This window comes from Panthera leo, chromosome A2 (assembly GCF_018350215.1).
Source record: "Panthera leo isolate Ple1 chromosome A2, P.leo_Ple1_pat1.1, whole genome shotgun sequence".
Taxonomy (NCBI): Eukaryota; Metazoa; Chordata; class Mammalia; order Carnivora; family Felidae; genus Panthera; species Panthera leo.
The window spans coordinates 13,175,276-13,412,497 of record NC_056680.1 but is presented as its reverse complement, the minus strand read 5'-3'; the positions used below and the strand labels follow the sequence as shown (position 1 = coordinate 13,412,497).

Below are 237,222 nucleotides of genomic sequence, written 5' to 3'. Positions count from 1 at the left end.
GCCCCCTTCAGGAAATGCTAGGAGTTTCCAGCCACTTCCCGATTGGGGAAGTGTAGCCTGCCTTTCTCTCTCACCCCCAGTCTTGGTGAGAGAGCGAGCCAGACAGACCTACCCAGCCTGTTGGGGCAGGAACCGGGCAGAGAGAGAGAGTGAGGGGGCTGCCCCAGAGGGGGGCGCCCCGGACAGAGGAGGGGCGGGGCGGGGACAGCATGGATTTAGGGCAGCTACGGAGGGGGCCACAGAGTTGAGGGCATAGGGAGAGTTGGACGGCTTCAGGGTCATGGTCCAGGTGGGGTTTGTAGGAGAGGCGGTGGGGGGGAGGGGGTCCAGGTGGAGAGGGCGGCAGGAATGGCACCCCTGGGGACAGTAGCGGGCCCCCAGAGGCCCTGTGTCCTGAGGCCCCACCTCTGCCCCACCTGTGCCCAGCCCCACGCGCCGCCGCAGGCAGGGGGCGCGTGCGCCTGCGCGTGCCACACACCTGTGCCGAGCCCGCCTTTCGCCCTCCCTGCCCTGGAATGGCGGGTTCCCAGCTGCCATCGCCACTTCTGCCGCTGTCTCTGGTGCTGCTGCTGGGGAATTCCTCCCTTGCGCCTGTCGCCTCTAGAGGTAAGAACAGGTGACAAGGAGGCCTGGCTTTCGGGAAGCTGGAGGGGGGCGTATGGCTCAGCAACACACTTGGCTTCTGAATCCCTCCTTCAGGCCACCCACCCCCACCCCCAGCCTTCCCCCAACACGTGAAGGGCCGCTCCTCTCAGAAGCAAAGTGGGGCGCTGCCACTCTGCTGCTGATCTGAACCAGCAACAGGCTGGCGGGGGCCTCCATACCCAGTTTGAGGTTCTGTTTCAAACCTCAGTTTCTTGTAGCCCCCAAGGGGAGAGGAGTGAGGGCCCCAGGGCCATAGTGGGGGGCACGTAAGGGCTCACTTCCTGGTCACTAAGCATTGATGGCTCCCAGGAGAGGTTCTTGGCACCTGACTCGATTTCCTTCTGCCGCCCTGTAAGACGGTCCCCGGGGCTGCAGAAGAGTTGAACCCGCACCTTTCCCCCCAGCCCTCCTCGTCCCACCGAGTCATTGCTCTCTCTGACCCATGCCCCAGCCTCAGCCCTAGAACGTCAAGAACGGAGGCCACCACGCCCGGGATTCCCACTGTGGGCAAGGGCTTCACTCAGAAGGCACCACATGTATCCCCCCTGCAGAGCTCAGGAAACTGAGGCTCAGGCGAGGCGAGTCTCCCAGCTGTGCCAGGCCCAGAGTAGAACCAGATGCCTTGGCTCTTGCCAGCCTCCTGGTCTAGGGCACTCCGGGCAAAGCAAACTCCCAGCACAGTGCCCGGATCCAGCTCAGGAGCACCTGTCTACTCTGTCCCCGGCACTCAGCAGAGCTTGTGTCGTCCTCCACCTCCTCTTTCAAGCACTGGTTTTCCTTGGTTGACTTGAAAACGTTCAGCTCCCTTGGGGCACCTGGGTGGCTTAGTCAGTTAAGGGTCCGACTCTTGAAGGGTCATGAGTTCAAGCCCGTCTCTTCCCCCCGCGCCCCCACCCCTTGGGCTCTTTGCTGCATGTGAAGTCTACTTAAAAAAAAAAAAAAAAAAAGTTCAGCTCCCCAGAGTTCTGGCTTGGCTTGGGGTCCACTGTGGCCCCGAGTCATCTTCACTTCAGCAGAAATGCCTCAAAAATAATGATAGGAAGCAGTTTGGGGAGGCTGGCCTCTTCATCCTTGACTCCTTGGTGGTCCTTAAGGGGCCCTCTTCCCACCTTCCCAGTCACCTTGGGCCAGGTTCCCAACCATTCTGAGCCTTAGTCCCCCATCTGTAAAATGGGAATGAAGTCAGGCCAGTGCACCATGCCTCTGCTAGACTTCTCTGGCATCCCACAGAGCCTGGTAGCCTGGACAGAGAATTAGGGGTCTGTGTGTAGACCCAGCCCCCTCCTGGCGCCTGAGGTTATTTCCGCATTTTTTGCTGCCGGAGGTGAGGTGAGGGAGGAAGCACAAAGATTCGCCCAGGGCAGAGTAGGTAGGGTGGGGCAAGGAGCCGTTGATGAACGAGCTCACAAGCAGCTAAGGTGCCTAGCAGCCTGGAACTAGGAAGTCCTTGTGGGACATGGCCCACAAAATATTCACCCACCCTCATTCTAGCTCCTGGGCTCAGTGCCTGGGATGGGGTAGGAGCCAGGGAGTGGCTGGAACAGAGCAGGGTAATTTCCAGAGCTCCAAACCACGGATTGTTCCCAGAGCCAGAGACCTCAGAACCAACCTCTCATTTAAGACTCTGAGTTTAGCCTTGGGGACCTTCCAGGTACCTGATGAAGAAGATTAGGGCTGATCCTCCCTGGGGGCTTGGAGGTGGATCTGTGCACCTGACCACCCACTATGTGCCAAACCTGTGTGAGCGCTCAGAGGCTCGACTTACACTTTACAGAGGAAGAAACTGAGTCCCAGAAGGTTTAGAAGGGTTCCCCAGGGTCGCCTGGCTGGCTCAGTTGGTGGAGCATGAGACTCCTGGTCTCAGGGTGGTGATTTCAAGCCCCACATTGAGGATAGACTTGAAAGAAAGAAAGAAAGAAAGAAAGAAAGAAAGAAAGAAAGAAAGAAAAAGAAAGAAAAGGAAGAAAGAAAAGAAAGAGAAAAGAAAGGAAGGAAGAAAGAAAAGGAAGGAGAGAAGGAAAAAAGAAAGAAAGGAAAGAAGGAAGAAAGGAAAGAATGAAAGAGAAAGAAAAGAAAGAAGGAAAAAGAAAGAAGGAAAGAGAAAGAAAAGAAGAAAGAAAAAGAAGGAAAAGGAAAGAAGGAAAGAAAGGAAGAAAGAAAAGAAAGAGAAAGAAAAGGAAGGAAGGAAAGAAAGGAAGGAAGAAAGAAAAGAAAGAGAAAAGAAAGGAAGAAAGAAAGAAAGAAAGAAAAGGAAGGAGGGAAGGAAAAAAGAAAGAAAGAGAAAGAAGGGAGAAAGAAAAGAAAGAAGGAAAGAGAAAGAAAAGAAGAAGAAAGAAAAGAAAGAAGGAAAAAGAAAGAAGGAAAGAGAAAGAAAAGAAGAAAGAAAAAGAAGGAAAAGGAAAGAAGGAAAGAAAGGAAGAAAGAAAAGAAAGGAAGAAAGGGAAAGAGGGAAGAAAGAAAGAAAGAAACAGAAAAGAAAGGAAGGAAGAAAGAAGAAAGAAAGGAAAGGAAGGAGGGAAAGAAAGAAAAGAAGAGAAAAGAAAAGAAAAAAGAGAAAGAGTTCCCCAGCTGGCTGGGTTGCAGCCATTCCCTATATACCGAGGGCCTTTACAGCCCCGAAGCAAGAGTGGGGGCGGGGAGGGCCCCACCCGGGCTGTAACTTTGGCCGTAGAACTTCAGACCAGGGCGCCTCCCGCTTCCCACGGAGCACTCACGTGGTTCGCCAAGTCCTCCAGGTCTCCCGAGAGGCAGGTGTTTACCATCTGGGATAACGGGGAGACCTCAGGAGGGGGGCTGGGGCTGAGGCCACGCCCCCTTGTCCCTAACCATCCCCTCCCTGCCCCCTCAGTGAGTTTTCCCTCCAGTGTTATTTTTTTCCGTGCTCTTGGCGAGCAGGACGGAGAACCGAGCTTCCCAGCTACGGCTCCTCCAGCTTAGTGGAAACGACCGGCCGCTACCATCACCTCGAGTGTAGAGGCAGACTTGTTAGAAGGCAAAATTCGGCAGGAATACATCCGAAGACCGAAACGGCTTTATTAACGATTCATGAATTGGGCAGCGTCCCATCTTAGCAGATAGAAAGGAGCTCCGAGGAGCTGTACAAAATGGAAGGGTTTTATAGGCAGAAGTGGGGGGAAGAGAAAGGCAGTTCCCAGCAAAGAGTGGATTGTTTCGGGCAAGTTTACCTTCCTTTGCGAGAAAGCAGAGGAGGGGCATCTAGGAGACGGATTATCTCACAAGTGCTGACCAGCTACTTCCAGACTGACGGGGTAAAGGTCCCACTCCTGGGCGGGGCGGAAACTGCGATTAGATTAGGTATTAAGTCTTGGTTTGTTGATATGGGGCTTAGCACAAGTGACTCCATTTTGGGCGTGTTTCTCTTTTTACAGACTCCAACGTCCAGGTCCGCATCCTTACTTCACAGCCCGCCTCCTCAAATTCAGGGGCAACCCCCACCAGCTCCACAAATGTAGGGTTGGAGCCCATCTCCTCCCCACAACCAGAAACGGCCACCCACCCCAGTTCTGGCTCCCCGGGTTCAGAGCTTACCCCTACCTCCCACTCGAGCCCCCCAAGCTCCCCCACCTTGACCTTGCATTGGAGCTCCACTTCTCCCAGCTCGAGACCAGAGCCCTCTTCCATGCCCTCAGCCAGCACTGACGGGACCTCTGTGTCCTCTGGCTCTGGTGAGTACTGGAGGTTTGGGGGTTGGGGAAATGGTTGGGGGTAGCAGGCTGCAGTTCTGGGATTAGCCACCAGGGAGAGACACAGACCTGAGAATGTGTGGAGGAGGGCTTCTCCCCACTCTACCGGGTGTCACCTAAAGCCGCTCAGACCTTCTTTCTTCTATGCACATTTATTAAGCACCTAGTGTGTATCAGGTCCTGTGAGACACAGCTTTGTTGGGAGACAGGTTATAAGTAAATTATTGATTTGTTTATAAAAGAACAAGATAAGCGCGATAAGGGGTCAGAATGTGAATACAAGTGTTTTGAAATTTGTTTTAAACTTTTAACTGTTAAGTAATCTCTACCCCCAGTGTGGGGCTCAAACTCACGACCCGGAGATCAAGAGTCCCGTACTAGGATTGACATTTTTAGTTTTTAAAAATGTATTTATTTTGAGAAAGAGAGGAGGAGCAGGGAGAGGGGCAGAGAGAGAGGGAGAGAGAGAGAATCCTAGCAGGCTCTGTGCTGTCAGCCCAGAGCCCGATGTGGGGCTTGAACTCACAAACCATGAGATCATGACCTGAGCCAAAATCAAGAGTCAGATGCTTAACCGACTGAGCCATTCAGGCACCCCTAGGATTGAATTAAAAAAAAAAAAATTTTTTTTTTCTTTTTTAACATTTATTTCTTTTTGAGAGACAGAGTGTGAGGCGGGGGAGGGGCAGAGAGAAAGAGAGAGAGAGAGCGAGACACAGAATCCAAAGCAGGCTCTAGGCTCCGAGCCGTCAGCACAGAGCCCGACGCGGGGCTTGAACTCATGACCTGTGAGATTATCACCTGAGCGGAAGTCGGACGCTCAACCGACTGAGCCACCCAGGCGCCCCTAGGATTGAAATTTTTAAAGAATGGTTAGCAAATGTCTCAGTTTAAAGGAGGTGAAGGAGGCAGTCACACAGGTATCTAGCCGGAGAGCAGCCCGGGTAGCTGGCACAGCCCATGAAAAGGTCCTGAGGTAGGACTGCGCCTGGCGCATCTGAGGGCCAGTGACAGGGTTGGGACCGACCGAGTGAGTGGGGTGGATGAGTGGGGATACTGGTGGCAGCAGGGAGGGGAGGGTAGTTGCAGAGCATGGCCAGACAGGGCCCTGGGGGTTCAGTAGAAGCCAAGCATTTCTAGGGGGTCTAGAAAAAAAAAAACCCGTCATTCAGAACAGTGTGTTGTCTCAAATGTCCAAAGAACAGCGTGACACAAAGTGTAATGACCTGCCTGAAGTCCTAGGATGGAAACCAGCCTCACAAAGGCTCAAATTTTGCAGGCATCCTCAGAACGTCGCTGCATTTGGGAACAGAATCCTAGATTTGCTTTTTCTCACTTGGCAAGAACTCCTGAGAGTGCCCAACGAGGGCAGCAAAAAACACAGAGCACTGAATGAGTTCCGTATAGACAAATGATTTTCAAAAGGGAAAGGAGAAAATCGTGCTTTAAAAAAAGTTACAGGGGCGCCTGGGTGGCTCAGTTGGTTGAGCGTCCAACTTCCGCTCAGGTCACGATCTCATGGTTTGGGAGTTCGAGCCCCGCGTCTGGCTCTGTGCTGACAGTTCAGAGCCCGCGGCCTGTTTCAGATTCTGTGTCTCCCTCTCTCTCTGCCCCTCCCCTGCTCACGCTCTGTCTCTCTCTCTTAAAAATAAATGAGCATTAAAAACATTTTTAAAAAACTATATTAAAAAAAAAAAAAAGTTACAGCAGCAGGGCGCCTGGGTGGCTCAGTCCGTTGAGCGTCTGACTCTTGATTTGTGCTCCGGTCATGGGTCTCTCAGTTTGAGAGTTCAAGCCCCGAGTCGGGCTCTGCGCTGACAGTGCAGAGCCTGCTTGGGGTTCTCTTTCTCTCTCTCTCTCTCTCTCTCTCTGCCCCTCCCACGCTCTCTCTCTCAAAACAAATAACTAAACTTAAAAGAAAGTCACAGCAGCAACAGGAGAGGGAAGTGAGCACGGCTTCCTGGAAGGGATGTAGAAACACCCGGTGGGTGTTTCAGCCTTGGGAGCGGGGGGGGGGGGGGGGGGGGCGGTGTCCAGGGCTGACTCAGGCCTCCTCCCCTCAGCTCTAGGTGACACTGGGGCCCCCGAGTTGCACAGGAACCCAGGCGTGGTGGTGGCTGTGTGTCTGCTGGTGTCCGTCTTGCTCATCGGGTCTGTGCTAATGGCTGTGAGGCGTGGCCACCGTGGTGTGTCTGAGTTCTAGAAGCTGGCTGAGATGTCCACGGTGAGGTGGGGGCTGGGCTGGAGGGATTGCCCTCCCAAGTCCCTGCTGCAGACCCTGCTCGTGCCTGAACGTTCTCTCGTGTGTGTTCCTCCCCCAGGAGACAGCGAGCCAAAGGTCCTCCTTTGCCCATCACCCACCAGAGTGATCTCCGTGGGGCCAAGGGAGAAGGGGGCTTGGACGGGGTAGAGCACCCGGGGAGGGGCTAGGCTTGCCAGAATAAAGCCCTTGTGTTCCTCTGTGGCCTCCCGAGTCATGGACTGCTGTGACAAACGCTTCTGAGTGTCTACTATGTGCTGGGGTCATAGTGGGGACCATTTCTCCACCCTCGTGGGGCCCACAGTCTCAAATATGGGGACAGACAATAGCCAGGGAATCAAATGACATCACTTCAGGTGGCGAAGAGGGTCACGGAGTCACAGACTGGGGTTGTGGCCGAATCACAAGGGGCCTCGTGTCCAGGTTTCCTGAGAGGGCGGTGAGGGGTGGTGGGAAGGAGCCACCCTGGAGAAAGCTGGGAGGGGATCCCAGGAAACAGGCACAGCAAATGCAAATGTCCTGCGGTAGGAAGAACTCGCGGCGTTTGGGAAACAACACGGAAGTAAGTGAAGTCGGGGTAGGATAAGGGAGACGTGAGTGGGGGGCCGCGCTGGCTGTGCGAAGGAGTGTGTGTCTTAGAATGGAAAGACTTGACCAGCTCAGACCAGCTTTACATCACGGGGGAGTTTCCAGCCAGGAAGTTCCAGAATCTAGTAGGTCCTCCTTCCAGTCTTGAGGCGGACAAAGCAGCAGGGGGAGAAGGCTCTCCAGGAGGCAGGCACGGCCTGTGCAAAGGCTTGGGGGCAGGAAGGCACCAGAAGCACGCAGAGAACATGGAGTCACAATGGCTCCCCCACCTCGGCCCTGCTTCCTGAGCCTGGGCCCCACTCTCTCCTCCCATTGTGCAGGAGGGAAAACGGTCCAGGGAGCGGCAGGCCTGGGGCTGGGACCTTTGGTGGGTCAGTGGGTTCTTCCTGCTTCCACCGACCCCATCCCCAGGACCATCCGGGCCTCTCTAGCCAGAGTGGGATATGGAGGCTCCAGGCCATGCCTTGGCCAGGACTCCGGCCTGGAGCTGCCCCCTCAAGGCTGGGTTTACCCTTCTGTGAAATGGGTGGTGACAGAGGTGGGAGGTCAAGGTCACACAGCACAGCGGGGGTGAAGCCTGCCCCGGGGACAGGGTCACGCTCTAATGGTTTTTGGGGGCAGAGGGACGGCAGGGCCTCCCCGGCAGGCGGCTGTTCTGGTGACACATTAACCTGCAGTAGCTCGAGAGGTGACGGCACCACACAAACCCCTTTCCTCTGGCCACAGCCCCTCCCACCCAACCCCAGGGTGGGGAGGGGGGGGGGGTGCTGGTTCCACTGAAGCTCCAGTCCCTGCTGTTTGTGAAGAGGGCATTGACCAGAGAGGGTCATCGATCTGCCTAGAGTGGCACAGTGTGATGACCAGCTTTCCTGGAGCCTCCAGGGACCCCCCAGAGGGCCACCCCCAAACTCCTGAGGCCACACCTCATGGGCTATGCTGTGAAGCATGTGTCCCAGACCCTGAGCGGGTAAAATCTTTCCATTCTTACTCAAATCTGCACCTCTCTCTGTCTCTCCTCTCTGTCTCTCCCTATCTGTCTCTTTTTGTCTCTGTGTGTCTGTCCCTTTCTTTCTCTCTTTCTCTTTCTTTGGCTCTTCATGTTTCCATCTCTCTGTCTCTCTTACAAACACAGGAACAATTAAACCTAACACCCCACCCTCCCTGAGCCTACCTCCCGCTTCACACACACATACACTTGGTCACACTCCATGTTGGGAACCCCCCCACACTCTCCCCCGTCACTCTGCCTGCCACCCCCTGGCTCTGTCCTCAGGGTGGTATATGGGTGTGTCCTGTCTGAGCCTGGCACTCAGACAGTTAAGGGGCTCCGCCGGGATGGGGGGGGGGAACCCTGAGCCGCCCACTTGGGCAGGTCCAGTCCTCCCTTCCTCCGCTCCCAGGGAGGTCACGGGACTCAGGCAGGACTCAGCGGTGGCAGTGAGTGCCAGGCCTGCCCGGGGCCTAGCAGGGCCTTGTGTGAGTTTGGGGAGTTCTCAGCCAGTGGACTTGGGTCCCTGAATCCATCAGAGCTGGGCTGGGAGCTGAATGGATCCCCCATGGGGCCCGGGGCCAGGGGACTTCTTCCCGAAGGTCCTTATGCTCCAAGGCTGCTGACCCTGGCACGGAGGGAGCAGGAGGCTTGGGGAGTGTGCGTAGGCATCGGGGCCTGCTGTCCCTGGATAGGGGCCCCCGCAGAGTTCTGGTGGGGGGGGGGTGTCCCACACTGGCGCCTGTGGTATGGCCCGGGCTACCTTGATTGAGTATCTGTGGGCTCTGAGAGAGGGTACAGGGTGTGGGATGAGCCCCCTGTCTGGGGGGAGTCTCACAGGGGTACGGCTGGGCTCTCGGGGCCTCAGGGATCTCACATCTGTCTCCCCGGGCTCAGAGATGCCTGCAGGATGAGGCGCAGCGGGACAGCACTGTCCTTCCTGCTCAGTGAGGTGAGTGGGGGCTGGGGGCTGGGGGGCGGGCTGTCCAGGCCGTCGGGGAGGGGGTCACAGTATGTCCCCTACTGGAAACACCCAGAGTTGCCTGGGGGCCTACTGACAGATAGGGAAACCGAGGCCCAGAGAGGTCACTAGGAGTCTGGGATGCAATCCAGGTGTCCAGCCCAGGGCCGCAGCCAGTGGCTTTAGGAGCAGGAGACCAGTAGAGGAGGAGGGAGCAGCAGGGAGCCTTGGGGTCTGGATGCGAGGTTTTGACTGCCCAAGGGAAGGAGGCCTGGGTGCCCTCAGTCCAGGGAGGATAGGAGGTCACACCTTAGGGACGGGGCCAACGACCTCATTCCGGGAAACTGAGGTAGTAAGCAGAGAACCCAGCACGGGCTGACTTTGAATCCCAGGCTGATCACCAGGGCCTGAGTGACTGATAAACTGGAACTCTGTTTGCTTATATTAAAAAAAAGGGCGGGGGCTAAAATTGTGTGGTTTGAGAGAGGTCAGTATGAGCTGGTCCCCTGCAGCAGGCAAGGTCCCACATGCCTTAACTCATTTATCCACAGCCCAGCTGTCTATGCAAGGAGAATAAGGATGAGGGTAGTCCCAGTTTGCAGATGAGGAAACTGAGGCACAGAGAGGCTATCCCTCCCTCAAAGTGAGTGGCCAACTGAGATTTGAACCTGGGCCTTCGGGACCCTTGTCTGCACTCTGAACCCCACTGCCGAGCCCCCCAATGTTTCTACCACCCAAGATCCTCCCGTTCCTCCTTTTTTTTTTTTTTTTTATGTTTTTATTTATTTTTGAGACAGAGAATGAGCAGGGGAGGGGCAGAGAGAGAGGGAGACACAGAATCTGAAGCAGCCTCCAGGCTCTGAGCTGTCAGCGCAGGACTGTGAGATCATGACCTGAGCTGAAGTCGGACGCTTAACCGACTGAGCCACCCAGACACCCCCTCCCGTTCCTCCTTTTTAACGTGGTGTGTGGGGAGGCCCTGGTCAGGCCCCAGTGAGCCCTGGCAGCCAGCTCCTTCTCTGAGTCACACCTTCTTCCTCTGTGCAGAGGGGACCCCCCCCACCATGTTCCCCCAAAGCACACAATTCCCCAGGAGGTGACATTTAAGTTGAATAAATGAAAACAAGCAGCCAGCCTTGAGGGAGAGCTGGGGGAAGGGCATTGCCTGCAGAGGGCAGAGCGCGTGTAAAGGTCCTGAGGCAGGTTTAGGTGGGGTTGGGGCCAGCTGAGCTACGGGGAGATGGAGGAAGGTGAGAGGCAGCTGTGGGTAGGGCCTGGGGCAGGTGGGGTCTCAGGGGCTTCTGAGAATTTGTTCTAGGGGTGCTGGGAACCACGGGACAGTAGGGAGCAGGCGAGAGACAGTTTAGGGTTTGTCTTAGAGGCAGGACTCGGGGCTTGCAGCCAGGGCTGGCTCATATCGAGATCTTGGGCACAGGCGAGGAAGACAGCTTCTCGGCCTCCCTCCAAGCCCTTCCCCCTCCTCCCCCGAGGCTTTCTGTCCCCTTGCCAGCCTCTCAACAGGGAAAGCAATTAGTCTGGAGTGGCAGTTTGATTCATGCTGCAGCTGAGAGGCCAGGAGGACCGTCCCCTCTCCAGCCTACAGCTCTGAGAGTGCCCCACTCTTGCCCCAGCCCTGGTCCCGACGGGGGAAGGTCAACCACTCCCCACAGGGCCTGTCTTTCCTGTTTTACCCTAAAACCAGCCTGGCCCCCCACAAGCCCAGACCCAAACATCCAGCCGCCTCCACTGGCTTCCCCTGGGAGGGTCACATGATATTTAAACCAAGCCCTAATTATCATACTCCCCCCCCCCCCCCCGCCAATCTTCCCCATCCAGGTGGCCCCACCCACCCAGGTAACTATGTGGCTATTAGTTATCCGGTAAAGGACTGGTCACCCATCATAATCATGACGTACCCTTGAATCCCTTTGAACATCCATGGCCATGGCCCATCCCTCAGCCTCCAAAACATATCCCAAATCCACCCGTGGGCCCCACCGTGATCCTGACCTACCGAGATGCTGCCCCAGCCTTTACCCTGCCCCCGACCGTCCCTTTGCCCTGAGATCAACACAGGAGGCTTCTTAAAAATGATAAAGCAACTCACATCCCTCAGAAGTTCTCAATCCACTCCCATAATCAACTCTCAACTCCTCATCCCACCCCCGAGCCTCTGTATCAAGTCCCCACCCACTCATCTCCCACACTCCACTCCAGCCCCTCTGCTGTTCCTCAAACCCGCCAGCTCAGTCGTACCTCAGGGGCTTTGCACATGCTGTTCCCTGTGCCTGGTATGCTTTTGCTCTAGCTTTCTCCTGGATAGCTCCTTCTTTCAGATCTCAGTTCAAAGTTGCCTCTTCAGAGAGGCCCCTAACTACGCCTGAGCAACATTATCCGTCCCCCTCACCCCATCACTCTTCAGGCTATGACACAGTTTCATTTTCTTTCTAGCACAATGGGAACTTTTCTTTTCTTTTTTTTTTTTTTTTTTTTGGAATGAATAAATGAGTGAGTATGAATGTGGGCAGGTGGTTTCTCCATCTGGAACTGAGCTTCCCCAAGAAGAAAATGGGCAGGTGACATCCCAGTGGGCTTCCTGTTCTGGGAGGGACCCAATGCATCCACACACCCCACCCTCTGCTTTCCCTGCACATCCTCCCAGCTACCACAAAACCTCCCAGGGGAGGCCCAGTGCTGAACACTTAGATTTCTACATTAGAATTCAGGTGCTCCTGGGAGAGGGTTATGCTCGTATGGGGTTGGAAGTGAGGGGACCGGTTAAGTATCCTGGGTCCTAGAAGGATCAGATCTGTGCAAAGAGTTTAGTGGGGCTGGCGGGGCGGGGGAGCTGAGCAGTCCCTGGCTCTGTGACTCTCAGCCAGTCATTTCCTCTTCCTCCGTGAAGAAATAAATGCCCTGCAGAAACATGGCTTATAGAGGCGCAACTGATGTGTGTTCCTCGTACCTTCTTTCCTGCTTCCCCTTGCCCTAGCTCTGGCCCTGATGTGCCATATTGTCTTGGACCTCGGTTTTCCTATGTGAATGTCTGATTGGCGAGATAGACTAATTGGTGAGGCTTGGTGGCAGAGCAGGAGAAGGCTGGGCTGCCCCTCTGAGCTCCACCTCTCCCACATCCCATTTACTCCTTTGATCCCCCAGTGCGTGAGTGCATGTGCACACACACACACACACACACACACCCAAGGCTGTGAATTCCAAGACCTGGCGTCAGCACCACTGACAGGTCTCAGACTGTGACTGGAACATGTGGGCCTGTCCTTTTATTATCAACACCGCCAAATGATTGGTAACACTTCCATCCCATTTCACAGATGGGAACACTGAGGCATGCTTTCCCCTACACCACGTGGCATGGCGTGAAGCCAGTTCTGTTGGGCTGGAAAGCTCACCCTTGCTGATTCATCGGTTCGTTCTGATTCTGTTTGATTTTCAAATGTCTCAAGTGTTTCCTCAGGACATGCTTGCCAACACCCTCTCATCTAATTTCCCCTGCTCAGTTCTTCCTTCAGGAAATGAGGCACCACAGCTCCGAATTCAGGATTTATTTGCCAACAGCAAACGTGGGCATTTTCTTCATCTCTGAGCCTCAGTTTCCTTGTTTGTAAAATGAGGACGATGGGGAGGGGGTGCCTGGCTGGCACATGCGATCAGCATGCGATCTCGATCTCGGGGTTGTGAATTTGGGTCTAGAGACCCACATTGGGTCTAGAGATTATTTTAAAAAATAAAATCTCTAAAAAATTTTTTTCAAATAAAATGAGGATAATGGTCTATGTACTAGCCCTGTTGTGCCCTTGTGAACTAACCCGTGAGGGATCCTTAGAACAGCATCTACGCGCAGTGAGTGTGCAAGAAAGGTTAGCTATTGGCATTGTTGTTATTCACTTGTCCGTGTGCGGCATGTTTTATTTTTATGTTTTAATAAAAAATATAATATGATAGAAAATCACTAGACTATTCTTATATTAAATAGCAGTATATATTATAGAATGTTATCAATAATAAATATACTACGTACTAATTGATTAATAAATAAATATTGCTGCAATGCCCGCTGTGGGCCAGGACCACTCACATTCTGCGGGTCTGAGATCCACACGCCCATTTCATGGATGAGGAAACTGAGACTCAGAGATGTAAATTCACTCAGGGAGAAAGTAGGACCGAGATACGGCTCTCTGGTCTAGTCCAGGAATCTGGGTGAGGGCATCTCAGACTCTCCTCACGGTCCCCTGGGCCCCGGAGAGGCACCTTGCCTGGGAACTTGCTGACGTCTCACCACTGTCTCCCCAGCGGGTCCGAGAGTCGGTGGATTCTGGCTTGGCTCCCATAAGCCCGCTTGGCAGTGGTCTCGTCCGGAGAAGATTCTCAGGGACCCCATTGCTGCCGCCGCTGTCAAGCCGCCTTGGAACCCCTGGAGAGGGTGAGCCCAGTGCCCGTGTGGTGTTCACCATCGAGGCTCGAGGAACAGAGCAAAGCCACAGTCCAGGCCCAAGCAGGTGAGGAGGCAGATGGGGATGAAGGGGGCCAGTCTCAGGAGAGAGACAATGCCTCGTCCAGCTGAACCTTTCTCTAACCTGTTCAGAAAACATTTGTTAAGTACCTACTATGTGTCAGGCCCTGTATCGGTAACACAGCCACGGGCAAACAGGGGCTCACAGGCTGCTGATGGAGACAGACTCATACCAGTTGGAGAGATCAGAGCGCCATGGGAGTCCAGAGGAGGTTTCTGACCCTGCACTGGGGGGTACGGGGTGAGGAAAGGACCACTTGGAGGAAGTGGCATCTGAGTTTAACATGAAGGATTCAGCGAAGTCAGCCACAGAAGGGCAGGGAAGCATACGCCAGTTAGAAGGAACAGAATGTGCAAAGCACATCTCAAGAAGACCAGGTGTGCGCAGAGCTGAACACAGATCAGTGTAACTGGAGGATGGGAGGGGAGCCTGCGGCTGTTGGCAGGGGCTGGACCACATAAGACCTCATGGTGTGCAACGGGGAGCCATGGGTGGGTTTTCAAGTGAGTGAGTTGGTCAGATTGGCACTTAAAAAATTCTCTGTGACTACTGAGTAGAATTGTCAAGGGCAGAGGTAGAAGCAGCAAGAGCCCAGTGAAGACGCCTGGGCAGTTCTGGGCAGGAGATGGTGGTACGTAGACCAAGGTGGAGCCATGGGCTGGAGAGAAGTAGGCAGATACAGAAGTTATTTACGAGGTAGACAAGCCAGGCATTGGTGGACACCAGCAGGAGTAAAAGAGTAGGGGGACTGGTGTGGACAGCACCTAGTCTTTGACCCTTCACAGGTGACATCCCTTTTCACCCTCCCAACAATGCCAGGATGTAGGACACGAACATTATCCCCACTTTCCAGAATAGAAAACAGGCTGGGGGGGGGGGGAGGGGTGGAGTGACAGCCAGCCAGTGGAAGAACCCATGTTCCCTGCCAATGGACCAAGTTATCTCCTATTATCAGCTTTAGAGGGCAGGGGGCTGAGAGGAAGGGCAATGACTGAGCCATGAAAGTAAAGTACATAGAAGAGTTGTTTGTGCTGAACCCAGTCTGTTTGGCCAAACATGTCCCCTTTCTCCAACCTGGGGACACAACTAGGGTAGAGGGTGGTCTCCATGAGAAATATCCTTGAAATGGCCTTCTGAGATCATGGCTCTTCCTGCCCCCAAATCTACTGCACCAAGTGGCCCCAAATGCATCCCTGCCCCGGCCCAGAGACTGCACCCACCAACCCGGCCCTGCTCTTGTCCATGTCTGCTTCTGTTAACCATAATAGAAAATGTTCTCACCCTCCCTCTGCCACTTACCAGGAAATTACTCCTGGGATTAGGATGTCTGGTGGGTAGGGCCTTGAGTTTCTAGAACTGGGGAAGGGAGGGGCAGGCCTGGGATTTGAGGGCAGGAATCATGGCTGTGAGGTGGGGCCCAAGGCATAGTGGGACGAATGAGATCCCACCATTTCCGCCGAGGGTCTAGGCGTTGGTGTGGCTATGAAAGCGTGCCCCTCTCTACCCACCTCCGCTGTTGTCAGCCCCGACTAGACGCAGTTTCTGTGTGCCCACCCCAGGGATGGGAGGGCCCTGTTACAGCCCTCCCCATTTCTCTGCCCTTCCCGGATCCCTGCCCTGTGTGAGTAGGGGCTTCAGGGCTCCCAGGAGACCCCATCTGGGACTGAACTGCTAATCCCACCTTCCTGAGCTTGACAGAGAAACACCATCTGTGCCTACTTCTGAAGACCAGAGCCCTTGACTCTGCTTCCAGACTGCTCCTTGCTACAGTCATTGGGGAGGGTTGAGGACCCGCCGCTGCTCAGCTTTCAGCACCTCCTGGGCGGACGACGCCCCGGTGTGGAGGTGTTCCTGAACCCCTGTCTCTGCGCTTTCCTGCAGCTAGCTCCTCGCATCTCATCCACCCGGAGTCCCTGAATCTACCTTCCCCTTCAGCACCAGGAGAAGGGACAGAGCCTTAGCGCTGGGGAATCTCCAGAGCCCCTGTCTCCCAGCTCTCCATTCGGCAGCAACAGGGAGGACAATCTCTGTCTTCACTCCAAGCTCATGTCTTGACCCTTTTTCACTCGGCACTAGAGGGGAGGACAGCAAACCATTTTCTGCTCTCGGGGTATCCCCAGCCCCTGTTTCCAACCCCCACCCCCAAGTTCTTCTTTCCGTGCTATCCTTCAGCACCATCTGGGCAAGGACAGCTCCTTGGTGTCAGCCCCACCTTGAGTCCCTGTTTCTACCTTCTCCCGCCTCAGCACCTCCGGCGCGGACAGCTGCTCGCTGTCGCCTCCACCCCCGGTCCTGGCCCGACCCGGGCGGGCGCAGATACTCCTCGTTCTCGGGGCTCCCGTGCCCTGCTCTCTCTGCTCCCTGCTCTCCCTGCCGCCTTCTTCTGGCGCATGGAGACCCCAGGGGTCCAAGAAGGGGAGGAGGCATCCAGCGAGCTGAGGCGCGTTCGCAGCCGCCAAGGCATAGCCAGACCCCCGAAGCACTTGTGGCGTCAGCCCCGGCGCCCCATCCGCATCCAGCAGCGCTTCTACTCGGACCCGGACAAGTCCGCGGGCCGCAGTGAGCGGGACCGGAGCCCGCGGCCCGGGCTCGAGAAGTCGCTGCGCTCCTGGCCCACCTCCTTCTACAGGCGGTAGGTGGGCGGGGGCAGGGCACTCCCAAGGCGTGGGGGAGGGGCGCGCGGGGCCTGGCGGGAGTGGGGGAGGGTCCTTGCTTCTCCAGGGGCGGGGGTCTCTGCTGCTTGGCTTGAGGCCGGTTCTTTGGAGGAAAAAGCTGCTCTTTATGTGGGTTGGAGCTGGAGGGTTTGCTTATGGGTTTGTGACTGGTTGTGTTAAGGTGCAGTTGCATCTGAGTGTGTGTCTGAGTCTGAGCAGTTGCACCCGTGTGTACTCCGACCTGTTGTGGGTGTCCAGAGCCAGCTGTGTCTGTGGCTGACCGGACGCGTTTGGGTGTGCGTACATCGCTGCGTACGTGCCTATGTGTTTCCCCTTGTGGTGCCCACGGGTGTGTGACTGAGGGTGATCTCACTCTGACCCAGCTGGGTGTCCGAGGGTCCTCCAGATCTTGGAATGTCCTGGGACGTTTGTGGGGTTGGTGGTCACCGTGAGTATCTGAGGGCACCTTGGGGAGTGTGTATGAGAGGACCAGGGCAGGCTATCCACAGCGCTGGGGGAAGGAGCTTCTCTGTGGTCTGTCTGGCCACCCCTCTCCACCCTGCCCCCTGTGACCTGGGGAGGAGAAGAGCCTCTTGGGGAGACTGAACACAGCATGCTTTTTCCACATCAAAAGGGATGGGGTGGAGATGGGGGGGGGTGGTAAAAAGGGAGGGCTGCTGCTCCTTTTTCATATAAACCAAGGGGGTGGCAGGCAGGGGAATAAGACAGACAGAAAACAAACACAGAGAGGTAAAGTGGGGGCCTTAGAGGGACCAGAGATGGGAGTCTCAGGGCTAGAGGTCTGAGGAGGTGGAGGGTTGAGAAGCAGGATCTAGAAACCCCAGGCCTTCCTTGAATGGGAGGGGGAGCCACCTGACTCTAGGCCAGATCTAGAGTCCTGGGTTTGAGGCCAGGCAGGGTGACGTCAGATGAGTTGCTTTCTTCTCTGGATCTTGATTTTCATTTTTCCCACTTTGGCCCATGGACCTCCTGGGGCCACTAACTTCTTACTTGGCCGACAAGCCTGGACTAACACTCCCAGCCTGGTCCTCTAGCAGCTCTGGGAGACATCTGGGGCAGATGGGCCCCATGGCCCAGAGGATTTGGAGCTGTTCCCAGGTGACCCAGCAGGCCCCATGCCCCCACCAGCCCCCGCCCCCCATCCCTCAGCTCCTCCTGTCCCCACTCCCAGTGACTCATGATTTTCCATCTTCAAGAAAGAACAAACAGACGGGTTTGGGCCCATCTAGGGGGAGACTCCAAGTGGCTCCGGAAGGCAGGGGACTGTGTTCCTCTGAGTGTGTGTGCATGTGCATCATGTGCATATATATGCCGGTGTGTGGGGGAGGGTCTCAGCCCTCGGGGAAGCTGGGTTCAAGGCTAACCTGCTGTGTGGTCCTGAAAAAGTGGCAATGCTTCTTTGAACAACAGTGCTGACAGTGAGATGCAAACACGAATCTGTACTTTCTACATTTTGTCTTGAACTTTCTGTGTGGGAGCCTCGTCCCCAGCTCTGGCTGTCCTCCCCACTGCCCCAGGCAGATCATGTGGTCTGGGAGGATGCTAGCATCTGGTTCAGCAAGCGTTTATTAAGCACCTACTATGTGCCAGGCTCCAGTACTATGTACTGGAGACTCAGCCATGGGTAAACAGGTGCTGACAGGCTGATGGTGGAGATACTCACACTAGGGGGAAATAGCACAGAGTGACCTGTGTTGCAATGGGGAGAGGTCAGGGTGCCAGGGGAGCTCACAGGAGGCTTCTGATCCAGCACGGGGCAGGCAGGGGGTGAGAAAAGATGGTTTGGAACAGGTGGCATCTAAGCTTAAACTGAAGGATGATGAGAATTTAGCCAGCGAGAATGAAAGGAAGGATATGCCAAGCAGAATGAATAGAATGTGCCAAGCCTCAGAGTCAAAGAGGACCAGAACAGCTCTGTAAAGAGCTGAACACAGATCACTGTGGCCGGAGGGTGGGAGGGGAACCTCTCTTATTCATTTACATACTGAGTGCCACACACCGAGGGCACACTGTGAGCAAAGGCATGTCCTTCCTGCCTTTGAGGGTCTAGTGGGCGAGGCAGATCCAGATCAAATAATCATGGCAGGAAATGTGAAACTGTACCTATGAGAGAAGGACGCTCAGAGGATATTTGCCCATCTAGTTAGGGAGGGCGTCCGGGAGGGGGTCGTGCTCCAGTTATGACTTGAAACACGAACAGTCAGCCGGAGAAAAGCATTTGGGCACAGGCATGGGGTGGGAATGAACCTGGTTGGTTCAAGGAAAAGTAAGGAGGGGGGAAGAGGCTGGAGCAGAGGGAGCCAAGAGGAAGGAGGGGGGTGAGGGAGGCTCAGACCTCAAAAGGTTCAGACCATACAAGGCATTCAGAGAGGTGGGGGTTGAGATAGAAGGGCAACGGGGCGCCATGGAGAGGGTCTGGAGCAGAGGAGGGTGAGATCTGCCCCATGTGAGCATCTATGACTGGAACTCAGCCCCCACCCTCCTCCCTTTGTCTAGACTCTCCGTGGGGACTTCGGCAAGTCATGGCTCATCTCCAGACCTCAGTTTACTTGTCTGTAAAATGGGCACAACAGCACCCATCTCACTGGGGCCACCTGGTGGCAGAGGAAAAAAGTGTCTGCCCAGGGAAGGAATGCTCAAAGGGGGTGCGGGGGGGGGGGGGGGGTGGGGGTGGATTCCAGTGATATGTTAAGGGCCCTAGAGTGCTGGGCACTTCCTCAGGTCACGCAGCACACAGGGACAAAGTCAAGGTGGGAGTCCTCACGTCCACCGCTCCTTCAGCCTCAGCTCTTTACCCGGCTGGGTTCGGGGCCTCCCGCAGTCAAGCCGGCCAGGCTTCAGTTTCTCCATCCCAAAAGCTATTAATAGAGCAGTACTGTTAAAACTGTTAATAAAATATTTAAAGTTGAATCTATTAATGTTTCAAACCATTAAACTGTTAAAACTTTTGATCAAACATGAATGTCAGAGTAGCCTCTGGGACTCCAGAGGGGCTGGGGCCAGTTAAGCATTAAGTGGGAGAGGGCACAAGCTAGGGAGCCCTCCTGCCTCGGCTTGAATGACCCTGGCCCCACCACTCCCCCAGACAAGTGAACACCGCCTCTCTGTGCCTCAACTTCCCCATCGGCAAAAGGAGCACGATAGTCCCCACTTTGTAGAGTTTGCTCTGAAAATCAAATGACTTTTACATGCACAGCCCTTGGCTCAGCTCCAGGCTAGTAGGAAGCAGTTTGGGTCGATGCATTTCGTCTTAGCTCTCCATTTCGTGTCTGTGACTTCTGGGGAGGGACTGAGTCTCTCCGTGCCTCAGTTTCTCCTTGGGGACACCAGGCAATTCCAAGCCCCTCCCACGGGGCCGAGGTGATATCAAGGCTCCCCTGACCCTGTCCCCAGTGCCTCCACCAGGCTGATCCTGGCGGCCTCTATCCCCTGGGGACCGGCTATAATTAGGTCCAGCCACAGCAACTACAGATGGTATTTTTGTCTTGGGACAGCAAGTCTGGTTCCCACCAGGTGTCCGGTTGCAGGGCCATGGGAGCAGGAGGGGGTTCCCAGCCAGGTCCTTGAGACTCTCTGCACTCCTGAGCCCCAGCGGGACCCTACTTCTCTGAGCCTCCGTTTTCTCACCTGTACAATGGGGCCAACGGGATGGTTGGGAGTCAGGAGAGAGTCAGAGTTCTCCTGCCTGTAGCACCTCAGGCGTCCCCGCTGAAGCTCTAACCACCCCCATTGTATCTCACATTCCCCTAGGAGTGCCAGAAAGGGGGGTGCCGTTTGTCTAAGGACCCCAAAACTCATGAAGTGCCCTGGGGCAAAGCCCAGGCGGGGGAGGGGGTGTCATCCCACAGCAGGGACACAGATGCACTTAGAGCTGCCTCTGCCTAAAACATGGGCATTCGAGGTCCTGCCTCCGAGTGTGATACCCTGAGACTTGGTTTCCTTTCCTATGGAATGGGGCAGGGCCATCCCAGTGCCAGCATTCAGAGGATAGAACACCTGCTACAGACCCCTGGAAACCCCCAGACACACACCTCCCTTTCCAGGCCCCCTGGGGTCCCTCCTGGGGCAGAGGAAAGGCAGTTGATGCTTCACAGACGGAAGACCTGGCGAGAGTGGAGTGCGGATGTTTGTCTAGTAGGAACAGCAAAAGAGAGGAAAGGATCCAGAGACGGGGCCTGGGGAATGTCAGAGTGGGTGGGGGTCATGCGGGGCCTAGTGGAGGGGGACTCAGAGAGGGGGAGCTGGGTTTGAACCCCGCTGCCCTGCAGCAAAGCCTTGTGCCTGTTACTACCTCCCTCCAAGCCTCAGTTTCTCCACCTGGCAAAGGGTTAAGGGTCTGTAGTTGCTGGGCAGCGCCGAGTGGCTCCAGGCCTCATTGTCTCCGTATGGGAAATGGGCAGAGGGGCGCTGGAAGCCCTGCGAGAGACGCGGGCAGCCCCTCGGTAAACTCCGTGCCTCTGTGACCCTCTCACAAAGGGGGACGCTTCCCTTACTGACTTCCGCATTTCACTCTTTTCAGCCAAGTTACCAACCCCAGAAGCTGCTCTAATTAGGGACATTTAGGCAGAGAGAAGTGGCGTAAGATCCGGGTTCTGGGACCCACGGGGCCACCCCCAAAGGGAGGGAGCAGAGAGTCGCGTCCAGCTCAGTGCCTCAGTTTCCCCCATTGGTCCCGGTGGGGGCATCAAGGAGAGGTCCCGCGGCGAGGCGGGGCCAGTGCGCCCTCTGCCCCCCCTCCCCGCCGGGCCCCGCCCCCGCGGCTGTCCAGAAAAGGTCCCGCGCAGCCCGCGCTGGGTGCAGCCTCCATGCGGTCTTGGCGATGCAGGGACCCCCCGCGCCCGCCCCGGCCCCCGGGCCCGGCTCTCCCCGGGGCTCCCCTCGCGGCTCCCCCGGGCTCTTCCGGAAGCTCCTGGTGAACCCGAGTATCCGCCTGCAGCGGCGCTTCACTGTGGCCCATCCGCTGTGGTGAGGCGAGAAGGAGGGCCTGGCGGGGGTCGCCAGAACCGCCAGGCCGGAGGTGGGAAGGGCAGAGTCAGGGACAGCTGGAGCCGGGTGGGGAATCCGGGTAGGGATGCTCTGCCCCTCCCTCTCTTTCTCGGGATCTCTCTCCCTCTGCCCGCTCTCGGTCTCTCGTACTTGGAGACTCTTTCTCCATTTCTGTCTCCCTCCACCCGCTGCCTGTCCACATGCCCTGGGGACCAGCGTCTGTCCCTTTCCAGATGTGCAGCCCCGAGCCGGACGGGCTGAGGCTCACGTCTCCTCCTGACCCTCGTCGGCCGGGGCAGGCGGGCTGAACGCCCTGGCGGTGAGGGGAGGAGGAAATGACTCCTCCCCTTGGTCTCGCTCCCCAGTCGGGTCCCGGAGCCAGCGACTAGATGGCCCCCGGGGAGGGGGTGGGGGTGGCTCACACTAAGCCTTCGGCGTCTACAGATGAAGACCTGATTTGACGGGGCCCTCGAAACAGGGCGTTCGCAGCGTAAGCGGGAGAGTTGTGTGTCCCCCGGTGAAAGCGGACCTGCCCTCAGCCCCACACGCGTCCTACAAAGACTCGACCCACTGTTCGGGTTCGAACCCCGACCCCTTCAGGAAGCTGTGACCTCGTGGGGCTCGGGGGCGAGGCTGGGGCGGGAGGTGGGGCTTGTGGGCGCGGACCGCGTTTGGCGCCTTGCGCTGGATTCGTGCCGCGTTACTACTCACTTGATAATTTGGCACCTGGCGGCTCAGGGACTGGAGGTCCCTTCACCAAGGTCACACGGCCAGCGACAGCTGGCAGGGTGGAGGGAGTCGTGACCGTGGTCCTTGATGGCTCCATTTCAGCCCCGGAGGGGTTGGAGGGGTGGCCCAGATCCCGGAGAGCGTCCCCAGGGCACCAGACGCCCGCGAAGAGGGGTCCCTGCGGAGGGAGAGAGGTCCTCTCCGGAGAGAGCTCAAAGGCGTTGAGGGAGAGCCACCAGTCCCAGAAGGTGAGACTAGAGGAGGGTGGGTTCCTCCGGGGCCCTCTTGCCTCAGTTTACCTAAGACGCGCGATTCTCATAGTCCAGGCGACCTCGCTCCGCGCCGCCCGCGTCATGGAATCACGGTCTGACCCCGCCGCTCCGGGCTAAGTTTAGAGCAGAAAGAAAAACAGCTTTTCTCGCGGCGCGAAAATCCCGGCCCAGCCCTTAACCCTCTGCACCTATTACTTGGATGCGAATCCAGCACCCTGTTGCCTCTCCTGGCCTGTTTCCCTCTTGATCCATAGATTTGCTCTTCCAGAACATTTGAGGAGAGGCAAGGAAGGGGTAGAGGTGCACCACCCCCAGGACTCCCCCCTCCGAGGGCAGGACTCCCCCCTCCGAGGGCCGCTAGCCCTCCAGGGTGTTTCGCTGCCCGCCACCAAGCCCCGGCCTGGGCAGGGTAGGGTTAAGAAGCCCCGCCCCTAAGGGTGACGTCACGAAGCGGGAGCTCGGAGGTCCCAGCAGCCTGGGGATTCTCAGGGAGGCGGCGAACTCGAAAAGGCCGAGAGCTGCCGACATAGCCGAATATGCCCGAGTTCACCCGAGTGAGGCCGGACGAAGCCGAATACGCCCGACTCGGGTCGAGGGCCACCCGGACTTGCTCGGAAACCTAGCGCTGCCGGATTTAGGCGAACATGACCGAATGTAGCCGAACCTTCCTTCCCGAGCGCGGGCGGACGTATCCGAATCTTACCGAATTCACCCGACCGAACCTATCTGGACCAGGCCCAAACCTGTGTGATCAGACCAAACTCAGGTCAAACCTGGCTGTACTTGACCGACCCAGACCGAATCCGGCCGAACTGGACAGAATCCTGTCGAATTCCCCACCCCCACCACGGTCTGAGCCGAATCCCCTGCTCAGAATCTTCAGGCAGGCGCTGATCCTGGCCCGTGGTGTGGGATGGGGTCCCTTCGCAGGGGACGAAGCGGACACCGGCCCTTAGCCAGGAGCCCCATGTTTGGGGCGGTCTCCGGTGTCTTCCTGTCTTCGCTTCTCCTGCCTATCCGCTTCTCAAAAGCCCATGACCCACACACAGATGGCCCCTCCTCTCCCTGGTTGCTAACTGCTCACTGTCCTAACTCCTCTCCCACACTTCTATTTCCCCGGGCCCCTCCCACTTCTTCTCTGATCTCTAATCCCAAGGGGTAGGGGTGTAGATACCCATTACCCAGTCAGAGTGTGGCATGATGGAGACACAAGGGCTGACAGCTGGGAGGGGGTATTGGGCATTATCCGAAACAAGGGGCACCCGAGGGAGGGACGTTGGTGCTCCGGGCAGAGGGCACAGCCTGTGCAAAGGCCCGGAGGTGGAAAAGAACAGGCAGAGCGCTTGGACCTAAAACGAAGCAGGCGAGTGGGGAAACTGAGGATAAGGCCAAGTGAGCTGGGGGCGTGGTCGTGGAGATTGGGGCCGGGCCATAAGGAATGGGCTGGGGCCTGGGTGCTGGGGGTGGGGGCAGGTGATGGGAGCATCTCCTAAGCCGGCTGGGGGAGCCTTGGAGCGTGTCAGATCCAGGCAGGACCCTGGTCTCCAGAAAGGAAAACCCAGGAAGTCATTTCCAGTCCCCGTGAACTTACCATGCGACCTCGACCTTAATTTACACAGTTGCCCCTCGTCAGGTCCTCTGTTGTAACTCCCTAAAAGCCTCCTCGGGGAAGGAGTATACCACGCCCACATTAGAGACCAAGTGGTTGATGTCCAGAGAAAGGCTGAAACCCACCCACGGTCACACAGTCACTTGGGGACAGATCCGAAACTCATGTCCCAGAGCCCAGGTTGCTCCCAGTGGGAAAGGCTCCGGGGTACAGATGTGGAGACAGAGGAATGAGAGGCACGCGGTCCCTGAGTAGGCGTGTGCCTGTGGGGAGGTAGACGAGCCGGAGGCTATTCTGCCCAACCCACCGAGGCCCCCCGGGGAGGATGTGACAGCGGGTGTGGGCCACGGCCAGGCCTCCACATGCCAGGACCCTCGGCACTGACCATGCCTAATCTGCCCTCAGCTTTGATCTGGAAAATGGACTGTCGTGCGGGAGGAGCACCCTGGACCCTCAGGCCGGGCCTGGCCTTGGCCGGGTCATCCAGGCCCCTGCTCAGCACGGCCAGAGGCGAGAGTCCTTCCTGTACCGCTCCGACAGCGACTACGACCTGTCACCCAAGGCCATGTCTCGGAACTCCTCTGTGGCTAGTGATCTGTGAGTCCAAGACTGATGGGATGACACCTCCTTGTTCGTCCCTCCTTCCTTAATGTCTCCATTCAGCAAACCGCCTTCAAGTGGTCACTTGAGCTGGGCTTTGCAGTTTAAGCAGGTCCCTTATTCAGTCGAGCATGCTGAGAATGATACCCAGTAAGTCTCTGTGTTCGGTGGCGATCCGGAGATGTTAAGTTCAGTGACAGCAACCGAACAAACGCCTTGATTTGAGCTTCGTGGTAGCCATACTGAAAAGAAAAACACGGTGTATGGAAACCAATTTGACAATAAATTTCATATATTGAAAAAAAAATTCAAAAAAAGAAAATTCAAAAAAAAAAAAAAAAAAAAAGAAAAACACGGTAATTTCCGCCTTGCCTCTCTTAAGACCTCTGCTGCCCATGGTTCACTATTTGTGAGATGGGGCTTGGTCAGAGGAGCTCTGGTGGCTTTCAGACTAGTCAGGTGAGGGGAGCATAGGGACCAAAGGTGGAGTCATGTGGGGAGGTCACACTCAGTAGAGGGCATAGTCTGGGTAAAAGCTGGAAGAAGGCGGTGGGTGTGGGGGGCCTGGGGGGCTCAGTCGGTTAAGCATCGGGACTTCAGCACAGGTCATGATTTCCCAGCGCTGAGTTCAGACCCCACATCAGGCCCGCTGTCAGCGCAGAGCCTGCTTTGGATCCTCTGTCTCCTTCTCTCTCTCTCTACCCCTCCAATGTTCGCTCTCTCTCTCTCAAAAATAAATAAACATTAAAATATATATATATATATACATATATATGTATAAAAAGCTGGAAGATGGGAACCAGCGTGAGGGCTTCTCTTGGCCGCCCTTCCTGATGTCCCGTCTCCCCCCCGCAGACACGGAGAAGACATGATTGTGACGCCTTTTGCCCAGGTGGGTGCCCACCATTTGCCCCTCCTCCCCTGGGCCAAGCGGGGAGAACCGACCCCTGCCTTCCAGCGCTGATCGCGCCCCTTCCGACAGGTCCTTGCAAGTCTGAGAACGGTTCGGAGCAACGTCGCAGCCCTAGCCCACCTGCAAGGCCGCGGGGCAGCCACGTACGCAGAAGGCGGGGCGGAGGCGGGGTCAAGCCGAGAAAGAGACGGGGCCAACTCGGGCGGGCATCGGGGCGGGGCCTGCGGGAGGGAAGGGCAGGAGGGGGCGGGACGAGGCCTAGAGGGGCGGGGCCTGAAGACAGGTGGGCGAAGCTGCGCTGGGGCCTGACCCGAAATAAGGTGGCCGGCGACCTGAGGGACGGGGCGAGGCGGGGCAAGGGGTGGGTAGGGGCGGGGCCTGGGGGACTTGGGGGCGGGGCCCATGAGTGAGGGAGGCCATCTGTACCGCAGGCAGGCGTCGGTGGAAAACCCCCTATTTGGCAGTCAGCCCCCTCCACTTACAGGTAATGTGCCTGCCCCTTCCCCTTCCTCCCACAGCTGGACGGCTGTGAACTTCCTCTCCGTGGCGACCTACTCAGCCCATGAGTCCTTAGGGACTTGCTAATTGTAATCTCCAGAACACCTTTGGGGGTGGGGTCTGCCATACCCGTATTACAGATGGGGAGGCTGAGGCCCAGGGAGGGGCAGAGACCTGCCCATCCGTGGTCACACAGCTACTTGGGGACATGTCTACCACTCAGGTCCTGAGGTCCTGAGTGGCCTTATTGGGAAGGGCTCTGGGGTCCAGATGCAAGAGAAGGTGGCATGAGAGATGCGGGGTCCCCAAGGCGGGGAGGGGGGAGGGTGAGGCAGGCCTCCTGACCAGCTCGGCCCCCAGAGGACCCTGGGCAGAAGCTGGCTCTGGAGACACTGGACGAGCTGGACTGGTGTCTGGACCAGCTGGAGACACTACAGACGCGGCACTCAGTGGGGGAAATGGCCTCCAACAAGGTGAGGAGGGCCACATAGCCCAGATCATTTGCCTCTGGCCACGGTGCCCCCATCATCACTGTCCTCACCTTCCCCTGCAGTTCAAGCGGATGCTGAACCGGGAATTAACTCACCTGTCTGAAACCAGCCGCTCTGGGAACCAGGTGTCCGAGTACATCTCCCGAACCTTCCTGGGTGAGCTGTGGTGGGTCACTGCTTGAGCAACACAATAGAGGTAGGAAGAATCAAGAAACAGAAAAGACTTCTCTTACGGGCCTCCTGGGGAGACAGAGCTGGGCACGGACACTTCCAACCCCATGGGTCAGAGCTGTTCCAGAGAGAGGAACAGAAGGCACTGTTAGGTGGAGGGGCATATTCAAGCTAGGGTTTTGAAGTACGAGTAGAAGTTTTCCAAGGGAGATAGGGAGTGAACGAGACAGCTGGGTCTCCACCTTGGGAGATGGAAAGCACATTTGGCTTTTTGGGGGGAAATGCTGAGCCCTGGTTGCCGACGGGCAATATCAAACAGAAGAGGTCCCTGAGATCAGCCATGAACGGAGAAGGGTAGCTACGGGCCGGATAGGGACTTTACTCCAAGCTTACTTTGATCCAGATGAGAAAGAAATAGGTAGATCCTGAGGTTTGGCAAGGTCCGTGACCTGAGGCGAGGCAGGATGACCCCAGCAGGTGAATCAGTTTCCCTGAGCCCCGCCCTGCTCCATCTACAGACCAGCAGACTGAGATGGAGTTGCCCAGGGTGACCCCCACGGAGACCCCAAGGCCCATGTCCCAGATCAGCGGCCTGCGTGGGCTCCCCCACAGTGCCGGCCTCTCTGCAGCCACCGTCCCACGCTTTGGGGTCCAGACTGACCAGGAGGGGCAGCTGGCCAAGGTGGGTCCCCAACTGGAATACCGAGACTTGCCGTTGGGTCCTGGCCCTGTGTGGATGCCCTACCTTGGGCCTCGGTTTGCCCACCTGTAGATTGGGCAGGTGGGGCTCAGCATAGGACCTGAGGCCCGGTGGGGGATGTCAAGGGTCCAGAGTCGGAGCAAGCTGGGCTGGAGTTAAGCTTCAGTTCTTCGCATTTTAGGAACTGGAAGATACCAACAAATGGGGGCTCGACGTGTTCAAGGTGGCAGAGCTAAGCGGGAACCGGCCCCTTACAACCATCATGTTCAACATCTTTCAGGTACCTCCCCGCCCTTGGCTTCCGACGCTACTGGGGCTTCTTTCCTTCGCATCTTCCTACCCCAAGGCCTCGGGGGACACTCGTTCTTCAAGTCCTCCCTGATCCCCCCGAATGGCATAATGCGAGCTGCGTATTGAAGCACGAATAGGAGTTCACTAGGTGGAAAAATGCATTGGCAACAAGCCTCAGCCCGGAGCCTGGCCCTGAAGAGACTCAGGGCTGGAGGGAAGGACTGGGCGAAGAGAGCCCCAGGCTTGTGAGGTCAGGGATAGACCAGAGGGGCAGGACAGAGACCAAGGGAGTTCGGAGGGAGAGCAGGGAGGGCGTCCTGGAAGAGGGGGCATTTGAGGGACGGATAGGAGCTCAGAAGGAGAGAAGGCATAGGAACAGTGTATGGTGCTGCCCCAGAGGCCAAGGCCTTGACTGGAGGCCTGTGATGGACCAGGAACGAGACCTGCTCAAGACATTTCAGATCCCAGCAGACACACTCGTCACCTACCTTCTGACGTTGGAAAGTCACTACCATGCCGATGTGGCCTACCACAACAGCCTACACGCCGCCGACGTGGCTCAGTCCACGCACGTGCTGCTGGCCACACCTGCCCTTGAGGTACTACCCTAAGTCTAGAGGCAGCCAGGGTGGGTGCAGGGTGCAGGGAGCCCACCCCTTACTTCTCACGCCGCCTGCCTGCCCAGGCCGTTTTCACAGACCTGGAAGTCCTGGCTGCTATCTTCGCCAGCGCCATCCACGACGTGGACCATCCTGGGGTCTCCAACCAGTTCCTCGTTAACACCAGTGAGTCGGGGGTGGGGCCCCACCTGTCAATCATCTGACCCCAGACCCACCCATTCCTGCTCTGAGCCTCATTTCCCCGTTTGTGAAATGGCTGGGACAGTCCTTCCCTTTGGTGCTCAGAGCAGTTACAGGTACACAGTAGGTGCTCAATACATGAGAAGATAACAAACGTGGCGGAGCTGCTCTGGGGCCACAAAGGTTTTAAAGCTCAGGGTCCTTTCGGGGCGCCTCGGTGGCTCAGTCGGTTAAGCGTCCGGCTTCGGCTCGGGTCACGGATCTCACGGTTGGTGAGTTCCTGCCCCGCATCGGGCTCTGGGCTGACAGCTCGGAGCCCGGAGCCTGCTTCGGATTCTGTGTCTCCCTCTCTCTCTGCCCCTCCCCTGCTCGTGCTCTGTCTCTCAAAGATAAATAAACGTTAAAAAAATATTAAAGTTCAGGGTCCCTTCGAGATGTCGGAAAAACTCAGGTAATTACTGGGTGCCTCTTGTATACATCCTTGGAGAGCCTGGGATGAGAGTGGAGCCTTCTTACTCAACCAGCCCAGAGTCCAGTAAGACGGTGACTCAGTTGTTCATTCAGCTGGCCCTCAGTGCGCACTGCCTCCTGCCACGCCGACGCCTCAAGGGGTCCCCAGTCTCGAGGAGGGAGATCTGAACACCGATGTCCCCAGACCTGCGGTCAGGGCAGGGCTAGGGGGAAAGACAGAATTCTAGAAGGCTTCGCGGAATAGAGGGCATTAGAGTTGGGGCCTTCGTGCACGAGTAGGAGTTTGCCTACCAACTCCTTTGGGTGGAGGTGGTGGGTGGACAGGTCTTGAGGCTCTCTGCCCCCCCCCCCCCCCCCCCCGCCACAGACTCAGAGCTTGCGCTCATGTACAACGATGCCTCCGTGCTGGAGAACCACCACCTGGCCGTGGGCTTCAAGCTGCTGCAGGCAGAGAACTGTGACATCTTCCAGAACCTCAGTGCCAAGCAGCGGCTGAGTCTGCGCAGGATGGTCATCGACATGGTGAGGACACGGCTATGAACGGGATGGGGGTGATCTTGGCCTGGCTGGGGGTTCGGTCGGACCTGGACATGTCTCCGCTCTGAGCCTGAGCTTCCTCCTCTGTAAAATGGGGCAGTGACCATCCAAGCCCTGGGTGAGGGTCACCGGACCCTTGGCTGGGGGAATGAAATCCTGGCAGAGTTTCATAAACTGAGTTTCTGGGGTCCCAGGTGCAACTTTGTTCTGAGCCATAAGTCTGTCCATTTGGTATGTTTCAGATCAAAAGACAACAGTAGGCTTTGGGGTCTTGTGTCTCATTCGTTAATTATTTAACTTATTATTATTATTATTATTATTATTATTATTTTAATTAAGTAGGCTCCACGCCCAACGTGGGGTTTGAACTCACGATCCTGAGATCAAGAGGCGCATGCTCTGCAGACTAAACCAGCCAAGCGCCCCTCTTTCATTAATTGAACAAGCGTTTATTGGACACCTATTGTGTGCTTGCCCTGTGCCAATGACCAGTAGGAGACTCAATGGCCTGTGGAGGGGCGCCTGGGTGGCTCAGTCGGTTAAGCGTCCGACTTCAGCTCAGGTCACGATCTCGCGGTCCGTGAGTTCGAGCCCCGCGTCGGGCTCGGGGCTGATGGCTCAGAGCCCGGAGCCTGCTTCCGATTCTGTGTCTCCCTCTGTCTCTGACCCTCCCCCGTTCATGCTCTGTCTCTCTCTGTCTCAAAAATAAATAAACTTAAAAAAATATTTTTAAAAAATGGCCTGTGGAGGAGACTTTAGGAGACTCAATGGCCTGTGAGAGAGAGGAACCCATAGGCAGAGCCATGATGAGAGAACCTAGAGATAGAGCCGTGATGGGGGGAGGCAGGGGAGTACTCAAGGCTGGGGAGGGCTTCCCCGGGAGGGAACACTGAAATTGGCAGGACTCGCAGGGTGTGGCGGCCATGAGGTAGGGAGGAGTGTTTCTAGCAGAGGGAACAGCATGTGGGGATAGCTCAGAGGAAACCAAGAATTAAAAGTTTGGTGAGGTGGTCTTGACTTGGGGCCTTGGGCAATAGGTACCCCCGGTAGGAACATCATTTCGGGCGGGTGGGAGGTTTGGGGAGAACTTTTGAGATTTTTCTTTGATTCTCAGAGGAGCCCACGCACCGCGTGTGGATCACTCCTGGGCTGGCTGTGCTCGGGTCCAGTGAAACTGATTATTATTATTTTTTTCAGTTAAGTTGAAACGGCTGTGCTCAGAGCTGAACTTCCCTCCAAATGTCTGAAAACAGCCCTTCTGGCCGCACGGTGGCCACAGTGGGGTTGGGGAGCACCAAAGGCGGGTCCTTGCTGGTTTCAGATCCACCTGTGGCTCCCGTGGCCCTCTGAATAAATCCCCCACTCCTCCCTGAGACTCACTGCTCCCCTCAGCTGCCATCGCAACTGCCTCCTCTGTGTTCCTCAGCTCACCCAGCACCAGGGCCTTTGCACAGGCTATGCCCTCTGCTGGGCTTCACCACCGCCCTCGGGCACCCCAGCCCCCGGTTTAATTTCTCTCCCTGTGCCCTGTCCCATGTGTGGGATGTACCCTCACGAACCCAGCAACCTTGGAGAAAGGACCGTTGACTCAGCTCCTCTGGTGAACTGAGTTTACAGTGAATCTTGTGACACCCCCCCCCCCCATTTCACAGATGAGGGTACTGAGGCTCAGAGGGCTAAGGAGCGGAGTGGGCGTGGGGTCTGGAAGGTGGGGCGGGCGCAGTTCTCATCCTCGTCATCTTGTCTGCTCCCAGGTGCTGGCCACGGACATGTCCAAACACATGAACCTCCTGGCCGACCTCAAGACCATGGTGGAGACCAAGAAGGTGACAAGCCTTGGAGTCCTGCTGTTGGACAACTATTCTGACCGCATCCAGGTGTGTGTCCAGATGGGCCCTGGAGCCTCGGTTTCCACGGCTCTCACCTAGCTTTGCTTACGAAGCACCGGCTGCGCAGCCAGCTTGAAGAAACGGAGGCACCCAGAGCCACACGCCGATGCCTTGGCCCTTCTTTCCCACCCGGGCCTCAGTTTCCCCACCCGTAAGATGGGGGTGTTCGTGGCGCCAGCCTCTCGCGGAGGCTACCAGGCCTGAGAGTGGCCCGGCCCGAGCCCTCCCGAGCCTTGGTCTCCCCAGGTCTTGCAGAACCTGGTACACTGTGCTGACCTCAGCAACCCCACCAAGCCGCTGGAGCTGTACCGCCGGTGGACCGACCGCATCATGGCCGAGTTCTTCCAGCAGGGCGACCGGGAGCGTGAATCAGGCCTGGATATCAGCCCCATGTGTGACAAGCACACCGCCTCGGTGGAGAAGTCCCAGGTGTGAGGGCCCCTGGGCTGAGCCACCAGCAGGCACCGGGGATCGGGGAGGGAAACGCTGGGTGAGCCCACCCCGGGAGTCCTGGCTTGACCACAGCTGGCCAGTGAGGGGAAGTGGCCTAAGGGTGAGGTCTGCCCTGGGCTGTATGGAGTCAGTCCCGGGAGGCATTCCCTCTGGACTGCGGGGAGAGGGATCCGTTGCAGGGGGGGGAGGGATCCGGGGAGAGGGATCCGTTGCAGGGGGGGGGGAGGGATCCGTACGGGAGGAGTTTGGAAATACCTGTTTGGGTGCCGTGGAGGCGGGGGGAACCTGGAGGGGCTCCCAGTCTGGGGGCCACATACATCCGGCCCTGAGGTGAGGTGACCGGGGTGAGGTAGGGAGAAAGACTTAGGGGTTGAGGGAGACCAGAAGGGGCAGGAGCGCTTTCCCAGAGGAGGGGCTGTTTGAAGAGGGTTTTGAAGGATGAGTAGGAGTTGGGAGCTGGCATTCCAGACAGAGGGAACAACCAGGGCAGAGGCCTGGAGGCCGGACCAGGTCTAGGTTCCACGGTGACTCACGCCACAGCTACCTTCCCCACCTCCCTGCCCTGTATCAACCCACAGGTGGGTTTCATTGATTACATTGCACACCCACTGTGGGAGACGTGGGCTGATCTCGTGCACCCAGACGCACAGGACCTGCTAGATACATTGGAGGACAACCGTGAGTGGTACCAGAGCAAGATCCCCCGCAGTCCTGTGGATCTCACCCGCCCCGAGCAGGGTGGCCCCGACAGATTCCAGTTTGAGCTGACTCTGGAGGAGGCAGAAGAGGAGGAGGAGGAGGAGGAGGAGGGACCAACATTGGACACGGAGGTCTGGGAGTCACCCGACACTGAGCGGCTGGTCCCTGAGGCCAGCCCACACCCTGGGGCCCTACCCCTGGACAACCAGAGGCCTGTGGGCAAGCCCTGCGTGGACCATGAGGCCAGTGTGATGGCTGAGCCCTTCGGGACCTAATGGCTCCTGATTGGGTGGGTGGGCCTTCCAGGAAGAGGTCCGAGGTGGCCCCTGCCTTGCCTCTGTCCCCCCGTCCCCACCACCCCTACCACTGAGGGAGAAGACCAAGCTTTTAGTTCTAGGCAGGCCTCACGGTCAAAGCGAAGGCAGCTGGCTGGGGGCCAGTCTGAACCTGGATTTGCCGAGAGAGCTCTCCAAGGGGCTGGGCTGGAGGCAGCCTCTCCCAGCACCCTTGGGATCTCTCCCTCCTGGGCTTCCCCCCCCCCCCCCCCCGTGTGGAAAGAGGGTGTCTCGCCAGGCCCCTCGTCCACCTTCTCCAGCGGCCATTCTTGAGGGACATCCATCACTTGGTTCGTTCACCCTTTATCACATGTTTATTGGGCACCTGCTGTGTGCCGGGCCCGGGCCCGCTGCGTGTAGCCCTGCACAAGGGGGTGGGGAGGCAGCCCCCAGGCGATGCACCCCCACCTCAGGCGCCTCGCCTTCAACTGCCAGGCAGCTGCACGCAAGAGATTGGAAACTCGAACGGGAGAATTTTCAGCACCAAAGCTTTGTCCCAGACCCGATTCTGGCTCAGGAGCTGCGGTCGGGACCAATACGGAGCAGGAAAGAGGGCTCTGTGCCGGGAACTGTCTCTGAAGACTGACTTAGCTTACGACCGCCTGCGCACTCACTGGTTGTTGCTTTAAGTGGCTGTAGTTTCTGTCCTCGGGTCTGTGGGTTCTGTTCTCCCTAGCCCCGGGACCCCTGCCGCCCCCCTTTTCTCCCTCTTACAGAACAGCAACAAAGCGCAGAATCCGCCCCCTCCCCCAACGGCAAATCTCTACACCTCCTGTTTCTGAGGCTCCCCCAGGCTCCCTGTAGGGGGAAGGGGGCCTCTGACGCTTTCTTTCCAGGCACAGCCCGTTCCGGGCCTCAGTTTCCCCTCCATGGCCTGATCCTAGTACTTGGGTAAACTTTGGTTGGAGGGTGGTGTCCGTGACCTCTCCGAAATATCTTAGAAACGTGGGGCACTGAACGTGTCTCTGGGGTTAAATAAACCTATCACCCAAAATTAACGCCGCGCCCATCTCAGGGATGGGGAAACGGGGTTGCAAAGAGGGCCGTTTTGCCTGCTGGGCCGCGCAGTTGGGAGCTGGACAGTAGCCAGCGGCGCCCCCTGGCGGACGGAGGCACGGAAGGGAGGCGGGGCGAATTCGGGGATTCTCCTCGCCGTTTCTCGGCTCCCCGCGACGTCGAGCTCATGCTGAAGGGGCCTGCTCCAGGATCAGGTTCGATTCCCGCCTCCAGAAGCCTCAGTATCTCCCCGCCCCGCCCCTCGTCGCCTGCCTGAAGAATCACACATGACACAAGTCATCAAGCAGCCCCTGGCTTCAAGGACAGCTGGCTTCATTCCTAAATAATTCCCTTGATGATTCCATCCCACTGATATGATTCATCCTCATCACAAGTAATGATCAAATGCCACAGAGGGAGAATTAAAATTCATCTGGGTCACGAACTTGGTGCGTTTCCTTCCAGACTTTTAAAAGGTAGAAATTTAGGGGCTCCTGGGTGGCTCAGTGGGTTAAGCGTCCAACTTCGGCTCAGGTCATGATCTCACGATTGGTGAGTTCGAGCCCCGCATCGGGCTCTGTGCTGACAGCTCGCAGCCTGGAGCCTGCTTCGGATTCTGTGTCTCCCTCCCTCTCTCTCTCTCTCTGCCCCTCTCCTGCTCGTTCTCTGTCTTTCAAAAATGAATACACGTTAGAAAAAATTAAAAAAATAAATAAAAGGCAGAGATTTAGGGGATTTGTATTTATAATTATTTCTCCCTCCCCCCCCTTTACTTACAAGTAATATGTGTTTACTGTAGAGAATTTGGAAATAATGGAAACATAAAAAAAAGAGAATAAAATTCTGCTATAACCTTCCTGTAGATCATCTGCCTTCAGCCTCTCACCTTATTTCCCCATTTTTATTTTGTTTTTGTTTTTTTTCTCTCCACCTACTTATAAGAACATATGTTCCCCTTCAATTTGGGTCACTGGCGTCTCTCTCCCTCCTACTGACTGCACTCCACCCATGCTGGCTTTCCATACCCCAAGTTATGGCCCCACCTCAGGGCCTTTGCACATACTGTGCCAAACCACCTGGATTGCTTCACCCCCACCCTCATTCTCACTGGTTGGGTCTCAGCTCAGCGTCTCCTCCCCTGCACGGTCCTTCCTGACCCTCCATCCCAGGCTGGCACTCGTGGAAGTTCTCGAGGATTCTTGGATTCATGTCCACCATCGTCTCCACACCCTGATCCCCACAGGCCTGGGCCAGGCCCACCACACCACCCTCAGTATCCCCTAGAGATGAATATTGACAACTTCGAGTCTCTTAACCTCTCTGAGCTTGAGAAGAGTGTGTCCTGAGCCACGCACCGAGCTACCTGCTTGAGGTGCACATTAACTCTGTCTCTTCCTTCTCCCATTTCTCAGGTGTAGAAACTGAGGCCTGCAGAGGGGGTGAGTGAAGTTGCTCACATGTTCAAGGTCCCCCACTTTCTCCTGTTTAGGGTCCTTACCAAGGGACACAGTTTTCGCCTCTGTGGCCTACTCTGTACCTGAAGAGGAAGGTTGGAGAAGGTCTTCAGGGCTCCTTGGAACTTTCGGCCCTTGTGACCTCCTAGGGTGACTCTCGGGGCCTCAGTTTGCCCTTTCTCTTAAGGAGACGTTGCCTGGGCCTCTCCTTGGAAAGGAGAGTTGGAAAGAGGCTGTCCCTTGAGCTTGTTTAGTGAACATTTGCTGTTCCCTCTTTCTGGAGGGAACAGCTCGTTCTTCAGGTTCCTACTCAAATGGCACTTCTTCAGAGAGGTTCCCTAGCCTCCGTGGCCAAAGTCAGCCTCTCTCCAATCATTCATTCATACATGTCCTACCATCACAGGGCACTTACTGTGTCCACAGGTCTAGGTGCCGGGGACACCAATCCCTGTCTCTCAGAACTCTCAGATGGCTGATGGATAAACAAGTCAAATAATTATTTCTGATGGGGATGTGTCAGGAGAAGGAGAAATATGGCAACGTGATAGGAAGGTGACCCGAAATGGGAGGTGGGTGTCCATCCGAGATCTGAAGGGGGTGAGAGAGCCAGGCTTGGAAGGAGGTGGGGGAACTGTGCTCCAGGCAGCGGGAACAGCAGATGCAAAGGCCCTGAGGTAGGATTGCACCTGGAACGAGAGGGAGTATCTGACTGGAGGAGAAAGATGAGACGGGGAAGGTAGCTGGCGACAGGCAGCTGCCTGGAGGGCCTGGGCTGTCCGGTGGAGTCTAGACTTTACTCTGAGTAGGGTGGGACTTGGGAGGATTTAAGGCCTCTGTGTCACCAGCTCTGGTCTCCCTTGCTGTCCAGCATTTCCCCCATTCAACCATCCCTAATTCTGGAGTGGAATGCTCTTCCTCAACAATAAATGCCTTGCATCATTTTTACTTTAAAATACAAATTCCCAGGGCGCTTGGGTGGCTCAGTCGGTTAAGCATCCGACTTCGGCTCACGTCAGGATTTGGTGGTTCATGGTTTCCAGCCCCACCTGCGGCTCTGCACCGACAGTTCAGAGCTTGCTTCGGATTCTGTGTCTCCCTCTCTCCGTCCCTCCCCTGCTCACGCTCTGTCCCTCCCTCTCTCAAAAATAAATAAACATGAAATAATACAAATAAATACAAATAAAATAAAATAAAACACAAATTCCTCTGTGCAGACGCTGGTACACAGTGTTGTGGGCTATTTCTGAGCGCCACCCACGTACAAAGCCCAGAGCAAGCGTTTGGGAGGTCAGGGAGCCAAGAAGCCTCACACGTCCTTACCTCCACCGGGGGTGTGGGTGGGCCGGTTCCTGTCCCAGCGCGCTTGGGGCCCCACTGACTGCCGGTCTGGGGGTGGGGGAGATTGGGGGTAAATTTATTTTTGTTTATTTTTTTCTGCTTTTCTGAATTTCCCAACTCTCCGCAGTAGGTTCGTAATACTTTTATAGTGCGATTGGAGGAGAGGGACAAAAATGTTACCCTTAATAAAAATAAATGCCAGCGGAACGCGAGGGACGCCCCGAACTTCCAGGGGGCGGGGGAGGGGGGGGGGCGGCTCCAGGCGCTAAGTTATTCTGGTCTTTAGGCGCCTCCGCAGCTGGCAAGCTTTTTATAAACAGGACGAAACCCACCCCCTGCCATCCCCTCCATCAGCTCCCGGGGAGGAATCAAAGAATCAGGATTCTCTTGGGGCCACGCTCCTCCTGCCGGGTCTGGGGACCGGAGCTGAGGGGCAGGGATCCAAAACGGGGGAAAGGGTCTTGTTCTCCTGCCCCCCCCCCCCCAATTCTGACATTTCCCCCTCAAGATTTGGGAGGATAAATGACTGAGCAGCTCAGCCCCCAAAGTCTCCAATCTCTTGAGTCTTCTTTCCCCAGATGGAGGGAGTGGGTCCCCTGTCTAAGTCAGTGACCAGGCACGGGTAAAGCATCTTCCAGCCCCATCTTTATGGCTGGGTCTTTGAACCTCGCTCAGACCCTCCCTGTTTCCTGGTTTCTTGTTTTTTGTTTTTTGTTTTTGTTTTTTTTTAATGCAGGCTTTGGGCATTTAGGAGGTAGGCCGTTTCTCTGCCCCACTTCAGCACGGTCTTCGAATTTTTCTCCGGAAAGTGGGGCGCAGGGAGAGGAGGGGTTCCTGTAGTGTCAGCCCCTTCCTTCTTTTCTAGGAAGTGGTTCTCTTGATCCCTATTTCTTCTTTCTTCTTTTTCATCTCAGAAACGGGATCGGGCATCTACCAGCCCGGTCCTCTTTGGGGATCTTACACCTCGGAAATTGGTCTCTCTTGACCCCTATCTCCGCTTTTTCTTCATTTGTACTTATTTTGAACCCCATAAATAGGGGACATGGAGCATCCCTCGGATGTCTGCTCTTTTCTGAAATTGGGAACAGAGTGCTTTTAATAAGAGGTCGCCGTCCGCTGAAGTCTCAGGCCAAAGGCGGGCGGGGTCGGGGGCGGGGAACGGGAACGCCCCCTGAAGACCCAGGCTTAGCGAAGGAAGGCCTCGACCTCTCATCCCTGCAACCATATGGGAACCACTATTGGACAAGAGAAGAAAGGTGATTATCTCTGATCGGCTATTCAGTCCGTCGCTCCGGAGCTTGAGCCAGTGACAGGACGCCACTCGCCCCCGCCTCCATGACGCAAGCAGGGGGCGGAGCAGGTAGGCACCGCCCCCGCGCACTACTGGCTGAGCACACTGGTTCCCGCCCCGTTCGTGGGTTAATCTGCGTGGGAGCCCCGCCCCCTGGCTCTGTGTGCGTCAGTGGGCTACTTCTCCAAGCGCGGCTCCGCCCCAGGATGGCGTCACGGCTACATCTGCATATGAGGCCCCGCCTCACTCTTTGCAGGACGTCACCGCGGACTGCAGGGGCCTGAGCCGCTGCTGCCGCCGCCGCTGCCCCTGTCGCGTAGCCCCATATCAACTCACGGGGGCCCTGTCACCACAGCTGCCGAAAAGTCGCCACCGCTAGGGTCACCACCGCATCGGTGCAGGGCAAGGTGAGTTCCCGGGCGGCCTGGTTCGCCGCCTCAGCGAACACCTACATAACCTTCATTTGACTGAGGGGCTTGCAGGGTAGGGGACGAGGTTGGCTAGGGTCAAATGGGAAGAAGGGTGCGGCGATCACAGCCCTTGTAAGGGTAGGGCCCTGGTTCCCCCTACCTGCCGGAATCTCACCCCCACCCCCCACCCTCGGCCTCTGCGGCGGAGGGGGAGGGGAGGTGAGTGCCTTGCGGGAAGCTTTGCGCGCGGGAGGTTCTGTGCGTGCGCGTGCGCGTGGTGTGAACACACGTGTGCGCGCCCGCCTGTGCCAGCGGGTTTGTGTGCATACCCTTTTGCTTATGTACCAGGGTATGCTCGTGTGACCCTGTGGGTGTCCCGACTCCCGTGAGTGCGTGCTGCACGCGTGTGGAAGGAGACGCATGGACTGTGATGTGCGTGCACGCCGTGTCCATACGTGCACTGGAATGCGTGCCCGCGTGGGTGACGTGTACACGCCCGCATGGGTGGAGGGCGTCCTGCGCACGGGTGGGCTTGTCACATTTGTATATGCGTGTTGGTGTGCAGACAAGTGTCTGCGTCTCTTTCCTGTGCATCGAGTGTATTCGACTCTCATGTGCACACGCGTGTACGGGTGTGTTCCCTGCTGCGTGCACGTGAACGTGTGCACGCCCCGTGCCTGTCACATGACCAGCTGCTTTAGCCCGATCTCTCCTATCTTGGGAGTCTAGGGGAAGGGGGTGCTGCGACTCGCATCCCCGCGGGATCGTACACGCGTGTGCACGTGCGCCGGAGCAGCTCCGTTCTGAGGAACATGAATGATTGATGGGGGGCGGGGCCGGCTGCAGTCACCCCTACCCACCTAGCCTTAGGGTTTAGGATTACAGTCGGACCTGGGACCTGGGCCGAGGGCGTGCTGGAGGGGCTTGCTGGGGTGTCCCTACCCCCACCTCTCTGAGCTCCTCCTCTGACACTTCCGGCCTTTCAAGGTCACCGCCGTCCTTTGCCACGGCCCCACCATTAGCACTGGGGCTTCTAATGAGATAAGGGTAATCTCAAAACACTAGTCCCCCTCAAGAGCTCTGGAGTTCTCTGCACCCTGTGCCTGGGGCTTAGGCAGTTGGTGGTGGAAGGGGACTCCTCAACCTCACCTACACCCCACACACCCAGATGGCGTCGGCCACAGACTCACGCTATGGGCAGAAGGAGTCCTCGGACCAGAACTTCGACTACATGTTCAAGATCCTCATCATTGGCAACAGCAGCGTGGGCAAGACGTCTTTCCTATTCCGCTATGCAGACGATTCCTTCACGCCTGCTTTTGTCAGCACTGTGGGCATAGACTTCAAGGTCAAGACCATCTACCGCAACGACAAGAGGATCAAGCTGCAGATCTGGGTGGGTCCAGCTGGGAAGCTCCTGTCTCTCACTTGCCCTTCCCAGAAAAGCAGCCCCAGCTTTGTCTGTTCCCTGTCTGGATTCATTCATTCACACACTGGGCATTTATCAGGTGCCTCCTGTGTGTCCGGGGGCTAGAGGCCCAGAATAGAGTGCTGTTGTTCTCGCATGGGTGCCTAATCACTGCTCTCTGGGTGTGGGGAAGGAGCAAATGCTGGGTCCTTTCCTATGCCTTGCTATCGTCAAGAGCATCACTTGGCTTGGTGCCTCAGTTTCCCCATCTTTAAGCTCTTTCATATGAGTCTGTATTCGGTTTCAGCTGGATCTTGGCCCCCCAACCTCGTTCCCTGGGACAGGAGCCGGCACCTTCCCCGGGGTCTACTGGTCACCTCCCTTAACCCCATAGAGGCCTGAGGGAACCTGTTAAATCCCAAGTCAGAGCCTTCCCTTCTGTTTCTTGCTCTCCCATGGCCCCTACCTCACTCTGGGTAAAACCCATACCTGTCCCCTGGCTTAGGAGTACCCCCCTCTCCCCCGGTGTGGGAGCCCCTGCCTGGTCGGTCTCCTTCCACCTCCGCCTCCTTACCGTTCCTCAGATGTTCCAGGCACAGACCCACTTCAGGGCCGTTGCCTGGGCTGTGCCTTTTGCCTGGATTGTCTCTCCCTTAATCCCCACATGGGTCCCTCCTCCTTTCCTTCAGCTTTTAAAACCATACCCTCGCCTGCACTGCCTGTCCTTCCTTGTCCAACTTTATCTTTCTCCTCGGTCTTTATCACCCTCCAACATAGGATACGTTTTCTTCTTTTTTATGTGTTTATCGTCTGTTTCCTATCCCGGGTTGTCAGTTTCACAAGGCAGTGATTTTTGTCCATTTTGTTAACGGCTGTGCCCCCAGTGCCCCGCACAGGGTGTGGCACAGGTCACTGCCCAGGTATGGTGAAGGAGTGATGGAATGATTCTGTAGGTGCCTGCCTCTGGAGGATGATGGAGCACGATGTACGTGGCCAGTCTGCTTTCCCTGAGCCACCTCTGGTCCCCAGGGGGCTGGGCTGGACAACCTCAGGGCTTATTTCCATTCTGAGGAGCTTATGTGTGGGTCCTCTCTGACCGCTGTCTTTTCTTCCCCAGGACACAGCAGGGCAAGAGCGATACCGGACCATCACCACGGCCTACTACCGGGGTGCCATGGGCTTTATCCTCATGTATGACATTACCAACGAGGAGTCCTTCAACGCCGTGCAGGACTGGTGAGCACACCCCATCCCCTCGCAGACTGTCTTCAGAACTGGGTTTGATGCAAAGCCCCAGCTGCCCTGGCAGAAATGTAAATACAATACTAGATTCTCAGACCTGCCGTCAGTCCGTAATCATTAAAGCTTGGTAGCATTGGCTCGAACTAAGGGGAAAGAAAAGGGCTTCATTTCAGATGGAAGAATGAAATATGAAATATGTAGAGAGAAAAGGTCAGGGCGGGGGCAGAGAATAGGACAGTTCTCATAGGTGAAAGGATATAAACGTTTACATTCCTGCCCAAAGTAATGCTAAGGTTTAAGGAAATTTCTGAGTTTGCAGAGGACGGAGAAATTCTCTCTGGGGGACAGGGATCTGGGAAGGAGGGCTGCTTGAAAGGGGTTTCGAAGGTCTGGGATGGGAGCCTCAGAAGCGTGTTCCTGGCAGGACACAGGCTGGAAGGAGGGACCAAGTCTTCCAAGTTCAAGGAATAATCAGGAGGTGGGGGACTAGAGTGGGGTGAGGGGGGGAGGAGACGAAAGGACGCTGGAGCCAGGATCCTCCCGGCCCTGACCCCACCCGTCACCGCCTCCTCCAGGTCGACCCAGATCAAGACCTACTCATGGGACAATGCCCAGGTGCTGCTGGTGGGGAACAAGTGTGACATGGAAGATGAACGGGTGGTGTCGTCAGAACGTGGCCGGCAGCTGGCTGACCACCTTGGTGAGTGCCTCGTGGGGCCGCACACCTCCAGGCTAGGAAAGCGACAGCGAGGCCCCGAAAGGGAGGGGACGCGTCCAAGATCTCACGGCAGAGCCAGGACAGGGCCTGGATTTGAATGCAGGCAATTCACGCTTTCTGCAAACGGCCCTGATCCAGGAGCCGGGAGATGGATCTTGATGGATGCGTAGGAGTTCACCAGGCAGGGAGTTACTGATTCATTCGGATCCCCTCGCCGCCCGGCCTCCTGTCGGGTTGCTGGGCCTGAAGGACCTCATTTTACGGGGGGCTGGGCTGGGGGGGGTGCCTGGGGAGGGGGGCAAGCTCTACCTGGAGTAGGGAAGACCTGGAGGAAGGCACTGGATCTGGTGCTTGAGCAAAGGGTGCAGAGGGAACAACTTAGGCAAAGGCCACAGGTGGGGGAGATCGTGGGTGTTTTGGCGAGTCATTTCACACGGCTGGGCCACGGGGGCCACTTGGAGGAAACGTGGCCGATCGTGCAGGGTCCGAACCACACGGATCCTCCGGAGAGGCCGCAGGGAACCAGAGGGTACGTACGCGGGGGAGGGCACGGGCGGATGGGAATGTCAGATGCTGCCAGGGTCAGTGCACAGGCTGGGTCGGCCGGCGGGAGCAAGGAAGTAGGTCTTGCCAGGGGCCTGGAGACCAGAAGGGACGGTCTGAGGGTGCGGGAAGGAATACGAGCAACAGGGCCCACCCTAGAGGGCTTGTTGGTGCCTTTGACAGGTGGTCGGCACTGGGGATCTCCAGATGTTCCCTGCCCTCAGAGAAGGGGCTCTGGGAGGCAGAAGACCAGGGTCCTCACCCCTCCCTTCCCAAACCACAGGCTTTGAGTTCTTTGAGGCAAGCGCCAAGGACAACATTAATGTCAAGCAGACCTTTGAGCGCCTGGTGGACGTCATCTGTGAGAAGATGTCCGAGTCATTGGACACGGCCGACCCTGCAGTCACGGGTGCCAAGCAGGGCCCACAGCTCACGGACCAGCAGGCGCCTCCGCACCAGGACTGCGCCTGCTGAGAGCTGCCCTGCCCCCACCCCCGCCCTCCCCACCCCCCGGGCCTGATCCAGCCCCCACTGGCCGAGGGCACGAGACCTCTGCCCCCACTTGGCCCCTCACCCTTATTTATTATTGTAGTTATTTATTTATTTATTGGAGATGTCCCCCAGGGGCACGGGCTCCCTGCCCATCCCACGTCCCACCCTGTACATACAGCCCCGTCCCCACTCTGCCGTGGCGTGTCGTGGCCCTGTGAACTCACCGCTTCCCCTCCTCTCAAGACCCCACCTTTTTTAAAATTCACCCCCCATCGAGAGTTACTGGTTTTGAAGAGGGGGCCCGATGACACCCCAGGGCAGGCTCATTGGGTGACGGGAGGTAGTCTGGTTGGCCAGCCTCTTGGCTGTGACTCGCTGGGCCAAGGCCACTCTGGGGGGGGGGGGGGGGGGTCTCAGCATGGACCATGGGGTGGATCAGAGCCAGGCAGTGACCCACCTGGCTCCTCACCCCCCAAAGTTTTACCCTTTTTTAGAGGTGAGGGCTGCTGTGGGTACTCGCCACCCTGGGACCCCCCCGAAACACCAGACCTGCTCGGACGTCATGAGTGTCAAACGTGCCCCTCGGATCCCCAGGAGATGTCATGACCACACTACACACACCCAATAAAGTGAATGGATGACGCCATGTCCCTATGAGTGCCGGCCTGCCAACGGTGGCCTTGGTCATCCACAGCAATTTCAATGACAAGATAATTTAATAGAATTTCCACAGCCCGTGACCCGAGCAGAATACTGGAAGCCACTCGGTCCCGCCTAAGGCCCCAGATTCTGGAGGTCAACTCCAGGCTCGGCCCTGCTCTAAGGGCATGGGCTGCGTCCCCACCTTGGGCCCAGGGTCCGTCCGTGCAAGAAGGTCTGGTCACACACCCCTCTGGACTCCTCGTCGCCAAGTGAGCCCTCATCCTCCAGTCTTGTGGCTGGGCTCAATCTTGCCGGAAAGACTCAGCAGGGACCTGGCCAAGGTCACATCAAACAGCAGAGAGGGGCTCGGTCTTTACCCTGCTGGTGATCAGCTCCCCACCCACCTACTGTGGTTTGTGGACTGTCACAGGCACAGGAGGACCTCACCGTGGAGTGCAGATGCATTGCCGTTGGGGGTTCACACATGTGGCCCCTGAGGAGTCCCCTGGGTGCCTGGTGCACCCACCGTGCTCACCCGGTACTTCAGGTAGGAGAGGTACGTGTCCCAGCCCAGCGTCAGGCCATTGATGTAGGTGACTCGGAACTGGCTGGGCACGAAGAGAAAGTTCACCAGCTGCGCGGCTGGCCAAACGCACCAGTCGGCCTGAGGGGAGGAGCGGAGTGTGGTCAGGGGCAGGGCCTTGAGGGCGTGGCCGCGAGGGAAGGGCGGGGCCCGAGGGGGTGGGCGTTGCCCACCTTGTAGAATTCCCAGAACTTGTCCCGCAGCTCCCGGCAGCTCTCATCCAGGGTTTGGCCCTCCAGGCAGCCAAGGCCTGGGAAGGAAACCAAAAAATGGGAGTGTCAGAGGCTGGGGAGTGCCGGTGATAGAGTAGATGGGGCAGGAGCCCTGAAGGCCAGTGTCTCCGGCAGACAGACCATGTTTTAAAAGCCTTGTGGCGGGAAGGGCCACACACAGCAGAGTGGCTGGGGCGGAGAACAAGTCGGTTCCAGTGAGGGAGAGGTTATAAATAAACACGCACCCCAAAGGATGAAAATGCACCCTTCCTGAGGCTGTTTTATTTCCTGCCTTCCACAGAGGAAACAGCCTGGAGGGAAGGGGTGGGGAGGATGGGGGAAACTCATCCTAGAGTCAAGGGCTGGATGACTGCACCCCATCAACATCAACCCCAGCCCCAGCCCCAGCAACTCTTCCTTCGGCCCCAGGGCCTTTACACGGGCAGTTCTTCATGCCTGCTGGCTCCTTCAGGTCTTAGCTGAGTGTCCTCTCCTTTGGGCAGCCCTCCCAGCCATTGCCTTGGGCCCACCTGATCCTGTCCCCATCCCTCCAACACTAAGGATCATTGTCTGATTCTGCCGTTCATACCTGCCCCCGACGGGTCTGTCCTGTTACCACTGGGACACAGCACCCAGGCCCGAGCCACTCACAGAAGAGCACGTCAGAAAGGCACTTCAGCATCCTCCTTAACACAAAGCTGGCTATGCCCCTCCTGACGTGCGGAGGGGAAAAGCCCAAGCTCACAAGGCTCCTTACCTAAGAAGTACCAGACGCCTAGCATGGGAGAGGCCACCAGCTGGTCGATGAGGACCTTCCTGAGGACGTTTGGGAGGCCACGGAGGCCGGACGCTGGGAGCAGGTGGTCCAGCCAGAGGTACCAGTAGTGCAGGAAGGGGCCCATACTGCAGCCCACTGCAAACATGCTAGCTGAGAGCAGTCCAAGAGTCGGGGAGGGGCGGGGGGGGGGGGGCGGGCACGTCAGGCCAGCAAATCCCCCCATCCATTCCCTCCCTGGTTAACCTCCCTCCCTGATTAACCTGAAGTTCTCCCAGAGCCCAGCCGGACGATCTTCCATGACAAGCCCCACTGCCAGGCACCGTCCCAGTGGCTCCTCTCCCGTTTTCTCTCATCCCCTTCACCACCCTCTGAGCAGGTTCTACCGCTGCCCTGCTCTCCGGACGAGGAAACAGGCACAGCGGGTTGGGAAGCGTGGGGCCAGGGCACAATCCCAGGCTGACTGGGTCCGGAGGCTGAGCTCTCGACTACCCTGGGTGCGGTTTGGTCTCTGTGCAGAAGGGAGGGAAGCTGACAAGGGGATGAGTGGGGACGAGGCCTGGCGGGTGGAAGTGGACAGAAACTGGATATGGGAGGAGGCAGGGACCAGGAAGTAGGAGGAGATGGGAGACCTGGAGCGGGGACGGGACAGAGACCCCGTGGTGGAGACCCGAGGGTGGGTTTTGAGGGTCTCGGGTGCACGCCAAGGTCAAGGGTCCTGCCGGGAATTAGGGCCACGGGTCAGGGATCTCCAAATCTGAGGTTGGGGCCAAAGATCCTCCGGGGCCAGGGGCCAGTATAGCGCCGGTCTCCTCACCTGAGCGCCGCGGGTCGAATTTCTGGCCAGGCCGGGCGCGGACCTCCCAGGATTGGCGCACGCCGTCCCCGGCCGCCATGAGAGCACCGCAGCCCAGCGTGTTGGTGACGAGCAGCGCACGACCTTGGAACAGGGGCTGCCCCACGGCCCACAGACCGCGCAGCCAGCGCCTGCCGCCGGAAGCCATAGCCCGCCGCTACTCTGGAACCCGCGCCGGGATCACCGCCCTCCCGGTGCTGGCCAATCGCACTCTGTCTTCGCTTTCTGCACGCCCGCCCCAGTCCTCGCCAGTCAATCACTGACCGCAGGTCGCTCAATTTTGCGGGCCTCGAGAGGTATTAGCCAATAAAAGACCGGCATCCCATCCCCGGGCCGGTCGCTGAATGAAGCCAGTCGTTGCCTTCCGCACCTTACGGACCAATCGCAAATAGGCGTCTCACTGCAACACGCATATCAAAGGCTGACTGTCCCTCGTTTCCCCGCCCCTTTCTGCGCCGACCAATGGACAGCCGTCGCCACGCTCTTACCGACCAACCCACTACTGCACTGACCAATCACAGACAAGCGTTATGCCGGCGAATCACTGCCGGTTGTCCCGCCTCCTGTGTTGAGATGGTCAATTTTGTTCTCATTTTTAGTTGCCCTCCAGGTTCTCAGATTCTCCCGGAATTCCTGAGAAGGAATGCGACCCGTGACCACGACCGCTCCCGCGGCAGAAATCTAATCCCGCAGAGGGGCGCCTGGGTGGCTTGGTCGGTTGGGCACCTGACTTCAGCTCAGGTCATGATCTCAGCGCTTGTGAGTTCGAGCCCCGCGTCGGGCTCTGTGCTGACAGCTCAGAGCCTGGAGCCTGTTTCGGATTCTGTGTCTCTCTCTCTCTCTCTGCCCCTCCCCTGTTCATGCTCTGTCTCTCTCTGTCTCAAAAATAAATAAACATTAAAAAAAAAAAAAAAAGAAATCTAATCCCGCAGAGACTCACGGAACTGGGGGAGAGATACAGTTCTGATACGCGCGCGGCCCAGTTGGAGGCTGATCCGGACATTGACCTTGGTCCTGACTTTAGCTGGGTATCTGACCTCAGTTCCAGAATAATAACAATTAAAACGTTAGGCACCGTTCTGGGCACATTACATGCATTAATTTATTTCCCAGCAGTTATACAAACAATTATATCCCTATTTTACCTCCCGTGTTCCTGTAGGGGAAAATAGGAGTTTCAGTGGAAAGCTGTGGCTTAGAAGGAGCCAGGGTGTCGCAAACTGTGGCCTGTGGGCCAAATCCTGTTGCTGTTTTTGTGAGGCTCACGAGCTAAAAATGTTTCTTACATTTTTTTAAGTGTGTGAAATAGTTGAAATAAAATTTCTGGACGCGAGAGAATCCGTTTTGAAGCTCCATTTTACTTTCCAACTAGTGAACTCTTGAGCTGGGCTGGACAGCAATCGTTTTACCAGCAGATGCTCATAAAATTTTTAAGAGTAATTGGCATTCGGATCATATGGAGAAAGTAAATTAATAAATACCAGGGACAGTTTCATTTGATCGCACCAATAAAATAACAATAGTAATCAGAAGTGACTCAACTGGTCAGCACCAAATTAGCAGGGTTTTTTTTTTTTTTTCTCCTTTATCTAAATCATGTAATTACCGTTTTCTTCTTTCTCATAAAATCCGTTTGCTTCCCCACATGAGAGGGACACTTTTCTGGTTACTCAGGAATCTGTGCTTCCTGAAGTGTAATTCTGGGACCCCGGATTAAAGCCTTTGTTCCTTTTCAGTTTCACCTCCTTTTCTCAGTTTACAAATGGCTGGGGAAACAAATCAAAATAAGATTCCGTAACATGAAAATTACACGAAAATCAAATTTCTGGATCCGTAAATAAAATTCTATTGGAACGGAGACATGCTCATTCGTTTCTGTATTGTCTACCCTCACTACAATGAGTAGTCGCAACAAAGACTGTGGTCTGCAACAACTAAACTATTTTGCTATATGCCCCTATACAATAAAAAAATTATTGGGGCGCCGGCTGGCTCAGAATAAAAAAATTATTGGGGCGCTGGCTGGCTCAGCTGGTGGAGCGTATGGCTCTCGAACTTCGGGTTGTGAGTTTGAGCCCCACTTTGTGGAGATTACTTAAAAATAAAATCTAAGTTTAAAAAAATGTTTTTTAGGGGCGCCTGGGTGGCGCAGTCGGTTGAGTGTCTGACTTCAGCTCAGGTCATGATCGCACGGTCTGTGAGTTCCCGCCCAGAGTCAGCCCCAAGTCAGGCTCTGTGCCGGCAGCTCAGCTCAGAGCCTGGAGCCCTGCTTCAGGTTCTGTGTCTTCCTCTCTCTCTCTCTCTCTGCCCCTTCCCCACTTGCACTCTGTCTCTCTCTCTCACAAATAAAATAAAAACCTTAAAAAATGTACAATTTCCCGTGCTTTAAAAAAAATAATGAGTTAATAATTTTTAACATGTGCTCATTTTTTTTTATCTGTAGGAGAGTTGTGATTTTAGCTTTTCTTTTCTTTCTTTCTTTCTTTCTTTCTTTTTTTTTTTTTTGGAAAATTGTCCTTTGGCACTCCCTATTGCTGTCAAGTGCCACAGCCTGGTATTCCAGGCACTAGATTTTACTGCATCTTGGTGGAAAAACCTCCAAAATGGCCCAAAGGTGGGGAAAACATCACACTGTTCACAGGACAGAGTCAGGTAGGCTTTGTCAATAGACAAGTACATTTCATGGTGGCTAAAGTTGTGGTGACTCCCAAGGGGTAAGATAATTTCACTGTTTATTGTTCTCGCCTTTGTTCTCCTCTCTATAGATGTGTGCTTTGCTTTTGATGCCTTTATGATGGATATTGTCACCTGCATTGGGGGTGTGGGAGTCTGGGAATCTGGCTTTATGGTCTGACCATTTGATAATTTCTATCGGAAGATTCCTAGTTGCTGGCTGAGAGACAATGGGAGATCAATGAATAATTTCATAGAAAAGGGCGTCTGAGCGGCTCAGTTGGTTAAACATCCGACTCTTGGGGCGCCTGGGTGGCTCGGTCGGTTAAGCGTCCGACTTTGGCTCAGGTCATGATCTCACGGTCCGTGAGTTCGAGCCCCGTGTTGGGCTCTGTGCTGACAGCTCAGAGCCTGGAGCCTGTTTCAGATTCTGTGTCTCCCTCTCTCTCTGCTCCTCCCCTGTTCATGCTCTGTCTCTCTCTGTCTCAAAAATAAATAAACATTAAAAAAAAATTAAAAAAAAAAAAACATCCGACTCTTGATTTCCCCTCAGGTCACGATCTCAGGGGATTCTCTCTCTCTCCCTCTGCTCCTCCCCTGATTGCACTCTCTCTCTCTCCAAAATAATAATAATAGTAACTTCATAAAAAAAGAAATTAAGGACCCGTCAGGAAGAAGAGCTTTTGCTCTCTGGCCCTGTGATATAACCACACAAAAAATATGCCTTTCTGGCAGATCGATTCTTTTGCAAAACAGCAAGGTGCGTAAAGGGTACTCTGAGCTTCCTTTTTCTTCCTGAAAACAGGAGATAACATTTCCAAGCGGAAGGTGGCCTCCCTGTACCAGGAGGAAGAAACACCCTTATCCCCAGAGAGGGGGAGTTGAGGCTGAGGGAATCTGTACAAACAAACCTTGTTAAAATAACTTCTCTCCTTGTAGTCTCCTTTTCCATCATTGCCTCCCTGTGTTCAACCTAGTAAAGAAGCACTTGGGCCTAATTATTTCTCGAGTCTTCCTTTTTCTCATAAGGGCTCCCACGTGTGTGTAAATAAAATCCACATGCTTTTAATCTGCCTGGTGTTAGTCTCAGCCGCAGGCTGTCCTGCTTAGTCACGTGGATGGTATAACATTGGCTGGGACTCCGTTGGCTCTGGGGTCTGCAGTTGGGGGGTCCTGGGGCCTGATGAAGCCAGCAGTAGGTAGGATTTCTTACCTCGTTTGCCTTCTGGATCTCTGGCTCTAGTGCCTAGTGGGGAGAGGATGGTAAACATTTCTCTTTGTTCCCTTCTGGGTTCCGATTGGCGAGAGGAAAGCATTCGGAAGGGCTAGTTCTTTGGATTCTGCGTGACTCTTGTAAATTTGGTTTTGAAGGGCGCCTGGCGGGGCCTCAGTCGGTTTAGTATCTCAAGTTTGGCTCTGGTCATGATCTCCCGGTTCGGGCCCCACGTTCAGTTCAGCTCTGCTCCGATTGCCTGGAGCCCGCTTGCGATCCTCTGTCTCCCTCTCTCTGTCTCTCCTCCGCTTGCCCTGTATCTGTCTGTTTCAAAAAAATAAATAATAAAAATAAACTTCAAAAATGTTCTGGTTTTGGGTACCCGCTTGTTAATCCCTCCCTCCCAGCTGTTGTTTTCCTGTTTGTCCCCTTTTGTGAGCTGAAAGCTTGGCTTGATTCTCTGCCTGCCTGTTGTCAGGTCTGTGTGCTGCAGGGGACCAACCATCAGGTTAGGAGCCCTGAGAACATGTCAAGGGCCAGCCAGAAACGTGGGTCGCACCCCATTTGTGGTTAGGGTCGTTGCCAGCTCTCTGGAGAATGTCTGTCCTGTTGGCTGTCTTTGAGAGTGGCTCTGGATCTTGGGAAGAATGCACTTTTGTGCCCTCCTTGGGGACACCTCTTATGTCCCTGGTTAGGTCATAAAAGGCTTTGGTTTGGGGTTGGTTTTTTTTTTTTTTTTTTTGACATTTATTCATTTTTTTTTTAACGTTTATTTATTTTTGAGACAGAGAGAGACAGAGCATGAACGGGGAAGGGTCAGAGAGAGGGAGACACAGAATCTGAAACAGGCTCCAGGCTCTGAGCTGTCAGCACAGAGCCCGACGCGGGGCTCGAACTCACGGACCGCGAGATCATGACCTGAGCCGAAGTCGGCCGCTTAACCGACTGAGCCACCCAGGTGCCCCTACGTTTATTCATTTTTTGAGAGACAGCGAACGGAGGAGGGGCAGAGAGAGAGACATACACACACAGAATACGAGGCAGGCTCCAGGCTCTGAGCTGTCATCACAGAGCCCGACACAGGGCTCGAACCCACGAGCTGAGAGATCATGACCTGAGCTGAAGTCGGACGCTTAACCGACTGAACCACCCAGGCGCCTCCGGGTTTGGGTTTTGAATCACTTGGAACAGGTATGCTTCTGTTTAAAAAAATAATAATAAGATTTCAATAGCGCCAGAAAAATTTACTGTTTGAGCTGAAGCCTGATAAGATATTTAAAAGGACTTTTTTTTTCATTATTCTTCTTTTTTTTTTTTAATTTTTTTTTTAACGTTTATTTATTTTTGAGACAGAGAGAGACAGAGCATGAATGGGGGAGGAGCAGAGAGAGAGGGAGACACAGAATCTGAAACAGGCTCCAGGCTCTGAGCTGTCAGCACAGAGCCCGACGCGGGGCTCGAACTCACGGACTGCGAGATCATGACCTGAGCCGAAGTCGGACGCTTAACCGACCGAGCCACCCAGGCGCCCCAATATTATTATTATTCTTAAAGGAACTCTATGGACAGAAATTGGCCTAAGGAGGCTGATATTCTGAGGCTGTTAGGAACTATTTTCAAAGCCTTCTCTCCTAAGCTAAAATGGAAATATATACTCAGAGGGCCACTTGGGAACAAACCAGCATGTGAAATCTCTTAAAAATCTTCTTTGCAAATATTAGTAACTCGTTCCATCTGCCAGAAACATAGTTTGGAGTCAACTATTAAAATAATTTTATTTTTAAATCTATTTTTTAACTTTTTTTTTTTTTTTTTAAAGTAAGCTCGATGCCTGTGTGGGGTCTGAACTCACAACCCCAAGATCAAGAGTCACACGCTCCACTGACTCAGCCAGCTGGGCATCCCCTGAACTATTTTTTTTCATACATGTGAGTTTTGTTATTCCTGTACCTGTGTCATGGCTAAAATTTAAAAATAGGAGCTATAAGACCTCTGATTGTATCTGTCTCTATGTTTATGTGGCATTTTTCTACCTCCAGAACTATTGCTAAAAATTGTCAAAGAGCTCTATTTAATTGGCTTTTTATTTTGTTTTATTTATCTTATTTATTTTATTTTTTATTTATTAAAAAAAATTTTTTTTAGCGTTTATTTATTTTTGAGACAGAGAGAGACAGAGCATGAACGGGGAGGGGCAGAGAAAGAGGGAGACACAGAATCGGAAGCAGGCTCCAGGCTCTGAGCCATCAGCCCAGAGCCGGACGCGGGGCTCGAACTCATGGACCGTGAGATCGTGACCTGAGCCGAAGCCGGACGCTTAACCGACTAAGCCACCCAGGCGCCCCTATCTTATTTATTTTAGAGAGAGAACGTGAGTGAGTGAGGGGCAGAGAGAGAGAGAGGGAGAGTGAGTGAGGAGCCTGGAGCGGGTCTCGAACTCACGAACCGTGAAATCCCGACCTGAGCAGAAGTCGGATGCTTCAGCAACTGAGCCACCCAGATGCCCTTTAACTGACCTTTTAAAAAAATGCTTACATAAGTTAAGATTAGTCAAACGAGGTCATTATCTCTGCGTTTAAGATTATAAAATGATAAATTCAACCCTAAGAACAAAACATATGATGAAAGTGAATGGTTTGCTTATATCAAGCATGATACTGAATAAAAAAGGAAGAGAGTCAGATGTTTAACTTTGTAGGTTCTTTGAGTCTGTGATTTTTTTTTTTTTTTTTTTTTTCAGAGAGTGCAAGTGGGGAGGGATGGGGACGGGGGAGAGAGAGAGAGAGAGAGAGGGAGAGGGAGAGAGAATTTTAAGCAGGCTCCATGCTCATAGTGGATCAGAGTTGCACGCTCCACGGACTGAGCTACCCAGGTGTCCTGTGTCTGTGATTAAAAAAAAATTTTTTTAACGTTTATTTATTTTTGAGAGAGAGAGAGACAGAGCATGAGCAGGGGAGGGGCAGAGAGATGGGGAGACACAGAATCTGAAGCAGCTCCAGGCTCTGAGCTGGCAGCACAGAGCCCAATGCACGGCTCGAACTCACAGACCGCGAGATCATGACCTGAGACGAAGTCGGTGGCTCAAGTGACCGAGCCACCCAGGCGCCCCCGTGATTTTTGGTACTTACCTGATTCGTCAACAAGAAAGATAACTTAGGATGTGGCTAGATGTTTCATGACTCATATGTTCACAAGTGATCTAAGCATAATTTTTAACAAACGAGTAAGTTAAAAACATGTAAGTGGGATAAAAGTTTATGAGTGAGTGTTTTGGACCTAATTACGTCTTATGAAAAGTTTGCTCAAAAATAGTTTGCCAGATCTTTTGGGAAACTTGGAACCTTGAAGTTTTGCTAAGTTAGATGGTGGATGTTCATGGAATATCTAGATCCTTTCCAGATAAGATAAAATAGTGAAATGTTACTTACTAAACTTATTGAAGATCGTCCCCTTTGGCTCCTGAATTTTTACAGAGGGTCTAAAGATATTTGGGCCAGTTTGTGAACATGACCTTTGTCCCATTGAAATATTGTACTGTAAGAAAGCCTACGCCTCTAGAAATTATGAAATGGTGGATTTACAGATTTGCTGATCTAGGGCAGAATGTTGACCTGTTCTCCAGTTTACAATTGCTGGCTTCCTGGTTTTCACTGGGAATTAGTGGTATATTATAATTGGTATAAGAAAACAAAACTATTATTAATCAGAGTATAGAAAAAAAAAAACCCTATATAAAGAATGCAAGGAAAATAGGATGTGTTTTGGTAACGGGGCGCCTGGGTGGCTCAGTCGGTTAAGCCGCCGACTTCGGCTCAGGTCATGATCTCGCGGTCCATGAGTTCGAGCCCCGCGTTGGGTCGGGCTCTGTGCTGACAGCTCAGAGCCTGGAGCCTGTTTCAGATTCTGTGTCTCCCTCTCTCTCTGCCCCTCCCCTGTTCATGCTCTGTCTCTCTCTGTCTCAAAAATAAATAAATGTTAAAAAAAAAAAAAATTAAAAAAAAAAAAAAAAAAAAAAAGGATGTGTTTTGGTAGGAAATGTACGAGGTGTGAAGGGTAAAGGAGAGTAATTTTGTCCTAGTTAAAGGTATTTAAAGATTGTTTCGGGGCGCCTGGGTGGCTCAGTCGGTGAAGCCTCTGACTTTGGCTCAGGTCACGATCTCACGGTTTGTGGGTTCCAGTCCCGCGTCGGGCTCTGTGCTGACAGCTCAGAGGCTGGATCCTGCTTCCGATTCTGTGTCTCCCTCTGTCTCTGTGCCACACCCCCCGCCCCCATGCTCTGTCTCTCAAAAAATGAATAAATGTTAAAAAAAAAATTAAAAAAATTTTTTTTTAAATAAGAAAGAGGGGGGCTCCTTGCTGGCTCAGTTCGTAGAACATGGGACTCTCGATCTCAGGGTTGTGAGTTCGAGCCCCACATTGGGTGTAGAGATTACTGAAAAATAAAATCTTTACCAAAAAAAATACAAACGAGGAAAACAAAGAACGAAAACCTAAGTAGATATAGAAAGTTGGAGAGGGAGAAAGAGAGGGAGAGAATTTTATCTTGTGCAGTCAAGTTGTCAAAAATCAAATGGATTTATTAGAAGGGTTTTAACAATGAGCTTCAATATCAATAGTGTACCTATGCAAACTGGATTTTTTTTTTGCTTTCTCTGTTTTTTTTTTTTTTTTTAAATGTGTATTTATTTTTGAAGGAGAGAGAGACCGATCCCTGCTTGGGATTCTCTCTCTCCCCCTCTCTCTGTCCCTTCCCTACTCTCTCACGCACTCTCTCTCTCAAAATACATAAAAACTGGGGTGGCTGGGTGACTCAGTCAGTTAAGTGGCCGACTTTGGCTCAGGTCACGATCTCACAGTTGGTGAATTCGAGCCCTTCATGGGGTTTGCTGCTGTCAGCACAGAGTCTGCTTCGGATCTTCTGTCCCCCTCTCTCTCTGCCCCTCCCCTGCTCATGCACCTCTCTCTAAAAACTAAATAAACATTTATTTTCATTTTTTATTTAAAAAATTAAAAAAAATTTTTTAACGTTTATTTTTGAGGCCGAGACAGAGCGTGAGCGAGGGAGGGGCAGAGAGAGAGGGAGACACAGAATCTGAAGCAGGCTCCGGGCTCTGAGCTGTCAGCACAGAGCCCCACGCGGGGCTCAAACCCACAAACCAGGAGATCGTGACCTGAGCGGAGGTCAGACGCTTAACCGAGCCACCCAGGCGCCCCACTAAATAAACATTTAAAAACAAAACAAAATAAATAAACTGAAACAAAAAAGGGACTTAGTATGAAAAAAAAAAAGAACAAAGAAGGTCTCATTAAGATTGCTCATATCCCTTACATGTTGAAATGATAATGTATCAGATCCATATCAGGTTAAATAAAACCTCAGGTTAAATAAAATCTATTAAAAAAACCCCAAAAACTTAAGTGATGAATTACTAGGTTTTACTCCTGAAACGAATACTACACTGTATGTTCATTAAATTGATTTTATTTTTTTATTTTTAAAATTGTTTTTTAACGTTTATTTTTTTATTTTTGAGACAGAGAGAGACAGAGCATGAACAGGGGAGGGGCAGAGAGAGAGGGAGACACAGAATCTGAAACAGGCTCCAGGCTCTGAGCTGTCAGCACAGAGCCCGACGCGGGGCTCGAACTCACAGACCGTGAGATCATGACCTGAGCCGAAGTCGGACGCTTAACCGACCAAGCCACCCAGGCGCCCCTAAATTGATTTTAAATAAATAATAAATAAAAGTAAAACAAAAAAAACTGGGAGTAAAAAAAACGTGTTACCCCCTCCCGCCACTTTATGAGAAAGTGAAAGTCATTTTTACTTCCATTTGCACAATCATTTCAAGATTTCTCATTTATAAACCTCCCTGTTCTTTGAATGCTTCTTTGAACATCTAACCAGGTTTCTTCATTAACCATGAATGAAATAAAATTTTTAACATGTAATCATTTTGTATCAGTCTAAGAATCCTTTTTTTTGTTTTGTTTTGTTTTGAAAAGTATCTTGGGGCGCCTGGGTGGCTCAGTTGGTTAAGCGTCCAGCTCTTGGTTTGGGCTCAGGTCATGATCTCACGGTTGTGAGATCGAGCCCTGCATCGGGCTCCACGCTGAGTGGGGAGTCTGCTTCAGGTTCTCTCTCCCTCTTCTTCTGCTCCTCTCCACCCGGGTCTCTCTCTCTCTCTCTCTCTCTCTCTCAAAAACCAAAACCAAAACACTTTTAAGGTATCCTATAATATGTCCTGGTGTTCTCAGCCTGGCCTCAACTTGGCATTATAGCTCCAGATTTTTTTTTTTTCTTTTTTTGAGAGAGGGCGCAAGTGAGCAAGGGACAGAGAGGGGCAGAGAGAGAGGGAGACAGAGAGAAGCGGGACTCACCCGAAGTGGGGCTCAAGCTAACCTGATGCGGGACTCGAACTCCCCAACCGTGAGATCATGACCTGAGCCAAAGTCAGATGCTTAACCGACTGAGCCACCCAGGCGCCCACAGCTCCAGATTTTGCTGCTGGCTTGGTCTTTGCACTCTGTTCCTCTTGCCTGCAATGCGGGGATCCACCCCCCTGCCACTAGTGAACGCATTCTTCGAAGCTCCCTAGACAAGATCCCTGCTCCACCTTCTGGCTCAACTCCTATTAGTGCGGGGTCAGCAAAAGGGAACAGTTAGTGTTGTGGGTTGAATTAATGAATACCTCCTCTGCCCAATGAACTCCTACTCACCCTTCAGAACCCGAGCCCCAGTGCCCCTATTCCTACGCAGAGCCTTCACTCTCTCTCTGGGGTCCTCCTGCCCTGGTGCCTCCCTCTGGCCCATCTCTGCTCCCTGGGGGACCAGGAACGTCTGTCCGGCTCTGCATTCCCTAGAAAGGAGACTTCTCAGGGGTCTCGGCATGGCGTTGGCCGGAAGAGAGAGATCTGCGCACTTATCAAATGAATCACAACATCCAGAAGTGTTTATTCAACTAGTTTCAAGGTAGCACCGTCACCAGTGGGGCAAGGGTCTTGATGTTGGGGCAGGATTCTGAGTCTGGGCTTCGTGGAATGTGTAGAAATTATCCGGATGGTGAGTAGCAGCCGCTGAGAGTCAGGGATCGGAAAAAACGGGGGCAGTGCTCTGGCTCTTCCTCCATCAGTTCCCTTCGAGGGCACCAGCGGTCACTTGAAGCAGAGTTCCCTGTGGGAGCTGGCCACGGGTTGGCAGACATCTGGCTTCTCACCCTGGAGGGGACAGCCGTGAGCTGGCGGCCCCGGAACGAGTCCCTACCCGCCCCCAGCGGCCCCTCTGTTCCCCTTCCAGCTTACCTGGTACAGGTGGCAGACGAGGCTTAGGAGCTGACTCAGGTCTTTCAAGGGCTTCTGCACAAAACACGACAGGAAGTCGTACACTCTCCCCGGCTCCACTTGGCCCGACTAACCTGAGTCCGGCCCGGAAGGGGCTGCAAATGGCTCCTGAGTCTGGCCCCTGCCTCCCAGACCAGTGGGCACATCCATCATCCTGCTCCCTGCCCCGGGGCCACACGCGGGGTTCCGAGAGCTCTTACCCCATTGACGACGACCCAGGGCACATACTCGTGGCGCGGCTGCAGGGCATCTGTAAGCTGGGCGTTAATGTGCAGGAGTTGCATGCCGCGGTCCCCCATTGCACACTCCATGATGGTGTCTGGGGACACGTCCGGAGCATAGATCTGCAGGCACTGAGGGTGGAGAAGGGTTGCTGGTGAGCTGGAGCATTGCCTCAGCTTCCTCTGTGTTATCTCCCCAACGGTGCCTCCTCCAGTCCCCCCCCCCCCCGCCCCCCCGAGCCAAGCTTCTGTTTCCTCACTGGCAACAGGAGACGTTTGGGTCCACAGCAATGCAGTAAGACCCATAAACAGCAGGTGCTTAATATTTGCCTGAGGGGAGGCCCCAAGGCGAGAGTCTGACTGCTCTGCCTTTCATGAGACCAGACCTGCAGCCCCTAGACTGGCCCCTCTAGCGTCTCATTTTCCTCGGAGCTTTCCTATGTGCTGTTCCCTCCACCAGGAACACCCCTCCGCTTCCTTCTCCAGAATCTTCTGAGTGCTCCCTCCTCCTCACTCTTCTGGCCCCACTATGACTCTGCAGGGCTGCGGGGCATCCCGGGGTGAGGCCTCTTAGGTGGTCCAGATGTTTGATGAGTGAATAAACGATTGGCATTCATGAGTTACTCCGTTGGGAATTGTTTTTCGTAACCCTCCCGAGAAGTAGGCGGGCCTGTCCTGTCATCCTCATACCCCAGATGAGGATCATCATCCGTATGCCTGTACGTTTCTGTTCATCCAAGCCCAGTTCAGAGGCAGCTCCTCCAGGGAGCCCTCCTTGATCTACCCCTGCCTCCAAAAGATCTTTGTTCCCTTGATTCAGAGATGTGAGGCTTCCCGAGGGAAGGTCACTTTCCTGGGGCTACAGAGAGAGTGGTGGTCGGGCCAAGACTTGAGCCTGGGTCCGTCTGGGTACAGGGAAGCCCAGGGCCTCCCAACCCGGGCCAAGGGGAGGGGTGTGGCTCACCGGCTTCAGGTTTTTCTCCATGTCATCCATTTCCTCCAAGCAGACAATGGTCAGGAAGGCCATATTCCTCTCTAGCTGGTCCCACAGGCAGGCCTGTGGGATAGGGAGTAGACAGGCAAGGGCATGCAGTGGGCCCAGGGCACCCCTACCTACACCACTCTGGGAGTAATCGCGGGTGTCCACTAATAAAGGGGTGAACGAGGATATGTCTCAGTGGAGGCACGCAGGCAGAGGATGGGGCCGGTTGCAGTCCCTTCTGAGCCTTGCTTCGGCCTTCCCGACAACGGGCAACGTCCCCAGCCTCTTGCCCCCACCGCTCGGGAATTCAGGGAGCTGCTCACCTCCACCTTGTTAAGCTTGCATTCCTGCTCACCGTGCTGGCATGTGAACTCCCACCTGCCGCTGACATTTTGCTCCTGCAAGGCAGCTAGGTGAGTGCTGGCTGGCCCGCCGGCTGCCCCCTCCCCTGGCGCCTCCGTGTCCCCAGGGCCCACGTACCTGGGCATTTCCATAGGGCACCAGCGTGACGTTGAGGATCTCCAGGACCATCAGCCAGGTCGGGAAGAGTTCTCGGATCAGGAAGGACCGACAGCCGGGGCACAGTGCCTCGTAGTAGAGGCTCACGTTGACAGGCGGGGATTGTGACTTCCCGAGGGGCCCCTGTGGGCACAGGTCCCCAGCCTGTGTGGGAGGAAGGGGTGTGAAGGGAGTACAGCCCCGCTTGGTTCTCTTGCAGAAAGGTAGCTGCAAACAGTAGGTGCTCCATTTTGCCCTCCTTTCGGACGTTGCCAGGTGGAATCCTGACCCTAAGGCTTTATTGCATCCCTAAGTCTTCCTAGTTTTTCTGCAAAACAAAGACTTGCAAACAGTAGGCACTTAATTTATGCACAGCTCTTGCTTTCCTTCAGTTGAGGTGAAACCCCTGGCCCAGGGGAACTGTATGCAGTAAGGACCCGAGGCATGCGCGTTTCTGGTCACTGCCCTCAATCCTGCCTTCTCAGAGGTGCATACCACGGGAGACTAATTCATGCTCATTTGTTGCCACCTCATCCCCCAGAGCCTTGGCCCCCCGAGCTGAGCAGGGCCCTACCCTTGCGCTGACTCCTTATTTATTCTTCCTCTTAAGGGGCCCAGGTGAACCCCTCCCAAACCCCACTGCAGAGGCGGCGCCTAATATGTGCTGATTTCCGGTTTCGGCTGACGGATGGCAGCAGCCAGCGTCTGTGCAGCAGTGAGCAAGTCGCTCAGCCTCCGGGACAACTGCTTGCTCGGCCCCAGAAGCACGCGAGCTCTTTCTTCCCTGGCCGGAATGCACCCAGTAAGCAGCACCTGCAGGGTCGGTGCCACGGGCAGACTTATCTGGGCTTCCCCTGGCATACAGGAGGAGACTCCTTTCCCGCCCCAGACGTACACAGTAGGTGCTCAATGCACCCCCGGGCTGGGCGGGCGGGGGTGGGTGGAGGACTGCCGGAGAGTCTCGGACGCGAGATGGGAAAGTGAAACGAATCCGAGCGCGGCCACGGTGCCCGCGGGTGGGGTTCGGTACCCGCCGGGACAGCGTCCCCGGGACCCTAGGCTTTCCCGGCAAAGTCCGGGGAGAGGGGAGGAGCCGCCTGTCCCGCGTCGCCCCCTGCCTGGGCGTCGGTCCCCGCCGGCCCACCCGCCGCGTCGCCATCCCTACCCGGCAGGCGGCCGCCCCCTCGGGGAGTCTGTCCAGCGAGGACGCCCGCGCCACCGCGGGGACCCCCAGCAGCAACAGCAGCAGCAGCGGCGGCGGCGGCAGGAACGGCAGGGGTGGCGACGAGGCCATCACAGCCGGGCCAGCGTGCGGAGGCGGGAGCAGCGGCCCGGGGAGGGAGCAGCCTTTAACCCCGCGGTGGCCCAGCCCCCAGCCGGACCCGCCTCCCGATGCCCACGCCCCTGGGGGCTGGGGCTGGCGTCTCTAGGTACCTATTGACCTCTCTGGGTCCCTGTCCAGCCTGTCCCCCACCCTCACTCCCGCCAGGTGCTGGGCCCGCCATCCCGAGGAGGCCGTGGGGCCGCCTTTCCATCTCTCTCGACCCCTCCCAGCCCCCAGGGTCGCCCAGTCACGTGAGGCTGGGGCAAGAACTCGGGGAGCAGAGATTAGGTGGAGGCTTCAGAGATAGACACAGAGAGAGAGAGAGAAAGAAGGGTCTCCATGGGCCCACAGACAGCTCTGGGGTTGGCCAGGGTGACCCAGGCCCCCGTTCCTAGCCTGGGAGCCCCGTCTCCCTACCCTGCTCTCTTATGGGGGAGCAGGGAGGGGCTGCACAGCCCGTCCCCGCACCCCAGCCTTGCGCGGGGAGCCCCTCACTCTCGACCATGGGACCTGCCCCTCGCCCCCCCTCCTCCTCTCAGGCTCCCCAGCCCCGGTCCTGCCCCTCGCGCCCCCTCCTCCTCTCAGGCTCCCCAGCCCCGACGCCTCAGTGCCACCAAGCGTGGTCCCGCGGGGCTGACTCAGGCTTGGCCACAGCTGGGCCAGAAAGCAGAAGCCAGTGGGGGGAAGGCCCCTCACTTCTCTGGGTCCTCCCAGCCCTGGCTGGGGTGGGGGTGGGGGGGCAAGAGGAAAGCTGGAGTTCCTTCTCTCCTCCATCCAAAGCTTGGGGGTGGGGGGGGGGCGTGAGCATCCAGGCCCGCAGGGAGCTCCCATGGGAGGGAGGGGGGTTGACCGTGGGGGACCCAAACCTGGTTTGTCTCCAGACTCTACTGGACATCTCAAGCGATGGACCCTCAGCTTCCCCTTCTGGAACATGGGGAGAAGAGTGAAGTCTGGGGAAGAAAGCCACGTGGTGGGCTCAGAGGCAGAGGGAGGGTTGCCCCAGGCTAGGGGTGGGGTGGCCCAGCTGGAAAGGTGTTGACACAAGACCGAGGTGCAGGCAGAGACTAGCCTGAGGTGGAGGCTGGGGGTGATGAGGGAATAACCCAGACGTTCAGACCTTGCAGGGCCTCAAATACCAGGCATGACACAGGACCTGATCCCACGGGAGGAAATGCCCAAACCTGGCCCAGATCACACAGCCAAGTCCCCAGCTCCCCAGCTCCCCAGCTCTGCCTCCTTCCGGTCTGGGAGAAGCCCCAGCCTCCCAGCCTGGTGTCCATGGCAGCAGCTTTGGGCGGGGGCGAAGGGGTTCCCTAAAGTCCCCACGGCTGGATGGTCCTGCCAATTCTCTTTGAACCCTTTGCAAAACCCATTTCTGTGATGTCTCTGGAAGAGGAAGCCCTACAACTTTGTAGACTTTGTGTGCACTTCTCCATGGCAGGGCAGGGTGGAAGAAATAATCCTAAATTGCTACAAGTTTTCCAGTGGTTACTAGGCCCCAGCCCGATTGGATGAATTCCCAGAGGTAACCCCATTCCTTTGCTTATCCAAGCCTTAAGAGACTTGCTCTTGGGGGTGGGAGTAGCAACTATCGATCCTCCTTGGTGAGAGGAATCTGAGGGTCAGATCCTCTGGGGAGAGGATCAGAAAGGGGGGGGGGGACTGTCCCAAGGAAACATAGCAGGTGGCTGAGTGCAGGCACCTGCTGGAGGCCATGTGGGCTGTTATCTCTTGTCTCCAGGCTCAGCCTGCTGGTGTCATGGGACCTAGAAGGTGACCTTTATCCCGTGTTCCCCCACGCAGTGGGTGAAGACCACAGGGGAGACAGCGTCTGGGCTGGAATCACTCACAGGGCACAGCAGGGGCGGTCCTGGGGAGAGCCCGGGTGCTCAGGCCAAGGGAGGCAGGTCCTGCCCCTGGGAGCCCAGTGAGAAACGGTTCAGAGGGCAGCTTTGTTCATTTATCCTGGGCTGCTGCAGGCATGCTGGGCCCTGACAGGTGCCGCGCCCGGAGGGGAGAGGGCAGAAAGCTTACTCTCCGTTGGGGGAGGGGGGAGGAGAGGGGAGGGCTGAGAGACCGGGACCTTGGGGAGGGGAGGATGGCGATTGGTCAAGGTCAAAGACACCATGAGGCCCCAGGTCAATGTCCTCTGGGACCTGGAGGCCTGAAAGTCAGGGGTGGGTGTGGAGGGGGTCAGAGGAGAGTCAGCAGGGAGGGGCTGGCACTGAAGGCATTAAGGACATGGTGGGGGGGGGGGGGGGCTTCTGCGTGTGACGAGAGGGTTGTGCTAACGACCCCACCTGGCAATGACGAAGCTGCCCATCAGAGGCGAGGCGGCTTTCCTGAGGGCCTGGCTGGTGGCCGTGGGCTGGGACTCAAACCTGGGGGACAGCCTGGATGCTGGTGAGAAGCCGGGCTGGAGTCTGGGGTGCCTTGAGGAGGCCGTGGCGCAGGGCAGAGCTCAGGGTTTGAGCCTCTCTGCCCTGTGACCTTGGGCAGGTCTCTCAACTTCTCTGGTCACAAGCAGCTAAACCGGGTGGCGGGGAGGGAGGGAGGACTGTCAGCCTTCACTGGCTGCCGGGTCTGTGTGACCCTGTGAATGCCAGGGTCCCCAGCACACGGGAGTCATAGAGAAGTCCCGTCACCAACAACAGAAGCATCCACACGTTCGATGTTTTATATCCATATCAGTATCAACGTACTATACAAAACCTGCCTGCCAGCCTAGCTGGGCAGGCAGGAGGTGGGGGGGGGGGGCGGTCCACGGGTAGTGTAGAAAACCAGGGCTCTCATCCCAAAAGAGGAGAGAAAAAAAGGGGCTTTACAGTCAAGAGAAAATCAAATCAGAACCCAACATGATCGAGGAGAAGCCTTGAACCTACACTGAGTAGAGGTGCCGTGGGCAGTGATGCGTCTCAGCCGCCCAAGCGGTGCCGGGGGGCCTCTGTTTCTGGGAGGCCTGGTGCTGGGTGGGGCCGGCTTGTGAGTTTATTTTTAACTCTTTTCATTTTGGGGCATTGCTTCTTGGCCGGTGGCCCCTGTGGGGGGGATAACCAAGTGGTGGTTTCACTTCAGGGTTTGGAGGGGAAGTTGGGTCTGGGGGCGGGTCCCGCCCGGCCCAGAATGTCCCAGCCGAAGTTCTTGGAAGTGGCCAAGTAAAGTTCCTTCCTGCCGTGACCCCAGGTCTATGGCTTAAAAATCGGGGCACCCAGGCTGGGGCCGCACAGCCCAGGGGCCTCTGTAAACATGGCAGGTGCAGCCAGGTGGGGCTTCGGGGACCCCGGGGGGTGGGGGGCTCTGGTGGGCAGGGCGCACAGGATTAGGGGTGGCCAGAGCCGTGGGGAGGGCAGTGCCCATGGAGGAGGCGGGTATGGGGTTGGGGAGGTAGGACCCCCAACCCGGAGACACAGAGGGACAGAGAGAAGGACCGACAGGTGGGGAGGGAAAGAGACAGGGTGACAGGGAGAGACGGAGGGAGGCTCAGAAAGAGAGATGGAAAGAGAGACAGGAAGAGGCTCCTAACGGAGACAGACAGACAGAAAACCCGGAAGAAGGGACAGAGGCAGAAGGATGGGACTGCCCCCCCCAGCCTCCGGGCCCCGGGGGTGACCGCTCCGGGCCGGTGTTCGGTGGTCAGCGGGTGGCCGGCGGGGGCCCGGGCCCGGGGGCCCGCACGGGGTGGGCGAGCGTGACGGTGAGCGCGTCGTTGTGCTGCACCAGCGAGGCGTGCTGGTAATGAAGCACCAGCTCCTTCAGCGACCCGTACAGGTTGTAGGGCTCCGCGAAGCCGAAGCCGGTGGCCGTGCGGTAGATGACACAGTGCTTGGTGTCGCCGTCCACCCTGCAGGCGCAGGCGAAGGGGGCGCTCAGGTGGGCTCCTCCCGGGCTCTCCCCGTTCCCGCTACTCCCACCAGGTGACCTCGGCGCTGGACCCACGTCCTGGACCCCACCCACCCTGGTCCGGATGCCACCGCCTCCTGCCTTAGCTTCCTCCCTTGCCTGTGGCAGCCATTGTGGGGGGGTGCGGCGGGGAGCTTCTTCCTGGCCGTCTTCCCAAGGTCTAGCACACAGTAGGTGCTCAGCGAGAGCTCTCAGGAGGAACACGCACATCCCCCACCCCTGCGCTCACTCCCGGCCCCCCCCCGGCACTCACACCACAGAGCAGGCATAGCAGCCCCGCTGGCTGCTCTCGCGGATGAGGAAGGTGCCATCCCGCTTGCCACTCAGCATTTCCTCAGCCTGCGTGCGGTTGATCTTGCCCACGTACCACGTGCGTTCCTCGTGGTGGGGGAGGTCATCCTCGTCTTCCATCAGCGCATACTGGCTGCAGGGGAAGCAGGGAGGGACCCCGGTCACTCACCCACAAGCCTCTGAGGCTCTCCTGCCGCCTGGACGACTCACCTGCCCTGGTGAACTCCTACTCGTCCTGCAAAACCCACCGAAAACGGCCCCCTCCTCCGGGAAGCCTTCCCGGGGCCCCCATCGGGTGTCCACTTACTCCTCGGTCTCATTTTTGATCCCCAACCACTCGTTGATTTTCTTCTGCCGGGCACCTTTCTGGGTAAGCCACCTGGAGGAAGAGGAAAGGTAGGCTCATTCCACCCTGCCGGGAGGGGAACAGAGCAGCACAGGCAGGCTAGCCCACAGTGGGTCAGGGCAGCCCGGCGGAGGCAAGGACCCGCCTACAGGAGTGCAGGTTCTGGGTGCAATACCGCCGGTTGCCACAAGGGGTCAGCCTTGGCTTGGTCAAGGACAGCTTGGCCCCGGGGACCTTCCAGGGAAGCCCCCCACTTACTATGTTTCCTTTAACACTTATCCGACCCCTAGAATGGGCCACCCCAGCAAGGTCTTATCGCTACCAGAAATTTAGGCCTGAGGGCTGCACGGCAGTGTGCCTTCACACGGGGGGGGGGGGGGGGCTCTGTTCCGTACCTCAGTTTCCCTCAGCTGTTAAGGGCTAACTTTACAAAGAACTTTGAGAGAACAGAATGAGCTAACGCACACACGGTACTCAGCACAGTGCCTGGCACACGGCAGGTACATGTACGCATCTCAGGCGGAGGTGGGAGAGAGAAGCCCTTGAGGAAGCCGTCGGCGGCTCGGGGCGGGGGCGGGCAGGGGCACGATTTCAGCTCGGGCTGGGGCTGCTGCGACCCTCCCGTGCGCTAGGCCGCGCGGTTGGCATCCACAGACTGGCTTCTGCTGGAGGCTCCCAGTGACCAAGCTCCGTGGGAACAGTGTTCCCATTTCGCAGACCACTATGAGGCTGAGGCCGACCCGTACCTAGGTAGCCCTTCCCGGGGGGGGGGGGGGGGGGGGGGGGGGCGGGCTAGGAGGGGTCTGATCGACAGGGCCGGGGGGGGGGGGGGCTCGGGGACAGACGAGGGGTCTCAGGGGCAAGGCGGGGCCGCTTGGTGGAGGCAACGAGAGTGAGGCCCCGGCAGAGATCACCCCGCCAGATGTGCCTGAACTCACGAGGGACTCTGCAGCCGAGCACAGAGCCAGGCACTCACACGAGGTACTGGTCTCGGATCTTGCGGAGCTGCATGAGGTCTGGCTTGAGGCTGTTCATGCGCTTGTCGATCTCCCGGTTGTCGGAGGCCTGTGCCCGCAGCTCCTGCTCCAGCTTCGTGCGGCTCTCGTGGATCTCGGCGATGCGAGACTTGAGCCGCTCTGAGTTCAGCAGGATCCTGTGGGAGGGGCGGCTCTGAGGCCTCAGACGGCGCCCCAGCCTCTACGCCTTTGCACTGCCGCGTCCCTGATTTCTTTCCCGCGAACTCCTATTCATCCTTCAGAGCCCATTTCAAACGACCCTCCCTCCCCCTGGAACTCGGGGTGTCCCCTCTGTTTCCTTTCTTTCCCCAAGCGCCCTGTGCCAGGTCAGGGTAGGGCGGGGGTAGGGCAGGGCAGAGGAGCCGACTCACCTCTGCATCTCTTTCTCGTTGCCCTCACGCCGGAAGCGCTCCAAATACTCCTTGCTACACTTCTCTTGTGTCTGGCCCTGCTCTTCAAAGATCTTGATGGTCTCGTTGAAGGCCTCGATTGCTGTGCGCTTCATCTGCAACTCCTGACATGGCGGGGGGGTGGGGGTGGGGGGGTGGAGAGACTCTTAGCACCTGCTGGGATTCCTTTCAAGTCCCTCATGAGGGGTGAAGGCAGATCCCCACTCTGATATGGAGACTTTGCTCACGCTGTTCCCTCCATCAGGTGCGTCATTCCTCTAGCTCCTCCTGTACTGAACGGACTCCTATTCAGCCTTCAGAACCCCACCCCCCAAACCCACTCTCCCTTTAGATCCTCTCTTCTGGGTACCCTACAAACACCTGGATCTGTTAGCACTGCTGAGAATTAAAGACAAATCTAGGGGCACCTGGGTGGCTCAGTTGGTTAAGCGTCCAACTCTGGGTACTGGCTCGGGTCATGATCTCACGCCTAAGTTGCCGGAAGCTTAGGTCTGAGAGCTGCACGATAGTGTGCCTTCAGCGTGCCATGCTGACAGCACAGAGCCTGCTTGGGATTCTCTCTGTCCCTCCCCTGCTCACGTGCACTCTCTCTCTCTCTCTCTCAAAATAAATTTGAAAAATTAGAAAAAATGACAAATCTAGTTGCTACATACAGGGCATGGGGCTCCCTCTCAGGGTACATGTTACATGGAGTACTTTCAATATATCATCTTGTAGAACCTGCCAAGAGCTTCCTACAAAGCGAGAGCTATTAATGGGGAAACTGAGACTCAGGGGCCCTAAGTCACTCCCAGGATCACAATGTTCATCACCCATCAGGCCGGCGTCTTGTCTGCTCAGAGCTTCAGATGACCCATCAGTAAAAAGGGGACAAGAAAGAAATTCCTCGGGGATGGCAGGGGGAACCGAGATATTCTCTGCCTGAAATGGGATGTCCAGTCTGAATAAGCTGCGTCTCAACTTACAGAAGTAGATTATTAACAGTCTTTGAGTGATAAAACCTCCCTCCCCCTTCCCCGTTTAAAAAAAAAAAATTAATGTTTATTTTTGAGAAAGACACAGACAGAGCACGAGTGGGGGAGGAGCAGAGAGAGAGGGAGACACAGACTCCAAAGCAGGCTCCAGGCTCCGAGCTGTCGGCACAGGGCCCGACGCGGGGCTCAAACTCACAGAAGATCCTGACCTGAGCCGCAGTCAGATGCTTAACCAACCGAGCCACCCAGGCGCCCCATCCCCCTTCCCTGTTTTAAAAGATGTTGCTCTTTCCCGTGATCGCCTGACCCTTTGTCTCCATCAACTCTTTGTCAGGTTATCATCACTCGGAATAACATCCTGGTTGAGGGGTTACGGAGAAATAAGGAAGACCCGCGGTTCCAGATGGGGAAAGTGAGGCCCCGAGAAACGCAGAGGCTCCACCAAGGCATTTTCTAGGTCCTGACTCAGCTGCTCCCGGGAGGCTGGCTGGTGCCTTCCTTTTTTGAAAACACATGCATTGATTTCTGCCTTTAGGGCAGTTGCGGGTGCTGACGACTGCTCTGTGACCTGGAAGCAGACGGCTGTCCCTACGGCCTCACCGCCGCCCCCTCCACGCCTGGGTCTCCCCACGTGTGCAGGCCTGTGGTACCTGGGAGGTGCGTGTGTACTCCTCGTAGAGCTGGTCGTACTCGCGGCTCTTGTCCTGGTACTGCTGGTGATAGACTTTGAGCTGGGCGCCCACCGCCTCCACGCTGTCCTCCTTGACGATCTGGTCCTAGGGACACCCGGGGTGATCAGAGAAGCGGCCTGGGACACTTGTGCCGGAGGCTGGCACTGTCCTCCCACCCTGGCCGCAGACCTGCTGGTACTTGGACACCGGGTAGAGGAGCCGTGTGTCCAGTTTGGCATTGTACTGGGCCAGCGACTCGTGGCGGTAGTGGGTGATGAGGTCCACAACGGAGCAGAAGGTGAGCGGCTCTGAGAAGCCATAGTGCCCGTCGCGATGGAAGACCTTAATCAGCTTGTTGTTCCCGCCTTTCCTAGGGGCGGGCGAGAGGGGTGTCAGCAGCCCGTGGGATCCCCAGCCGTCCGGACACCGCACGTGCCCCACTCTCCAGGCAACCCCCTGTCCTTCTGCCCTGGGTGTCCTCCCTCCCACCTCTCACACCCAGTCACCCCTGAAGGGGCAGGCCCCCACCTGAGGGTCAGTGTGTATTCCCCCTGGATCTTGCTGGATGCATCTCGGACCAGAAAGGTGCCGTCGGGTGTGTCCCGGAGTTTCTCATTCACTTCCTCCCTGCGGGGACACCCAGGATTGGGGCGCCCACCGGGAGACCCTGCCCTTCGGGCTCTGCCCGCCACGTGGCCCCGTCCCACGGCCCTACCTGGAGATGTCACCCCAGTACCACTCGGCATCCTGCAGGGAGGGCGGGCTCCCCCCATTGGCTAGGCCTGCGGGGGCTGGCTTGGCCTTGGGGGGTTTGGGCGGCAGCGCTGGGGGACAAGAAAAGAAATGTACACTGAGCACCAACTGTATACCGTGGCTGGCTCCTATTGCAACAGAGCTTGCTGATGCGGGCAGGACTCCAGGTCAGTATTCGTGATTCCCAACAGTAAGAGCTAATATTGGGGTGGGGGGCGGGGAGAGTCACCTGGGGGTGCGACCTCCTGCTCTTCCAGATGTTCCTGAAGCAACTTCTCCACGAGCAACGCCGGGAAGTCAGGGCTGGGCTCAGTCCTAGGGGGAAGGGGAGCGCAGGGGGTAGGTAGGGTCTGAGGCGCACAGGGTCCCGCATCGGGCGGCAGACCTACACCGTGAAAGCACGTGTAGGGAAGACGGGCAGGTGTGGGGGCCCCCCGCCTGTTTACGTGTATGCAGTAAGCACTCGATAAATGTTCACACACCAAACACACGGGAGTCTAGCACCTAGGGTGGGAGGGGGAGCGGAAGCGAAGGTGCACAGCTCCACCCACGAGCCTCGTCTGCGGTCTAGGCCCCATCGCTTCAAGTCTCAAGGCTGCTGGGGTCTTCCCGGAACCACAGATCCCACCCCGGTTATCCTAACTAGTCCCGGCATCACAACACCTCTGGCCTCTTAACCCCGGGGCCCCGTTCACACTCCTTTATCATGGCCTAGACCCCACCCTGGGCGGAGGCTCCCCGCCCCTCCTCCCTGAAAGCCCGCCCCTTTTAGCTCCGGCTCAGCCCCGCCCCCTCTGGCGCCTCACCCGTCGGGCGCGCCCCCTGGCGGCGGCGAGGGGGGCGGCGCGCGCAGCAGCAGCGGCCCGAAGGTGGCGCCCAGGGCTCGCACGGCGGGGCCCGGAGCCGGGGCACGTCGGGCCACCCGGCCCAGGTGCTGGAGCAGGAAGCGCAGCGTGAGCGCGCGGTGCAGTGGCAGCGTCGGGGGCTCCAGCGCCGGCCCCACGGGCCCCGTGGCCTCTGCGGACACACGGCCGGGGCAGGGTGAGCCGGGGCCGGGGCCGGGGCCGGCGCCGGTCCGCCCCGGCCCCCTCCCCACCCGGGCTTCCCGCCAGGCTCACCCCGCAGGGCCCGGCGGGCCTCGGCCGCAGCCTCGGGCGTCACGAGGGGGGCGGGCAGCGCCAGCAGGAAGCCCTTGACGCCATCTGCCAGGGCTGTGGCGTCCCACTGCTCCACGTCGCTCAGGGACCAGTCTGCGGGGGCAGGGGGGGCAGGGTTGGCCAAGGAGGCCCAGGGCCAGCTCTCCCCCAACCCCTGCCCATCCAAGCTTCCCCTCACCTGTGCGCGGGGCGGGCAGCTCAGGCCTGTAGAGGGATTCGCTGTCTAGCCCTGGAGGGGTAGGGGAAGGGGTGGGTCAGCTCCACCCCAGATGGCAAGACCAGCTCTCACATGCGTCCCCGTACCCCTTGTGGGGCCTGGGATGGCTACTCAACCTCCCAGAGATCGGAAGAGCAGGGGGAGGGGAGACAGGTGGTGCCAGAGGGCACAGCACATGCAACGGCAGGTCCGGTGACCACATTCCCATCCAACCCGGTAGGAGTCACTACTGCCCCACCTCCACGTGGAGGCCCAGAGCATCCAAGCTCAGCTTCTTTCCATGCAGAGTGGGTCTGGCGGCCCCGTGAGAGGATGAGTGGCCCGTCACCAGAGATAAGCAAGCAGCATACATGGGTTGCAGCCGGGCGGAGGCTCACCTGTCCGCTCAATGGCCTCCACGAGCTTCACCAGGAGCGGGGGAGCCACATCAGGTGGGGAGAACTGCTCTGGCAGGTCAGGGAGCGTGAGGCCTGGCAGAAGGGGACAGCGTGTCGGTGGGGTCCCTGGAAGGACTCCAGGCCTTCTTTGCCTGAACCTCCGCTTGGGCGGCTCCCGGTAGGGTCGGGTCTAGGCAGGAGCCTGGCATCTGAACCGCCATCGTTTGGAAGCCAAAAGGCCGGGCTGAAGCGGCTGGAAGGGTTGAGTTGGTGGCAAACGATTTTCTGGGTTAAAGTACCGGTTTACACACTTTCAGAGACCAGGTAGAGCGGGCTGATTAGTGTCTCCCAAAATGAAATGTCCGCATCTTAATCCTGACACCTGCACGACCTTAGTACGCGGATACAATTAAGGTAAGAATTTTGAGACGAGATATTAGATTTGGGACTCTCAATCCAATGACTGGTGTCTTTATAAGGAGAGAAGGCCAGGTGAAGACAAAGGCAGAGATTGGGGTGATGCGCCCACAAGCCGAGGAACACCTGGAGGTGCTGGAGGCTGGAAAAAACAAAGAACCACCCGTTCCTACTCATTCCAGAGGGTGTACGGCCCTGCCGACACCTTGATTTTGGACTTGTGGCCTCCGGAACAGTGAGAAAATACACTGTTGCTTGAGGCCACCTGTGGGAATTCACTACGGCGGTGCTGCCGTCGCTCACTGTGCGACCTTGGGTACAGAACCCGCCCTCTCTGAGCCTCAGTTCCCTCGAGTAAGAAACCGGTTCCTGGTGTCATTTCTCCCTGAGTGGGAACAACAAAGCGGTTGAAGACAATAAAAGGACAGTCTCCCCTGTCCGGGTCAGAACACCTCATTTCAAGGACCTTTCTCCATTCTCTAAGTCATCTTGCTTTAAAAAAAAAAAAGTATTTCTCCCGGTTTTAAAAATGCCGAACCCCTTCCCAGCGGGTGTCAGAGGCCTTCCTGGGCCCGCGTTTCTCGCTCCACCGGGCCCTTTGTGTTCAGGCGTGCTCTGCCTGCGTGGCCACCATTCGATGCGGCTCCGGCCCTCGGCAGGGACGCCCTGGCATCCAGCAAGGGCAAGCCCAGGCCTGCGGGGCCTCCCTGAGTGATGGGCCAGGTGGTGCCTCAAGCTGGAGAAAGGCCCAGCTACGTCAAAAACACTAAAGAGGAAAAAAAGAGAGAGAACAAGGGGAGAGGAGGTGCGTGATGGTGGCAGGGTGGGGGCACAGGTTGGAAAGTTGCCTGTGGCTCCTCTGCGAAGCGGGGGAGGGAAGTCTCGTGAGAACAGGTGTCACCCCCATTTTATTGATGGGGGAACTGAGGCTGAGGGAGGGAGCAACCACCCTCTGGGGGCCCAGGTGCGACACTGACGTTGTGCACTAGCTCCCTGTGTGGGATGGAACGGAGGGGACACGGGCAGCCACAGCACGTTGCTGGGTGGTCCTAGGGCCCTGGAGAGGCAGGGCCTGCACGTGCAAAGGACCAGTTCTTCCTGCTGCCAGATGAGGAAACTGAGGCCTGGAGAGGGCTGGCCCCAGCCGCTGTCACCTAGTCCTGGAAGACTTGGAGGGCGGGGCTGGGCAGCCACTCGGAGTGGGCATGTGTGTGGTGGCTGGACCGAGGCCAGGCAGAGGAGGGAGGCGGCTGTTACCAGGGGGAGAGGCAGATTTTGGCTGGGAGCCCGGATGGGGCCGCCTCCTGCTCCTCCAGGCTGAGGCGGGACGTAGGCCCCGGCCCTGGAGGCGCCAGATGCTGCAAACCCCTAGCAGCACCACACCACAGCCTCTGTTTCTACCTCCCCCCCCCCCCCACAACTCGGCCCCACGCTGTGGGGTTCTGCTGTGACCCTCTTGGGGCATCAATGTCCCTCTGGCACAAAACCGGGCAGGCCAAAGGTTGGGGCCATGGCGCCTCCCAGGGCCTTGGTCTTCCCTGGGGGATGTGCCCACAGTGAGTGGTTTGACTCCTTTGCACCTGGGTCTCCCCATCTGTAGGCGGGGCCTCCCTGGGTTGCTGTGGCGGGGGGTGGGGGAGCAGACTACCAGGCACTCAGCACTTAACCAGCCTCCTCCCCACAACGTGAGCCTTGGTTTCCCTGGCTGGAACCCATGTGCCCTGCCCAGCAGACAGCAATTTCAGCCTACCCCCAGTGCCCTCATTCTGCACTCCTACCACGTGCCTCGGAAGTGTAGATGGCCAAGGGTCTTTGGGGGAGGCATGTGGGGTCCTCACACCCCAGTGTGCTACATGGCCTGGAATGATCATCCCATCCTCTTTATTTAGGCTCTGTGGCTCCCTCCATTTTGGAATCCAGGTAAACTTAGGGCAACAGAGAGGGGGTTTCTCAAGGGACCCTATCAGTAAACTGAGGGACGAGGCTAAAGTGAACCTCTGAATCCTGCCGAACGCTCCCCACTGTGCTCAGAATCAATCCCACAAAGTCCCTGAGGCACAGCCCCTGTTGCGTGGCCCTTCCCTTCCCGCTCGGCTCCATGGGCTGTTCCCCGAACCCGCCCCTCCAGCCCTACCTCTCAGCCTCTGCCTTTGCTGTGCTTGCTGCCTGGAGCCCTTCACCCCCAGCTCTCCCCTTGTGAGGCTCCTTCCTCACAGCCCTTTTCGTTACCTAATCACTTCTCGTCACTTGTCACTTCTTGCACCAGGAGCCCCACAAGGGCAGGGCCGGGCCCGTGTCCACCGCTGTGTCCCCGGCGCCATGAACCGTGCCCAGCCCTCGACAGCAGTGCAGTCAACACTTGCTGACCCACCACATGTCCTTACTCCTCCTCCCCTGGAAGGGGTGCCATTGCTTCACTAGAAAGAAGAGGAAGCTGAGGGTCTGAGGGAACCCCCGCCCCTGCCGGGGCCCCTGCCTGCTGCTCACCTGGCTCAGGGGGCCCGTCCCGGGGCCTGGCGGGCAGTGGGCGGGGGCCACGCGGACGAGGGCCGGGCCGGGCCAGGGCTACAGGACCCAGGAACTCGACGTAGGTGCCGGGGAAGTCACCTCGCTGCCGCGTGCGCTCATTGAGGCCCGGCATCCAGCCCACGCTCTGTGGGCAGCGCTCGTTGCCCTCGGCCACGCCCAGCACCTGCAGGGCCGCTCGGCTCACCACCAGCACGTCGCCGGGCAGCAGCTCCAGGTCCTCCGGCCGCTCCCGGCGGAACGGGTACAGCGCGCGGTACTGGAAGCCCTCGGCGCCGGCCATGGCTGGGCAGGGTGGGGTCTGGCCGGTCAAGCTGCTGCTCGGGGCCCCGGTGGCCCCATCAGCTGGGGCGACGGCCGGGGAGGGTCCGCTGAGTCGGCCTGGGGCACCGAGACCACTATTTCTACCAAGAAGTTAGTTACAGGTGACCACGGGGGTCGCTCATGCCTTGCCTCCCACCATCATTCCACGACCCTGACGTGGGCCGCTCATGGCTCGCTCCACCATCCGTCAACTGGTGGGAGGGGGTCGGCAGCGTGGTCTCAGGTCACTCGGCCGCTGCGTCCCCCCTCGATCCGTAGGGCAGGGCCAGGCTGCTCACTCCCTCACACGGGGGGCCATCGGCGCCCGAGGCTGGCGGCTCTTCCGGCTGCGCCAGACGAGGGGGCCGAGGGCACAGGCTGTCACCATGCTTGGCCAGGACGCCGACCTAGGGGGAGATGGGCAGGGCAGCGTCAGCCGGGTCGGGCTCCTGCCACCCCCACCCCCAGAGATGGGCCCAAATCTGAGGTTGGAATCCCCTCGCTGGGTAACCTTGGGCCAGTCCCAGCCCCTCTCTAGTCTTGTTTCCCCAGCTGTAAAATGGGCGTAACAGCAGCCCTTGGGGTTCTGGCGAACTCTGCCCCAGGCATATCGCACGCTCTTCATCGCCCCTGTTAGAGAGGGAGAAACTGAGGCTCAGCGCAGGTAGGTCTTTGTCGGACCAGTGGGTCACGAAGCCAGTTAGACCCCCAGTGGGCAGAGCGTGATGGGGAATGCTTAGGGTACTATGGGAGTCCCGAGGAGGGGCCGGGCCAGCTGAACACAGGGGGCAGCAAGGAAGCAAAGAGGTAGGAAAGCAGGTCCAGCTGGAGGCCCCAGCGCGGGCAAAGGACTAACGAGTGAGTCCAAGGTCCCTGCGGGGGGAGAAATGAAGGTGCGTGCGTGCGTGTTCCAGCTTGGCTCAATGAGGGGCCTAGAGTAGGATCTCAAAACGTGAGGGGGGGTGATGGGAGGACAAGGGGACCTCCATGCAGCCAGGAGAGGGTTAGTGGCAGGAGGGCATCACAGCTGCCAAGGGGGAGGCTGCTGGACGCATGGCGATCCGTGATCGCGCCCCGGGAGCGCCCAGCCTCGGGGAAACAGCCCGCCATGGACGGCATTCCCAGTCTCAGCCCCACAGGTTCGGTCTTCCTGAGACTGGGGAGTGGGGGAGGGCGTGCTTTTCTAGAGGGCGGGTCTTCAGAAAGGATAGGAGAGAGTACTGGCTAGAGGGAATAGTACGTGCAAAGGCTTGACAGTGGGAAGTTGCTTGCCAAGAGTTCAGGGTGGCCCGATGAAAGCCACCCACCGTCGTCGACCGCGCTGGTCCTCGAGTGCCAGACAGAGGGGTCGGGGCTTTGTCCCCCGACCACGAGAGCCCCAGAAGGGACTCTCTGCAGGGAGGAGAAGCGAGCTCCCCGTTCCGGGGTGCCCAAACGTACCCGCTTCCTGGACCCGGTACCACCATTCTACAGGTGGGGAAACTGAGGCCCAGCGAGGGGACGTCCAGGAAACCGCCTGGATCCGCTCGCCTGCCGGGCCCCTGCGCCCCAACGTGCACACGTTTGCACACGCCCCGGTGTGTGCGCCCGGGGAATCCAAGAGGCCGGGTGGAGGGGCCAGGCCTGGCCAGGGGCTCGGCGGCTGGACGCAGGGCCCGCGCGCTCACGCGTATTCAGAGGCGTGCCCGGGCCTGCGTGGACCCGGCAGCCCCCAGGGGAACGGAAGCGGAGACGACCCCCGACCCTCCTGCATCTCACTATGTCCCACACAAAGCCTGGGTGCCCCTTATTACTGCTCGACGCCCCGCTCCAGGCAGGGCCTCCTTCCATCGGGGGCCGCAGTCCCGGCGCCTTATCTCTGCCTGGGGGCACCGCGTTCCTCTCCCCACCGTCCGGGGCAGGCTGCACCGCTGCCAGGTCGAACCCGAGGCCTCCTGCTCCCGGAGGCCCCCGGTTCCCGCGGGGCGCGATGCGGCTAGGCGCTCGCGTTCCGACTTCCACCTCGGCCCCGCGCTCTGCTTAGGCGCCCCGCATTGGCGCGCACGCCCAGCCTAGCCTGCCACGCCAGCCGGCCTGGACTTACCTGGTCGCGGCCGCCACCGCCGCCGCGGCCGCCGTCACACGGAGCGGAGCCCGACCCGTGGCTCCGCCGCGGCCGCCGTCGCCGCAGCCGCGGGATCCCCGCCTCCGCCACAGCCGCCGCGGTTCCGAACAGCCGGGCCCGCCCCCGGCGGAAATGGCCGAGCGCGTTCGGGCCAGGCGCGTGAAGCGAGGCGGGGGCGGAGCCTGGGGATGGCCGAGCATTTCCGGAAAGAGCCGAACATCCTCCCGCGGGACTGGCGGGCAGAGGGTGCCACGAGATAGCCGAGCATTTCCGGAAACAGCCGAGCGCAATCGCGTCAGCTAAGCGTTTCCCTAAGCTCGGCGGGGCCCGGCTGGGCTTCGAGATGACCGAGTGATTCCGGAAATCGCCGAGCGTGTCCCCCAGCGGGACTGGTGGAACCGAGGCTGAGCCCCGAGCCTGCAGTTTCTGCAAAGAACCGCGTGCGCTCGGACCCAGAGGGAGGCCCTGTGAGTCGAGAGCCAGGGATGGACCACCAGTTTCCGGAACGGATGGATGGGTCCTAAGGGCGCGAGGCGGCCCCGAGCTCAGGGAGCAGGAGGCCGTGGGGTGGGAAGGGAGCTCGCCACAGGAATCCGAGCTTTTCAGGAAAGAGCCAAATAAGCTGGGATTGAAAGCGTTTCCATGGCAGCCCAGAGCGTCCGGAAACAGCTGAACTATTTGCAGCTCAGCGAGCGCGGGAACACGCCCAACGAGGACCCAGAGACGGACGATTGTTTCCGGAATAGCGGAAGCGTGGCCCGGGGCTTCTGGTACTGCCCAGAAGTAACCCAAAAACACGGAGTTGGGGTGGGTTCGCGTGCGGCGTGGGGGACTGTGGGGGGACCGGGCACAGTTCAAGCGAAGACTTGTATAGAAAGGACACAAAGATGGTTTATTTGTTTTATTAACACAGCTCGGGGCCCCAGATCGGTGTCCGGATGAAGCTTTTAAGAGCAGAGCCTATGATGGGTACTCGGGGAGAGGGCAGGAGGAGGCCAGGGACCCGAGAAGACATCAGGGAGAATCTCACTGGCGAACTCCTGTGCCGCCTTCAAAACCCCTTCAAAGGAAGTCGGTTTTCACCCCGTCCCCGCCACACTCTCTCCCCTTACCCCTTTCTTTGCCCGTCACAAATCCAGACGTTGGGCCTCCTCTTTGTAAACGTGGGCTTTTATTCACGGTCAGCTCCAGGATGGAAGGGGGGGGGGGCACAAGTCATGCACAGCCTTGGTCTAGCTCCAGCACCAGCCAGTGCTGGGCGAGGGTCTCTGGGAGGGATGCAGAGTGGGCTACCGTGCCTGGAAAGTGCCCTCATCAGGTGGGGCGCAGGGATCGTGGCGGTTCTGAGACGCTCAGTGTGTGTCACACGGCGGCCTGGGGAAGACAGCTGGGGGTGGATCTGCCGTATCCGACACCAGCCTCTCCGTTCAAGCTCCCTTGTCGACAGTGCCCACGACGGGGCCTGGCTGCATGATTTTTTTACCAGGGGATCGTGCGACCCGTCTCCACCCCTCGCCAGGCCTCGGTTACTTGTCCGTAAAATGGGGAGGACACCGCCACCTGCAGCCTTCTCAAGGCTGGCTGAGGGAGAAGCCACGAGTAAAAGCGTCTGGCGCAGGGCGGATGCTTCATAAATAGTCATGGGGATTAGTTTTGTAAACACGAGGAAACTGAGGCACAGAGTGGGAAAGCCGTTTTCCCAGAGCCACACGAGGAAGCCAAGGTTCAAACTTGGGCCCCATTGCCCCCCAGTCGGGTTTCTCACTTGAATTTCATTCTAGGAAGGCTGCGATACGTTGCGGGAACCCCCCCGTAGGGTGTTTCAGACACATCGTGGTCAAGGGCTCACCCTGGTGGGCACTGAGCACGTGAAATCTTGTCCAGGGTGGACGTTCTTCCCCTGCCCTGGCAGTAGTACCCTTCGAGGCCTGTGCCTCCCCCCCCCCCCCAGGGCATCAGTGTCCCCCTGTGGAGTGGGTGACCTCTCTGCTCCTCCATCAAGGTCCCAGCTCCCACACCCCCTCCCCCGGGCTGAAGCCTTCAGGACTAGAAACAAACTCTAGCGAGACTGGCCTAGGGATAGAGGCTATGACAGTGAGACGTAGCTTTCAGCGTCCAGTCCGTCATCGGGATTGCTTTGTTTTGTGGCGGAGGGGAATCATGTACAGACTCTCCAAGTCCTATCCGCATTGGGCCCGGACAGGTAAGCTTGCCTGTACGCCCTCAGGTCAGTGGGTCCTGGGCCAGGATGGGATCAAGGAACACACACACAGAACTGAAACATACAGAAAACCTAGAAAACACGAACATACGTAACTTGTCCAAAGTGCTTCCTTCTCAGCCCAGGGGGCAGCGTCTGCAAATGGGGTCCCAGGTGCAAGGGGCAGGACCCGGGCAGCCACCTTCACAGTGGTGGCTCAGTCTACCTATCGCTTATAAAAAGTAATAAATTAGTCGCAGGGATTTGCTGCTATTTACAATGCCACCCTTGTCCCCCATTCCTGCCCCTACGTACGGCCCCTGATCTGCACCGGAACACGAAGGAGGTGTGGTCTCTACTTTCCGGTAAGGACTGAGATGGCTTCTCGCCTTCCGGGTGTCACAGTCTCCATCCCAGAGTCGCTTTACGGAAAAAACATTGCACACAAAAAAAGCCCAACTTCTAGGCCAGGGGGAGGCCAGGTGGGAGGGATCAGTCCTTCCCGGCAGGACCAAGGGCTCCTGGCACAGCCTCGGCGCCCTCCACGGCAATCTGCGGCACAGAGGTGAGCGGCCCGGCGGCCTCCTCGGGGGGCTCATCGAAGCTCACCTCCTGCACGGCCTCCTGCTTCTTGAAGGAGTCACGGCGCTCGGACAGGTGTAGCCGCCGCATGACCACCAGCTCCGAGTCTGGCCCGCGGCCGCGGCGCCCCAGCTCCCCATCCAGCCGTTCACCCGAACCCAGCTTATCGGCCGACTGGCCCCGGCGCAACCGTGGAGACCGGGCGGGTGCAGGTGGGTGCCCGGGGAGGGGCGAGGGTGAGCGGGGTGGGGGCACAGGCACCGGTGGGCAGGCCAGTGGGGAGGGCGGGATGCTGCTGGTAGACTTGCGGCGGCCGGCCTTGGGGCGGGGTGGCCCGAGCTTGGCGGCCAGGCCATGCAGGGAGCTAGGGCGGGTGTGGCCAGCGGCGGCAGGAGAGGCAGGGCTGCTGGAGCTCGGGGATGCGCTGGGAGGGGATGCGGTGTCTGTGGGTGATAGACGAGGGTCAGGGCCACCAGCCTGCATGTCCCCAGCCCTGTCGTGGGGCCCTGGGCCTGAGAGCGCCTGCCAAAGCCCACGTCTCTGCCTACGGCCACCCAGTATGCCTCCTTTCCTCGCCTCCTGTAATGTGTGCAAGGTGTTCCCTTGGCTTAGATCTGGTGAACTCCTACTCATCCATCAAAGCCCTAGTTCCTATCCACCCACCTCTCATCTAATGACCTACCCCTCAATGGGCCAAAGATACGCACCCACCATCTGCCCCGTGACCGCCCCTCCACCCCAAGCCTCAGCTGCAGAGGATACCTGGTCTGAGGAAAGGAAAGGTGGCACAGATACCCTCAGCCCCTCGAAGTCAGGGTAGAGAGGGGGCCGAGAGGGCTTCTTGGAGCAGGGGCCTCCTCCAGGAGGCCTTCCCTGCTTCCCCTCAGGGGTGCCCCAGCCTGGTCCTCCCATCACTGGATGCTGACCCAGTGAGCCTAGGGGTGTCTGCCCCTGGCTGTCTCTCACAGACATTGGGCCAAGTCCCCATCCTTTCCTGCCCCGGAATGATCTTTCTAAAATGCAGACCCTTCCAAAACATGCCCTCTCTAGCTCACACACCCTCCATAGCTCCCAGCTGCCCACCAATTTAAGCCCAGCTCCTTGGCCTGACCCATCTCCCAACTTCCTCCCTCCCAGCCTTCTCCCTGCTTTCACAACCCTGCAGCCTAGCCCCCTTGGTCCACGATGCTCCGTCTGCTGGGTACTCTCTTCTCTGCTCTCCCGCCTCTCTCCTACCACTTCCAGGCTGCCTTTCAGACCCCAAGCGACTGGAGAGGGCCTTCTGGTCCCCTCACTTCCTACATCATGTCATTCCCTCCTGTTAAACCCCGCCGGCGGCGTCCTCACCGGGGTCAGGCCCCCCAGACCTGAGCAGCCCCAGGGTGGCCCCGGGGCGGGGCGGGGCGGGGCGGGGGGGGGGGGGCACACCTACCTGCGGGGGCGTCGGGAGCTGGGCTGCAGCAAGGCGTGGTGGGGCTGGGGGAGAGGCTGTGGGTGGGCGAACCCGGGAGGCTCTCGCTGGACGACAGGGAGTGGTGGAGGCCGGAGGAGAAGCTCCGGCTGGTGTGCAGCACAGAGGACTGTTTTGAGATCTTCTTGAAAAGCGACTTCCGCCTGAGGGGGACAGACCCGATGCGTCAGGACCCCTGTCCCCAGCAGTCTAGGGAGCGTGCTCCCGGTCCTCTGCAGCACTCCGCGCCGGCCCACCCGTCGCTCACCGGTCCTGGGTCTCCCGCCGGCGGCTCCGCTTGCTCCTGCGAGCCATGCGGCCCTTGGCCACGTTCTTCCGGGCGGGGCCCACCTTGATGGAGGTGTTCTCCAGGGCTGTGGTCCGCAGGGCGATCTTGTTGCCGCTCTGCAGGAGGGATGGCGAGGGGGTCACCTGTGTGTCTCCCACCTAGCAAGCCCCCCACGCACTTCTTCATCCGTCAGAGCCCCAGATCCTATCTACCCACTTCTCGCCTACGGACCTGCCACTCACTGGGCCAAAGACACATGTCCGTCATCTGCCCATCCATGCAGTGAGCTGCCCACCTGTCCACCCACCGGTCCTAGGAGCTCTCCAAACAAGGCCCTGCCTCCTGGCCTGGGCCCACCTCCCCACCCCCAGGCCTCAGCCCCCCCCCCCGAGGAGGATAAAGATAATACGGACACCCCCAGCCTCGTAAGGCCAGGGTGAGCCAGAAGGAGGGCCAAACGTAGGGGCACCCAGGGGGCAAAGGAGGATGTACGTCCTGGGCAGAGGGGAGGGGACATGCAAGGCCTGGAGGTGGGACCGGGTGTGGAAAGGTGTGGTTCCAGAGGGGAGAACCTCAGGATCAAAAGCTGAGGGGTCACAGGAGCAAAGCAGTGGGGGCAGATCTGGGCCCCTGAGGATGGACGGGACGTGGGGATTCTGGGAGCCCCAAGGGTAGGCAGAGTGGGGTGGGAGTCTGGAAGTCCCAAGGGTGGGGAGATGGGGGGCTGAACCTTCAGCAGCAGCTCGACGACGTCCATGTGCACCAGACCCAGGACTGACTCCCCGTTGATGTGGGTGATGAGGTCCCCAGCTCGCAGGCCCGCCTCCTGGGCAGGGCTTCCTTCCTCCACGCTCTGGGGGTGGATGGTAGGGTCAGGGGGCTTGGGACCCACAGCTGGAGACCCCAGCCCAGCTGGGTCAGCTGTGGGACCCCAGCAAGCTGCTGCCACTCACGTGGTTTCCTTGACCTTGGGTGTTGGCAGGGAGGGAACGGGCCCTGGGCTGGGGGGAGGCAGGACATCACACCCAGTGTGCATCTGCGGGCGTGGGGCGGGAGCTTCATGCCCAACTGAGGTCTCTGCCTCTCTGTCCATCCCTGTCCGTCTTGCCCAACCCCCTCCCCCTAAGTAAGAGCGGCTGCAAACACCCAGGTGGCACCAGCTCCCTGCCCTGGGCTCCAAAACCTTTCAGCCAATGAGCTGGCTTTCCCAAGACTAGAAAATGCGGCTCCCAAAGTGAAGTGCCTTGCCAGGGTGAAGCTAGACTCAAACCAAGTCCCGCTGTTCCTGCCCACCCCGAGGCCAGCTCACCCAGACAACGTGGTGCACGGTATAGACATCGCTGTCGCCCATGTAGACGCGGATGGCCCGCAGGCTGAAGCCGTACTTCTTGCCTGAGCTGTGGATGACAATGGGGGGCCGCAGGCTGCCGCACACGGGGGACGGGTCTCGGCTTGGAGAGGAGTCTCGGGACGACGGGTTCGAGGACAGTGAGCGTGGGGACAGAGGGCTCATGAGGGGGCCGCCGCTGCCATCATCTGCAAGGACACGGGTTGGGGGGGGGGGTGGTCACTCCCTCGCAGGGACGAGGGTGGGGAGGGCACCTCCCCTTCCCAAGCTGACCATTCTGGCTGCTTTGCTGCTGCTCCAGTGTCCCAGGCACGGTCCCCCGATCAGGCCTTTGCACATGCAGTGCCCTCCGCCAGGAATGCCGGCCCCCCAGCTCTCCCCGTGTCTCGCTCCTTCCCCCTTCCTGTGGCACAGCCCGAGCCCCGCGGTTACAACAGACGTGGACGGACAAAGCCAAGAGACGAGGCTGGGCCACGTGCGTTACCGGCCGTGATGATGAGTGACAGGGCGGACACGGAGGCTGACTTGGGCACACGGCCCCCGCTGGGGGAGGCCCGAGACTTCTCAGGAGCTGGGTCTCTTTGGCCCCCAAGGCGGCGGCCTCGGCCAGCATCCAAGGCCCGTGGCGTTGAGTGCCGTGTACCAATGCTGTTGCTTCGTAGGCGTGCGTGGCTGAGGGCGGCTGGGTCAGCTAGGGGTCAGCAGGGTTGGGGGTCAGCCCGGCCGGTCTCACCACTCAGTCCTTCGGCCCTCGGCAGGCAGAGCCCCTTCCTCCCCGGTCAGCGTGGACCCTAGTTTGGCTACCTGGCCTTTCTTTAGAGGGTTCTCTCTTCCCATACTTCCTTCCTGCACTGCTCTCCCTGGAAAGCTCCACGCTGCAAGTCCCTTCCTCTAAGCAGCCTTCTCCCACCCGTCAGACCCCCAGCACCCCTCAGAGCTCTGCGGTCTCACCCCCCTCTCCAGTCCCATCCTGACCCAGTGAAGCTGGGGGTATCACCCCTAGACTGGGAGACAAGCTGAGGCTCGAGGATTCTCTGGGAGCCCTGGCCTCTCCTATCTTAAAGCCTTTGTTAGACAGGCGAATGGTCTCTCTGGGGAGCTCCTACTTATCCTTCAAAACCCATCTCAAATAGTCCCTCTGGGAAACTTTCTACAACACTATCCCGCCCACCCTGGACCTCACCTACCAGAAAGGCTTGAGGGCTTGGGCATCACTGGGGTGGCTGCTGGGGGTGGATCAGGCTCCCCCAGAATGAAGATGGGCCTCTTGGGGCCCGCAGAGGCCGGGCTGGCTCCCTCATCCTCTGACGAGAAGGCAAACTTGGGCATCGTGTCCAGGCTAATAGTACTCAAGAGAGACGGGCTGGGGCCCCGCTCGGGCTGGGAAGACGACGGACAGGAAGTACCAGAGGATGTCCAGGACCTCAGGCTGCTGCAGGGAAGGGCCAAAGTCACACTTGCCAGGCGCCGTCGCCCCGGGACACCCAGTTACCCCTGGCAGCCAGATTTGAACACTCAGCCCAGAACCAGAGGTAATTCGTAAATACAGGGTGAGTTCCCTCTGCTTGCCCCGTCCTCTGCCCAGAGAATTGGTGTTTTTTAAAACCCAGCTTCCGACACTCATCCTCTAGTAGACATTGATTATTTCTGTTGAGTCTGGTCTTTGAGGAACGGACAGGAGTTTGTTAGCGAAGGGTATGCTGGCAGAGGGAACAGGGCAAGCAGAAGCCTAGCAGTAGGACAGCGCACGGCTGCTTTATGCTTGCTGTGGTAAGGGACGCAAAGCCAGAGGCAGCAGTGATAGGGGCCGCGCTGGCAGGGGTCTGACAGGCTAGCCAGTGTGTCTGACCCTTTTCTCCTGGGCCACCGGGAAGCTCCTTGCAGTGTTAGATTTTGTGGTTCCACCTCCCAGCCGGCTCGGAAGCTGGATCTGCTCATACTCTCCAGCCCACCTACCGAATATCCATGCTCAGGCGGCGGCCATACTCAGCCTCGCCGCTGCGCTCCCACCCTTCCTCCCGGTCCTCGCTGAAGCTCCGTTCGGCGAAGGTTGGCGTGGGCTGGGCGGCCAGGAACTCGGAGCTGCTGTAGACCTGGAAGAAACAGAAAACATTAGTAACCGTGGGGGGGCCTGGGTGGCCCCGTCGGTTGAGTGTCCGACTCACGATCCCAGGGTTGTGGGATCGAGCCCGGCGTCGGGTTCCACGCTGGGTGTGGAGACAGCTTGGAATTCTCTCTCCCTCTGCCCCTCTCCCCCACTCACACACACACACATGCGCTCTCTCTCTCTCTCAAAAAAAAAAAAAAAAAAAGGAAAAAGAGGGAGCTTAGTTGAGTGCTTCCCTGGGAGTCACTTCCTTAAATCCAAACTCACCACATCCCTAAAAACAGCAGAGTAAAGACGGCCACCGTACAGACGGAGAAACTAAGGTTCGGAGGGGCCCGGCTACCAAGGGGGCCGCAGCCAGGGTTTCTGCTGTTGATCAGGACGCTCCGCCTGGGGCCCAGGCCCACAAGCAGCAGGGAAGGTTTTCTTCATCAAATTGGACACGAAGGAAGGAAACTTAAGCTTGTGAGGCTGTAAAACGTGGCACCCAGCACAGCAGCGCTGGTCACAGTCGCCCAAAAGTGGAAACGACCCAAGTGTCCACCAACCGATGGGTACACAAAACGTGGTCCGTCCACACAGCGGAACACTCCTCAGCCACAAAAAGGAACGAAGCCCTGCGCACACGATGCCGCGGGTGAACTCTGAAAACATCCAACTGAGTGAAAGACACCAGACACAGAAGGCAGACTGCGGGTGGCCCGGGGCCGGGGGAGAGGGGAAGGGGAGTGACTGCCCACGGGATCGGGGGTTCCCTTTGGGATGATGGGAACGTTCTGGAACCAGAGGTGATCGGTGTCCCGACCTTATGAATGCGCGGAACGCCACTGAATTGTAGTTTAAAATGGCTACGATGGGGCGCCACCCCTTTGACCTCTGCCGCTGCAGCTGCCCCTGCCGCCACCTCCCGGGAAGAGGGGGAGGCAGGAGAGGAGCCCACGTTTGTCCGGTGGCTGCTTTCTTGACTGTGTTCGCCATGTAAACAGTGCTTGAAGTGTTGGCATTCACGTTAATGATGGATGCAATTCTGCGTACCTTACTGTGACTCCGAAAACCGTAGCGTTGGCGTCGCGGAAAGGTATGTCATTTCCAAGGTCATTTCGTTAAAGGTAAAAACTCTACCCCGCCCCCCCCAATCGATCAATCAATCAATCAATCAATCAAACGGCTCTGATGGTATATTTCATACGTATTTCAACCACCATGACGACAGAAAGCAGCAGAACCCCGCCCCCAACCTCGAAGCAACGTTTTGCAACGTCCCCAGTGCCGTAGCTAGGTCCCCGGGCCCACCTTGCTGAACCGGTGGGAACATGACGAGAACTGGGGGATCTCCGTGGATGACTCCTCGTCGTTGGTCTCCTCGTCCTCGGAGCCCAGGTGGCGGTAGCGTTCCGAGCGCGCTGCAGGACGGAAAGGCACGTACAGCCCACCCGATGCCCCGAGGCGGCCGCGAGGGCTGTGGGGTGATCTGGGGAGGGCGTCCCGGGGTGGGGAGACACGGTCAGGGCAAAGGCACTGAGGTGGGGCTGTGTCTGGTGTATTTAGGGGCCACGGGAGGCTTGAGTTGGCAGAGCGAGGACCTGGCCGAAAAACTCCAGCTGGGTCCCTGAAAACCGTGGGACTGTGGGTGGGGATTCTTGCGTCTGACCCTCGGGAGCCTCGCCCTTGAGATGGGTCACCCAGAATTAGGTGATCGTGTGCATCTTAAACATAAAGGATGCTCCTCACTTTACAGAACAGGAAACAGCTGCTCAGAGAGGACCTCTGACACGCCCAAGATCACACAGCAAGTTCCAGAGGAGGTGCTGGAAACCTAGAGCATTTAACCTGTGTGGCTGGAGCCCCAAGTAGGCAGAGGAAGACTTGTCTGAGCCCACCCACAATGTCGGAGGGGCTCCCTCCACAAGGCAAAGCGAAGCGCCCCTCCCTCCCGTGTGACAGATGAGGCACCATCCTTGGTCAGGGCTGGACGCTCAGGAGGCTGAACCCGCTAGGGACGCCAGGCAAGGGTCTGCCACACTCAGTGCCTTGGTTTCCCCTCCCACAACCCAAGAGGATGCCGTGGCCTCCGGACCCCAGAGGCACAGGAAACCCCAGCCAGGGAGGGGGCAGCTGCTCTGATTACTCAGAAAGCTCAGGGAGTCAGAAGCTCCAGGCCCAGGGCGAGGTGCTTGGGTGGAGACCGTGGCAGACAGCCCCTCCCCGCCTCAGGGGCTTGTGGGATAGCAGAGCCCACCCCCTTGACCCCCCCCCCACCCCCCGCCACTTACTGTCAAAGTAGCTGGTGTCATCCTCGGCTTCGAGCTGTGGCACGAACTCAGCTTTGTGTCGCAGAAGCCCTGCCCAGTCCAGTGTTCGGAAGAAGGGGTGCTGTTTTACCTCGTGGGTGCCACCTGCCAACACATGCCTGGCTCAGCCCTGCGTGTCCCTGTCCCCCACTGCCCCCTGGGCCAAATTTGAGCCCCAACTTGGCCAACACAGAGCCATAAAGATGGCGAGGGGAACAGCCGCTGTTTAAGAGCCTGAAGACAGACAGAATTGGGGCTAGCCGCCAGGCCCTGCTCTTTCCTCTGCTGGATTCTGAGATCCCAAAGCCCTAGGAGGGCTTTCTTTCCAGCCTTTTCTATGCATTTCTACTCCACGGAGCAGAGAGCTGACTGCGTGAAGGGATCCTGTTCCCCAACCTCAGCTGGTCCTCTCCAGTGGCTAAGCTTCCTCATGGACATAACCTGTAGTGTCTGCGTGAGTCTCGAATAGTCCTTTAACCATTAATTAGGTGGCTGGGGAATCTGAACAGTGGGATCCACTGGGCTGGGCCTTTGAGGACCTTAGGACATACCCCACGGTGACCGTGTAGGCTCTCACTCAGCCTCAGTGGCCCTTGTCTGCATCCGACCCAGATACCCGCTATTCCTTCAAGGTCTTCCGCTAGTGCCCGGTGAACTCCTATGCGTCCTTCAAAACCCCAGCCCCAAGTCCCCCTTCTCTATGCAGCCTCTCCCCATCCCACGTCCACATACCAGTGCCCAGACGGTCCAGTGGGCTCTGTCGGAGCAGCCTGGTGATGAGGTCCTGGGCATCTGCTGGAAGGGCCTCATCCCCTTCGGGCCACATGATCTCATCTAGAATGAGGAGAGGGAAAAATAAATCAAGTCAAATTAAAAAAGTAATAATAAACGTAAAAGAAAATAAAAAAGAGAGAGTGAGAGGGTGAGGACAGCCCTTCGTAGCACCTCCAACCACCTCCCCTCACTCACTTCCTGCTTCTTTTCCTGGGCACTTTTTTTTGTATCTCAGGTTCCCTAATTTGCGTATTTCTCTCCCCTGCTGTCTCGCCCTTGGCCATGTCCCCAGTGTCCAGCTGGGGCCAGGCACACCACACGTGCCCAATCCACACACACAGCCGCTCCCTTCGGTAGGGAAACTGCTGTCCAGAGCCCCAGGGCGGCCAAGACTCGAATCGGGGCCACGGTGGGGGAAACGCACCACTGACCACCTGGCCGAAGAGTTCCTCGGGGGTGTCTCCGAAGAAGGGCACACAGCCCACCAGGAATTCATAGAGGACGACACCCATGGCCCACCAGTCCACCGGCTTCCCATAGCCCTGGCGGAAGATCACCTCGGGCGCGATGTACTCAGGGGTCCCGCACACCTGGGTCAGGCAGAATGGGGAACAGGAGGATGGCCTCCAACTCCAGAGAGACCACGAGGGGGACGGAGAGGCCAAGGCCAGGCTGGGAACGGGGGGTGGAGAGAATTACGGGGCGGGGGGCGGGGGGGGGGGGTGCGGTTTATTTTCTCCTTTGTGCTGCGAAGTCTCCCCGCGTCCTGAGGGTCAGGATCCAGATAGAGGGGGGCGGCCCCGCACCCAGGGCCACCTGCCCGCCCGCACACCTGCTTGTCCACGAACTCCCGGGTGTCCTTCTCGATGTGGCCCTCATAGAGGTTGGTGGCCATGCTCATGAGCCCAATCTTGGACAGGCCGAAGTCGGTCAGCTTGATGTGGCCAAGTGAGGTGATGAGCAGGCTGTGGGTGGGCGGGTGGTGCACTCAGGGCTGGGGGGCCCGAGGTGCCTGGCTTCTCATGCCACCCCGGAACCTGGTGCCACCCCAGGTGGGCTGAGGTCCAGCCAGGGCGGCTTAACTCCCCCGAGGGGGCCGGAAAGCACTTCCCGAGCGCGGGCACATCATCACGAGGACCAACAGGTCTTGGGCAATACTGCCAATCTGGCAAACGTCTCGGTGCACCCACCGGATGCATCTGGTGTCGCTACTGAGCACCTACTGTATACTCCGCTGTTGGAATTTACATGTCCCGAGAATCATGCCATCTCCCCGCTGTGCATGAAAACGCCTGAAACCCACAGTATATTTTTGCACACGTGGCCATTTTTTGTTTTCGCTAAATGCTTTCTTTGCAAGCCCTCGTTATTTACGTTTCCTGTCGAAAAATGAACATACCTTGAGCAGCTGCTGTATACAGAAATATTTCTGTGCACCTCCTGAGGGCACCCGTTTTTAAAACCTTGTACACCTCCCATGCACCCTGCTGATCTAGTTTTCCCGTTGGCTCAAGGATATAAACGCCTTGCCAGATGACAGAACCATACGCACCACCGAAAGTCGCGGTTTCGTGCACCTCCTGGTACCTCGGCTGCTTAATTTCTGGAGAGCTGCGTACAGCCAAGTTGTTTGATAAACCGTTTACTTGGCACAGAACTGCATCCACGGACTCTCTAAAGGAACGATTCTGTGCACCCACTGTCTTTAAAAAGTTCTGGGGGTGCCGTGGTGGCTCCGTGGGTTAAGCGTCTGACTTGAGCTCAGGTCATGATCTCATGGTTTGTGGGTTCGAGCCCCGCGTCGGGCTCTGTGCTGACCGCTTGGAGCCTGGAGCCTGCTTCGGATTCTGTGTTTCCTCTCTCTCTGCCCCTCCCCTGCTTGCGCACTCTCTCTCTCTCTCTCTCAAAAATAGGTAAATGTTAAAAAACAAAAACAAAAAAACCCTTCCCTTCTTACAAATGTAATCATAATGAAATGATACGATGCCTGGGATATGCTTCAAATTGCCCGGCATGGGGGGTGGGGGGACCCAGGGATGGGGAGGAAGCAGGATGGGCCAAGCGTTGGAAGCTGTGGAAACGGGATGGATGTGGGGAGTGGACGGGGTGGGGGGCACTGGACCCTTCCTTCTGTTCTGGTCTGAGTTATGTACCTCCAAAGTCACATGTTGACGTCCGAACCTCTAGTGACTACAAACGTGACCTTATTTGGAGACGGGATCGTTGTGTGATTAGTTAAGAGGAGGACGTCCCTGAGTACAGTGACCCCTCATCCAGTATGTCTGGTGTCCTTATAGAAACGGCATTTGGACCCAGACATGCAGAGGGAGGACGCCATGTGAAGAGCAAGGAAATGTCACCACAAGCCAAGAAATCACCACAAGCTGGGGGAGGGTCCTGGAAGAGATCCTTCCCTGGGGACTGCAGAGGGAGCCCTGCTGCTACCTCGATCTTGGACTTCTGGCCTCCAGGACTGTGAGAATAAACTTCTATTGTTTAAGCCGCCCAGTTCTGTGCTATTTTGCTCTGACAGCCCCAGTGAATGAATGCGCCTTCTCTTGACTTTGGGATGTATTTGGAATTTTCCAAAGTGAAAGGAAAAAATATTTTTCTCGCGTGTCTATCGTATACGCCTGTCTCCCTGAACCCTCTGGGGCTGGGCACCGGCCTGTGCCATTTTGCAGATGGGGGTCCCGAGCCTGGGAGGGGCAGGTGCTGCCTTGGGGTCACTCAGGAGACCCCACCCCACTCTAGGATGATCCACGGACCTGATGGCACAGAGCATATTGACAAGTGTTGCGCACAGAGGCCCAGGTACATGGCAGGTGCCAAATACAAACTTTATTTTCTAAGCCGCTGGCAAACTACAAGACGCCTGAAAACGTGCAGACTCTTAATGCTGATGTTCACACCCCCGTGCAGCACTAAGACACTCGAGCTCCTTGCCTGGTATCCAGACGGCACTTGATATCAAGAGCAGCCCCTTGCTCTATAAACAGCAGGTGCTCAATTCATGCAGGGGAGAGTGCCTTGCAAATTATGTAGGGGTTATAAAGCACGATGGATTATTCACACACGCGTCTCACGGTCGCCCACGGAGGACCTGGCATGCAGTAGGTGCTTATTAGGTGCTAGAGCAAAATAAACTTCCCAAGGCTCTCAATGAACATCGCTTCCTGTCTTCCCTGCACAAACACACAACAGGTGCTCAAGACATGCACAGTCCCTTTCTTCACACAGAAGGTCTTGCCAAGGGCACGTCCCTGTTCCCTATATACAGCTGGTGCCTCCTAAATGCACGTTCTCTCCTCTTGTGCCGCGGGAACTCTGCGAGGGCACAGTCCCTTCCCCTGTGCGTTGTGTGCACCCTAAACCGCACGTTCTCTTTGCCTGACCTCATCTCCATAAACACAACTCTCCTCCCCTCGCATACAGCAGGTGCCTCTTAAGGACCTGTCCTCCTCTGTATACACCAGGTGCCCAAAGTTGCCACTGCTCCTTGTCTTCCTGCTGCCAGGGGCCCATGGGCCAGCAGGACCTGGAGAGGCGGGGAGCTCTGAGCAGCCCCAGACCCCAATCAGAGGCCCCGCTCCCAAAGCCCCAGGCTGCTCACTTGTCAGGCTTGAGGTCCCGGTGCACGATGCCGTAGTTGTGCAAATACTCCAGGGCCAGGACCGTCTCGGCGAAGTACATGCGGGCCATGTCCACGGGCAGTGGCCCCATGTTCTTCAGAAGTGTGGCACAGTCACCACCTGTTGGGGGACAGATGCACTCAGAGGCCCTGGGCTCTAGAGCCTTGCTCCAGGCTTACGAGCCCCCCCCCCCGCCACACCCTCCTGCAAAGCATCCCTGGTCTACACCAAACCAAGGTGGGGAACCAAGAAGGGCAGGAGGGAGGGCAGATCCAGATTCCTGATTCTCCCTTGGCAGGGCAGCAGCCCTGCGAGGACACGGTTCCTTACCCCGTACACAGCCGGTGCCTCCTAAGTGCTCGTTCCCCCTCCTTGCCTAGAAGGACCTTGAACAGTGCACACCCCTGCACCACCTGAAGGCCCTGCTCATTCTTTAACTGCAAACCTGGTCCAACAACTCTTCTCCCTGGCCCCCAATCATCCTGGCCCTTCCGACCCACACCTCCCGCCCTCCCTCCTCCTTGCTCTTACTTCTGGCCCTCAGGCCTCTGCTCACTGGTACCGCACCACCCCCCCCCCCCCCCCCCCCGCCTAGGATGTCTGGGTCCCACCCTCACACACCTCTTTGGACTCCCTCAGCCCCAACTGCCCAGGTTGGACCCCCCCCCCACCACAGACTGAGGAGCTCCCAAGGCAGGCTGGGACCCCAGGGAGGCTGGAGCACACCCTAGCTTGGTCAAAGGAGGGACTTTCTTCTGGGTAGGTGGTGAGCTCCCCGTCACTGGAGGCATGCAAGCCCTAGTGGACCGCACCTTCCACATACTCCATGACCATACACAAGTGGCGGCGGGTCTCGAAGGAGCAGAACATGCTGACCACAAATGGGTTCTCGGCAAAGGTGAGGATGTCACGCTCCACAAAGACCTGCTGGATCTGGTTCCGCAGAATCAGGTTCTGCTTGTTGATCTTCTTGATGGCAAAGCGCTGCCGTGTGTTTCGGTGCCGCACCAGGTAGACAGCCCTGGGGGAGCCGGGTTCGCTGAGGCTTGAGACCGAGGCCCGGGCGGGCAACGGGACCCGACCTGGGCCCAGAACCCAACCTGCCAGGCCTCTGCCCGCGCTGCGCCCTACAGCCGGGACACCCTTTCTCCTTACCTGGCCCCTGTCCAAAAGCAGCCACCCTATGGGTTTAAGCTGCCTTTCTTGGTGTCACATCGATATGACAGAGATGGCCCTTGGCTTATTTCTTCGCGGCGGACTGAGACCCCTGCGGTCAAAAGCCCCCTGGCACCAAACTCAAATTGCTTTAAATAGGGCCCAAAGGAGCAGATTTTTAGCCGTCGAGAGCTTGCCAGCTTTGCATCCGTAGTGAAACGACCCCAAATTTACTAGCCATCCGGAAGACGAACCCTGGGGCTAAAAAGACCCCAAGCCACTGCTCCCTCTTGGGAGCTCCCTGACCCAGACTCCTGGCAGTGCTGCTGAGCCAAATCACCCGGACGCACAAGCCCCTTCTGGATAGTCTTATCCTGTGAAGGACTCCCCCTCCCACCCCAGCCCCACGCGGACCTGTCAAAGTGGCACTAAAATGACGCTCACTGCTCACTACCGCCACCACGGGGCCATCTTTTTCCTTGTATACCTAGAACTCCCTACACCTGGGGCAGGTAATGGCCTAGACCGTGGCGGAGGCTGTCTGAGACCCTGGCCTGGCTGTACTGTGTCTCTACTGCCCTCTTCAGGCCTCAGCTTCCCGGACTGCACATTCAGGGGCCGCTGGACCTCAGGCATCCCTGTGGGCGGCTGAGAAATCAGTCCATGGGGGACCCAAGGACTTACCCGTAGGCCCCATTGCTAATGAGTTTGATGGTCTCGAAGTCATTCTCACACGGCTTCCTCCGTGATGGGCCGACCAGGGCACGGCTCTAGGGGGCAAAGAAGGGTCAGGGTCCTGCCCCACCTCAGAGCAGGCCGGGCTCTTCCTGCCTTCAAGTCCCAGCCACTGGTCCCGACATCTGATGCTACCTTCTCCTTCCAGACTTCTCAAACTCAGCTTCTGAGTTTCTGAGCTTTGGCTGGAGCCACGTCCTCCTTCCAGAAAACTCCTAGACATCTTCCAAAACGCCCCTTTCCAGTATCCCCCTACCTTCTCCCTCAAGTCACAGGCATTTACTAAGCACCTACTACGTGCAACACGTCAGCACACCCAGCCCCTCCCACGGCTGCCTGATCTACCTTGAAAAGAACCCGACAGGTGGGGGCGTCAAAGCTCTGTGACTTACCTCCGGGGACTCAGGTGCTGGGGGCTGTCCTCCCTCTTCAAGGTGACTCAGAGGCACCATTTCTGTGAGACAAGGGAGGAGCCTCAAATGATGCCTCCGTGCCTGTGCCTCGATCGCCCAGAGATTTCCCAAGGCCTCCAGGGCTCATCCTGGGGACGTAGTGCCTCCCTGACCGGCTCCCACGATACCATCATTGCATGCATCATCAAGCCCCTACTACGTCCAGGTCTTGGCCAAACCCAGGCTAGAGTAAGCAACGACTGAGGAACTTTCCAGAAGGACCGGTGGGAAGCCCAGCCTCTGAATGGCACAGCCATCATCCTGGCTCCGAGCCTTGGGCCCGTTAACGCAGGCTGTGACATGGGCCCTCTGGGTCTGGGCTCCTAACATCCTCCTCAGCTGAGGGTGTGGCCCAGAGGGAGCCCCCCACCCACGCCGTTTTCTGGCCCTAGGGTTTTGGCAGAGGGGCGGCCCCGAGTGAGCGGCTGGTGCACATGAGCCGTGATGATGGCACTGAATCGTGACAGTGTCTCACGCTCACGGAGCAAGGCTGGGATGGGACAATGGGGTCTCACGGGTGAGGGAGGTCTGGGTTTGAATACAGCCTCTTTTACTCAGTAGGTTCCCCGCCGGGGACACTGGATAGATGACCTGCCCCACAGTCTCAGCTGCCAACTGCCCGGCCACTTTCTGCTTCCTCTGACCCCGGGGCCGCCCACGGCACCACCTGCCTTCATTGGACAGCCAGGCACAGCCGGGGCCACACAGCCAGTCGACAAGCGGTCTGGCCTGGGGCCCGCCGAGGTCTGAATCCCTGCTCGACCTCATCTGCCTGGAGCCTCAGCCTTAAACGGGGACAACGGCAGCCCAGTCCCAGGGATAACAGAGCAGTGATGCTGGGCAGACACCAGCCACTGTGGCAAAGCCCTGCTGACCCCACCACCTTCTCCCATATTTGCTTCTTCCTCAGCTCCAGTCGCTTCCCCCCTCACTGCTCTTCCCGCTCACCTCAGGGCCTTTGCTTTCACCCTCCCCCGCCGCCCGGTCCACCCCCTCTCTTCCCCAGATCTGTACCTGGTCACCTCTCCATCCGCCAGGACTCGCTTACACATCAACCTCTCCCCAGAGCCTCCCATGGCCGCACCTGGACCAGGTCAGGTCCAAGTTCGACGCTCCCCGGGTCCCACGTCTCAGTTCTCCTGACTCTGCTGTCTGGGGGGAGTTCTTGACCAGCTTGGTCAAGCCCACGGGTTGGTTGTCCTGTCCGACTCTAAGTCCGTCTCCTGGGCCACGGTCAGATGATGAAATCAGGAAAGTACTTTGGGGACTCGTGGGAGGAGTGGTGGCTCCTCTCGGAGCCACCCCTTGGCAGGTCAGAGGTCCCACTTACAGCTGGCTGACCCAGGAACCCCAGGCACTTTCCCACAGTGGGCCCCACAGGTGGCTGAGGGCAGAGCCACAGAGAGACGAAGGAACATCACGGCAGCTGTGGAGTCGACGGCTCTGGGTTTGAATCACAGCTCTGCCCCGGCCTCTCCTGGGTTTCCTCTTTCCACCCTACTCCCGTCAGCTTACCCTCGAGGGGGTCCTTAGCCAGGCCCAGCTGCCCAATGATGTACTGAGGCAGGTCCGTCTTGATGCCCTGGCCCTCTCGGGCCTGGCCCTCGGCAGCCTCCAGCAGGTGGTAAAACTCCTCAGGGTCAAACTCCTGGGGGTGGCAGAGGGGCTGGTAAGCCGGGGCTTGCGGCCACCTCCAGGCCTCGGCCCGTGCCATCCCCTCCGTCTGAAGCAGCTTTAACTCTCCCCTCCAGATCTCAGCTCCTGGCACTTCCCCGGGGAAAAGAGCCCAGCCCAGCCGGGAGGCACCCCGTGCTCCTCTCCAAACTCCACCCGATGGGCCTGTCTCTTGTATCTCAGCAGGACGGTTCTAGCGGCCTAGTCTCAACCGCTGGGCCCCACACCTGGCTGGGTGCAGAGACTCACCAGGCACTCAAGGAGCCTCGCCGGCCTCGAGATGATGATGAGCAGCTTCCGGACAAGCTGGACAATGAAGCCGACCTCCTCACTGTCCGAGCGCTCGTGGGCCTAGGGAGAGGCGGGCGATGGCGTCGCCTGCAGGCCCTTGGCCCTGCCCTCCCCGGGGACCCCCACACCCACCCCCCCCCCCCCCAAAAACACACATCTTGTAGCAGCCTCTCCAGCTTCTCCTGCATCTCCATGAAGTAGCGGGAGGTGACGAGGGCCTCTCCAGACTTGGCCAGGCAGTCGCGGGCCAGCTCAACGATCTGGTGGTGGATGAAGCCCAGGACGCCATCGGCCAGGGCCAGCCGGGCGCCGGGTGCAAAAGCAGCAAGGAATTCTTCCAGGCGGCCTTCCATCTGTGCCGTGGCCTGGGCAGGGCGGATGGGACAACCTGGTCACTGGACGGGGCTGGGGGGGCAATACACACAGGTGGGGGCAAGACAGGCAGTTGTAGGGGAGAATGTGATGATGGGGACGACGGGGCCAGAGAACTGGGGGGGGAAGAAGCAATATGCCTGGGTTGGAGGGGGGCGCTTTGAGACAGAGAGATAGGGACAGACAGAAATGGAGAGATGGGGGGGGATACAGCCAAGAAGACAGGGTGCCAAGGAGGGACAACAACATGGAGGGGAGTTAGGGCCGGTGCAGCCACCGGGCGCTGCCCACCTTGGGGAACCTCTCCCGGTACACATGATTCATCATGACGATTTCATTGTCGAAGTTCCCTGTTGTGCGTCCCGGGCTGAAGGGGAAGGGGCAGGCGGGGGACAGTCAGCTTGTGACGTGGGACCAGAAATCCAGTCCAGGGGAGGGTCGAGGATCAGAGGCCAGGCTTGGACAGGGTCAGGGCCAGAGGTGGAGGAGGGGCCACAACGTGGGCCCCAAAGGCAGCCCGGGGAGGGGCTGAGGTTAGAGGTCAAGGCCCACCTGAGGCTGCGGGAACGGGGACGAAGGTGGGGTGAGCGGTGGCCGCCCTCCTCGTCAGCCACGCTCTCTGAGCTGCGGAAATGCTTGGACAGGAAGCATAGTTCATCCGGTGTCGGTTGGAAAGGAAGCTGGTGGAGGCGCTCCCGGGAGGATGAGCTCGACTGGCAGGAGGGGGTATCAGGGCCACGAGTTCACAGTCAGCGCCAAAGCCAGAACCCCAGCATTACCCCTCAAGGCCTAGGCTGCCTGCTGGTCATTAGATGCTAACAGTCTCCTGCCTGACTTCTACGCATCCTTCAAAACCCCAGCTCTGATGCCCCCTCCTCCAGCAAGCCTCGCCGCCTGCTCCCTAAGCAACCCTAAGACTCCCTCTGGCCAGGCCCTAACCCCACAGGATGGGGATGTCTGTGTCCTCCAGAACGGGGACTCCTTGGGACCGAGGCTGGGTCTTTTCAGGGACCCATACGTTGCCCGGAATGGGGCACAGAGGGGGCAGCCAGGATGTTTGTTGGCTGGACAACTATCCGACACCTTGATAAAAACCAAAGACGTGTCCCGCCCCACCTCGCACCCGCCTGTCTGCTGGCCAAGGTGGGACTGTGGGTACCGAGACGGTGGAGCTGGGTGTGTTGGTTCCATAGCCAGAAGATGGGAGAGATGCAAGGGACCATCTTCTGCCGTCAGCCCTAGAGGGGAGAGCCAGAAGAGTTGGAAAGAAGGCATGGCCCCCGTGGTTTGTGGGGACTAAGGACGGAGACCGTGGCTGGCAGGTGCTGGCCCTGTTGGAGGAAGGATCTTCCGGAAAGGCGGAGAACAGAGGTTCAAGGTGAACAAATCCACTGTGTGTTTTCTCCTTGCCCTTCCGACACCTCCTCCGGGAAGCCCTCCCTGACCCAGCTGCCAGTGCCTCCCACATCGAAGCTCTGACCTCTGTGAGTTGCAGTTGATGGGATACATGCCAGTCACCCCCTTGAGACTGAGGACTCCCCAAGGGTCGAAGTCCAGCCTCCCCTTCCTCGGCCCCCGGCACAGGGTACGGCATGTAACGGGTGCTCGATAAATGTTAATGAGTGAACGAGTAACATTTAAATGCTTGGTCCAACGTCAACTCTGACTAAGTAAATTAATGATTTTTAGTGAATTAGTGATTTTAGCCTGGATGGTGTGCCCTCCTCCTCCCCAAGGGCTCCCTGAAATTACCTGTCCATGCGCGGGACGTGGCTGCAGAAGGCCGCGTGTTTGCCGGGGGCAGAAGCCAGGGGGAGAGACCGTCACAGGGCAGGGGACAGGGGAGGGGAAAAGGCGAATGAAGAGGCAGGGCCAACCACCAAGAGCATGCCGCTGCCTGTCCCCTCACCAGTTGTGCTGAGGTCATCCCTCAAAGCCAGTGACCACTCACCTTCGGGCAAAGGGGAAGTTCACGGCCGACGCAGCGGAGAAGTTCCGAGGACTATCCAGGGGGCTGTTGCCTGCTGAGGAAGAAGCAGGCAGGGGAAACTGAGGCAGAGGGGGCAGAGACGGGACACCGCCCCTGCAGGCTTGCTCCCACACTCACCTGTTGGAACTGAGAGCGGAGACAGGGGCCGGGAGAGGGTTGGGGAGGGCGTTCCTACCACCAGGCTTTTGCGGTTCCCACTGCGGCAGCTGTCAGGGAGGTGGGGACAAGGTCAGGCGCTGGCCCAGGCCTCAGGGCTCAGAGGACCGCGTGCCCAAGCCAGAGCGCACATATGGCCAGCTCTGGGGCAGGACGGGAAGCTAGGTGTGACCACTGCCACTCTGCCCCCGGTTGGACTCCTGCATGGCCCTTAGCTCGGCCTTTGAGGTCTGGGGTAGTCATTTTTGACAAATGTTACCTACTCTTAAAACTCTTATTATCATCAGTGGTGGCATGAGACACTTCCAGACTCCTGGGGGACACTGCACATGGCCAGGAGCCCCCCGTGAGCCTTCTCACGCTTCTGTGTTCACCACCCCACCCCCACTCCTTCGCTGACGCCATGCCCCGGCCGGGAGCACTGGCAAATAAGGCAGAGAGTGCAGAGGACCCCGGAGCTCACTGGTGAACTGAGGCAGGTTCCCATTCCATTCCACGCACCCCTTCTCAGGCTCGCTGCCCCAATCTCTTGGCGATCTTCCTCCCCACGATCCCCCCAAAATGCCAGTCCGATCCTTATAAAACCCCGAAAATCAGCATCTCGCACATTAGGTCCTGTCCTCCCTGTCCTACCCAACTTTTGCCCACACGTTTCCCTCCCTCCATCCCTGTTGTCTTCTGGCTTCCAGACCCCCTGGCCCAGGCCACTCCCACGCTTGCCCAGCCTCTCCCACCTGTGCCCCGGCCCCGGCCCCCGCCCTGGCAGAGGGAAATTGAGAGCGAACTGTCTCCCCACCTTCCCCGGTGCAGTCGCCCAGCAACGGCTCTGCTTGCTCGACAAGTGCAGCAGCCCACATACTCTGAGCCACCAACGCAGCTCAGTGGCGCAGGGAGGGAGAGAGAAACCTCAGGGCCTTACAGGGCCAGGAATGGTGTCCCAGGCAGAAGGCACAGAGCAGGCTAAGACATGGGAGAGCAGGGTCAGCGGCCGACCCAGGCAACAAGACAGGCAGGGAGGAGGGATCCAGCCTGTCGACGACACCACGTGCACCTGCCCTTCTGAGCTTGTTTCCCCATCTGTACACCCTGCAAGGTGCTGGGAAGATCTGATGAACTACGTACACAGTGTTCAGCTCTGGGCCCAGCACTGGGTCGATGGCCGTGGGCACGTATATGGTCATCTTTCTCCCCACAACTCCTGCAGGGTCTAGTGCACGCAGTGGGAGGGCAGGCAATGCCTCCCCGGTGAATTAAGTCACCCTTTGCCAATCCCAACAAACCCGGAGGTGAGAGACACCAGTTGCACCCACTTCCCAGCCTAGGAAACTGAGACCACGGATGTCAACAGCCACAAGGAACTGTCCTGTAGTCTGATGTACAGAAGCAAAAGTGAAACCCACAGGTTCCTGCAAGACTTCCTGCCAACAACCCCCCCCCCACACACACACCCATACCCCCCCCCCCCCAGTCCCACATCCTCTCCCAGCCCTCATCTGGGTTCTCAGCTCCATGCTGCACCCCAATGCATCATTTATCACTAACAGCTGCCTTTGGGAAAAACACTTGGCCACCTCCCTCTCGCTCTCAGGCGGGGCCTTCTTGAAAAGAAAACACAGCCATATTTGAGGTCTCAAAGGGGAACCGGGCATCATTTGTGCACTTCCCGAGCAACTGTCTAGTGTCGGCTATTTGCTCAGCCCTCTCTGGAGAAGGCCCAGGACGCTGAGAAGCTCTGCCTAGCCATTCAATAAACACCCAAGTGGGACAACACAGAGTGAGGATACGACAGAAAACGCTGGCCTGAGGCCAGTTTCCTGTACCCGATCCCTAAGGTGCCCTTAAGCCCTCTGTAGCTCCACAGGATCTGGGAGAAGCGTCTAAGCCCTGAACCTAGCATTCCAGGTCCTTCAGCAGCTGGTCTCAGTGCCTAGCCCTCTAGGAACGCCCCAACCCAGCACCAGTGAAACATCTAAGAACAGAGAGGTTAAGGAACTGCCTAAGGTCACACAGCCAGGCAGTGGCTGGGCAGGAATTTGAACCCAAGTCCTGTAAAGTCCACAGCCCTTACCCCTTACCTGGCCTTTTCTTTTCAGAAGAGGAAACAGACTCCAAGAGAAGCCAGGCTTCGCTGGAGGCTAAACCCAGTATTTTACCCCCGTGACCCGGCTCCTGACACACCACCTGCATGCCAGCCTCGTGCGGTAAATATCTGCTTCTGAAACAATATTTCCGCTAACTGAGCCCCGGGGCCAGAGTAGCCTCAGTTTTTCCAAGAAGCTCCTCCCCAGGTCTCCCAGGCCTAGAGACCCGGGTTCGAATCCTGACTCGGTCCCAAGTCCCTTCTGCCTGTGTTACCACCTTAACTATGACCCCAGCGGGCAGACACCCCACTCCGGGGTAACGACGGGCGAAACGAGGGTATCTGGGGTCCTAGAGGATACCTCGATCCCAAAGCGTCCCCCCCTGCCCCCTACCGCCGCACACAGTGGCCCACGCCACGCCGCCGGGATATACTTCTGGCAACTCGTGTTTCCTTGGCCGGCCGCCGCGCCTTTGCCCGCACGGTGCCCCCTACCTCTTGGAGCGCTGCAGCAGCGCGCCCTTGGCAAGGCGGCTCCGGTGGCCTGGCGCAGCCACCGCCGTCCAGTAGCTGGGGTCGGACATGCTGCTTCTCTTTGTGCCGCCGCCGCCGCCCGAGACCCGGGAGGCGCGGGGGCGCAGCGGCGGCGGCGGCGGGGCACGAACCTCCGCGGCGGGATTGGCCCCAGGAGCCCCGCGGAGCGGGGTAGGGGGTGCGCGCCGCGGGGCTGGGGTTAGGGGGCGAGGAGGAAGCGCGCGCCCCGGAACGCGGCCGGGAACCCGCCCAGGCGAGCGCGGGGGCGGGGCCTCGCGGGGGCGGGGCCTCGCGGGGCGGAGCGAGCGACGCGGAAGCGAGGCTGGCGGACCCGCGTGCCGGCTTAGTGGGCTGGGCGTTGCCAGGGCCGCGGGCGGAGGGGCGGGGCGTTGCCAGGGCCGCGGGCGGCGGGGGCGGGGCGTTGGCGCCCGTTAGGTGAGGCGGTGGAACGTAGCCCCCTTCCCTCAAAACGTCAATCTGTTCACGTCTCCTTTTCCCCCTCTCCCCGCCGCGCGAACCCCTTCTGAGTGTGGCACTTGAGACCTATCCGAGGGCCTGGCCTGGCTCATGCTACCGTGCCCACGGTGGCTCCACTTCTTGGAATGTCCTTCCTGCCTGGCAAAATCCAGCGTCCCCTCTTCCAGGAAACCTTTTCTCGTCTGTCTGGCTCTGTCTTCTCGGGCTTGGGCTCCCTGAGGCCCCGGCATCTCTCAGCACTGGACTGGCAGAAAGGACGTGTTGCGCAAACGGAAATCAGGGCATCTGACATGCTTTGCCTGTCTATGGCGACGGAAAGGCCATCAACTTGGCTACCCGACTCAGGGGATGCCTGATTTAACTTCTGAGGCCTGTCTTCTCAAGTGTAGAATGGGAGGGAAATTGGGCTGATAGGATGATTACATGAGTTAGACGTAAGGTGGCACCCACAACAGTGCCCGATAAATGTGTGATAAATGTTATTAGCATCAGGCTAACTTCCGGGCCTCTGTTTCTCCCTCTACAGATGTCCCCTCAGGAAAATGGAATGGAATCGGAGGCACAGAAAGTGCTGGGAATGCAGTACCTGTTCACCATAGAAATAGGAACGTCTGACACAGGAGGTAGTGAATTAATGCTTCTTCCTCTCATGACCGTCCCAGAAGTCAGGGACAGTGTCACCCTGAGGGTGGCCTCTTCACAGATCACACGATGCTTTGGGAACCAACCCAGACGCTGAAGCCCAGACCCCATATCTGAGAAGTCATGGATAGGGGCCCCCGCCTGGTGTGTAACCCTAACTCCCCCCAACCTTCTTGCCAAGAATTTTGCTTCTCAGGTTTCTCAAGAGACTCCCCATCCTGCCTTGGCCATGGCCACAGTCACCCTCAGGTTGCTACTGGGTTTGTCCTCCTGATGCTCTCCAGGTCCCCTGGGCCTGGGTCTCAAACACCCCTCGCTGGTCATTCACTCACACAACATTTATTGAGTAACTACTGTGTTCCTGACCCTGTGCTAAACCCTGAGTACCCTGCCCTCAGAGGCCCCAAGTCTGGTGGGGGAAGCAGACAGTAAACAGCAAACGACTCAATGATCAAGATAATTTCAAACACCGTAGTCAAGGAAGGAAAAGAACAGAGGTAACAAATGGCAAAGGGAGACTTTAGCCAGGAGACCTCTCTGAGGAGGTGACACATTGAGAAGGAAGAGAGGCCCGCCATGGGAAGTGTTCCCAACAGAGGGCACAACTTGTGCAAAAGCCCTGAGACCAGACTGAGGGGAAGAGGCCAGCAGGACTTAACATGTAAACGTTGCAGGAAGAGTGCGGTTGTAGCGGGAGAAGCAATGGGGAGCCATGGAGGATGTGTGAGCAGGGAAGGGGCATGGTCTGAATTGTTTGTCAATTCCGCCCCCCCCCACCCCCCCGCTCCCGTCTTCCATGGGGAACAGGAGCTGTCAGGGGCAGAAATGCAGGTGGCAGGAGGCTAGTGAGAGGCTGTAACAGGGTCTGGGAGGACGACACTGAGGCCCGGGCCAGGGTGAGGCTGTGGGGAAAAGTGGGTAAATTCCAGACCTGGTTTGAGGCCAGTGCACGGGCCCTGATGAGGGGCCAGATGTGGACGTAAAGAGGGAGGTGGTCGCTTATGACCCTGAGATATCCAGCGTGAGCCACAGGCCAGGGACAGAGCTTCCTGCGTGGGGGCACACAAGATCCCACAGGTCTGGGGACCCAAGTCACCATATGCTGACATACTGTGCCCACAAACCCTCCCCACCATGTGTGCTTCTGCACAGTTAGTAAAGGAATTACCCGTCAATCCCAGCTGTGGTGGCACCCTATAGTGCTTCCGTGCCCCCCATTACTCCCACTGTGCTGGCATCCCCAGCAGCCACTTCTCCCACGCCCATCTGGCCTCAGTTTCCTCCTCTGCAGAACAATGCTGCAGCTGACAATCCAGAATGCCTGTGGCCGTGGCAAAGGCCTCCCGTGAAAGGCTGACTAATGTCTGACCGATGTCTGGCGTCAGCCCCCTGCCCACCAGATCACGTCCCTCCCCAACTCACCCACCCTCCGTGGCTCCTCAGTGCTTTTACAGCAAAACCACACTTCTGGGTGAATCCCTCTCCTAGGTCTCAGAGCCTAACCCTGTCCGTAACTCGGGATCTGCCTCCCTCTGCTTGTGCTAAGTGACTATGTAAATGGCAAAGCCCCAGTGAGCGTACAGAACCCTACCCTCAACCCCTCCGTGGTCTGACCACCCCAGCCCTTCCCACCTGCCCATGCACTGTCCACACCCCTCCCAGCTCTATACGCTGTATGGTTCTTAGTTCCCTGGATAGAAAAATAACAAATTCTTCCTGTCCCTGACATTCAAGGCCCCAGAGGGAACATTCTTCTCACAGTGCTTTTTATTGCCCCCTTGTCCATGAGGGCCGAATTCACGACCTTGAGTTCACGACCTTCTTCGATTACCTCCTGCTCACCACCACAGGCAGAGCCCTCCCACCTCCTTCCCATTTGTCCATGCCATAAGCATTAACTGAGCACCTGCTGTATACCAGGCCCCGCCCTAGAATAGGCCAGATCCAGCTCTGGCCCTCAAGGGGCTCCCAAACCTCTGGGTGAGAAAAATAACCTAAGAATCACACAAGAAAACATGGAAATCACACCCATAATGCAGTCTCAATGAGGGAAATGGACAGGCATAATGGATGTATCTGGGGCTTGGGAGGCCCTGAATGGGGGCTGTGTTCAGAAAAAGCTTCCTATCTGAGGGCTTGATAGAGACGTGACAAACAAAGAAAGGAGGAAATGGAGCTCTGGGCAGAGGAGTAGCAAATGCAAAGGCCCTGAGGCTGGACCAGTTTATATTCTGGCAGCCCAGGAAGCCTCATGGCTAGAGTATGGTGAGCCAGGTGGGGAGATAGGTGACAGGGAGACAAGAGGTGGCAGGGGCCAGACTCATGGGGACTTGGAGGCTGAGAGAACAAACGTGGGCTTATTCCTAGGGTACTTGGAGCAGGGGAGGCAGGGACCCATTTCCTTGCCTGGCCCAAGGTGATGGGGCTCTGCTGCCCTCTGGTGGCGGGTGAGGAGGCTTTTCTGCTCAGAGCCCCAAACTCTCTGCCTCCATTTGCTCCTGATAAAACTGGCTCAGCTGTTGTTCACTTGGTGGTTGAGGCCAAGCGGTCGGTGTCAGATTTGGCCTGACACTCTTTCCCAGGGTACCTCTGCACAACATACTCTGATGTCCTGGGTTTCCTCCTCCCCTAAATGGGGGGTACAGCAGTCCCCACTGGATACCCTGACCTGGTCTAGGCCCCACCACTTTCTACCCAGATGTTATCCTGGCCACCTCCCTTCCTATCACTTGTCCTCGGCAGACCTTTCTTCCCCCAAGGCAGCCACAGAAGCTTTTCGATTCTTGGTCCTGCCTCAGGACCTTGGCACGTACAGTTCCCATTGCCTGGTACTTCTCTTCCCCTAGCTTTGCCTAGACCTTGGCTAAAACACCACCTCCCCCAAGGGGTCACCGTCCGAATGGCTCTTGTTTGTCTCCTCACTTGTTCACTGCCCACCTCCAGAGATCTGACTGAGAGGCCCATGAGGGAAGGATTACGTTAATCTTGTTCACAGCTATGCCCTTAGCATCTGGCTCACAGTAGGTACCTACTTAATGAAGGGAACTGTCTGTTGCCCAGCACCCAGTGAGGGCTCCAAATTGTTCTCTCTTCTCCCCACAAAAGGTCTATGGAAAGAATCTAATCAGTTCATTCATACTGAGGTATAAATGATTGATGGGCCACTGAATTCCAGACATGACTGACTCACACATCTGTCACCTCCCTGAACTTTTCCCAAGCCGTGCGAAGAGCCCACGACAACCCTGATCTTCCCTCCTATAGAGGGGGCAAGACCCTGAGACGCGCCAGTCACAGAGGCTGCCTCAAACCCTCAACAGACTCTGGTAGCCAAGCTGGCCCTGATGCTTGAACCAGGAGAAGTGGCGTCTCCTCTCAGCCTCAGTTTCCTCGGCTGAGAAATGGGGACAGGAAGGGCACCTCCCTCTCGGCTTGTGCAGGAAACAGAAGGTATTTGGTACAGAGCTGGCACTCAGTCAAGCTGGTTCTTTCCTCCTGACGCCACTTTGCCTGGGACAGTGCGTGGGGCTCTAAGGGTGAACTCTCAGCTTTGTGTGTGTGTGTGTGTGTGTGTGTGTGTGTGTGTGTGTGTGTGTGTGTCTACATTCAGAGGGAGGAGCTTTCTGGCCAGCTGAGCTGGGTGTGGGGAGGGTCCTGGAGGTCACAGGCTGGAAGGCAAGGCTGATTCAGCAGGGAGGGCCCAGAGCAGGCTGGGAACCCAGCATCTGTCCCAGGGATGTCCTTGGGCCACAGCTCAAGTTCTAGCCTCACCTTGGCCACCTGTCGGATGGAGGACCTGTTGGCTATGGTTGAAAATGGAATTTCCCCCATCCAGGCCCTAATGTGGATAGTAGTTTCATTTTATGGAGGGGTAAACTGAGGCCCAGAGAGGTGATGTCACCGGCCCACAGTACCTTGGTGAGGAAGCTGGGTCTGGGTGGCTTCCAAGGTTCTGGGGTGCCAGGGCAATGTCCGAGCCCCGCCCCCCGAGTGCTGTCACTTACCTCCAGGGATGCAGGCCCAGTGAGGGGCTGCAAGGGCTGCAGGGGCTGCTGGGGCTCAGCAAAGATGGGCTCTGGCTGCTCGGAGACAGACTGTAAAGAAAGAGGCCGGGGACGGTGAACCTGGTGGTGTCCCCTGCGTGTGGCCGAATCCGAATTCGGACCAGGACTTAGGTTCCTTTAGGGAGAAGGAGCCCCCAAGGCCCGGGATTCTGGGTCTCGCCAAGGCCGCGGGGGTGGGGCCTGACCGATGACCGATGACCCGGGAGGGCTCCCCGGAGGCGGCGGTCTGACTCTGGGCGACTTAAAAAGAGACGCGGGGGGAAGGGCGGTTGTCTGTCTGCCTCTCTTCCTCCCTCCCCATTTCCCCCCTTCTTCGCCAAGCACTCACTCGAGGGTCAGCGCCGGGATGTGAAGCTTGTCCCTGCGAGACTTCATGCTGAGGCCGGGGTTGCGTCTACGCGGCTGGGTGCCAAAGCCCTCTTTGTGGCCCCCCAACCCCTGATGGTGGCGCGATCGGACAGACCCACAGACGCGGACGTGGGGACAGCACGCCTGGCGGGCGCGACGGACGCGGCGGCGCGGAGGCCGGGCCGCCGGGGGCGAGGGGGGCGGGCTCTCTCCTCCTCGGGGCGGGGCTCGGGCCCCGCACCTGCGCGCAGGCCCAGCCCAGCAGGAAAAGTCGGGCTGCGGGAGGCTGGAGTGGCAGGTGCCAACCCCTCCCGGAGAGAGGGACGCCGAGGCTGCCGGGTCTCGAGCCCCAGGGCTGCGCGGCCGAAAAGGAAGGGCGGTCACTGCCTCCTCGATTGGCATTATTGCTCCATCGCCTGGCCCCACCCCTTCCCGGCCGGGTCTCTGCCCTCGCCCCACCCCTCCCCGGGAGGTGCGGGGGTGGGAGGGGGTTGTCTCTGGGACCCCGGATCTGAGCGCGTCCTGCCCCTATTCCCCCACCGCCTGCCGCTCAGCACAGCCCCTCGCGGCGGGTCTCAGCATCCCCACGCACATCAGAGGCCGGTCCACGCCTCCAGGCCTTTGCTTCGCTGGGGTCCCTGTCTGGAGCGTCGTCCCCCTCACCCACATCCCAGTTCGGTCCCATGGGCCCCTCTTCGGCGGAGCCGTCCCTACACAAGAACCCATGGCGCCCCGAGTCCCACCCTCCCTTTTGCCCAGCCCAGTTCCCAAGACTCCGGGGTTGTGTCTGGCTATGGCCCCCCCTCGACACCCCGCTTAGACCCGGTCAAGAACGCGGTAGGTAGCAGAAAGCAGACAGCTCTCAGGGAGTCTTTGTCCTCGTTCTGCCCCGTGGCCCAGGACTTTGTCCTCCGTGGTTCTGACTGATTCCGGTCCACCACCCCGCCGCGAGCCTGGGCAAAGGCCAGGGACAGTGCCCGCCTTCCGGTCAATGCCGGAGCCCCGCCCCTACGGGCCCCTCAGGCTCCTCCCCACCAGCTGCACATCCCCAGTCCATCAAGAACGTGTGGTCAGGGCTTGGGGGCCAGTCTGACCCCATCCCCACCATCAGATTTCAAACTCTCATCCAAACCCCAGGACCTCCCTCCCCTCTCCCTTCACCTCCCCTGTGCTCTCTTCACTCCAGCTACTGCCGTCTCCATGATGTTCTTTCAATGCCAAGCTGGTTTGCACCCCAGGACCTTTGCCCATGCTGTTCCCTCTAACTGGGATGCTCTTCCCCTCAGACTTTCCCTCTTGCCTCTTCTTCCTCTTCTAGATCTAGGCTCAAATGTTACCTTCTCCAACAGGGCTAAATCCCATCCCCCCCTCCCCTGCAGCTCCTCTGTTTAATTTCTCCCCTGCAGTATATCTCTTCACCATAACTCTCCCCAAGAGAGTGTGAGCTCCATGGGCAGGGTCCAGCATCGATTTGTCTCTGTGTCCCCCCGCCCCCCATGCCTGGAACAGGGCCTGATACACAGTAGGCACCCCAAAAAAGTTTGTTAAGTGGGTAATTTCACTGCCGGGCAAGAGAATTCCCATCCCTCAGGCAAACACCGCCCCCAAAGAGCGGGTGTCTACACTCACACACCTCCGGACCGCTAGCACAAGGCAAAACCCTCCCTGTCCTGGGCTGTGCTTTCCCGTCTGTAAACCAGCAAAGACACCACACAAAACGGTCTGTGAGCTCTGGGATCCGAAAATGCCAGCCTACAGAAAAATGCTAATGTGACCCTGAAGGATACAATTTTCTACCTGTGTTCCCTGACAGTGAGCTCCCCGTCATGGGAGACATGCAAGCCGGCTCCAGGATACTTGGCTGGAATCCTCTGATTTGGACTCTAGATGCTAGACAAGGGTTCCTTTTCCAACCTGGATGCCCTTGTCCCAGCTGCGCAACCCTACAGCGCTTCAACCTCCACATTTGCAAACTGGCGTGGGCCCCCAGCTTGTGCGGGCCAAATGAAGCACTTCCAAAGCACTTTGCAAACACCGGGGGAAAGGATCAAGGTGAGCAGCTTTGTTGTAATTATCAAATAAATTCACAGTCTGGATGGAGGCTGCCGCTGAAATCTCTGTGCCCAGGACCGTTGGGTCCAGCCCAGCCCACTGGCCTTAGGTGAACTCACCCACGTCCCCGGCGTGGCAGGCTCAGCTCCTTCTGAAATGAGAGGAAACAGGGGTCATTCCCAAGGAGACAGGCCCTTCACATCCCCGGCCCTCCACCCACCTCACCCCGAAGGTGGCCCCTCGCTCACCCAGCTCCAGCCGATGCCTCCTTTCTGCTGCCCCATATTCTGGGTTCTGCCCTGCCTCAGAGCCTTTGCACCAGCTGTGTCTTCTGCCAAGACTGCCTTCCCTCCCCTCTGGTGCTAGTCAATTGCACATCATCCCTCAGCTCAGGCACCCCTTCCTCCTGAAAGCCCTCCAGACTCCCAATCACCTCCCTGCCTAGCTCAAACCCTCCTTGTACTAAAAATAACTTCATTATTTTATTTGATTTTAAAGTGTATTTATTTATTTTGAGAGAGAGAGGGAGCCAGAGTGGGGGAGGGGCAGAGAGACAGAGAGAGAGAGGAGACAGAGAGAGAGGAGAGAGAGAGAATCCCACGCAGGCTCAGCACTGTCAGCGCAGAACCCGATGCGGGGCTCGAACTCACGAGAACATCGAGATCATGACCTGAGCTGAAATCAAGAGTCGAACGCTTAACCGACTGAGCCACCCAGGCGCCCCATAACTTCATTATTTTAAATAACAAATTAGTTATATTTGTAAAGAAGGATGTCAATAGTGGCTAAATAGTAACAATTGTTCGAGGAAAGGGAGATTCTTTTTTTTTTTTTTTTTTTTTTTTTAATTTATTTTTGGGACAGAGAGAGACAGAGCATGAACGGGGGAGGGTCAGAGAGAGAGGGAGACACAGAATCGGAAGCAGGCTCCAGGCTCCGAGCCATCAGCCCAGAGCCCGACGCGGGGCTCGAACTCACAGACCACGAGATCGTGACCTGGCTGAAGTCGGACGCTTAACCGACTGCGCCACCCAGGCGCCCCAAGGAAAGGGAGATTCTTGACTCGTCCTCACTCTGCCCCCTCCCAGATCTGAAAGTCACTTCTGCAAAGCTTATGTGGATTTGTGTCTTGGGAACCGACGGGGGGTGGGGGCAGTAATCAGTGACTCCCTTTTGAAGACCCTTTTAGTGCTCAGCAAGCTGACTGCACCAACCCTGGGTGCCCTCGCCATATGCAGGGCAAAAAGCCGTGCACTTGGGGTTCACGGTGACCCCGGAGTCCATCCTCAAATGTAGCTCACCCAAGAAGGTTCCTAAATTCTCAAAAGGCCATGTCACGCAAGTTTAGAATCTAGGGATACTCAGACCTGGGTCCAGATCTATTTATTATCTGTTCTTGCCTGGCTGTGGGACCTTGAGCAAGTAACTTGCGCAATTCGTGCTTTGATTTTCCCACCTATAAGGTGGAGGGTAACATCAGGAGGGTCCCAGGGTAGTGATGATCAGCCATTATTATCGTGGCTGTTGTGCGTTGTGTTACTGTTGAGCTCAGCAAGGGCCTAGGTGGACTATCGTAATACCCGATAAATTTTACCGAGCCACCTAATACATACAGACCAGGAGCAAGGGCCGTTTTTCAGGCTGGGAAACCGAGGCGCAGAGGGAAGCCAGCTGCCCATGTCTCTTGGCAAGGAGAAGGAAGGGAATCCAGGTCTCTGGACATCCCCACCCCCCCTGCTCCCCCCCCCCCCCCAAACACACACGCCAGGGCGGTCCTGTGGAGGACAGACACATGACTATTTATACCTAGGTGGGCTCTCCGGACTGCCCACATCCAGAGCGGGGCGTTCACCATGGCAACCACTGACGTCATCAGCCCCCACAGCCAATTCAAGGGGGCTGGAAGCTGCCCGGTGCAGGACGGGGCTGGGAGAGGTTGGCTGGGTCCCCCAGCAGGGGAAGAGGAGGGTCCAAGAGGAGGGGTGTCACCCCGAGGCCTGACCCCAGCTACCCTGAGCCCACAAAACCGGGCGGTTCAAGGCGGGAAGAGGCTGACCTGCCATCCCGTGGTGTTTCTGTCTGCCTGAATACCTCTGGGAATGGAGAGCTCACTATCGTTCAGGGCAATTGATCACAGTCATAGGAACCACCACCACCATTAAGGCCTCCTGCTGCCCCCTCCAATTGTTACGGGGTCTTATGCCAGCTTACCCCTCTCCTCTAACCCGTGAAACAGCGAGGAGCTGGCATCTGAACCCAGGACTTACTTGCTCTGGCACCCCCTCCTCCATCCCAACCATTTCCTTCCAAAGCCCTGGCCGTTCTGGGTTCCCAGTCTGGCTCCCCATCATCTGAGCTGTGTGACCCCCGCCAAACAATTTCACATCAGTTTCTTCATTTGGAAAGCCTCCCGGTTCCATAGGGTCCTGGGAGGAATCAAGAAACAAGCTAAGAGCCCGGCACTGGGGAGGCTTCGATAAATCAGTGCCAAGACAATGATTTTGTGAGGTTAATAATAACCACCAATTTAACCACAAATTTTAATTTGCTTCCAAAATACAAAAAGATGTCAAGTGGCAGAGAGAAGCGAGGGAAGGTCGGCAGCCCCCTGCAAAGGCTCTGTGGAAAGCTGGGACCACATGGAATTCTCCCGGCACCGCCCCCGGACCCTCTGCTCCCAGAGCCATCTGCTTCCGCCTTCAGCCCCCTCTTCGCCGGCTGTTCTCAAGGAGTGACTCCCGCATAGACCAGAGTAGGTGGGGGCCCGATCCCTTGGAACTGCCCTTTAAAGATAATATTTACGGCAACCTCTTCGGTTCTTGGCTGGGCTGGGCAATGCTGCCTCCCAGCCAGAAGCCTCAGCTCCATCCTGAGGAACCCCCTGGGGCATGGACACCCCCACAACTGGAGGCACTGGGGAGACCCAGGGGGAGAGAAGGGGCTGGAGGTGGGGGGAGCCAAGAGGCTTCCTGGGTGGGGGGTGGTCAGGCTGGTGGGAATCTGTGCGGTGGGGGTAGGACTCAGGCCGGCTGGCACCAAGCCCCACGGGAAGTTGGCAACTGCAGTGAAGGGAGAGAGAAGTCAGCAGGGACCACAGAGCACCAGCCTGAGGGCTTTTTGGAGGAGAAGAGTAAGCTGAACTGGGCCACGAGGATGCAGGATGGACCTTCCAGGGAATGCCTCCAGCAGGAGCAGAGACAAAGTTCAGATAGATACAAGCTCTGGCCACCTTCACTGCCCCTGGATTTGGAGATCTGGTGTTTGAAAAGTCTGTGGTTCGTGGGGCGCCTGGGTGGTTCAGTCGGTTAAGCATCCGGCTCTCGATTTCGGCTCAGGTCATGATCTCACGGTTCATGAGTTCGAGCCCCGAGTCGGGCTCTGTTGCTGACAGTGTGGAACCTGCTTGGGATTCTCTCTCTCTCTAAAGAAATAAATAAAAACTTAAAAAAAAAAAAAAAAAAAAAAAAGAAGCATGGCTTGTGAAGCAAAGGCCCAAGTGGGAGATGATAAAAAAAATAACGATAGAGGGGCGCCTGGGTGGCTCAGGCAGTTGAATGTCCGACTTTGACTCAGGTCATGATCTCACGGTTCGTGGGTTCGAGCCCCGCGTCGGGCTCTGTGCTGACCGCTCAGAGCCTGGAGCCTGTTTCCGATTCTGTGTCTCCCTCTCTCTCTGACCCTCCCCCGTTCATGCTCTGTCTCTCTCTGTCTCCAAAATAAATAAACGTTAAAAAAAATTTAAAAAAAAATAATAACGATAGAATAATAAGAATAGTAGTCGTAGCAATAACAATGCGAGGAGTGGAGCTCACGTTAACCGGCACCCATAAATGCTGCACAGGAGACTGAGCTTAACCCAAAGCGGGAAGGCCCAGTGCCCAGCTCTTCCTCTGACCCAGCGCAAACTGGGGGTCCAAGGGCCAGACCAGTTCCTGCTTACCACCTCCCAGCACACTGCCCCCGTCAGATTAGCCAGCCTTCCCACCGATATGGTCTGTACTAGCCAGTCCGCAACTGACTTGAGTCCCCTCCACTTCCTCAAGCTTTCATGAATCGACTCTTTGACCTTTGGAAGGGTCAGCCTCCAGAGTATCTGATTGGCTCTGACCAGGAGGCTGCTACCTGCTTGGCTGGGGGTGCTCCTGGGCTCATTAACAAAGCTCCAAGTTAAGGTACCGGGTAGCTTATGCCCCAAACCCAGGCCCTCCACGTTTTTGCATCCTCAGAAGCCAGGCTGGTTAGCATTCCAAATCTCTTAATTTCCCTCTCTGATCTTCAGTCTCCCTCCCCGAAAAAATGAGGCTAATAATAGCACTGACCTCTTGTGCTGTTAGGAGAATTAAATGCACACACGGTGCTTCGCGTTTGTGGGTGCCCCTTACTGTGAGACATGATTTATATTTCTACTATTATTATTTTTTTAAAGTTTTTAAAAATGTTTATTTATTTATTTTCAGGGTTGGGGGGAGAGGGGGAGACAGAGAGGGAGAGAGAGAATCCCAAGCAGGCTCCGCACTCCGTGCTGAGCCCAACACTGGGCTTTCCTCGCCTCTGGCCCCCTCTGTGGCCCCCACCTGCTCCAGAGGAGTCTTTCAAAGCCTTCAGGTCTGATAGTGTTCCTCCCTTCCACCGGCACTTTCCATAGCTCCCAATCACCTTAGGGAGAAAATCTAACCTCTTCAAAATCGGCACTGGAACGCCCTGAAGCAGAGGGTCCTAGTTTCCCCACGCAACATATATAGTTACATGCTTCTGGGCCTTTGCATGTGCTGTGCCCTCCACCCAGAATTCCCTCACTCATCTGGGCAATCTCTACTTGTCCCTCTGCCCCCACAGAGCAAGAGGGCGAGCCAGACCTGCCTGGGTTCGAAGCCTGACTCTGTCACCTACGTGCTGTGACACCTGGGCAGGGGCTAGGCTTCTCTGAGCCTCAGTTTCCCCTTTTGTAGCATGGGACTCGTCATCAGGGAGCGGGTGCCTCTTCCCCATGAAACAGGCCCCCACTTCTTGACGTCAGCAGCGCCCCCATTCGCCTACCGGAAGGCAGTTTCTCTATTTTAAGAGGCCGCGGGCGGGGCTCGCGTCTAACTGGGGCTCGGGGCGGGGCCTGTCCCCCCACAACACCCCACCGCTCACCGCCCCCTCCCCTACGCCCAGGCCCCTCACTGTTGCCTCTGGCCTCGGACTTTCCCCTTGCGGCCCCCGCCCCCGCCACGCCTGGGGGTGGGGGCGCTTCTGCCTTTCATCTCTGCCCCTGCCCTCCCGGACCCCACCCCCACCCCGTCCTTCCAAGGTTCTAGCTTCCCTCAGACTCTCTTATTTCCCCATGCACCCCCCCCCCCCCACCCCCCCCCCGCCCCTGCCCTGCCACCCGCGCTGCTTCCTCTGCTCCAAGACCACCCAGCAACGCTTGGGTCAGGCGCCTTCTCCAAGAGTGCCTGAGCGTCCCACACTGCAGCTGACAACTCCCTGGGGTCACTGCTGCTCAGGCGTCCATACCCCCCAACAGGCTAGGAGACCCAGGAGAGCGGTTTCAGAGGGTGAACACCCCGCCGCCTCTCCAGCAGGCACTCAAGAAATGTTTGTTGGGTAAATGATGAATCCCAGGTTCCCGACAGGCAACCTGGTGGCTCCTTAAGGGTGTGGTCTACGCCTCGGCTAGATCATCTTAATTCCCTTTGCACAGAGATGGGGAAACTGAGGCCCAGAAAAGTCAAAGGAGTCGCCCATCGGGGTCCCGTGGCCCCTGCGTGGGTTCGAACTCTCTCACGCACAAACTCAGGGCCAGAGGTCAGAAAAGGAGGGCCCTTACAGCCAATGGGGAAACTGAGATCCGGATAAGCAAAAGTGTCTCCTGCCCTCGACACCCCTCCCCCCCGCCCGCCCGGCCCCCCGCAAGCCAGTTTGCAGTGCTTTCCGCAACAGAGAGCCAGTTAAGGCTGCCGGATTGAACCTCTGTCGGGCGACCTCGAGTTTGTGACTTTTCCAGACCCGAGCCTCAGTTTCCCTGTCTGACAAATGGGCGCCCGGACAGCCCCAACCTCCTTGGCTCACCTTAGGGGTGAGCTGAGGCTGGGGCGCGGTGGCGCAGCGAAGGCACGAGGCAGGTAATGATCCACATTAATTAATAAGAATATATCACTAGTAAAAAGATTAACACGACGAGGACCATATGGTGAGCGCTCAAAGGCTGCTGTTGCTCATATTATTAGAGCAGCTGGTGGGAAGGGGCCCAACCCTCAGCCCCCGTCTCCCACGCTAGCGCTTGGAGCCTCAGTTTCTCCATCTGTCAAACCAAACGGAGTATATATCCCCTTCCCATCAGGCGAAAAGCACTTTGAAAAGCGGGCAGAAGGAGCGATCGGAGCGCGCGCCCCGCTCTCCGCCTCAGTTTCCCCGGACGCCGAAACCTCGCCCCTGGCACCCAAGCCAGGTGCACTCGGCCGCGCCCTCCGCCCGCCCACGCAGGGGCCTCACCTGGAGCCCTCGGCGCCGCAGGAGGCTCGGCTCGTCCATGGCCCGCTAGTCCGCGCCGCCTGGCCCGCCCCCGGCCCCGCCCCAGCCTGCCAAGCCCCGCCACCCCGCGCCATTGGTCAAGCCGGTCAGCTGACGTGTCCTGGCCCCGCCCCTCCCTGGGAGCCCTCCTGGAAGGGCCCCGCCTCCATTGGATGGGCCAGACCAGCCCTTCCAGGCCCCACCCTTACCCCCCAGCCAAGATGAAACCACTTTTCAATGAATCCTCCTGGGAATAAGGGACCGTTAGCGTCCCCATTTTGCAGAGAAGGAAACTGAGGCTCAGAGAAGTTAGTTGATGTGCCCAGGGCGCACAACAAGACCAGTTCTAGGGTGAGGTGAACGAGACCCTCCGTTCTGTTCAAAATTTGAAAAGGGCCACAAATATCAGTGATTAAGGTACACAAGATTCGAATACAATAGTGTAGAGAATCTAAACTAATGCAAAAAGCGCAGGATGAACTAAACACCAAAAATGCAGGCTCTGACTCTGCCTTTACATCAGCTGCCTTACCGGTTTCACCTTAATTCTGGCCCTAGCCCCAATAAAACTTTATTTACAAGAACAGGCAGCCACTGTTGCCAGTTTCTGTTTTGAGGATGACTCCCTTTGCCGAGTCAGCTGGGCACCTGACTAAGCGCCGAATGAGGACCACCTTCCACAGGTATCTGGTGATAATTGACCAGCCCCCCTTTGCAGAAGGGAAACTGAGGCAGGGCAAAGCCCAAGTGCCAAGATGGGATCCATATTCTCTCTTCCACTGGGACTGCCACTGTCTCTGCACCTGCAGGTTCCCTTGGCTATCCGTTGGACTTAGACATTACAGTATCTTCTCAGGCTGGAGGAGAGACCCCAGGGAGGGCCCGATTGCCTTTGAGTCTGGATAGGCTGCTACCAAATTACAGTGGCCAGATTGAGCACATAAAAATACAGGGCTTCCTGAAATTTTGTTTTTGTCATACACACTTTAAAACTGAAATATTGGGGTGCCTCGGTGGCTCGGTCGGCTGAGCGTCAAACTTCAGCTCAGATCATGATCTCACGGTTTTGGGAGTTTGAGCCCCGCGTTGGGCTAAGCTGCTGTGAGCCCAGAACCCACTTCTGATCCTCTGTCCCCCTCTCTCTCCACTCTTCACCTGCTGGTGCTCTCTTTCTCTCAAAAATAAAGAAACATTAAATAAAAAAAAAAAAAAAAAAAAAAGGAGGGGCGCCTGGGTGTCTCAGTCAGGTAAGCTCCGACTTCGGCTCAGGTCATGATCTCGCGGTTCGTGGGTTCGAGCCCCGCGTCGGGCTCTGTGCTGGCAGCTCGGAGCCTGGAGCCTGCTTCGGATTCTGTGTCTCCCTCTCTCTCTGCCCCTCCCCTGCTCACGCTCTGTCTCTCTCTCTCTCAAAAATAAGTAAACATTAAAAAAAAAAAAAGGGTACTGGTACTCCCCTCACAAATTTATAAAAGATAATTAAAAATAAATAAATAAAATTGACATATAATCCACCCACCATAAAATATACCTTTTAATTTATTTTTATTTCTTAAGTTTATTTATTTTGAGAGAGACAGAGAAAGCACAAGGGGGGGAGGGGCAGAGAGAGAGAGACAGAGGAGAGGGAGAATCCCAGGCAGGCTCCACGCCGTCATCGCACAGAGCCCAGCTCGGGGCTGAAACCCACAAAACCGTGAGATCATGACCTGAGCCGAAATCAAGAGTCCGACGCTTAACAGACCGAGCCACCCCGGAGCCCCTAAAATAGATCTTTTTAAAGAGTACCATTCCGTGGTTCTTAGCATATTCTCGGAATTGTGTAATCGTCACCACTATCTAATCGCAGGACATTTTACCAACCCTGGAAGAAAACCTTTACCCATGAGCGCTCACCATCCTCCCTCCGGCAGCCGCCAATCTGCTTTCTGTCTCCGTGGCTTCGCCTGTTCTAGACATTTCACATAAATGGAATCCTACAACGTGTGGCCTTTTGTGTCCGGCTTCTGTCGCTCCACACGATATTTTCGAGTTGCACCCACGCTGTAGCTTGAGTCGGGGCTTCCTTCCTTTTTATGGCTGCATAATATTCCATCGTGTGGATGGACCCCATTTTGTTTATCCGCTCATCTGTCGATGGACATTTGAGTTTTTCCACTTTTGGGCTCTTGTGAGTTGCGCTGCTGTGAACGTTCATGCGCAAGTTACTGTGTGGACATATGCTTTCAATTCTCTTGGGTCTACATCTAGGCGTGAAATTCCTGGGTCATATGGTAACTCTATATTTCTGCTTTTTCAAAAACTGCCAGACTGTTCTGTGCAGTCGAAAGCAGCCACTGCTGTAAGCTGAGTCACGTTCTTCCAAAATCCAGACGTTGAAATCCTCACCGTAGGTCCTTCAGAATGTGACTGTGTTCGGAGAGAGGGACTTTAAAGGGACAATTAAAGTAAAATGAGGTTTACCTGGGTGGATCCTAATCCAATATGATTGCTGTCTTTATAAGAAGAGATTAGGGCACAGGCACGCACAGAAGGTAGGCCACGTGAACACGCAGGAAAACCCCATCTGCAAGCCGGGGAGAAAGACCCCAGAAGAAGCCAAACCTGCCAACATCTTGATCTTGGACTTGTAGCCTTCAGAACTGTAAGGAAAGAAATTCCTGTTTTTGAAGGCACTCCGTCTCTTTGATATGGCTGGTCTAGCAAACTAATTACAGCCACCCAGTTAAATGTAATTTCAGACAAACAATGAATAATTGTTCCTAATGTTCCACGCGATCCTTGGTAAGTAGATACGCTAAAAACTTATGGGGCGTTTAACCTGAAATTCTCATTTAATAGGGCACGTTTTGTCTGGCAATCTATGCTAAAAGGACCTCAGGCTACAACTTGTCTACCCCGGGTGATGGGGAGCTCGCACCTTACAGTGACCGACGACAGCCCTATCTCTGGTCTGTTCCGCCTACAAGTTCTCCTAGAGTCCGAGTGGGGGTGGACATGTGACCTAGAGACTTTTCATTCGCTTCAGCCAGGGTGACAGGCTCACGGTGGACATGAAACTCAAGCTCAGCCAATCAGTCTTCCCTGGGACTTTGGCTGCAATCTTGGGGAAAGACAGGTGCCCTGTACCAGAGGTGGTTGGACCAGGCCAATGGGGGAGCTGCTGGAGGGGGAGCCACCGGAGAGGTTTCAAAAGCCCTTGCTCCATCTGGAGAACTTCTACACAGAACTTCCAAAATTACACCTTCCGTGGGCGCTAGGGGACATTTATTGACTGACTCGCTGAATCAATCGAACAACGAGTGCAATTTTTCCCTGGTGAACGCCTATGCATCTTTCAAAACCCGCTTCAAATTTAAGAAGCATCAAAGAACATTTTTACCGAATGAATAAGTAATTTTCTTTGCTGCGAACTTCTATACATCCATCAAAACCCTTCTCAGGTATCTCTAAGAGGCGTCAGGGAGTGTGATTGTTGAACGAATAAGGGATGCCTAGAAATGTTGTTTGATTAAAAAAACTAACAGATTTTCTCCTTGCAAAATCCTATTCATCCTTCAACATTCTCAGATGCCCTCCAGGGACGTCAGGGTCTTGTGGCCACAAGAAGGGAAAAGCTCAACCCTCGGCTGACTGAAGGTCACTCTACCCAGGAAGGAGGCGGAAGCTGAGGGGGTGGGGAAATTCTGTGGTTCCTCCTGTCACGATTTCCATTTCCGGCGGCCCCTTTTAACCCAATCCTTCCTGCCTCCCCCTCCCAGAAGTTCGTGAGGCGGCTGAAAGTGGGGCAGCCCTAGGGGCATACCCCAGCTGTGTTTCTAGGGCAGCTGGGAGGGGCCACTAAGGGCACCCCAGGGCTTCCTGGAGTAGGGGCGGGCAGGCCAAGGGAGGTGGGTGTGCAGATCGGGCATGGGGGAAGGTGAAGTGCAGATCCTGACTTTGATAAGGATGGAAACACCACTTCACCTGTGACTGGCGTCCTGCTCACACACCTGCTATGGCTCCCCAGTGCCCTTGGGAAAAAAGCCCAGCCCTTCAGCCTGACGCTCGAGGTCCCTGTCCGACTTACCACCCTCGTCTCTCCTGTGGCGTCCGAGACCTGCCATGCTCATCTCGATGTTCCCCCAAAGCATGTCCCCTGAGCTTTGGTCTCTGCTGTGCCCCTCTGCGGGGAGTGCTGTTGCATTCTATACACCCAGTTCAAGATCCCCCTTCTCTGGGCATCCCTCCCTACTCTCCCTTGGAACACCCCCAGCCTCTGCCCCTCCCTGCACCCAGCCCTGACACCAAGGAGCTGGGGGGGGGGGGGGGGCATCTGTGTCCAGCTCTGACCCCTCCTCCACTCTTCTCTCCTTCGATGTCTTTCCAGTGGCTGCTCTGACTTTGGGGAGATGGGAAGGAGCTGTGACAAGAGCAGAGACCACTGGAGGCCCCCCAAACAATGATTAATTACGCTGGCTGCCCGGTGGGCACAATCTCCCAGGAGCCCAAATCCTCCTTTATCCCTCTACAGCCTATTTTGCAGATGGGGTAGCTGAGGCCTGGAAGGGCCTACCTGGGGCATGAGGCTCACTCCCCACTCACCGCTCAGCCCCACTGGGGGGCGGGGAGGGGAGGGGACTCTCTCTGAACCCATCTTTTCACAGGCAGCTGAGGCCTCTGGGCTCAGTGTCTCCATCTGTGAAATGGGGCCCACGGTGGTGTCTCCTCGGGTGGGGTCTCAGGCTCCTCGAGGGGAGGTCGTGACTTTGGCCCTATCTCTAACCGGTCTCTTCCCTCTTTCCTTATGTTTCTCGCAATCTGTCTCTGTCTCTCTCTGTCTCTGCCCCTCCCCCAGGCCTCCCACATCAGTCCTGCAGCCCACTCCACCCCCTGGCCTGGCCTGGCCCTACTGCCAGTGAAGGCTGCTCTGTGCGGGGTCACGGGGTCCCCGTCCCCACTGTGCCAGGCCTGGGACACTGTTTCTTTGTTCCCATGGCTCTGACCTCATGGCCTCCCGGGCGCCTGACCCTGACCGGCCCAGCTGCCCCACCCCCCCCCCGGGGACAGGGCTTCTCCAAGAATGGGCCTCCTCCTGGCCCACCTGGGCCTCAGTTTCCCCAGATGCTCTTCCAAGAGAGACCCTCACCGTATGCTCCTCAGTCTCCCACGGTTCCGTGAACATTTTAATTTTTTTTTGTAGGTGAAAAATCACATGACATAAAAGTAACCAGTTTAAAATACACAGTTCAGTGGCATTTAGAGCATTCACTACGTTTTGCAACCCTCACCTCTGTCTAGTTCCAGAACGTTCTCCTCACCCCAAGGGGAAGCTCGTCCCCATTAGCAGTCGCTCCCCAGCCCCCACCTCCCAGCCGCTGGCAACCACTAATCTTTCTGTCTCTTCGAATTTGCCTGCTCTGGACATTTTATTTTTTATTTTTTATTTATTTATTATTATTATTTTTTTTTGCTCTGGACATTTTATATACATGGAATCATACAACATGTGGGCTGCTGCGTCTGGCTGTTTTCGCTCAGCACGATGTGTTTGAGATTCATCCGCTTTGTAGCATGAATCAGTGCTTCTCCATGGACATCCTGGGCCTCTTTCGGCAGTGGGGAGAAAGACTCAGAAAATGAGACCCCCAGATGCCAAAGAAATAGACACGGAGAAGAGAAAACGCTTAGTCTGAAGGAAGCAAAGGGGCTCTTTAGGAGCCGGGACCCAGGGTGCCCTGAGACCAGAGTCTGGGAAACGGGGAGGTGGGCATTTGCTGTGGCGGGGGAGGGGGGGGTGCGGGGGGAGGGGTAAGGTACAGCAAACACTTCAGAATGACTTGTTGGGAGAGTGAACTCAGACATCCAAGAACCCTGGGCTCCCATTTGGCACCCGAGTCTCAGAAGCTGGCTAGAGAGGGCCAGAGACCAGGGCAAGGGCACAGAGCTGCCCCCTCATGAGGCTGGCACCCGGTGTCCTGCTTGGGTCTTTCTTGGGTCGGAAGAGACCCTGAGATCTAAGGCCCTGGGTCGGACTGGCCCCACGGGTGGCTTTGTGGCTGGGATGAGGCCACCATCACCGAGCTGACTTCCTGGGTTTCTCTTTCAGTTTGACTTGTGCCAGGAGGGGCCATGACACCTAACTTTTTTTTTTTTTTTTTTGAATCTTTTTAGCATTCTTTCTTGCTCAGCTTCAATGTGTTCCAGGGCAAGGACGGGGTGGCCGGACCTCGCCAGCAACACAGAAGCTCATCTGGGGCTGCAGGCCTCTGCATGGACTTAATGGGGCAGTTGTTGACCAGGCTGGTCCCCCTCCTTCTGCTCCTGCTTCCAGGGCAGGGCGGTGAGTGCTTCACCCTGACAAGGTGGCTCTTTGCTGGGAGACGCGTGTGTGAAAGGCCGTGGATCTGGGTTTCTGGGGTGGGTTCTGCGTCTCTGGGCCTCAGTCTTTCCCTCTCTCAAATGGGAGATCGCTGATCATAGCTTCCGGGGTCCAACTTGGGCATCTTCCCTCCGGTCTTGATTTTATCTTCCGTGGAATGGGCCGAACCCCTGAATCTTTCCCACTTCCCAGAGTTCTGTGAGAAATGCTAAGAAAAGGATGGGGCGCCTGGGTGGCTCAGTCGGTTAAGCGCCTGACTTTGGCTCATGTCATGTTCTCACGGTTCGTGGGTTCGAGCCCCGTGTGGGCGTCTCTGCTGTCATCCAGAGCCCGCTTCGGATCCTCTGTCCCCCTCTCTCTCTGCCCTCCCCCCCGCTCACGCCTCTGTCTGTCTCAAAAATAAATAAAACCTTTAAAATAAGTAAACAAATAAATAAAAAGAAATGCTAAGAAAAGGGTAAAGAACAAATATGTATATAAGTGATATACAGGGTAACTGATTATGTTTGTAGTACATGGTATATTCCTACCTTATATATACTCATATACTCTCTCCGTCTTGTGGAATCAGATGGGAAGGAGCCCAGACCCCTGCAGATGGCTGGGTTTGAACTCTAATTCCGGTTCAGCTGTTGCTGCTGTGTGACCTCAGGCCACCCCTTTGCCTCTCTGTGCCTCAGTTTCCCTCTCTGGAAACAGCAGCGGCAGGGTTTCAGGGCCTTCAGGGGTCAGGCAGGGCTGGAGATCAGAGACGGGGAGGGGTCCCGGGGACCCTGGGAAGAGCAGCCTGAGAGGCTGACGCGTGGATGAACGAGCGGGTGGATGGATGGGTAGAAGATTGGACGTGCGGAGGGACGGCAGGGCGGGTGGGTGGATCCGTTGATGGGAATGTGGAGAGGTGGGTGGATGGTGACTTGGCGAGCCCCCCCGGCCTGAGCCCCTCTCCCATGCAGTGGAACTCTGGGAATGTCATGATCTCTTTGTTGCCTTTGCAGCCGAAGCCTGCGGCACGAGCGGGTGCTGTTTTCAGGACCCACCATATCCGGATGCAGACTCAGGTCTGGAACAGTCCTGCGCTGTGGGGAGAGGGCATGCGGGGCTCTGACTGGCCCATCCCTGGGGGCCGGTCCCTCAGCTCTCTCCTGCCCAGCCAAAGTTTGAGGCCGGCCTGAGGTCTTGGGAGTGACCAGACGGCCTACTGTCCTATCCTCTCCAAGCTCGGGCGTCCTGGATCAGTCGCTTGCCTCTCTGAGCCTCGTCCCCTCCCTCGCAGGGTCGCAGACTTGGTGTCTGTGTCTGTTCAGCACGGGTGGGGGGCTAAGCAGCCGTGAGACATTCTGGGGCTCCCCGGAGGCAGGCATAGCTGGAACATGTGTGCTTGTGATGCACCCCAATAAGGGCCTGCCATTGAACAGGCTCCTCATCCGCTCTTTTGTGCAAGAAATAGTCACTGAGCACCCACTCTGTGCGGACACAGTTCTAGGCATGAAAGAATCGGCCGTGACCCCAACTGCCAAACACGTACATGGACGGCATCCTAGGATGTGCTATGAGAAACCAGAGGAGGTGGGGGATGAAGGAAGGGGCTGTTTCAGGTTGCCTGGTGGTCAAGGAGGTGACCCTGAAGGAGAAACTGGAATGTCAGGATCTGAGGGGAAAGCATTCTAGGCGGCTGGCCCCGCGTGTGCAAAGGCCCTGTGGTGGGAGTAAGCTTGGTGTGTTTGAGGACTGGTGAGGAGTCCACTGGTGTGGCTGGAGGGGGGGTGAGCACTGGAGACGGCAGGGGACAGGAGAAAAGGGCACAGGGAGGGGGCTGGGAGCGGGTTCCTTAAATGTCACAAAGATTTATCCTGAGGGTGCGTCAGCAAGGAGGGGCCCCTCCCGATTCTTGGTCCATTCCCAAACCTCTGGTATCTCCTCTAGGCTCGGCTTCAGGCCCCAAGGACCTGACCTGTTACCGAATATTCAGCGCCGGTTATGAATGCTCCTGGCGGTACGAGGGCCCCGCGGCTGGGGTCAGCCACTTCCTGAGGTGCTGGTGAGGACCCTGCCCCAGTTCCCAAACCCTCATTCATCATCCCACCCTGGCTTCCTCTCTCAGATGTGTGACCTTGTCAGGCTCCTTTCGGGAGGCTCAGTTTCTCATGTGAGAAGAGAGGGCTGGGACTCTATGTTGTGGCGGGGGGGGGGGGGGGGGAGGGGAAGGGAGGGGTGTCAGCGTGGGTGGGCGTCCCTCTAGCCCCTCGTCCCCACCCTCTCACTCACTCGTCCATCCTCCCATCCATTCATTCCCATCTTCCTTCCTCCTGTGGCAGCCCATCTCGCGAGATTCCGGGACACACACACACACACACACACACACACACACACACACACACCCAACCCCTCGGTTCCAGGCTGATCCCCACGGAGTCCCCAGGCCAGGGAGGGGGAGCAAAGGGGGCAGAAGAAGATGCTGGGATGCAACTCACACCTTCTGCCGAGGCACCCTGGGGGTCCCGAGGACCCCCAGACTCAGCACCAGCATTCTCCCTCCCCAGCCTCAGGTCCGGGCGCTGTTGCTACTTTGCCACGGGCTCGGCCACCAACGTGCAGTTCTCCGACCAGGACGGCATCTCTGTGCTGCAGGCCGTCACCCTCTGGGTCGAATCTCGAGCCGGGAACCGGACAGAGAAGTCACCCAAGGTCACCCTGATGCTTCATAGCTCAGGTCAGTACCCTGTTCTCCTCCTCCTCCTCCCCGCGGCCCCTTCCTCACCCAGAGAAGCCTCCGGTCCCTGAGCCTGGACCTGGGGGGGATTCCGGCAAGCGGCTCAATAACGCCAGCTATTTTCACATCACACGCTATCGTGAGACATGGCAGTTTTTTATGGTCCCCTCGCCAATCCCCAGCTGCCGGGCACTTAGGTGGCTTCTGGGTGAAAGCTGCTGGGACCCTGTTGGGTCTTCTATGTCTGTTTTCACGACTCAACCACATACACTTTGACATATCGTTGCTGAGTTCCCACTGTGTGCTACCGCTGAGTCACAGGGACACGAGCGAGGCCACCAAAGTCTGCAGCTCGGGGCTGGGACTAGGGTGAGGTGAGAAGGGAGCCCGCCTGGGGCACAACATTTCCAAGGGGTGCCCCAAACCTCGCTAGTCGATATAAACACTACGGTCATGCAATATTTTTAAAAATCAAAATTCATGGGAAAAAAAATCCACGGTGAACAAAATACCGCGTTTTAAAATACGGGGTCGGTTTTAAAATATCGCGTTTTAAAATATGCTCAGTCGGTTAAGCGTCCGACTCTTGATTTTGGCTCAGGTCATGATCTCACAGTCCTGAGATGGAGTCCTACGTCAGGCTCCGCGCTGGGCTGCCTAAGGTTCTCTCTGTCCCTCTCTCTGCCCCTCCCCTGCTCATACTCTCTCTCTCAAAAACAAACAAACAAACAAACAAACAAACAAACAAAACCCCTCTAAACTCATAAATTCATTAGTTAATTAAAGACAGGATCCGACCGTGTCTTTGTACACCCTTGCCTTTCTTGCTTCACCGTACTCGTGGCCCTGCCTCTCTCTGCCTTCGTGGAGCCCAGAATCAAGCGGGGGTGATGAACGAGGCATGATTATTACATACGAGGAGATACCGCTGGGAGGCCAAGGAGGCTTCCGGCTCAAGCTGAGCCCGGAAGGATAAAAAAAAAAAAGATCCAACAGGAATAAAGCGTAAAAAAGTGTGTTCCAGGTGGAGGACATCAGAGCGACGGCAAGTGCAAAGGCCCTGCGGTAGAATCAGGCATGGTGTGACCAAGATGCAGAAAGAACGATAGATGTCTCTCTTTGGGTCAGGGTCTAAAAAATTAGTAAGATTTCCCTAATAGTCCTCTAGAAAAATAGATTGTCAATGACCCTCCCCGTCAGCAACTTACAAAAACGCCTGTCTCACTACAGCATTGCTCTAAGGGGTATTGATATTTCCCTCCCAAGCTTAGATGGAGCATGTAAGGGTTTCCCCGAGTCACATACTGGGGGCTTAGTCAGTTACCCTGGGCTGGGTGGGACGGATGTTCTGAAATTTTCAGGACCAGTAACTCACGCATATGCTGGCCCCCTCCCCGAACCCCATCTCTGCTTCCAGTTAAATACGACCCACCGCTGCTGGGAGACATCAAGGTGTCTGGCTCCGCGGGGCGGCTGCTCATGAAGTGGGAGACCCCAGCCCGCCAGGATGGCGCCGAGGTCCAGTTCCGCCACCGGACAGCCGGCAGCCTTTGGAAGCTGGTGAGTTTATTCCCCGGGCGGGGGGAGAACACAGGCCTCTCCCCGGGGCAGCTCCATCCCCCAAATCAGTTTCACCGTCTCTACACCCTTCACCCCTCCTACCTGGCCTCCACTCTCGCCTTGTTTCTAGCCTCTGGAGTCTCCTTGACACTCAGCTCTCGTCGTGACCTCCCTCGCTCGCACACCTTCCATGGCTCCCTATTACCCTCAGGAGGGCATCCTTTCCTCGGCTGGCCCTAGGTACCCTCACCTGCCTCGTGCTTCCTCTGGTCCCCTCCTGAATGGCTGTTAGTCCCTGCTCATGCCCGGCATTTCCAGACTCTGCCTTTACCCATGCAGTCTTCTCCATCTGTATGCTTTCCTTTCTATCTGAGCACATGAGAATCCAGCCCACCTTCAGGGTCCAGCTCCAGGGCCGCCTCTCCAGGAAGCTGCCCTTCCACTTCTACTCCTTCCTTCCCTCCTCCTCCTCCTCTTCCTCCTTTTCTTCTTCTTCTTTTTCTTCTTCAATATAATTGACATATAACATTATATTGGTTTCAGGTGTTCAACAGACTTATTTGATATTTATATACATATTGTGAGATGATCACACGAAGTTATAAACCTTTTTTCTTGTCCTAAGAACTTTTGAAGATCTACTCTCCCAGGAACTTTCAAATACACCACACAGTGTTATTATTGTTATTATTTTTTAAACGTTTATTTATTTTTGAGACAGAGAGAGACAGAGAATGAACAGGGGAGGGGCAGAGAGAGAGGGAGCCACAGATGCCCAAGCAGACTCCAGGTTCTGAGCTGGCAGCCCAGAGCCTGACACGGGGCTCGAACTCACGAACTCGGAGATCATGCCTTGAGCCGACTGAGCCACCCAGGCGCCCCCATCAGGCAGTATTATAAGCTACAGTCACCGAGCTGGACATGACATCCCCAGGACTGACTTCTTTTACAAATGAAGTTTGTCCCTTTTGACCACCTTCACCCATGTCACGCACCGCCCACCCCTGCCTCTGGCAACCACCGATCAGTTCTTTGTATCCACATGTTTCCGGGTGGTTTTGCTGTAGATTCCACGTGGGTGAGAGATCCTTTTACACTTAGCATAATACACTCCCCCATTCATGTCATCACAGACGGCAAGATTTCCTTCTTGTACAGCGGAGTGACAGTCCATTGTATACATATACCACCTGATTTTGGTTTTGTTTTTGTTTTTTTTCATTCATCCATCGACGGACCCTTAGGTTGTTTCTCTGTATGACTTTTTTGGACCTTCATTCATTCTTTGGCTACCCTCTGCCGCCCCTGCTGTTTCCCCCCCCCGGGGGCAGAGCCAGCTGGGCCTGCCAGAAATCTCAGCCCTTGCTTAGCGCCCAGGAAGTCTCTAGTCTGGGGGGGCACCTGGGTGGCTCCGTCGGTTAAGCGTCCCAACACTTTGATCTCAGCTCAGGTCACGATCTCACGGTGTGGCTGTTGGGGATTTTCTCTCTCCCTCTCTCTCTCTGTCCCTGCCCTGCTCGTGCTCTCTCCATCTCTCTCTCTCTTTCTCTCAAAATAAATAAACTTAAAAAAAAAAAAAAAAAAAAAAAGAAGAAGCCCCTAGTTTGGGAGAGACAGAGACCTCCAGCCTCTGAATTATGGCGTCTCCTCCTCCCTCAGACTGGGAGCATCTTGAGGTCAGGGAGCCGCCTCAGCCTCAGCCCCGCCATCCCTCCCAATGTTGGGCCCCTCTGAGTCTCTGTTATGCCATCAGGTCAACGGAATCAGTCAGAGGCAGTGATATGGGGCCTCTGATGGCGAAAGGAGTCTCTGTCTGTTTTATTTCCAGCCCCCTGAGCACCTTAGCAGAGGAGGGAACTGAAGCTTGGGATGTTGGGGGACTCTCAGCATCACACCGGGAAGTGTGGGCCAGGCTGTGTCCGAAATCTGGCTTTCCTGACCCCCAACACCATAGACATACAGGTTTTGCTATCTAAAGTAATTTTTTAAAGATTTTTTTCTTTTTTCCTTTTCTTTCTTTCTGTCTTTTTTTTTTTTTTTTTGAGACAGAGAGAGAGAGAGAGAGAGAGAGCGCAAGCAGGGGAGGGGCAGAGAGAGAGCAAGACACAGAATCCGAAGGCAGGCTCTAGGCTCTGAGCTGTCAGCAGAGCTCCCGATGCGGGGCTCGAACCCACGAACCGTGAGATCGTGAACTGAGCCGAAATTAAAAGAGTTGGACGCTTAACCAACCGAGCCACCCTGGCGCCCCTGCCTCCTGAAATCTCTTCAGTAAACTTTTAATTCTAGAAGAATCTTAGATTCTCCGTAAAGTTTCCAGGAAGCCGACAACTCCCCCAGAAACTCCACCCAGCCTCCCCGCATGTTAATATCTCACATTCTTGAGTGTGTTGGTTTGCAAGTGAGATGGATGTTGGCATATTGCTATGAATTAAATTGCAGAGGTCACTCGTTTTTCCACGAATGTCCTCTTTTATTTCCGGTTATTTATTTATTTATTTATTTTTACAAACATCCTCTTTCTGTTCCTGCCTCCAGCCCAGGCTCCCACATTGCACATAAAATCATTGTTTAATTAGAATTTTTTTTTAACGTTTATTTATTTTTGAGACCGAGAGACACAGAGCATGAATGGGGGAGGGTCAGAGAGAGAGAGGGAGACACAGAATTGGAAGCACGTTCCAGGCTCCGAGCTGTCAGCACAGAGCCCGACGCGGGGCTCGAACTCACGGACCGCGAGATCATGACCTGAGCCGAAGTCGGCCGCTTAACCGACTGAGCCACTCAGGTGCCCCTAAAATAATTGTTTACAATGAAGAGAGCTAATATTTCTCAACACCGAAATGGTCACAGGTTCATTCATGTGTGTGTGTGTGTGTGTGTGTGTGTATATGTATATATGTGTATATATGTGTATATATGTATATATGTATATATATGTATATACGTATATATATGCATATATATACATATATATGTATATATATGCATATATATACATATATATGTGTATATGTATATATACGTATATATGTGTATATATATATACGTATATATATGATCTTGTCCTAGGGCCACTGTGGACGTCAAGATGATGCTGGCTTCGGTGAGAATAATATAGCAACAGCTGCAGCAAGCTAGAGTTAATTGAGCACCCACTGGGTGCCAGGCCCAGTGCTAAATTCTCTGTGTGCTTCCTGGCCCACCCTGTAGTTCAGTATTGGATTATTCCCAGTTCACAGGTGAGGAAACAGCCTGGGGGGTGAGAAGCCATTGATCAGGGGCACATCCCAATGGGTGGCCTTGCCAGACTCTGACCTAGGGCAGGGGCAGAATGGGTGATCTTTTTTTTTTTAATTTTTTTATTTATTTTATTTTTTTTTAACGTTTATTTATTTTTGAGACAGAGACAAAGCATGAACAGGGGAGGGTCAGAGAGAGGGAGACACAGAATCTGAAACAGTCTCCAGGCTCTGAGCGGTCAGCACGGAGCCAGACGCGGGGCTCGAACTCACGGACCGCGAGATCATGACCTGAGCCCAAGTCGGCCGCTTAACCGACTGAGCCACCCAGGCGCCCCCAGAAGAATGGGTGATCTCGAAGCCCCAGGGGGACAGGCCCTGGCCTATTCCCGCAGTGTCCCTAGGGCCCAGCACACAGCTGGCACTCAATAAGTGTATGACGACTGGGGCACCCGGGTGGCTTAGTCGGTCAAGCATCTGACTCCAGCTCAGGTCATGATCTCGCGGTTCGTGGGTTCGAGCCCCGCATCGGGCTCTGTGCTGACCGCTCAGGGCCTGGGGCCCGCTTTGGACTCTGTGTCACCCTCTCTCTCTGCCCCTCCCCCCACACTTGTGCTCTGTCTCTCTGTCTTAAAAAACAAACGTTAAAAAATTAAAAAAAAAAAAAAAGTGTATGACGGCTAAGTGCCAAGTGCCAAGCCCCGGGGCACCCCCAGGTGTGGGACAGCCCTTCAGCTTGACGTCTGACCTGTTTCTTGCCAGAGTCATGCCTCTGCCCCCTGCAGATGGACGCAGCCCAGGAATTCCAGCTGCGGAGGCGGCGGCTCAGGCCGGGAGCCCCAGGAGACCCCTGGAGCAGCTGGAGCAGCCCCGTGTGTGTCCCCCCTGGTGAGAGCACCTAGAGTCACAGGAACCAGGGCAGGCATTAGAAATTCGGCAGCGGAGGGGCGCCTGGGTGGCTCAGTCGGTTAAGCGTCCGACTTCGGCTCAGGTCACGATCTCACGGCTCGTGAGTTTGAGCCGCGCGTCGGGCTCTGTGCTGATGGCTCAGAGCCTGGAGCCTGCTTCCGATTCTGTGTCTCCCTCTCTCTCTCTGCCCCTGCTCATGCTCTGTCTCTCTCGCTCCCAAAATAAATAAACATTAAACAAAAAAAAAAAAGAAGAAGAAGAATTCAGCAGTGGGCCTTGGAAATAAGGCGGCGGGTGTCAGTAAACAGGCGACGGGAGAAATCAGTGGAAATGAGTAAAAGGGGGCAGAACGGTGAGCGAGTTTCACGTCGTCAAATGTGGGGAATCCATCATCTGAAAAGCAACATTTCTCAGTCGTTCTCTTCTTCCGAGGTGTTTCGTTGCTTTTGCTCTTTTCAAGCCACCCAGGGCGCTGACAGGGGAAAATGGCTGTGTCACAAAGACGTACTTTCCCAAATGACACAGGAAGCTGGAGTCTGGGCAGCTCTAGAGTGGCGACGTGGTCCAAGAGGGAGGGAAGAATGAGGCCACTGGCAACGTTTGCTCCTGGCCTTGTGATCTGGGGTCTCCTCCTGCCCAAGTGCATTATCTGCCAGAAAACAACTCCAAGAGCTATTTTCAGACTTTAAAAAAAAAAAAAAATGTGTGGTAAAAAGCCCATCATATATAAAATGTACCATTTTAGCCATTTCAAAGTGTAGTTTTCTAGCGTTAAGTATAGTCACGTTGTTGGAGACTAGATCTCCATGTTTTCAGATTTTGCAAACTAACATCCCATGGGAATCCTGTGTTTCAAGGCGGGGCGGGGGAGGGTCCCCATCGGGGGTCTGTGGGTGGCGGCGGGCAAGGGAACGCCCCCGGCGTCACTGTCTTGCCCATCCCATTCATTGCAGAACGTCTCCCACAGCCCAGCTGGAGGTTTTCGGTGGGGGCACTCCGCCCAGACGGGAAGAGGCAGGTGACTCTGGATGGGCAGGTAATGGGCCGGCACGGGGCTGTAGGGTGGCCTGGGATGGGCAGAAGGAGACAAGAAAGAGGCTGGAGTCGGGGCACGGGTAGGACATGGGGAAGAGCCATGGAGGTGGCAAGGACCGTGGGTTTAACTCTGCAGGTAATTGGGAGCAATAGAGGGTATGTGAGCAGAGGAGGGATATGGCGGGGTTCAGGTGTTCGTAGACTTCCCCTGGCTGCCAGGTGGGGGCCAGATAGTGAGGGGCTAGGGTGCAAGCGGGCAGGCCAGGGGTCGCCCGTGTCAGTCTAGATGGGAGATCATAAACAACCCGTTAAGAACAGTCTAGTTAACCCCCATTTTACAGGGAAGGAAACTGAGCTGGCAGCACGGAGGGTTTCTCTTTGGGGGACAGGGGGCGGGGGCTGGTTGTGTTGTGTTGTTTTAATTTTTGGCACAGGCCCTGGCCCATGGATGAGTCTGCCCAGGGGCTGCACCCTGGGGATGATGGCCGGGGTCAGGCCTCCGCAAGTCTCTCACACTCCCCACAGCTGCCCCAGCTTGAGCTTCCAGAAGGCTGCCTCAGGTCCAAGTCTGGCGGGGAGGTGACCTACCGTGTCCACCTGCACATGCTGTCCTGCCCGTGTAAGCCCAAGGCCACAAAGACCTTGCAGCTGAGAAGGTTCATCAATATCTCCGGCGCCGCCTATGACCTGGCTGTTGTCTCCCAGAATCGCTTCGGCCCCGGCCCCAACCAGACGTGGCACATTCCTGCCCATGCCCACACCCACCCAGGTGTCTCCTCTGGCCGGGGAGGGCTGCGGGAGGGCCTCTGGGATCTGAGAACCTACTCTGAGCCTCCGCCAGGCAGGAGGGCTGGGGAGGGGGAGGTGGGTGAGGCACAAAGTGAAGGGGGTGTCGAATTTAGGAACGTGTCCAAATCACTCGTTAGGGCATGTCATGTTACAACGCAGTATTTAAAGCAAACGCGCAAACAACAAAACTCTAGCTGGCAAAGTACAGCCCGGACCAACCACCTGTTTTTGTAAATAAAGTACGGGGACCAGGGTGAGATCAGGGTGTGGTGGGCGAGGCGGGCACAGGATTGATCCTATCTTCACTTAAAATCTTGATATCTGGGGCGCCTGGGTGGCTTAGTCATGAAGCATCTGACTTCGGCTCAGGTCGTGATCTCGCAGGTTCGTGAGTTCGAGTTCCGCAGCAGGGGAGCTCCAGCCCCGCTTCGGGGGAGCCCCGCTTCTCCCTCTGTCTTCCTGTCTCTCCCTCTCTCTCGCTTGCGCCCCACCCCCAGCATAAAATAAAAATCTTGATGTTTGTTCATTATGTATACATACACATAATTAAATATGTACATGTATTTATACGTATGATGAAAAAAATCAAGATTTATATTTATGTATACGGGCACCTATGCGCCCATACATATTTTATTGAGGTGAAATTCGCGTAGCAACGCCAGCCACTTTAACAGGTGCGATTCAGTGGCACTTAGGACATTCACAGTGATGCGCAACCATCACCTCTGTCCGGTTCCAGAACATTTCTATCACCCTCAAAGGGAGACCCCGTGCCCATCAGCCGTCACTCCCCATCCCCCTTCTCCCCAGCCCTTGGCAACCGCTGACCCGCTTTCTGTCTCTATAGATTTCACGGAAACGGGGTCACACACCACGTGGCCTCTTGTATCTGGCTTCTTTCACCAGCATACCGTTTTCCAAGTTCAGCCACGTTTCCTTTTTATGACCGAGGAATATTCTATCGCGTGGCCGGGACCACGGCGCATTGACCTGTTCCTCCGCGGAGGAACACTTGGGCTGTTTCCACCTTTTGGCGATTGTAAATTGTGCCCATCACATACTTTTCCGTTCATGTTTTGACTTTTTTAGCTTTATTTATATTTTATTTTATGTTTAATGTTTTATTGACTTATTTTTAAGAGAGAGAGAAAGAGAGAGCACGAGTGGGGGAGGGGCAGAGAGAGAGGGAGACACAGAATCTGAAGCAGGTTCCAGGCTCTGAGCTGACAGCACAGAGCCCGATCCGGGGGATCGAACCCACGAACCGTGAGATCATGACCCCAGCCGGACGCTTAAACGACTGAGCCACCCAGGTGCCCCTTGATTTTTTTTTATTTTTTTTTTTTAATATCGCATTTAAAACAACATTTACCCTGACGACTGAGTTCTTCAGTGCCTCACATTTTGTGCCCGATCGTTGCCTCACTCACACCCTGGTCCCGGCCCCACCGAGCCACCCGGCAACCCTGGGAGCACAGGGCTGTTACCATGATGCCCATTTCAGAGATGACACAACTGAGGCTCAGATGGGTGAAGCCGCTCGCACAGCAGCGAGCCGGTCAGCTCCCGGCCTGGTTTGGGTCATGGCCCCGCTGTGTGACCTTGGGCCAGTGGCTCTCCCTCCCTGAGCCTCCGAGTCTGTGTTAGTGGGGTGATCGCAGTCCCCGTTGGTAGCGAAGGGTATAGCAAAGCCCTCACACGGGCCCGGCGCATATAGTCGGCGCTCAATACGTGCTAGTTGCGGACCCCAGAATTGGAAGTAGGGCCCACCTCCCCAAGGTTGTTGCAGACGCCCTTGCAGTCGGGAGTGGGAGAGACGAGCCGGGAGGTGAGTGTGTGTGTCCTTGTGCGCAGGCCAGGAGGCCCATCCGGCACCACACCCACCCGTCACAGGAGGTGGGTGGCCAGACATCTGCTGGAACAAGAGATGCTCCCCGGGCTGGCGGGGCGGGAAGGGGAGGGGCGCGCGCGCGCGTGTGTGTGTGTGTGTGTGTGTGTGTGTGTGTGCGAAATCAGTACAGGCGTCGCGGACGGTGGGAGTCTTGGCAGGGAACTCATGGTCAGACCTGGAGACGACCGAGCTTATTCAAACAGCCCCTGGGCCCGGCCCCCAGCCCGGTGGCCCCCAGTGTGAGGAGACAGAGCCAGACCCGAGGGGTTAGGGTTTGGCCAGAGGATGGCACGGGGCTACGGGAGCCTTGGACTGGCGGGAGAAGGGGGCACCTGTTCTCACGTGGCTCTCTCCGCTCCTTCCAAAACCAGGGGTTCTGAATATCAGCGCCGGCGCCAACGGGACCATCATGCGTTGGCCAGCCTGGGCCCCGGACATGACCTACTGCATCGAGTGGCAGCCCCGGGGCCAGGACAGGAGCCTGACCACCTGCACCCTGACTCCACCCCAGGATCGGGACCCTACTGGAATGGGTACCGTAATGCCCCGCCTCTGCCTCTGCCTTAGAGCTCCTGGTCGGGTCAGACCTCTATGGGCCGTGCGCGCGTGTGCGGTGTGTGAGGCCCAGAGAGGCCTGGCTGCTTACCCGACGTCCCCCAGAGGTGGGAGCCAGGCTGAGACTTGGACCCTGCCCCCCCATGCAGGTCGGGAGCTCCCTGCCAGGATCCTGGGGCATCAGGGCTTACTTAGCCCTGGGCAGATCGCGCCCCAGTAGGTAATGAGTCTCACATCCCAGGGTGCCTGTTAAACATTCACCCGTGCCAGAGAAGGTGCAGCTAGCAAGATACTGGCGGCAAATTTAATGAGGCCTCCGGAGGAAAACGGGGAGGGCTCATGGCCCCGGCAACCTCGCGTCTTCCCTCCCGCTTCCTACCCTGGGCCTGGCCCCCGCCAGGAACCTCAGCCTCAGACTGGCCCGTGAGGAGTCCGCAGACTGGGGAGACAGAGCTGGGGACAGGCAGCACACCAGGCCCTGTAGAGGAAGGGCTGGGCTGGGGCGGGGGCGGGGACGGGCTGTGGGGGGATAAGGAAGGGATCCCGGAAGAGGGGACATTGGTGCGAGGGTTTTGAAGCATGAGCAGGAGCGCTCTCTGGGAGTTCCCGGCACGAGGCACGGCCAGCGCCAAGATGTGGAGGGAAATACAACCTGTTCACTGGCCTGGCCCGGGCCAATCCTTCCAGCAACCTACAGCTGGAGCAGGGCATCCGGGGCGCTGGAGCAGAAAATGTGTTACCGCATCACGATCTTCGCGTCCGCACACCCACAGAAGCCCACCTCGTGGTCCACGGTCTTGTCCACCTACCACTTCGGGGGCCACGGTGAGTAGCCCAGACCTACGGGGTGGTCCCTCCGGAGGGCTTGGCAGCGCCCTTGGGCGTGAGGAGGAGGGAAAGAACATTCAGGGGCACTTACTCCGGGCCAGGCCTCGGCCAGAAGCCAGACACGCAGAAGGGGGTTCCTGTAGACGCCCCGAGCGGCCTCGCCCCATTTTATAGATTAAATAAAGTGAGGCGCAGAGAAGAGAAATGATGGCGCCTGGTCGGGGAGCCGGGACTCGAACCCAGGCCCGCCCGACTCTGCCGCCAAGGTCACCCGCGTGGGTCTCCGCGCGGGGCCAGGCTGGGCACGCGGGAAGGAAGGGTCCGGCCGGTACTCCTGGAACTGACCATGGCCGCGGTTGCAGCCCTGGGGGCCGGAAGCCCACAACACGTGCTGGTGAAAAGGCTCAGCCAGGACTCCGTGACTGTGGAGTGGGCACCCTCCGTGCTGAGCGCTTGCCCTGGCGTCCTGAAGGAGTACGTCGTGCTCTGCCAGGAGAAGGATGGCGGCCAGACGTCCAGTACGTGAGGCAGCGCGGGTCCGGCTGTGGGGAGAAGGGGTCTGGGATGGAGGTCTGCCTGGCTGCGGGACCCCGAGCACCTCGCTGCCCCTCTCTGGGCCTTGGTTTTCCCACCCATAACCCAGGAGATGGGCTCAGAGTCTCCACGGCCCTTTCCAGGCCCCCAGGGGGCAGCAGCCGTGTGCCCACAACATACCCCGTGTGTGAGTGGCAGCCCCTCCTGTGAATCAGCAGCTGTCCCCATTTCACAGATGGGAACACTGAGGCCTGGAGCGGGATTCCCGCCCAAGGGTTAAGGGAGCCTGGACTTGGGCTCAGTCAGGTGCCCCTTCTCGCCCCTTAGGAGGGGAAGAAGTGAGAACACGCCGGGCAAGTCTCACTAGGGCCGGAGGTTCCTATCGTTTCCACACCCTGGGGGCCCCCTCTTCCACGCGGGGAACACGGCCTTTCCGATACGGCCTCACACCCCCCACCTCCTGCAGCAACGGGCCGGGCCAGCGAGACCTGCCTCTTTGTGTCTTGCCTTCCCACCAAGCACCTAGCACTCACCGGTCAAGGCACAGATGCCCCGGGGGCAGGGGGGACACCCAGGTATCAAAGACACCTGCCATCAGCCTGGCCACCCATTGCTTAGAGGGGGTAAATGAGGCCGAGTGGGGTTCGGTGGCTTATTCGGGGCGGCGTAGCTGGAAGCGGCCATTACCGAAAACCCATCTGCCAAAAGTCAGGGAGCCCGACGTGGGGCTCGGACTCACAGACCGCGAGATCATGACCTGAGCCGAAGTCGGAGGCTCAACCGACTGAGCCCCCCGGGTGCCCCGAAAAAGTGTTTTTAAGGAGGAGAGGGAGGAAACCACGCAGATATCCGGGGAAAGGGTGAACAAAGTAGAGCAGGGGGGGACTGTCCGTGCAAAGGCCCTGAGGTGTAACAGAACCTGGCGTCTCTAAGGAGCTTGGAGGAAAAGGCAGGTGGGTCTGGGCAGGGGACGGAGCAAGGAGCCTGCAGAGGTCAGGATTTGAGAAAAATAGCACCATTCGCTAAATATTTTGGTGACGAAGATTCCTCCAAATAAGCTGAGGTGCGTGGGTGCATTAAGAGTTTTCAGCAAAACGCCTTGAGGCCCCATTGCCACTCCTAGGGTGTCGCTGCCCAGCCAGGCCCCGGGCATCCCATCGCCCGATGGGAGTAAAGGCCGTCTAGAACCCGCGCCTGCCTCCCTCCCACAGAGCTGTCTGTGAAGCCCACGGAGACCGAGGTCACCCTTGGTGGCCTTCGGGCTGGCACAGCCTATACCGTGCAGGTTCGAGCAGACACAGTGACGCTGCAGGGCGCCTGGAGCCAACCCCAGCCATTCAGCTTTGGTGAGTAGGAGGGCGGGGCCTGGGTATTTACCCAGCATGCACTGCCCCGGCCCAAGCCTCCCCCAGCCGCCCCGCCCTGGCCCTGCCCCTGCCCCCAGTGCATCACTCTCAGGAGGAAGTCCCACCTCACTCTGTTCCCACCTCTTCTTGCGGTTTTTCCCTTCCGGAACCTTCTCTCACACTCCTGTTGCCTTGCCTGTGCAGGCGCCTCTGCCCAGAATGTCTGTGCTTCCCGCTAACTCCTTTCCATCCTCCAAAACTCGGCTCATAAGTTTCCTCCTCCAGGAAGCCTTCCACGCTTTCCTCTGGGTGCCCACCCCGCCCCCTGCCCCCCTAGCTGTTACTGCCCTTCCTTCCTGGCCTGACATCTTGGGAGTGGGTGAGGGAGGGTGTCTGTGTCCCAGGCTCTGTCCCACCACCCCCCTCCAGCCTGGGGGCTCCAGGGGAGGTAGAGGGGGCAGGGGGCTATTTATTGAGTGAGTGAATGTGAATGAATGAGTGTCTCTCTTATCGCAAAGATAAGGAGGCGGCGGGCTCCGTTGTCCTGGCTTGTGTGGCTGGAAGAGATTTGGAAATCAAATGACCCCTGTTCCTGCCATAGTCGCTGCCTGTTGTCCTTACGGTGGAATCTGGTCCCAAGAGAACCAGGCAGTCAATCCTCGCGTGGGGTGGCAGGTCTGGGTCCAGGGGAGCAACCACATGGGCTCAACCTGTGGGCACTTGGAGTTACGGTGTCCTGGGCATGGCGGGCCAGGCCTTTGTCCCGCAGACACAGGGCAAGTGGGTTCCCCGGTCTCCGGCTTCACGTATGAGGAAACTGAGGCACAGAGGGACCCATGGCATGCCATGGTCAGCAGCGAGTTGATGGAGGGTCCAGCCCTCCCACCTCCCTTCCCAGTAAGAGGCAGGAGGTGTCCCTCCCCCAACCCAACCTCTCCCACTCCCAGAAGTCCAGGTTTCCCAGTTCGATTTGTCCGTACTCCTCGCGTCTCTGGGGAGCTTCCTGAGCATCCTTCTCCTGGGCGTCCTTGGGTACCTCGGCCTGAACAGGTAACTTACACCATCTCCCCCAAGATGGTCCATAATAGCAATAGTAGGTATTGGTGCCCAGTTTACAGATGAGGAAACTGAGGCTCAGAGAGTCAGGTCCAAAGTATCCAGCGGTAGGGGCTGAGCTGGGATTTGAAACGAGGTCTGTCAGACGCCCGCCAACATCCCCCCCACCCCCCCGCCCAATCCACATCAGTTCTCCCTTTATAACCTAGTGGAGATGAACAAAATAAGACAGAACAATGAAAAAGTAAGAACGGATAGAAACACTGCTCCTCCGACCAGCTCCCTTCCCTCCCCAGGGCTGCGCGGTATCTGTGCCCGCCTCTGCCCACACCCTGTGCCAGCACTGTGGTCGAGTTCCATAGCAGCCAGGGGAAGCAGGTAAGGGCACTCCTTTTCTAATTTAAGGTCTTATTTATTGGGTCTATACTCTGGGCCGGGGTTCTACAGAACCATGCCTTCACTCATTTTATTCTCCCCTAACCACTGACACAGGGATTTCCAAAAACCCGTCCTATTTCACACACTGACAAGCAGAGGCCCAGAGAGGAACCTCCTGTGGGTGGGTCATTTCCTAGCAGCAGAAACAACAACAGAAGAACCCAGTGTGGGTGGGGGCAGGGGGGAAGGGGGGGGATTCCCTGGATGGTGGCCTTCAGGCATGGCTAGATCTAGGAATCTCGACACTGAACATCCATTTGTCTGGGCTCCTGTTCTGCCTGCAGTCTTCCCTCCCAGCCAGGCGCAGTCTTTCCCCAGTGGAAGCAGGTGCCGTTTTCCCCATTCACTTCAGCGAAAGTCTCAGGGCTAGCAGTGATTGGCCCAGCTTGGGCCACATGCTCATGGAATCAGGGGCTAGAGTGCTCTGATTGGCTGGGCCAGGTCACATGTCCATCACTCAAATTGGGGTGGGGACACTGCCCTGCCTGCCCAATCACATCAACAGTGAGAAGAGGAACAATTTCCCAAAGAGAAATGGGGGGCCGGGGAGGACTTCCCAAGGGGATGCCGAATGGGGGGGGGGGGGGTCACTGATTTAGAGCCGATCCTCGAATTGGTCTCAGGGTTTTAGAGAATTAAGCCAGCAGGAGCACGATCCACTCCCCGTGTGGATAGGAAATAGGGCGCTGCCCACAGCCTCGGGCCCACCCTTCCTATCTAGGCTTGGCAGTGGACAAGCCCGGCAGACTTCCCAGAGGAGGTGTACCGAAAAGAGGCCCTGGTGGTGAACGTGTCCTGGGAAAAAGGTGAGGGAACGGACCTGGACACGCCCGGGCATCTCAAGGAGAAGACACGGCTGCTTCAGGGCACTCCTGAGCTGGCCTTGGACGCGGAGCTGCCCTCGGAGGACAGGAGACAGGTGCGAGGACAGCCTGAGGCTCAGACTCCGGAGCCGGGAAGGCAGGATGGTCTGGAGGGCAGCCCTGCCCAGGCGGCTGGACTCTCACCGCTCTTGGGGGACCTAATACAGACTCCCGTATTCAGTGGCCCTTCGCACACCGGCCTGGAGGCCTGAGGGACAGAGGGGAAAGTCGTCCTTCAGGCAGGAAGCCTGAAGACAGCCGGTTATTAAGCAAACGTTGCATACCCAGCTTATTCTGTCTAGACACTCCCGCGATGTCCTGAACCCCCACAACCACCTCGAGAGGTACATGGCTGTTCCATCTCACAGACACGGCCACTGAGGCTCAGAGAGGGCAAGCGGCTAGGCTGAAGCTACACAGCACTGGTGGGAGTCAAACCTGGGCCAGGTGCTCCAGACCCCATTTCCACCCTGGAGGCTCTGATGCCACCGCCCTCCTCCCCCCCCCCCCCCCCCCCCACTGACTCTGTCTAGCAAGTCTTGCAACATGTCCTCTGGTGGGAACTCTAGAAAGCGCCAGAAAATGGAAGCTGCTACCCCCCCCCAAGACATCCATGGGGGAAGGGACAGAACTTTTCGGTGTTGAATAGGCTGGGGGGGGGGGGGGGCTCGTGCTGATCCTAGGACCCGAGGCTGGACCTCTTGTCCCAGGAGCACTTGCTGGGGAGTCTGGGCACAGAGTTCCTGCGGCGCTGCAGGGTGTCCAGGCTCTGAGGATCTAGTGGTGGAGAAAACAAGGGGCTTGGGGGGGGGGGGGGCTCTAATCATTCTGAAGGAAGTGATGGCCCCTCCTCAGCCTCAGTCTCCTCCCCTGTAGAATGGGGGTGAGGATAATACTGAACTCACAGAGCTGTGGGGTGGGGGAGGGGGCTTATGGCTGAATACATGAGACTTCCGTTTTAATAAATGAGACAGAACTGGATGATCACCCCGAACTCTACCAGATCAGGACTGGGCAAGGGGAGGGACAGCCCGAGGGGGAGCGGGTCCCCTGAAATCAGGAGCCATGGTTCCTTCCCCCAGCTCCACCCCTCTTAGGGGTCGATTCGCCCTCCGCCCAGGGTCAGCGCTTGGGGTTCCTCCTTTCTCTTCGCCCTCAACGCTCCGCAGCTCCCCCCCCCCCCCCCCCCCCCCCCCCGCCCCACACACCGCCCCATTCGGACCCTGAATCTGCCCTCTTTCCGTCCCTCCCCACCCGAGCTCCTCCCGTCGGCTCGGATTCCCCCGTGGCCACCAGGTGGCAACACCAGCCCGTGTCTCTCGGCCCTCGCGGGCCTCCCCTGCCCCCCTCCCCGCCCCCTCCCCCGCCACGGAGTTTGCAAAACACTTTAACGGTTTTAAGTGAGGGCGGGGAGGGGGAAGGGGAGGAGATTAGAACCCAGAACCCCTGCATTTTGTGGCAAAAGGACAGGAAGCTTCTGGGGCAGAAAGGTCTGGCTCCATAACGCCCCGGGGAAGGGAGAGGCTCAGGCCCCGCCCCCTGGGGGGCGCCCCAGTTTTCCATCTATGCATGTAGACGGGAGAACAGAAGCCTTGCCACCCCCCCCCCCCCCCCCCCCCCCCCCCCCCCCCGTGCTCCAGCTGCGAGAGACGGTTCACCGTTGTGCGCATGCTCCCTCCCGTGGATGTGCCACCTCCCATCCAGGCATGCCTTCCCCTGCGAATCAGTGCTCCTCCTTCCTTGGTGGCAAGACCAAGTGGGCAGACAGCAAGGGATGCCGGGTCAGCGGCCTCATAAAAAAGACCAGAGGGACCTGGGCCGCAGCTCAAAGCTACCTTCTCAAGTCCAGAACCCGATACCCACCCCTACCCCTCACAGTGAAGCCTCCAGGTAACTAAACGCCCCCATAGGGGCTGCCCCAGTCCTGGACCCACCCTGTTTGGTGGCCCCAGGAGTTAACAAACCCATACCGAGGCACAGCCCCCCTGGGTCCAAGGAGTAGGAGTTGGACATTTATTGAGCACCATCTGGAATTTTCTTGTTGTAGAATGGGGAGAGTGGACACCCTGCTTCCACAGGAGGGGGGGCGATGGGGAAGGCTGAAACTGCCTTGGGAGAGAAGCTTTCAGGGAGGACAGCAGCCCAGTGAGATGGCTCCCTTGTCTCTGGATCCAGCCATGCCTGAAGCCCACCACCTTGGGATTTTTTTTTTGTTTGTTTGTTTGTTTTTTCCCCTCCATCAGGTTCCCTTTTTGTTGACTTTGAGTTCCCTTTTTGTACTTTGAGTTGTTTCTGCTGCTAGGAAATGACCTATAGGAGGTGCCTCTCTGGGTTTCTGTTTGCCTGTGTGTATAATAGGAAAGGGTTCAGAGCACTGGTTTGGGGTCCCTACCTCACTGGGTTGGACCACCCTGCTTAGCAGAGCCCCAGCCCGGTGTTTATTGAGCGCCCAGTGTGTACTCCTTATTCTGGGGTCCTCCGAATGTCCAGCCCTCAGCTCTTCCCAGCAGCTCTAGCAGTCAGGACTGTAGCAGACGCCGTTTCACATCTGTATTCATCCGTTGATTTGCGAAGTCCGCGTTGAGCACCTACTGTGTGCCAAGCCCTATGCTGCGCAGGTCAGAACTGGTTCTGTCACGAGCGGCTTCTGGCGCGGTGGGGAAGGCAGATGGTCACGTAATCGTCACGCAGGGACTTATAATAAACCCGACACAGTGACGGCGACTAGTGAAAGTGGGAACAGTGGGTAAGGGAGGGCTTCCTGGAAGCAGTGATACCAGGGTCAAGTGGTGAAGAGAGGCCAACACAACGGAGAGAGCAAAGGCCCTGAGGCAGGCGTGGTTGATGGGGGAGTGGGGGCGTGGGGGGGGGGTGGGGATAGAGGTTACTGCCTCCTGGGGCCTATGGGTTTTATTCTCAGGCTGGGGGATGGTGTCCTGGAGCAGGATGGTTGAGACCTGATGTGTGAGTCCTGCTACTGTTCAGAGGAACAGACAACTCAGCCTTGCTGGCCTCAGCGTCCTGGTCTGGAAAATGGATAAGGTGGCCTCTCCGGAGCCCTTGGCCCCCTCTCGCTCCCTCTCCTCCGTCTGTCTCTCTTGATCTGACTCCCTTTCATCATGGCTTCCGCCTTGAGTCAGGAAGCATGTCTCCATCAGGGAGATAGGCTGCCTCAGTTTACCTCCCCAGATCCCTCCCTCCTCCGTTTCTCCAGGGGCCTCTGCGCTTGGTCAGGAAGAGATGTTGTCTCTCTGTCTCCTCCCTTGAGCCAGGATGGGGCTGAGGTTATCAGCGGCCCCCGAGGACCCTGGGCCGTAGGGATGACGCAGGACAGCCGTGGCCAGGCCTCTCGCGCTTAACCGCCCTCACCCTGCAGACGCCAGGCCCTTGGCCCTTCCCCCAGCTGTGTGCCTTTGTTCCTTCCTCCTTTTTTTGTTTGTCAGTGCTTTTTTTTTTTTTTTTTTTTAAGAGATGTCCACACACCATACAGATCACCCTTGTAAAACGAACAATTAATTCCGTGGCGCTTGGTGCCTTCGCAATACTGCGCGCTCATCACCTTTGTCTAATTCCAGAACATTTCCATCACCTCCAAAGGAAACCTTGTGCCCGTGAGCGGTCACTCCCCCTCCCCTCCCCCCGCCCTCCCCCAGCCCCTGGCTCCCTGTCTTCCCGCCAATCTGCTCTCTGTCTCTCTATGGATCTGTCTCTTTGGACATTTCATATAAACAGGATCATACGACGCGTGGCCTCCCGTGTGTGTTCTTTAGCGAAACAAACTCAGCATAAACGTCTCAGAGCTTCATCCGTGTTGTAGCGTGTGTCCGAACAACATTCCTTTACGATGGCTGAATAATATTCCATCGCATGGACGTTATCCCTGTGTATTTATTCACTCACCTTCCTTCCTTCCTTCCTTCCTTCCATCCTTCCTTCCTTCCTTCCTTCCATTCCTCTCCCCTTCCTTCCTTCCTTCCTTCCATCCTTCCTTCCTTCCTTCCATTCCTCTCCCCTTCCTTCCTTCCTTCCTTTCTTCCTTCCTTTCTTCCTTTCATTCCTCTCCCCTTCCTTCCTTCCTTCCTCCCTTTCATTCCTCTCTCCCTCCCTCCTTTCTTTCTTTCATTTGTTCTTTCTTTCTTTCTTTCTTTCTGCGCCTTTTCATGTGCTTATTGGCCATTTATAGACCTTCTTCGGAGAAACATCTATTTGAATGCTTTCCATATTTTTTTTCATAATTGAGTTTTCATTGGTTGTTCTGAGGGTCAGTACAGACAATTCAGTTTGTACACAATTCTTAGTATGTACTGAAAATCTAAAAAAATCATGTAGTTGTGATTCTCTTCGAAAAGTTGTTCCAGTGACCCCTCCAGCTTAAAATTCGGAGGCACGTTTTCCTTAACAGGATATCAAGTACCGATATCTTCAAATGTTGACAGGCTGTCACATTAAGTCCCTCCTTTCCTTATTTTTTAATCGGGCTATTTGTCTGTTTCCTTTTGAGTTGTAAGAGTGCTTCATATATTCTGGATATCGATCCCTTGTCAGATACAAGATTTGTAGATAATTTTCCTTCCATTCTGTGGGTTGCCTTTTCAACTTTGTTTTTAGAATTTTTTTAAATGTTTATTCAGTTTTGAAAGACAGAGAAAGAGAGACAGAGCACAAGCGGGGGGCGGGGGGGGGGGGGGGGGGTGGACACAGAACCCGAAGCAAGCTCCAGGCTGTCAACATGGGGCTCGAACTCAACATGGGGCTCGAACTCACAAACCGCAAGATATGACCTGAGCCAAAGTCGGATGCTTAACCGACTGAGCCACCCAGGCGCCCCTGCCTTTTCAACTTTCTTAGGAATGACCTTGGTCAATTTTTGTTGTTTTTTTTTAATTTGATGGAGACCGATTTACGTATTCCTTTGGTTGCTTGTGATTAGGTGTCATAGCTAAGAATTCTCCCGGTCTTCCAGGCACTCGTCCCATCCTCCTGCCCCCAGCCCCTCCCTCTGGTCCTGGCCGGAACACCCCCCACCCCACTGGGGTTGGGGCGTCTGCGCCCTGCCCTCGTTCCCCCAACTGGGAGGCCTCTTGGGCCGGCACCCTGCAGCCTCCATCAATGTTTAATAACGAACAGAGCGCACGGAACCTTGGCAAGGACGCGGGAAACCCCGCCCGGAGCCACCCGCCCCGCATCCAGCGAGGGGGCCCCCGTGGCCACAGATGGGGGCCGCGACCACGCTGGGCCCCGCTGTCCAGGTGGAGCCAGCGGGACACGGGTTTGGGGGGGGCAGGGGGAGAGGGAAACCGAACTGGCTGACCCCCTTGGGGGGGCAAGGGCGGTGATCGCTCCCTGAGTCCTCCCCACCCTGGCCCTGGCGCTGCTCCTGGCTCCCCGCCAGCCCTGGGCTGACCCTGCCGGCGGGAACCGCCTGTTACGCGGCCGGGCCGCTCCGGGGCCCGAAACCAAAACACCCAGGAGGAGGGAAGAAAAACACTCCGGGAGGGCTGGTGGGGGAAGGGGGCGGTCGGCGGATGTGCCTTGGGGTTGGGGGCTGGGCGGGGGGTGGGGGTGAGGGTGGGGTCACCCAGGCAACCGACAAACGTCTCACGCACCCGCACCGGGCTGTCCCGGCTCTGCTCCCAGCCTAGCTGTGCAGCCTGGGGGGGGGGGGGGGGGGGGGGCGCTCTCTGAGCCTCAGTTTCTCCATCGGTGAAATGGGGGTAGTTAGTCCTCCCTCGGGGTTGTGAGAGTGGAGAGCGAGCAGAGTGAAGCTGTCGCTAACATCATCCACAACGGTATGTTTTTTTAAAGTGTGTGTATTTGTTGAAGTTTGTTTGTTTATTTATTTACTTTGGGGGGGAGGGGCAGAGAGAGCGCAAATCTTTAAAACACATTTTTTTTTTTTTTAATGTTGCTTCATTTTTGAAAGACAGAGAGAGAGCACAAGCAGGGGTGGGGCGGAGAGGGGGGGGGGGCACACAGAATCTGAAACAGGCTCCAGGCTCTGAGCTGTCAGCACAGGGCCCGGAGCGGGGCTCGAACTCCCGAAACCGCGAGATCATGAGCTGAGCCAAAATCAAGAGCTGGACGCTTAAGCCACCGAGCCACCCAGGTGCCCCTCGTCCACCATAATATTAAAGTCATGGTTTGCTCAATAGCACACAGAGATTAAGGAGGCAAACCATGAAAGACTCTTAAACACTGAGAATAAACTGAGGGTGGATGGGGGGTGGGAGGGAGGGGAGGGTGGGTGAGGGGCATTGAGGAGGGCACCTGTCCGGAGGAGCGCTGGGTGTTGCATGGAAACCAATTTGACAATAAATTATATTGAATAATAATTTAAAAAAGCACACAGATTAATGCCCCACCCAGGGGCTCCTCTGGCCCAGTGGACAAGGGGGCTGGTCCAGAGCCTCCAGCTTCCCATGGATTTGTAGGGGGGGGGGTGTCTGTGCCTCCCTGAGCGTACCCCCCCCCAATCTTTCCCATTTCTCTCCCTTTCATGTTTCATTTCCCTGTCTCACATTCTCCCGATCTGTTCCTGTCTCTCCCTGCTTCTGCCTCTCCCTCAAGCCTGCCTGGGGATCTCCCGCACTAACCCAGCACCAGCCCTCAGTCCAAGAGGCTCTCCCGAGCCCAGATCCTAATCTCCCCCCCATCTGTCCTCACTGTGGCCTCGGGGCCCCCGTTCCAGGAAGCCTGGGGCTCTCTCTTGCTGCCCAGGAGACCCGAACCGCGTCAGAATCCCTCTCAAACCTAGGAAACCCAGCAGCCCAGCATCCACAGCCTTATACACAGCCACCACTCCCCTACCCTGACTTTTTTAGATGGGGAAACTGAAGCCTGTATCATGAGGAGTCTCATCCAGGGCCTCCAACCCCCAGTGGCATGACTGGTCATTCTGGTCCAGCCACCAGGCTCTGTGGCTCTCAGGCTGTCCTCCAGCCTGCGGTCCCCTGGGCCTGCCCCATAAATAGTCGCTGTAAATGGTTCCCGCCCCCCCCCACCCCGGGGCACGCTGGACAGCGACACCCTCACCTCCCGCAGCTGGTTTCCCAGTGGCTGTGGCCTGGTGGGTGGCCCAAGTCATGTCGCGGTGGCACTGGAGGTGGCCTGGTGCCAGCCAGGAGCTGGGGTGGGGGGGGCGGCTAGAAGCAGGGTCTGAGGTGGAACCTCCGCCCAGGAAGTGCCCCCATTGGCCCCGAGCTCCCTGCCTTTCATCGTAATGGTGGGGGGGGGGGGGGGCGCAGGAAGGGAGTCTCAGGCTGAGGGTCCCTTCTTCAGGAAGCCCCCAGGCCCTTGGGGACCCCCAGCTCTGGGTAACTCCTCCCGGCCTAGACTCTATGGAACTAGGAGTATCTGTGTCGGGCCTAGACCTTCCCAAGCTGGGGCCTTGGACTTCACCTGCACAAGGCAGGAACCTGAAGGTGGCTAGGAATGAATGAACAATCCCACAACCACAAAAACCCCATCTGAAGCCGGGTACTAAATAACACGTTCCAGGGTGGGACATTGGATGACGCCGCCCCCTCCCCAGGCAGAGCGCCATCCCAACAACAGGGTCTGGAGCCTGACGTCCTGGGTTCGAAACCCCTCCTCTGCCACTCATCCACCTGCGTGACGGGTTCATCTGTCTGCGCCTCTGTTTCCCCTTCTGTAAAAGATGGTACCCTGGTCTCAGAGCCGCTGAGGGGAGTAAATGAGCCTGTGGGAAGCTGGGTCGGGCCTATCGTCAACCGTAAGAGGTGAGCCTCTTCCCTCTGACAAGATTGAAATTCTAGAGAAAATCAGAGATGGAAGCATGGTGTCTGTACCAGCCCTGGGGAGTCTGGGGAGGCCCCGAATCTCCGTCCCAGACCCTGGCCACCTCTTAACTTCCCTCTTTCCCTTTCAGCCTCTCCTTTACCTACATCCCTCTGCTCCCAGATCCCCAGTTTACCTCCCTGTGAGATGGGCTCAAACAGGCCCATTCTCTTCTCCATTCTCCCGCAAAACTGCTCCTAAGCCCGATGCTTTCTCCCCAGATTCTGGTCCAACCCCAGCAGAATCTGTCCCTATAACCGGCAAGGCACTGCCTCCCTGGTCTCCGTGCTTCTGCTCTCAGCCCCCATAGAACCTTCCCTCCATGTGGCCAGGGTCAGACTCGTCCTGCCTTTCTCCAGAACCCTCTATGGCTCCCACCTTCCGTGGGGTAAGAGCCAAAGGCCTTCTCATAGCCCCAGGACCCTGCTGGCCTTGCGGTTCTCACTTCGTTCCAACTGTTGGCAGGGAGGCTGGGGAGAACCCCGGGTCCTGCGGCCTCCATCCAGCTGCACCCCGGGATGCTGCCAGAGGCTCTTGGTCTCCTTTGCGCGAAAGAATTCGAGGACAGACCAGGCATAACGGCTGAGTGGTTCAAGAAGGAACGTGTAATTCAAGCGAGAGTACACTCTTGAGAGGTGAGAGCAGGCAGGCTCAAGGAAGAGCTGCTAGGCCTGGGGTTTGGGTCTCTAGCCTTTATTGACAGTTGTTAACGAGGGCGTGGAATATTTATTTCTCGGGGAGGGGATTTTGGGGGGAGCAGGGCTTTGCACTTTTGTTGTTGTTGTTGTTGTCTTGGGCCTGTCTGGTTTGATCCGGCTTTTTGTGGCTTTGTTTTGGCGGGCTGCCAGGACAGACCTCTGACTTTCCCCATAACTGACCGTGACTCACACTTTGCTGGCCTTCAGACATCCTGTTAAAGCCTAACGAACTGCTTACTCTAACACAACTCTCACTCCACTCAGGCCACATGGGCCTCTGGGAAACTCCTCCACGGCAGGCACTCTCCTGCCCCAGGGCCTTTGCACAGGCCGTGCCTCTGCCCGCGACGGTCTCCCCCAAGACACCCATATGTCTCCGTCACCTCCTTCAGGTCTCAGCTCGGAGGTCCGCCCACATGCCCTTCTTTTTCTCTCGCCATCAGGAGTCTGTGTTTTGTTCACAGCAATGTCAAGCCAATGTGCTTAATCACGTTCTTAAGGAGAGCCATTTACCAGGCGCTTACTGTGTGCCAGCGCCTGGGCTAGGGGCTGGGGACAGGGCTGAGGACGATGGGGACATATCCCTTGGTGGGATTTATGGCCTGGGGGCAGGGAGGGAGATGGGTCGAATGAATGGAGTAGGACACTTGGCCAGATGTGGCAGAGTTTTTCAGATGAGCACCTCCTGGAAGGGATGGCATGGAGACCAAAGCCCTGAGCTAGGAATGCATTTGTTTCTTTCTGAGGAGGTGGCGTGGGGAGGTCATGTGGGGAGGGCAGCGAGGTGGGACTCATGGGGCCTTTGGGGCCACAGGGAGGGGGTTGGTCGTCACCTTCAGAGCAGTGGGGCACCCTGGGAGATCTCAAGGCAGGTGATCGGATTTGAGTCATGTCTCCCAAAGGAAAGAGCAGCTGTGTGTGTCTCACCAGTTCACACACGGGGAAACTGAGGCTCAGAGGGGTGAAGTCACTTACCCAGCGTCCCCGACTCCCACGTCTCCAACCAGGAGCCCCGCAGATCCCTCCCCTGCCCCCACCCAGTCGCAGATGGGTAAACCGCAGCAAAAAGGTGCCGTTACTTCCCAAGGTCCCCTGGGAACACAGTCAGCCCTCCTCCACTCCCCTTGCCCCTCCCCATGTCCCCTCACTGGGGGACTTTCTGACAGGGAGGAAACAGCAGCGGCTGGTTTCACAAGTGGGTGCCCAAAGCCTCAGTCCCGGTTTCGATTTGCTCGATTTGCAGATTTGCAAATAGCGTCTGGCTCCAACCGCCTGAGGCCTGGGGAGGTTTGCTGCCCCACCGGCTGCGCTCGGGGGGGCTGATCAACCTGTCTGCTCAGGGGAGGCAGGGCAACCCTGGGCAGAGGGGAGGTCAGGGGTCTGGGGACCGTGTGGGCAGGGGAGCCAGGGGCCTGGGAGTGCACGGAGCCCTCATCCCCACCGAGCTTTGATCACTCCTTCAATCAACAGTCAACAATGACTTCACGCTTTGCTGAATTAGCACATTTTACTCTCCTGCGGAGCATATATTAAGTGCTTGCTGTTTAAAAGGCTGTGTACCAGGTATTAGTTCATCCCATCACCCCCGACAACGCTATAAGGCAAAGTCTGAGCTTCCTGGGGCTGGAACAGATGACCGTGAACCTGCCACATTTCAAACAACTTGTTCTCACACAGCCCAGGGGGCCGGAGGCCTGGAACCCAAGTGGTGGCGAGGTGGGTTCCTCCTGGGGGCTCAGAGGGAGCGCCCAACCCAGGTCTGTCTCCTGGCTTCCCGTGGGGTTCCTTGGCTTGTGGCTGCATCACCCCCGATGTCTGCCTCTATGTCCACGTGCACGTGGCCTTTGTCTCTGTCTTCTTCTTTGTCCCTTAACCCGAGTCCCCGAAGCTCTTGTCTCCAGATCCAAAGCTCATTATGTTTCCAGTGACCCTTGTTAAAGAACAAAAATTGGACCGAGTAGAAGATCTAACTGCCTTTATCAAGCCAGACACGGGGCGCCTGGGTGGTTCAGTCGATCAAGCGTCCGACTTCGGCTCAGGTTACGATCTCATGGCTCATGGGTTCGAGCCCCGCAGCGGGCTCTGTGCTGACCGCTCAGAGCCTGGAGCCTGCTTCGGATTCTGTGTCTTTCTCTCTCTGCTCCTCCCCCGCTCACACTGTCTCTCTCTGTCTCTCAAAAAATAGATAAATGTTAAAAAAAAAATTTTTTTTTTAATCAGGCTGGGCTCAAATGGGACAGCATCGCACCTAGTGGCAGGAAAAAAATGGAAGGTTTTTACCAGAAGGAGGGTGGGGCTAGAAAGTTATTAGCAAAAGAAAAGAAAGGGTTATTCCAGGCCAAGTCACCTTAAGTGAGAAGGACCAAGGAGTCTTATTAGGTGGGTTCCCTCATCTTCCTTTGGGGGGCATGGACAGGGCCCACAACTGATCCCTCATTGGTGCAGATTGAAAATTCCTGGCTGGGGCGCCTGGGTGGCTCAGTAAGTTGGGCGTCCAACTTCGGCTCGGGTCATGATCTCACCTTTCATGGGTTTGCTTTGTGCTGACAGCTCAGAGCCTGGGGCCTGCTTCGGATTCTGTGTCTCCCTCTCTCTCTGACCCTCCCTCGCACGCGCTCTCTCTCCCAAAAATAAACGATTTTAAAAAATTAAAAAACAAGAAAGAAAGAAAATTCCTGGCTGACTGGTTAAGACTTACATTCTCAGGGAGGTTGAATTTGCAATTAGGTTAGGTATTAAGCCCCTTTTTGGCCTAAGGGACACTATCTTGGGCCTGTGGCTTTGCTTTCACACCCTTTAAGGTCACATTCTCAGGTTGTGGGTAGACATCTCTTTTTTGTGAGGGGGGGGGCACAACCCAGCATTGTCCAAGAAGATCAGCTCTACTTTATGGGCAACTGAGGCACAGAGAGATCAGGTTGCTGCTCTGAGGGGCTAGGACTTCAACCCTGGCTGTCGGGAGCCTGAATCTATTCGCTTCACTGCTCTGGAATCCTCTCCAATCTGCTGTGGGCCAAGCCCTTGCCGGAAGCTGGGGACATCGAGGCGAGCAAGGATTGGAGGCAACAGGTACATGACCTTGTGGACCTCAGGCTAATGGATGTTCACTGTGTTCTGATGTGAGCTTAAGACCAAGGGTCCCCCGAAGCGATCTGCCTGGTGTCCTCCAAAAGACGGGTCCACCTGGAACTTGTGACTGTGGCCTTATTTGGAATAGGGTCTCTGCGGATGTCATTAAGGTAAAGATCTTGAGATAGGATCATGCTGGTTTAGGGTGGGCCCTAAATCCAATGCCAAGTGTCCTTGGAAGATAAGAGAAAGGAGGGGAAGAGCTGAGACAGAAGAGAAGGCCACGTGAGATGGAAACGGAGACTGGAGCCAGAGACTGAGTTTTGTGTGTGATGTGACATAGGGACCCAACTGAATTGTTTGGGCTTTTTTTTTTTTTTTTTAATTTTTTTTTTAACGTTTTTATTTATTTTTGAGACAGAGAGAGACAGAGCATGAACGGGGGAGGGTCAGAGAGAGGGAGACACAGAATCCGAAACAGGCTCCAGGCTCTGAGCCATCAGCCCAGAGCCCGACGCGGGGCTCGAACTCACAGACTGTGAGATCGTGACCTGAGCCGAAGTTGGACGCTTAACCGACTGAGCCACCCAGGCGCCCCCAGAAAAAGTGGTTTTATTAGAGCACGGGGACAGGACCCGTGGGCAGACAGAACTACCTGAATTGTTTTCAACATAGACTCTCACTTTACAGATTCTTTTAGACAATAATCTCCCCTCCCCGCTGCTGAGATAGATCCTCTCTATCTTGGAGCCAATTCCTGACCTCCATAGGGTGACCGTGGGCATTTAATTCCAATCCATTGGTCAACGTGTCCCTGCCTGTGCCAGTATCCCTCTGACTTAATTACAAGCTTTGTCATGGGTCCCCATAGCTGGTAGGACAGGTAACACCACCCTGTTCTTCTGTATAAGTATTCTGACTATTTGCAACCCTCTGCTCTTCCCGGTCAATTTTTGTGTCACCTTATCATGCTCCTGAGGGAAAGCCCGTGTTGTGACTTTGGATGGGGTTGTGTTAAAACTTCAGAAGGGGGGGGGGAGACAAAACAGACCTTCAGATGGGGAGAATCTGCATCTTTTAAGCCTCAGCCTCCCCATCCATGAATATGGTACACCCACCATCCCTGTTGCTTCTTTAGGATCTCTTAAGAGCCATTTCTGTTTCCCTGAAGGGTCGAGAGCCCCATGTATTTCATTTATTTCTCTTTCCAATGTAGGGAGGCCTCCACTTGATCTGTTTCACCAGATCATTCCTTCCTCTATTATATTCCCGATACCGCCGAGCTGTTTTGTTTCTTTGTTTGTTTGTTTTTGGATGGACTGATTTTCACATGGCCGGCATCTGTCCTCATGGGTTTTGGGGTGCACGACAAGTTCATTTTAAGCTATCTGTCCTCTGTTCCCACTCTTGGTGGAGGTCATGGTTCAGAGATTTTTCCTGGTGAAATGATGGGTTTCTCCAGATCTGGTCATTTGGATTCCAGCCCACTTCCTCAGCGACATCAGTCATAAGGCCAGCCCCACTCCCCCAGTCTCAGGGAATGAGATGAGATCCCCAGGTCCCCTAAAACTCAGGCTGTCACCTCTCACTCCCCACCTCTCCCCTGTCCGGACTTCCCCCCAGCGTCTCCCAGGAAGGCAGCCCATGGAAGGGCGGTCATTCCTTATATTGCAAGTGCCTCCCCAGGGATGAAGGAGTCACTGCTCTGGTCACTCCAGCCTCGGAGCTGGCAGGTGTGGGGGTGCACATCACATATTTCCGCAATGGCAGGGGGATGCCAGCAGCAGAATTCCCAGCCGCCTTCTTGAGGCGGCCTGGCGCCTCTGTCTCGGGCCTGGGGCATTCTCGGAGTTTTCTAGACATCCCCCACTCTGGCGCCACTGGGCTTTGCTCCAGGAAGAGCTGAGATTTCCCTCGATCCTGGACATCAGGGCTGGGATCAGACCCAGGAGCCCAGAGATCATGTTATGTATTTATTTATTTTTTCCAGAGATCATTTAAAAATGCCTTGTGTTATGGAAAATTTCAAACATGCCCTGAAGTCAAGAATGCACAGTGACCCATGGGCCCGTCCCCGGACGCACAGTGACCCAGGAGGCACTGACCTCAGTTCCATGACACTCCTTCCCCCTCGACCTTATGAGGTTCCTGCTAATCCCAGGGTCATGCTTCTCATCCGAGGCTTGAGATGGGTCTTACAGGATGAGCCCAGCTCCAAAATCAAAATCACCCTTGAGACCCTCTCTCCCCATCTCTCCCCCATCTGTCTGTCTCTCTCACAGGTGGACTGGGTCCCCTGTCTCACCTCCCCCGTCTCCTGCATCTACCTCTGGGCCTCCAGTCTGAGTGGGATGAGCCACGCTGTCGAACCTCCAGGGAATGGTTGACGGGCTGGACTTTGAAAGGGGCCAAAGTTATACACGCTGAGCCCAACCTGGGCCTGGCTGCCTTGCCCCACCCGTTAACCCCCTCCCCTCATCCTGGGAGCCACATTGCTGGGTCCCCAAAGCCTCCCAACACCCCCAGGGCCATGAGCTCCCCCACTGGTCACCCTGAATCCAGCCTCCTGGTGACCCCAGGGGCTCCGGGGTCTCAAGGCACCGGCCTGGGCTCCTCAGCACCCCCAAGATTGTTCTAGAAGAGAAGCAGGACCACGAGTGGACCTTGTCAAGGGGCGGCTGCGCACTGGGCATGGCTGAGGCGGTGCTGCTGTACGCCGCCTCACTGGGTTGGCCCGCACCCTGCAAGGAAGCCTGCCGTGTAGACGAACAACTCAGGCACTTGGGCAACGGTGGGAGTCGCGGTCCACCCGTTGTGTTGATTTACGTCAGCATAAAGCAAACACGTACAGCGGACAGGGCAAAGGATACCAAATCCAATCTAGGATTTATTTTTATTTTATTTTATTTTTGTCTATCCTGAGAGAGAGATGGAGCGCGTGTGAGCGGGGGAGGGGCAGAGACAGCGAGAGGGAGAGAGAGAATCCCAAGGAGGTTATTACGCCATTGCACAGATGGGGAAACGGAGGCAGCGTCTGGGTGTGGGGCTTTGACAGCTGTGACATCTCCCAGCCTAGACTGACTGCTTTTATCTTCTTTTCGGTGTCTATGTAACAGTATGTTCGTGTGTATTTCACCAAGGCTTTGCAGATAGCACCTTAGGGTCGACATGATTTAAAATACAGATGCGTTTTATTCCGAAGGGAGGAAGGGAACATTACCAGGCACGTCTGGACAGCTAGAGTCTATAGTGAGATAGCATTTGACGTCCTTCCGTAGGTACAGCAAATAACTCAAGTTCCCCAAACAGAAGACTTTGTATAAAAGCACGTGAATTTTGTTATGATGTTGCCTTTCCCCAACTGGTCTTAAAAGAAAATATCATATAGCTGTGTTAAAGGTCAGCTTTGTTAGGGCATAACTCCCATACAATAGAATTCAGTACGTGACTCACGTACTGAGCCTGGGTGGCTCAGCTGGTGAAGCGTCCGACTCTTGATTTCAGCTCAGGTCATGATCTCGTGGTTCGTGGGATCGAGCCCAGAGTTGGGCTCTGTGCTGATGGCGAAGAGCCTGCTTGGGATTCTCTCTCTCCGTCTCTCTGCCCCTCCCCTTCCTGAGCTCTCTCTCTCTCTCTCTCTCAATAAATAAATAAACGTTAAAAAATAAAACCCAGGGGCGCCTGGGTGGCTCAGTCGGTCAAGCGGCCGACTTCGGCTCAGGTCACGATCTCGAGGTCCGTGAGTTCGAGCCCCGCGTCGGGCTCTGTGCTGACAGCTCAGAGCCTGGAGCCTGTTTCGGATTCTGTGTCTCCCTCTCTCTGACCCTCCCCCGTTCATGCTCTGTCTCTCTCTGTCTCAAAAATAAATAAATGTTAAAAAAAAATTAAAAAAAAAAAACCCAAAACCCAGTAAAGTACAGTTGGATGTGTTTTGGCAAATGCATAAATCCTGAAACTGTCAATCTGGATATCATATTTCCATCACCCAGAAAGTTCCATCGGCCCCGTGGCAGCCCATCCCCTCCCCCAGGTATACAGTAAGTAACAGATACTGGATGTACACATTTGCCTTTAGCAACTGGACACGGCGAGTTACAGAGTCAACCGGGAGATGGAAACATCTCCTGCCATAGTCCCCCTGGGCTGAGCCCAGAGTGGGCTCAGGAGCCCGGGGTCAAGGTCTTCCTATGGATATTGGCAATTGGCCAAAGTCCCATTTTATGGCCAGTACTAATGAGGCTAGAGACAAATGGCCCGGAGGGTCCAATGGGCCCTGATGTCAGCCCCTCAACAGCGAGGATTGCGTCCCTTCCCAAGTTCATAAATTGAAACCCCGATCCCCAGTGTGATGGCGTTAGAAGGGGGGGGGATTGCCTTTGGGCGGCGATTAGGTCACGATAGTGGAGCCCCCACGATGGGATTAGTGCCCTTATGAGAAGGGACACAAGAGAGCTTGCTCCCTCTCCCTGCTTTCTGCCATGTGAGGACACAGACAGAAGGCAGGTGTCCACAAACCAAGACTCATCCCTCACCAAACACCGGATCTGCCGGCATCCCGATCTTGGACTTCCCAGCCTCCGGACTTGTGAGAAGTACCTGTCTGCTGTTTAAGCCCCCCATTCCGTGGTAGTTATTGTCGTAGGAGCCTGAATGAAGCTTTGCCACATCCCGGGGTCACCGGGAGCCCTCAACCAGTAGCTGCATCCTTCTGAGTCTCAGTCTCTCTGTCTGTAAAACGGGGATACTTCCGGAACCAGCCTGCTGGGGCTCTTGTGGCTGTTAAATCTCCCTGCCAGGACTCAGCGGGGCACTTTTAGGCCTTAGCAGCTCTTATCATTGTGATTGCTACTGTTGCCATCCCGGCTCTGGTTCTCAGTCCTGAGAGTTCCCAGCTGGGCGTCCCAGAACTCTTCTCTCTGCCTCCTGACTCCACCCAGCAGTGGCTTGTGGCCTCGTCTCCATCCTGCTGCTCTGTGCCCTGGGAAGTGGCTATGGCAATGTGGGCGAGGAGGGTGGACTGGGCCGGCAAGTAGCTCAGGAAATTCCAGGGCAGAGGCGGTGCTGGGCGCCGTTCACCTCACCTGCTCCTCCCCACCCCTCTGGCTGAGGATGCGCCCAGACTTTTGTCCTTCCCCCGCTGTGGGTGGTTGAGGGCATCACATCCTGCTCCACTCGCCGGGAGACCCCGACCATCTTAAACTTAGCCTTGACTATCTGCTGGAGCCTGCAAATTGTCAAAGGGAGCTGGGGGTGGCACGAAGCCAGCCCCCGAAATTACGTTCGCTCTCACCCCAGGACCTTTGCACAAGCTGTGCCCACTACCTAGGATTCTCTGTGCCATGTTTGGAATCTCTTCCTCCAGGTCCCCATAAAGTGTCACTCCCCCAGAAAGCCCCTCTGGGCCCTACTCAGGACCCTCTGGATCCTACTAGCACTGCGTATCTCCCTTTGGCAGGTCTTGTCCAAGTTATAATTTTTGCGTTTATGCTGGTGACTGTATTTTTTTTTTAATTTTTTTAATGTTTATTTATTTTTGAGACAGAGAGAGACAGAGTGTGAGCATGGGAGGGGCAGAGAGAGGGGGAGACACAGAAACTGAAGCGGGCTCCAGGCTCCGAGCTGTCAGCACGGAGCCCGACGCGGGGCTCGAACCCGCGAACCGCGAGATCATGACCTGAGCCGAAGTCGGAGGCTCAACCGACTGAGCCACCCAGGCGCCCCTGATGACTGTATTAATACCCATCTCCCTTGCTGATGGGGAGCCCTGGGCACGCATGGGTTCGAGCGCCTGGCATACAGTAAGTACTCAATAAAGAGTGATGGGATCAAACATGGAGTTCAACAATTATTTATTGAATGTCTTCTTGTTTTCACCCAACAACTCTGCTGAGCCCTTCGGAGCATCTAGGTGCTGGGACACGCTATGAATGAAGAAATCCTCTCCTTCCCGTGGTGCAGAGCCTCTTGCTGACATCCTAGTGAAACTCTTGAATAATGGCATCATTCTTGTCACCCAGGCCCTGCTCCCCAGAGGCACATGATGCATTTATGAGCTAATCAGCAGACCTCACTTGGGCTCATCCCTGTGAGCTCCTGGGGGAGGTAGGGACAGTGAACGTCAGTCCGATGATGCATCAGGCCCTTTCTCTGTGCCCGGCCTGTGATCCCCTCAAGACCTTCACAACCTCCTATCAGGGAGACTTCATCATAGGAGAGGCATATTTGATAAACACCTTGTTTTCTTGTTTGTTTTGTGTGTGGGTTTTGTTTTGTTTTGTTTTGTTTTAGCATAAGTATATTCCAGCATTTGGGATATACTCCTACTAAAATGTATTGGCTGGTTGTCTGAAATTTTTTTTTTTTAACATTTATTCATTATTGAGAGACAGAGAGAGACAGAGCACGAGCAGAGGAGGGGCCGAAAGATGGGGAGACACAGAATCCGAAGCAGGCTCCAGGCTCCAGGCTCCGAGCTGTCAGCACAGAGCCCGACGCGGGGCTCGAACTCACGGACCGCGAGATCGTGACCTGAGCTGAAGTCGGCCGCTTAACCGACAGAGCCACCCGGGCGCCCCTGAAATTCCATATTAACTGGGTATCCTGTATTTTAGTTGGCAACCTTGATCCATCGCCCTGCCCATTTTACAGATAGAGAAGTGAAGGCTCAGATAAGCGAAGCGATGTGCGCAAGGTGGCGCAGCCAGGAATGAGCAGAGAGAGAGTGGCGGCCAGACCGCGGAACCTGATGCCCCGCAGGGCTGAATTCCTGCCCCCAAAGAGCAGGGATGAGCATGGGTGTCCTCAGCGAGCAAAAGCCTCGCCTCGCCTCGCCACGAGCTCTCTCCTCATCCCCACTCCTGCTGCAGGAGGCAGCCGCAGGAACGGGGGGAGGGGGTCCCCAGGACCTGGGCCCTCTGCAAACACCTGCAGAGGAGCCCCTCCCACCGGCCATCTGGGCTCTGGCATCCGGAAGCAGGTCAGCTGGTCCCCTGTAAACAGCCAGTCTCATGTCACTGTAAACAGCTGGTGTCTGGAGACATCGTCAAGGCGCCCAAGCCTCAGTGTGACTGCCCTGTGACTCGATACCCGGCCGCCGGCCCCTGTCACTTGATACTTGGTAAACAGTGTTCTGAGGATGGGCAGGCGGCGCCCCGTTTGGTCCGCGTGGTGCTGGAGCCGGGGGTGGGGGGAGGTGGGGGATGGGGGGGGTGGGGGGGGCTGGGTCCAACTTAAACTGGGTCCTGACACCCAGGGAGCCACCCTCACTTGCTCCGATCTAATGCTTCGTAAACATCAAGCGTGATACCTGTCGCTTGTCAGAGGTCAGACGCTGTTAAGCGTCTACCCTGCTCTAAAATTTCGTCGCTGGCGACGTGCAATCCTTTCAGCGGAGCTCCAGTGTTTGTAAGACGACCACTCCCGATACTTTGTTGCCCACTGAAGGGCTCATCCAGGGGCCGGCAAACGATGTAGCTTTGGCCACGCCCTAGACGTGCCTTTTACGCTTTTGCAATGATTACAAACCTACCGAAGGAAGGTTTCCGGACTCACAACTATATGAAATTCCAAACTATGTAAATAAAGTTTTATTGGGACACTGCCCACGCCCCCCTCATTTGTGTATTGTTTATGGCTGCTTTCAAGGGAACGGCTGGCCAGGCTCCGAGCTGTCAGCGCGGAGCCCGACGCGGGGCTCGAACTCACGAACCGTGAGATCGTGACCTGAGCCCAAGTCGGTCGCCCAGCCGACGGAGCCACCCAGGCGCCCCTATGTTATTTTTTTTAAGTAGGTTTCAGGCCCAACATGGAGCCCAACGTGGGGCTTGAAGTCATGACCCTGAGGGGCGCCTGGGTGGCTCAGCGGGTTAAGCGGCGGACTCTTGATTTTGGCTTGGGCCACGGGCTCTCGGGGTTCATGAGGTCCGGCCCCGCGTCGGGCTCAGCGTGGAACAGGGAGCCTGCTGGGGATTCCCAATCTCTCTCCTTCTCTCTGCCCCTCCTCCGCTAATGCGAACGCCCTCTCTCAAAATAAATAAACACACTTTAAAGACAAAGCAAAACAGGGGCGCCTGGGTGGCGCAGTCGGTTAAGCGTCCGACTTTGGCTCAGGTCACGATCTCGCGGTCCGTGAGTTCGAGCCCCGCGTCGGGCTCTGGGCTGATGGCTCAGAGCCTGGAGCCTGCTTCCGATTCTGTGTCTCCCTCTCTCTCTCTGCCCCTCCCCCGCTCATGCTGTGTCTCTCTCTGTCTCAAAAATAAATAAATAAATGTTAAAAAAAAAAATTAAAAATAAAAAAAAAAGACAAAGCAAAACAAACTGACCCTGAGATCAAGACCTGAGCTGAGATCGAGAGTCGGACGCTCCAACGACTGAGCCACCCGGGTGCCCCATACTATGTGACTTTTTATAGCAAAAGTTTGTCCACCCCTGATCTAAGCGCTTGGGCAGCCTCTGTTCTCTACGCCGCTGTCAGTAGCCAACAAGCAACGGCGTTTACGTACCGTGCGGACTATGAGTTCATCGGTCCGCAATGTTCATATACCGTGCAAACGAGTCCCTTCCTTTGTACTCAGCCCGATGTGCTGACATGCTCAGTGCAGCAAATAGTTGGTCTCTGACAGCAGCTGAGAATCAACGAAAGGAAGAGGAAGGGTTTTGCCATACGTGGGCTGGACCTTGAACTCCGAGCCTAAGAGCCGGACGTTCTCCCGCAGGTGAGGTGGAGCTCTGGCCACGTGGGGGGAGGAGTATGCTCTGCCTGGACACGGGGACGCCGCCTCTCCTTCCCTGGGATTTCCCATCTATGCTGTTGGCTGATACAGCCGGAATGAGGAAACTTCTAGGCCCAGTCTGGAAGGAAAGGGTGAGACACGATGCTGGGAAACTCTCCCATTTGGGGGAGAGGTGTTATGCCCCGCCCCCTCCTTTTGGAGGTCCCATTACAGAGGAGAGGGGGAGGATGGCCATGAAGCCACCCATATGTCGTAATTATGAATTGCCAGAGGCGGAAGGGAGGGGTTGAGAGAACGGCAGCTTTGGTCAGGGAGGCTGAGGGGCCTTGAACTTAGATCAAGGAGGAGAAGGTAGGGAGTGAGGGAAGGGCTCTCTGAGCAGAAGGAACAGTGCAAAGGCCCTGAGGTAGGCCTAAATCTGTGGTGATAGAGGCTGCGGGGCGAGGCCACAGAGGGCCTGGTGGGCTTTGGGGGAGGGGGCGTGAGGGATGGGATCTGAGCCTTGTTTCGAAGCCCCCATGGCGGCCCTGGGGCTGGCACACTGAGACACCAGCGAGAAACCCCCATCACACGGCCTGGGCCTTGGAAAACCTCTGGTCCATCCTACAGACAGAGCAGACTGGCATTGAACTGCTGTGGGCCAAGGCCAGAAAGCCCACAGGCCTGGGGATCAGGTATGGCAAAGGAATCTGGGCCAACTCCAGAAAGTCAGCATGTGGGGAACATGGCCCTGTGTTCCTGGCGATGCCCCTCAGCATCCAGAGGGGATAGACATGGCCAGACACGAAATGCCCTCAGCCCATGGCGTCAGGACTGGCTTAGAGAAAAGGGGTATTTGAGATGGGGTTTTCTTATTATAATTTTTTTAACGTTTATTTCTTTTTGAGAGGAGGGGGTGCAGAGAGAGAGAGAGGGAGGCACAGAATCCGAAGCAGGCTCCGGGCTCCGAGCCGTCAGCGCAGGGCCCGACGCGGGGCTCGGACTCACGAACCGTGAGATCGTGACCCGAGCCGAAGTCGGATGCCCAACCCGCTGAGCCACCCAGGCGAGATGGGGTTTTGAAGGATGAGTAGAAGTTTGCCGGCAAGCGAAAAGCCTCTCAGGAACATGGCGTGAGGAGGCCCCAGTTTGGCCCCCTCTGGTCCCCGTGGCTGACTCCAGACCGTCACTGACCCTTAGGTGTTTCCCCCACTGGCTAGCTCCCGCCAGCACCCCCCGGTCCCCACTGCGGATAGACACCGATGCCCGCCACCTAGACCCAGACTCACAAATGCACCCACCAGCCCGCGTTTGCTTCCCGTATTGGCCGACGTGTGCAAACCCACATTCAAGCACACGCACCATGGGCACGTGCTTCCGGGTAACTCCACGGACAAAGCTGACACGCAGACACGTGTGCACGCGTTGGTGGGCTTCACTCATCTCCAGGCCGCCTGCAAACACGCATGTGCGTGCACGGCCCCCCCCCACCGCGTCCCCCCTCCCTCCCCCCCCAGCACGCGTCATGAGGAGGCTCAGGAAACGCTGCTGGGGGGCTCCCTTGAGAGCCAGCTTCCTGTTTTCAAAGAGGCCAGGAACTGCTGAGGGAATGTGCTGGACGGCCCAGCCCCTCCTCCACTGGCTCAGCACACCCCATCCGGTCCCGCAGACCTGGTGTTGCTTCTGTGCCCGGTACTGACCCTGTCCTACCGCGAAGTCAGGTTCCAGATGACGAAACTGAGGCCCGGAGACGTGCCGTCACCATCCCAGGGTCGCACAGGAAGGCAGAGGCCCCCACCTGCCTCCCCTTGGAGGGCCATGCCCAGGACTGGGGGCTCACAGACGGGGAAACGGGAAGTGCCCCCTCCTGCCTGGGACCGCGGTGCTGTTCCCAGGCCCCCCGGGGCCACCCTGACCCGGCCCTGGGCTCTCTGGCCCCCTGAATCCCATTCTCCCATTCACTGCCCACCCATCTCACTCATCTGCGTCCCCAGACAAGGGCCACCTATACCACAATGTTAATGGAACGTCAGCTGCCAACAAGGCTGCCGGCAAAGAGGTGGTCTCACCCTTAGGGGGCTCGTGGGGGTGCCTAGGAGCAAATAAACACAGCCCAGCCGCGGCTGCCCTCTCTTGGAATGCCCTTCTCCACCTCCCTGGTGAACTCCTCTTCACCCATCAAAACCCCAACTCCAGTGGCCTCTCCTCCTGGGAGCCCTCCCGGGACCCTCCAGGGAAGGGGTGTCTGTGGATTCCACCACAATGGCCTTGGAACTCTCTGTTCTGCCCCTCTTTATTATCACCTCCAGGCCTATCAGCAACTCTGGGAACCCCCCCAAAGTCCCAGCACGATTGGCCCAGTCAGAGTCACATGCCTATTCCTGAACCAATCCCTGAGTCTGTGGTCACAAAAGGCTCCAATTGGCCGGACCTGGTCGTATGTCCACATCTGGAGCCATGAAGTGGACGAGGCTCCTTTTGTCCTCCGAAAGGAGAGCAGGAAGAGGGGACGCCCCCCCAAAACCTTTTACCAAGGACTTCGGGGTCCTCTGCCTGCCCCATCATGGCTGGAGGGGCTTGGGCAAGTCATTTGATCCCTGTGCCTCAGTTTCCCCACCTGGGAATCAGGCTCAGCAGAGTGGGGGTATTGGAGCCCCGGGAACCCATTGAGGCATGCCCGCTCCCCTCCGCCACCCCGCTCAGCAGGCCCCATTTGCCCCGTCCACCCCCCAATCCTTTATTGTTGTTTTCTGTAAGTCCCCCCCCAACCCCCCGAAGGGGGTCCCTTTGGGCACTGATGGCTGCCAGCTGATTCACTGCTTCCTCCTGGGCCTCTCGCCCAGCCTGATGCTTTCTGGGGACTTTCCTGGCCTTCCTCGAACACCCGAAATAAGGTGGGGGAAGCGAGGGCAGAGGCATGTGTGTGGACAAGTCTGTGCACACCCTGGCGTGGGTTCAAATCCCATGTCTTGCACCCACCTGTGAGTCGGAGGACGCCCTACCCGCCTCCCTTGAGAACTGGGGGACTCTGTGCGGGAACAGCCTGCAAGCCCTCAACCAGAGCCGGGGGCGCCCGGCGTGGTCAATACTGTTGGACCTTACGTGTGTGTGCACGCAGGCTCACGTGGGTCCGTGTCCGTGGAGGTCTAGGCTGTGTGTGCCCGAGTTCACTGGCCCATTTCTGGGTCCCTGTGTGTGTGTGTGCATGCGTCTCTGCGTGTGTGTGTGTGTGTGTGTGTGTGTGAGATAGCTGCCCCCGCATGGAGCCCAGTGGGTCTAAAAAACAGACAGACTCAGCCTCTCACTGGAAAAGGTGCATCTGGGGGAGGGAAGTCGCCAGGAGCAGCTGGGAGGGCAGAGATATTGCTGGTGTGCGGGGGGCGCAGGGGGCCCCAAGGTCAGGAGGAGGCAGGGTCTGGGATAGGTCAGCCAGGTTGAAGGGACGGGAGCTGTGTGTGGGCGCCTGGGTGGCTAAGCTAGAGCTGAACTTTGGGATGAAATGGCAACAATTCCGAAGCATTCATTGAGCACCTAGTGTGTGCCCGGGAGGGCTCTGGGGTAACAGACACCACACCAACGAACGAGTAAATATATAACTTTGAGGAAGGGGGAAGATCAGGAAGCGAAAGGCATCAGGACAGGAGTCAGGGAATTGAGGGGTGTTCTGACCCAGAGACAGGGAGGGCATCCTGAGGCAGTGACTTGTGATCTGAAGCCTGCTGGGGAGAAGGTCCTGGGCATATCCGGGGAGAGGGAACTCCAGGGGGAAGGCACAGCAGGTGCGAAGCCCCTGAGGTAGGGATGAGCTGGCAGAGGGGCCCCATTCATGAAGATCTAAGTCCCAAGCAAGGAGGGGAGGCCTCAGGGGGCAGCACTGGTGGGGAGCAAGGCCACCAGGACGGGCTGTCCTGTAACTGGAGCCCTACAGGAACCCTCCACCCCCACCCCACCCACCCCCAGTGCTCCCTGCTCGGGACAGAATGTGCTGGGAGGAGAGGCCAGAGGCGGCTGTGCCTGGTGGCTGCAGCTAGGCAGCTGGAGGGTTCCTGAACAGCGGCCCAGCTGGGCCCCCTGCCAGCGAGGGTGGAAAACAAGCAGAGGGCGCCCTGCCTGTCACCCCCAGGGCCCCAGGGGCCTGGCCAAGCCAGGAAAGGAGACAGAGATGGTGAAAGAATCAGAGACTGAGACAGAGAGATGGTAAACAAGAGAGACAGTGAGTGAAAGACAGAGAGAGAGAGAGAGAGAGAGAGAGAGAGAGAGAGAGAGAGATGCAGAGATGGTGAGCCAGACGGGGAAACAGAGACAATGACAGACTGAAACAGAGAGACAGTGAGAGACTCAGAGACTGAGACAGAGAGATGGTGACCATAAGAGATGGCGAGCCAGGGACAAGAGACAGCAAGTGATAGGAGTGAGAGAAACAGAGATGCAGAGACGGTGAACCAGAGACAGAGAGGGGGTGGGGGTGGGGGACAAAGACGAGAGACTTACAGAAAGTGAGCAAAAGAGACAAGTGAAAAAACATGGGAGAGGCAGAGAGAGGCAGAGGCCCTCAAAGCTTCAAATAAATGAGTATCTAAATCAAAATTTCAGAGAGGGATGAGGGCTATGAAGGCAATAGGACAGGGAGATGGGACAGGGAGTAACAGGGAGTGTCACCTTTAACCAACAGGTTGGGGCGTTCTTGGAAAAATGAGGTTAGGAGGTGAAGAAGAGCCAGTCACAGAGAAGAAGAGCCTTTCAGCAGAGGGAACCACATGTGCAAAGGTCCTGAGGTGGAAACCAGCTTGGATTATGTGAATAGCAGTCAGGGATCCAGGGGGGGCTGGAAGGAGGGGTGGGTGAGAGGGGCCTAGGGAAGGGTGGGATTTTATCTCGGCCACCCTCCTCTATGCCTTATGGGCCTCACTCTGTGTTCAGGGGGTTCCCTGAATTCTGGACGACCCAAGCCAGCTCCATTCTGATTTTCATTTATCTGAACCGGATAATCCACCTCTTAAGGGATCAGGTTCCAGCCAGTTGCAGACGCAGAAGTCCCCGGGACGCGCGATGGCTTGCCCTCCCCAGGCTGCCAGGGGAAACTTTTGTAAAACTGTACCAGTGTCTCCTATTGTAACAAACACCTTACTCTTCTGTTTGGGGACAGAGTTCTGGAGACTGGGATCTTGTGTCTTGCACACCAGGGCGACAGGGAGCTCACCCCCTCCTGAGGCTATTTTGGAGGTCTGGGTGACCTGATCTGTGCTGTGGGTACATCTCCCCTCTGCTGGGCCCAAAGGAACCCCAAATCTGACGGGTTCAAAGCTGGATGCCAGGTCAGCTGCCGAGGGCAGACGCCGCTGGACAGGGAGGGCTGGGCAAAACCCGGGGCCGGAAGTCGGTGGGGATCAGGACCCAAATTCACACCACGGGTGGGAGACAACTGAGGCTGTGGCAGGGAGGTGTCCCAAGAGTCTCGGGTGAGGAAACTGGCTCAGAGCCACGTGACTTGCCCTTGCCCGTAGGTCACTCTGAAAGCTAAGCCTGAACCCATACCTGCCAGGGTCCAGCCCCTGGGTGCCCTCGTCCTCCTCCCTGTTCCTCAGCCCTGCCAATGGTCACCCCAGACTGCCAGTTAATTCTCACTGCCTGGGGCAAATGGGTGAACACAGCCGGGACTATTAAAACGGGGTTCTAATTGGGCCCAGCCCTGTGGGGGCGGGGCCTCGGGCCAGGGGCGGGGCCTGAGCGCCGGCTCGGCTGGGAGCCCCTCCAGGAGCCGACCTGTGAGCCTGGGGGTTCCGAGTGGGGACTCCAGACCCTGCACGAGTCACCTCACTCCGTTGGACTCCCTTTCCCTACCCGCAGCTCCAGAAGAATGACAACCTCCATGCCAACAAATCCTTGCACACGCATGCCCATAGCAGCCCTGTTCGCCGTTGCTAAAAGGTGGAAACGGCCCAAATGTCTATCGAGGGGTGAAGGGAGAATCCAAATGTAGCCCATCCACGCTACAGAATATTATTTGGCCACAAAAAGTTACGAAACGTTGACACACGCTGCCACGTGGGTGAAAACGTGGACGTTTATGCTGAGTGCAAGCCAGGCTGGAGAGGCCACAGGAGCATGATCCCATCTACGTGAAATGCCCAGAACAGGAAAATCCACAGAGGCAGGAAGCAGATGAGTGGGTGCCAGGAGTGAGGGAGGGGGGTGGGTGGGGGTGACTGCTAACAGGGGCGGGGTCTCCTTTGGGGAGGTGATGGGTGCACACCGCTCGTGTGAATGCACAAAACGCTACCAAACTGTATGCTTTAAAGGGGTTCATTTCATGGCATAGAAGTTTCATCTGAATAAAAACAAAAGCGGTTCAAACTCAAGCAAGATCCAACTGTCCCGGGGCGCCCCTGCCCGGCCAGCTTTTTTCCTCTCTGAGGCCTCTGTCTGCCTTCCCCCATTCAAGTTCCTAGCCTCTGTGACTGTGCTAGGGAAGGGGCATGGGGTCCAGCTCCAACCTGAGCTCAGCCTCCCTTTGTGTCCCTGGGCCTCAGTTTCTCCTTCTGGACAAGGGGCCCCTCCGCCCTCCTCGGCCTGGAATTCGACCCTTGAGATCCTGACACAAGATGGAGGTCATGGCCACTTGGCAGCTGGGGGAAATAAACCAGTAAGCCCAGTCTCATTCCCCACGCTTTTATTTAAAAAAAAAAAAAAAAAATCTGTAAAAAAGAGAACAATTTAAGGCTTATCAAAAATGATGAGTCCCAGGCGGGGGCCCCGCCCCCAGCTACGGCTGAGACTCTCCAACTGGGGGCTTGTCCAGCTGCCCCCTCACACTTTGTCCCTCCAGGATACAGGAGGGCTCCAGAGGCTCGCTGGGCCTCCTGTGTTACCCCAGGCTGACCTCTGACCCCAAGGTCTGCCTTAATATTCTGAACCGGGTTTCCCTGGTCATACAATACCCAGGCAAGAGCCCCCAGGCAGGCCCAGCCTAGGCCAGGAATCTCTCTCTGGCTTTCAAAGGCTGGAGGGGGGCCGGGGTGGCTCAGTCGGTTAAGCGTTCGTTCAGCCCTTGATCTCTGCTCGGGTCATGACCTCACGATCCGTGGGTTCAAGCCCCGAGCTGGGCTCTGCGCTGTCGGCATGGAGCCCGCTAGGGATTCTCTGTCCTCTCCCTCTCTCTCTCTGCCCCTCCCAGGCTCGTGCGCTCTCTCGAAATAAATAAATACTTTTAAAAGACAAACAAAACAAAGGCTGGAGCAGTGGACTCCTGCCACCCATAAGCCCCACGGAGCTCCAATGACCCGCTTCCCTGAATGCCTCACTCCTGGGCCCTCTCGCCTGCCGGCCCGTGCCGTGTGGCCTCAACGGAGGCACTCGCTTTCTGAGCCCCAGTTCTGAGATGAAGGGGGTGATCTCCGAACATCGCTCAGCTCTGACCTTCTCCGACTTCTTCCTCCTCTCGCTCGTCTGCCTGCTGGGCCGCTATTCACACGCCACCGCCTCAGCCGGAACGCCCTCTGCTCCGGGAAGCCCTCTCTGCTCCCGTCTGGACCCTCCCGGTCCTGGAGCTCTTCCTCCGGTCCCACGGGACCGGAAGCGTTTACGTCTGGCGACGTCTCTCCCAGACCAGAGGCTCCCGGGGGACCCGAGCCCTGTCCACAGGCCGGCGTGGACAAGACGGGATCCGACAGGCGGCATCTGAGGCCTCGCGAGGGCCAGTCCACGTCAGTCAGGTTCCAGACTCTTCCCCCGTCCCGGGTTCTGTCGGAAAGCCCTGCCCTGTTCCGAGCCGCGGATTCCCCAACTTCGGCGCGGTCCGGTCGGGCCGCTCTCGATCCAGCCGTTCCCCATGTCCACGGAGGCCGGAAGCCTGTGTGTACCCGCATCCCTCGAGGTATTCACTTGCCCCTCAGCAGGTCATGGAGCGTGGCCTCATGGCCTCTGAGGGTGGGTTCGGATCCTCCTGACAGAAAGAACCCGGTCAACTACCACGGCGGGGCTCCAGAGGCCCGGAAACCCCCCTCTCCCGCCCTGCTCGTCTCCGACTCCCGCATTCGGCCAGGAAGCGACCCGCGGTGCGGGCTGGGGCGCAAGGGGGGCTCGGGCCCTGAACAAATGTGTGCCATTCACATTTAAAACTCATCCGAGTCCCACCCCCACCCGGGCTCCCAGGGCCTGGAGAGGCTTCTCGGACCCCCAAGCTCACCTCGGAGTACAGGGGTGGGGGGCGGTAGCGGAATTCCTGGATATAGGCGAAGAAGGGGCCTTCAAGGTTCACGTCAGCGTCCTGCAGCGGTGGAAAGGGACTCTGCCCCGCGGCCGCCACCTCCCCACCTGCCACCACCTCTGAGTACTCGGGAGGAGCTGCAAGTGAGAGACGGGGTGGGTGAGGCCGGTAGGAAAGGGGAGCCCCAGGATCGGGGACAACGGCCAGGAGCCGGCGTGCGCCAATTCTGGGGCTGCCGGGCGGTGTGCCCTCAGGATGAGATTCTGCGGGGGGATCTGGGGCCACCGACGCGATCGTTACTGTGTACTTTTACAGGCGTGGCCACTGAGGCCGGGGGAGGTGGGGAGGGTCAGCCTGGCGCCCGCCTCTCCGCCCCCCTAGCCCCCGGACAGCGGGATGGGGAGCTCACCCTCAGGTCGCTCTGGCAGGGCCCCCAGCCCCCAGTCCAGCAGGAAGCTGGCACGGCTGCCCACGCTGGACGAGCGGCTGCCGAAAGGGTGCAGGGGGATGGTGCCGATGACCAGCGGCAGCTCCAGGAGCAACTTGGAGGTGCCAGGGATGTCCACGCAGACCTGGAGGGACAGACCGTGAGGGAGGGCCCCCGGGCAGCCTCGGGGGAACCCCAGTCCGGAGAACAGAGCAGATATAGCCGCCTCTGCCTCTTAGGACCGACGGGACACTCTACCTTGAGGGAATAGTCCACGTGTAGCACCCGGCAGTGCAGGATGGAAGGACCCACGGGGGGGATCCGCAGCGCCCGGCCCTGCCACAGCGCCCGCCGCCCGGGGCCCACGGGCTCGCCCGAGAGACTGGCCACCACTGCTCGCTTCTGCTTGCGGGCACCTCGGGCCATGAAGGTCTGCGTCTGGACCACTGCTGCCCGAGGCAGCACTGGTCGTGTGGAGCCGTTGTCGATCTCGGCGAAGACGGGGATTACCTCACCTGCAGTGGGGAGCGGGGGGGAGGGGGGGAGAAGGGGGGGGCCTCAGTTTCCCCGTCTGCAGCTCTGACGTCAGCCCTCTTCCCCAACCAGCTCCGCTCGCCTGGTACCTGGCGTATAGCCCTTTCGGTCAATCTTGGCCGAGAGGGAGACAAGGCCACGACTGCTGTACCACGATCGGGCGACTTTCTCCAGAGCTCCCGCCTGAGGGGCCTGGTGGGGCAGAGGAGAGGGACAGGAACAGGTCACTTTGTGCAAACCCCAGACCCCGCCCCAAGAGCTTCCCGACCACCCCCAGCAGAGGGGGGATTTGGGGCAGCGTTCCTGGGTTCTTCATAACCACCTGTAACAGACAGCCGCAGATAAAACCCATCTCAGAAGGCTGAAGGTGCGATGAACGAGCTAATCGCTTAGTATACAATCAGTGCTCAGAAAACCATGATCATCGCAAGTCCTGGCGGTCCCCCATTTCACAGATGGAACCCTCTGAGGCTCAGAGAGGGTGAGATACTTGTCTAGAGCCACACAGATTATTGGTGCAGGTGGGATCTGCACCAGCTCCACTGGACTCCAAAGGCATTCCCATGCCTGCCTCCCTTCCTGCCAGGGCCCAGCAGTGATTTCCCACTTTGTGAAGGAAGTGAAGGGGGTGAGGAGCCCGTCGGGGTCACCCAGCAGCCAGGCCCCCACCTGCAACGCTCCCATCCCACCTCCCCTGGAACAGCCGCTCACCAGCAGGGCAGGCGTGTTGATGTCCACGGGCTCTATGACAGTAAATACCTTCCTTGCCCGGCGGGCAGGGACCCAGGGCCGGTGCAGGGTGGCCTTGATGCAGTATCGGACACTGCCATGTTTACCCTCGAATGACGTCACCAGGGTCCTGGGGGAGGGGGGAGGGGGAGGGAAAGGACTTCAGGGGACGAGATACAAGAGGGGGGGTGGCCCCAGAGACTTAGGATGAGAGGCAGAGACGCGGAGGATCCTCCCCCAGGGGAGCAGTGCTGGGGTGCTGGGGTTTCGAGGGTCCCCAGATACAGAGCAATGGAGCCCTAAACCTGAAAGCAGCAGGCTTAGGGATTCCTCTGCAATCCTGCGCCCCAGACACCGTAAGACTTACGGAGGCAGTTGGAAGCTGAACGGGAACTCGTGGCGCCCGGGAGGCAGCGTCGTGGTCTCTCCGGTGTCTGCAAACAGAAGCCAGAAGGGGAGGCTCAGCGGCCGCGCCAGGTTCCAGGAGCGCGCGGCACGTGCGCCGCGTTGGGGTCGCGGGCCGGTACCTGGCGCGAGTAGCGTGGCACGGTGGCTCACGACCTCCACACGCTCGCTGTAGCTCTGCGTGTACGCGGTGCTCGAGCCGGCGCTGCGCGACTCGGTCCAGTGCACGTGGGCGCGGCCCCGCGCGCGCAGCTTCAGGGAGCCCACGCGCGCCGGGCCCGCCAGCTCCAGCAGCACTCGGCCGGCAACGGCCTGGCCGCCGCTGAACACCGGCTCGGCGCCCGCGCTCGCGCCATCCAGCTGCACCACGAACGCCTTCACCTTGTCGAACAGCATCGCGGCCGGGATGCGAACCCGCGACGCACACACCCTGGCCTCGAACCCGCGACGCGGCGGCACGGCGGCACGGCGGCGCGAGGCGCCGAGGCTACAGCTTCAGAACACGAACCGGCCCAACGTGCGCAGGCGCACTTGCGGACCAGGCCAGAAATTCCTGTGCGCCCGGCGCCGGCGCTGCCTTTATACGGCGGGCGGGGCGGGGCGGGGCGAGACACAGGCCCCACCCCCACAAAGGACCACACCAATGGCGCGGCGAGGGGCGTGGCTCCTCCCAGGCGTGGAGCAAAACCTCAAACGCCCCAGCTGCCTGCCCTCTACCCTCGGTGAAACTGAAGCATGGGGGCCAGAGCCGGTCTCTCGAAGACCCCGGGGGTAAAGAGGGGAAACAGGGCCGGAAGCGGGTCCCGGGCTTGAAGTTACCCAGCAAGAGCATTCTGGCACTAGGTTTAATCATCAACTGGCCACCACTTTCAGATATGACTCGAGACACGTCCAGCCCCGAGCTAGAGGGGTGTGGGATGGGCTGGACCCAATCGGGGCCTTGAGTGCCCAGGACTACCCTGGGCCTCAGTTTCCCCTCTAAGTGATGGCGGAAGGAGGAGGAAGTGCGTGGGGCCCTCCTCTGCTTGGGCGCCCGCCCCCCTCTTCTGATTAGAATCCCGCTTAGCTGGGTGACCCCGGGCTAGTGACAATCTCTTAAAACCTAAGTTTCCATGTTTGTAGAGCTGGCAGAAAATCAGTCCTGACCTCAGAATGTCGGGCCTTGAATCACTGTGTAGCCCATGCTCGACCTCTCCCGGAGCCTTGCTCCTATGTCATCAACCCACTCCCCACAAGCCGCCACTCTGTCGCGCCTCGGCGCTTTTGCCCAGGCTGTTCCCATCTCTCGATGTTCCTGTCCCAATTTGCAGCCCCCAGCAAACTCCTACAAACCCCCTAGGCGTCCTTGTGCCCACACCTGGCAGCCCCCCTCCCCCGCCCCTCATCCGGGCCCCAGTCCCCTCCCAGACAGCCGAGTGGAAGGGACGTCCCAGGAACCCCTAGGGTCAGGGCTGCGGTGTGCCCTCGAGACGGTAGGACTCCTCTCTGGGCCTCAGTTTCCTCAGAGAAGAACCTCCAGGGGAGTTTCTAAGGCAGTTTCCTCTTGGCGGTCTGCAGGGCACCGGCGCCCTCTGCTGGCAGCGAGATGCGCAGCTGCTCGAACCTACCCACTACCCTGGAGGCCACCTTTTGAGGGGCCCTCAGACGACCCTGGGACCACCCCTGAGGCCTCGGAAGCCCCAGTGGGAGGAAATCATAACCGGACACGGTAACCTGCAGTCAGAGTGGCCACAGGAGCATTGGGGTCAGAACAGTACGTAAGGGAGGGGCAGAGGCGGTAGACGCAGTGATCAGCTTGGGGGTCTGCACGGAAGAGGGGACTCTGAGACCAAAATGAAGGGCTAGTACCCCCCACCCCACCCCCCGCCCCACCAGGGCCAAGTGGAGCCCTGCAGGCTATAAGCCCAGGAGGAGATGGGGGATGAGGTGAGTCCATTTCACAGATGGGTCCCCAGAGGCCCAGAGAAGGGCAGGGCCTCACCTAAGGCTACCCAGCAGTTCTGCAAGCTTCACCCCTGCAGTGTCTTAATGAAGCAGCTGGTGAGTGGAACCAGGGGTGAGACCAGCCCCAACTTCCCTTGAACCTCAGGGGAAGGGAAGTGCCTCGGGGGGGGGGGGGGGCGGGGAGGGTCCTTCAGGTCTGGGTTTCCACAGCTAGTAAGGGGAGAGCCTGCATCTGGGGTGTTGAGACAAGACTGAAAGGCTGTGGGCAAAGCATCTGCTTGGAAAAAAGGGGGCCATGGGTGGGAAGCCAGGTCTGAGCGGCCTCTTTCCTCTGCCCATTATACAGAAGAGTATAGTGAAGTCTGGCTTAGCCGAAGGGGTTTGGCGGACCCAGGAAGCCAACATCCTCCACAGCAAACATAGCTCACTGCTGAGGCTCGCCCCTGGCCTGCTCCTGACTCTCTGTGTTGGCCTAAATGTGGGGGGCTGAGGTTCAGAGCTGGAAGTCTTCCCAGCCCGATCTGTCCCCACCCCAGGTCTCCTCTCTCTTTGGGATGCAAACCTACCTGCAGCTATCACCAGAACTCCCAACCCAGGTTAGAACTGGTTCCCGCAAACACTGGGGGTAAACTGAGGGCGCGGGAGATGGGGGTCTTCTTTGGGAAATCAGGGACCCAAATCTGGAGTTAAAAGGAGATCCCGGGGTCCAGAGAGAAGGATGTCCCGACTCCACCCAGGGGTTCTCCAAACTGTGGATAGGGGCCGGGGGGGGGGGGGGGGGGGGGGGGGGTTGGGTCCCGCCGCAAAGCCTTTAGGTGGAGGGTTTTCCCAGCTCTGTCAAGGGGGGGGTGCCCAGACACCCCCTGTAAAGGGGGGGTGTCTCTTTCCTGGGAAAGAGGATTTGGGAGGGGGGTAGGTGGGTAGGTGTCCTGTGGGAGGGTCAAGACCCTGGGGAGGAGGTCCCCACTACTTAAGAAAGGTCACTCGAGCACACAGCCTCTAAACTGAAACTCTCCCCGCACTGGAGTAGAGCACCCAGATCTGGGGCGAGGGTCCCAGGGGATCCCAGCTGGGAGTGGGGACGGGACGGGGCGGGGGGCGCTGAGAGGCTCACCTCGGAGCAGCAGCTGCCGCCGCCGCAGGTACGTCTCGGCAGCAGCGTAGTCGCTGGAAACCGCGTTGACACCCACGCTTCGGCCCTCGAGCCAGTGCGTCGCCGCCCCGCCGCGTGCCGCCACCTCCAGCGCTCTCACCCGCAGAGGCGCCGCCGCCTCCAGCAGCACCCGGCCGCACAGCCGCTCCCCGCCGCGGTACGCGCCGCCGGGGCCCCGGGCCAGCTCCAGCGCGAAGCTTCGCACGCCCCCAGGGCGCATGGCGCAGACCCGGGCGCACGGCGGGGACGCGGCACCCCGCTGGGAGGACGGCCCCCGCGCCCAGCGACCGGGGTGCGCCCGAGCTTCCTCCGGCTTCCGCGAACTCGTGCGGGCGCCCCGGGTCCCCCCACCCCCGGCGGGCGCGTCGGCCGCCGACTTCCTGGTCCTCCGCGGCCGCCCCCGTGACGCGCCCGGGGCCGCCGGGGACGTGCCGCCCGCGTGCCCGCGCTGTTGACTTTGCCACCCCCCGGCGCGGGGCGGGCCCTGTTTTTGCAGGGTCGGCGCAGTTGAGTCAGAGGCGGGCGGGGGCGGATGTGGCTGGCCCGGAGCGGAGGCAGCCACCGGGCTATCTTGTGGTTTCATCTGGCCCCTACCCGGCACCTTTGGCCCCGGGCACCGACCCAGCCTCCCACTCTGGTCTCCGTGCCACCTCCTGACTTTTCTCCAAACCCCCCCGAGCTCAGGTCTTGCCTCTTGGCCTTTGCACTGACTAGTCCCCTACTAGGAACGCCCTTCCCCAGATCGGCTCTCCCAACTCCCCCCCCCCACCCCCCACCCCGCAACCTCCGCCCCGCCCATGCCCAAATGTCACTTCCTCAGAGTCCCCTAGTCATACTCTGCCTTGTTGATTTCTTTATGGCTCTGGTCTCTGTCTGAGTGCTGTTTACCGTGCCTCCTCCCTCCGACCAGGTGATCTCCAAAGCTGGGCACTGTGCCCTATTCTCCTTAGCCCATCTTACAGAGAGGGAAACTGAGGCCCCCACAGGAGGGCAGCCTCTGCCCGGTAGCACCCAGCCCTGGTAGTCAGGACTCCCAACTCCGGTCTGGAGCCCATGGGCACGTCCCCACTCTTCTCGATCTTGTACCCACGTTATCTCCTGAGCCAGGTTGCTGAGCTCTTTATCAGAGGCTGCCAGAACCTGAGGCTCTCAGCTGGGCCAGGACTAGCCTCCCAGGGGCCAGGCCACCATCTCCCTGCTATACCCAGAGCCCAGCAGCTGCCAAGTGCCTGCCATCCCTGCCTCACCACAGCACACTGAGCCCAAGGCCTGGAGGGACCTTTCTGATTTTCCTTGTGTCCAGAACCGGGTAGGTTCTGGAGGGGAACTCCAGCCCGCCCCAAGCCCACCCCGGAGGCCACTCTAACCCGAGGATCATACCACACCCTCCCCCACTTGTACTCCCCCCCTCCAGTGCCCTCCACCGAGGTTTTTTCGCTTTGATCCACGGGCCCCCGAGTTTGAATCCCGACTCAGCCCTCCTCGTTCTGCAGCCCCAGGCAGGTGGCTTCACTTCTCTGACCTGCGGTTTCCCCACCCCACCCGGGCCGGGTTCTGGTGACGAAGTGTGGTGATTTACGTGATGGTCCCTGTCCACGGCAGGTCCAATGAACAGGGTGCTCTTACTCATGTCACCTTCCCCACCGGACCCTGGTCCACTGTGGGTGCTCCAGCAAAGTCGGCTGGTAGAATGGGAAGGATGTCTTGATTATCTGCTGCCTCCTGCAGGCCGGGGCTGGGTCCAGGGGGGACTGCCGCTGCTGTCCTCAGGAGGTGTACCCAGCTGAGCTCCGGCTTGGAGGGCCACCAGGCTAGAACAGTCATGGCAGGGGCTCGCCTAGACCCCCACATCCGTTCTGGGACCTGGAGTCAGGTGGCCACCTCCCATGTCATGAGTGTCCCCCAGCCATGCAAAACAGGCAGCAACTGGGTGGGTCCTGCTTTATTCAGAACTGGCAAGGACCCCTCTCCTGGTTGCTCAGTGCCCACCGGGGGCCTGGGGAAAGCCAGGGGGCCAGGGGACCAGAGGAAGCTCCTGGCTCCCCCCGGCTCCATTCAGGGAGGAAACGGGTGGTGGCCCACCCCTGCCCTCGCCTGCGGTCCGGCCCTGCCTTCTGCCCAGACGGTCTGGGTGGGGAGGGCCCTGGTCCACTCAGCCCAACTCAGCTTCGGCTCCTTGAACTCCAAGAGGCACCACTGTACAGGGCTTCCTGGATGGCGTGGACGTGGCGGCCACACGATGGCCAAGATTGAGGGGTCTGGTGGTGGGCAGGGTTGTCACCCGCAGTCTGAAGGGGCCATGGGTGGCCACCGGCACGGGGGGCTCCGGGCTGCCTGGTCCAGGGGTCCGGGGCCAGGCCGGGGAGGCAGGGGTGGGGGTGGCGGGCGTATGGCTTGGGCGATGAGGCCGGGCAGGGCCTGCAGGGAGGCGCCCAGCGCATCCAGGCGGCTTTCGAGGGCAGCCAGGCGGGCCTCAAGCTCCTCGTGCTGGGCGTGCAGCTCGGACATGAGGTCGTACATGACATTCTGAGTCTGCCAGAGACAGAGCGGGAGAGAGAGGAGAGGCCAAGTGAGAGAGAGGGAGGGCCAGGCGCAGAGATGGTTGACCAGCCCCAGTTGGGGGGGGGGGGCCAGGAAGGCGGACCCAAGTGAGGGACAACTGTGAGGACATGGCAGGGCCACAGATCTCTTGCTGGGCCCCCAGAACTGGTAGAAGGAGAGACAAGAGGAGAGACAGGTCTTGGACGCCAGGCTGGGGGCCAGCAGGCCAGGGGAAGGTGGAAGGAGGTCCCGGGGCACAAGTGGTCAGAGCTGCCCTGAAGGGTTTAACTGGCCACCTGGACAGGCAGCCAAAGGGGGGGGTCTTGGGTGGTGCCTTCACCCAGGGGAACCACGGCCCAGAGGCCCGGAGGGGGTTTGGGGCTGACGCTGCTCCAGGCTGGGGCCATGGCTGAGAGGGAGGAGGTCAGTTGTGAACCGCCTCCCCGCGCCCCGCACTACGCTGGGGACGGGACCACTCCAAGGATCCGACCCGGTCACAGACCAGGGAGTACAGCAGCCACAACAAGGCCATGGGATGTCCCCGCCGACTCGACTGCTCCCCACAATCCAGCAAGCAGGAGGCGGTTCTGCGACTGTCCACGTGGGCGGTGGGAGGGGAGGCTGGCCACTCCACGTGGCGGGCCAATGCTGCCACCAGGTGGCGATAGAACATCGTTCCTCATCTGTAACCACAGCTAAGCGCTGGGCACCCCCGGCAAGAGGGACAGCCACTCCCCAGCCACCGCCTGGGATGGGAGAATTGACGCCGAGGCGGGGAAAGAGCCCCCAACCCCCCCCCCCCCCCCCCCCCCCCCCCGCTCCATGGAAGGGGGACAGGATGAGGCATCTACCACGACATTTTGCTGCGTTCCACCCCTAGCCTCTCCCTTCCAACCTCCATGCCTCAGAGGGCCGCGGTCCCCAGGGCCAGAGGATAACATCTGGAGGCATCCAGCCCTCCGATGATTTTTTTTTTTTTCCTGGCCTCTGAGGTTTAAATTTTTTTTAAACTTGGAATACGCATGTGACTTTTATCAGAGATACACAAATTAAATCAGCAACCTTGGGCAGGAGCGCATTAAAGTTTAATACTGGAAAACATCTTAACCTTGTTAAATTAAAAAAAAATCAGGAACCCATATGATCCAATCCAATTAAAGCCTTCCTTCAAAGAAGGCTTTGTTAAATGTACTCAGAGAGTATACTACCGTGATTGCAAGGTTTAAATAACTTTGAAAAATTCAAATTTCAGTCATCTGTACTAACAGAAGGAAGTGTGATAGAGATAATCCAAATTATAATATCTAGTGTCTCAAAGGCATTTCATATGTATTTATAGCCGTTATCTCACCCGACATCAAATTAGTTTGGCAAGGATTTTCCATATGCTTTTGGGACTATGTTCTCTCTACTACCAACGGAATGATTTCTTCAGGGTTCTAGAATATGTTTTTTCCTCCATAATGTTTCTTTCCAAATTAAATTTATGTAGGTTAACATTATATCGCATTCTCTTGACCATGATGAAGAGAATGAGTCCGAAACGCTCTGGGTTTATAAGAAGCAGAATGGGACTTATAAGCATCTTCTGAAGATAATATTAAATTAACCTCAGACTAATTAAACTGATTCGGGGAGGGAGCCAATGAGCAGAGTTCACACATGAACTATTCGTGGAGGGTATGCCACTGCTCAGAAGGGGGTTCAGAGCAGTGTGCCGAATATTCAAAGAGCAGGACTTGCTAATAAGACCAACAAATAGATCGGTGTATGCCATAAACTGATCTTACAGAGCTCTTGCAACCAGCTTTAACTTCCTGAAAGATGTTTAACTGCCGTGCAAAGAAGCTCTCTGCTGCTGCTAGGATTTGAATTTCCATCCGTAGCAAAAGAATTTTGATTTTCTCTCGAATTTTGGAGCTTGGATGTCGATATGCCTAAAACACAAAGGACCACTTCACCAATGTGGCCCACTAATTAGATATTCTTTTTTTTTTTTTTAATTTTTTTTTTTTAACGTTTATTTATTTTTGAGACAGAGAGAGACAGAGCATGAACGGGGGGGGAGGGGGGCAGAGAGAGAGGGAGACACAGAATCTGAAGCAGGCTCCAGGCTCTGAGCTGTCAGCACAGAGCCCGACGCGGGGCTCGAACTCACGGACCGCGAGATCGTGACCTGAGCCGAAGTCGGCCGCTTCACCGACTGAGCCACCCAGGCGCCCCTAGATATTCTTATTAAAGGGGCGCCTGGGTGGCTCAGTCGGTGAAGCGTCCGACTTTGCCACAGGGCACGATCATGGTTCATGGGTTCGAGCCCCGCGTTGGGCTCTGTGCTGATGGCTCAGAGCCTGCAGCCTGCTTGGGATTCTGTGTCTTCCTCTCTCTCCGCCCCTCCCCTTCTCCTGCTCTGTCTCTCAGAACTAAATCAACATTAACATAAAAGATATCCCTTTAAAGCTATTTTACTAGATACGGTTTAAAAAAAAAAAAAGCTGCCAACGCTAAAAAAAAGTAGTTTACTTACAGATGTGGATTCCTAGCTTCTCTCTGACAAGCGGACCCTGTGGAGCCTTGCAGACCCGGCCTGAGTCCCCCGTCTGCCCTACCGGTGCCTGCACTGTTTCTCCCCGGTCAGGAGGCGGGCTCTGTTCTTTACTGAATGTCTCCCATCCTCCTTCGGAGGGGCCTGACCACCCCCTGCTGGCCTGGGGAGCCACCCACCCGGCTCACCTTGGCCAGGTCGGCGAGAGTGTTGGTCTGGTCATTCAGCTTCCCCTGCTCAATCTTCACACTCCGGAGCCTGGGAGACAGACAGGGGGGTGGGTAGACAGGGTTGGTGGAGGCTGCAGGGGAGTGGGGCCCTTCATGCACCCACCCCACCCGGGCTCGCCTTGTGGGAGGAGATGAGGGGGGAGGTAGGGTCGGGCCCCGTGCTGCGCATTCCCTCCTAGCACACATGGGGTAGCAGGGCCTGGCGGGTGGCTAAGCCACCCCCGACAGCGTCCACCTTCTGGCCACGTCCACGCGGCCCGATTCAGGATGTCCCGGGAACTTGGACTCCCAGGCCTAGGTGAAGGCTGCACACCTTGGACACGTGCCCTGGCCACCTCCTGGGGCCAGCAGGCAGTGATCCGCCAGCGGCCCTGGGCGTGTCCCCTGCCTCGCGAGCACCATGCACCCCTCAGCCCCCGGGAGAGACTTACTTCTGAGCTCTGGCAGGCCCCGGCAGAGCAGAGAGAAATCACAAGGCAATTTTAATCTCCGTGCGGCCGGGTGCCGCGCGCCCAACCCTGCCCGCCTCCCACGTGCACGACTCCAAGACCAGACTGGGGGCCCTGGATGGCTGAGGGGCTGTCGCCCTGACTCTGAGAAGAGGCCCAGCCTGAGCGGGCAGCGCCAGCCCCTGGGGGACGCATCCGTCGGCCCCCCCTCCCTCCAGCCGCGCCCACCCAGCAAATGCAGCTGCCTGCAGCCTTGCGGTGCCACGGTATCCCAGTCTGTGCCAGGCACCTGGTCCCAGAGGTGGCATTCAGTCCAGGGAACTATCCCCATGCTGTTTCCCAAGAATAACGGGGCTCCGAGAGGCAGAGCCAGTGCCCACCGGCACTTCAGCGGGGATGGCCATTTGAAGATGGAGGGCTGGGGAGATAGATCTAGAAGCCAAGGACCGCCCGAGGCTGCCAGAAGCTAAAAGCAGCCTGGAACAGATCTTCCCCTAGCACCTTCAGAGGGCAAACGGCCCTGCCAACTCTGATCTTGGACTTCCGGCCTCTGGAACAGTGAGATAATAAATTCTACTGTTTTAAACCACCCACTGGGTGGTACTCTGTTATCGCATTCCTAGCAAGTGCCCACCACGTCCCTCGATCTGTCCAGAGATCATGTCCGCCTTTTCACTGGCTGATCATACGGTGTTCCCGTCACGGAGACTCCCCAGCGCAAGACCCTGCCAAGGCTCCCTCATGCCCGCATATCAGGCCTCCAGTCTCCCTGGCATCACGCTCATTCCTACCTCCCCACCACTGCCCGGGCTGTGGACAATCCTTGCTATGCCCGCTCCCCTCCCTTTCGGCTTCCTAACCAAATCTCACCCACCCTTCAGGCCCTGGTTCCAACTTGTTCGGTTTTATCAGCTTTACGGGGCCATTTTTTTCTTTTTCTTTTCCGATTGGGAAGGGAGTAGGTTTAGGGGGACCCAAAGATTGAGTGAGGGGCGCCCGGCTGGCTTGGTCGGTGGAGTGGACGACTCTTGATCTCAGGGTTGTGAGTTCAAGCCCCATGTGGGTGATGGAGATTACTTAAAAATGAAATCGCTAAAAAAATTAAAAATGGGGGCGGCCCAGGTGGCTCAGGTGGCTTATTTATAAATAAACAAAGAAACAAACAAACAAATAAATAAAGAAGAAGGAGACAGTCCTGCCCCAGAACAAAGGGAAGCAGGTAACTCACAGAGCAAGCGCCTTCTCCTAAATTCCTACCCTCCTACTTCCCTCCAACAACCTTCCGGAACCTCCCTTGGGGCAAAGTCCAGGACAGGGCCAATGTCTGTGCCCCCCATGCCTGGCACACCAGCTGGCATAGGAACTGCGTATACAGTAACCAAATGAACATATCGAGGGTGGTAATGACAACGTTGCTGGTTCTCCTGTTTAGAAAACACTGTACGGCAGGTAGGCGGAGGTGAATCCCCAGTTGTGTTCTATCCACACCTCATCCCTGGAGGAAAGGCACATTAACAACCATTGTCTCCACTTATAAAGATACAAAAACGAAGCTTGGAATAGCACAGTCGCTTGCCAAGGTCCCACAGTTAGGTGGCAGAAACCAGACTGGGACAACAGTAGTCAGTTACTAACTGCGGGAGGGCCAACGAGGGGGGGTTCCTGTCCTCAAGGGGCTTGGGGTCTTGTGAGATAGCACTGGACACAGTGAGGTTGAGTAAGTGTGGTACCAGCTCCTCTCCCTGCTTTTTAGATGATGGTGGAAGCAGAAGCAGAGGGCATCATGTGTTACCAGTATTTGTTCTGTGCCAAGGACCATGCCAGGCATTTCTGCATATCCTCCCATTTAGATCTCCCTGCAGTCTTGTGAAGTAGGGACTGTTATCATTTGAAACCCATCCAACTTTAACAGTAAACACAATAAATGTAAATGTACTAAACTCTCTAGCTAAAAGACAAAGACGGTAAGGAGCCCGAAGAAACTCTGGGGGCAATGGATCTGGTTTTTTTTTTTTTTTTTATCTTGACTGTGCTAATTGTTATGTGGATGTATACATATGGTAACACTGATTATGCAGTTTAAATAGGTGCAGTTGACTATAGTCAATTATAGCTTAATAAAGCTTTTTCTTTTTTAATTTTTTTTTAAATGTTTATTTATTTTTGAGACAGAGAGAGACAGAGCATGAATGGGGGAGGGTCAGAGAGAGGGAGACACAGAATCTGAAATAGGCTTCAGGCTCTGAGCTGTCAGCACAGAGCCTGACGCGGGGCTTGAACTCACGGACCGCGAGATCATGACCCGAGCTGAAGTCGGACGCCCAACCGACTGAGCCACCCAGGCGCCCCCCTTTTTTTTTTTTTTAAAGAGGCAAAGATTATTAAACAGGATTAAAAAGTTGAAATCCAGCTGGCTGAGCTTCCTCTCCTATGGCCTGGTCTCCTCATGGCCACACTCGTTTACCTTCTGACATCCCAGAAGCTGGGCTGTTTCAGCCACACCCTCAGCTCTGCTCCAACCCAACCTTCCTACTCTACCATTGACACCAGGGTTCTCCATGCTGCCTCTTGTCTCTTTTCTCCACAGCTGAATCAGCTGCCTTGCTGCTGTACTAGTCCAGCCTCTAACACTATTCACTTTACTTTGTGACTCATTGGCCCCTGAGTCTGGCCTAGGAGCTCCCGGGGCAGGGAGCCATCTGATTTTCTTAGGGGAACCCAATCGTGAATAGGTTTTCCCACAACACGAGAGATGGGAATCCGTGGGCTCATTCTGAAAAGTGCCTAAATATGTTTTTACTATTTAAAAAAAATTTTTTTAACGTTTATTTATTTTTGAGACAGAGACAGAGTATGAACAGGGGAGGGTCAGAGAGAGGGAGACACAGAATCTGAAACAGGCTCCAGGCTCTGAGCTGTCAGCACAGAGCCCGACGCGGGGCTCGAACTCATGGAGTGTGAGATCATGACCTGAGCCGAAGTCGGCCGCCCAACCGACTGAGCCACCCAGGCGCCCCTGTTTTTACTATTTTAAATCAGGTACCACAGGACTCAGTTGTAATTTATATTTGAGTGCCTCACTCCCAGGATTTGGAGCTGTTTAAAATTCTAGACTGGGTGCTGGTCTCATACACCCTCAATGTGGCTACCGAACATTTGAAAGGTGGATGGTCTGAATAAAAATGGACTGTAAATAAATGTAAAATATACAATAGAATTTGAAGATTTAGCACAAAAAAAAATTCTAAAATACCTGATTTTTTATACTAATCATGTTAAGATAATATTTTGCATCTATCGCATGAATATATTAAAATTTATTTCACTTGTTTTCATTACTATTTTAAAATTTTATTATTATTATCATCATCATCATTATTATTATTAAAGTAGGCTTCATACCCAGAATGGAGCCCAACACAGGGCCCAAACTCACAGCCCCAAGATCAAGACCTTGATCAAGAGTCAGACACTGACTGAGCCACTCAGGTCCCCCTTTTTTACTTTTTTTTAAATGTAGCTACTAGGAAATTTAAAACTATATAGTGGTTTACGTGATATTTCCAGTGGACAGTGCTTGGCATATGATAGCCTGGCCCAGCCCAACTCTGGCCAGCTACCTGTTTTGGGAAAATAAGGTTTTATTAGAGGATAGCCCACCCACTCCTCTTCACTGCGTTCCTGCGACAGTGGCAGAGTAGAGTAGTTGTGACAGACCGTCTGGTCCACAGAACCTGAAATATTTACCCTCCGGCCCTTTATAGGAAAAGTTTGCCAACTCTGGCTGCACGACTCACCCGAGGAACTTACACTTAAGCTCACGGTGCATCCCAGACTCTGCTGTGTTGGGTGCAGCCTGTGGGCCTTTTAAAGCCCCGTGGGTGGTTCCAGTGAGCAGCCAAGGTTGAGAACTACTTGACTAAATAATTCTCAGGACAAAGGGACAACAGAGGGAATCAAGGAATTTCTAGTTACCCCACATGATCACATGGATCAGGACACAAATTTAATTCGGAGCTTCCTGGCAGCCAAAGCAAAAAAGGGAAATTGCTTCATCTCTAAAAGGTAAAACAATTTTGGCTATTCTGGAGAATACAATATGCTTCTTGCCATTTATTTGGGGTGGGTTGCATGACTTATCAACTGTGATCGCCCTGGACAAGTGCTGGGCCCATCACCTGCCTCCTTCTGACCATCCCACCCAGCACAGACACTGCAAGCCCCAACCAACTGACCACCCGGCATGGGAGGGGCCGTGATGAGGCCATGCTGAGCTGTCTGGCCTGGCCTGTAGCCTCCTCCCGAGGACCACAGTTGCCTCCGCACCAGGTGGACACAGAAACGTGAGCGGGAAAGGTGCTGGACTTACTGATGGATGGCTTGGAGGAACTTACGCTGGTGTTTCCGAACCCGGGCGTGGTCTGGCTTCTTCACCAGCCTAGTGTGTTTGTAGATGAGCCACGTCTCCCTGAGAACGTTAGCAGCGGCATTTTTTACCTGGGGCCAGAAAAAGAACAGTTCCTCAAGGCAGGCACGAAACTGTGGAAGGCTCTGGAAACTTCCGGAAACCTCCAGAAACTTTTAGAAACTCCTGGAAATGCCCCTCTGGGATCCTGGGACCGTAAGGCAAGGACATGTTTACGTGGCCACACCTGCACTGTGTGGGTCTGTGTGTGTGTGTGTGTGTGTGTGTGTGTGTGCACTTCATTTGTATCATTCAGCATGGGTCAGACCCTTTCTATACACCTTGCAAATGTTATATCAGTGAATCTACACCCACTGGCATCTCTCTCACTTTACACATGGGGAAACTGAGGCACAGGGCGGTCGACCTGCCAAGGTCAGACAGCTTTTAAGTTGTACCCGGCTGCCTGGCCCCCAAATGCCTGCCTCTTGCTGTGTGGCTCAGGGTGGGGCTATGACTAGGCACACAGGTGGGCACCTGGGGCCACTGCCACGTCTCTGTGCATGGTTCATGCACATTCACGTGGGCAGCAGAGCGCAAGGCAGGGCAGTGACCGGTGGGCACGTGCACATGCCTGGCACGTACAGAAGTGAGGTGGGGAGGGTCTGCCCTTGATGACCGAGAAGAGGACGTGGCTGTGATGGAGGTCTTTACCCGCTTGGTGAGCTGAGTGTCCATCATGAAGTTGTGCACGTGTTTCTCTGCCTTGGTGAGCTCCAGTTTCCGGGCCACCACGGCCACCACAAGTGCTGTGCAGCCGGCCCCCTGCATGCGGAGGGTGGGGAACACATCAGTGTCCTGCCCCATGTAGGTCCCGGGTCACAGGCAGGACGCCCTCCCTCCTCCAGGAAGCCTGCCCTGACTCCACCCTCACCTTTACCTTCTAAGCCCACAGTGTTGGCAGGTCCCACCTGCTGAGCTCACTGACTTCCAGTCCCACCTGCTTAATATCGGTTGAATGTCTGGGGACTGTGTCCCACTGATGAGCTCATCTGATCCCCAACAGCCCTGGGAGGTAATACCACTCCTATCCCCACTAGACGGAGAGGGAAACTGAGGCTTGGAGATAAGAAAGGGAGAAGAAAAGGGCAGGATCTGCAGGTACGTTCAGAACATGGAGGAGGGAGGATTTGGAAAGCATTTCCCTCGAGGCGCTGGGGTCTGGGTGTTGAGGGCAGAGACCCAGACAACACGTCTTCCTACAGTCATGGCAGGGGTCAGTTGGCAGGGTGAGAAGGCAGCGTGAGTGAAGGGTCAGGCTGGCTGCCTGCGGTGGGGCATTCGCAGGTAGGAAGGAGCAGAGCGGAGGTCCCAGGAGGGGTGGGGAGTGGAGGGGAGAATGGTGGCCTCCCCGCCTGATGCAATCACACTCCCCAGGATGCCCTAAATGGCAGATCTCCTGGCTGGTGAAGGAGGTCAGAGAGGACTTGTATGTCTACTGGGAGCAGCCTAGGAGAGAGAGAGAAAGAGAGAGAAAAGAGCAGGAGCGAGGACCCAAGAGAGGAGAGGGCAGACAGGCGGAGGGGGGCAGCAAAAAGTGACGTGGGAGGGAGGGAGAGGGTCTGCCACCAGGGAGCAGGGGCCAGGGGCCAGCCTAGAACCCCCAGGAGTGTCATCAGCCCCAGAAGTGCCCGAGGCCGGTGACAGCAGCAGGTGAGGGCGGCCAGCAGGTGTTCAAGGCAGGTGGCGGGAGCAGGGGTGAAGGGGGGAGGCAGTTCCCCGCCTGCACTGAAGGCTGTTCCTGATGCTTTCCTGCAAGCTGCTTGCTCCTGAGGCCATGACCTCCAAGAAGGAAGAAGGGAGAGTTCGGCCTGGGACACTTGGCCAGGGATGCTCAGTTCTTCTTAGGGATGGAAGGAAACATCTATGGGGAGGGGTGGGCCAGGGCCACCATCGGACGGTCCTGGGCAGGCCTGGGTCCCCACATGCCCCGCCAGGGCGACATGGGCAGGTGACATGGACAAGGTCGCCTTCTGAGCAAACCCTGACATGGGTTCCTGGAGTCTGTTCTCAGAAGAAGCCCTGTCAACTGGGGCAAAGAAACATCCTGGGGGGGGGGGGGGGGGCGCAAAAAAACACACAAACAAACGAAACAAAACGAAACGAAACCCTCCAGATGGAATACTATGCAGAAAGGAAAAAAAAAAGACATCTGGTGGCTCCGCAAAATATAGCATGGAAACCACGTCCAGCAAAAGACGCCAGGCTCAGAGGGGGCCACACTGGGATGCCCTGAAGTTCAAGAACAGACAAACGCATGGCTGGTGAGATCTTGCACAGGGCAGTGACCGGGAGTGGACAGGCTTGGGCAAGGACGGCAGAGAGAGCCAAGAGGAGAGCTAGAAACCAGCCCAACCGTGACCACCCGTGTGTGTGCCAGCAGCGAGGGCGGAGACGTGGCCACACAGGGAACTCATTTTCCAGAAGGAGCCATGTCCCAAAGAACGGGACTCGGCGTTTCCATTTTGTCTTGGGCTTTCCGGGTTTGAGCTCGCCTTACCTGAGTCCTTTTTTGGTTCTTTTGTAAAGTTCGTTTGCCTGTAGTGGGGGCTGGACTGTGGCCCGCCTTTAGTTTTTCCCCTTCGCCTCTTGCAAAGTAACACAAGCAAATAGGCGTGGTGCCATTTCACAAGAGGGGGGCCGCGTCAGCGCAGCCAGGAGAAGGGAGGCCCCGCGGTGGGGGCCCGAGGAGAACGTGGAGCCCCCAGCTTCTGCTCAAACAGCTTAGAGAGGGTGAGGAGAAATGGGGACAGAGCCGCGGGCCTCGGGACAGAGTGACAACTGACCATGGTCTGCGAGCAGCGAAACAGGGTGGGCAGAGGCACCGTTAAGATGCTCCTTCCGTCTGCGGGAGAAAAGGAAACTCTTGTGGGAATCGTGCCCTATGTTTGCCAGAACGGAGGAGGAGTGGCCTGGCGTGGAACCTGGGGGTGGGATTAAGTCAGCTTCTTTGGTGCTACTTTGGTCCCACCGATGCTCACTGTTCTTCACAAATGAACAGGTTATTAACTGGGGCCTGGGGAGAGGAGTTCCCTATCACGCATCCGAAAATCTGCAACCCAAAACACGGAAGAGCATTTGTGAAGGAGGTGGAAGCTTGGAGAAAGAAGGTTCCAGAAGGAGGGGATGAGCAGCAAAACCGAAGATGGGACCAGGGAAAGAAGGTGCTGGGTGTCAAAGGCTGCCCACACCCACCGACAGACTTGAGAAGTCTTCGGGGGAGAAGGGGTGCTGTCAGGGCCCGACGAGTCACAGGGTACGAGCTTCACAGCATGGGGGCTCAGTGGGGTGCTTGGGATGTCCCAAGAGTCAGGCAAGGCTAGGGAAGGGAGCCGTGACGGCACAACCCAGAGGGTGTTGACTGGGTGTCCACAGCATTCACCGTTCTAGACGTTTCACATAAAGGAACAGACTTGAGGGGCGCCTGGCCGGCTCAATCGGTTGAGTGTCTGACCACGGCTCAGGTCGTGATCTTGCGGTTTGTGAGTTTGAGCCCCACGTCGGGCTCTGTGCCGGCAGCTCCGAGCCCGGAGCCTGCTTCGGATTCTGTGTCTCCCTCTCTCTCCGCCCCTCCCCTGCTCGTGCTCTGTCTCGGTCTCTCTCAAAAATAAAGAGAAACATTTAAAAAATTTAAAAAGACATAAATAAATAAAAAGGGACAGACTTGAGCTTCACGATGAACAGAGGAGATGGGCACCGGTTATAGCTGGGGAAACTGAGGCGTGGAAGCATCAAGTCCCTAGCCCTGGCCCCCAGGGCTGTGAAGTAAGCAGGCTGCAGAGAATAAAGGGGCAGACAAACGCCGGGCTAACAGCGGACCACAGCATCCAGCCCTGCGGGGACCACAGGAGTTACATACCTAGGGCTGGAAGAAGCCAAGAAGAGATGCCCCCCAGGAAGCCCAAGGGTGCAGATTTCTGAGTCACGGCAGGGGTAAGGAGGAGGGGGGGTGAAGGAGCAGGATGACACAAAGAGGAAGGGCCAGGCTGATGCATTACGGTTCACAATGGAGTGAGCTCCCCATCAGTAGGGGGTGTGCAAGGGCCCCCGCCCTTACCATGATGCCAGTGAGCAGGCACACGCCCTTCCCGCAGTAGGTGTGGGGCACCATGTCGCCATAGCCGATGGAGAGGAAGGTGATGGAGATGAGCCACATGGCCCCCAAAAAGTTGCTGGTCACTTCCTGCTTGTCATGGTACCTGAGGGGAGCCGGGGAAGGCCCAGTCAGTCCACACTGGTCTCTCTGCCTTCATCATACCCTCTGGTGCCCTGGGTCCACCCGGCTGGGTGGGGACCCTGACTACAAGCAGCGGACCACTTTGAGGGCTCGAAACGGTACCGCTGCAGGGAGAGGGGATGCTCAGCATCCTCCCAAGGGTACCGTCGGGCAGAGGGCACCCGCACTCTCCTCCCAGGATCCCTTCCACCATTCTCCCTTCACCCCCACCCCAAGCTGCCGCCCAGGATGTGTGCCCTCCCTGGCCCTGGTCCGGGGGCAGAGGGGTCCGGGTGAGGGTACGTCCACTGTGTCCACGCGATCCCCCTCCCAAAGACAGACGCACAGACAGACGCAGACACAGGTGGCCACGGGTGCCAGAAGCGGCAGGGAGTGGAGGTGAGGATTCAGGTGAGACATCGGGAAGAACTTCCCCAGCCAGCAGGGCTCCGTGAGGTTGAGGGGGCAGGGGGAGAGGGCCCCTGGGGGACACGGGTGGCTGCAGCATTCCAGGACTTGGTGGGAGCAAAAGGGAAGTCAGTATGTGTGGGGCAGCACCGATGGTCCCCAAATCCCAGGCTTAGGGTTTGTTTGGGAGTTGGGGAAGGAGGCGGCAGCTTGGCACTGGGGGAGGCTGGCGGTTAACTTTTTGGTATGGGGGGGGCGGGCCCCAAGGGACATGAATTCGTCCCTGGCCATGGCCAGCCCTGCGAACCCGGTCACGTGGGCTACAAACACGTCCTACCTACGGTCAGCCCAGGCCGGGGGTCAGAGGGGTTTAGCTCGAGGTTCCCCAGCCTGTGAAGCCCCTCCAGCTCAGGGAGCCCTTTCCTGATGACCCACTCTTTCCCAGGCCTCAGGCCCTGAGGGGGCTCAAGGTTAGAGGTCAACTGAGGTGGCGCAGAGGAGGGGGGACGCTGGCAGGGGCAGGACAGGGGAAGCTGGGGGGAGGGCTGCTCCAGGCAGACAGGGCTGGAGTCAGGGGCTCAAGAGGAGGCCATAGAAGCCCCCAAAGGAGGACGGGAAGGCTGGAGACCTTCTCGGCAGGTGTGGTGTTTGGGGGTCCCTGTCGGGATGCCATTCCAGGCCCCTCCTCCTGGGCTGCCAGTCTGCTTGCTGGGTGTGGGGGACCTGGGACCGAATCCCACCGAGGCATCTGAGCCCCAAGTTACCCTGGCTTCTGTCTCCCGGTAAACCAGCACCCCATACCAGCAAGTAAGACGAGAGGGAGGCCCTCCAGCAGCGGGTGGGGGAGCCCGGGGCCTGGCTGGAGCTGTGGTGGGTGCTGCAGGACCCCCCGGGACTACCTAGGACCAGAGAGTGGGGGACATGCGGGAGGCAGGGTGGGGGTGGGACAGAGCCGCAGGGGTGGAGCGAGGCAGGCGAGGGGGCTTCAAGCAGCATCATAGGGCTCAGAATTTAGGATTGGCTGCCCCCCTGGTCCTGCCCCGTTCCCTGCCCCAACCTGGGGACCCCTGCGATGACCTAGACTGCACCTCAAGGATGCCCGAGGAGGGGAGCCCCTCTCTCACTCCCCAGACCACAATCCTGACCCCGCCGTGACAGGGTAGGGGATGGGCTGTGGGAACTGGCATAGGGATCCAAGCAGGGGTCCAAGGAGACCCCGTCTGGTCCCAAGACGGTAAGCCTCGAGGACGAGAAGGGCTGGGCCCTCGCCCCCATGAGCCCCACATCAGGCTGAGGCAGGCGCCATGGAGGAGATTAAGGGGTGAAGACGGGGGTCCTGGGGGGACAAGTCCAGCCCAGGGACCCCCAGGAAGCCCAGTCTCAGCCCCACCTGCCATACACCCTTCCAGGGCCTTCCCCAGCAAAGCATGAGGTAGGAGAGGCTCTTTCCCAGCCAAGGCACCCCCACGTCCCGAGAGGCCCAGTGCAGACCCTCCCTTTCCCGAAGCACCCTGTGGGTCTCAGGGCCGACCAGGAATCAGGCCCTCAGGAATGTCCCTTTGCCCCAGAGCCTCCCTTTCCCCGTCTGTAAGTTGGGTGAATGGCCTGCACCTTCCAGGGCTGTTGAGAACAAACCCCGTGCAGAGAGAGGAACTAAAGGCGGGGCCAGGTTTTATTTACTCCAGACCCACCTAACTCTCCCGAGGGCTGTCCAAGTCCCCCAGGGTCAGCTGTCCAGACAAAACCCTCCCCAACCTCGGAGACAAGGACCTCCAGGATGCCCAGTGGACACGGCCTGAGAGCAGTCCTGGGCCTGACTCCGAACTTGCCTGCCCCGGCCCCGCCTCACCTCCCTATGCACCAACGCACCCCCCCGCCCCACCCCACCTTGCGGCAGCTAATCTTAAATTCCTGGCGGACAGGACAGCAGCGGCTCTGTGCACACAGCTTGGTCAAGGGTAGGACTCACATGTTTTCCCTACAGTCCGGTGGGGCGGGCGGAGGGGAGAAGGAGAGCTGGTTAAATTGTGGGGGAAACAGGCAGATGGGGGGCGGGGGGCATCCTGTTCCTGCTGCCTCCACTGCCCTGGGCCAGAGGTCAGAGGTTAGCTGCTCGCAGCGGAAGAGCTGGGAGAAAGACGAGCATGAGACCCGCCCCCACCCCACCCTGGGGGAGAGGCCTGGGGTCCCAGGGGGGTGTCGTTTGGGGTAGGGGACAGGATACACAGGCTGGAGTCCCAGGGATGAGGGGGCCGCGCTTGAAGGACGGTCACTGAGGCCAGGAACTGGGGGGGGGGGGGGGGTATCATGTGGGTCAGGGGCTGTGATGGCCAGGGGAGCCCTGGGTCCCCGGAGCCGCGGGAGGGCACGGTGGGCCCCGGGGCCGGGGGCGTACCTCTCACAGACCCGCACCGTCCAGGCGGCGACGATCCAGGAGGAGATGCTGAAGACGAGCAGCACGGTGCCCGGGCAGATGGTCATGAGTGTCTTCATGACAAAGCGTGTGTTGAAGGTGACCTTGTTGAGGGCGCCGATGCTGCGGCTGGAGGCATCTGTGAATATCTTGCTGTGCAGCAGCATGACGCGGCCCAACAGGTAGAGGCGCAGGAACATGGGGACAGACAGCAGCACGTCCACGTCAGCCTCGGCTGCCGACGGCGCGTACGTGAAGGCCAGCCGCGCCGTCCACGTGAAGCGGTAGTGACCCGGCACCGGGTGGATGGCGCACACGGCCAGCTCCAGAGAGATGAGGAAGACGCGCTCGCATGTCATGGCGATGCGCCAGTCATCCGCCCCGTTGTCCACCATGAACAGCTGCGGGGGGCGGGACGGGGGGGGGGGGGACAGGCGGCGGTGGGTGTCAGACTCGCGCCCGTGCCCCCTCAGGGAGGACCCCCCCCTTCCCCCCCCCAGCCCTCGAACCCCTGGCTTGGCTTTTATGAGAAACACAGCCTCAGACGCGAAACTCCCTAGCTCTTGGGGTCAGCCACGATTCAAATTAAATGTGGGACGGGTGTTTCCCAAAGAAGAAAACACGGGGTTACCAAGGGCCTAGCAATCTCGTCCCCGGGGACACAGGCAAGAGAAATGAAAACGAGCACTGGAAAAAAAAAAACAAAACAAAACATACAAAACAAAACAAAAGAAAAAACCAGCATTGGGACAAATCCTTGCACGCAAACAATTAACCCAAAGCGGAAACCACCCAAGCGTCCTTCAATGAATGAATGGGATCCTTCCAAACAATGGGGTATTATTCGGCCTCAAGAGGAAGGGGCTCTGGGGCGCCTGGGTGGCTCAGTCGGTTGAGCGTCCGACTTTGGCTCAGGTCATGATCTCACGGCCCGTGAGTTCGAGCCCCGCATCGGGCTCTGTGCTAACCGCTCAGAGCCTGCAGCCTGTTTCAGATTCTGTGTCTCCCTCTCTTTCTCTGCCCCTCCCCTGCTCATGCTCTGTCTCTCTCTGTCTCAAAAATAAATAAAAACATGAAAAAAAAAATTTTTAAAAAAAAGAGGAAGGGGCTCTGACACACGCTGCCATGTGGCAGAACCTCGAAAACATGCCGAGTCGAAGAACACAGGCACCAAAGGCCACCACCCAGAGCCGAGGGGACAACGCTGCCACCCCAGTGGGCTCGGAAACCGCGGCACTGAGCGCTCAGAACGCAGAGAATTTGCCTTGGGAGCTCTTTGACTTGCTCAGCATCTGCCAACTTTCCTTCTTTCAGATTTCCCTTCTGGAACAGGAAGGCCTATCCTACGCCTGTCCCACCCCTGCATCTTGGGAGACGGTGATTTGTCCGGCTCTCGGCTGGAGAATGAGGGGCACCTCAGTCTCACCCGTATCTGATACATGGATCTGGGAGTTGGTGCCGGAATGCCTTAAGACTTTGGGGCAGGCGGGAAGTTGTGAATGCATTTTGCATGGGAGGAGGACGTGAATTTGGGGATGGGCCCGAGGCTGAAATGTTCTGGACTGACTTGTGTCCCCTCAAAACTCATAAATTGAAGCCCTAACTCCCATTGTGACTGTATTTGGAGAGAGACCACCCCCCCGCTTTTTTTTTTTTTTTTTTAAAGCAGGCTCCATGCCCAGTGTGGGGCTCGAACTCACGACCCTGAGATCGCGACCTGAGCTGAAATCAAGAGTCAGACATTGAACCAACTGAGCCACCCAGGTGTCCCTGGAGAGAGGGTCTTTCTTTAACGGAGTAATTAAGGTTAGGGGCGCCTGGGTGGCTCAGTCAGTTAAGCGTCCGATTCTCGATTTCAGCCCAGGTCACGGTCTCACCGTTCGCGGGTTTGAGCCCCCATCAGGCTCTGCTCCGACAGCGTAGGGCCTGCTTGGGATTCTCTCTCTCCCTCTCTGCCCCTCTCTTGCTCACCCTCTTTCTCTCTCTCTCTCTCAAAATAAATAAATGAACATTAAAAAAATCAAGGAAGTAATTAAGGTTAAATGAGGTCATAAGGGTGGAACCCTGCTCCCACAGGACCGGTGTCCTCGTAAGAAGAGGCGACTCCAGGGACGCGCGCACACAGAGGAAGCCGAGAGGACACAGGGGGGAGAAGGCAGCCGTCTGCAAGTGGAGGAAAGGGGCCTCAGCAGAAACCGACCCTGCCAGCACCTGATCTTGGACTTCCAGCCCCAGCACCCTGAGAACACATTTCCTGCCGTCTCAGCCCCTCGGCTGTGGTGCTCTGTTAAAGCAGCCGGGAGCACCCTCACACAGTGCTTCGGTTTTTTAGTGGGTGAACCACATCGCACTGTGTGGGCACACGACATTTTGTTGGGCCATACACCGGGGATCTGGGTTGTTTCCACTTGGTGGTACCCGCGAATAGGGCTGCTAGGTGCATACGTATACGAGTTGCGTGTGGATGTAGGCGGTGTAGGTTTTCATTTCTCTTGGATGCCCCCGGGGATCTCTGCAGGTGGATCAACCCAGGCAGGGATTTTCCTCCACCCACCTCCCGTCAGACCACGGCTCCTTCAGGCCAGGGGTCCGGGGCCAGAGTCGGGAGCCAGATCTGACACCCTCTGGCATCCCCAGGCCCCGGTGCCAACCCTAGGTGACATCTGCCTGCTGTGACAGGCTGTGACAGCACGCCCTGAGCTGGGCTCTCCGGGGTCCATCGAGGTTTCAGTGAACTCCCGAAACAGGAGAACAGCCTCCCTGGCACGTAACAAATCTTTCAAACGCAGGGTCTAACCGAATAGGAACAGAAGGCTGGGGTCACAAACACTGGCTTCCAAGGCTGCAAAACCTCGGAAGACCCCCAGGGCTGCGAAGATGACTTATGTGTGCCAGACCCCAGCTCACCTCTGGCTCCCTCGTTGTCCTCTCCGCCCCCCCACCCCCACCCCCCCTCCCAATAACCAATGAAAAATAAAACATAGACAAGTATTCTAAAGAAATTTAGAGTGATCTAAAGGGCATGTCTTCAGAGAGGTCTTTTTTTTTTTTTTTTTTTTTCTATAAAGAGGCTACTGGTCCTTTCATGTTTTAGGGGGCTGGGGTCCCAGGTGGCTGGTACGGGGAGGGGTCTCTGGGGGCACGGAGAGGGGAACTGCCCTGGCCAGCCCGCCACTGACCTGGATCTCCCTGGCGTGGTAGAGGACCACCAGGCCCAGCAGGATGACCGTGGAGAGGCTGATGAGGCATTTCAGTGCAAACGAGTACAGGGACTCCTGGGCGGAGAGAGAGAGGGCAGGAGGACAAGGGCGCTGGGGGGTGGGTGGCCCTCCTGACCCCCCCCACCTGGGCTCCCCCCCCCTCAGGAAGGAATGCTCCTGTCCCTTTCTCCTCAGGCCTGGGTCGATGGCAACGCCGGCCTATACTTCAGAGTTGATAAGGCCTGGCCTCCTAAAGGCCCAGCATGTCACAGCTGATAAGGCCTGGCCTCACGTAGGCACTTCACCGTTTAGAAGGCCTCGCCGCATCCCCCGGCGGCATTTCACAGTCTACCGGCGGACGTGCCCCGATCTCTCTCTCTCTGTCCTCACACACCCTTGGGTGGCACGAGGGGGCGTGCAGCCATAGCTGCAGCCCAGCCCGATCACTCTCAGGAGGAGAAGCTCTTTCTGGGCTCTGAGGCCCAGGCCTTCGCTGGGGCTCTCCTGTCCTAGGCCTGGACTGGGGGGCAGCCGCCACCCCCCCTCCCCGCCCTTAAGCCAGGGTGTGGCCTCTTGGTGCAGGGCAGAAGGAATGGGCTGGAGCCTAACTCCCCCACGTACAGCCCGCCTGCAACCCCCACAAGGTAGACACAGTGGGAGGCCCAGTACCCACCCCCTGCCCTGCCTCCAGGACCCCCGCCCCCCTACTTCTCCAGCATCTTCCACCTGCTCCTCCTGGGGCCAATATGGTCCCTGAGCCCACGCCCCAGGGGCAGCGAGGAGCCACGTGGGCCCACAGGGCCCTCCCTGGGCCAAGGGGAAAGGCCACGCCTACCTTGGTGTAGACCCCCCAGGACAGCTCCGTCTCGGTCACCATGACGACAATGCCAAACATGGCGAAGATGAGGGCGTAGTCACTGAGGCGCTTCCGCTTCTCGAAGAGCGCCCGCCGGTGGCCCAGGCGGTGGCCCACGTTTGGGGTCTTCCCCAAGTCCCTCCTCCTGCCTGCCTCATCCTCTTCATCGTCTTCCTCCTCTTCTTGGTCCTGGGGCTGCCCCCGGGGACTGCCGGGTGAGGGCCGGGCTGGCTCGCTCTTGGCCACCACCACCTGGAGGCCTGGGCCATGTGGGGGCTGGGGGGGGTGGCCGGCCTCGGGCTCCGAAGGGTCTCTGCCCAGGGCACCCAGCCCGCTGCCCAGCGGCCGCCCCCCACAGCCATTGTGGCTGTGGCTGTTCATGACTATGTGGGTGCCGGGGTTGGGCTCGCCGTAGGCCACCCGGGGCCCGGCATGGCTCGGTGACCGTGCTCCTGTGCCGACCTGAGGGGCACGAGGGACACAGTCAGGGAAGGGCCTTGCCAACCGACCAGAGGGCAGGGACCCTTGTCACCACCCCAAGACATTTCTGAGGCTCAGGAAGCCCTGAACCCAGACACGTGACTGACACGTGGGTTGGCCATCCGAGAAACACCCAAGTCAGCCTATATTCCTCTCCTGCTCAAAACCCTCCCATGGCTCCCCAGTGCTGCTGCACAAAAACCAAAGACCTCACTGTGGCCAGGAGGCCCTCTGTGGTCTGGCTCCTACCCACCTCAACCCTCTCACTCTTCCAGAGTCATCCTCTTCCAGCCACATAAGCATCCCCATTACCAGATCCTGACAAGCCTGGTCCAGCCTGGGGCCTTTGCACCTGCTGGGCCCTCTGCCTGGAACACCCTCTTATTGAACATTTGCCCACTGGTTTTCTGTCTCCAAGTACCTAGAACAATGCCCAGCACTCAGCTGACACCCAGCAAACACTTTGGAATGTCTGGAGACAGAATGTGCTGGCAGGTTTGCCTGGGTGGACCAGAGGCCGTGTGCGTGGTCAGGAGGTGGTTCCAACCTGGGCTCGTCTCCTTCTGACCTTCAGGTTCTCGGGCAAGTTAAGCTCACCCTACTGGGCCCCCAATTCCTCCCCTAGAGCTGTCCGAAGGCCTGAACACACGCAAGCATGGGGTATCAGTGTGGGGACACGAGGACCGTGGCTGTGGCTACAGAGACCCCCAGCCCCCTCCTGCCTGCGTGGAAGGAGGTTTGTGATCTCCAAAGAGACTCCGGGACCAACGTGGCAACCCAGTATTTACCTCTAAGATCCCAGAGTTGATTCTGTAGGGCCTTGTGAGATGTGCTCAGCCTGGCCCTGTGACCCCGGGTCAGCCTCAGTTTCCCCACCAGGCTACCAGAGAGCAGACTGTCTGACCGCCCCGACATCCTGGGATTCTGCCCTTGCGTAGGGCAGTGTCCTCTGGCATCATGTTCGAGAGCAAAGACCCTGAGGACAGTGAGGCTGCCTGGAGTCTCACCTTCTGGGTCCCAACGTGCTAGACCCTCCCCTGTCCCACCCCAACCCACCATCTCTCCCTCCCTCCTGTGTGCCCCCCGTTGCCACTACGAGCTGATGTTTAGCAAACGTCTACAACACGCCAGGCTACGTCCTTCACGCGAATTTGCTCCTTGATCCTTGCCAATACCCCCAAGAAGGGGTGCTGCGGTTTGGCCAGTTTCACCGGTGGGGAAACTGAGGCGCTGTGCCGTGAAGGGGCCATGTCCTTCTAGGGCAGATTCTGGACCGGGCTGTTTTGTAAGATTCTCTCAGCAGGAATCAGTGGGGCAGCGACAGGCAGTGGCCAAGTGCTGACCCCCTTTGAAAAGGCCAGCCTGGCATGCACGGCGGGCCCCTGTGGACCAGGCCCGGGAGAGAGGGCTGTGCACACAGACAGGGTGCCTCTGCGGCCCTGCAACCACACTCTGGTGGTGGTGGGGGGAGGGGGGGTGACAGACACGGAAACTGTCACATAAAGACATGCCAAGATGACACCTTGTCGGGCACCCCCCAGACAATGTCTGTCCCACTCACCGCATGTCCCCAGATGCTGGTGCCCGTGCACAGTAGGGGCACAAGAAACCTTCCTTTCGTGGCAGAGCGACCTCATGAGTCTTAGAACATGTCCCTTCCCTCGCCCCTCCATCCATTACCTCAACCAGACCGGGGCCACCTGTGGCCTGACATGTTGGTTTATAAGTCCTGGCCTCACACGGGCTTAGCACTTCACGGTTTCTATGAGCTGGTCTCCTGCACGCCCCGTACTTCACGGTTTATAAGGCTGACCTTGGCCCCGGATCTCTCTCTCCACCTTCACGAACACTCAGGGGTCTTGCTACTCCCGGGCAAGGGCCCCTGCTCACCACCTGAAGGGCCATCAGCTGGCAGGTGGGGCCGGGAGCCTGTCACCAGGAGACACACAGCGATCGCAGACCCTGCTCTCTCCCAGGGGGTGAGGAAACCCCAGGCATCGCTCCTACCATGCCTCCTGAAAGCACAGGGGGTCCTCACCCAGGGCTCGGGGGCACAGGCAGGAGAGGCGAGTGGCCTGGCAGACGGAGCCTGGAGGGGGTGGGGGTGTTGCAAACGACCTTCCGAAACGCACTTACGAAGATACAATTTGGGGATGTGACTCAGCCGCCCGACGCATAGGCCAAATTCAGCCGTGTGTCGGCCATGCTCCTCCTTGCCTGGCAGCCTCGTCCTAAGGTGCCCTGGGCAGGGAGGGGTTGGGGGGATGGGTACAGGTGGCTTCTGGGAGGGAGAGAGGTGGAGGGCCTTCCTGTGGCCCATCACCTTAACGTGCCCATAGCGCTTACTGTGGGCTTATTGGGCTCTTTGTCAGAATTATCATGCTTAACCTCTGTTGCCACTAAGTGAGGCAGGCAGCATTCCCGTTCCCATTTTACAGATGGGAGACAAGGCTCAGGGAGGTTTAGCACCTTGCCCAAGGTCACAAAGTCAGGAAGGGAGCAGAGACGAAGTCAGTGCCATCTGGGGGGGCAGAGGGTGGTGGGATGTGCCAAGTTCCCTCTTGACGAGCCTTCTGGGAAGGGAGTCAGCCAAGCCCTGCCCTTGAGGGGCCACAGAGCTCAGGACACAGGCACGGTGGGTGTCTGACCCTTCCTGTGACCTCAGAAGAAACAGGACAGAGTGGCCTGCCTGAGATTCCATAGAAGGGGGCAGCTGGTTTCTGCGGTTCGGGTGGGACCGGGGGGGCCCTGGGAGACAAGAGACCCAACCCCTTCCCAGGTATACCTTCCCCTCCCCCACTGCAATTAGGCTCAAAGCTGGGGTCCCTGGAACCCTCAGAGATTCCCAAAGAACCAGGAGCCTCTCTAAAACTCTGGCCAAGGTTTGGATGTCTGTGAAAGGGTGTATTTTTCTGGGTGAAGGCCCTGGGTTCGCCAGTGAGTTCTAAAAAGTTAGAAACACCTCGTGGGCTGCATCTGGTTCAGAAGGTCCCTAGAATTGCCAAAATTACCTAATGTGTCTGGGGCATGAGCCCTCTGTTCACTGAAGGCTGGCATGGGAGGATGAGCCGAACCCCCCCCCCCTTTCACACCACCCCAAGAGACACTGTGGGAACCGGGCGGGCCACCCACAGCAGGGGGCGCCCAGGAGGACTCGAGGAGTGGGAGAACACAGGCAGGTGGCAGGAAGCAGGGCGGCTGGCTTCTCCAAGCTTTTCTACTCAACAGAAAGACAAAGAAACTGGCCAGACCCCCCCAAGGTCCTCGAGTGAGCCCTTTTACAAATGACAAGTTGGTGCAGTGGCTGCCTGGGAGGGACCCTTGGGTGTCCCAGCCAGGATGAAGTCACTGCCCCCTCCTCAGCTGCCTGCCTCTTCAGTGAAAGGATGTCTCGGTGCCCCCCCCACCCCACCCCCCCCAGCAGGTTGGTGGCCAAAATGGAAGTGAGATCTCACATGGCAAATGCTTAGCATGTGGCCGTGGGTACATCTGAGGAGGTGCTGCTGCCCATCCTTCGGAGCTGGACCAGAAGGGGCCTATCTCCAAAGCAGAGCCCCCCCTTGCGGTGAAATGCACATCCCACCGCTCCCAGGAACCGTGGCCAGGGCAGCACATGGCAGAACCTTCCAGGACGTGTGGGTGAGCTGTGTGGGGTGTGTGTCCCAGTGGAGGGTGCGTAAGGATCCTAAGACAACCCACCCACCAGCACTGTTTGCACCCTAGCTCTGCAGGGTGGATGGCATCCACTTGCCCTCCCACCCCTGGGCAGCCCAGGAGTGGGTACAGTAAGGCAGGCGCCGACTGCCCAATTCCCTTGGGCGCCCCCCCCCCCCCAATCCCCACCCCCATCACCACCAGTCAGGATCCTGCCAGCGCTCAGCAGGGTGCAATTAGCCTGCTCTGCCCTCCTCGGGGCTGCCTCCACCAGCGCCCTCCACGCTGACCCCTCTCCATCAGCGTCTCCCGTTTGGCTCCCAGCCTCCAGCACTCACATCTGCAGCCTGCCCTCCAGGACAGCCAAGGCAGTGCCCTGTGTAGGGTACCCGAACCTCTGTCCGGGGACAGCTGAGAGACCTAGCTCCTTGGCCCCTGCATTAGGGCGACCCTAACGGCAGTATCTGGGAGCCAGTGGTGAGGGTCTCCTCCCTCCCGTTCCCAAGTAAGTCCCAGGTCACTGCCTTCACCCCAAGAGCTCCCCCCACCGTATGTATGGAGTTTAGAGACTCACTGCTGTACCCCGGCCAAAGTGAACCCAGTACCTTCCCCCTCCGGGATTGGGGGTCCGCGAATCTCCACTCGCTCAGGCAGTGCACAGACACACATTCCCTTCCTCTCCGTGTCTCCTGGGTTCCGGATCCTTCGGAGACCCTCCGTGCTGGCCCCTGTCCCAAACCGCGTCCCCCCTCCAGGACGTGCCTCCCTCTTTGGGCGCTCCGGTCCGTCCCACCCGGTACCTGCAGGGCTCGGCTCCCGTGGGCAGAAGAAGCTGGAGGGGAGAGGGTCCCGCGCGGCCGCAGACCCTCGCGTGGGGGCCGGGGCCGGGGCCGCGGACGGGGCGGGCAGCGGCCGGCGGGCGTGGGGCCCGGAGGCGGCCGGGCCGGGGGCGGCGGCGGGTGCATCCCCCGCCGCCCTGTCCACGGGCCCGGCCGGGGGCGAGCGCCCGCCCGGGCCGGGAGAGGAGGGGGCGGTGCGACGCGGACGGCGCCGCCGATTGGTCGAGCCCGGGTTGGCACCGCCCCCGGCGACCCCGCAAGCTCCGCCTACATTTAAAGATCCCACATTCCCGGGCGCCCCCTTCGGCCCCCAGCGCTCAGCTGGTCCTCAAACTCGCTCTCTGGCTGGGCGCAATGGAAGGGACCTTACTTAGCGAAGCGACAACTCCGGTCCCCGACAGGTCTCGAGAACTCCTAGCCGCCCCCTTTCTAAAATCGGGTCTTCCAACTCCAACCCTCCTTCAACCCCTCAAATACACGCATTTGCTGAGGGGATAACTTTGCAAAGCGACTGGACACCTCCGTCCTGAAACTACCTCCTCAGATGTCCTGTTTGCAGGATGTTGCCACGTGAAGGGTGCCTAGGACCCCGACGTGGGGGCTTCCAGGAGCTGAGGGGGTGCCTGCTAGGGCCATAGGTTCAAGGCCACCATCTTCGGGACTGAGCCCCCACCCCCATTTCTAACCCTTATCACCAATGCCAGGAAGACAGGCCAGCAGAAGCCTGCTTTGGGGCTGTCCAAAACCAAGCTCCTTTCTGGCACAGAGGGCGTGCTTGGGCGACTCATTCATTCAGCCTTGGGGACAGGGAGGTGGGGAGCCCTTTCCTCCTCCTCCCCCAGGCCTCCTAACTACCTAGGCCTCACCCTGTCCCAGCCTGGCTGGGGGTGACTGAGTCCAGCTTTGACACACACACACACACACACACACACACACACACACACACACCATCTCTCTCCCAGTGTTTTCTTCCTAGCTCTGAGCTTGGGACAGGGTCAGGACATCTGATTGCTCGTCACTGCCTGCGGGCAGCTGATCTGTTTCCTCTGTGGTGTCCAGAAAATAGCTGGGCCAAATGAATGAATGAGTGGACGGCTGCCTGGGCAGGGGGTGGCCTCATGGGCCAGTGATGAGGCTGAGCAGAGCCAGGTGATGGCCTGGGGTCTGCAGACAGGTCTTCGGTTTCTCATCCCAGCCTCTTGGGGACACCCTGGAGAAGGCCTGGCTGTGGTGGCAGAGGAGGCCTGGGGACCACTCATGCCCCCCCCCCATGTCCACAGGGATGCCAGGAGAGGGGACCCTAAATGGATGCATTCTCAGCCATGCTCGAAGAGCAGCCATCCCCTCTCCATCCCCCCATCCACTCACCAGGCCCCCACTCCAGGCCTGCATGGCCTGCTGAGGGCTCTTTCTAAAGCACAGTCGTGATGGAGCCACCCACATCTCCCTCAGGACCGGGCACACATCCCTGTATGGCATTCAGTGCCCCAGCCCCTGACAACAGAGCCTGCCCCTGTGCGGGTCCCTGCCCCATAAGAAGCATTCACACTGTGCCCACCGGCTGACTCCAGCCTGTGCAGACTTCTGTGGAGTCCTTGCGGCATCTGATGCTTTTTGAATATGTCAACCTCCAGATACTCACAAAAGCACGAGCCACAGACCCTGGAGGCTCTGCCAGGCCTCCCACCCTGAACAGGCCCTGCAGGCTCTATACCCACCTTCTCTCTCTGGAAAGATCCCTCTTTCCCCTTTGGGCTCATCTGCCCTGAGGGGTCAGAGACCCCCTCGAAGGGGCTGAACTTAGAATGGGGGGGCCTGGTGAACGATCACCATCCACCCGTGTCTGCCTTGCTGCCTGCTTGAACCTCACCCCTCAGAGACGAGGCTGGCAGAGGTGGCTAGGGGTCAGGGGTGGATGGAGGTGGGGCTGTGGGTGGGCATCACCTGAGATTCCATTCCAGATGGAGCCTCTTATCAGCCCATGGCTGGCTGGAAGAGACCTGAGGAGCCTCCAAACGAACCTGTCAGTTGGGATGCCCCAGGACTCACACTCCCAGGAAATGGCCGATCAAACAGGCAGGGGTTGGGGTGGTGGCTGAACAGGAAGCCCCTCTTCCAGGAGCCTGAGGGCTGGGCCACAAGTCTAGGTCCGGATGCAAGAGACCTGGGAGAGGTCTCCCAGGGGCTGAGGGACCCACAGGCTGCCTGAGTAGGGAAGGACTCAAGCCCGCAGGTGTGCATCCACAGAAATCTCAGACCCATCCTGGGTCTAACAGATAGCTGCCCAGAAGGAGGCTAGACCCTGAGTCCCCCATAAGTGTGGAGATGGCAGAGTGGGGAATGTATTCACTCATTCGCTCATTCATTCATTCACTCACATATTCATCCATTCATTCATTCATTCACTCATTCATTCATTCATTCACATAGCCACCAAGCCCCTTTTCTGAGTCTGTTGCTGGGAATGCAGAAGCAGAGATACAAACCTATCCTTCGTGGAGCTGCATTTCTAGAACTCCAGGCACAACCCTCTCCAAATAAAGGGACCAGTAAGAATTCTAGATACACAAAAGTATTAGGAAAAGATCCAATGAAGTTGAGAAAAATACGAATGGGGATGGGGAGACTTGGAGGTGGTCATGGGAGGCCTCCTGGAAGGGGGGACATTCAAAAGGGGTCAAGGGGCAGGCCCTCGAAGAGCTAGAAGGGTGCATCGGGTAGAGGACACTGCAAGGATCAAGACGTTGAGGTGGGCAATGTTTGAGGAAGGGAAGGGAGACCTGTGTGGCTGGAGGGAAGGGGCAAAGGGATGGGGCAAGCCAGAGGCTGGCAGGGGTTCCACCTGCAGGGTTGAGTGTGCGAGGCCTCAGCAGACTGGGAGTCATGGGGGGTTAAGCCCCTTAGGGCCCTGTGAATTGTAGGGGCAGGAAGGGGGACAGGAAGGCCCAAGGGAGCTGGAGTGTGTGTCTCGGAGGGCTTATTCCTGGGCTCTCTGGGATTCGGGGACTTAGAGAAGCTTCATTCATTCTATCAGTGTTTCTTGAGCGCCTCCCATATACAAGGCATGGACCCGAAGTGGAGATACCATGGTGAGGACACAAAAAAGTCCCCTGAACGCGCGTTTTCAGCAGGCAAGATCAGATCTTGAGACACTGAGTAAATACGAGTGACCCTTGCAGATGGTCCCCGGGGGGAAACGAGGCCAGGGAGGGGTACAGAGGAGCTAAGCCTGGCAGCCCCGGGTCCTCCCCATGGGCAGCCCGCCTAATCCTTGCTCTGGAGGAGGAGCTGGGAGTCTGGGGGTGACAGGCAGGCAGGGAACCAGCATTATCGGAAGCACAGACTCCCCACAAAGCAGCCTCTGGCCTGGGAGCCCCTGTCACACCCACCAGGGGATCCCCGCCGCCTCCCCCCACCGCCCCCCCCCACCCCCGGGGCTGTCTCCTGCATTCAGCTGGCGGCAGCCTCCCTATTCCAGGCACCAGCGTCCCCTCCCTTCTCACACTCAGGCTGGAAGGCTCCAGCCTAACTCTTCCTTTCCGGCCACCCCCACATCTAATGGGACCCCAGGTCTGCCCATCCTCGTCCCTAAACTCACTCGGTCCCCATCCCTGCAGCCACTGCTTCACCAGAGGCCCTGGGGGCAAAGGCGTGACTGCAGTAGGGTATTCTGCTTGTGGCCATACTAGTTTGGAGAGTATTCCCCCCCAAATTCCAGTCCACCCAGGACCTCAGAATGTGACCTTATTTGGAAACAGGGTCTTTGCAGACACAGTGACATTAACGTGAGGTCATACGTGACGAGGGCGGGCCTTAACCCAATGACCAGCGTCCTTCTCCGACGGCCACGTGAAGACAGATACAGGGACTGGAGTGATGTGGCCATAGGCCAAGGGACACATGAAGCCCCCCCAGGAAGGGGAAGAGACAAAAAGAAGGATCCTCCCCTAGACCCTCCAGAGGGAATGTGGCCCTGCCGATGCCTGGATCTCAGGCTCTGGCCTCCAGAACTGAGAGACGCGACATCTCTGTTGTTCTCAGGTCAAAGTCATACAGTGGTCACAGGCAAGGCACATCCCTCGTTGAGCCTCAGTTTCTTCAGCGGGGCAGTGGGGCCCTCCGAGGGCAGTGAGAGGGGCTGGGGATCCAATCCCCCTCAGATGTGCTAGGCACACAGCAAGCGCTCACTGGATGCTCCCGGTTGCTACTAGCCTGATCGGGATCTGAACCATTTCAAGTGCCTTCCTGACTTCTCTGGCTCCCGTCCAGGCTCTGCCAGGCGCCCCCGAGGGATATTTCCTTGCTAAAATCTCATTATGTTGCTTCTAATTCTGAATGCTCAGTGGCTCCCCATGGCCCTCGTGGCATCTGTACAATTTGACCCTCAGCACAACTCCAGTTGGGCACCAGCAAAGACCTACTTGCCCGACCAGACCCAGCTCAAAGAGCAAGAAGAACACCTCCTCCAGGATGCCTTCCCAGATTTCCCAGAGCACAACAAATCTCTCCCTCCTCCCTGTGGTTCCTCAGCATTGGGCAGAAAACTGGCCACACACAGTCCATCCTCCACGCCCAGCTTAGTCCCAGAATCTGCCCACTTCTCTTCGTCTCTGCCTCTATCCAGTCCTGGCTGAGCTCACTCTACCCAGTTGCCTCCTGGGCTCCCCTCCGGCCTTCTGCCACTTCCACTCTTGCCCCACCAGTCCCTGCTCTCCACAGTAGTCACAGAGGCTTTTGAAAATCACAAACCAGACCCTGTCCCTCTCTGCTCACACACTCTCCATGGTTCCCCACGGCTCTGCAGTCTATTCCTTGACCTCAGCCCCTGCCTGCAGATCCCTCGGTCTTCCTCTTCCTCCTCTCTCCCCCTCGCTCATTCTGTTCCAGTCACAGCAGCCTCCTCACTGTTCCTCAAACGTGCCAACCTCATTTCTGCCTCAGGACCCTTGCACTTGCTGTCCCTGCTGCCAAGTATGCCGTTCTCCCAACTGCCACCTGGCTGGCTCCTCCTCCCGCCTTCTGTCCCCCCTCCAGGAGCCTCCCTCTCCCCGGGTCGTTCTCTCATACATCATTGCGAGGGGCCCCTGGATGGCTCAGTCGGTTGAGCATCCAGCTCGATTTTGGCTCAGGCCATGATTCCACACACAGTCCGTGAGATCAAGCCCCGCACTGGGCTCTGAGCTGACAGCAAGGAGCCTGCTTGAGATTCTCTCCCTCTCTCTCTGCCCTTCCCCCACTTATTCATTCTCGTTCTCTCTCTCTCTCTCTCAAAATAAATGAATAAACTTAAAAAAAAAAAAAGAAAAAAGGATCACTGTGTTCTATTTCCCTCCCAGTATGTCTCAAGGGCTGATCTGGGCCTGCCTCAGCCCCTGCCGTGTCCCCAGCACCCAGCCCAGGGCACACAGTACCTGTTCGGTGTTTGCTGACTGATTAAACCGACCATACGTATTTAGAACCGTTGCCTCCATTGTCTCCATACCCCGCCCCCATTGGCAGCTCATTGCTGACCCTGAAATGTCAGCCAATGTTTGCAGGGGACAGAGGAGTAAAGGAGCTACTCCCTAAAAGCTGTCTCCGGGAGCGAGACCACAGAATCTGGGTGGCGGACCAGGGGTGGGGGACCTTCCAACCTGGCTCATCTCCTCCCTTCTGGCTGTATGACACAGAGCGGGTTCCCCACCACCAGCGACTGGAGAAAATGGGCAGTGACTCTCTGGGGGCTCTAGAAAGCACAGCTGTTGTGGTGGTGGTTATTGCACCGTTGGTCTGACGTCAGAGGTTGGCGCTTTTTTCTTACGTCGCCAGATTGTCCACGTAGCTCCCGGGCCACCCTTACTCCCAAATATGACCCAGACCTGGATTCACTCACCCTGGTGTGCAGGCGTCTCCCGGATGAGCCGCCACCAAAGGGCCTGTCCCCTTCAGTCCTGCTGGATTACCACCTGGCTGGCAGGGGGCTGAGCTGCCTTTCTTCTCCCCTTGACCTGTAAGGACCAGACACGGGTAAGGGGTAGAGGCAGGGCCCCAGGAGGGTGGCGTGTAGGTACCTCCCACACTGCAATGGTTTTTAGAGTAGACCTGTCTTCTAACTAGCCGAATTACCCTGTGAGCATGAAGGAAGTTTAAGATCAGTTTAAGATCAGTACCCCATACCAGGCCCTCTCCCTGGAAGCCCCGCTTCCATCCACTGGACACTGCACACTAAAGGCTCTACCTGCCTTTCCCCATGCTGTTCCCTGTCCTGCTCCTAGGTCCCCCCCCCCCAATTCCTTCACCACAGGGAGATCTAGGTGGATGAGGCTGGGACAGGCTGCTGTAAGGGTGAAGGAGGTAGGGATCCCTGACTCAGCCAGCTGTATTCTTGGCCACCCCCTGACCCTCACCCTGTCTGCAGCTGCCCTGGGGTAACTCCCTCAAGGAATTCACTCTGTACTGGGCTGTTGCGAAAGCCCCTTGGTACCCATGGAACCCAGGCCCCACTCCGGAGGAGGGGGTGAAAGGGGACACAGAGCAGCCCCGTGGCGGAGAGGGGTGAGGGAGCACGAGCCCAGGATGGAACTGAAGGGGAAACACGGGCTGAGATGGACGTCCCAGCTGTCCTTCCCCTCGCTGGGGATCTGGAGTGGGGCCAGTGGCCACCTGGACGAGTCAGGGGCTGACTGTTCTAGTCAGGGGGGGGCTTTGGATCTGACTCTGGGTCTGGGAGAACAGGGAGATTGTCCAAGGTCACCCAGTGGGTCGGTGCGTCAGAGTGATCACTCTACCAGCTCTGGAAGGACCCCTTGCCCTCCCTCCCCTTCTCCCCTTCACCAGCCAGACTTCCTTTGAGGTCTAAGGCAGCTTGAGGAGGCTGGGGGAAGAAGGACTAGGAGGGACATGAGACCCGGGAACCCGGAGGAGGGAGCCAGTTAGGGGGCTCATCCACTCAGTCCTGTCTGGGCCTCCAGCAGTGTGGAGAGACTTGGAGAAGAGTGTGGTACTCCCCCTACCCAGTTCCAGACAGGGCCCTCAAGCCCCACCCTGACAGTTAAACGCAGGAAACAGAGGGGACCCCGGAGCCCACACCACCAGCTGAGTTCTGGGGTTCCTGAATCTGAGTCCGCCACAAACACAGCTCTGCCTCTGCCCAGCTGGGTGACCTTGGGTAAGTGCTAACCCTCTCTGGGCCTCGGCCCCTTTCCCAGTCAGTGGGGTGGGGGCGGGGGGAGGTGGAGCTTAGGGAAGAGAGCAGAGGAGGAGCTCCCACGCACAGTAGGCTGGCAGGTGGGGGTGGGGGGGGGGTTCCCTTCCACTCTGCAGTGGGCCGGCCGGGGGAATCCCCACCACACTCCGTGAGAGGTGGAAGGACTGAGGGGGAAGGCAGGGGAAGGGAGCAATGGAGCCATCACCGCCCCCCCCCACCCCGCCACTTTCCCCCCCCCCCACCCCCCACCCCCAGCTAGCGCCTGAGGGTCCCCTGGTCTCCACCTTCTCCTCTGTGGGAGGACGTCTCCGCATTCCAAATTCCGGGAGCGGAAGCCCCCCTCCTCCCAGGGGGATGCTGGGGCGGGGGGCGTCTGGAGTGACTCGAGGCTTGGAGTTGGGGGGGGGGGGCGGAGATCCCCTCCCTCCCGCACCTCCCCCCTTTGAATTCCGGGAGTCGGGGCAAACCCTGACCGAAACGCCCACCAAGGAGAAGGGGAGCGCCGCTGGGCCCTCCGCCCTGTAAGCGCTCCCACCCCAATGCCCCACTAGTGCCTACTCACCGGCCAGAGACGGCCGCCGCCGCCGGAGCCCCAGCGCCTGGCCCGAGCGCGAAGACAAGTGCACGGCCGGGCAAGGGCGTGTGAGCCGGGAGGGTGTGCGCGCGCCGCCGCAGAGCTGACCCCCTCCCCGCCGACCTGGGCCCCGCCCCGCCTCCCCGGGAGGGGCGCCTACCCGGTGGAGCGAGAGAGGCAGACTGCGGCGGCCACCGTGCGACCCCCCTCTCCCGCTCTGCTTTTCCAGAAAGGGTGGGGGGGGGGGGGAATCCCCCTCCCCGCAGGAGTGGAACAGCCAATCTCTAAGAACGCTCAAAGAGCTGGGAGGACCCTCCGCCGCCGCTGGCCCATCACGTTCATTTTACAGATGGGGAAACTGAGACCCAGAGCTGGGGCGCCCCTGGCCGGGGCCCAGCGCCCCAGCAGCATAGAAATGCGGCTGCCCGCCTGTCTCTGGGGGGTCGCTTCCTGGCGTCCGGGTTAGGAATGGAGCCGCGGAGAGAAAGGGAGGCAATTCAGCCCCCCACCTTGAGCGGGCTCTGGGGCCTGGGAGGTCCGGGGAGGGGGGACCCGGAGGCTTCAGGCAGCTGGTGACGTTGCTGGGGCTGGAAGGTCCCAGTGAGGGAGGGGTACCTCGGGTGGCCATGAAACAAACCACAGAAAACTTCTCTAATGTCATTGTTGGGCTGTGACGTCCCTCTTCTCACCGCACGATTCAGGGACCCCGCTGAACGTGAACAGCCGGGCCCTGGGCCGCGAGATTGTTTGTGAAGGTCACTCTGCCAAATTAGAAGAATGCGGCTCCCGGGGTTAGGGTCACTAGGGGATGGCAGAGGGGGCGCTGCGCAGGGCTCAGCCCCTCCTGTGACCTTGGCCCTGTTCAGGCCCCTCTCTGAGCCTATTTCTTGCTTGCGACTGGACAGCATTCACTTCTGGGGTCCCTCCAGCTCTCCGAGGTCTCTGGGGCTGCCGGCTGTATTTTGCTGTTATCCAATTCCGCCCCCCACCCCCCACCCCAGGAGGAGTGGTGCCCTCCCAGACCACCGTGTTCTCCCTCTCGGCCCCCTGCCCCCCGCAGCCCCACCCACCCAGTCTCCGAACCCCCACCCACCTTCCGCCGTGGCCTGGGATGAGGGGGGTTTCCTCTTGGGAGCCAGGAAGCTTCCATGAGCCTCCATCCTTTTTCTTTTTGGTTGTTTTTTTCCCCCCTCTTTTCTTCCATTCATTCTAAAAATAGCCCTCCCTCTCCAACTCTCCTCCCCCCCGCCCCCCCACGCCGCCGGGCGCCTCCCTTGGAAAGGTAATGCACTCCCCGGGTGGGGTCCCGGAGGCCGGGATTCCGCGGCGCGGGCGGGGCCGCGGGGCGGGGGGGGGAATGGAGTGGGGGGCGATTGGGAGCGCACCCCCCCCCATTGTGTGTGAGATGCTCTCAGAAGGAGCCGCCAGCGTGACCGTGACCGTGTGTGGAGGGAAAGAGAACAAAGGGGCGGGGGACCTCTAGGGTATTCATTGTGGAGGCAGATTGAGGGAGGGCTGGGGGAACCTCAGGGACTCCACCGATGAGGGGTCCCACCCAGTACCTCTGCGGGGATGACTCTCCACGGGCGGGGGGGGGGGGGGAAGGCTGAGGTCTGCACCTTGGTCGGACACAGGGAGGGTCAAGAGTCAGTAGTGACAGGGTGGCTTCACGGGGGGAGGGGGGAGTCCTCCACCCTTGAACCTGGACATCTGCCCTGCGGAGCCCCCAGAAGGCCCCTCCCACTGCTCCTTGCCTCGCACCCATGGCCTCCCTCCTCCCTTCTCCGTGATGCAACCACAGAATTCCATACTCAGCTATGTGACTGATCCTGTCCCTGTCCACAGAACTAGCACCTTCCTCCTTGAACTCTCCCCCTCTTCCAAGTCCTGAGAGCTCAGGCTCCCACTCCCTTTTGTCTCAGCACTAGGGCTGTCTCCCTAGACCACCCACCACACTCTGGCCTGACTCAACCTCTGTGTTAATGTGTCCAGCCTCGGGCTTTGCATCCGCCCTTCTTTCTGCCAAGATCACCCTTCCCTCACACCCTATTGTCTTTCAGAGCCCGGTTCAAAGTCACCTCCTGCTCTGGGAACATCCCTCTAGTTTCAGGTCTTCAATTCCTGGTGTGCTGTGTTACTTGTTCACCTTCTGCCTCCCCCAGGGAATGGGGGGTTCTCGGCAACTTGGGCTTGGCTGATGACGGGTGGGCCAACTCTGACCCAGCACCTCCCCAGGAGCTACCCAGCTCCAAAGACAGAGATAGCACCACTGCCCCAGCTAGCCACTCTGGAAAGCACCCCTGGGACGTGGCACAAAAGATCCATCATCTGCTCCCGTAGGGGTGTCACCTTGCACAGGGACACTAAAAACCCTAGGCCCCCAAATGTTCCCCACCAGGGATGGCTTAGCCGGTTTCCAGAATAACATGATGGTTATGGTCCACAGGGACGGAGTTCCAGGCCTGTTGAGAAGCCAGCTCGGAGGCGTGTCTGCTCAGATGGCAAATAAGTATGAAGAGCGAAGCCTGAGGGGAGGAGGGGGCACTGGGAGCAGTGACCTTTCCGCAGCAGTGACCTCAGCAGCGACTGAGGGGAGGGGAGTGACCTTTCCTTTGTTATTAGCTTTTCCATGTTTCATTAGCTTACACTTTTTGAAACCAAGGGGAGGATAAAGGGAAAATCTCTTTGTTGTTGGATATAAAAGCTCAGAGAGGGTATGTGCCCCCCATGGGACAAAACGCAGCTGCCAGTGTTGAGAAATCAAACACCCCCCCTCCCATACTTGCCTCCATAAATTTACCTTGAAAGCTTTCAGCAACTACTATCTATATATTTATATGCCCAGAGATTGAGGGTTGAATTCGGAGGGGGGGGGGGGGGATTCCTGGGGTCCCTGAGAATACAGAGCCTTGTGGGTTCTGGGAAAAGGTGATGGGCTGGGGATGAACAGGGACATGTGGTGTCAGCAGGGCCAGACCCACAGCCATGGACTTGGGGGGGGGGGGGCGGGGGGCTTGTGGGTGCTGAGGGAGAAAGCGTCGGGATGGGTGAGTGCCCTGTCTTTGCACATTTCACTGCCCGGCCCAGACTACACCTCAGGCTGGTGTTCAAGGCCAGAAGGGTGGGAACTGGCATGGGAAGTGGGGGGACCTGGCATGCAGGACCAGGGGAACCAGCGAGGCAAGAGACAAAGGCATCATCCGAGAGGTTTCAGAAAGTCTCAAAGGACAGGCCGGAATGTGGGGGAAGACAGTAAGGGGGGGGGGGGGTGCCCGACCACGCACGATTAGGGCTGCCACATAAAATACAGGACACGGAATGGGACATACTTGTAAAAATAAAAAGTATTCGTTGTTTATCTGCAAGTCAAGTTTTACTGGGCGACGTAGTTTTCTTTTTCTAAACCTGGAAACTCTAAGCCCAGATCTTCTGGCCAAGCAAACCTGGGGTTCGTGCGGAGGAGGAGGAGAAGGGGCCCTGGAAGTGTCCGTCCTCTCCCAGTCCATCACGCTGTCGCCGGCGCCGCACATGTTCCCTTCCTAGGCTTTTCTTTGTCCCCCACACGCTGTCCACGTCCCTTAACTGCTCAAGTTTCCCCCTCCCCTCCTCTCTCTTCCTTTGTTGTCCCCCCTCCTTCCACGCCCTCCCTCATTACCCCATCCTCCGACTCCTCCTACTCCTCTTGCACCCCTCTCCCCATCTTCCCCAGCCCTTCGCGTTTCCCCCACCTTCTCTGGCACCCACCCTTCCTCCTCGTCCCTCCACCATCCCCCCCCCCCTCCTCCTCCACGGCCCCTCTCTCTGCGCTAACCTCCTCCCCCGGCACCCACCCTCTCCTCTCCTCTGCGAACCCTCCTCCGTCAATCCCCGGGGCGCGCAAGGGGGAACCCCGGCCACCAGCGCCGCGCTCCACGCAGGCGCAGAGCCGCCCGGCTTCCCTGAGGCCGCCGCACCCCTCCCTGCGGCCCGCGCGCCCGGTTGCCAAGGCGACGGCTAGGGCCGGAGCGGGAACCTCCGGAAGACCCCACTCTCTCTCCCTCCCCCGCCACCTCCTCAGCAAACCCCACTCTGGTTTGAGCCGGTTTCCCCACCCCTCCCCCAGTGCGCACTGCGGCGTGTGAGGATTCCCTTGCCCACAGGGCGGGGGTCGGTCGGGCATCGACGCATGCGCGCAGGGCGAGGCTTTCCCTCCCAGACCAACGCTCGACGGGAAAGCCCTAGCGCGTGAAGCGAGCACCCCCGCGCAGGCGCAGTGAGCGCCCGGCGTCCCCACAGCCCCGCCCGGTTGTCCCGGCAACGCGCGCGGGGAGGGCTGGGAGAGCACGGAACTCCCGTCTCACGCCCCCTCCCGCGCACTGCAGCCGAGTCGGGGATTCCCTGCTGCCCGCGCGCAAGCGCGGGCCTGGGATTCCGCGGGGGCGGGGCCGGAGAAAGAAGGGGCTTTTCCGTGCTAGGGAACAAAGGCTATTACCATATTCCCTTTGTCAGAGGGTCGAAGCGGTCCTCTCAGCTCCTGAGTGTTATTTCCTCTGTGGTCCACCGGCCATCCCTCTGCAGGTCCCCAGGAGAGCTTGCCACACGCAGCTCCGATACCTTTCCTACCTTGCTCACAGACCCGCCGTGGCTCCCTGCCTTCCTGCGGTGAAGCCCTATTCTTCAGCCCGGCGTCTGAGGCCCCGAACGCCCAGCTGGTATCTACCTTCTGGTTATTCACCATTGGTCGCTAACCACCACCGCTCCCCTCCCCCCCCCCCCCCCCCCCCCAATTCCAGACCACAAAGACCTCAGCGTGCCCACGCAGGAGGCTCCTTTGCCAAGCCTTTCTTCAGGATATGCCCTTCCCAGGCACCATCTCGTTGATTCTCGAGATAGCCTGGGGTTAGATACTGTTTTAGTCCCGTTTTATATAGGAGGAAATTGAAGCTTAGCCCCATTAAGGCCCTGGCCTAAGACCGCAGAGGTAAAAGGCAGAACCCTCTATTTGTGAGGAGACATCTGGGCCCCTCCACCCATTATTTGGCCTTCAACCCTGATTCTGGACCCCACTGCTGTCCCTGCTGGCTCCCTCACAGCCCTGGGTGCCTTCTGGCTATGTGACAGGCAGGTGGCTTCGTTTTCCCATCTGTAAAGGGGATAAATATCTCATGGGGCTGTCCCCAGGCTTCGGTGACATATTACCATGTGCTAGGCCAGGGCCCAGCATCTAGGGGATGTTTCTCACAGCTGGTCTAGTTTGGTGGTGGCTTCCCCACCCTGCTTCCTGGTGCGATTTTCCTCCTTGTCATGGCAACCCCTGCAGGGCGCCCGCTTTCTGTCTCACTTCCCTAGAGCCCACGGGGTCTTCTGGGAATACTTCCTGGATTCCTCACATGTCTTCTAGTGGTGGTTTTAGAGTTGGCTCCAGGATCCCCAAACTAAGCCATTGTTCAATATATGTTGGTTAGTTTTATGCCAACCAGCAATTGCTTCAGGAACCTTCCATTTTGCATTTTAGCTGTACCCAATTATTAATGGCACCCCTCCCTTGAACAGGAAAGTTGTGACCTCCAGGCCTTTGCACATGTGGTTCCTTCAGCCTTTTCTGTCCCTGTCTGTGCACAGAATTCCTATGCATCCTTCGAGGCCTTCCCTCCATGAAACCCTCATGGCCCCCTTTGGCCCAGCCCTGGATGCCACACAGTTGGGGGGTATGGAGACCAGAAGCCGCAAGGGCAGCCTTGTGGAGGCTGTCACGTGGGTGAGAGCCATAGCAGTGACCTGGTAAATGCTTGGACCCTACCCCTACCCATGGGGGCCCATCTGGCTGCTGCCCTCCCTTTCTGCCAACTTTCCAAGGCCGACTAAGCTCTAGGAAGCCAGAACCAGGAAAAGATCTCACCCAACCCTTCCCAGACATGCAGCCTCTGATGGGACACTTATTCCTACCCAGATCCACCTGCCCGTTCCAGCCTCCAGGCCCTCGCCTGCCTACGGCCCTGCCTATACAATGGGATCCGACTCATCTCCCGCTCAGGACCGCTCTGAAGAAATCCTCCACTGGGAAGCCTGCCCATGACTTGACCCAGATGCCTCCCCTGTTGGAGTAACACCAGAGCAGCCAGCACTTCCTGACCCCCGAGCACAGTATGTGACCTGACTGCTGACTCTGAACCAGAATCGCCTTCAGCTCGCCTCTGGTTCTGCCCCTGAAGTACTTTGTGACCTGGAGCCAGTGCCTCCACCTCTCTGAGCAGTCCGCTTGTAGCAGCCCAGCAAAGCTTCCAGGGGTGGAGGGGTGGTGGTCCAGGTCCCCTAATGCACAAGTGGCCAGCCAGGTGGGGAGGCCGTAAGAGCCAGGCACAGGTCTCAGCTTGCTGCGACAACACACAGTTGGGGGCCCTGATCTTCTCTGGCCGTGACCCCTGCATTCCAGCCCTCCTCTCCCCACCACCCACCCACCCACCCACCACCCATAGAGACGTCGAGTGCACGGTTTGCCTCACCGATTGCCTTTATTGGGCATCAGCCCCAGGGCTCCACGGGCGCAGGAAGGGGGTGGTGGGTGTCACTTGAAGCAGGGACCCTCCGGGGGGAGGCACGACCGATGATGCCACCTAGCCCCCAGGATGCTTGCCTCAGCCCCGGACCTCTCTGTAACCCACGCAGCTGACCCAGCGGACGGCGTGTGAGGTCATGACCCTGACCGCCTGTAGGGCGGCTCCCCCAGTTCTGGGCTCACTTGGGGGTATTGAAGGGCACGGCCCGCTGGTTCATGGGGTTGTCTGGCGACCGCAGCCACTCCTTCTTGAGCAGCTGCTTCAGCTGCGACAGCCGCATGTTGGGGTTTTCTTGCTTGAGCCGCGGCAGCTGCGCCTCCTCGAAGGCGGTGAAGGCCGCCCGCATGCGGCGCTCTGGGTGCCGGTCTGCAGCCTCCTCCGTCACGCTAGGGGAGGACAGTGAGGAGGAGAGCGGAGTGAGGGGGGGGGGGGGGGGGGGGAGGGGTCTAGGGTGCGGCCCCGCCCGCGGGGAGGGCCGTGCCCCGCCCCCAGACACATAGCCCCACCCCCGGCGCTCAAGCCCCACCCCATCACCTGAGCACCGCGATGGCATCCTCGATGGTGCGCGCCTCCACACTGCCCTCCTCCAGCACGCGGCGGTTCACATTCTCCTCCAGCGGCACCTCCAAGTGGCTCTTGGCTTTCTCGGCTGGGGGCGGAAGACAGCCAAGTGACAGGGACACACACAGGGACAGAGATAAGCTGGGATGCAGAGCTCCGGAGAGATGAGAGAGACGCAGTGGGGGAAGAGAGGAGAGAGAAGGAGGCAAGCAGGCAAAGAACGATGGGGGGTGCTCTCCTGTCCTCCCAGCGCCCAGGCCCCTGCCCAGGCCACGCTGCCATCCTGACTTCCCTGCAACTGAGCACACGGGAGGCACCCCCACTCCTGGCTGGTGTCTCCTTACCCTCCGGGCACCCCATTCAGTCCCCGGGGACCCCATGGACCACAAGCGGAGGTCAGATGCACAGCAAGTAAATACACACGTGTTTGTGCCCATGCTCTCGGTGCTCAAAGCCAGGCCTGCCAGGACGCTGCCCACCCCTGCTTCACCACACAGCCCAGGCGGCTTCTCTGGGGGTGACGAAGGGGCTCTAGATTCAGCCAGGGTTAGTCCTGCGGCCTGGCCTTTAGTGGGGAAAGAGGCAGCTCCAGAGCGAGCCAAAGCCCCACCTGGGTCTGGGGCTTCCTTGTGTTGGTGGTCTCGACGGAGCGTCTCCTCAATCTGGGCGCGGGTGACCTTGCTGGGCGCGGTGGCCCGGGGGGCCTTGCCACCCTTGAGCTTGGAGTCTTCCTCCTCCAGCAGGCGCTGCGTCTCCTTCTTGCGCTCTAGCTGCTCCAGGCGCCGCTTCTCCTTCTCCTCCTGGGGGGAGGGAGGCGATCAGGAGTGGGCCCCACCGCTGGCATGAGGTCTGGGTTTTTATCTATCTCACCCAAGGCAGACTGAGGCCCTGCTGTGTGCCAGACCCTGTGCTGGGCACAGCGGACACAGCTGGAGCACAACAGGCCTACCTGAGGGCTCCCGGCCTACAGTACTATGGGAGCAAAGGGAACCTTGGCCAGGGCAGGTGGATGGTGGCTCTTGAAGGAAAAGCGACACCTGGGCTGGAGGAGGAGCCAGACAGGAAGAGAGACGGAGGACAGGAAAGTCCTTAGAGGTGGGAATGCAGGTGCAAAGGCCCTGAGGCAGGAACCTCCTAGCAGGACAGAGGAGAGACTCACAAAGGCTGGTGTGGCTGGAGCAGGGAGGGGAAGCTCGGCAGGAGAAGAGGTGGGGAGGACATAGGGTGGGACCCCAAGGGGCCTCAAGGGAGGGGTTTGTATTGGATTCCGAAGGTGACAGGACCCAGGGAAGGTCTGAGCCCATTTTCTGGCTGGGGCAGGGGTCTGCCCTTATGGGCACTGTCCCTAGCCAAGTGCCGCAGGGGCCGTGACCGGTCCCACCTTGCCCCCCAGCGAGGCCTTGATGCCATCTGACGTACAGGACTTGCCCTTGGCCGCTGCCCCTCACCACCTCCACCAGGGGGCAGAGTCATGGCCTGGTTCATTCGTAGTGCAGGGCAACCACAGGCTTGGAATATTCGGCCACCTCCCACCTGCACCCCCACAGGGCCCTGCACCTCAGGCACCTCCACCTGCCTACCCTCTGCCATCTGACTTCCATGCCCTGGGGGTGATCCCCACTCCTTCAGTGCCCTCTGTGACACTCCTATAGTGGAACGAAGTGTCCCACTGGGCCTCTGAACTCTAACCTGCCTGCCCAGCAGGAAAGTGGAGGCGAGGTTAAAGGTTGAGGGCCCCCACATCTGTGTTCAGGCACCTCAGGCAGGGCCACTGTCCGAGCCTGGGTTTACCCGTCAATTAGAGGTAATGTCCTCCCGAGGCCCCCTAGTCCCTGCGCGGTACTCATACAGCCCATGTTCGTTCTGTCCCCAACACGGCCCTGCCTCAGCCTTTGCACTGGCTGTCCTCTCCTCCTGGGGCGCCGAGGCCTCCTTCCCCGGCTAACTCTGGCTCCTCCCGAGCTCCTGGCTCCTTATCGGCCCCTGCGCCCCATGGCTCTTTCCCGTGTTCCGCAAATCCCTGCTTCTGGTCCTCTGACTATCTGGTGTGTCCCAGAGCCAGGAGGCAGGAGGCAGGCCCTGGCCTGGGTTTTGAACAGCTGCCTGCTGGCCCCAGGCCCAGTAACACAGTAGGTGTTAGTAAAAGTATGCTGCATGGATGCATGAATTCCAAAAAGCTCCAATAACTCAGGAAAGACACTCGCTTGCGGCCGTTAGTCTCTAGTGACATGGGACTGAGGAGGAAGCATGAGCATTTATGCTTTGACATTCAGCAAAATTTTTTGACAAAGTCACTTGCAGTTTGTAAAAACAGAGCCATCAGCAATTGGCAGTATCTGGTGATGGGTGACGATAAGTCCACTCTGCAGAATATTCCTGAGCCATAAAAAGTGAGTCTCATAAATAATTGACATGGAACCCAGAGAGTCAGGTGCTCAGGCAGAGCTGCTTAATACGGAACAAGTGGAGATAAACTGCTGACTTCCGGGCGGCGGGGGAGGGGGCGGCGATGAATTACGGCCCCATCCGCGACCGCTGCCTGGTGGCCAGGAGAAATATGGCTGTGGGACCCTACTGAACTGAAGACACGGGCTTTAGGGTAGGACACTGGGTGAGAAAAGTCTGGTGTCACATGAGAGAGGACGTGGGTTTTTTAGTGTTTTGGAGTGAGCATGAATTTGCTTTTTTCTTTATTTTTTAATTTTTTTTTAACTTTTTTTAATTTATTTTTGAGACAGGGAGAGACAGAGCATGAACAGGGGAGGGTCAGAGAGAGGGAGACACAGAATCCGAAGCAGGTTCCAGGCTCTGAGCTGTCAGCACAGAGCCCGACGCGGGGCTCGAACTCACGGACCGTGAGATCATGACCTGAGCCGAAACCAAGAGTGGGACGCTTAACCGACTGAGCCACCCAGGGGCCCCCACAGAAACAATGTTTTTAAAGCAGCTGTTGTATAGGGAAGAAAAGAAGGACTAGGTGGGTCACGTAAACTGTGGGCACCACATGCCCATCAGCAGGAAGAGGGCTAGACAAACCGCAGAAAACCACCCAATGTTGGCAACTCCATGCAAAACAGTCAGGAGGGTGGACTGCCTGGGAAGGGCCTGGAGGCTGGGAATATTCCAGACGGCAGGGGTTGGCAAACTACAGTCCTCCACCTGTTTTGGTAAAGGTTTTAGTCCATTTGCATATGGTGGCTCTGTGCCAGAAGGACAGGGTCAAAAAGCTGTGAGAGCTCATCTGGCCCCTCCAGCCTATCCGACCTCTGCTCTGCATGTTCTTGTAGGCGCGTGCTACACAGGCGGGCAGACAGACAGCTCCCTAAGCCACACACCCAGGACAGGGCCTGTCCTTTAAGCCAACCCTTGTAACAGACCAAAAGGTAGACCCATGGCCTCGGCTAGTCCCAGCCCTTCCCCACAGCCCTGCGACCTGGGCTTCCTGCCTTATCTGTGCCGCACTTTTCTCAACCAGGGACCCCAGAGCCCAAGACACTAGCCCAGGGAGGGCTCTTGGGGCCTGGGGCCTGGGCTGCTACCTCTGCTTCAGGTCTCTGTGGGGCACCTGGTGAGCTCAGGCAGTTAAACATTGACTCCTGAGCTCAGGTCAAGTCTTGATCTCAGGGTCGCAAGTTCAAGCCCCGTGCTGGGCATGGAGCCTACTTTAAAAAAAAAAAAAAAAAAAAAAAAAGGTCTCTGGCTTTTTCTCTCTGCATAATGCATAAGGGCTCTTTGGCAGACGATGTTTTTTTTTTCTTTTGGGTTTTCAACTATCCTATATTATCAAAATATGGACAGTCAAAAAGAAACTTGAAAGACCTCCACGGACCCAATGCAGCACAGGGTGTGGGGAGGGAACCAATGACGTGCCATGTCCAACTAAAAATAAGGCAGGATCCAGTCCTGCACAGCAAGGTGATGGGAAAAACTCCCAAAAGCACCCAGGCATGCCCGGAACCGGGCAAGCAGGGAAGGTATGTCACCAGTGATATTTTCTGCAATCTGGTCAGGAACCTCTGATCAGCCCCCCCCCCCCCCCCGGGGAGGGGGGGGGGGCAAGCAGAGACAGCGACAGTGGGTCTCTGGCGCCACCTACTGGACAGAGCCAGTCAGCGTCACCCGTGATCCACTTCCCGGACACCAATTCAGTTACCCACTGGGTGCCTGACACTGGGACCCACTAGGGGACAGATGGCCATCCCTGCACTCTTCTGTGTTTTTGCACACACCTAGAAGAGCCTGCGAGCCCTGGGGTCAGCAGGGTGGATGCGGGGGACCTAGTACAGCAGCTCCCAGCCTCGTCGCTGCGGACGTCTGGGGCTGTCTCGTTCTTTTCAGGGCGGGACGGTCCCGGACCCTGAAGGGTGTTGAGCAGCGATCAACACCCTTCCCAGACATGACACGGAGGAGAGAGAGGAGCCCACAGAGGGTGGTGGCTGCCTTGCCTAACGACCCCCCTCCCCCCGGGCCTTTGCCTCCACCGCCCTCCTCGTCCTTGGTCTATGTCCAGGGCCTTCTCACTTTCTAGCCAAAGCCCCAGGGGCCTCCTGCCACCTTCTTCCTCGTTTCCATGTTGACTGCGGAAGCCTGGGAACCACCCACCTTGCGCTGTTCCTTCCTCATGACGTGTTTGTCCTCATCCTTCCAGTAGGCATCCTCCAGCTCCTTCTGCTTCCTGGCATCAGCTGCCGCCTTGGCCTCAGCCCTCCGCGCCCGGGCCGCTGCCGACTTGGTGTTCTCACCCTGGAACTTCTTGGGCATATCCCTCAGCAGGCTGTGGGAGGAGGGCAGGGACCAGTGAGCAGGGGGCAGGCGGCCTTCGGCGCCCCCGCGCCCACACTTGCAGTCAAGAGCCCCTTGGAGCCTCAAGGGCCTTGTCTGTAAAATGAGGGCCTCAGACTTAGTGATCTCCCTTTAAAAAAAAAAAAAAAAATCGATTGAGGTGAAACTCACACAACAAAAAATGAACCATTTTCAAGTGCCCAATTTGGTGGCATTTAATACATTCGCAATGTTGTACAACCATCGCCTCTATAGTTCCGGAACATTCCCGGCACCCCAAAAGGAAACCCCGCACCCACTAACAAACAGTCACGCACCCTCCCCCCTCCCCCTAGCCCCTGACAACCACCGATCTGCCTTCTGTCTCTACGGATTTGCCTCTTCCGGACGTTTCATATAAACAGAACGGTGCATTCTGTGGCCTTTTGTGGCCTGGCTTCTTTCACTCGGTGTGATGTTTTCAAGGTTCCTCTATGCTTTTTAGCATGTCAGTGCTTCGTTCTTTTTTTTTATGGCCGAGTAATATTCCATTGTACAGATTGACCACGTTTTGTTTATCTGTTCACCACTGACGTTCACCCGGGTTGTTTCCGCTTTTTGGCTTTCATTTTTTTTTTCATCATTTTTTAAGTTTATTTATTTATTTTGAGAGAAAACACGTGAGGCTCGAACACACAAACTGTGAGATCACGACCTGAGCCTAAGTTGGATGTTTCACTGACTGGGCCCCCCAGGCGCCCCTCCACATTTTGGCTTTTGGAGCCATGCTTCGGTGGACCCCTGCGGGCCAGTCTGTGTGTGGCCCCTCCTATTCTGCCACTCATGACACCTCGGTCCCCAGAACCCTGAGGCCGAATCCTCCTCGCTGGGTACTCGGCTGCCGTGAACTGCTCCCGGTGACCCAGCCCAGGCTTGCACAGCCAGGAGATGTAGAAGTGGAAAGCTGTTGTCCAGCAGGCACATGGTCGGTGCAAGCCCCACGCCGGGTGCTGGGGAAATGATATACACGAACAGCAGGCACCACCCTCCCTCCACTAACCCCTTCATATGGACCAACTCAACCGAATGCCTCCAAAGCGGGGTGCCTACGTGGCTCGGTCGGTAGAGCATGGGACTCTTGATCTCAGGGCCATGAGTTCAAGTCCCACAGCACAGAGCTTACTCAAAAAAAAAAAAAAAAATTTCATGAATGCCTCCAAAGCTTTAAATGTGGGCACTGCCCCTGTTACCAATTCTGAGATGGGGAAGTCAAGGTACCTGGCCAGGTCACATAGCTCTGAGCCCAGAGTCTCACCTCCAAAGCCTGCCTTCCAGGTGAGAAAGGGAAGGCTGTGCGGCCCAGGGCATGTGCCTTCAGTCCTCCGGGCCTCAGTTTTCGTCATCTGGGAAATGGGCTGATGTTCCTGACTCCCGGGTTGTTTGTCTCCCCTGAATACCTCCAGCTCAGTCCCCTTAGGGAAACAGGCCCAGCATCCACAGATGAAGGGGAGAGAACGTGGGGGCCACTTTGACCCAGGACCACCAGGCCACCCCATTCCAGCCTCCTAGCTGTGTGACTTGTGGGGCAAGGAGCTTCCACCTTGGAGCCCTCTGGAAACTCTAACATCAGCTCCCATCTGCAGCAGCTCTGTGCACTGGGCTTCGTGTTTTATACGCAGTGTCTGAGTGGATTCTCACAACCCTGGTATGTGACGGCAGAGCTGAGCCCCGCAGGACGGGTCAGAGGCAGTCCTGTGAGGGTGAAGGGGTGAGGCTTCTGGGCAGAGGGCACAGGATATGCAAAGACCCTGCGGCACTGATGAGGCCACTGAGCGCTGGGGAGGGGGAGGAAAAGAGGGTGGGAGGGCACGGGGCTGTTAAAGTGCGGTATTATGGGCCAAGGAAGAGCAAGGATTTTATTCTCTGGGCACCAGGGAGCCGTTAAGCAGCCCGGAGCAGGGCACGGACACATTTTGATTCAGGCTGCTCCCAAGCCCACTGTGGCTGCTGCGCGGATAGGCCAGGGGACGACAATGATGCGATGGGCAGAACGGGAGGTGTGGGGTCGGATGGAGCCGGGCAGTAATAACGATGTCAACTCGGACCGACGCTCGGCACCAGGGACACGCTAAACCACTTCATCCCCCCAGCAGCAGCAGCAGAGGCTACTTTCAGCCCCAGTTTACAGATGAAGGCACCCAGACCCCCAATCCCAACTCTGTGCTCCTAACTGCTGGCCCACCCCGGGGTCCCGACAGACCCCATTGATGTTCCCCGCGGATCAGGATTCTGAGGCCACTGCCCCCCCCCCCCCCCACGTAACATCAAGGGGTGGCCTCCTGGCCAGGTGGTCCAGGCTGAGACTGAGGAGAGCGCCCCATGGGGCAGAGCAGGGCAAAGTAGGGGCGATCAGTGGACCCAGGAGACTCAGAGCTGCGATCACAGCTGAAGTGCTCCCCTTGAGCTGAGACACAGCATGGATCCCAGTCCCTCTCCCGACCCCCTGGATTTAAGAGCTGCCACAGGGGGATATGCTGGCCTGATCCCGCGGGCCTCCCAGCTGCTCCTTGACCACCTAAGTCAGCATTCATTACTGAGTGCCCACAATATACTCAATAGAACCACCCCCACCCTGGATTCTCCAGGGGAGTGCCAAGAATTGGGAGTCACTGTCCAAGTTACAGATTAGAAAACTCCCCACCCGGGGGCGCCCGGGGCGCTCAGTTGGGTCGAGCTTCTGATTCTTGGTTTTGGCCCAGGTCATGATCTCCTGGGTCGAGCCCCACGTGGGGATCCACACAGTGTGAAGCCTGCTTGGGATTCTCTCCCTCTCTCTGCCCCTCTCCCACTTGTGCGCGCGCTCTCTCTATGAATAAACTTTAAAGAGAGAAAACCTGCCACCCTACTCTCCCTCCATCTTCCCCTCACTCACTGGTGGCAGCCACGCCAGCCTCCCTGCCATTTTCCAAACATACTGCAGGTTCCCACCTCAGGGCCTTTGCACTTGCTGCATCCTCCACCTGGCTGCTCTTCACGCCTCTTTTTACCCAATTGACTATTTATTTATTTTCATTTTTTTAATGTTTATTTATTTTTGAGAGAGAGAGAGAGAGAGGCAGAGAGAGAGAGAGGGAGACACACAATCCAAAGCAGGCTCCAGGTTCTGAGCTGTCAGCACAGGGCCGGACATGGGGCTTGAACTCAGGACCTGTGAGATCACGACCTGAGCTGAAGTCGGACACTTCGCTGACCGAGCCACCCAGGCGCCCCAGTTAACTCCTATTTAAATTTCAGGGCCTATTGGGGCACCTGGGTGGCTCAGTCGGTTAAGCGTCCGACTTCAGCTCAGGTCATGATCTCAGGGTCTGTGAGTTCGAGCCCCGCATCGGGCTCTGTGCTGATGTCTCAGAGCCTGGAGCCTGCTTCCGATTCTGTGTCTCCCTCTCTCTCTGCCCCTTCCCTGCTCATGCTCTGTCTCTGTCTCAAAAATAAATAAAAACATTAAAAAAAAAAAAAAATTTCAGGGCCTACCTCAGGTGTGTCTGCCTCCATGAAGCCTTCCCTGAGACACCCTCTCTCAGACCACAAGCTTCTCTTTGAGGCCCTCGTCCGGGTTGCTATTTTATGTTCATGTATATGATTATTTGACAAATGTCCATGTTTCCCACCAGCCTGGGAGTTCTGCGAAGGCAGGGACTGCCTTGGTCCCTACTGGGTCCCCACTGCCCGGTACAGTAGGGGCTCAACAAGCCCTAACCCTCAAGGCGACTGTCTTTGGAGACAGGGCCAGTGAGGGAGCCATAGCGATTAAGCGAAGTCATAAGGGTGGGGCCCTAATCTAATGGGGCTGGTGGCCCTATCATTGCAAAAGACACCAGGCCTTGCTCTCTGCACCACGTGAGGACTCGGTTGAGAAGGTGGCCATTTGCAAGTCAGGAAGGGTGCCTGCGTCAGGAACCAAACCGGGGGGCACTTGGATCTTGCATTTCCTCCCTTCCAGAACCGTGGGCACAGAAATTCCTGTTGCTTAGGCCGCCCAGTCTGTGGTATTTTTTAATGGCAGCCCGAGCTTTACACAGACAGCTTCTCTTCTGTTGTGGTAAACACTTACTCATGCTGTCACTCAGTAAACACGCACCGAGCACCTAGTACCCGTGGGACACTGAGTAGCGAAGCAGCACCCATCTGACCGCCAGGCTGGCTAGGGCTTAGACAGTAAGAGTGACAACTTGCCATAAGAACTGTGATGGGGACATGCAGGGCGCTGGAGAAGCCTCGAGGGGGGTTTCTGACCCAGGCTGGGGTTAAAGGGCTTCCTGAAGGAGACGTCTAAGAAAAGGCCTGAAGGAGTCAGGGGCTCCTGAGCCCCCAGGAGGGTGGGGGAGGCAGGCTGCGAAGCGGGGATCTGTATTTCAGGGTGATGGAAACATGCGGAGGATGTTAGAACCGGGAGGCGCTGATCTGTGGATAAGAGGCGAACTGTAGGGGTGCGATAAGCAAGGAACTCAGGCAGGGATCCGGGGAGTGGCTCCGGATGGACAAGGGGGTACGTTTAGGACGGAATCCGGGCCCACGTGGTTGATTGGATGCAAAAGTAAAGAGAGAATAGAAGATAAAGCTCAACACCGCCTCTTCCAAGAAGCCCTCCCGCTACCCCTTCCGGGCTCCGCCTTGCCCGTCGTGCCTCTCCCCAGTCCTGACCCCACTGCAAGACACCGGGGGGCGTCCGTACCCAGCTCTGTCACCCCCAAGCCTGGCAGGGCTGGAGCTGGCTGGCCTCGAAAAGGATGCAGTTCTCCCCGGGTCTCGGTCGCCCGCTCCGGGAAATGGGCACAGCCCCCGCGAGAGCCGTCTTGCCTGGACGCTGAAAGTGCCCGGGTCTCCGACCACCCCACCTCCAGCCCCCCCAGGGAGACGGTCTCAGGCCTAGCCACCCCGCCGGGCCCACCCGCACCCCGCCCCCCGGCTCCGCCCGCGCCGCGGCCGCTCCTACCTCCTTCCCCCAGCGCCGGCCCGGTCGCGAATCCATGACGTCACCGCAGGGCTTGCGCGCCGAGCTCCCGGAGGCGCGGGCTGATGACGTATCAGCGTTGTCGCCATCTTGGTAAGGGAAACGCTCCCTGGCCTCCCACCCGAGCCAAGGTTACCAGCCACTTCTTTTCCTCTCCGCGAAGAGGCTATTTTATGAGGCCCCCACCCCCTCCTCTCGCTTCAGATATTGGCAAACTAGGAGAGGCGGCTAATAAACGACAATCTAGAATGTCATCTTTACCAAGATGGCCGTTGCCCGGATGAAATATGGCGGCCTCCACTTCACACGTGGTCCGACGGCGTCGGGCGGGAGTTGCCCTGCCACCAGGGGGCGCCAGAGCCTGCGGTCCAATCGCTGTCCGCAGCCGGCCAAGCCCAGAAGAATCCTCCCAAATTGTGCTGTCGCTTTGCGCTGGGAAGGCGCTTCTTCTAATCCACACTCTCTGCGTCCCACCTGCGAAGCTGGGGAGAGGGGAGGCCGGAGAAAGTGGCAGAGAAACGAACACACCCCACCCCGTTCAGCTGGGGAAACCGAGGCTCAGAGACACCAGGAAGTGAATTTACTCAAAATGTAAGCGCCCCCCGCCCCCCAGCAGCTCAAATTCCTCGCCGGCCCCTCCTGAAATGCTCCACTCTCACCCACCCCCTGCACACGCACCTTGCTTTTTTATTTTATTCAGCAATTAGTTTGGGGGGTCAATTTGTCCCAGGCACCTACACTTGAGAGTTTCTGCATTTCCTGGGGCTCCGTGTCCTCATCTGTAAACATGGGGAGTACTAGGGGTCTGAGGGTGGTTACCCTGGACCTGGCTGTGGGGAAAGAGGCAGGGTTTGGATCTAGGGGACCGTCCGGGCAGGACGAGTGGACCACAGAGTCCTTCTCTGAAAGGCAACCCCAGTCACACTGCCAGGACCTTGCTCTAGAGCCTGGTGGGTTCCCACTGCCTTACAAGACTCCTTTATTTCGGTCAGAGAATCAGCTTGCGTTGTCCATGTGTTGACCTGTTTGTTTTCTGCTTCTCCCGTGGCTGTGACATGGGACGGAACCCAGGCAGCTGCAGCAGCCTCAGCAGAAAACATGTACAACTGAGCCTTGAACCACACAGGATTTAGGGGCACCGACTCCCACGGGGTCGAAAGTCTGCGTATAGGGGCGCCTGGGTGGTTCAGTCGGTTGTGTCGGACTTCGGCTGAGGTCCTGATCTCGCGGTCCCTGAGTTCGAGCCCCGCGTCGGGATCTGTGCTGACGGCTCAGGGCCTGGAGCCTGCTTCCGATTCTGTGTCTCCCTCTCTCTCTTCCCCTCCCCTGGTCGCGCTCTATCTCTCTCAACATTAAAAAAATAATAATAATAAACCTTGCAAAAAAAAAATCTGCCTATAACTTTTGACTCCCCAGAAACTTAATGACGAATGACCGGAAGCCTGACCAATAACAGTCGGTTGCTTAACGCATATTTGGCATGTTATATAGATTATGTAATGCATTCTTACAAGAAAGTAAGCTAGAGAAAAAAATGTTACTAAGAAAAGCATCAGGGAGAGAAAATACATTGGTAGCCCTGTACTGCATTTATGGAGAAAACAAAACAAAGCAAAACAAAACAAAACAAAACCCTTGGATAAGTGGACCCGTGCGGTTAAAACCCCATGCAGTTTAAGGGTCAACTGTGTTGTTCGGTATCAGGTACAGGATGTGTGGAGGTGGCAAAGCCAACACCTAGTCAACCTTCTGCTGGTAAAGAGCCAGGTTTAGAAAAAAAAAAAAAATGCCAATAATAATTTAAAAGAGAGATTGGCTCGTCACACCTTCCCGGGGGGCAGGATGCCTCTTGCTTCATATTGACATAACCCAGAGGTGTAGGTCAAGCGAATCGTTCCAGAACAAGCAAAATCTTCTGCAAGATGACTTTTGCCACCGGCCACTCTGCCTCACAGTGCTACTCCCCATCCTAAGGATTCTTAGCTTCTATCGTGGTGACCCTACAGCTCTTCGATGCCCTCATTCTCCAACAAGTGTTGAGTGCCTACTTCGAGCCTGTGCTGGAATACAGAGACAAGTTGGGGGCACCTGGGTGGCTCCGATGGTTAAGCGTCCGACTCTTGATCTCGGCTCGGTTCGCGATCGTTCGTGAGATCGAGTCCCATGTGGGGGTCTGCACTGACAGCGTGGAGCCTGTTTGGGATATTCTCTCTCTCTCTCTCTCTCTCTCTCTCTCTCTCAAAATAAATAAGCATTTACAAAAAAATTAGACATGGTCCCCGGTCTTCTGGGGCTCACACAGTCAGGAAGTCACACACACAAAAATTATGATCCTTTATTTTTTAAATGTTTGTTTCCTTTTGAGACCGAGAGAGACAGAGCATGAACGGGGAAGGGGCAGAAAGAGAGGGAGACACAGGATCCGAAGCAGGCTCCAGGCTCTGAGCCATCAGCCCAGAGCCCGACGCGGGGCTCGAACTTACGGACTGCAAGATCGTGACCTGAGCTGAAGTTGGACGCTTAACCGACTGAGCCACCCAGGCGCCCCCGCCCCAGTTTTATAATAAGCCCTTCCTAACCCCCTCTTTCTGGGATGCTACACAGAGCCCCCCTGCAGTGAGCCATTACACCCAACTCGGTCTGACTACAGGTATGTCTGGTAGGGCATCAGTCGGGATGGGCATCCTGTCGAGACCCCGCCAAGACCCTCGCTGCCCCCACCCAGGACCCTCCAAGGGCTCTTTGGGGGACATCCTTCTTTGCCTTTTCCAGCTTCCGGCAGCCCCAGGCATTCCTCAGCTCGGGGGCCACATCGCTCCAGTCTCCGCCTCCTTCTTCATGCGGCCTTCCCTTGTGTCTCTTCTAAAGACACGTGTCATTGGGTTGAGGGTCCACTCTAAATCCAGGCTGACCTCATCTCGGCCTCCGATGGGTGTCGACCAGCCTTTAGCAAAGTTCTGGAAAGCCGAGTTTGCACGGGGGCCCTCCCAACACTCGTTGCTGTTTTGTGGAGTTTTCTCCATCAAAATCTGCGCTTGGTCCGGGCCAAGCACCTGCGTCTTTCGTGTTTCCGTCACGTTAACTCGAACACGGCGCTCTCTGCTGGGACTGTCCCCATCGGGGACGAGTTGGAACAAAGTTTCGGATTGCAGTGGCCACTGTGGGGCCTTCCATTGGACAGGGATGTAGAAACAAGAAAGAAAAAGGCTGTCACAGGGAGATCATCCTGTCTAAACAGACCATTTGGCCAAACACCTCTTTGTTTGTTTTAGACTTTGGGGCGTCTGTAACAGGGCTGGGCTCCGCAATCCACGGTTTGATGAGATTATCAAGGACCCAGATGAATGTTTGAACTGGGTGTAATGACTCTGTTTGTGCTTGCGTGCCTGTGCCAATGGGTTTTCCTCCACTGAAACTTCTCGGTCCTTTGACCGAGTGGAAATGTCGTATCTGAAAAGGACTCCCCTCATTTCTTTTTTCTGTCTTTCTCCCTTTCCTCCTCACTTGGGAAACTTTAAAGACGATTTAATGGAAATGGCACTGTCTTTCCGCGCATGTTTTCAGAGCATCTCCTCCGGCTAATGGGACAAAATTGTCGAAAAGACACAAAACCCTGGGGGCGCCCGGGTGGCTCAGTCGGTGAAGTGTCTGCCTTCGGCGCGGGTCATGATCTCACAGTTCGTGGGTTCGGGCCCCATGTCAGGCTCTGCACGGACAGCGCGGAGCCTGCTTGGGATTCTCTCTCTCTCCCTCTCTCTGCCCCTTCTCTGCTCTCTCTCACTCTCTCTCTCTCAAAATAAATAAACTTAAAAAAAAAATGCCACTGAATTTCACGTTGACTTGGGATTGTGGGACCCCGAACCCAAAGCCCAGTTGAGCTCTGATGAACCTGGGCCTGGACCTACAGAAAATAATGAGATAAGAAATGAGTGTTGTAAAAAAAAAAAAAAAAAGAAATGAGTGTTGTTTTCAGCTGCTAAGTGTGTGGTCATCTGATGCGGCAGCAATGGAAAAGGAATTTGGTTTCTAAGTAAGGAAGAGATACAAAACGCTGGTCATTACACGTAATTGTCATCTGCCTTTATTTTTTGCCATGTTTCTATTTCACACAATATGCACGCATCATATATATACATACACACACGTATAATGTACTTGTATGTGTGTGTGTATATATATATATATTTTTTTTGCCACCATTTCCTGCTTTTGCAAATATACGCAAGTCACTTTTGGGGGTAGCCGGGTGATCAGCAGAGGGAACCTCACTGTACTATTTTTGCAACTCCTTGTGGGTCTATAATCATAATCAAAATGAAAAATGGAAAAAAAAAAAAAACAAAACAGAAAGACCCATTCATAATCATGTCTGAGCACAGGCAAACACAAGAACACCTTGCAAATCACAAAAACGGCCAGAAGTCTCCCTTCCTGGCTACCAGGAGAAACTGTTGCTACTCACAGTTATAGCCACAGGCTCCCCCGATTCCTCCTGGCCCCTGGGTAAAAATCAAGATGCCAAAACAGAGTCATCCCCCTCTTCCTCTTTGTGGCCGATCCAGAGCACAACTCTCCTTCCTTGAACCCGATAAAAATAAGCCCCTCCTTGCGCTCTGGTCCCCATGGTGTCTGTCTCCCTTGCCAAAAACCAACATACCCAGCATGGGGCGTCTCAGTGGCTCAGGTGGTTAAGCGTCTGGCCCTTGGTTTCGGCTCAGGTCATGATCTCAGGGTTCACGGGTTCAAGCCCCTCGTCGTGCTCTGTGCTGACAGCATGGAGCCTACTTGGGATTCTCTCTTTCTCCCTCTCTCTCTGCTCCTCTCTGACTCACACTATCTCTGTGTCTCTCAACGTTTATTTATTTTTGGGACAGAGAGAGACAGAGCATGAACGGGGGAGGGACAGAGAGAGAGGGAGACACAGAATCGGAAACAGGCTCCAGGCTCTGAGCCATCAGCCCAGAGCCTGACGCGGGGCTCGAACTCACGGACCGTGAGATCGTGACCTGGCTGAAGCCGGACGCTTAACCGACTGCGCCACCCAGGCGTGTGTCTCTCAAAATAAACTTCAAAAAAGAAAAAACAGGAAAGGAAAGGAAAGAGAAAAGAGAAAAGAACAGAAAAGAAAAGAGAAAAGAAAAGAAAGAAAAGAAAAGAAAAGAAAAAGAAAAGAAGCTAACATACCCAGCATGGTCCAACCAGAGCTTCCATGGCTTTCCTGGCTGGATCAGGCCAGGTCACTGAGAGAGGGTGCCATGGACAAGGCTGCTGGCCTTCATCAGAGCCCAAAGTATTTTCAGAAGAACCCAATTTAAGGTTACTGTCCCTAAAATCCCCAAATTCTAGGAATCTGCCACTTAAAGACTCTAGATTCTTTTTTCTCTTAATTTGGAGTGAAATATACATCACATCCATTTTAACCATTTTTAAATGGTATTTAAAACCATTTTCAAATGGCCAGCGGTATTAAGTCCATTCACTGTGCTGTGAAACCATCACCTCCAGCCATCCATAGAACTTTTTCATTGTCGCAAACTGAGACTCTGTCCCCATTAAATACTAACTTCCCCTTTTCCTGGGTTGGTCAAGCTAAAGGTTTGTAAATTTTGTTTATCTTGTTGAGGAAACAGCATTAAGTTTCATTGATCTTTCCTATCGTCTTTTTAGTCCCTGTTTCATCTATTTCCGCTCTGATCTTTATGATTTCCTTCCTCCTGCTAATTTCAGGCTTTACCTGTTTTTCTTTTTCTAGTTCCTTTAGGTGTTAAGTTAGACTGATTACTGGTGATTTTTTTGGTTTGTTTTTTAAGGAGACCATGGACTGCTATGAATTTCCCTCTTAGAACCACTTTTGCTGCATCCCATAGATTTTGCTACAGTAAAACCTTGGACTGCAGGTAACTTGTTCTGCAAATGTTCTGTAAGACAAGCAAAAATTTCTAATAAATTTTAACTTGCTAAACGAGCGATATCTTGCCATACGAGTAATACGTGACGCTGAAATGTCCCACGATTACAACTGAGTCAATGGTTCTTGAAATTCACTCTGCTATACAAGTGCTTTAGATTACAAGCATGTTTCAGGCTCACAAACCAAGGTGTTACTGTATGTTGTATTTCTATTTTCAATTGTCTCTACGTAATTTTTTATTTCTCCCTTGATTTCTTTGATGACCTATTTGTTGTTCAGCAGCATGCTGTTTAATCTCCACATTTTTTTAAGGTAGGCTTCATGCCCATTGCAGAATGCAATGCAGGGCTTGAGCTCACACCCCTGAGATCAAGAGTCGGATGCTTAACCGACTGAGCCACCCAGGCGCCCCAGTCTCCACATTTTTGTTTTCAGTTTTCTTCATATGACTGATTTCTAGTTTCATACCATTGTGGCAGGAAGAGATGCTTGATATGATTTCAGTCTTGAATTTATTGAGACTTGCTCTGTGGCCTAACATATGATCTGGAATGTTCCATAAATATAGCTTAAGTCCATCTGGTTTAATGTATCACTTAAGGTCATTGTTACTTCTGTGATATATATATATATATATATATATATATATATATATATATAGTGCATAATATTTATAAATATGTATCTTCTTGCTGAATTGGCCCTTTTATCATTATGTAATGCTCAAAACAATCTTGAGAAAGAAGAAAAACTCTATGCTCCTTGATTTCAAATTATACTACAAAACTGTAATAACCAAAACAGTATGGTGTTGGCATAAAAACAGACACACAGATCAATGGAACAGAATTGAGAGCCCAGAAATAAACCTACACATAGATGAACAGTTTGTTTATAAAAAGGAGTCGAGAGGGGCGCCTGGGTGGCTCAGTCGGTTGAGCGGCCGACTTCGGCTCAGGTCACGATCTCGTGGTCCGTGAGTTCGAGCCCCGCGTCGGGCTCTGTGCTGACAGCTCGGAGCCTGGAGCCTGTTTCAGATTCTGTGACTCCCTCTCTCTCTCTGCCCCTCCCCCGTTCATGCTCTGTCTCTCTCTGTCTCAAAAATAAATAAACTTAAAAAAAATTTTTTTAAAGGAGTCAAGAACATTTAATAGAGGAAGGACAGCCTCTTCAATCAACAGTGCTGGGGAAACTGGGCAGCCGCATGTAAAAGAATGAAACTAAACTGATATCTTACACTGTGCGCAAAAAGTAACTCCAGATGGATTAAAGATGTGAATGTAAGACCTGAAACCATAAAATTCCTAGAAGAAAACACAAGTGGTAGGCTTTTCAGCAGCGGTCTTAGAGGTAGAGATGTGTCTGACTCCAAAGGCAAGAGAAACAAAAGCAAAACTAAACAAATGGGATGACATCGAACTGCACCGCGAAGGAAACCATCATCATAATGAAAAGGCGACCCACTGGACAGGAGAAGTTATTTGCAAATCATATGTCCAATAAATGGTTAATATCCAAAATATATAAAGAATTCATATAACTCAATAATTTTTTTTAATTTTTAATGTTTATTTATTTTTGAGAGAGAGAGAGAGGGAGAGAGCAGGGGAGGGGCAGAGAGAGAGAGAGAAACACAGAATCCGAGGCAGTCTCCAGGCTCTGAGCTGTCAGCACAGAGCCTGATGTGGGGCTCAAACCCACAAACTGTGAGATCATGACCTGAGCCAAAGTCGGACGCTCAACCGACTGAGCCACCAAGGTGCCCCTCAACAATTTTTTAAAAAATGGGCTGAGGATGGGGCACCTGGGTGGCTCAGTCAGTTAAGCGTCTGACTCTTGATTTTGGCTCAGGTCATGATCTCACGGTTCGTGGGTTTGAGCCCCACGTCAGGCTCTACACCGTCAGTGCAGAGCCTGCTTGGGATCCTCTCTCTCCCTCTCTCTCTGCCCCTCCCCCACTCAGGCTTTCTCTCTCTGAAAATAAACTTTAAAAAAACAACAACACTAATTCCCCGTTCCTTCCCTGCAACCCCAGTCTACTTTCCCTCTCTACAAATATGACTACTCTAGGGGCCTGACATAAATGGAGATTTCACTCAGCATTATGTCCCTAAGGTTCATCCATGCTGTAGACTGCATCAGAATGTCCTTCCTTTTTAAGACTGAATGATATTCCATGGGGCACCTGGGTGACTCAGTCGGTTAAGCGTCCGACTTCAGCTCAGGTCATGATCTCACGGTCCGTGAGTTCGAGCCCCGCGTCGGGCTCTGTGCTGACAGCTCAGAGCCTGGGGCCCATTTCAGATTCTGTGTCTCCCTCTCTCTCTGCCCCTCCCCTGTTCATACTCTGTCTCTCTCTGTCTCAAAAATAAATAAACGTTAAAAAAATTAAAAAAAAAGACTGAATGATATTCCAAGGTGTATATGTATATATATATATATATATATATATATATATATATATACACACTATATATATATATATATATATATACACACACACACTATATATATATATATATATATACACACACACTATATATATATATATATATATATATATATATATATATATATATATATAAATTTTTATATATGTGTATATATATATATATATACACTATATATATATATATATTTCTCCGTGCATCTGTCACTAGACATCTGGGTCACTTCCACCTTTTGGCTATTCTGAATAATGTTGCTATGTGTGCAAGAATCTGTTCGATATTTGCTTTCAATTCTTTCGGGGGTCTATCCCGAAATGGATTGCTGGGTCATGTGGTAATTCTGCATCTGATTGTTTTAGGAACTCTCATATAGTTTTCCATAGTGGCTATGATTCTTTTTTTTTATTACAGTATTTTACTTATTAATGATTGTTTGTTGGGGTGAAATTCGTATGACATCCAATTAACCGATTAAAGTGTACAATTCAGTGACATTTAATACATTCATGGTGTTGTGCAACGATCTTGTCCATCTGGTTCCAGAACGCTCCCATCTCCCCAAAAGGAAACCTCATGCCCATTAACAGCCACTCCCCATCTCCCTTCTTCAGTCCCTACAAGTACTAATCTGCTGTCTGTCTCTATGGGTTTGCCATTCTGGACATTTCTTTTCTTCTTTTCTTTTCTTTCTTTCTTTCTTTCTTTCTTTTTTCTTTTTTTTTTTTTTTTTTTTTTTTTTTTTTGATGTTTATTCATTTATTTTTGAGGGAGAGACACAACACAACAACAAGCGGCAGAGAGAGAGGGAGACAGGATCCGAAGCAGGTTCCAGGCTCTGAGCTGTCAACGCAGAGTCCGACAAGGGGGCTCGAACCTACAAACCAACACTTACGTGGCCTTTGCTTCCTGGCTTTCTTCACTTGGCGTGATGTTTTCAAGGTTCGTCCGTGTTGTGCCCTGTGTCGGTACTCCGTTCTTTCTTTATGATGAAGGCTGGAGATTCTGAGTCCGTGGCCCGAGCTCTGAGTGGGGCGTGTTCTCCCACCACGGGACTCCTGGCCCAGAGTCTCGGGCCTGGAGAGAAGCCCCGAGTCCCGCTGTGTGCAGCCTCGGGGGGACACACGCCTCTCCTCCTCCTCCACGCCAGCTGTGGGCTCTGTCCCTGCCTAAAGGGCATATGGGGCCTCTGCAGGCGTCTTGTCTTGAAAACAAATGTTTGAGCAAGGACTGCATTTAGCAAACACGCTGCACCTTTCTGTGGATGGTGGTGACCCCAGGTGGGCTGGGGTGGGGACCAGACTTCGATGGGTGACCAGGGCTATTGGGAACACAGAGCTGCTGTTTGCTTTCTGGGGTTGACCCTTCTTCCCAATAAGAGTAATCTGTGGGTTCCCTGAAGCCCTTGCACACCTCGGGTGTGGGGAACAAAGGCAAAAGGAAATGTAGATAAAATTACATTTCCTTATAACCTATAGCCCATTGACAAAGACTTGAGGCAGACGGGGGTGGGGGGGTTAGGGGGGTGTAACCCTCCTCCAAGACCTTCCAATCTTCGCGTTAATGCCTCACTAGAGATAAAAACAACCTAGCCTGACAGTAGCTAGGCCTGCAGGATCCCAGAAGTCTTTGACATTTGGAAATTCTTTTGGAGACTTCCACTCTCCCTCCCCCAACTCCAGAGTGTATCATCAGTGGCCCCTCCCCACCCCAGCGCGGTTCTTCCAGTTCTTTCTGCCCGAGGTCCTCTCCTCATGCTTTAGTACAGACACACTCAGTATTTTAATTAAAAAGTTCTAAATTTAAATGTAAAAAATTTCGATTTAAATTAACAAATTGTTAAATTTCATTTCAATTTCATTTCACAAATGTTAAATTTCATCTCACAAATGTTAAATTTCATTTCACAAACAAATTTCATTTCAATTTCATTTCACAAATGTTCAATTTCATTTCACAAATGTTCAATTTCATTTCACAAACGTTAAATTTCATTTCACAAATGTTCAATTTCCTTTCACAAATGTTCAATTTCATTTCACAAACGTTAATTTCATTTCAATTTCCTTTCACAAATGTTAAATTTCATTTCACAAATGTTAAATTTCATTTAAATTTCATTTCACAAATTTCAATTTAAATTTCATTTAAAAATTTTAAATTTAAATTTAAACATTAAAAAAAAAGCCCACCTTTTTGTACCAAAACATCTCAAGCGTTCTTTTCTTTTCTTTTCTTTTTTAATGTTTATTTGTTTATTTTGAGAGAGAGAGAGAGAGAGCATGAGCAGGGGAGAGGCAGAGAGAGGGAAGGAGAGAGAATCCTAAGCAGGCTCTGGGCTGCCAGCGCAGAGCCCCATGGGGTGGAGGGGGGGCTCGATCTCTCGTGAGATCATGACCTGAGCTGAAATCAAGAGACAGACGCTTACCAAACTGAGCCACCCAGGCGCCCCTCAAGAACTCTTTCCTGACCGCTCGCTCCTGAACCTCACTTCAAATCACGTCATTCTCACCTCTCGCCCCGGTAGTAGCCCAGTCTGGTGCCTCTTTCCCTACATCAAACATGGGCCTCCACCAGGAACCCCGGGTTGGCGCTCCTCAGAGCCTGCGGCCAGTCATCCAGGCAATGCCTTTGGTCAAGGGCAAGGGCAATGCCTTTACGGCCCCCAGAACGATCCACCCCCTTAGAACACACACCCATTGTTACGGACCTGGATTGTGAATCTCCAAGAGACCGAGAGCACCCCCCCCCCCCCACCCCGGGCTGAGCCGGCAAACAGCAAAATCAGGATTTGAACTCTGCTCTGCCTGGCTCTAAGTCCAGAGCCCTCGCTGTCTCACTGGGAGTGGGCGTGAGGAGGGGAAGGGGATTCGAGAGGCTTCATGCTACCAGATGGATTTTGTTCTGAGGGCAGTAGGGAGCTATGAAGGCTGTGTGAGCCGGGGAGGGAGGCTGGGTGTCAGATCCCTCGGGAGTAGAGAAGCAGGGCAGAGGCCGGAATGCAGGGAGCGGAGACCAAGGGGCTGTTTCAGAATCTGGGGAAAGAGGATCTGGGATCCACAGGTGCTGAAGGTGGGCAAGAGGGAGGCTTGTCCACGTGTCTGGCTCCAGTCCAAACACCCTCGTTCCCTAATACCCGTGAGTCCAGATCCCTCCAACACTGTTCATACTTCCCTCCCGATGGTGTTGCTGTTTTTCTTGATTTCATCAAACATGGGAGCCGTAGGGGGCTACAGAGTTTCATAATAAGCGTTCCAGAACAATCTGGCTCTCTAAACTTCATATTGTGTGATAAAAAGATAACAGGAAAATTCAAGTTTTTTAAGAAGTCAAGAGATGAATCAGATTTATAATTACTGCCCAGGAAACATTTCTGTGATTTACTCTTGAAAAGAAAACAGTAAATTTCAGAGCAATGTGAATATGACCCAGTAGGCATTTAAAAAAAAAAAAAAGAAAGAAAGAAAGAAAAGAAAATCTTTCCCTCTCGTGATCTTTTTTTTTTTTTTTTTTTTTTCCATGATGTAGGAGCCCTGTGTTGCTGGGACAACAAAGAGGTTGACCTGCTTTTTGAGTGACCTGTTGCCAGGTCAGGATTTGGAGAAAGTGATGTGGATGACCCAGACAGGGGCAGCAACTGACGGCAGGTTGCACAGCTCTTTCATTGAGAGTCTATACTGTGGGTTGGGATGGTGTGAGGTCAGCTGCCTCCTCGGTCCTCAGGGGCTGCTGATTTAGGGGGAATCCCAGATTCCAGCCCCAGTCTGAGACCTGGCCCCAAGGAGGACAGGATAGAGGGGCTCGCGGGGGGGTCCTTTATCCTTGCCTTGCTCTGCCCCAGGTGCGCCTGGAGCCAACTGAGCCTGAAGCCGACCCAAGTTGTCGCCCGGAGGAGGAGGCTGGTGGGGTTGTACCAGTGGAAACTTACCTGCCTCCCACCAGGTCCCGTCTTTTGCTCCGTCTGGCTTCTTGACAAGTCTCACAAGAATCTCAACAAGAATCTGGGGCCTCTGTTGGCCTCAGCTGCGGATGCCAAGATCAGCGGGGCGGGGGAGACTGAGCCAAGCCAGAGGCCCTGGGGTGTCGGGGAGGTGGGGAGCTTTGTGGCTGGCCCCTCCCCCCCTCGCAGAAGTCCAGGAGCTGGGTAACCTGGAGAAGGAGCAGCTCGGGGAAGGGGGCTGGGGAGGTGCTGAGTTGAAGTCACCTGGTTAAGCTGATGCAGATGTTCTGAGCAGACCCTCCCCCACACTCCGTATGGATCAGCACAGCTGCAGGGTAAGCAGATGCCAGGAAGGGGTCAGGAGCCTGGCTGTTTGCAAAAATGCTAAATAAAATATCAGCAAATTGAGTGCAGCTGTACTCTAAAGGACACCATACCAGGGGGATGCAGATTTTTTTTTTCCCCCTAAAAAGGCAAGGAAAGTTCAGCCTCAGAAAGCCTCACTTACTCAATGGAGAGATGAAAGGAGAAAAATATCAAATGATCATCATCTCACTGGGCTGCAGAAACATTGGATAACATTCAGTAACCACCTCTGATTTTTTTTTTCCAAGTTCTTAGTTGATGGTGACTAGGAAAAAAATTAGTCTGATCAAAGATCATGATTGGAAAGCAATCATCTGCCTTGTGTCAGACGGTGAAACAGAAGAGGTAACCTAGCCCGGGACGAGGCTGGAACACCCACAGTCATGGCTACTCTTAAATGCTGATGCAGAAGCACTGGCCAAAGTAATAACGTAAGAAAAACAATTGAAACCCGATGATACTATCATCCACAGAAAATCGGAAAAAAATCAACAAACAAAGGGGTTTTGTAGGACAGTAAAATTATTCTGTATGATACTGTAGTGGTGGAGACAGGACACTGTGCATGTGTCAAAACATATGGAATATACAACACAAAGAGTAAACTGTGGGCTTCAGTTAATAATAATGTACCAGTACTTGATGAGGGAAACAAAAGCAAGAAAAATGTAGTGTTTTTTTTTAAATATTTATTTTTGAGAAAGAGAGACAGAGCGTGGGTGGGGGAGAGGCAGAGAGAGAGGGAGACACAGAATCGGAAGCAGGCTCCAGGCTCCGAGCTGTCAGCACAGAGCCCGACGCGGGACTTGAATCCATAAGCTGTGAGATTGTGACCTGAGCTGAAGTCGGACGCTTAACCAACTGAGCCACCCAGGTGCCCCTTAAAGTAATTTTTTTACATTCATTTACAGGGCACCTGGGTGGCTCAGCCGGTTAGGCATCTGACTTTGACTCAGGTCATGATCTCCTGGTTCATGAGTTTGAGCCCCGCATCAATCTCTGTGTTGACAGTTCGGAGCCCGGAACCCGCTTTGGATTCTGTGTCTCCCTCTCTCTCTGCCCCTTCCCTGCTCACACTCCGTCTCTATCTCAAAAAATAAATAAACATTAAAAATTCTTTAAAATAAGTAAATAAATAAAAGTGTTTTACTTACTTATTTTGAGAGAGAACACGAACACGAGTAGGGGAGGGACAGAGAGGGAGAGGGAGAGAGAGAGAATCCCAAGAACGCTCCACGCTTGGTGCTGAGCCTGACATGGGGCTCAATTTCATGACTCCGGGATTATGATCCTAGCCCAAATCAAGAGTCAGATACTTCAGGTAAGCAACTGACTCTTGGTTTTGGCTCTGGTCATCATCTTGCAGTTTACGGGTTTGGGCCCTACTCAAACTTGGGGTTCTTTCTCCCTCTCTCTGCCCCTCCCTCATCTCTCTCTCTCTCTTAAAAAAAAAAAAAAAAAAAAGAGTGAGTCAGACGCTTAACCCACTGAGCCACCCAGGTGACCCATCACCAACACTCCTAACATGAGTAAACCACTTGGCACATAGTACATGCTCAGTAAATGTCAACCATTTCAACATAGCCTTTATTTATTTATTTATTTTTTTAGAGAGAGTGAGTGGATGAGAGTGGAGGGAAAGGGGCAGAGAGAGAGAGGGAGAGAGCATCTCAAGTGGGCTCCACACTCAGCACAGCCAACACAGGCTTGATCTCATGACCCCGGCATCATGACCTAAGCTAAAATCAAGAGTCAATCACTCCACTGACTGAGCCACCCAGGTGCCCCTCAAAATATTCTTCTATTTTGATTATAAAAATGAATGACTTTAAAAATTAAAAATATGCTATGGAAAAGGACATCCTACGTATACCATCTTGACTTTTTTTTTTTTAGAGATATTCTTTTTTGTTTTTAGTTTATTTTGATAGAGAGAGTGGTGGGGAGGGGCAGAGAGAGAGGGCGAGAATCCCAAGCAGGCCCCTTTTTGTCAGCACAGAGCTGGACACATGGCTCGATCCCACGAACCTTGAGATCATGTCCCAAGCTGAAATCAAGAGTCAGATGCTCAACCAACCGAGCCTCCCAGGCGCCCCCATCTTGACTCTTTTTGAACATAGAATAGTCGTGTTCTACCGGAAATAATTCTGCTCCCCTGGGGACACTGGCAATGTCTGAAGACATC

At 56.8% G+C, this 237,222-nt stretch overlaps 10 protein-coding genes and 1 long non-coding RNA gene across 35 annotated transcripts; 4 read left to right on the top strand and 7 right to left on the bottom strand.

Annotated features, from left to right (window-relative positions):
* Positions 1-21,119: 21,119 nt before the first annotated feature.
* Positions 21,120-33,000, top strand: PDE4C (phosphodiesterase 4C). The gene is made up of 15 exons (XM_042928908.1): positions 21,120-21,321; positions 24,358-24,549; positions 25,408-25,444; positions 25,535-25,608; positions 25,897-25,949; positions 26,324-26,436; positions 26,517-26,610; positions 27,144-27,307; positions 27,507-27,605; positions 28,051-28,215; positions 28,302-28,401; positions 29,255-29,409; positions 31,179-31,301; positions 31,560-31,742; positions 32,345-33,000. The coding sequence occupies exons 1-15, from the start codon at positions 21,176-21,178 to the stop codon at positions 32,738-32,740; spliced, it is 2,094 nt and encodes a 697-aa protein (XP_042784842.1). The 5' UTR covers positions 21,120-21,175; the 3' UTR covers positions 32,741-33,000.
* Positions 33,001-38,141: 5,141 nt separating this feature from the next.
* Positions 38,142-43,333, top strand: RAB3A (RAB3A, member RAS oncogene family). Its single transcript, XM_042928911.1, has 5 exons — positions 38,142-38,286; positions 39,458-39,685; positions 40,815-40,933; positions 41,515-41,639; positions 42,484-43,333. Exons 2-5 carry the CDS (start codon positions 39,458-39,460, stop codon positions 42,672-42,674), a joined length of 663 nt encoding a protein of 220 aa, XP_042784845.1. The 5' UTR covers positions 38,142-38,286; the 3' UTR covers positions 42,675-43,333.
* A 58-nt stretch (positions 43,334-43,391) lies between these two features.
* MPV17L2 (MPV17 mitochondrial inner membrane protein like 2) lies at positions 43,392-46,127 on the bottom strand. Of its 3 annotated transcripts, none has more exons than XM_042928913.1 (5): positions 45,722-46,127; positions 44,887-45,057; positions 44,091-44,167; positions 43,782-43,998; positions 43,392-43,666 (listed from the first exon to the last, which is right to left on the bottom strand). In XM_042928913.1, exons 1-4 carry the CDS (start codon positions 45,906-45,908, stop codon positions 43,813-43,815), a joined length of 621 nt encoding a protein of 206 aa, XP_042784847.1. In that variant the 5' UTR covers positions 45,909-46,127; the 3' UTR covers positions 43,392-43,666; positions 43,782-43,812. The 3 variants fall into 3 exon arrangements, with proteins under 3 accessions (XP_042784847.1, XP_042784848.1, XP_042784846.1); XM_042928914.1 differs by having other exon boundaries at positions 43,870-43,998; XM_042928912.1 differs by having other exon boundaries at positions 43,392-43,998.
* A 10,445-nt stretch (positions 46,128-56,572) lies between these two features.
* IFI30 (IFI30 lysosomal thiol reductase) lies at positions 56,573-60,035 on the bottom strand. Its single transcript, XM_042928910.1, has 7 exons — positions 59,854-60,035; positions 58,671-58,853; positions 58,514-58,588; positions 58,173-58,265; positions 57,188-57,340; positions 56,949-57,002; positions 56,573-56,864 (listed from the first exon to the last, which is right to left on the bottom strand). The coding sequence occupies exons 1-7, from the start codon at positions 59,980-59,982 to the stop codon at positions 56,802-56,804; spliced, it is 750 nt and encodes a 249-aa protein (XP_042784844.1). The 5' UTR covers positions 59,983-60,035; the 3' UTR covers positions 56,573-56,801.
* A 3,488-nt stretch (positions 60,036-63,523) lies between these two features.
* Positions 63,524-75,544, bottom strand: PIK3R2 (phosphoinositide-3-kinase regulatory subunit 2). Of its 2 annotated transcripts, none has more exons than XM_042928907.1 (16): positions 75,454-75,544; positions 73,029-73,777; positions 70,125-70,217; positions 69,709-69,759; positions 69,492-69,623; positions 69,180-69,390; positions 68,603-68,688; positions 68,336-68,444; positions 68,149-68,247; positions 67,810-67,990; positions 67,600-67,725; positions 65,937-66,079; positions 65,526-65,702; positions 64,511-64,582; positions 64,280-64,336; positions 63,524-63,853 (listed from the first exon to the last, which is right to left on the bottom strand). In XM_042928907.1, the coding sequence occupies exons 2-16, from the start codon at positions 73,348-73,350 to the stop codon at positions 63,646-63,648; spliced, it is 2,067 nt and encodes a 688-aa protein (XP_042784841.1). In that variant the 5' UTR covers positions 73,351-73,777; positions 75,454-75,544; the 3' UTR covers positions 63,524-63,645. The 2 variants fall into 2 exon arrangements, with proteins under 2 accessions (XP_042784841.1, XP_042784840.1); XM_042928906.1 differs by having other exon boundaries at positions 64,166-64,336; positions 75,454-75,543.
* Positions 75,545-76,046: 502 nt separating this feature from the next.
* Positions 76,047-113,721, bottom strand: MAST3 (microtubule associated serine/threonine kinase 3). Of its 16 annotated transcripts, none has more exons than XM_042928902.1 (28): positions 113,647-113,721; positions 107,289-107,320; positions 96,934-97,022; positions 96,778-96,850; positions 96,579-96,599; positions 95,986-96,064; positions 95,379-95,539; positions 95,118-95,193; positions 94,610-94,819; positions 94,413-94,514; positions 94,005-94,137; positions 92,430-92,491; positions 91,987-92,072; positions 90,960-91,168; positions 90,129-90,267; positions 87,348-87,480; positions 86,940-87,105; positions 86,474-86,575; positions 85,724-85,846; positions 84,744-84,853; positions 83,300-83,436; positions 82,531-82,775; positions 81,828-82,034; positions 81,305-81,531; positions 80,726-80,848; positions 79,975-80,111; positions 79,689-79,870; positions 76,047-78,699 (listed from the first exon to the last, which is right to left on the bottom strand). In XM_042928902.1, the coding sequence occupies exons 1-28, from the start codon at positions 113,683-113,685 to the stop codon at positions 78,167-78,169; spliced, it is 3,936 nt and encodes a 1,311-aa protein (XP_042784836.1). In that variant the 5' UTR covers positions 113,686-113,721; the 3' UTR covers positions 76,047-78,166. The 16 variants fall into 16 exon arrangements, with proteins under 16 accessions (XP_042784836.1, XP_042784824.1, XP_042784825.1 ...); XM_042928890.1 differs by lacking the exons at positions 107,289-107,320; positions 113,647-113,721 and adding exons at positions 104,710-104,799; positions 105,098-105,510; XM_042928891.1 differs by lacking the exons at positions 107,289-107,320; positions 113,647-113,721 and adding exons at positions 104,710-104,799; positions 105,098-105,510 and having other exon boundaries at positions 82,531-82,772.
* Positions 113,722-119,829: 6,108 nt separating this feature from the next.
* On the top strand, positions 119,830-138,282 carry IL12RB1 (interleukin 12 receptor subunit beta 1). Of its 3 annotated transcripts, none has more exons than XM_042928886.1 (16): positions 119,830-119,983; positions 121,018-121,080; positions 121,946-122,060; positions 122,563-122,732; positions 124,150-124,292; positions 127,362-127,395; positions 128,294-128,419; positions 129,394-129,476; positions 130,001-130,244; positions 132,530-132,691; positions 133,401-133,538; positions 133,904-134,059; positions 135,287-135,421; positions 136,369-136,471; positions 136,774-136,855; positions 137,637-138,282. In XM_042928886.1, exons 1-16 carry the CDS (start codon positions 119,914-119,916, stop codon positions 137,988-137,990), a joined length of 2,178 nt encoding a protein of 725 aa, XP_042784820.1. In that variant the 5' UTR covers positions 119,830-119,913; the 3' UTR covers positions 137,991-138,282. The 3 variants fall into 3 exon arrangements, with proteins under 3 accessions (XP_042784820.1, XP_042784818.1, XP_042784819.1); XM_042928884.1 differs by having other exon boundaries at positions 119,833-119,983; positions 136,372-136,471; XM_042928885.1 differs by lacking the exon at positions 136,369-136,471 and having other exon boundaries at positions 119,833-119,983; positions 137,637-137,793.
* A 26,926-nt stretch (positions 138,283-165,208) lies between these two features.
* Positions 165,209-172,172, bottom strand: ARRDC2 (arrestin domain containing 2). 4 transcript variants are annotated; one of them, XM_042928881.1, is made up of 8 exons: positions 171,413-172,172; positions 168,317-168,383; positions 167,932-168,079; positions 167,310-167,412; positions 166,945-167,201; positions 166,669-166,831; positions 166,239-166,396; positions 165,209-165,992 (listed from the first exon to the last, which is right to left on the bottom strand). In XM_042928881.1, exons 1-8 carry the CDS (start codon positions 172,032-172,034, stop codon positions 165,942-165,944), a joined length of 1,569 nt encoding a protein of 522 aa, XP_042784815.1. In that variant the 5' UTR covers positions 172,035-172,172; the 3' UTR covers positions 165,209-165,941. The 4 variants fall into 4 exon arrangements, with proteins under 4 accessions (XP_042784815.1, XP_042784814.1, XP_042784816.1 ...); XM_042928880.1 differs by having other exon boundaries at positions 165,209-165,995; positions 171,413-172,170; XM_042928882.1 differs by lacking the exon at positions 171,413-172,172 and adding an exon at positions 168,477-169,374 and having other exon boundaries at positions 165,209-165,995.
* A 1,147-nt stretch (positions 172,173-173,319) lies between these two features.
* Positions 173,320-197,771, bottom strand: KCNN1 (potassium calcium-activated channel subfamily N member 1). 2 transcript variants are annotated; one of them, XM_042927490.1, is made up of 10 exons: positions 197,706-197,771; positions 192,751-193,233; positions 191,895-191,990; positions 188,698-189,116; positions 188,272-188,280; positions 185,736-185,877; positions 182,333-182,443; positions 181,583-181,710; positions 176,723-176,792; positions 173,320-173,983 (listed from the first exon to the last, which is right to left on the bottom strand). In XM_042927490.1, the coding sequence occupies exons 2-10, from the start codon at positions 193,150-193,152 to the stop codon at positions 173,729-173,731; spliced, it is 1,632 nt and encodes a 543-aa protein (XP_042783424.1). In that variant the 5' UTR covers positions 193,153-193,233; positions 197,706-197,771; the 3' UTR covers positions 173,320-173,728. The 2 variants fall into 2 exon arrangements, with proteins under 2 accessions (XP_042783424.1, XP_042783425.1); XM_042927491.1 differs by lacking the exon at positions 188,272-188,280.
* Positions 197,772-211,977: 14,206 nt separating this feature from the next.
* On the bottom strand, positions 211,978-222,435 carry CCDC124 (coiled-coil domain containing 124). The gene is made up of 5 exons (XM_042928879.1): positions 222,356-222,435; positions 217,204-217,375; positions 213,212-213,401; positions 212,575-212,689; positions 211,978-212,426 (listed from the first exon to the last, which is right to left on the bottom strand). Exons 2-5 carry the CDS (start codon positions 217,360-217,362, stop codon positions 212,219-212,221), a joined length of 672 nt encoding a protein of 223 aa, XP_042784813.1. The 5' UTR covers positions 217,363-217,375; positions 222,356-222,435; the 3' UTR covers positions 211,978-212,218.
* Positions 222,436-231,549: 9,114 nt separating this feature from the next.
* LOC122214164 lies at positions 231,550-235,678 on the top strand. The gene is made up of 3 exons (XR_006199766.1): positions 231,550-231,673; positions 234,260-234,378; positions 234,573-235,678. It is a non-coding gene; the product is annotated as an uncharacterized LOC122214164 (long non-coding RNA).
* Positions 235,679-237,222: the final 1,544 nt, after the last annotated feature.

What these genes read in the sequence shown, in the direction of transcription:
- PDE4C (XM_042928908.1), top strand. Translation starts at nt 21,176, where the DNA reads ATGCAGGGACCCCCCGCGCCCGCCCCGGCCCCCGGGCCCGGCTCTCCC. An exon ending in CATCTCCCGAACCTTCCTGG is followed by an intron (nt 26,611 to 27,143) that starts GTGAGCTGTGGT and finishes CTCCATCTACAG; the next exon opens with ACCAGCAGACTGAGATGGAG. An exon ending in TCATGTTCAACATCTTTCAG is followed by an intron (nt 27,606 to 28,050) that starts GTACCTCCCCGC and finishes GTGATGGACCAG; the next exon opens with GAACGAGACCTGCTCAAGAC.
- RAB3A (XM_042928911.1), top strand. Translation starts at nt 39,458, where the DNA reads ATGGCGTCGGCCACAGACTCACGCTATGGGCAGAAGGAGTCCTCGGAC. An exon ending in TTCAACGCCGTGCAGGACTG is followed by an intron (nt 40,934 to 41,514) that starts GTGAGCACACCC and finishes CGCCTCCTCCAG; the next exon opens with GTCGACCCAGATCAAGACCT. An exon ending in GCAGCTGGCTGACCACCTTG is followed by an intron (nt 41,640 to 42,483) that starts GTGAGTGCCTCG and finishes CCCAAACCACAG; the next exon opens with GCTTTGAGTTCTTTGAGGCA.
- MPV17L2 (XM_042928912.1), bottom strand. Translation starts at nt 45,908, where the DNA reads ATGGCTTCCGGCGGCAGGCGCTGGCTGCGCGGTCTGTGGGCCGTGGGG. An exon ending in AGGCGTCTGGTACTTCTTAG is followed by an intron (nt 44,168 to 44,886) that starts GTAAGGAGCCTT and finishes TTTCCTTCCCAG; the next exon opens with GCCTTGGCTGCCTGGAGGGC. An exon ending in AGTTCTGGGAATTCTACAAG is followed by an intron (nt 43,999 to 44,090) that starts GTGGGCAACGCC and finishes TCCTCCCCTCAG; the next exon opens with GCCGACTGGTGCGTTTGGCC.
- IFI30 (XM_042928910.1), bottom strand. Translation starts at nt 59,982, where the DNA reads ATGGCCTCGTCGCCACCCCTGCCGTTCCTGCCGCCGCCGCCGCTGCTG. An exon ending in TGGAGAAAAACCTGAAGCCG is followed by an intron (nt 57,341 to 58,172) that starts GTGAGCCACACC and finishes CTCCACCCTCAG; the next exon opens with TGCCTGCAGATCTATGCTCC. An exon ending in CCTGGGTCGTCGTCAATGGG is followed by an intron (nt 57,003 to 57,187) that starts GTAAGAGCTCTC and finishes TGTTTTGTGCAG; the next exon opens with AAGCCCTTGAAAGACCTGAG.
- PIK3R2 (XM_042928906.1), bottom strand. Translation starts at nt 73,350, where the DNA reads ATGGCCGGCGCCGAGGGCTTCCAGTACCGCGCGCTGTACCCGTTCCGC. An exon ending in GGAGGCCATTGAGCGGACAG is followed by an intron (nt 69,760 to 70,124) that starts GTGAGCCTCCGC and finishes CTACCCCTCCAG; the next exon opens with GGCTAGACAGCGAATCCCTC. An exon ending in AACGAGAAAGAGATGCAGAG is followed by an intron (nt 65,703 to 65,936) that starts GTGAGTCGGCTC and finishes CCCCTCCCACAG; the next exon opens with GATCCTGCTGAACTCAGAGC.
- MAST3 (XM_042928899.1), bottom strand. Translation starts at nt 96,420, where the DNA reads ATGCCGTACCCTGTGCCGGGGGCCGAGGAAGGGGAGGCTGGACTTCGA. An exon ending in GGCTAAGGACCCCCTCGAGG is followed by an intron (nt 92,492 to 94,004) that starts GTAAGCTGACGG and finishes CTTGTCTCACAG; the next exon opens with AAATGGTGCCTCTGAGTCAC. An exon ending in CGCCTGAGCATGGATATTCG is followed by an intron (nt 82,776 to 83,299) that starts GTAGGTGGGCTG and finishes CCTTCCCTGCAG; the next exon opens with CAGCCTGAGGTCCTGGACAT.
- IL12RB1 (XM_042928886.1), top strand. Translation starts at nt 119,914, where the DNA reads ATGGACTTAATGGGGCAGTTGTTGACCAGGCTGGTCCCCCTCCTTCTG. An exon ending in ATATCCGGATGCAGACTCAG is followed by an intron (nt 121,081 to 121,945) that starts GTCTGGAACAGT and finishes TATCTCCTCTAG; the next exon opens with GCTCGGCTTCAGGCCCCAAG. An exon ending in CCGGCAGCCTTTGGAAGCTG is followed by an intron (nt 124,293 to 127,361) that starts GTGAGTTTATTC and finishes ATCTTGTCCTAG; the next exon opens with GGCCACTGTGGACGTCAAGA.
- ARRDC2 (XM_042928880.1), bottom strand. Translation starts at nt 172,034, where the DNA reads ATGAAACCACAAGATAGCCCGGTGGCTGCCTCCGCTCCGGGCCAGCCA. An exon ending in GCGGCAGCTGCTGCTCCGAG is followed by an intron (nt 168,384 to 171,412) that starts GTGAGCCTCTCA and finishes TTCTGTTTGCAG; the next exon opens with ACACCGGAGAGACCACGACG. An exon ending in CCGAAAGGGCTATACGCCAG is followed by an intron (nt 167,202 to 167,309) that starts GTACCAGGCGAG and finishes TCCCCACTGCAG; the next exon opens with GTGAGGTAATCCCCGTCTTC.
- KCNN1 (XM_042927490.1), bottom strand. Translation starts at nt 193,152, where the DNA reads ATGAACAGCCACAGCCACAATGGCTGTGGGGGGCGGCCGCTGGGCAGC. An exon ending in ACACTCAGCTCACCAAGCGG is followed by an intron (nt 181,711 to 182,332) that starts GTAAAGACCTCC and finishes TTCTGGCCCCAG; the next exon opens with GTAAAAAATGCCGCTGCTAA. An exon ending in CTCTCGCCGACCTGGCCAAG is followed by an intron (nt 173,984 to 176,722) that starts GTGAGCCGGGTG and finishes TGTCTCTGGCAG; the next exon opens with ACTCAGAATGTCATGTACGA.
- CCDC124 (XM_042928879.1), bottom strand. Translation starts at nt 217,362, where the DNA reads ATGCCCAAGAAGTTCCAGGGTGAGAACACCAAGTCGGCAGCGGCCCGG. An exon ending in TGAGGAAGGAACAGCGCAAG is followed by an intron (nt 213,402 to 217,203) that starts GTGGGTGGTTCC and finishes CCCTCCCCCCAG; the next exon opens with GAGGAGAAGGAGAAGCGGCG. An exon ending in GATGCCATCGCGGTGCTCAG is followed by an intron (nt 212,427 to 212,574) that starts GTGATGGGGTGG and finishes GTCCTCCCCTAG; the next exon opens with CGTGACGGAGGAGGCTGCAG.